The 247,034-nt window shown below is 43.0% G+C and overlaps 2 protein-coding genes and 2 long non-coding RNA genes across 9 annotated transcripts; 3 read left to right on the plus strand and 1 right to left on the minus strand.

Moving 5' to 3' along the window:
* Positions 1 to 12,292: 12,292 nt before the first annotated feature.
* Positions 12,293 to 54,968, plus strand: CNN3 (calponin 3). The gene is made up of 7 exons (XM_050960980.1): positions 12,293 to 12,472; positions 46,723 to 46,844; positions 48,085 to 48,151; positions 49,938 to 50,075; positions 51,201 to 51,317; positions 53,089 to 53,235; positions 53,870 to 54,968. The coding sequence occupies exons 1-7, from the start codon at positions 12,416 to 12,418 to the stop codon at positions 54,215 to 54,217; spliced, it is 996 nt and encodes a 331-aa protein (XP_050816937.1). The 5' UTR covers positions 12,293 to 12,415; the 3' UTR covers positions 54,218 to 54,968.
* Positions 37,303 to 41,333, plus strand: LOC127054797 (uncharacterized). Its single transcript, XR_007775342.1, has 2 exons — positions 37,303 to 38,896; positions 38,939 to 41,333. It is a non-coding gene; the product is annotated as an uncharacterized LOC127054797 (long non-coding RNA).
* Positions 54,969 to 60,628: 5,660 nt separating the features above from the next.
* On the minus strand, positions 60,629 to 234,475 carry SLC44A3 (solute carrier family 44 member 3). Of its 6 annotated transcripts, XM_050960946.1 has the most exons (15): positions 134,712 to 134,842; positions 133,481 to 133,588; positions 129,217 to 129,359; positions 128,628 to 128,764; positions 120,328 to 120,421; positions 118,563 to 118,732; positions 115,970 to 116,059; positions 115,162 to 115,286; positions 113,657 to 113,843; positions 98,040 to 98,205; positions 89,974 to 90,130; positions 86,345 to 86,428; positions 68,338 to 68,475; positions 67,517 to 67,753; positions 61,831 to 65,725 (listed from the first exon to the last, which is right to left on the minus strand). In XM_050960946.1, exons 1-15 carry the CDS (start codon positions 134,736 to 134,738, stop codon positions 65,585 to 65,587), a joined length of 2,004 nt encoding a protein of 667 aa, XP_050816903.1. In that variant the 5' UTR covers positions 134,739 to 134,842; the 3' UTR covers positions 61,831 to 65,584. The 6 variants fall into 6 exon arrangements, with proteins under 6 accessions (XP_050816905.1, XP_050816903.1, XP_050816906.1 ...); XM_050960948.1 differs by lacking the exon at positions 86,345 to 86,428 and having other exon boundaries at positions 60,629 to 65,725; XM_050960949.1 differs by lacking the exon at positions 133,481 to 133,588 and having other exon boundaries at positions 61,832 to 65,725.
* LOC127054798 (uncharacterized) lies at positions 147,292 to 153,933 on the plus strand. The gene is made up of 2 exons (XR_007775343.1): positions 147,292 to 147,375; positions 153,428 to 153,933. It is a non-coding gene; the product is annotated as an uncharacterized LOC127054798 (long non-coding RNA).
* Positions 234,476 to 247,034: the final 12,559 nt, after the last annotated feature.

Raw genomic sequence — 247,034 nt, forward strand, 5'->3', positions numbered from 1 at the left:
TAAACCCACCTGAAGTGGACCCCATGAAAAAGCCCCACACACTTCCCCCCCAAAGAAAAACAGGAGAGCAACACCAGTTAACAAAACAAGACAAACACAAATAGAAACACAACTAGTACACAGCACACACCAAAGACAGCCTCACTCTCAGCCAGTCCCACAATCCAGAGAGAGACTAACTCTGTAGTCTAAAGATGAAAGCACCCACCTAGGAGGTCAGAGACCCCAAGTCTAGTCCTCCTGCTACAACCACTCTTTATTTATCCAGCATGCAACAGCTTCAACAGGAGAGATTGAAGGAACGCTGGATCAGAATATTCCATAGCTCAGTGACTGGAAAACTCTGAGACGGTAGATCCCTACTTAAATCCTCTCTTCACCTCTGGCAGAGCAGGGTGGGAGAGGGAGGCAATTCACCCTGGGTCTCCTATGCCCAGATGAGGCCTGTAACCACTGGGCAAAAAGTTGTAAGATGAGGAGCAACACCACCACCTCCTCCAGCCATTTTGTGTGGAGCAAGGCAGGCATCCAATTCATTCCCACAAGAAACACTTTAGGCACCTAAGCCATCTAACTCTAGGTGGCTAGTTCTGCTTGTGGATCACCAAGCAGAGCTAGGCAACTCCCTGCAACCTGGATTTAGGAGCCTATCCCTCTTATCAGCATCTCCCATTGGCTAGGTTAAGTGGCTACATGTCTAGCTTGCTAACTTTTGTCAATCACCATCTTAGATGCCTACCTCTCCTCATTCATTGTATAGGCACTTAACTTGGCTTTGTGGATTGCCATGTGTTCCCAGATTTTTTAGGTGCCAAGATGCTCAGCACTGCAACACCTACATCCTATTTGTGGATCCCACTCGAAGTGCCTATCTGTATCTTTTGGCACCTAAATATCTTTTTTTGAAATCTACCCCAAAATGAATAAAGAGTGAAAAACAATGCAATCACAATGTTGCCAGTTGCACTATTCTGGTAACTCAGGTCTCAATAAAAGCACAATAGTTGCAAGATAAGCAATCTGAGATACAGTAGTTAAATCACTCACGATTCTGTACTACACTGTAACCTAAATTATCAGATCAATTATTCCTAAGTCTCTGTGATACAAATTTGGATCATGCCCTCCAACATCTGTTACATAAATTGAATATTCTGTTGATTATCTGAAAATGTATTTACCCAAACAAACTCAATCTCTCTGTTTGTACTGTATAGGATTTCCAGCTGGACTGTAGCAAACCTGACTAAGTCAGAGGCAAATGCTACTACATCTCATTCATTCACTCACCATGGGTGAAATTCAGCTTTTTGTCCTATGCACCAGTTCAATCTCACATAAACCCACAGTGTTAATTTAATCTCTTGTGCATTCACTCCTGTACTGTTGAAATACCTTCATCTCCTCAAGACCAACATGTGAGTTCACAGGAGAAAAAAAAAGGAATAAGAATTCAAAACAATAAACGAGTATTTACTAGAAAGTTTCCAGCAGAGTTTTTGGAATGCCACCTTTAAGTGAGGTAAGTCCCTTTTAAATCAATACAAGGCAGGCAATGTTTATTGGCAAGCTAAGGAAAAAAAAGTGGTTTCTTTCCTAATCCTAATAGTATTTTTCACATGTAGCTCCCTTTTCATTAGCATTACACCTTTCTTTATGCAACTTACAATGCAGAGTAACTAGACACCCATTTTAAGTTTCTTAGCCAAAAGTAATGTGCTTTCAGTAAACAGGTGCAGAGAAGGCTTAAATGTGATCAGAGAACATCCCTCTATTCTCAGCATCTTTCAACCTCCTGTAATTTAGACCATCACAGAACTGATTTGCTGATTTTAAGTGGCAGGTATAAGAAATTATGATTTCTTTATAGAATTATTCTACACTTCATATTCAATTTAAAGATGAGATAATTAACTATATGACATAACTCTGATCCCATCTGAATGGTTTGCATCCAATTACAAAACATCAGTTGTTAAACTTAAATCTCGGATATTGAATTACCTATTAATGGGGGGCTTGAGTTGGGAATTGTATTGCTTGAGGGATTTGTGATGGGATATGAGAACCTTCCCTCTGAGGCCCTGATTCAGAATAGCACTTACGCACATAGTTACAAGGAAACCCTGACATAGGCACTCTTCTGCAGCCAACCTCAGCAACACAAACATGACCTGCCTCAGTTTCCCCTTCAATCAGCCTGAACAAAGGAATATTGCATGTCTCAGCAGTAAATTCAAACCCTTTTATTTGCATAGATGGTCACAGTCCACAAATCCCTCATGGTAAAAACAGTTCTTTCCAAATCACTAAAGTAAAACAAAGTTACAATGCAGTAGCTCTTCAATCTCATTAAAAGGTTACCATTCTCAGGCCACTCACCCAAGAGTTATTAACTATTCTGTCCCAGGGCCACATTCTCCAACCTATCTACCAGAGAGTTCCAGGAGTCACTTCTCTCCCATGAGCTGTCTCCTGAAGCCCCATGTCAGATCTCCCACAAGAGGACTCTCTACAGCATCACACCCCCAGCCTTCTTGCCTGTAAGTCCTATCCCTGGTCTGGAGTTGCAACCTACAGAATCAGTCTCATTTTCTCGGCTATGCTTACACTGACTATGCTGGTTCTTCCCCTCATTCTTAAAAGCATCTACACAAGCCTTTCTGCAAGCTCCCTCAAGCCATTCCCCAGCTCTAGCCTATACTTCCATCAGTTTCCCTCAGAACTCATCACAAGCCGCTCACAGTTACTGTTATCCTTCAGGACTCCTGAAGCTACTCTTCTCTCATGGCTGTTCTCAAGTATCTCAACTGCCTTACTTGACTCTCTCCTGCTCTGTTCACAGGCAGCCCCTTTATATGGCCCAGGTGTCTTCTCTTAAGCCCAATTGGGAGGCAGCTGATCAGCCACAGATGCACTGGACCCCACTCCATCTTAAAGGAGGCAGTCACACAGTGATACACCTGCTTAACTTTAAGCCTGGGCTTAAGTTTCAGTGACTTCAGTGGGACCTAAGCACGTGCTTAATTGCTTTCCTGAACTGGGCCTAAATCACCTGTTCAAATCAAGCTCAGTTTGGTGCTGACTAGAAGTTATTACTATCTGATGGCCTTCGGTAGCTTATGTTATGCTCTCAATTGGACAACAGAGAAACCATCAAACCTATTATGTACCTCTGTGATGTCTGTCCTGAGACAAATCAAATCTGGCACTTTATGAGGTAGAACACCAGTGAGGGACATATAGATTTTGATGCCATCCAATTGTGTTTTAGCTCTTCTGGGGTGGCAGGAGAGGGAGATGCTCTTTTCCAGCCTGCGTTAAGTGGGTCAAAATAAAAGATGATTCTCACAGGGTAGTTGGTAGGCATTTGGAGCAGATGACCATATCACTGTAGGGAGCACTGGGGGACCATTGAGTGTGCGGGACCTGTTTAGTTAGAACATGGATCTCTTCCTTTGATTTTAATCTGTACCTTTTGATGTCTTCCATCATTTGGAGATGCTTCAGCTGAATGATGTCCAAATTCTTTTCAGTCTTGACTGTGAGGGACCATGTAGTAGCCTCAGTCCATTTCCTACTGAAGAGCTAGTGATACAACAGAACTATCACTACATTAGGCAGCAAATTAACCTTTTTTGCAGTCTCAGCAAATGTAAGATGTCAATGACTGTAGAAGTCATGGAACCTAAACTGCCTCCACCCTTAGAGTAGACCCTTCAGAACAGGGCTGAGTGGGGAAACAACTGATCTGTGGATAAACAGGCACCATGAGGCACCTTCCAGACCATTACATTCTCATCAGAAAAAAAGCACATATACTTTTATTATTGCTTTTAGATACAGTCTAGTCAATATTAGAAACATACAACAATTAAACAATTTAAAATAACTGCAGTTTGTATAGACTACATATCCTAAATAATTAACTCTAATTTTAGTCTTAGCAATTAAATTGAATCTTTGAAAGTTAGTTAAGTGGCTTTGATATCAAAATGAAAGATAAGAGTATCCTGTGGCTTTAGAAGTTCCAGATGTGTAAACCAGTGGTCAGCAACCTTTCAGAAGCGGTGTGCTGAATCTTCATTTATTCACTCTAATTTAAGGTTTCGCGTGTCAGTAATGCATGTTAGCGTTTTTAGACGGTCTCTTTTTATAAGTCTATAATATATAACTAAACTATTGTTGTATGTAAAGTAAGTAAGGTTTTTAAAATGTTTAAGAAGCTTCTTTTAAAATTAAATTAAAATGCAGAGTTCCCCGGACTGGTGGCCAGGACCCGGGCAGTGTGAGTGCCACTGAAAATCAGCTCGCGTGCCGTCTTCGGCACCTGTGCCATAGGTTGCCTACCCCTGGTGTAAACTTTCCCTCTACTTTACAAACAGTCTGTGAAAAGAGACAAAGCAAATGCTAACGTCATCCTGGCTACATTTATTCAAGACCATATATTTCTATTTTATGATATACTCATTCCAGTTCAAATCCAGGATTGTTTGTCACAGTCATGTAATCACAATGGTAAATACATTTTAAAAAAGAATGAATTATAATTTTTGCCTTCTCAGTGTGAGGTTAATTAGGGTCAAGTGATGACACCATGAGCCTGCTCCTATTGCAATCAATGGCAACAATTCTATTAATTCCCATGAGAGCAGGCTCAGGCCCTATGTCTAATTAAGGATATGTGCATTTGTACAGAACATCTACTTAAAAGCTCCTACAGTCACTTTGGAATTACAACCCGAATGGAATTTTAAGAATGAAGTCCTGCTTTCCAGTGGATTACTGTACTGCTCTTTTCCAGTTAACAGAGATGACTTATTTAGAAGAATGTGCAGATCTGCTAGTTATGTAGATTTTTACATTATCACACTTTTTAACAGCTGTAACGACCTCCATCACATACTTCTTGGCAGTTAATCCCTCCCAGAAAATAAGTGTATCAACAATTATTGCTTAAATCAAGACTTTTTATTAACCTCTGTGATGTGTCTGTCTTGTTACAGCCTTTTCTTTTTGATACTTGAGCAGACTAGATTCCATTTTATTCAGCACAGATGAACTGATCTGACCATTTAATCTGATTTCTGAGGTTGGAGATTTTAGGTTTGAAAACTAGGTTCTATTCCGCTCATGTCTGACATTCCTCTTTTTGTGTACTCCATGAAAACAAAACCGGAAGATTTCACATTCCAACAACTGTATTTTATACCTATTGGATGTTACTTATGGCACACAGATAAGAGCATCCATTCATATTACACCTATATCTCCTTCACTGAATTTATTTCATTGGCTTGAGCCAAATAAAAATAATTAGACTGAATCCTAAAGAATATGGATTTTTAGCCCTTCCTAATGACAAAACCTCACCAATGGATGGCATTATAGTCTTTTCAGAACTATACTGAATATGCTGAGTGTCTGTGGTCTCTTGGAAAAAATATTTTCCCTCTCTCTTTTAAAGGGATTCAAAGTCATTATTTACAGCTTCTTCTCACACTGTAATTTTCTAGAACAGGAGTTAGATTAACCAAAAAAAAGTATGATGGGGCACGCAAATCATGAAGTATGCTATGCAGCACGTCTAGGTCCTTAAATGTTTCCCTTTTTCTGAAGAGAGCAAAACTAACTCCTTTGGACTTTTAAGTAGCTTCTTTTCCTTTTAGTTTGTTGTTCCAAAGTTATAATGTGATGGTTCCCGCTGCACACCGACCTTTGGAGAACTACCCTTCTGGGGCAAACTCATGAACCTGTTCACTATGATTATTACGTTTTGAGGGAGCAGAGGTTCTATTTTTTTTTTAAACATTTTAGACAGATTTTGATTATGTTACAAATGATAAAATCTAAGCTATTATTATTTTTTCCCATTTATTGGTTTTGTCTTATTAAAAATAACTAAGAAGAAAGGGATTCACTCTGTCAGTTTTCATGTACTCTTAACACAGTCTGAACGGTTCCCCACTTTTGAGTCAGATTGTCTGTGCATGTGTGTTTTTGCATTTGTTATTTTGTTTTTTCCTTTTTGATTGACTGAAACCACTCTGGCACCCACTGTGCCAGCTCTGGTTACATTGCTGCTAGTGGATATATAGTTACAGTATCATCTTTCAAAGGAAAGCAACTGTTGTCTCATAATTTAAGAATAAACTAGACTTGTGCCATAAATTGTCTTTTTACATTAAAAACAGTTATATTTAACTTACTTATCCATGAAATCTACCATTTTCCATCAACCATGCAGGAAGTAAGAGAAATCAGGACAAACATCTTATCTACTGTAATCAATGGTGTGGCAGGGGGGACGACAAAGAAAGCACTGAACTGTGAATGCTGATGTAGGTAAGTCTTTCAAGTTTGGGGTAAATGTAGTTTTATTTTCACTTAGGCCTCATTCCTGCAAAGACTTACACACATGAATAATTCCAATACATCAATTGATTTACTCATGTGCACACAGGTAAATCTTTGTTGGATCAAGGTCTTATGCCCCAATTCAGAAAAAATAGCGAAGACCATGCATCCTTCCTTAATAGAGACCTTAATTTGTATTTTATTATTCTATTGTCATATCATGGGCCTAATCCTACAGCAAAGTCTATGTGAGTTTTGCCATTGTCTTTAGCACAAACAGGCCCCATGTGCAGGAATTCACTCACATGGTGTGAGTGCAACGCCATTGAAGGTAGTTACAAAGTCAGGCTGAATTGGAGTCTGAATTTGGCCCTGTGTATTTCAGTGTACGGTGTCTTTTTTTGCTTAGGTTTTCTTGCTGATGATGTCTATTTTATGAGGTATTCATGACTCCCAAGAAAATCTATCTTCTACAATCTGCTAGAAAGATGAGTGTGATACGAACACTTTATAGCATTAATAATTGTTCTACAAGGCAAGAGAAACTCTTATGGGATGAGAAGATGAGAGAAATCTGTTAAAGTAGTTCAGAGAGATATAGCATCATACACACAGTAGGGCATGTTTAATTATGGCATGGATGGCATTTATTGCTGAGCACTGTATGCACCAAGGAATTGTGAAACTAATTATCAGATTATACTAAATTATGTGCATGGAAAGTTTTAACAGATCTTTAGATAACACATCAATAGAAATTATACAGACTTGTCTGGAGAAATATTAAAGACATTTTCAAAATGAGTTCAGATAAATTAAGTAACTATGTGAAAGCATGGGTTCTGGTACTATAAAGCTTCATGTCTGATTATTTTGTAAAGATTTTATCCTAAATAGTTTTATGCTTATTATATTGCTACATACTAACATTTATTTATTCTTATTCACTGGCAACTAATCTCAAAATTTGTTGGGAACAGAACCACAGCCCCAATCCTGCATTGAGTTCAATAGGTTTATTCATGTGCTTAAAATTAAGCATGTGTATAAGTTTTTGCAGGATTGGGGCCTAAAATAAGAGCATTAATATCTCGTGAAACATTTTCTACAGCTGGGATTCTCCCCAAACCATGGAGTTGGTTCATCCCTGGAGAAAGGCTACTGAGCTTAATGGAGTTTGTCATGGTTTTGCTCCCTCTATTGCACATCCTTGGGATGTGACAGCATCGTGTATAAAACCCTTCATCATACAGATCTGGGATGGAAACTCAGCCTTCTGGCTGGATTCTGCTGGAGCTTATCTCTTCTGAGGTTCAAGAGAAAAGAAAATGAAGAATGGAAAAACAAATGAAGAAGCTCAGACTTACCACGGGCTTACCTTCCATCTTCCTCTGATGAGAAGTCTGGCCTAATGTCCTCAGTGGGCTACTAGAAAGTGTCTTGAGGCAATCATTGGGGGTCCAGTCCACTTTTCAATCAGGGGACTCGGTCCATCTGCAGCCATATGACCAGGCTCCATTCTCAGCCAGGCTCCTACTCTAAAGAGAGTATTACAAGTCTGTCTCCTCCTAGAACTCTTCCCCCCCTCCCCGTCGCCAACCTTGGGGAGTATGAGTCACCCAGCCTCCAATCTTCCATATCCAGGTAGTCATCAGCACAGGTTTAAGGCCTGGGAGACTCTGCCCTCCAGAGGAGGCCCACAGGAATCTACCCCTTCCAGGGTAGTCATAGTTCCCAAAAATGGCAAAGGAAAGAAAAACAAGCTAACTAATTAAAACTGATATTCAGGCTCCCTTCTGGCAAGTGGCCTCCAGTAGTCTGTAATAGTTCAGCACAAGGCAGGGGGGAGGAGAAGCTTGCTGTGAATGGGGAGGTGGAAGGAGGGGAGCTACTGAAACTTGGAGATGAGGAGGAGCAAGCTCCAGGCTGGGAAAGGACATCCCAGAAGTCTTAATACCGACCCTATGGCAGTTCCTCAGCAGCTGATGTCCAGTGCTTCACCCTTCTATCAGGAACTAGCATCCTGTATGCCAACAGCCCCCTGTCCCTCACTCAGGGGCCAGTGCCCTGTCCCTCACCCCACCAGCAGGCACACATGCTCCTGCCCCTCTCCTGAGCCAGGTGTCTGTGCTAGGACCTGCAGCGGCTGCAAGGTGGGATGGAGCTGGGTCAAGGAGTCATATGAGCATCCACCTCTCCCAGCCAGCTGGAGGCATACACTGTCATCCCTGCACAGTCCCTGCACACCTCCCTGGCTCATTCAGTCATTGCAGCTGGCCAAGTGAAAGAAAAGGGGGAGAGGTGAGATCTTCCTGTTCCCCAGCAGCTGGTCCACCCTTATGCACTGCAGTAGGCACTCCAGACCTTCCTCTGGGATCTGCTTTAGCCTCCGCACTCCAACGCATGCACACAGGAGCAGAAAAAGAGCCAGGTTCTGCTCTTGCCTCCACAAGATATTGTGAGGGCAGAAAACATTGTGGTGGTTATGGGTGGGGCAGGAAGATACATAGCCCCTCCACACCCCAGGTTTCCTGGCACTAGACTACCCCAATCTCCTGGTTCTGCATCCTCAAACAAGTCATTCACAGGACTTCAAAAGCAGACATTCAGAGTCTAGCCCACCTGCTACTTCCAAATTGCTGTCAGGAATCTGTTTATGACTTTACAAATAGTTGCTAATTAAATAATTATGATGTAACAAAGAGGATTATGAGTTCATGTGGAGAATAACTTTTACTTTGTACAAATTCTTTCCCATGCAAATAGCCGTAGTAATAAAGAATGTAGACAAATGATGAAAATATAAGAGATTTACATAAAATAAGCTAGATTCCCCAGTGTGCACCAGCTGGTTTGTACCACTCTAGATTTATAGGTTTTTGAAGTTTGTGTTGCCAGAATGGTGCAAAGCAAGCAGAGCATTTTGGTGAATCTAGATCAAATATTTCTTAATACAGTAAAAACAGCAAAGAGTCCTGTGGCACCTTATAGACTAACAGAAGTATTGGAGCATGAGCTTTTGTGGGTGAATACCCACTTCGTCAGATGCATGTGCATCTTAATACAGTGTTTTCCATATTTTTGCATGAGCCATAAGTACACTACTGATCACAAAATTAAGGACAATTTGAATTTACAATTTGATTGTCCAACATGAAAATGTTTGTCTTTTTACGCATTAAATATGAAATTTGCATAGCAACTCATAAGAAAAGTTTTAAATGTCATTTTAAATGTCTTGGATTCCCGCAACCATTTTTGAGTTTAGAAAGAATGGTTGAGAGCATTGTTACAAAAGGTCCTAATTCAACTTTCGTTGAAGTTAATGGACACATTTCCACTGATTTAAATGGGTGTTGAAACAAACCTTTGGTAATTTGTTCCTTGAGGTGCCTGAAAACCAGTCATCCCAAAATCAGTGTCCAAAAAATTAAGTGACCTAAGCTATAATTTCCCTCACCCCATTCTTCAGTTCTCTCCCTTCTCATCTACAGTACAGTCTCTCTAAGATGGCTGGAGGGGTAATTTTCCTGATGAATAGCACAGATGAGTTCTGCTTTCCTTTAATTATGAACAACTCCGGCTGTTTTCCATAGAGGCTTTATAGAGTTGTGCAGTGGTTTAGGTTTAGGTTGTTAGTTCATGTCACCACAACAAAAAAATCCTTTTTGCAACCCATTGTGTCTCTCAAGGCTCTTATGGTCTGATCCAGCTACAGCTGAAACTTTATCGAAAGACTCCCATTAATGTCAACAGGACTTGGGTCAGCCCTTTATTTCTATTTATAGTGCTATATTTACAACACAAGATCCAAAACAAACTAGTCTGTCTTGCCAGAAATCAAACAGAAAAAAGTCTCAGCCTGGGCTACTGCCTCTGGGCCCAATCCTGCAAACCTTTATGCACCAAGGCGTACCATCAAGTATTCACCTTTTGACTGACAGTTTCTAACTTATTAAATCTGAAATGTGTTTAATTTGATATTTATACTATAGATTGTAAGAGCTGTGAAGAAGATGGCAAAAAATTACAAGGGAGAAAAAGATTTTGAATAGCAAATGTGGTATCCTGGGTAGATCAAAAGGACTACTCAGCCACAAAGAGATTAGCAGAGGATTGTAAAGTGAGCTCCCCTGGTTGCACACCTCCAGTAATGGAGATGCTACCTAAGAAGAAGAAGAAATCAAAGTCTATTCTTGGGGTAAACATTCTGCAGAGTAGGCTGAATTTAGCCATGTGACTGATTAATGCTAACATTGTAGGGTGAACAGCTGAATGCTTACCTCATTGCATTAAGCTGAATAAGGAGTGACATCAGTGAATGTTATGTGTGCTGAATCGTGCAATACCATAAGCACAGCAGTCTGTGCAGGGGCATAAGCACCTCTGAAACTCCCCAAATTCTTATTCTTTCTTATCTCATTGCAGTTGTTCTTCCTCTTCTCCTCTGTTTTACCTGCTTCTGAAGTTTTACTTGATTGTGAATTCACTTATTGAAGTTTCATGATGCCATAGTTACAGAGTGTAAAAATATTTTGGTTCTGTGAGTGACTGGTAGTGATTGTGTAATGGTTTGTGTCCTTTTAATCTGGTACCACTATTTTGGATGGCATATCACACCTACTACAGTCTCCTCCAATGGTTGAGCCAGTGGAATTATTCTTTTAATTTAATAGTTAGAAGCCCAGGTTTTTGTAGTCAGGAGCAAGGGCTTACCTCCTTGGTCACGATGTCATCCAAACTGCAAAATATCTCTCTTCCTTTTCAACTCTTCCCAATTCCTTTGTGCTTTTTTGACATTTTCCTCTCATTGTGTTGGGGCTTTTCAACCTATTAGCAACGGGGGGCGGGAGCCAGGAATTTCTACTTAGGAGGGCTATGGTGGTTCAGCAACTGGAAAACTGGGAATGAGGTTGTTTGCTGGAGAGGTTGTAGTAAGGCTGGCAACTTGAGGAGTCAGGTTACTTGTCAGAGATGGGCACTTGGTCAGGTTGCTCCCGAGAGGACAGGGTGTGAAATATTCATGAATCCCATGACTGTAGTATTTCACACTTCTTCACAAATCCATGAATATAGAGATGTTGAACTGTTACTGCTTAGGTTCTTAGTCATTATTTCTACTCTTTTTGCATACAGTTGGTGGGCTGGCAACAATGTTAGTTGCATATGTAGCTGTGAAACATTGCAATGGTTCAGCAGAATAGAACTGGCAAAATACAGGTAGTGACAAACAGCAATCATCATAATTCCAGATGTGAACTGGGTGCTTAGGATAGTGAGGCATTTGGTAAGTCTTTTGAAGTAGCCAAGATTTGTCATGGTGGTGAGAGGTACAAGGAGTCTGGCAGAAGATAACAGAATTAAGGCTCCTATTACCCCTCCCCTGTAGTTTTGTATCCCTTGAAGTCTTTCTGGGGTCTCATCAAAGCAAGTCATCTCAGACAGCAGACTATGATTTCCGATTTGATTAATAAGTCTCTCTCTGTGTGTAGATAGATGTAGCATGTGTTAAAAATTAGTGGCCGCTTCAGATTCCACAGCAAGGTTCCAGGGCACTGAAATGATTTTTCCATAACGCTGCTGCTGTAAGGTTTGAGCGGCTGCAGATTCTTTCCTGTTGACGTTTCCCCCCAGCCTTGGCAAAGCTGCCGAGCAGACCGCTCTCCTGTTACCAGTCCCAACCTGCCCCCTCCCCGTGCTGCCCCTGCCGCCCAGTCCCGCCTGCTCCCCTCTCTCCAGCAGGTGCCCACGCTGCACCTCCCCACTCGCATCCAGTCCCCGACCCACCTCCGCCTGCCGGCATCTCCCGCTGGCCCCCGCCCGCGCCCCAACCAAGCCCCCCGTCCGGACTCCGGATTGGCCCGCGCGCTGCTCCAATGGCGGCGGCGAGGGAGGGGGCTGCGCGCGGGGGGCGGCGGGGCCGCGGCCGGGGGAGGGACTAGAACTTTCCGCCGCGGCCGGGCCGGACGTTCCCCCGCAGCAGCCCCAGCCAGGAGCCGCGAGCAGAGCGCAGGGAGCGGCCACCTCCCGCCGGGAACACGGACCCACCGCAGCCGCCATGACTCACTTCAACAAGGGCCCCTCGTACGGGCTCTCCGCCGAGGTCAAGAACAAGGTAGGGGGCGGTGGGGCCGGGCGCCCCCCAGCGGGCAGGGGCGGGTTCCTCGCTCCCCGCCGGGCTCTTCCCGCGCGGGGCAGGATCCCTCATTGTCTCCCCGGCCCGGCCTCATCCCTCGCTGCGCCTGCTCTGCCCGCCTGTGGTGGGGGCCGTGATCGCCGCCCATCGCTCCCTCCGCCCGGGTAGGGCGCGGGGCAGCAGTCGCCGCCCGGAGCAGGGCTCCCTCCGCGGAGCCGGGTGCGGCGCGCCAGACAAAGGAGGACGAGACTCCCTTACCGGCCAGGCAGCCAGAGGGGTGCGCCCGCCCCGGGCTCTCGCTCGGGGGGTGGGCGGGCAGGAGCAGGCTGGTGCGGGTGCCCCTCTGGTCTGCGCTCCGCGAGGCCGTGGCCCGCCCCGTCGCGGAGGTGGGGAGAGCGAGGGATGCTGCGGGTTACGTGGCTGGGGTCTGGCTCCTTGCTGGTGTTTGTGGCGTGTGTGAGGTGCGCCTCGGGCAGCCCCCTGCCAGCCGAGCAGTGTTTAATGTGTCATGAAGGAGCCTGGGCTCATGCGGTTAGGTACCCGGGCTTAAGCAATTTTGTTTACTTTCACAACTGATGCGACGAGCCCAGGGGTAGCCGGGGCCATGAACTGCTGAGCCTAGAGGTGCCAGGGCTCAATCCTGGCAAGCCCTGGCACAAGTTAAGGACTTGACAAAATGCCTGACTCTGCCTGACCACTCAGGGCATATTCGTCTAGTCAGTAAAAGTCGCTGTCACACTGAGGAGTAGGGTGTTTTCAAAGTTAATGTGTCCTCCTAGAGTTTCCTAGGAGCAGCAGACTTGTGTAGTATGTATCTGTTTGTATCAATGTGTAATATGCCAGAGCCATCCTTCTCCGCCAACATTGCGACTCATTGCTTTTACCTGGCTGCATCACTGCTAGTGCCCCCCACCACATCCACGCTTATCCCTTCATTTACCACTATATCTACCTCTCCGCCCCATCCCCCAATAGGGCCTTTCCGCTCTTGCATATACTCTCCCTCCCCTATCTGTCTAGTCTGCAACTTTCTGAGGGGATGAAATTTCTGATTCACCTTTGTAACTTTTAGGGTTTTAACTCTCTTCATTAGATTTGCATACAAACAGACAGTATGAAAGGTGGTGGAGGAGCAGCTGGGTGGTATTTGTCTCCATGTTAATTAGTGAACCCTTTCGTCTGGGAAACGGATGAGAAATCCCCTCTCCTCCCAATAATTCCAGCCCAAAGCTCTGATACATTCCAATCATATTACATCATGGGGTACTGAGGAGAGACCAGCCAGTGGTGGGGGCGCTGTGCACAGAATGCTCATTGTCTCCTCTGCTGCTCCAGCCAAAAGGGAGTGGGTAGAAGAGACGCACAAAGGAGGACTAGGGAGGGTGAGGCTGCAGCAGCTACTGCTGCTGGGGTTTTAGTTTCCATTACTCTCCTGGGAAAGTAAAGCATTTCAGGATTGCCACCATCACATTCATCTCATTGCCTAGTGCAAAAAGGCATGCTCCAGTGGTAGCTAAGCCACAATAAAATATGTTCCTATAGTAGTACAATCATGGCAGAGACACATGGTACAGATAATATTAATTCAGCAATTGCTTCTCCTTTTGATAGTGATTTTAATCTGTTTACCAAATGTGTGTGAAACTACCTCCCAAAGTACCTATGCTTTGATATTAAAACAGTTCTAACATTACTAGCATGGCTACTTCTATACATCCTTAGACCTCTGAGCAGCGTTTCACTGGTCGTCTTCTGTTATTTTTGATTTGGTTGTTCTCTCTTTTCCATTATTCTGCTCTGTGAAAGATGCTTTTATTAGTATTCCATTAAATCAAATCTTAAATGATAGTATTCAGAGCTGAGCAGTTGTTTTGGCACAGGCAAACATCTTTTCAACACAAAGTACACTACTAACACAACAACCATGTTGTTTATTCATAACTGGTTGTTTCACTTGTTTGTAAAGTGCCAAATCCAGCCATCAGACTTGACTTAAATTCTAATACGCTGTTTCATACCGATTTATAGTCTAGTGGAATCATTGGGTGCATGTTTATTTTACACATAAGACTAGCCCAAAAATACATAGCGGATTTTACAAAATATCCAAAATATAATTTTCTTCCTTGATAGCTATTGACTTTCTAACATAATTGTGTTTAGTTACAAACCTTGGGGAATCTGGCTAAGCAGATGCCTATTTCAAGGAGTTTCTTTTAGATTTCTAGAGTTGTGTTTGTCCTGTAAGGTTAGGGTAAAATGTGTAAAACATTTGAGCATGTTAATTAGAAGAAGTAATGCCTTTCTGTCTGATTAAGGTTCTTGGCTGTTAAAAGAGAAATCATTTTACAAGTTGTGAGTTATGTACATGGAGTAGTAAAGAAGCTTTGTGTTCGTTCTTCCACTTATTGTCATCAACTTCCTTAAACTAGTGGGCCCTATGAATGTCAGACTGCAGTCCATAATACTAAAATAGTAAATAAAACTGTGGAACCCATTTCCATAGAGACTTAAATGTTTCACCTTGCTGAGTCCTTGTTATCTGAGTAACGAATTGGTTTCTCTGCTTTCTTCAATAAGATTGTCTTTCCAAAAAGATTCCCTCCATATGCAACTTAACGGTTGATTTCTATTCTGGCTTGTGGCTTCACCCAGCAACGTCTATCAACTCAACACCAACAGAAAGGATTTTAGAATGGAGTTAATTTCTCCTTTTTGTAGCACTGGGCATCTGTTCTCAGAATTTTGTCCTTAATGCAGAGTTCAAACACGAGATATTATAGTGCAGCCAGTCTTACAGCTTCTTTCCTAAGAGGAATCTTATGTGTGTGAAGTACAGTAGAACCTCAGAGTTATGAACATGAGAGTTAGGAACTGACTAGTCAAGCACACACCTCCTTTGGAACCAGAAGTATGCAATCAGGCAACAGCAGTGGCAGAGACCTTCCCCCTCTCCCCCCAGAAGCAAATACAGAACCATACTGTTAAACATAAACTACTAAAAAGTAAAGAGCCGCATTTTTCTTCTGCATAGTGAAGTTTCAAAGCTGTGTTAAGTCAATGTTCAGTTGTAAACTTTTGAAAGAACAACCATAACGTTTTGTTCAGAGTTAAACATTCCACAGTTATTCATAACTTCCATTTCTGAGGGGTTCATAACTCTGAGGTTCTGTTGTAGGTCTTCCCTTCATGTAGAGTTCCAGAAGACCAGGAAGAAATGGCTCCTACTAAGGTCCAGATGGTCCTTTCCTAAAACTTCTTGTGTTTTGAGAATGAGCTTTGTTCATCAGTTGTTTGATTCATCCTTTTTACTTTAGTGACCCAGTATTGTCGCACCTTTCCAGTCATGCTTTCTAAAAATATTCATGCACATGGCAAACATTCTTTTTCCTTAAATTTTGATACTAGTCTTGTTTTGATGGTTTTCTGAGCTGGGTAGAGAAGTCTCTTGATTTGGCTTTAGTATTTTATTTGGCATTGTAACAGTTTTAAAAGATATTTGTTACTGTTCTGTTTGTAAGATTTTTTTTAATACAGTCTTGGTGCTCCAAAAGCATTATTTGATTGTCTTTTTTTAAGTGTAATTTGGAGCTTCAGAAGCTCCATCTACTTTCTGCATTACTAAGCTCTAATTCCATATTTACTCTGAGAGAACTTGTCTTTTCCCTTTTGTTCCTAACCTCTTAGGCAAAGCACCTCACTAATAATGACTCTTTTATGGAACACATTCCTCCCCTCATTCAAACAGATATCTTTATAATTGGTGGTAGCAGAGATATTCAGAGGTCTTGTCTACACAAGAAAATTGTATGGAGTTAGTTAAATCCATGCAACCCTCTTGTGTGGATGCTTTTGTTTCAATTTACAAGTATCTTCTCTCAAGTTAGCTTAAGTTGATTACTTACTGACTTTAGTTAAACTAATAGAAAGTACTCTAAGCAAAATGAGTGCACATATAAGGGACTATAAATCACTTTATCAATTTAAATCTATTTACAACTTTGTGTAGGTAAGGTCTCAGAACAAAGATTGATTCCATATTTTGTTTCCTTCAAAAGACTGGACAGAGTATTTCTGTGGTATCAGTAATGAAGTGGGGGCCAAATAAAACTATCCTCAGTCAAGATACAGACTTTGCCTGACATTTTACTTACCCCTCAGTGTACTATTACAAATGAAATGGTTTGCAGTTGGCAGGAGTCTGTGCTTCCACCTTGTGCAAAACATAAGGTGCCAGATAGCGTAGGGGGAAAGGGAGGAATTATTTTCTTGCTGGACCAGGGTCATGTACCTATCTCTTTCAAATCTCTCCTCCCCTCTCCCCCCGCTTCAACAAAAAAGCAAGCCTCTTCCCCATCCTCAGTATCCAAAAGGCATGAGATCTCTGGGTGTATGGGCATTTACTAATCTAAGTTTTTAGGATGTTTTGACAGACCCCAGCAAATGCCATTATCCAGATGCTATATCTGCTGCTCCTTTCTGCTGGGGGTTGTGGGTTTTTATACTTTTAGACTGTCTAATTTTTCCCACAACCGAGAAAGGAAGAATAGACACAAAGGGAGCGTGTTGAACTTATTAGGGGGAGTGTGTGTAAATTTGGCATGATATTGTGTTCCCTATGTCTTACTGCAGGGGTGGGCCAACTTTTTGGCCCGAGGGCTGCATCTGGGTATAGAAATTGTATGGCGGGCCATGAATGCTCACAAACTTTGGGGTTGGGGTGCAGGAGGGGGTGAGGAGTCTGTGGGGGAGGGGAGGGGCTCTGAGGTGTGGCCAGAAATGAGGAGTTCAGGCTGTGGGAGGGAGCCGTGGGCTGGGACAGGTTATTCGGGTGCAGGGGCCAGGGGAGGAGGTGAGGGCTCTGGCTGGGAGTGCAGTCTCTGTGATGGGACTGGGGATGAGGGGTTGGGGGTGCAGGAGGGTTCTCTGGGCTGGGACCAAAGGGTTAGGAGGGGGATCGGGGCTGGGGCAGGAGGTTGGGGCACAGAAGGGGGTCGGGGTGCAGGCTCTGGGTGGTGGTTACCTCAAGCAGTTCCCAGAAGCAGTGGCATGTTCCTCCTCCGGCTCCTACGCAGAGGCGCGGCTGGGCAGCTCTGTACGCTGCCCCGTCCGCAGGTGCCACCCCTGCAGCTCCCATTGGCCCTGGTTCCCAGCCAATGGGAGCTGCGGGGGCAGCACACAGAGCCCGCTGGCTGCCCCTACTTGTAGGAGCCGGAAGGAGGACATGCCGCTGCTCCCAGGAGTCATGCAGAGCCATGGCACATGCGGAGCGGGGCAAGTCCCCGACTCCACTCCCTGGCTGGAGTGCCGGAACAGGACAGGCCTCCACTCCTGCTAGCCGGTAGGAGCTTGAGGGCCAGATTAAAATGTCATATGGTCCCCGGGCCGTATTTTGCCCAATCCTGTCTTGCTGCCACTTTCCATACTTTGCTTGGCAAAAACCATCAGTTCCAGCAGGAAATTGACACATGGGTCTTTCTGACCCATGTGAACGATACTAAGCTTCAGTTATCCTCTCTGCAGCTGTGACCTTGAAAGGGCAAGTGCAAGGATGCAGGGGTGTGTGTGAATTGTTTTAATTTTAAGTTAGAGATTGGTAGCTAAAAGAAGCTTGGAAATAAAAAATCTTCTCCATTTTGAAAGTGTGCAGGAGTGGAACATTGCCTCTGCCTCTCTCCCAAGGAGAAAACTTGAAGGAGTTTAAGTGAAAATTTGGGCTGAATAATGCCAAGACGTTTGACTTTGTTTCTCCTGCAACAGCTGATAGAGAATTTTTTAGGTTGTGATGTCTTCAGTTATTGTAGGGAAAACACAACCTTGAATTCAGTTCTTTGCCCACAAGTGATCTTTTTCTGAATATTTAAACTTACAATTTTTATTTTTGTTACCTACTTAGGAGTTTCTTTTTGAAGCTTTAGGGTTAGTGATTTAGGAGTGGGTTAGAGTCTTGGGTGCCTCCAGCTGGACTGGTTGGCCCTCTTTCCTCTCCCTCACCTTCACCGAAACTCAAATATCGTTGCTCTACTTATTTAAAAGATAAAATATATGCTTTTGTATATCTTTTTCCTTCTCCTCCCACACTATATATACTTCTGCTTCCATGTTCTGTTTCAGTTGCCTTGCCTAATGTTCTTATAGCAACAGAGGATTGCATATGTGCTGCTGCACACAGTACATCTCTAGTAGCATCACCTAGAGGAGTGTAATGAAAATGAATAGCATGTAGGTTTGAGGCCTAGTCTTCACTAGTGGGGGGGATCGATCTAAGTTATACAACTTCAGCTACTTGAGTAACATAGCTGAAGTCAACATATTTAGATCTACTTAGTGTCTTCACTGCGAGAAGTTGACTGACGCTCCCCTGTTGACTCCGGCTACGCTTCTCGCTCCGGTGGAGTACCGGAGTCGACAGGAGAGCGCTCAGTGGTTGATTTATCATGTCTTCCCTAGACGCGATAAATCAACCCCCGCTGGATTGATCACTCCGGAGGTAAATGTAGACATGCCCTCACTGTGCTCATATTGTTGTCTCTCTGGATGAGTGTGTGCAAAGGCATAGGAGATCTTCTGCAGAGGTGATCTAAAAATGTAGGATTTCTGCAGTCTAGTTTGTCCCTCCATTGTGTGAGGTAAATGCGTATGTTAACACCTATAAAACATGCAAACGATCTGAATATCTTAATTACAATGTTAAAATTCAAACATTTTCAGTTTGAATTATAGACCAAGTCTTTTTGTTTCCTTTGTATGGAGAATAAATTAAATCTGCCATCATAGTAGAACTCTTTGTAAAAGAGATTACAAATTGAGTGCAATATTCCTTTATAAAACCCAAAGATATTTCAGAGTATGTAGTGATGTGATGTTCTTATGATCAAATAACTGGAATCAAGTCTCATTATTGTCATCTGACAGTAGCTTTTTAAATGGATAAACATTTACTAGTTACTCACAATCAAACTGATGTTTAATACTAAAAAAATTACTCCTTGTCTCAATTCTGTAGTTTCATAGTTCCTTGGGAAACAAACTCTCTGGATCCATGTGTGAAAGGAATTGAAATACTTAAACTCCAAACTTTTTGGTAATAGGGCATTACGGTGGAAATAATTCTGTGGCTGTAAAGTATCTTTGTGATTTGTTAGGTGACTTCTCTAAATCTAATATTCGTATCTATTAATGGTGTGTCTCTATTTTGTCCCTAATATTTGTATCTATTAATCGTAAGTGTCTCTATATTGTCCCTATTAGCAGTTAACTCCTAAGCATTCTCTGCATTAACTGATACATAGGGATTATGGAATATTGACCAGAGCATTTTTATTCACTTTAGTGGAAGTGTAGCAGTGTGCAATATTTGAGTGCAGTGAAGGAGTGATGCAGAATTATAAGCATATTCTTGGAGAGAATGATTCAGCAAGAAACAGGTTACAAAATGTAGATATCGTGGTCGTATAGTGACTCCATAGTTAAGTTTGCATTCTATTAATGCAGTTAGCTGACACTGTCCAAAGTATGTGCACTAATTATATACATTTATATCACTAATGTTAAAAGTTCGTGTATATTTTCTGACTTGACGTTAAGGTGAATTTCCACAGGTCCATGTAGCTAAACAAATGAATTGTCAGAGTAATGTAGCTTACATAGAATATCCTAACTAGTCACTTTCACTCTTTCTATTCTTAGGCTGTGTACACACTACAGCTTAGGTTGGTATAAGTTACATCGCTCAGGGGTGTGAATAACCCACCCCTCTGAGTGATGTAAGCTACACTGACCTAAGCGCTGGTATAGACAGTTCTATGTTGGTGGGAGAGCTTCTCCTTTTGACTTAATTACTCCAGCCCCCTCAAGCAGTTGTAGCCAAGTAAACGAGAGAGCTCATTTCTGTTGGCTTAGAGCAGGGGTAGTAAAAGTTTTATTGGAAATTGGGGATGATTTAGAACAGTAGGTCTCAATCAGGGATATGGATACTCATGGGAGTATCCAGAGGTCTTCCAGGGGATACATCAATTCATCTGCATATTTGCCTAGTTTTACCACAGGCTACATAAAAATCACTAGTTAAGTCAGTACAAACTAAAATTTCATACAGATGACTTGTTTATACTGCTCTATATACTGTACACTGAAATGTAAGTCCAATATTTATATTCCAGTTGATTTATTTTATAATTATATATGTTAAAAGTGAGAATGTAAGCAATTTTTCAGTAATAGTGCACTGGACACCTCCCCCTGCACAGCAAGCAGGAGGCTCCCAGGAGCAGCTCCAAGGCAGAGGGCAGGAGCAGCGCACAGCAGTGTGGGGAGGACAGCTGAGCTGCCCGGCAATTGAAAGCCTGCTGGGCGGCTGCCACACAGGGAATTTAGGGGAGCTGGGAGCTGATACGGGGGCTGCCGGTCCACCCTGGTTCCAAGCCCCCACCAGCTAGCTCCAACGGGCTGCTTTTTCTGCAAGCAGTGGACAAAGCAGGTGACTGCCAAACCATGTTATAAAGGAGCATTGCACAACTTTAAAACGAGCATGTTCTCTTAATTGATCAGCAATGTAACAACGTTAACCAGGACGACTTTAAGTGAGGAGTTATTGTATTGCTCAGAATGATGGGAAGTGATATCAGTGGCCTATCCATTGTCAAGTTTTGCATAGGCAGCACAGCAAAGGAGAGTTTTTAATTGTAACGTCAACCTTTGCTCCACTCAGTTTCTAGTTTTTACTGCCCATCAGTCAGCTTTTCCTTTGTACACCGTTGTGCTTTTTCTCATGCTGCCCCTCATGTATAGGAAATTCCTGGGGAAAAAAAATGGTTCAGACACTACTTTACTCCCCTTCAAATACTTCCTTAAAACTCACTTCTGCCCACTATGCTTACAGAAATCTTCCTGCTGACTACAACTTGGCAGGTGATGAGAAATGACCACTCTGTCCGCTGCCTTCCTTTATCTTAATCAACTACTACTACCTCCCCTGTTCCTGCCATGCCATTTCATTTCACCCTTCACTTTACCACCATTAGAAAGAACCTCACATTGGCATGATTTCATTAGTTACATGTTTTGTCAATCTCCACCATGTTCCTTTGCATGGATATCTCTGACTCCAACCCATTGTCTATCCTTGTCTTTTTTAGATGTTCCAGAGAACTTACCAGATGGCCACTTTTTGCTGGCTACTGTCTAAATACAATGGGACCCCAATTCTGAATGCCTTTGGGTACTCCTATAAATGTTTAATACTAGAATGTTAATATATGAACCAGACCTACTATAAAGTACTGAGCCAGTTGTAGCAAAAGCTGGTTGGCGTTCAGAGTTGATGACCCATATTTGTGATTACACTCATGTTGTGACACCCTACTGTCTGGCCAGAGCAATGTAGCAATGTTTGTGCTGAGCCAAAGACTAATCTCATTTGAAATGAAATAAATAGGAACTTCACAGATTTGAAGAGTACAAAGAGCCTTATTAGTATCACACCCTACATTAATTAATAGAATTATCAAACAATTCCTGAAATTGTTGAGGGACACTTGAGTTGGACATAGTAAAAATGGTGACTGTAAAGTTCTTAAGGTTGCCAGTATAGGACAGACAATCAGAATTAAGTTTCTAAACAGTTTGATTTTTCCCAGAAAGATTCAGCCAATCATTGAATAAACCACAGTTTTGGTGTCATGAGGTTTCCTTAATTAAAAAAAAGTCTCTTGAAGAACTGACCGTTTTGAACTCCTATGGACTCTGATTTGAAATATTGAACTCCTTACTCCTTTAGATGACCAATATGTACTTAAGTTTTAACAAAATAATTACTCGTCCAATAAAAGAAATGTAATGTTTATTGCAATAACTTAACTATTCATTTGACTAGTCCCTCAAAGTCTTTACTGAAACTGTCAGTAATGGAAGAATATGAAGCTTGCTGAGGTCATCATCCAATAATCTAGTAACGTACAGAAAAGTTAACTGCATGCACTTATTGTATGCATCATAAGACTGTTTGAATTAAGAATGCGGGAAAGACAATTTGCCTGAGTCTTGGTTGAACCAAGCTGAGGACGTGGGATTGGGGGTCTCTGAATTAAACAGGTGTAACTTGCATTTCAGTAATGATTGCTTGCTAAAATGTACAGCTGAAGTTGTTTTGAATGCAATGTCAGTGTGATTTTATTTTGAAATTTTAGAGAAAATTTTGCTACATTCTTGATGCCATATCAATACCATAAGGGGATGACTAAATCATTCATTGTTTCATGCCAGTGAAGTTTCAGTGAATTTGATTTTCTCTCACCTTTATCTGTGAGCATCTTAAGTCAAAAGACATCTCTTAATTTTTTAGAGTAACCTGCCTTTGAATATAAAGGATAGAAGCGTTTCTATATTCAGAACTGTTAGCTTCTGTAGCTATGTAATGCCGTATACAGAGTGCATCTAACATATCCTTTTAAGGAAAATTTTTTAGAGAGATTCCTATCCCCTATGGAACTGTACAGGAAAGGCTTCCAATAAAACAGGCTGGAGGCCAGGACACGTAGGGCAATTTGAAACAGATTTTTTCTAAGTGAGATCATGTGAAAAATCACTTTCTTCCCTTTAAAACCTTTTTGCTAAAAAATACTTTACAAGTAGTTCATTCTAAACACTGTACACTGTTCTGCCTCAACCCGACGTCATGTGTAACTGTTTGAGACTATAAATTCACTTTTGGAGTTTTGATTTTTTTTAACAGTATGTTTTAAGTTTGTGTTGTGTGACAATATGTTCACTGACCAAATAATCTGATGAAGTTTCTCTGCAACAAAATACATTTTTTAAATTCTATAAATATTTAAAGCTGCACTACAGTTTGTTGCAATTTCTGAAATCAATGCAGAAACCTCCTGTATAGCAGATACTAAAAACCAATAATCTTTGGTTGTTTCCACAAAAGCTCATTTTATCTCTAGCAGACATGACTGGATTTAACATTTTATAATAGATACCAAAACATAAAGGTTTTAGTTATGCTGAAGGAACTTGGCAGTAAAGAGTTTTCAAAAGAGCATTATGTTGACGAATGAGTAAATTAAACTTCAAGTATCGTATACAGATTTTAATTCCACACAGAAGATGTAGTCTGAGCATACCTGACTAAATGGCTTTTTCTTCTGTTGTGAAGATTTTGTTTTAGGAAACTTTGTATTGCAGCAGTGGTCTAGTCTAAATACAGTTAGTGAATAGGGGTGATTGTCTTCAAGAAAGTAGATATTAAAATAAGATAAAAGATCATAATGCTACTATATAAATCCGTGGTACACCCAAACCATGAATATTGCATGCAGTTCTGGTCACCCCATCTCAAAAAACCTATTAGAATTGGAAAAGGTACAGAGTAGGGCAACAAAAATGATTAAGGATGTGGAACAGCTTCTGTATGAGGCGAGTTTAAAAAGACTGGGATTTTTCAGTTTGGAAAAGAGATAACTAAGAAGGGATATGAAAGAGGTCTATAAAATTGAGAAGGATGTGGAGAACATGAATAAGGAAGTGTTATGTACTCCTTCACGTAACACAAGAACCCTGGGGTTATGCAATGAAATTAATAGGAAGCAGGTTTAAAACAAACCAAAGGAAAAAGTACTTCACATGATGCACAGTCAACCTATGGAACTCATTGCCAGGGGATGCTTGAAGGCCAAAACTATAATGGGGTTCAAAAGAATTAAATAAGTTCATGGATAGGTACATCAGTGGCTATTAGCCAAGATGGTCAGAGACTCAACCCCATGCGCTAGACTCTGATTGCCAGAAGCTGGGAGTGAACAACCAGGGGATGGGTCATTTGATGATTACCTGTTCTGTTCAGTACCTCTGAAGCACCTGGCTTTGGCCACTGTCGGAAGACAGGGTACTGGGCTAGACAGACCATTGGTCTGACCCAGTATGGCCGTTCTTAAAGTTAGAAAAAAGACTTGTATCCTGTTTCTCAATCGTACCCTTTTAAATAAAAAAGGGTACCCAAAGCACATTAGATAAAGTATAAAAACGAACATTGAAATGCAACCCTTCTGAAATAGAATGCACTTTAACAGCAGAACAGCCAGTGACATCAGGTTAGGATGAAGTAAAGAGCTGTTTTCTTGAAAGATGGGGAAATTTGGAAGGCAAAATGTAACTAATTAATGCGGCGTTTGGCCAAGATACTACCCAGCACACATTTAACCCTATAAAAGGGATCATGAAACTTTCAGAGGACAAATGACGAGGGCTTTCATTTTATACTTCATCTGAAATATGGCACTACCATGAGTGTAGTGCTTTCTACTATATTGTTTCAGAACTGTTGGGTTGAAGAGTGCCACTGCCTGCAGCATATGGGTTTTTTTGGGCTAAGCATGCCCAACCCCATAGGATTAATGAAGATGGTTTAATGTAGACCAGGGATTCTCAGACTTCATTGGACCAAGACCCCCTTCAACAACAAAAATTACTGCATGACCCCAGGAGGCGGGACTGTAGCCTAAGCCTGCCCAAGCCTGCTGCCCTGGGTGGGGATGGGCAAACCCTGAGCCTCACCAGCCTGAGCTGGGGGCCAAAGCCAAAGTCGAAGGGTTTCAGCCCCAGGCAGGAGGCCTGTAACGTAAGCCCAGCTGCCCAGGGCTGAAGCCCTTAGGCTTCAGCTTTGACCCCAGGTGGTGAGGCTTGGGCTTTGGCTTCAGCCCCAGGTGGTGGGGCTTGGGCTTCGGTTTTGGGCCCAAGAAAGTCTAAGCAAGCCTTGGCGACCTCATTAAAATGTGGTCCCAACCCACTTGAGGTCCTGATCCATAGTTTGAGAACCGCTGAAGAGACTATATACAAATAGATAGCGTCAGACTACAGATCATTGTAATATGAAATCAGTGATATGGTGAGGTGACAGTGACTGAGTTTTCATTTATTAGGTTGAAAAAGATCAGTATCAACTTTAGAATTCCTAGTGCTTTATATAAATCCATCTAGAGTAGATTCTACTTATTAACAGTAGATTCTACAGTAGACTCCACTTATTAACACCCCCTTAGTGGATGGTTAAAAGTTGCCAGTAATAGGTAGTTGCTAATAAGTAAAAAGGAGATTTGCCAGTTTGTGTCCAGGGTATGAAGCACTAGGACATGTCTTCCATGGCTGCAGCAGCGCAAACTGCTTGCGGCTGCTGCATGGCATGTCCCAGGGCTTCCTTCTAGGTTGCAGCCAGAGAAAAAATAATTGGGGCTGCCTGGTACCTCTCTCTCCCTGCACTCTGTGTTTTTATCATGTGCTGGCACAGAGGGCCTGGGCTCGGCAGCTCCCAGTGCTTCCTTCCCTAGCTGCAGCCCCGTATACCTGCTTTACAAGGGAACGGGGGATTAAAGCCAGGGATGGAAGTGCTAAGATGCATGGAGTCCTGGCTCCTGGTGCTAGCAGAGGATGCAGCCTGGAGAGCCCAGAGATACCATTCAGTCCCATGGGCCTCCAGTGCCCCCACTCCTTGTAGAAAGCCCTGGCATCAGGGTAGCAGCCCCACTCCCTGCTGCTGCCCTGCCCAGAATCTACCCTGGGGCCTGGGCTTGGCACATCCTGGTGCGTTCATCCCTGGATTTAATGCCACAGACCTACCTGTGGCCATGCTTTCCACATGGAGTGAAGGAGCCAGGGACCCAGAAAGCTGCATGGCACATAATAGAATTGCCAATAAACAGCAAACATGTTACCAATAACTAGACCAATTAACATTCTAGTCAGCTGGATAATTCCAGGCAAAATGTTTCTATTGAAGGAAAGTTAATAGGTTGCTGTTCAGTGGAATCTATTGTATAAGTAAAGACAGGGTATCAGCAAAGGAAAATAGTTTAAAATACAAGTAACTAACTGTATAGAAGTTACTTCAACTGTTTTCAGGAAATCTTTGTCCTGGGAAGCAGATGTTGGTTATTCAGAATCTGTCAGATGATGCATAATCCATTATATAAAAGGAATTATTGTCCCAAAAATTAAGTGATGAACTATAATTAATTTTACCTTACTGGTAAGAGACCCTGCTGGTGTCATTTATTTATTTATTTAAAAGTAATTTAATTTTAGATCTTCTTATGACTGTGTTAAGAGAGCTTTCCTGGATGCAGACCTAATGATGTACTGTAATGGGCAGATCCAGAATATTATCAGGCACTGGACAATGTCTTTAGGGACAACAGGGTTAAGAAAACACTTCTTTTCCATTTCCCCCTATTCTTAAACCCTACAGGGATTCACCATGGGATACAGAGGCAGAAGCAGATTCTTAAGGTGGCAGGTGAATATAGCCTCCCAAGTCTGTCAGGTGCTGAGGGAGCAGAGGGTGGAGCAAAAAGGATCATAAGGGTCTGAAGCAGCTGATGAATAAGCTTTTCTCACTCCCTGGAGAAAGGAGACTACATATCTTGGACTTGAATGGGCAACTACACTCCCACCAGGAAACTGGCTGAAGAGTGGAGAAGAGGCTTGGTTGCAGGGAATTTCTGTGTATGGAGTTGAGGGTTTTCTCCCAAAACCTGCATGGAGAGAGGGGAAAGTGTTCTAATAGGCAACATTTCTTTACTGTGTCACACCATCTCTTCTAGCTTCCTTGCAGTCCTGACCTGTGGAGAATTGCTGTGGCCCCAGCAGTTAAATTGCTCATTCCTCTATTTGGTGGACTGGTTTGTGTTTTTCTTCCCATCTTTTGGATTCTAGAAGGGGGCGTGTTCTTGACACAGACAGTGTTACAGCAGAGGACTACTAGCTGCCTGGGAGCTGCCTTGATCTGCCGTTTATGTGCAGTCATCCAGTCTTTCAAGCAGATTGTAGGGGCATGGTTTCAAGACAGGAGGTCAAATTTTAAGAACCGTGACTTGGGGTCTACTGTGCGGTTTTTCTTTTCTTTTTTTTTTTTTTAAAATGGCTATCATATGTACCTCAGTTTGCCTGCTTGATTTGTGTTCTGTGTGACTGCATGGAGTTAAATCAAAGGAGGATGTTAGAAGGAAACAAACAGGAAATGAAATTGACAGAGACAAAGCTATTGTCAGTGAGAATTTTATTCATTTGCTCCACATGTTATGTACCCTTTCGGTGAATAAATACCTGTTTTGAAGAAGGTGTGTCTGAGTCATTTTAATCAGCTGTTATCATTGGGTTCTGGATGAAAAGGGATTACAGGTGCCAAACACCATTGGGCCTGTTGTGTTGTCATGGCTGGCATATAGGAAGAGATTTGGGGAAATTCAGAAAAATGGGGATATGAGCTATGGTGAATTTGTAACCCAAATCAGGGGTTACAAGAAGAAACGATTGGGGAGTTACTGTTGGTGGTAGTTTTCTAGAAGTCAGGTGAGCACAATTTTTAAATGTACTGCTAATGTAAAGCACACAGACTCAAGGGGGCTGGTGTCTTGGACCATTTTATACTAGTAGGGCTGTCAAGCAATTAAAAATTAATCCTAATTAATCATGTGATTAATTGCACTGTTAATAAAAAATATTTAAATGGTATTCTGGATCTTTTCTGCATTTTCAGATATATTTATTTCAATTACAACACAATACAAAGTGTACAGTGCTCACTTTATATTTTTTATTACAAATATTTGCACTGTTAAAAACAAAAGAAATAGTATTTTTCAATTCACCTAATACAAGTACTGTAGTGCAATATCTTTATCATGAAATTTGAACTTACAGATGTAGAATTATGTACAAAAGAAACTGCATTCAAAAATAAAGCAATGTAAAACTACAGCCTACAAGTTCACCCAGTCCTATTTTTTGTTCAACCAATGACTCAGACAAACAAGTTTGTTTACATTTGCGGGAGATAATGCTGCCTGCTTCTTGTTTATAGTATCACCTGGAAGTCAGAACAGGCATTTGCATGGCATTGTTGTAGCGAGCATTGCAAGATATTTACATGCCACATGTGCTAAAGATTCATATGTCCCTTCATGCTTTAACCACCATTTCAGGGGACATGTGTCCATGCTGATGACAGGTTCTGCTCGATAACAGTCCAAAGCAGTGCAGAGTGATGCATGTTCATTTTCATCCTCTGAGTCAGATGCCAACAGCAGAAAGTTAATTTTCTTTTTTGATGGTTCGTGTTCTGTAGTTTCCACATTGGAGTGTTGCTCTTTTAAGACTTCTGAAAGCATGCTCCACTCCTCGACCCTCTCAAATTTTGAAGGGCACTTCAGGTTATTAAACCTTGGATCCAGTGCTGTAGCTACCTTTAGAAATCTCTCACTTGTACCTTCTTTGTGTTTTGCCACATCTGCAGTGAAAGTGTTCTTAAAATGAACAACATGTGCTGAGTCATCATCCGAGACTACTATAACATGATATATATGGCAGAATGTTAAAACAGAGCTGAAGACAAAATTCTCCCCCAAGGAGTTCAGTCACAAATTTAATTAACACATTATTTTTTTAATGAGCGTCATCAGCATGGAAGCATGTCCTCTGGAATGGTGACCTAAACATCCGTATGCCCCTTCATGTTTCGAACATCTGGCACATAAATACCTTGCAGAGCTGCCTACAAAAATCCCATGCGAACGCAGGTTCTTATTTACAATGTTACCAGAAAGTGACAAGTGGGCAGCATTATCTCCCATAAATGTCAACAAACTTGTTTGTCTTAGCGATTGGCTGAACAAGAAGTATGACTGAGTGCACTTGTAGACTCTAAAGTTTTACATTGTTTTATTTTTGAATGCAGTTTTTTGGTACATAATTCTACATTTGTAAATTCAACTTTCACGATAAAGAGATTACGCTGAAGTACTTCTATGAGGTGAGTTGAAAAAATACTTCATCATTTTTACAGTGCAAATATTTGTAATAAAAATATAAAGTGACCAGTGTACACTTTGTATTCTGTGTTGTAATTAAAATCAATATATTTGAAAATGTAGAAAAATATTTAATATATTTCAATTGGTATTAAAACTGTGATTAATTTTTTTCATCGCAGTTAAATTTTTTTAGTTAATCGTGAGTTAACTGAGCTGCAGTAGCACTTCAAAAATGTAGGCCTGGTCTACACGGGAGGGAGGGAAGGGGTGTGTCAATGTAAGATATGTAACTTCAACTACGGGAATAGCGTAGCTGAAGTCGACGTATGTTATTTTGACTTACCTCCCATCCTCATGGCACGGGATTGACGGCTGTGGCTCCCCCCCATTGACTCTGCTACCGCCACTTGCTCTGGTGGAGTTCTGGACTTGACGGGAGGGCGTTCGGGGATCGATATATCGCGTATAGATGAGATGCGATATATCAATCCCCGATAAATCGATTGCCACCCGCCAATCCGGTGGATAGTCTGGACGTACCCATAGAGGCTTCCTATGCCAGTGGGAGGGGTTCTCCTGTCCATTGGTAATCCTCCTCCTCCTAAGAATTCTTCTGTTATCTCAGTGCTGTCAACATGGGGACTTAGGTCAGTTTAATTGTACAGCTTGGGGGTGTGGAATTTTCCCAGCCAATGTAGCTAATCTGACCTGATTTTCTAGTGTGGATCAGACCTCTGTGTACAGGAGTGTTTTAGCTTTAGACTGATTCTGAATGTTTTCTATCAACATATTGAAACATTTCTGTTTTTTTTAGTAAAAGAAGTGTTCTTGAACTGTAGCTTGCTTCACTTTATGGTTGCTATTTTTTTTTGTAAAATACCATTTTTTTCTTGTTGGTTTTAATCAGAGGTCAAAGGGGGTTGTTACAAGGTGACTCTGACATGAGTGCCCTGTAGCCAACCTCAGTAGCACAGGTATTACTTATTTCAGTTTTCCCTTCATCTGCCTACAAATGAGAATACAGTCCCAGCAGAAAATTCAAGCCCTCTTTATTCATATAAAGGCCCCAGTCTACAAATCCCTCAAGGTAAAAGCAGTTCCTCCCAAATTTCCAAAGTAAAATAAGGTAACACAGCAGCTCTTCAATTCTATTCAGAAATTAGTACTCCCAGGTCACTCACCTGAGAGTCATTAAACCAGTGTTTCTCAAACTATTGTACAGGTCACCCCTTTCACATAGCAAGCCTCTGAGTGCACCCCCCCTCCCCAAATTAAAAACCACTTGTTTATATATTTAACACCATTATCAGTGCTGGAGGCAAAGCAGGGTTTGGGGTGGAGGGTGACAGCTCATGACTGCCGTAGGGGTCCCTGTAGGCGTGTGTTGTTGGGGTCGCCTCTCTCTGGGGTGGCTGGGAGCCAGACCGCCTCACTACACAAGTCCGGTGAGTCGGGGAGTTAGCCTGGTGGGGCAGGAAACAGTCAAGGGCTCAGGCCGGGGCTGAGCACAGAGTTCAGTAATAAGCCCAGGCCTTCAGTCAGCGTGGGGCAGCGAACAACAGTTCACGAGCCAAGCCCAGGCTCCTGGTCCTGAGCATCGGGGCAAGGGGGAGACTGCCACCTGTGAGTGGGGTGGCAGGGGGGGATGCAGGCCCACCCACTCCACTGCGTCCCAGCCTGGGGCCCTGACAGCAGCAGGCGACCTGCTGCTGTTTCAGTGGGGATCCTGGCCGCAACACACTGACATTGGCTCTGGGTGGGCCACAGCCTGACCAGAGTCGGCTGCCCCTGGGCTACTTCCGACCTCCCCCTCTAGCAGTACCTGCGTCTGGTCGGCATTTTCCACGGCATCAAGCACCATGGGCTCCTCGGGGTACTCTGCGAGCGGCAAGCTTGGCAGCTCCTCTGGGTCCCTTCTCACCAGTAGACTTACTGGCTTCTCCGGCGTCTGATCGGCATCCGTCCTCAACAGGTAGGGCCAGTCCTCAGGGCGGTCACAGGTGGCAGGAGTCTCCCCAGTGGGAGCTAGGGCACCAGTGTCCGGCCTGTCTGGTGGCCAGGTAGCTTCTGAGCCCTGGGGTCGGGCTTTTATGCTTCCTGTCCTGCGTCTTGACCTCTGGGGGGCGGGCGCAGGCTCCAGTGGCTCTGCTCACTTTGGAATCCGGAGAGGCTCGTCCTTCTCTGGGGCAGCTGGGAGCCAGACCACCTCACTACAGTCCCGACCCCCAATTTGAGAACCCTTGCATTAAACACTTGTCCTGTTCCTTTTGCTCCCTGTTAAGGGCCCCACTCTCTAGCTCATCTACCGGAGGGGTCCAAGGTATGCTTCTCTCCCCAGCATTTTCTCAAGTCAGATCTCCCGTGAGAGGTCTCCTTGCAGTGTTCTACTCAAGAGTCCTCCTGAGCTGCAAATCCTATCCCTGCTCCTGGGGACCTTCCTCCAGAGTCAACCCCGTGCTTCTGGGCTCAGTTTGCACTGACCAAGGTCTCCTGCAATTCTTTCCCTCTGGCAACTCTAGTGCTCCTTCTCTCCTCTCTGTTCTCAGACAGCACTCACTACTCCCACTAACTCTGTCTCTTCTTTATTTGGCCCAGGTACCTTCTCTTAAGCCCAGTTGGGAGTCAGCTGATGAAACACAGGTGCTCTTGACCTTGCCCCCTCTTAAAAGGGCTAGTCTTGCTGTGACAGGGCATTGTGGATAAAAGACATGACAGATCTTCCTTTCTTTTTCTCCCTGCTCTCTATTTTGAAATTCCCTTGTAGGCTAGGGGAGGATTGTGCTGAGTTTGCTCTCAGAATCATGCAGTTGCTTAAGAAGTTGAATCTTTATTTTACTTTGCCGCTCATACATTGTGGTGTTTTTAAATGTGCTGTGATACATATGCAGGCAAAGTAGACACAGATGTGGTCTTTTGCTGCTGTTGGTGCAGAGTGGGGGAGTACAGCTTTTCTCTGAGTTTTCATTCCCTTCCCTCCCTGGGTTTCTCACCCTGAGGACATTGTTGCTTCTACACACAATAGATACTTAACCAAACTGTAGTAGGAAACTCACTAAGACTTAAGTTTATAAGCAACTGCTGCTACTTAGTTAGTGGGTAATATCAAAGGTGGGGCAAGAAATCCCAGGAGACTAAAAGGGGAAATTAGTATTAATTTTAGGATAGAATGTACATTGAATTTCTTGAAGCTGTCTATCTGAAGTTCACTAGATTGGTAGCTGAAAGGAAACTATTAAAACAACCACTGACACCTGATCATTTTAGTATTGTCTCATTTCTTTTCCCAACCCCCAATAGCTAAAAATCAAATCATTGTGGTTTGAGAAAAAGAACCTAAGACACTGGAAACTTTGAGCCATGTAGACAGTGTGATCTCTGGTAGTATAATTAAAGACTACACTTAAAGATTTTTTTTTTTGACTCGAAAAGTGTTGCACAGGGAAATACGCAATGGTTTTTTGCCTCTCTCTCCTGTTAAAGCTTTGATCTACATGATTTTCTATGCTAGAAGATTTCCACCATGATGTTTAAAACAGAAAGTTGTGTTTTTAAAGGCAGAAAAGCCCATCTCAAGTAGAGGGCAAAGCAGTAGAGATTAAGTGAAGAGCTTGTTGGCATGGCCAACAGGTGTTTTAATTTCTGTGATAGTATTAACTACAGCAAATTGACATGCTGTCTTAGTAACATATCAGATACTCTGTGGCATGTGAAGACATGGTCTCTGCTACAGTGGCAAGCTATTTGTAACAAAAAGGGTAGATTAAATGTAAGTAAAAATAAGATAATTGGGTTTGATTTCTGAATATATTTTCTATCCATTTTCAAAACTTTGAATGGAAAATGGTTTGAGGCTGGCTGTCTTTCTTATCCCCAGCTCTTAGTTTTGTTACATATAATATTGCTCATGACTTGTCTGGGAGGAACTTTTGAAGCTTGTATCTTTTCTTAGTCCAGGTTCCTCTGAGAAACTGGGCAGAGCTTTTTGTGGCTGCTGTTAAGACTTACATACTAGGTAAGAAGTTTCAAGTAAAAACTTGAAAGAGGTTGTGTCACAGTTCAGGGCAACAGTATTATTATTATTTCCTCCTTATGGTCCAACAAGGGCTCCAACTCTTAGGTTTCCGGCTCCCTCGCCATCACTTCTCTTGGACAAGTCTCACTCCCTCCTGATGGGGGTATATCCAGGCTGCACAGATCCCTGCTTACACTGTGAATTCCTCAGCAAAGTCAGACTGTCTAAGCAGGCATGCTTTACTTCTCTCCTCAGAGATTATAAACAGTGTAACTACCCACAGTTAAATTACCACACAGCTCTTTCTAAGCAAGCACATTTACTTTTGAGGTGAACACATTAGAGTAAACCTATTGCAAATAACGAAAGAACCCACATGCATGCTAATAAGCTTACCAGAGATCATCCCAACCCCAACAAGGACTCTGGCAGGTGAACAGTCCTTCAGACCCCACAAAGGGCGTTTTCTCTGGTCACAAGTTCATAACAGCTTTTGTTCAGCACATGCAGCCCCATGTATCTCTGAGCCACAGTTTTATCCAGCCTGGGCCTCTGATCTTGTCTTTGTTATAGTTAATGAGCAGATAAAAGTCCCCTCCTCAAGGTGCAGCTTCAAAAGGTTGAGTCGGTGTGAGAAGTAGACTTCCTCTTCTCCCAAGTATTTCCTAGGAGTCCCACTTAATTACGTTTGTCTGCTTTAGCACATTGTCTCCAAGAGTCCTTTGAAGCTCGTAACACTTTCCACTTACCCGTTAGCCATATCTTCCCCCTAGAGACATTCAGTACAATCCCACAGTAATACATAGATGTATATTAAAATGCAAATATGTAAGATACTTGAAACTTAAATCAATATGGTTTAACAATTCAAAATTCAGTAAGATTCGTCCAGGATATTGCAGGAGATTTCCGTTGTCTATTATGGGAAGAATGACAAAAAAGGCTTCCAGCACAAACTGTAGCAAAACAAGTGGTGTAAACACCATGTGCCTGTTTCTTGACTTGAAGAGGCCAAGAATGCCTTTTCTGAGCACAAGGTCTTTCATGGCAAATTGCATGTTTGTGGGAAAATATCCACTAGAAACCAGCAAACTCAACTTCAGTGACACTTAACCTTAATCCTGAAACTATACAGTTGATTTTTTTTACCTTTTTATATTTGTTTCCTAATAGTTTGACACTAAATGTGTGAGTATAATATTGGTATTAAAAATAAAATCTTAGCTGGATTTGGATGAAATTCAGTATGAGGTTAATATGTTCCCAAACTTCTCCCACCAATCTTCTACCTCTGCTTCTCTTTTGGCAGAAAAACTGTAACTTATGTGTCATTAAACAAGGCTGTGAACCCTGCCAAATTTTTCTATCAGGAATATTCACACCTGAAACTGAAGTCCTTATTAAATAAATTCTTGTTTTTCACCAAAAGTACATATTGAGGTGTGTGCATAACCTCAGACTTTATCCTTTTACCCAAAGAAAAGTTCTGGTCATGTCTCCAGGTCTGACGTAGCATGCAGTTAGTTGCCTTTTAAGAAAAAAGTGAAAGGAGAACTCCTTTCAGAGGTGCTGGAACAATTTGTATAGTGGGCATAGGCTCTGGGGCTGGAGCACCCATGGGGGTGAAAATGGCTATGCTCCCATCGGCAGCCCCCCTGATCAGTGCCTCACCTCCCCAGTGCCTCCTGCCCACCACAATCAGCTGTTCTGTGGCATGCGGGAGGAGTGAGGGGGGACGCACCCGGGGATGGGGCCGGGACGAATTGGGGGCAGGTCTTGGGAGAAGGGGTGGAGTTAGGGCGGGGCCTGGGGCAGATGAAACTAAAAAACCCCTCCAAGACGGCAGTGTGGCAGTACCCCCAGCTCCAGCACCGTTTACATTTGAAGTAGAATACTTATTAAATATTTAATATAAGATTTGTGAATACAATCCATAGATCAGGATGTTTTGAATTCAGTCTGACAAATATTCTAACTGATAAAACATCTGGCTCACAGAATACATTCTTCAGATGAAAATTACAGTTTATTGATACATATTAAATTCCTTTTTAAAAGAGAAATCAAAGCACAGTAGACTGAAAATCAGTTGCAGACACTGCATGTGCTTTGGTAACCTGCTCTCCCTGTAAGAATAGCATGGTCAAGTGGTTAGGAGTACAGAACTGAGAATTGGGCGTTATAAGTTCAAATCCTGACTTTGAGGTTTAATGTATGAATCTTGAGCAAATTATTTTAATCTAATTGTTCCTTAATGCCTACCTGGTAGGGGAGTTTTGAGGCCTAAGCAGTTAATATTAAGTGGCTTTAGACAAAATACTATGTACATGTTAAGTATTATGGCATCACAGCAAAGAGCATCAAAACAATCTCCATTATAATCCTGCTTTCATTCACTTACAACTCTGAAATTCACCTTTTGGATCTTAAATTTCCATGTTGGTATATCCTAATTTGAATTTTTCTTGAAAGCTTGAGCAAAACTGCTGTTTGGGTTCTTTAAAAATGGCTGAAGTATTTTTTCAGAGGAATAGCAGGTAAAGTGCTAAACTCTTAAGCCTTACAATATGGCATACATGTAGTTCTTAATGTGTACTATGTGCATTGTAATTTTTTAAAAGGTTAATGTAAAAGGGAATTGAAAGTCTACATGAGATCAACACAGTATGAAATGCAGCTACTTTAATTGAGATGTCAGCCCTCAGTGTGTTAGATATCTTTTTGTTAATTTTGCAGTTATCTGCTCTGGTTCCTTGGATAGCCTGAAATTAACCAGGATAATTTTACAGATGTTTCTAGGACTCCATGTACTTAAAAAAGGAAGTCATGCTGTTGCTTGCTGCCTTTGTCACTAAAATTTCCTGGTTGCTCAAATGATGGTGATGACAAGATTTTGTATAATTAAAAAAAATAAAACAAAAACTATATGCCTACCTGAATAGAATAGTACTTGAGTATCAGGCTGGGAGTTGAAGGATTTTGAATTCTCATCATGCCATTTCTATAGATTGATGGCTTAGTCATTTGAAAATTAGATGTGTGTGATATTAACAACTCTTTGGTGAAAGGTGCTATGTAATAATTAACATATTCTAGAGTAATTTACATATTTCATTGGACACAGTATATTTTAGGCTATCGTAGTTTTATTGCACTAAACTTACTGGCATAAATTCAGCTAGTGCCAAGTGGTCTAATGGTCATTAACCAAGTATGAAATTCTGTGTTAAGACTTAGAATGGAAGATATTTGTTGCCAAGCACAATAAAAGGTGTATTTCCTTCGTACCCAGGAAGCCTGCTTCAGGATAGAAGTGGTCAGGTGATGGTTGTATTATGGAACTACTTGCAATTTTTTGCCAGCCAGCAGAGCATTGAAGTCCTGGTGTTCATTTCTCTTGCTCCTCCTACCCTTTCTCCTTTTTTTTTTCTTTTTTTTTTCCTTTGGTAATAAACCAAATGCAAAAAGAAGATAAAGGGACCCCAGCTTCACATAACATTTGAGTAAAAATGTTTTACATAAGAATACTATAGTGAAATTGGAGGGGCTTTTTTAGTTTCATTTGTGAACTTGACAGCATTGAACATAGGTAGTGTCACTGCTTCCTTTGTATTGTTAGACAGTTTCTCCTTCTGATTGTGTGGGTCTCCTATACAGCATCAGGGAGAGTGGGGGGAAAAAAGCCTTTGAAACTTCTAGCTCTTTTTGCAAGTTGGTGTTTCTTTAAAGCAAAACTGAAATTGCATGAGTATGCACAAAAGTCAGGAAAGCCCAAAGTCAAGTCTGCATATGCAACCTGAACACTACTTCCTTATGTATTATGAAGCATTCTCACCATGACCACACCTTTTCTCAAATAGCATATAATATGTATTTCTGTACCCCTGGATACACATTCAGCATGGCTTAAAACCCCACTTGTTACTCCTGGGGGAATTCTGTGCCAAAAAAATTAAAAATTCTGCACACAATATTTTAAAATTCTGCATATTTTATTTGTCAAAACAACATTATAATCATTCCAGTTTCAATTATTTTTGGTCATTTAATTCAAATTACCTGTCAGCAAGTATATCTAACAATACAGACAACAAAAAAGATTCAGGAAATGTTTTTTGACAAATAGACTCCTTCGTGGGCATATTAATACAGAACTCTGAGTAATTCATTTAAACTACAATACAGAACCATATTTCCCACACCCCTCGGAAGCAGTGCAAAGGCTTGGGGGAGTCGGGTAATGGAGGAGCTGAGGGAGAGGAAAGTAATTGCTGGGAACTTGGAGGGTTGTTAGGTATGGGTGGGAAAAGTACAGAACACGTTTTGGGGGGGGGGCGGGGAGGGATTATTAGGGACTTCCTCCATGCAGAAGCCTGGCTGACCCCTGTCCTCTCCCATTCAGTGAGGCACATCTGTCCCTGTCCCCATGTGTCCCTCCACCACACCTACTCCCCCCATCCCCATGTGGTCTAGCACCCCTTCCCCTGTGTCTTTGTGCCCCACTTAGCCACCCCTTGTCCTCCTTCCCTCGTCACCACATGGCTCTGCATCTCCCTCCTCTCCTCTGGCCCTGTGCCTCCACTCCCATTCAACCCCTGCTGCAGTCTGTCCTCCCCCACTAGTCCTTATGAGCCCCTGTCTAATCACCTCCTCCCAGTGGCCCTGTGCTGTCCGTCTCCCCATTACCGGTCTCCTGACCTGGTCTGACAGGCACTGTGAAGAAGTCAGGCTCTTTCTCTTCCCTAGATAGCTAGAAGCTGCTGCTCTGTTCTATTGCCATACCACTCTCAGGTGGGCAAAAGGTGGAACTCAGTAACTTTCCAGCCAAAGCCTTTTTCTTTGCACATCTCATTAATCATGCACATGGTAGTGCAGAATTCCCCCAGGAGTAACTTGTTGATTAGTAGGGAAGTTTCCATGGAAAGTGAGTTGGAGAAGGGCAAGACAAACTTTTTTCATCTTTCAAAAAAATAATTAGCATTTCAGGTATGAAACAAGGGCCTTGGCTACACTGGCACTTTACAGCGCTGCAACTTTCTCACTCAGGGGTGTGAAAAAACACCCCCGAGCGCAGCAAATTACAGTGCTGTAAAGCGCCAGTGTAAACAGTGCCCCAGTGCTGGTAGCACGGCTCCCAGCGCTGTAAGCTAATCCCCACGGGGAGGTGGAGTACCTTCAGCGCTGGGAGAGCTCTCTCCCAGAACTGGCGCCGTGACCACACTTGCACTTCAGAGCACTGCCACGGGAGCGCTCCCGCAGCAGCGCTTTGGAGTTTCGAGTGTAGCCAGGCCCAAAGATGGACAGTGATTTCATTCTGAATCTGCCGACTATTGCTGTGTGTCTTTCATACCCAGTGTTATGAAAATTCAAGTGTTAATGTGCAAGAATGAAAAATTACAAAATTCTACATGTGTATCTAACATTGTAGAAAGTGTTTGCAGTATTTAAGAAATAGCATGTTCAATTATGGACTGTATCATAATGCAGATGCTCAAGGGACCTAAGTACTTAATTGTACAATGTTAAATTAAAATAATTAAATTGATTATGAACTTGCTATAAAAGGGTCACTTATCTGAAAAGGTTCCTGGAAACAATAATTTATAGCAGCACTTATCTGAAAAGGTTCCTGGAAACAATAATTTATAGCAGCATTTAAGACAAGTACTGTAAATAAAGCTGTTTATGTAGTTTTTCTGTCTTCACTGGAACATGCTTTCTTTTGCCACAGATGTAATTGTAAAGGTTTTAAAAAAAAACCTTCTGATGCAACTACAGCACTTTAAGAATCAGATCTTGCCAAATTGTCACTTGGCACATAAGGTAGTAATAATGGAAAAAGGGATCTGTTTTAGTACTTCAGTATATTAAAGCTTCCAATTTTCCCTCAGATAACCATCAAAAGAAAATTTGAACACGTCTGGCAGATTACTTATGGAAATTTTGAAATATTCCCTAGTTTAGTATGTTATGTAACTTTTTTGATCCTGTCATTAAGACCAAGAAATATTATCCAGTATTATACACTTTTATATCTTTGACCCCTGTATCTCCTAACCCTATTTTCTCTTTCGCTTAACGCTTGTCACATGTTTTAAGTTAGATTGTAAACTCTCGAGGACAGGGAGTCAGTTCCTTGCTGTGCCAACGTATTGTTGGATTCTATAAGTTACAAATTCTTGAAGAAACTGCCACCAATTCTTTTTTTGGACTCTTGACAATCAAATATTTCACTAGTCCAAAGAAATTTCTGTTATGTGCCATGAGTGAGTCATCTAATCCCAGAGCTGTAAAAAATCATGGTGACCGTGCATTATCATATAATCACTGAAGCCGACAATGAAACAGATTTTAGTGCTGATAAAATGACTTTCCACGTGTATGATCCATTATTTATTTGCATCTTTAAGCACAGCAGTTAGAGTTGAGAAGGCACTGTCATTTTATCCTCTTAAAATATTTTAAAACCTGTTAAAAAAAAATTGCAGATTGGGCCTGTACTTTTCATCTATGCATTCAACCCAAAGTAAATATTTTTTCAGTAGGGTTTAGTAAAATTCCATCTGGATATTTCTGAGTTATGCGAACATGGGTGAAGAGGGAGAGATTTCATGATCTTTTGTGCTCAACTCACCACTTTATTTTAAAACATCAAACTTGGAATGTATTTAATATACAGTGAGGAATGTGTTCGCCAATAAGCGTGAATAAATGGTTGAAAAATCAGCTAGACTTAATTTTTTTTAGAAGTTTTTGGAGTATTAAAAAAAAAAGCAGCCATTTGCCAAAGTGCCATGAGTCAGTCCAAATTTAAGTATGTATAGGAGTGCATGGCCGTCCCTCCCTGTCAATCTCAGAGGACGGCCATGCCTTCTTGCTCTCGGGTCCCTCTTTAGACAAAGATTGGTTCAGGATTAGCAGTGTCTTAAGGCCCTGGCCCTCTAAGTGGGGCCAAGCGACAGGTAGTCTGGGGCCCTGACTGTAGGCAGGGCAGAGCCCCAAACAGTTTGATTCCCTAGCTCTGCAAGACAAACACAGGCCTTTTGACCTAAAGAGGGGAGGCTGCCACCCCAGGGTGGCAGTAGGGGGTAGGGGCACTCAGGCCCACTCTACTCCACCAGGTCCCAGCCCAGGGCTATAACGGGTCAGTGAGGATCTGCCTGAAACACAGTGGTCTGGATTGAAGCAACAATCCAACCAGACTATAGTCTAGTGTCCCTGGGCTACTTCCTACCTTCCTTTGGTACCTTGGTATCCTCCCTTTCCCCGGGGTAGATAGCCAGCAACAGTCCTCGCAGCTCCTCAGCACCTGGTTTGGCTGGCAGCTTTGGCAAGGGATCCTCTTTGGACTCCAGGCCCAGCAACTGGTGGGAGACATCTGTCTCCTTCAGAGGCTCCAGCCCCATTTTGCTGCAAGGCCCAGCTTTTATACTTCCTGTCCCACCTCTCTGCTTCCAGTGGGGTGAGCATGACTGTTCTGGCTCTGCCCACCCGAGGTGGGTGGGGTTTCCTCCTCATCAATCTCGGAGGGAGGCCACACCCCCTTGCTACAGTGGGATTGAAAGGAAATCCAGAATGTATGCTGGCCTTTCTGCTCATCCTGCATCCTCTGTTGGGATGAATATTTTAGACTGCAATGTGTGCTGGAGGCTAAGTCCCCAGACCAATATTTATTTTTAACATTTTGTTTGCACCTTTCCAAAATACCTGTCTACAATCTGACAATACATAATACATTGAAGTTCTACTATAGATCCAACCTTGAGAGTTATAGACAACCTCCATTCCCGAGGTATTCATAACTCTGAAATGTTTGTAACTCTGAACAAAATGCAGCTCCGGCTCCAGCAGTTCACACTCTGGGCCAGGTTCCAGAGACAGCTAGGCAACTTCTTTTCCTGGTCTGGGCAAACTTGTCCCCTTTCCATCTGGGGTGGGGGGATGAAAACAGCATGTACCCCTCCCCACCCACCCCCAAAAGCCAGGCTGATCTTCTGTAGAGCTGTGTGATCATAGTGAACAGGAAAGTATGGTGGGGGCTATGTTACTTGTAGACAGATGAAAATATATAGAATGTTGTTTCACAGTGATACACAGAAGCATTTTTGGACTATATTTCGACATTTGCTGAGATTTTAAGCTCCAAGAGCGATCTCAACTGTGTTTAGTTTTTATTGAAGAATAAGTTTTGAATCCACTTTCTTTGCATTGGAGTTGACGGGTATTGTGTTTTGCCTGTGATCACTTACTCTGGCAATGTTCCCAATAGCTTTGTAAAGACTGCTGCAGGATGTCAGACTAGTTTGATTCCTCTAGTCCCCATTTCTACTCATTTTCTGCTTCACCTGATTTTCTCAGCTAGCTGAGTCTGGTTTGCTGGATCAGTCTTTTCCAGGGTTGCCAGTCCAGTACTCACTCCACAACTACTTCATCCTCCCTTAAACAGTCTACCAACTGTTTTCCTGGCTGTCAGCTTCTCCACCTGCAAACTTGTCTCAAATGCTTTTTATATATCCATACCATCTCAGCCTCCTGTCTTATAGCTTCTCTGGTATTGCAGACCTTGATCTCACTCTTGACATTGTTCTGTACGTGGTCCAGCATTGCCACCCCTCTGTGCCATCAAACAGCTCATTTCAATGGCATCTAGTCTTAAGTGCCTCTCTTTGTTCGTCTGTGTCTGATCCAGACAGATGTGGCCTCACTCTGATTTTGTGGTTATCCCTTAAGTAATCTGGTCATAAATCACTCTGCTCATGTTGCAACAGACTTCCCCTGCATTTCTCTGATTTCTCCATTTGTTGTTAACCACCCAGAAGTTACCCAGTGCATCCACCTAGGATCTTAGCCAGGGGCGGCTCCAGGCACCAGCTGACCAAGCACGGGCTTGGGGCGGCACCTTGGGGCAGGGAGGCGCTCGGGGTTTTTTTGCTTCGTTGGGGCAGCGCTGGAGGCTTTTGTTTTTTTTCCGACGGCATAGCGCTTGGGGGGGCGGGGCTTCAGGCAGCACGGCGCTTTGGGGGGTAGGGGTGTGGTGCAGCACTCGGAGGGGGGGTGAGGGCTTGGGGCAACGCGGTGCTTGGCAGGGGCAGGGGTTTGGCGCAGCACTCTTGAGGCGGGCGGTGCGGCGCTTGTGGGCGGGGGGGTATGGCGGGGCGGTGCTCTTCTTTTTTGCTTGGGGTGGCAAAAAAGTTAGAGCCAGCCCTGATCTCAGCTTCTCAGATGAATAAATTTTTGAAAAAACTCCACTCCTCATCTGTCTAATTTGTGTACCTGTTGGCTCAAATTTTGCAGTGGTCTCAAACTTTTCTGTGCAGTCATCACATCTCATGCATGACTCACAGAATTACTCAACGTGGGTCCATTTGCCAGTTGCAACCATTACCACCAATAGTTTGTGTTGGTCTCTGACCGTTTTGCTTGGGATAATCTTACAATCTTTAACCATCTTATGACTTACTGCTATCTAATATCTAGTGAGTACGGTAAACTAACAAAGTAGCCAGACTTGAGGCTGCCCAGTGGGAGAGGGAAAAAAAAAAATCTCCAGTCAATTTCTCTCCTCTTGGTTTCTCTTAAATGAGAGAGAAGGTGGAACACAAAGATTTTTGCAAGAGCAGCAGTTATTCTGCAGGGTTGTTCATTGTACTGGTATACTTTTCATATTGTGCTGAAAACGAGATGAGTAAAATCTGACAGTTTTTATACTAAATAGAGATGAGAGAAAAGTGAAGAGGACTTGCGAGGAAATTCCGTGCCAAAAAATTGAAATTGTGCACACAATATTTTAAAATACTGCATATTTTATGTCAAAAAAAATGTGGAAGCTCCAGCATGGCAGTGGGGAGCACAGGTCACTGGCTGCATGGACGTAGGAGATCACGCTGTAGCCCCTTCCTCAGGATATGGACTCAGTGATGAGGCTGCACCCAACCCAGTGCAAGGGCTGGGCCTGCCCCAGAAACACCCCAGGGCCTTGCCCCTCTATGCCAGGTGCCCCAAGATAGCAAGCAAGAGGGACAGAAACTCACATGCATGCCCTGATTCAGGTGAGGCGCATGCAGGATCCAAGTGTAAAGAGGCTTACTGTGAGGGGATCCAGGTGTGGAGTGAGAGGGTTCTGTGTGGGGCAATCTGGGTACAGGCAGCTTGGTGGGGGGGTCTGGGTGCAGTGAGGGATCTGGGAGTTCTGGAGAGGGTGAAAGTCAATGGGGGATTTGGGCATGGGGGAGGGGCATAGTATCCAGATGCATAGTAGTTGGGCAGACAAGGGAGTAGCTCCCAGCATACAGTGACCACTGCCCCATAGCTAAGGAGCGATGGGGGGCAGGAAGTGGAGGGGCAGGTACAGAGGTTTCTAGGGTGGGTCTGACCAAAACCTGGCCCTGGCTGCTCCTTGCAGAGGAAGAGGAAGTCCTGTTTTCCTCATCCAAAGCTGGGATCAGTAGCTGAGCCTGGTGCAGGTCAGGAGTCACCAGCTGGGGCATCCCCAGCCTCCCCTCTGCCCCCATAGTGATTCATCTCGCCACCAGCTGCTCTGGATGCCAGAAACATGTCTGTGCTGCTGAGGAGGGGCATGTGACTGCTTTTTGACTTCCCTTGCTTCCCTGTCAGAAGTTACGTTTCTGTGGGGAAGCAAAGAAATTGGTGCAGGACATGAATTCTGCATGCACTGAGGCTCCCAGGCACTATTGCAATAAAATTTAAAAAAATACTTTCAGAAATATAAACAAAACTCAGACAAATTCCTGAAACAAAGCTAAGGTTATAGTCATTTTCCATTCCCCTTAGACAGCAAGACCTAATCAAAATGATATGATTACTTGGTTTGGTTTTAGCCAGTTCATGTTTGTGGATTGCTAAGGCTAGAAACAAATACCGTCATTCATTTCTAGTCCTGGTAGTCTATCAATCTGATCAGTGCCATGCCTTCTCAAAATGGTCACTGGTCTCTCTGACCACAGGTTTTTTGGGGGCTGCAGTCTAGAAGTGAATGTGACAAGTCTTAACTATAAACGTATGTTATCTGCTAGGCATGCCTTCCTTGTTAAGAATACAACCAAAAAACTACTTAAGCTGAATTGTCTTTCCATTAAACAGAAATATTATGGGTTTATTTTCTACACTTGACTGTTGGGTTTGTCATGGTAATTTATGATGTTTGTTTATGGAAGCTGTCGCACTTAAGCCTGATCTATACTTACAATTTAGCTGGCATAGTTACGTTGGTTAGAAATCCCCTAAATGATATAACTGTGGTGCTGCAGTGTAAAAGTATTTATTATGGGGGGAAAAAAATAGTTCTCAACAGTATAGATTGCTTTGCTTTGTTTGGGGAGCTGGTATAAACTATACTGCCAAAAGAATTCTTTTGCCTGTATAAGCAGTGTTCCCAGTAGGAGGGTTATGCCCTTTCTAGTGTAGCAGAACCTTAGGGTATGTCTGCGCTACTCACCGGATTGGTGGGTAGTGATCGATTTATTGGGGATCAATTTATTGTGTCGACAACTGATTCCCTGATCGCTCTGCCGCTGACTCCCGGGGGAGCGGCAGCGATTGACTCGGCCAGGTAAATCAACCTAAGCTACGCTATTGCATATGTTAAGTCCAGTCTCTTTCCCCTCACTCCCCCCCATGTAGACCTAGCCTTAGTAGTACTGAAGGAATTGTAGGTGTAGCTAGAAGGAATATTTAACTAATCTTCAGTGTGACCTGCAAAGGAAAACAATTGGATTTTTGCCTTTTTATGTGTTAGTTTTAACATTGTTTTTAGTAGTAGAAATTTGGGTTCTGCCTGTACTGAAGGCCCCTAGTTACTAGAGAACAAATAAAATGACGACCTCATATGTCAGAATGAAATCTGAGTACTTGAAAGGGTCAGGAGGATATTTAGCTGGACTATTTAAAACCTTGTTTTTGTTAAGACCTCCTTAACTTCAGAGGGAGGAAGCCTGTGTTATTCTTTGAAGTATGGGTCAGCATGCTGACCCTTTAGCTGAATTATGAGGTCTTACAATTCATACCTTCTTAGGCATCTAGAGAATCCTCAAGCAAGCCAGGCTTGTTGTTCCTGATATTTAAGATAAAAGACAAGGAAGAGAACTTTTTAGATGTGGTGGGGAGGAGGCAGCAATTCTACAGTCTTCACAAATCATAGAGAGTCAGGAAAGGGCATAAACCCAACTTAATCCTTTCTTGGTTACCTATAAGACACTCTGTATAATGGCCAGAGGTGTCTAATTCATTATCTGAGCAATATCTCCAAGGGTGCTGGAACAATTTTTATAGTAGGGGGATGCTATGAGCCATTGAATTAAACTGTAAATCCTGTATATAATGGAAACCACTTCAAGTCAGGGAGTGTTACAGCACCCGCCCGTGCCCTTAGTTCCAGCTCTTATTAATACCACAGTCATGGTGCAGGATCCCAAAAAAAGACCGTTACTCACCTTTGTAACTGTTGTTCTTCGAGATGTGTTGCTCATATCCATTCCAAGTAGGTGTGTGCATGCTGCGTGCATGTCCGTCGGAAGATTTTTACCCTAGCAACACTCGGTGGGTCGGCTGGGCGCCCCCTGGTGTGGCGCCGCTATGGCACCGAATATATACCCCTGCCGACCCGTCCGCTCCTCAGTTCCTTCTTGCCGGCTACTCCGACAGTGGGGAAGGAGGGCGGGTTTTGGAATGGATATGAGCAACACATCTCGAAGAACAACAGTTACAAAGGTGAGTAACCGTCTTTTCTTCTTCGAGTGCTTGCTCATATCCATTCCAAGTAGGTGAATCCCAAGCCTTACCTAGGCGGTGGGGTCGGAGTGAGATACTGCAGCGTGTAGAACCGCAGAGCCGAAGGCTGCGTCCTCTCTGGATTGTTGCACCAGGGCATAACGGGAAGCAGAAATTAAACTATATACACAATAAGTATTAGAACGAGCGAAAAGCTAGGGAGGTGGAGATCAGCTAAGCTGCGCTCCACTGTTCCTGCGACCAACACGGGCGGTAAAAAGGAACTGAGGAGCAGATGGGTCGGCAGGGTAGATATTCGGTGCCATAGTGGCGCCACGCCAGGGGGCGCCCAGCTGACCCACCAAGTGTTGCTAGGGTAAAAATCTTCTGACGGACGTGCACGCGGTGTGCACACACCTACTTGGAATGGATATGAGCAAGCACTCAAAGAACCCTTGTTCTCATAAGGTGAGAACATTAATTTATATGTTGCTGTTTCACTTGCTGCTATTATAGAGCTTGACTAACCAATTTCTACTGCATTGGGAAATTATCAGAACACTGGTATGTCTGTGAAATGTTATAGAATATCCTATGACACAAATTAGCTTTAGATTTGGACTAAAATATTTCAGGAGAGAGCACAATGACATATCTCTTTAAGTAACTAATTTGTATTACAGATCGCCCTGAAATATGATCCACAGGCAGAAGAAGATCTACGCAACTGGATAGAAGAGGTTACGGGGATGAGCGTTGGTGTAAATTTTCAGTTGGGCTTAAAGGATGGCATAATCCTATGCGAGTAAGAAGCAACTTTTCTTTTTATCTTAGTAGTTTTGCTCTTTCCAGGTTCTAGAGAGTACTAGCTGAGGACTTTCTTTTGAATATACAGGTCTCTTGCAACTTACGTGCATTTAACATGCGCAATTTCAGCTTTACGCTGAAAGGCCTGGAGTCCGGGAGGGGGCTCAAGATTTAAAGGTCCTAGGCCACCAGCTGTGGCTAGGAGTCCCAGGGCCTTTAAATCACCCAGGGGGCTCCCAGCTGCAGAGGTGGCTGGTAGCCCCTGAGGCAAACTAAAGGGCCTGAGGCTCCAGCGACCATGGAGCTTTGGGCCCTTTAAATGCCAGCTCCAGCCCAGCTGCCAAAGCTGCGGGCGGGATTTAAAGGGCTCCTCCGGGCTCCCCACCACGGCGGGAAGCCTGATGGAGCCCTTTAAATCCTGCCCGCAGCTCCGGCGGCTGGACTGGGGGGCATTTAAAGGGCCCCACTGGGCTCCCCACTGTGGCGGGAAGCCTGGCAGAGCCCTTTAAATCCCTCCTGCAGCTTTGGCAGCTGGGCCAGGGCAGCATTTAAAGGGCTCCACTGTGGCAGAAGGCCTGGCAGAGCCCTTTAAAATCCCGTCCGCAGCATTGGCAGCCGGGCGGGGGGGGAGCCCTTTAAATCCCACCCACAGCTCTGGTGGCAGGACCCAGGGGGCGGAGGGATTTAAAGGGCTCCACTGGCCCTTTAAGTGCCCTCATACACACACCCCTCCCCCCGGCTGCTGCCGGAGCTGCGGGTGGGATTTAAAGGGCTTGGGGTTTTGACTATACGTGGTTTTCATTTTATGCGATAACCGCGGAATGGAACCCCTGCGTAAGATGCGACAGACCTGTATCAGTTCTCAATAATCAGAATACAGTTGCTACCAAGGAAGAGGCTGCTTCCATGTCTGCTCTCTCTTCCCTGGGCTCAAGAAAGATTTAAGAATTGAACCCAGATGACCAGTGTTTCAACAGAACGTATCAGAAATATGATATTACAGTATGAAACTGGCACATTTTTATGGATTTGTGTATGAATTAAGACACTTGTCAGATGTCCTTAAGCCTAAGATAGGCCCTTTACATAAATCTAAATCATTTAACCATGACCAGACCTGTTTTGCATCAAGTCACTACATCTACAGTAGCATGACAATAAAGATTTCTACAAAATGCCTGTACAAATAGTGTGAAAATGAGATTCGCTATTTACACATTTCATTAATTTTTCTCCAGACTTATAAACAAACTGCAGCCAGGATCAGTGAAGAAAATCAATCAATCAGAACTAAATTGGCATCAGGTAAAAAAAAAAAAAATCCTACTTCTTTTGTTTCCAAAACTGATGTGAATGGGATATTACTGCCTCTTTACTTAAAACTTTCCAGTGGTTGATTAACTATGTATATGAAGTCTTAAGCAAATGGGTAGACTGGGATTGTCCTCTAAATGCTACTTCAGTACAAATGTTTAATAGCAGCTTTAATTACTAGCAGAAATGTTAGGTAGTAGACAAATGGGACACATAACAAGTCTACTTCCTTGGGAGGAAAGGCTTTTAAAATGTCTGTCTTAGTTAAACTTTAACAGGAACTTTCTATCAGCCAAAGATGCTAGATGCCACAGTCTATGCCATATGAAGTTAACAGCTCTGTGTGCCATACTGTTCAAGGTTACTGCATGAAATGTCATTCTGCAAAATAGGAATAATTAGCACTGAAATCCTTTCATTATGCTTTTTTTTAGCAGTGTTGGATGAAATGTTGGTATATAACACAGAAAAAGATTAAAATGGCAAAATGCACAAGCAGTAATTGTATCTCTGATATCCAGATTAAAATTTAAATTAGGCTACAAATTTGTTTTTGTACATAAGGATTGGCCTGTCTAGTACACAAGACATGTTATGCTTCGTAGTCCCTTGTAAATGGTTTAGGACTAGTCTAAACTAAACAGCCTTAAGAACAGTTCTTCTGTCGTGCCTCTGAAAGAAAAAGCCAAATTTAGTCCTTACTTATGCTCTATGCAACCCCCCCCTCATCCTGACTGGGACCTATAGGCACTACCCAAAAACTACTAGTAAATAATACTTGAACTTGTCCCAGTGAGTCAACAGCAAGGTGCACAGTAAAAACAGGTATTTCAAATTTGACAGGTTATTAATGGACCAGTTTAAGTTAGGTTGGACACTAAGTGCCTTCTGAAACAAACACCTTATTCCATAATTTCTACACATTGTAGTTCTTCCTTCAAAAAGTATTTTCTATAACGTAACTCAATGGAACTAAACTAGCACAGAAATTTGACCTTTTTTTGAGGGGGCAGGGGCATATTTAAACCAGAGGCTTTCAACCTTTCCAGACTACTGTACCCCTTTCATGAGTCTGAATTGTCTTGCATACCCCGAAGCTCACCTTGCATATAAAATCAGACCTAGAAATACAAGTGTCACAGCACACCTGCTGCTGAAAAAAGTTGCTTGCTTTCTCATTTTTACCATATAATTATACAATAAATCAACTGGAATATAAATATTCTACTTACAATTCAGTGTATAGTGTATATAGAGCAGTATAAACAAATCATTGTATGAAATTTTAGTTTTTAATGACCTTGCTAGTACTTTGTATGTAGCCTGTTGTAAAACTAGGCAAATATCTAGATGAGTTGATGTACCTGCAGGAAGACCTCCGCATACTCCCAGAGGTATGCATATCCCTGGTTGAGAACCACTGACTTTAACTAGAACATCTCTGGAGAAAGCATACAGATGCTGTGTAGTGCCTTGTTAAAGACATCTGCTAGGGATGTCAGGCGCTGCTGTTGGAGACAGCAGCCAGGCTAGATAGACCATCAGTCTGATCGGGTATAGCAGTTCTATGTGCAAAAAACAAAAAGTCCAAATGCAGAATGAATGAGTGTTATGGTAAGCTTTTCCACTCATTTACTTTGCTTTATGTTGTGTCCCATCTGTATTACATCTTGGCTAAACTCTACAAGGCAGGGACCTTGTCAAAGTTCCTACTGTAATTTTGAAATTATAAATATTTTCCAAAATGAAACATTTGCCTTGACATTTTATTTTTCAGTTGGAGAACATTGGGAATTTTATCAAAGCCATCCAAGTCTATGGTATGAAGCCACATGATATTTTTGAAGCAAATGATCTTTATGAGAATGGGAACATGACCCAAGTTCAGACTTCACTTGTGGCACTAGCAGGTCTGGTAAGTATTTATCTACACAGAATATACTGTACCACACTGAACTGGTAGAAATCCATGCACTGGCCAGAATCATCCCTTCCACTCATAAGTGTGGAAAACTTGGCAGGCAGGTGCTTCTGGTATGCTCCTATCTTCCCCCAGGGGTCCTGAAGAAGCCACACTTTGGGTGCCTTGGTGTCTCCCTTGTCAAGGTAGGGGGTACAAGGATTGTGGGTAAGAGCAGTTGGGGTTATGAAAGTGGTCTTTAACAGCATAGTCGCCAGCTTACATGTGAGCAGGAAGGAGTTTGACAGAGTTATTAACTCATGCTAAATCTTCTCCACAACAACTGTTGAGCAGCCACAGAGTGACTTTGCTAATGGTAGCCTGAAATATATTAAAGCTATGCTTGCAGGGAACAGAAGCCAAGAGGGTTAGCTGTAAGTAGGACTACGTTTTCTCTGTCGACTAGGGATATCCTAGGTATGTGAAGTAGCAAGGCCTTGTACTCAGAACACACACAGCAACCAAATCCCATTCACTAGAGAAGAGGAAGTCTGAGAATGTGGAGGTTAACCTCAGAATTCTTAATATCTTTAGACCCCCCAACCCAGGGACTTTTCAGGGTGAAGACGACCAATGAATCACATGTATTACTCCTTTTAAATTTCAGAAGGCTATATGAATAATTACTAGTGTGGTTGGCTACATAACCAATAGAAAAAATCCTGCCAAAGAACACTTATCTAATTGTACAGGATGATTATAGTTTAATATTAGAAAATGTTTCTAGCAGTAAAAGATGTACATACTAAATGTAAGACTTCAGTCAAGTAATACTTTCTCTTTTCAAGCAAATATAAAACTTGCTGACCAATATTTTTTGAGAAGTGACTAATGATTTTGGGTGGTAGTTTTTTTAGTTCCCACAGTGACACCTTAGAGGGACTGATTTTCAGAGTACAGATACGCAGCACTTTCTGAAAATCAGGCCCATGTAAGGCATATTAAGTTTGGGACCCAAAAGTTGAGGCACTCAATTATTAGTCACTTTTGAAAAGCTTAGCCTGCTGTCCATGGATGGGGACAAGAAGTATGATTTGAAAAGCGTGTGTTCACTTTTTGAATGACTTGTTTTTTACTTAGGCAAAAACCAAAGGATTCCATACCACAATTGATCTTGGTGTCAAATATGCAGAAAAGCAAGCAAGGAGTTTTGATGCAGGAAAACTAAAAGCTGGCCAAAGTGTAATTGGCCTGCAGGTAAGCATGAGATTAAAGTTTTGTGTATGGTAAACCAAATTGAGAAACCATCCTCAAATGTAACCGATAATCTTCTGCTTGGAAAAAGCAGTTGATTGAACTGCTATTCACTTAAGTGCTTGTCTATATGAACATTTAGTGCATGGCAAATGTTAATCTACCAAACACTAGCCTGATGTACAAACTGTCCACGTGGACATTGCCACTGCAAACTACAAAATTCCCTAGTGCACTTGTAGTACCCAGCGGCAGGCTCCTGTGAGGTAGATTTATACTGCAGCTTGCTGCATGCTGTTTATGTAGACAAGCCCTAAAATGGGCTGCTGGCTTCTCACCTAGAACAAGTTCTCTTTCTGCTGTTAGTGTGCAGTTTTTCTGTCCTTGTAAACAATTGATAGGATTTCTAAAATTGAGTGACAGTCAGTGAAAGAAGTTTCTTCCTCTACTGTAATTTCTAAATTAGGCTTGGCAGAATTAGGTATCTATCGATTAAAATCTTGATTTCACTGTACACAAAGTAGATGAAAGATATTTCTGTTCCTACTCATGAAAATGTACTAGTGAGCAAAGAAAGAAAAATGCTGCTTGAGACTGAGTCCCAGCTTCCTGTTTATAAAACATGTTGTATTGCCAGCATTAGAAGAGCTGGAACGGGTGCTGTTTAGGTAGCTTTAAACTTTTTGAATCTCAGCATCTGCTATCATTAAATAATTATTCACTGACCCCTTTCATCTCTCCACATGTTGCAACTGTGAACATTTAAATTGGTAAAAATTGGGGGGGGAAATGCGCAACCTATAATTTTAAACAACTGAATATTTAAAATTGATATCAATGCTTAAAAATAAACATTGATCTGTCAAAACTATAAAAAATAGAATTCTGCCAGGCCTAAATATAATAGAGGTAGGGATGGACAAGTGGGCTTAACGTTTCTTGTAAAACCCAGAATTTCTCTATCCCAAGAAATAGTGGTTTAGATGGAAGTTGGAAGCTTGCTGGAGGCAGTGCTACTTTGAATTTTGAGGGGTCTGTTCTCTGTGCAAATCAATCAGAATAAGACAATAGCATCAAATGTTAATGTGTTGTACCACACAACTGCAAGTATAGAAGAACTTCAGTTAGGAACATCTCAGGATTGGAGGTTGTTTGTAACTCTGAACAAAACATTATGGTGGTTCAGTCAAAAGTTTACAACTCACTTAATACTGCTTTGAAACTTTACTATGCAGAAGAAAAATGCTACTTTTCACTACTTAATTTAAATGAAACAAGCAGTTTCCTCGCCTTGTCCAGTTTTTTTAAACTTTCCATTTTTAATAGTCTACATTTAACACAGTATTGTATTTGCTTTTTTCTCTGACACTGCCTGATTGCATACTACTTGTTCCAAATGAAGTGTGTAGTTGGCTGGTCAGTTCATAACTCTGAGGCTCTACTGTAATGTGATATGAATTAGCCTTTCCATCATAGACCATATGGCTAAAATATGCATTGGTGCACAAAATGAAATTCGGTTTCTCTCTCTAATCAACACACTGTTGGACACGCATACCCCTTGCATAGCCATTCAAATAGGGCATTGGATTAGTCATTCTTTGCTCAAGAGAAGCTCAGTATCTGTTTAGAAGTGAACATTAAGGTCAGTGGCTAAGCTTTAACTGCTTTCTCTATATTAAGGTCCAACCAATGCAATTGTATCTCTGTCCTGCACTAGGTCTCCTTGAGTTGCTATATCACTCCTCTCTCACCCTTTGTGTTTTTTATAAAGATGGGAACCAACAAGTGTGCCAGCCAGGCAGGTATGACTGCTTATGGGACCAGAAGGCATCTCTATGATCCAAAAATGCAAACTGATAAACCATTTGACCAGACAACAATTAGCCTACAGATGGGTACTAACAAAGGGGCCAGTCAGGTAAGCAAGGTTACATGTGATACAGTATTTCAAAATTGGCTGTTATGACACTGCAACACTCTAGTGAGCAAGCAGGTAGGTAACAGGCTGAAGGGCTGGATCTGCATCTTGCTAAGGGAGTCTTCAGTTGAGACCTTGGGAGGGCACAGAACCAGCAGTACTTCCTTGCAATGATTCAAGACCTGAGTCTCTTGTGGGCACATGATCTGCTTCCTGCTGAGAAGAACTTGAAGGAACAAAACACAGTGCCTACAGCAAGCCCCTTTCTCTGGCTGTATTGTCAGAAAAGTAAGGGGAAGCATCATTTGACATACCAAAATGAAAGACAGCTCCCTGGGCAGTATCCTGGTTGAATGCCCACCATCCTCTTTGCAACATCCAAAAGGGGGGCATGCTGGGCTTCTCACTAGGGCCTTCCCCCAGGGGTTGTAGAGCTATAGCATAACTTTTTCATTGGTGTGTTTAGTAGGTGTTAACTGTTGGTCCTGTAATATTGTATTTTAAGTCACTTTTACTGTTCAGCTTGTACAAGTGAATGCTGTACCTACAGAAATCAGTTAGAATCATTGTCAAGATTCTTAACTGAATTTTAGGGTAACCTTAACAAATTTACTTTATTATCCTATTTCACTAGGCTGGGATGCTGGCACCCGGCACCAGAAGAGATATTTATGACCAGAAGCTCACATTACAACCAGTGGACAACTCTACTATTTCACTACAAATGGGTACCAACAAAGTGGCTTCCCAGAAGGGAATGAGTGTGTACGGGCTTGGACGACAAGTGTATGACCCCAAATATTGTGCTGCTCCAACAGAACCTGTAATTCATAATGGAAGCCAAGGAACAGGAACTAATGGGTCAGAAATCAGCGATAGTGATTATCAGGCAGAATATCCAGATGACTATCATGGCGAGTACCAAGATGACTATCAAAGAGATTACCATGGTCAGTACAATGACCAGGGCATTGATTATTAGATCTGCATCAAAAGCTCAGTATATTAGTCCATTATTTTATTCAGTAAAAACAAAACTAGCCTTGTGGAATTGTTACCCGTCTTCCTACACACTATGCTTAATGTTCCTAAAGAAAGATTGCCTTACATACATTCCTTTTTCCTTTCTCTACCTTTCCCTCTTCTAGCTGCCTTTAGTGCTGTAACAGTTGTAGTCTACAGCACAACCAATAACTGCATATGAAGTAAAAAGGAATACTGTGAAAGGGGAGTACTCATGTACAGCCAATTCTAATAAAGATCTATGCATCTTCGCAATCCTCTACTTAAATAGGTATTTACAGACAACATCCACCCCTCATTTTACTTATTTAGTACTTACCTAATTTCTGCATGGAATACTGAAGACTTCCATGCTTACGTTAAATGCTAATATTAAGCTGCAGTATATTAGTAAATAATTATTTCTGCAGTATGGTTTGCTTATGTTTAAAGTCAGACAGTAGACAGGATAAATGTGCATTTGTGATTGTGTATTCATTCCTTTATCTACACTGACCAAACTCCTAGAAATAGTTGTCTTACTAAAAAGGGAGCTTGTACAAAGTCCTTGAGCCCACAGAAGTCCCATGTTTTGCTGGTGCATTTATTTTTGTTTGTGCCATAATATATCCATGTAGAAACGCTTTTTCTTCCTTGAACTGTATTTATTGCCACATTTCTTATCATAAACTGATCCCATTGTATTTTTATAAATATTTTTCTTGAAGGTCTATGATGTGGATGTCTCATTCATTTATTACATTACCATGCTTTGAACATTAGTTATCACAGAAATTATTCCCAAATCTTATTCTTGGCTGTGGCAAGGTAATCTAGAACCCCCACAGCTCAGGAAATGTGAGAATGGTTCTGAAAAAAATTCTAGTGTACCTGGGTCAGGCCACAGTATGAAATGTTCTTTTCAACATCCAAGTCCTAGAAAGGGAGGGGATCCCCTGCAGATCTCAACTGGGGGTAGCATACATAAGAGAATACTCTCTCCAATCCCATGAGCTACCTGGAGCATAGGTGAAGCATCTGTAGAGTATCACTAGGTCCTCCTCCCTAATGTTGAGAGTAATATTGTCCCCAGTGTGTCTAAGTGCACCCACGTACTGGCCGAAATGCTGCCAACAAGCTGCATCATCCAGAGGCAGCTTGTTGGTGAGTGCTCGTCCTCCACAGCTCATCGTCTGGTGCCGGCCAGACAAAAAGGGTTGGGGACCACTGGTCTAACTCCACAATCTGCAGGAACCTGCTCTGCTTACCCTCTCATTCCCCCAGACATCTGTAGGTAAGAAACAGACCAACTTGAAACATGGAGTTTGTACTGACCCTGGTGAGAACAGCGGTTTATGACTAAAATGCAATTACAAAATCCAGAATCCTACAATTTGGGAAACAGGAGGAGTTCATGTGTTAACACAGTGAGGAGTTGCAGATTTACTACCGAGCTTCTGCTTTCGCCTACACCATTGACATGGCCAGTATGTACATTTATAGTATCTCTGCTACTCAGAGGTGGTGCTTCAACTAACACTTAACAGAGCATTATGTCTAGCATTCAAAAACTACAAGTTTCAGGCAGCAGCCAGCACATAACAAAAAATAAGGGCATTCTTTGTGAATGGACTAGAAGGCTGTCTCCCTCTGTGTGGACTACTGAGAAGCAACACTAAGCCCTCGTCCAGACTAACCCGCGGCATCGGCGGGTTAAAATCGATTGCTCGGGGATCGATATATCGCGTCTAGTCTGGACGCGGTGTATCGATCCCCGAGCGCGCTTACATCGATTCCGGAACTCCATCAATCCGAACGGAGTTCCGGAATCGACGCGGAGAGCCGCGGACATCGATGCCGCGCCGTCCAGACTGGTGAGTACCTCGATTTTAGAAATTCGACTTCAGCTACGTTATTCTCGTAGCTGAAGTTGCGTATCTAAAATCGATTTTAATTCCTAGTCTGGACGTGGCCTAAGGGTTTATAGACATACTTACTTATGCTGACAGGAAAGCTTCACTTGTTGGTGTAGGTAATCCACCTCTTTCATCAACCCAGCACTGTCTACACTGGGGGTTAGGTTGGCCACAAGTGTTGCTCAACCCCTGGAGCAAGGGAGCTGTAGACCAGGCCTATCTTATTTGCCTTCTCTAACCACTTTAACAATAGCCTAAACACTAGAGTTCCCAGAGATGTTAACAAAGCTGTTAGCAGTGGAAGGGGGACAGTTAAAAACAACTGTAGGTGGGGCCCTTGATGTGAGCAAGTACTTAAGGAGTCATGCTAATAGCAAAGCATCCTGAGCTTGTGGAGGGCCCTTCCTTCAGGAAGATAAATAAACTGCCTGTTTGTTACCGAGTTCCTTCTGTTTGCTTTTGATACGGTTTGATATCAGACATCTTCAGCTGGCCTGTTGACTGTAGCTTAGCTATTTATGTCTAACAAATCATCCTGAACTAGCTGCCTGTGTCAACAGAATTAAAATAACCATTTCACATATTTAGGGGGGGGGGGGGGGAAGGAACTGTCCATCAAATCTGAACTATATTTTATTGCAGTTAGTCCTGTATAGGACAACATGGAGTTAAATCCCTATGAAGGTAATTAATCTCAGGGCCCACCTATGGTGTTAATACTGCTCTTAAGCATTTTGTTTGTTACTACTGTGTCACTTATCCCATATTGATAAGTTTATTTAAAAAAAATGCAAGCTCCAGGAAAGTAGTTTAAACTACTCTTGCTCATTAGGACCACGATCTTGGCCCAACTGAAGTCAATTATTTTTCCCATTATGATGCAACATGGACCAAGTTAGTTAGCATGAAATGTGCAAATCACTTTCTTCAATCTATGAACACAAGTTTTCATTTTTCAGTGGTTTAGGCCTCATGACTCTGAATTCAGTGGACAGTCCCACTGTAGGCATGAGGAAATACCAACATAATGCTTAAAAATACACTTCTCTAAATGTCATACTAGTTGGTACATACAGTCACAAATGTCATTACCTGTTTTCTTAAAAGCCCATGCTTTGTGTACAGTTTTTCAAATTCATGTTCTTTGAAATATACACTAATCTTGATGTCAGTTACTTAATGCTGTACTGTCATGCTCATGACTTCCACAGGGCAGACCTGTACACGCCAGACTAGTGCTGTACATCTGAAACATACTCCAGCCTGATTCTTACCTGCAACATCCCTTCTGATTTTGAAGTTCTTCACTAAGAAGTGTGAGTGCCTGTCAAACTGCCAAATTTTATAAAGACCTTTATCCACAGAAAAGGTGCTGTAAGGGCAGTGGCATTGCAGCCTTTACCACAATGTGTTAAAGCTGGTCTTAGATGAGAAGGTATGACCGTCCTTCCCTCTACCCTTCTAGAAAGACTTATTGAAATTCCATTTAGCAGCACGGGCTTTGCACAGAGGAAAAAGCTACTCTTGAGCAGTAACTGATACCTCCTAACTTTGTGATTTAATTCTTAATCTGAGTCCATTATGCTCTGTAGATAAAACTGAGGGGATGTTTGTTACTATAACTTGTTTATCACAATTCTTAAGACAGTCATTTTAGAGGGGAGGCCCAACCCCACTCTAGAAACGCACAACAGGTTTGGTCCTGCCTCTTTAAGGTTGCAAATCAGAGGAATGAAGAGCTAAGACATGTCAGGATCAGATTTTACTTTTAAGAGCCTGCAAAAAGTGAAACTGACCAACCTAGTTTTACAGCAACATGTAAACAGCATAAATGGTGAAAGTAAGTAAAGGCAACTGAATATAGGTCATCAAAAGACTAAATGCATTAAGTTGGCAGTTGCACTTGACAACATTTGATATTCAAGTACTCTAAAGTACCTTTTAAAATGATCAATTAGGCATTCTTTGAAAGAGATGTAGTTAAACATATTTGGGAAGTGTCTATTTCACGCACAAGCTCATGTTCCTATTTAAATGCTTAATTTCCCACTTCTAGCAGATGCAGCAATGTATTAGTAAATATGGAAAGATGACACAACTGCATTAAAATAAACCAAAAACTCAAATAGGAAACCATTAAAAGATTTATGTGGGAGAACATGGAGATGAAACCATGATGAAAGACTATGGTTAAGCTATATTGCATTTAATTCCCAGACCAAGTTAACTGTCCTCCTACACACTGGGATGATTTTCTTAACATACTCAAGTTTTTCAGGTCAAGGAAAAATCTTTCCTCTGTAACAACACTGTACAAGTTTAAGGGACTATACACATTATTGTAAGACAAGAACTGAAAATCCAGGACTTTCTTTTGAGAAGAAAAGAGATGCTGTTCAGAAACCTGATAAGTGGCCATGGCCATTCAGTATCCTACTTAAGTCTTAAGATTTTCTGTAATTTTGGCAGGGGCTAGAGCACTCAGATTTTTAATATACACCTCTACCTCAATAAAACACAACTCGATATAACACAAATTTGGATAGAACAATAAAGCAGTGCTCCGGGCGGGGGGGGGGGGGGGAGTGCACACTCCAGTGGATCAAAGCAAGTTCGATATAACACAGTTCCACCTATAACATGGTAAGATTTTTTTGCCCCCGAGGACAGCGTTATATTGAGGTAAAGGTGTAGGAATGTGCACAATGATTCTGAAGATGACCTGAAGACCATCTCTGCATTTCTCAAAAGCTTGTACCTTCTACCAACAGAAGTTGGTCTCATAAATTACCACCTCACCTACCTTGTGTCTCATACATCCTGGGACCAATATGGCTTCAACACCACTGCCAACAACTATGGAAGATACTGTACTTAAATATCATGTCTCTTTGGCTTTAGGGTTCCTCCACTGCTTTAAATTTACCATTCTAAACTATACTCCAGGTTCTGACATGACCTCCCACTTAAACGATACTATAAGTTTATTTTACAAGAAAATTAAAAATAGAACTAAAGTTTTATAAATGATTTCCTACTTCCCTCTTGGTGTTTAGAAGTCTTCAGCAACCGAGAAACTGATTATACATGAAGTGCTATCAAATGCACAAAAACTTACATGACAAAAAAAAATCCAACTTTTTAAAGTCACACTATGGATTGCATCCATCATGGCTACTAAATTTTCAGTAAAGGACTATTTTCAAGATGACTATGTGCCTTTAAAATAAGTCTCTGCTGTTGGTTTAATTAGGAAGGACTCCGAGTGGATGAAATACATCACATGCTGTCCTCTGTTTGGCTTGAAGGCTGCTGATCTAACAATGAGGATATTGGATCATAGGACTGACCTATATAAGTTGTCCTGACAGTGTCTAAAGGTAGGGTAGATACTCAAAACAGACAAAGATGGAATACAAATGAATCATTAATAATAGCTTAGGCTAACAGACTTTCTTACCTTGTCCTTGCCAATTGGGTAGAGCAGCTATTAGTATGTTCAGGCTCTCACACAGTAGGAATTCACTTCTGGGAGCCAGAAGCAAAGTAAGTGAACTCATTTTAGTCCCCCTCACAAAATACCACCACAGTTTAATATACTTCCGCTGAACATAGGTGTAGCCATGACTGGAGAAGCTTTCACAGTGTCTGGCTGAGCTATGTGCCACTTGGGTCATTCTCCTTTTACAGTAGAACCTCGGAAATATGATCAGAGTTACGAACTGACCAGTCAACCACACACCATTTGGAACCAGAAATGTGCAATCAGGCAGCAGCAGCAGTGAGAGAGAGAGAGAGACAGAGAGACACCCACACACAAAAAAAAATACCATACAGTTCTGTGTTAAATGTAAACTACTAAAAAAATAAGAGGAAAGCAGCATTTTCCTTCTGCATAGTAAAGTTTCAAAGATGTATTAAATCAATGTTCAGCTGTAAATTTTTGAAAAAACAACCATAACATTTTGTTCAGTTCGTAACTGTGAGGTTCTATTATACTAAATTCTCTCAATGCTGGACCCAATTGCCCTGGCCCATGGGAAGAACCTCAGTGGGGGGGCTAAAGGGGAAGAAATCTCCATAATGTTTCCCTTGTGGAATTGTCTCCCCAGTGCTTGGGTTTTCAGGCTGGGCTTGCGGCTCATGTGGAAAAGGCTGCAGGTCCTGCTCCCAAATGCTCAGTTCTCCTGGGACAAGCAAGAAACTGGGTCTATCCTTATAGAGGACCTGTGTCTCTGGCCATCCCAGTAGCAATAGGGTTTTCACAGCCAGTGGCTGTCCCTGCAATCCCTTATATACAGCCTCTGGAGATGATCCCACCCACTGCCCTCCCCTGCATGGATCACCACATCTATAGAGTGTTAATGTCTGGCTGAAAACATGGGGGATAAGGAAATGCTGACACAGAAATGTCTAAACCTCCTTTTCACATGGCGGGGGGAGGAGGGAGGGAATCCATAGATCTCAATAGAATGGTCTGACCAATTTTTATTAGAAGACAAGAGAATTGTCATTAATTGTCTTTGCTGCATCTGATATTTCCTCAGTTATTAAACAAACTCTGTCCTCCTCCACCTCTGAGTTTGTTCTTTAGGGCAGCAAAGACAGGAACTTTCTCTTACCTGCTGAAATGTTCCAGCTCATAGACTGAAACCATCTGTACTACATGTATATCTCTGCTAGAGACATCTTCTGGTCTCCCACTCAATCCTGCCTTCAAACAGGAAGTTAAAGCAGCTCTGGGGGGGAAAAAAAGGATTGTGTAGCACTAAGTAAAAATCGATTATCAGATCTAGATGAATTAAAAACAAAGCCTCACTATATCATGTTCTTTTGAAATCTTTTCCAATTTCCTCCCAAAAGATAGAGAAATGGACCCATGTATCTCACAAAATGAGAAAATTTTGACCTCATGAAAATTTATGACATCCAAGATCCAAACCCACCCCCGAGCTCAACAAAATTTCAATTGTGCATAAAGACATTCCCTGATGCTCTTCGAGGGTTTTATTATTGCTATTTAAACTTTTTGTCTTCCCCTTCAGCATCTCTTCTGGAGGCTCCTCCTCTCCCCCCAAGTCTTCTTAGGATTCCATCCTTTGTCATCTCTTCACTCTCTCCCCATGAGGTAATTTTCTTCACTTCCCAAACTACCACTTCTATGCCAGAAACTTCCACATCTACTTCTTCACCCCAATGTCTCAACCTCTGTCCAATTACGTCTGCCTCTCTCTAACATTTCATCCTGTGATCTCAGATCAACATCAAGTGCCCAGCTTATTTTCCCTGCTTTCTGTCACATACTAAATGTCTGTTCATTTTAATTTACAAACCTTAGTACATCTAGAGGATTTATCCCTCTTCTGCACTGCAGAGAGGAACAAAAGGGCTGTTCATAATTTTCCTCCTCACCAAGACCACCCATCCACCTGTACAAAAAAAAACTCTCCTCAAACCAAAAAATGACCGACCTCCCACAAACCCCACATACCTCGTAGCTATTGTCTTGGCTGAGGGAAACTGGAGATAATTTCCTTCCAATGGCTTGAATGTTGCTCCTTAATTGGGTGTAGTGGTTATTAAGGATATTAAATAGTCCAAATGGGAATGATCTAAAAGAATCTTCTTTACAGTTCTGTGCATCAATTGACTCAGGGACTACTGACCAATATTTTCCAGATAGGTGCATACAGAATTACTGCTGGATCATGTCAGCTGACTTATCAAGCGGGTCCGATACCAAAAGGATAACTCTTGGATTTAGTCAACTTACTGTTTTCAAGCAGCACCACAAATCTTACAGGAGATTTGTTTATTAATTCAAATTTTATAAAACCTCAAATACTTTTCCATTTTTTAATAAAATCAGATATGCTGGAAAAATCCATTATTGTACATAAAAAATTAAACAATAATTAAATATCTAATTTTTTCTTCAGTGTAAGAGGTACAAACCAGGGTTTACACATCTAAAAATTACTTTGTTGCAACATATCTGTAACCTTCACTTTGTTTTGTCTGAATTTCTATTACTGTTTATCCTGTATGCTTTCAAGGTCAATCTCAAGTTCAAGTCTACAATCGAGGGGGAAGGGGGAGTCAAATACATAGCACTGGCCCTGACATCTTTATCAAAATATTTGTAAAATGTGATCTTCCAAGAAAATAAAGGGGGATTGTGCACTCTTATATCTGTGTATCCAGGATTTTCTTTGGTGGGGGAAAGTAAGGGTACAAAGAACTATTTTGTATTCCTTTTGCGCTTTTCAATAATTTTTTACTAAATTCACCAAAAGTACAAGTAACAAAGACACCAAGCACAGCCATTCATAATCAGAATAATAAACTTAAAACCATGAATTCTAACCTAAGAGCTTAGGTTATTTCTCTATACAATAATGCTATGAAAAAAGTGTAAGTGCCTCAGGCCTGGTCTACACCTAAAACTTAGATCAACCTAGCTACATTGCTCAGAGCTAGGAAAAAGTTTGCACGCTGTGTGTAGTTAGGTTGACCTAACCCTCACCGTAGATGTAGACTGGTCAAAGGATTAATTCTTCCACCAACCTAGGTACCATCTCTTGAGAGGGGGTGGATTTACTACAGTGATAGAAAAACCCCTTTCCATTGCTGTAGTGTCACACTACAATGCTACTGCAGTTGTACCACTTCAGCACTTGTAGCATAGACACACCCTCAGTCTGCAACCTCTTGAAAAATAAATCAAGTAATAATCACCAAAATATATTGTTATGAGCTGGATAAAACCTTGTTATGGGATGAGTTAAGACTTCTTTAACTGGTCCCCCATTTAAGCCAGCTGTAAGAAACAGTTAAAAGGCCACACCTAAAACAAAGCCTAATAAAGTCTGCCCAGACACTGGCCCCAGGTGGACAGAAGGTTTGCCTCGGTATTGTGATCATGGGTAAGTCGGAGGCAGACAGAACACACAGAAACTGAGAATGGACTGAGGCTATGTCTACACTATCACTTATGTTAATCAGGGGTGTGAATAAGCCACCCACTGAGCACCATAAATTACACCAACCTAAGCCTGGTGTGCACTATGTCAGCAGGAGAGCTGCTGTCCACACAGCTGCTGACACTTGTTGGGGTGGATTAATTAAGTAGGCGGGAGAGCTCTCCTGTTTGCTTAGAGTGGCTCCACTAGAGATCTTACAACAGAGCAGCTGCATGCATACAGCCTGAGTGAGTGACACTGACAGGCTAAAGAAGCAGATGAAAGTGGGTGGCTCACCCTGGAAGACACGTGGGGAGAGGTTTTGGGGTCAGGTGCAGCCTGACAAATGCTCTTGGTCCTATTAGCAAAAGAAGTTGTTTCCTGCTATTTGATTGCCTACGTGTTCAGAAAGACAGAACTTTGTACATTCGTTGTAAATAACCAAAACTGCATCAAAGAAACACTTGACTTTCACCAATTTGTACTCCCATCTGAACTCTTACCAGCCCCCAAACTTTGACTAACCACTTGAGTCAAAAAGGGGCAACAATACCAACTTCTTTTTTGTGCATGACAATTTAGCAGGACATGGAATGGCTGCTGCTGCAGACCATTTATCAGCAAACCCTGGGCTTTACTGAGAATTAGATTTTATGCCTGAGTGACAATCATGCTGAGTTCTAACCACACTGAGTCAGATTCTCAGCTGACGTAAATTGTCATAGCTCCATTAAAGTCAACTGGCAACCTTTTTCTCTGAGAGCTTGTCTTCACAGCAACATAACTCGAGTCTGTACACTCAAAAAACTGCATCTGAGCTAGTCTACCTCAAGCGAGAGCAACCACACTACAAAAAAAAACTGGATTTACAGAGTGATATGATTAGCAGTACAGAGTAATTGGGTTAATAGAGTGATTGGATTAGCTGCTAATGATTTGTAACTCAAGCTGTTACATCCTCACAGCAGTAGGAGCTTGAGCTTCAGCATTACTTGAGTCTCAAACTATCCCATTCCTCCCCCACCCAAACAGGTTCGAGCATAAAACACCATTTCAGGCTAATGTCTACACTACAAAGTTAAATTGCTGTAATTAAACAGCTGTTGCACATCCACACTACGTTCCTTGTATGGGCATAGTATATCCACAGTTGCCGTTCTTGTATTAACACAGAGAGCAGTGCACTGTGGATAACTATCCCACTGTGCAACTGGCCACAGAGTGTTTTGGAAAGGGTTTGCAATGCCTTATGGGGGCAGGTTCAATGTCACATGATGCAGGTTTCTCAATCCCATCATTCCATGGGCATCCTACTAGGTTTCCAGCTGCTTTTCAACCGCCCTGGTCACCTGTGAGCCAGCCATGTGTGGCAGAACGCATGGATCCTGTACTGCTCTTCAGTCTTGTGCTGGCATTATAAACACAAGGCTATAAGAGGAGCTCAAGTGGGGGAGCTATTCACCAACACTGACCCCAGCCTCAACCTTGTAAAAGCGGCATGTCTGTGGCTCCGTACCAGAGGTGTCTATTTGCCTCCCTTGCCTTCTGCAGCTCTTTGAACTGCTGTATGTCGTAGCCCTTCTCCTTCATGCCCCGAGCAAGTTTCTGAGGCTGGAGCAGAGCTGCACCTGCACAGCCTCCTCTCCCCACAGATCCAGGAGATCCACCACCTCCCGGGTACTCAAGGCAGGGTACTCCATGGAGCCAGCATGCTGGGCAGTTGCTATGTGACAGTTAAAGCAGCGGGAGGAGCATTGCAGTGTGTACACCTCTAGTTAGGTCAACATAAGCTGCCTTATGTTGACAAAACTATGTAGTGTAGACATGGCCTAACTCAAATTAGAGATTTGAGTATGGATGAGAGTCTAGGGGTAACACAAATTATAACTTGAGTTAATTGTGCTTGAAGACACACCCTTAGTCTTTAAGTCTGAAACTGCATCTTGAGGGGGCATCTCCCTTCTTTCACCTCATAATTTTAAAATAGTGTAAAGCACAATCAAACAAAAATATCAGCTTAAAACATGTGCCAGAGTCTCCACCACATCTGAGTACTGCTCTGTGCATGGAAGCAGGATATCTATACCAGTCCCAGTGTGAATTAGAACAACCTAGCACTACAGAAATTTACACTTAAGGCCTTTTGAATCTTTACGCCAATGGAGGATCAATGTGGCTGCGAGGAATCCCGCCACAAGCTCTTTCTGTGCCTCTTCATCCCTCTCTATGCTGGGGATGGGAAGGGTGGTTGGCACAAAAGCCAGCTGTGCCTGCTTTATACCAGAAGAGTTCACTGCTGGCCATTCATGGCCACAATCTGGCCCTGAGCTTCCAGTGTTAGTAACAATGATTAGCGTGAAAGGATGAAAGCCCTGGGGCTCAACAATTTGGCTGCTGCAAGAAATCATAAAGTAGAAAAATAAATATTTACAGTCTATCCCCATTCCTGTAGTACACCTGGGAGACATGTTATTTGATGTCCTCATCACATCGTCTTTGCTCCCGTCTCACCATAGGCTGTAGTTCTGTACCATCTTCATTGTTTTGGGGGGTCTTTTGCTTTCTGTTTTTCTCCCACTCTGTTAGCTTGGTGCTGTGATTCACAAAACTCTACAAAGCAGAAATAAAGGACAAGGTCATCCAGAAATTTAAACTGTTACATAAATCAACAACCTGGTGAAACACTGAAAAGGAGGACAATTAGCATGGAGCGTTAAACCCTTCAACTAGCTAGTTCCCAAGTGGATGACACTGGAAACTGGCTATGTCTAGTGGGATGATTACAACTGTTGAGGAGAGAGCACTCTCTCTACAACCTCCCTTACTGGAAAGCTTTATTTCCCTCTCGCCTCAAGGGCACGGCAAGTTGCACAGGGAGTTAAGGCCAGAGTTGGAGAGCCTGGTAGTAGGGATTAGGAAAGAATATACACAGCAGTGCAGTGCAGACAGGGAGTGGCTATAAATTGCCTTCTTGAGGCACAAATTAAAGTTAGACACATTCTGGCATTTGGCAAATAGTTTGTGGTTGACAGAAGGAGAAGTCTCTCATTTGAAGAAGGAAAAGTTTGGAGGGCAAGACTCCAAAAGATTCCATGCTCAAGAATCTCTCTCTATTCATGACAGAACGTAAACACATGCATAGTCTTAAGCATGTGGTTAAGTGCTGTCCTGAATGGGAACAAAAAACCAAATACACCACTACCTCGATAGACCACCACCCGATATAACATGAATTCGAATATAGCATGGTAAAGCAGTGCTCCGAGGGGGCAGGGCTGTGCACTTCGGTGGATCAAAGTAAGTTCAATATAACATGGTTTCACCTATAACACGGTAAGATTTTTTGGCTCCCAAGGACAGTGTTATATCGAGGCAGAGGTGTAACTCTTCTTTTGGCCAAAGGGTTATATTCATTTATAGGAAGTTTGGGTGTTTAAACCCCCCACCCCAAAAACTGAATTCTGTGAACATTACAAGGAACATGTACTATTTCAAATCAGCTATTATGGCATCTTTTCTGACGAAATCCATCAAGAGCATCCATTTTGTATGGGTTATTTTGGCTGCTAAATTTATTTTTCATGGACCAGTAATACTGTCTTTGTCACATGGCATGTGAGGAAAAATGCAGACCTGGTCAGAAAGCAGCATGAAAGGAAAGAACATCTGTCTCTTTAACCTTCCTCTCCATATGAAAGAAAAGGTCTATGTACATTTAAACATTCCACATGCCTCTGTAACTAAAGTACCTTTTACGATCACTAACTACTGAATATTTGTTTAAACTTAAACTGTCTTCCTAATCTTTCGAATGATTCTCCATCATGGATCATCAGGAGTCTGGCACAGGAATTCTCATGATACAAATAAAAAACCCAGTGGAAAGAGACTGATTAAGTTTGCCAGACAAGGATGAGGTTTGTTCAAAATTGTAGTGTCTTCAGGGCTTACCATAGCTACCTGAACAACTGCTGAAAACTAGAGGGAACATTTCTGGATGCAAGTTAAGATACATTACATCTACATTTCTAGTTTTAGGTCTTCATGATGTAGATGGGGACTCTACATACTGGGTCACCTATTAATTTGTTAAGCACCAATAAATGTATTTAACCTATGAAAAACACAAACGAAGGTGGTCTTTATCCAGAGAGACTGGGTCTAAAAGACTAAAGCAGATGCACTGGGAGACCCAATGGGAAATGTTAACTTTATTATATAATTTGTATCCTTTAGTCCACATCTTCTAAGGAGCTGGAGAAGGCATTTATTGTGGGTTAGTTTTTATGGGTGTGGGGGAGTAGGGGAAAGTGAATCTTAGGCACTAGAACACCACTTGATCAATACACTATTAAAACGTATTACTGAATTTATCTGTCTGCTGTGTCTACAAGAGTTTACCAGTAATTCTTGATCCATGAAGTATGGCTTCTCCGGAGATCCATCATTTGTTTCCATATCAATTGCAAAACAAAAGAACAGGGCATCCATGACCACTTCGAAAACCGACAAAAAGCTGTGGGCTACCAAGCAGGCAAAAAGTGCAACTAGCAACAGAGGAACTACCCATACATGGAACTCATGATGGTAGTTAAATGCCATTAGCCCTCCAAAAACTGTGAAACATACAACAAACACCTGTATAAAGGGGGAAAAAAGGAAGCAGCTATATTACAATATGCACCAAAGCTATGGCAAATATTTTATTGGCTAATCTTTTAAAGACAATTTATTTCATAAACGGGAGAGAAGACTTGAGATCAATCAATTTGAAACCATCTAGCTGTTCACACAGGACACATGTGGATACACAGATTTACTATCAGTTATTCTTGTCTTCCCATCCATGTCCTTGCCATATGTTTTATACCCACTTGTCATGCCTTGTCTTAAATTAGACTAAGTTCTAACGGGCATTAACTCTCTCTTACCATGTGTTTGTGCAGCATTTAGTGCAATGAGGCCTCTCGGTGCTTCTGTAATACTAATGATAATAATGAAGTTCCTCCAACAAAAATGCAAGAACCTGATTCTCCTCTCATCAAGCTCATTTTACATTAGTGTAACTCCATGACTTCAACAGAGTCATACTCCCGATTTACTCAGTGTATGTGAAAAGAGAATCAGGCTCAAATCTTTGTCTTCATTATTACAGGATTGGGCCTATAGTTAGTCTATAATTAGGAGTTTATACATGGACTTTGTAAATTACAGTCTCTTACCTTTCCTAGAAAAATAATGAAGTCTCCAAAGCAATTAATGAATGCTATATTAGCAGAATTCTTTGCTAAAATAGAGAGAGCATCCTTTGCCGAGGTACAAAAATTTGTCCCATTTATGGCCGTTGTGGTGTATACATGCTGAAATGAGAGAATAAAAAGGTAGAAATCTTTTAATCTGGAATTTACTATGGGAAAAGGAAAGCCTTAAAATATCTTTGGAAATATCGATGTTGTGCTTGCACATACAAGAGTTATTTTGCATAGTCTTGCAGTTTAATTTCAAGCAAGTATATTAACTATGCCTGTAACTTCAAACTGACTTTTCACATAACTTCTGCGCTGGGTAAAAAAGGACAAAAGTAAAATTTGTGTTTCTGAAACTACCTCTTTCCAATTTCTTTTGGAACACTGCAGAGCCACACCCATGTCCTTTGGTAACGAATAACTAATATGACATGTAAACTACAATGAAACTCGTATCTGGACATATGCCATGCTGGCCACCTTTTCGATGTATATGCCAGCTAGAGTGTTGTGTTTGGTAAATTATACAAATGAAACAAAAAGTAACACTTGTTATTAAACTTTTCACATTTAAAAATCAATGATTAAACAAGTTTTGTATCTGACCCTTTCACTTACTATTGAGCTTTTGAATTTTCATTGACCCATAACCATAAAAAAACTACTTCACAGAAAGACAAAATAATAATAAGAGTGGCAGGGAGTGTCGGGACTAGATCAGTTGGTCTTATGTGGGGAAAATATATGTTGATTTCAGTGGAAATTGCGGGCACTCAGGATTTTCAAGTAGGTACCGAGATTTTTGCAAGATTTTACTATTATTTGTCTTCAAGTGGAGTTTTGCAAAGGCAGACTGGAGGATAGCCTTATCATCTACTTCTATAGGATTCTTCTAGCATCTTTTCAAAATAGTTGATATCAACATAATGGATAGAAATCATCAATGAGGAGTTGAATTAATATCTGAATAAGGAGCAGGAAAAATGTCACTTGATATATAAAATATAATTATACTATACTAGTTTTTGAAAAAAGAAGCCAGATTATACAGTATTAAAAACATTAGTTAAGTTTGGCATGCTCACTAAGACTAACAGAATGCAAGAGTTTTTGTGCAAAAGGAATTTGATGGCCTCACCGTTTATTTAGGGATTAGAACACCTTCTGCTTTGCTTGCGAATGAAAAAAATTCTCAGCATCTGCTGAAGGAAATATTTCTTTCTGGATTTCTGGTCTAACTTTCCACTTTTTCTTATTATAAATCAAAATACAGAACTGCCCAGTACAGCATCTATCTACTTTACATATTCCTAGAATGCCCAGTTATATTCCATGACTGGATAACTAACATCTAGGCACCAAGTCCTGGTATAATATAAACTATGACATGACTATATTTTAAAATATTTTTAAAAGGGAATTCATAAAAGCAATTAAGACTTTTGGTATAAACGTAGTAGTACAGCGTTTCTCGAACTGGGGTCGACGTTTGTATTGGGAAAGCCCCTGGCGGGCCGGGACAGTTTGTTTACCTGCCCTGTCTGCAGATCCGGCCGATCGTGGCTCCCACTGGCTGCAGTTCACCGCTGCAGGCCAATGGGAGCTGCTGGAAGCAGTGGCCAGTAAGTACCTCGGCCCGCGTCGCTTCCAGCAGCTCCCATTGGGCTGGAGCTGCGAACCGCAGCCAGTGGGAGCCGCGATCGGCTGGACCTGCAGACGGGGCAGGTAAACAAACTGGCCCAGCCCGCCAGGGGCTTTCCCTACAAAAGCAGCGACCCCAGTTTGAGAAACACTGTAGTAGCAGAATATTCATTTTATCTGATGAGACAAGGGAAATAGTTTCAGTTCCTAAATCAGTGAAATCACACAGTGGGGTCATGTAAGCAATGATGCTCTTTCATTGGGAAATTATTATATAGCACCAAATGTGTTCCAAGTGCTTCCACAGAGCTTAAAATAATTAATGTCAAGACTGATTTCTACAGCACTAGGCAATACATACATAAGACAGCGGAATGGACACAGAATGTAGAATGTAGATCTGCTTGTTCATATTATTTTAAATAAGGTGGTTAGAAAAACAGACTCCTGTACTAGACAGTTTCATTTCTACTCAAGCTGCTCCTTTTCCTTGCCAGTACCGTAACAATGTCTGTGCAGGGTATAAAAATATTAGCTAAAGTATCTGTTAGTAATAATGATTAGTAATACTATGGGCATAGCATGTCTTCCATCTGAAGATTTCAATGCACTTTACAAGCTTTGATGGATTTATTTAACACTCTGAGACATTATTTGCCTTCAGTATCCTAAGCGTAAAGGCTATGTACCTGGTCCTGCTTCACTGAAGTGGATGTGAGTTTTGCCATTAACTTCAATGAAAGCAGGACTGGACTCTACTTATATAACTGGCACAGTCTCTTCTCTTGAATATCAAGAGAATACTATGTACTTTTGTACAAACACTATTTCCATCCTTCAAAAGACAAAAATGCACTTGCCAGCTATGTTGGGATGCGAATAGCACCTGCATGATGATTTGTGGTACTACAAGCAAACAAAGCAGAAACAGAAGCAGCAGCAGCATTTAGTCAACGCTTTGAAATTTCAAACCATATAAACATTAACCAAATCACCACAACACTCAGCAAGGCAGACAGGTAAGTAATAATACAATATTACGGGAGTAAAAAGAAGCACTAAGAGATTGAGTGAGTTGATCAATGTCACAAAAGCAGTCAGTGACTGAGGCAGGATTAGAACTCAGGAGTTCCTGGCTTTCACAGTGCAGGCTAAATCTCCTAAACCAAGCTCTCTCCATGCTTTGAACAAATTTACAGGTACAAGATAAAATGTATGGTTTAGAGAGCAATTCCATGCACTTCAATCACATTTTACTAGTTTATTATACAAACAATGAAATAACACACTGGTTCCACACATATTAAAACCTCAGTCTCACAGTTCAGGTCTCTATGTTCCTAATCCATTAAACCACTTATGTACCTGCCTAATTTTAAAGCATATGAACAGGCCTACCAAAATAAACAGGACTACCAGCATGGTTGACATTAAGCACACTATTGGAGGGTTTTGTTGGATGGTGGCCTTAGCCACTGTGAAGAACTGGGGCTATTATGCCTGTACATAAGAGTTCTGGTTGGTATTGTGAAGTTGATTTAGGAAAAACTGCTGTATCACAGGTGTCTAAATGTATGTGGATCCACCACTGCTGGCAGGTACACGCCAGAGTGATACAATGGAGGTTATTAGGACTCAGGGCTTGTCTACATCACAAAGTTGCAGCGCTGGTGAGGGGGTTACAGCGCTGCAACTTAGGAGGTGTACACATCTGCAGGGCATCACCAGCGCTGCAACTCCCTGTTTGCAGCGCTGGCCGTACTCCCGTTTTGTCTCGGGTGTAGAGGATCCAGCGCTGGTGATCCAGCGCTGGTAATCAAGTGTAGACACTTACCAGCGCTTTTCTTGACCTTCGTGGAATAAGCAGGTATCCCAGCATACCTGAGGAAGCCTCTGGTAATCAAGCTGGTCTCCTTCCCCGGTTTGCTCTCGCGTTCCCCGAACCCCGAGCAAGCAGGTCTCCTTCCCTGCGGTTTGCTGGGTGGTTCGGGGAACGCGAGAGCAAACCGCGGCGAAGCTGGTCTCCTTCCCCGGTTTGCTCTCGCGTTCCCCGAACCCCCGAGCAAGCAGGTCTCCTTCCCTGCGGTTTGCAGGGTGGTTCGGGGAACGCGAGAGCAAACCGCGGCGAATCTGGTCTCCTTCCCCGGTTTGCTCTCGCGTTCCCCGAACCCCGAGCAAGCAGGTCTCCTTCCCTGCGGTTTGCAGGGGGGTTCGGGGAACGCGAGAGCAAACCGCGGCGAAGCTGGTCTCCTTCCCCCGTTTGCTCTCGCGTTCCCCGAACCCCCCTGCAAACCGCAGGGAAGGAGACCTGCTTGCTCGGGGGTAAGGGGAACGCGAGAGCAAACCGCGGGCAAGCTGGTCTCCTTCCCCGCGGTTTGCTCTCGCGTTCCCCGAACCCCCCTGCAAACCGCAGGGAAGGAGACCTGCTTGCTCGGGGGTTCGGGGAACGCGAGAGCAAACCGCGGGCAAGCTGGTCTCCTTCCCCGGTTTGCTCTCGCGTTCCCCGAACCCCCCTTGAAGCCGCCTAACAGCGCTGCAGTGTGGCCACATCTAACACCACTTGCAGCGCTGGTTGCTGTAAGTGTGGCCACTCTGCAGCGCTGGCCCTATACAGCTGTACTAATACAGCTGTAACAACCAGCGCTGCAAAATTGTAGATGTAGACATACCCTCAGCGATCCTAGTCAGGTACAATGAATGAGCTGCATCTTTACAAAACCAGTTTTGGCTCAATCACCTGAGGAGTGAAAGAAATAAGGAAGGAAGGAGCAGTAGAAAGTTACCTAAAAGGCAGAACAAAGGAAGCCAGCAGGGTTTAAAAAGCAAACCACACAGGAATATGAGAGCCAGACAGGAGGAAGCGGCAAGGGGGAGGAGAAAGCAAGGTCACCCAGGATGGGGCAGCATCATGGGGCAAGGTGCTCTGACCACTTTCCTATGCCCAGCTGGCCCCAAGGCCTCTGAAAACCCATGGGACTCCGACCCCAGTCCAAAAGAATGCCTTGGAGTGATGAGGAAACTGAGACAGAGATGTGAATTTAGTGTTTATTATTTTGTATGGGGGAGGGACAGCTCAGTGGTTTGAGCACCGGCTTGCTAAACCCAGTATTGAGAGTTCAGTCCTTGAAGGGGCCATTTAGGGATCTGGGGCAAAAATCTGTCTAGGGATGAGTCCTGCTTTGAACAGGGTTTTGGACTAGATCTCCTGAGGTCCCTCCCAACCCTGATATTTTAGGATCAAGTATAAAAGAGAATAAATGTGTTAGACGTGCAGACTCTGTGTGCATGTTAACTGCTTCACAACCGCTGCATGCACCTTAGAGAATTAAACTATAAACCAGAAACTTAACCCCTTGGGGTGGAGTTCTTGGGAGAGGGTGTGTTTAACTACAAGGTAGCTTGAGGGGTCACCACTGCACCCAGAGGGATTAGACAGCTGGACAGCAAGTTCCAGATCACAAGGGGGTACTAGATGGAAGGTCTGAGCCCTGAAAATGTGCCTAGGGACCGAGAAATGGCTGGACTCCATTCATACACCAGGGGCTTAAAACACACAGGAATCTAGAGCGAAAGAGGCTTGGATTTCCCTCACAAAGTACTAGTGAGTGACTGAAAAGGGTCACTTGCTAGGATCTGCAACAATCACCAGCAACCAACACAGACAGACAATAGCTAAATCAGTGTCCCCAAACTGAGCAGATACAATCGTTAACACACCACATTATACTCAGCCTAACACCTATTTGGAAAGAGCGTCCCAAATCCTAAATCACAAGGAGCATTTCTAACGTGTTATGAAATCTTAAATGTTCCATTGTTTTCTAGTTAGCGGGAGAATTCACTAACTCATTTCCTTTCATGGAAAGATATATTTGCTGAGTAAGGGAAGGTAAATCAAAGTCAATTTAGAATTTGCTTTCATTTGGAAACAGGCAATATAAATAGATTTCAATAGATTTTAAACTTTTCCCTTAGTCACTAGATTCTGTTTAATATACTAGTGATTTTCCACTAGCGCAGTCTTTCCCAAAGGACTACAGGCAAGCAGTTATGACATCAGAGCTGCGCCATAAATCAAAGGGCCTGGGATGCAGTAGATAAAACACAACCTCACTCCTTCACTAAAAAGAGTTAATGTACCAAAACCACCTTTGTGAAGAACACAGCCCTCTTTGCTTTGAAGCCTGGGAACCAGACATATTTCTCAGTATCAGGACAGATAAATAAGGAATGTGAATGTTTACATATTTTCTAATACCACAGTATGCAAGAAAACTACTTAGAAAAAACATCCTTCTATATTTCACAACACAGAATGTCAAGGGTCTTGGAAAAACTGACCTGCTAGCTTCATGAGAAAAGCACTGTGGCAGAGATCCAGGCCATAAATTCTCTGTCTGTTGAGAATAATTGCTACTTTGTATAACAGCTGAACACAGTCCTCCATTGAAGGATTGGCTATAACAAAATGAGCTCAGTGAAAAAGAACTGCCATAGCAACAGAGTCATCTTAAAAAAGAAGCCAAAACCAAGCTGCTTAGATATCCCACTTCAGCTTCTTCTGCCCAGCCTGGCCTGATTTTCTCTTTGCTTCAATAGAGCCGCAGACTCTAGAGGGCCAGCCTGCAATGTGGTGGATCTGAGTTTGAATCCTGAGTGCCATAGAGATATGCTCAGAGAATGAAAGCTGGATAAATAAGAGACTATAATGTAATTCTGGCTAGCTTACAGAACAGTATCAGAGCAGACTCTGGAGGAAGCCATGTCACGCCACCTCTGAATAGAGGGACGAAACAGAGCAACATGGGGCCTGTGAGAACTGCAACAGGGAGGAAATGCAGGACTCCTTCAGTGCCTTGGAAAATACCATCTCTTGAAGTCTCAGGAAATTTAAAAAAGTGCTACTCATCCAAAGGGCTACATTAAAACACCAGTCCACCAATATTGCAGCCCTCCAACAACTTTCCTGATGTGCCCTACACAGACTCACAAGCTTACCTTTCTCAACTCCTTGATCTTCAGCCCTTTCCATCCTTGAATCCTTGACCTGCTCAAGGGACTACGCATGCCCCTCCACTGTCTTCTTGTTCTTTTCCATGCATGTAATCTAGTCCTTCCCAGGCTATCAAAGACAGACTGGTACTAGCAGCACATTCTCTGTCTCAGCCCCATTCCTCTCCTTCAGAACTCACTGCTGCATCTGGGTTTCCTCTCAACCATGGGACCTAACCATAAAGACTCTGCCTCTATTGACCCCGTAGCCATAATGTATGTTCTATATAGTTAGTGCCACACTGATTTTCATTTGGATGTTCTCAAATAAACCTGTGCTGAGCCCCAGCATAGCTCAGGAGTTACCCGTCTCAAAAGCACTGTTTCTGAATTCCTTGGCACCTGCTTCCTTGTTTTAAAAAGGAAGTTTCATTTGGCAGACACTAATGGACAATCACAGATCACAGTCAGGTCTATGAACTACACTTGCTATTAACTGAGAGCTTATTATGGAGTCAAAAGTTCAGTTCAACCTGCATCAATGGAATCATAGGCCAGTACAGTATAATTGTTCTCTAATTCCCACATGGTTAACCATACAATAGAATATATAAAACCGAAGTTTTTATTTCCTGTTGAGGCATTTAAGAAGGCCCTTAGGGAAAACAAACAAGCTTTTTAAAAAAAATATGATTTAACTGAAACTATTCATTCTTTTAGTTGACTGTGTTTTTGAGATGCCTGAAAACTCTAGCCGACCATCTAGTAGCAAATCTGTCAGTAACATTAAAATACAGTAATTTTGGGAGGATGGGGATGGGAAGAGGTATCTGATGGGGTAAGATAGTAAGAATGTTTGGCAGTCTGCAGAAGAAAGTGTATTTATATCAGCGTTTCTCGATTTTGTCTGCATCCACATCACTTTTGCACAACGTATTTCAATCCCATGACCACAAAGCTCTTGCCAGACTGCCACCCAAAGGTTTAAATTACGGAAGAAAGCACACCAGTAGACATGAATATGATTGTTAACCAGGGTTACTATTACTTTTATATTTATATAATAAGGCAGTTAAAATAATTTCATAATTTTGCTGAATTTCAGTACCAATAAATGGTGAGCCATAACACTGGCTATTATCACTAATGGCCACCACAAGGTTCTATATGCCATTGCAGCCTCAAAATCATGGTGCAGATTAGAATAAAGAAACCACACGCTCCTCAGAAATTCCTTCAGAAACCTATGTGCTGCACTTTGGAATGGGTGCTTGCCAGTTGGCTGCAGATCAACCCAAACCGGACATAGAAAAGCAAAATTATACTTCTGGTGATGTACTATAAAATACATTTATTGAAACAAGACTAAGGAAGGAGAGATGTCTTTGAAATACTCAAAGTTAAGGAACTGCCACAACTATTTAAGAGAGGAGGCAGAAATTGTGACTACCAAACCAAAAAAAAGAGGGATTATTTATATGGAAGAGAAATTCCAATCCACCGGATTTTACTTGAGATGATTTGGATAGGTTTATCTGGGCCTTACTGAAACCATGAATGCAAGATGATGAAAAATCTATGGTAATTCTAACAAATGTTGGCAAACAGAAGGATAATGATTTTGTATTCATAATGCACCTTTCATCCAGATAGATCCCAGAGAGTTTTACTAATGTATTATACACATACAAATCAGAAAGACAGTAGATTTGGGGTGAGCTGTTTAACATAGTAATGTTATGCCACAGGACAGGACCCAGTTGCAAGTACAGAGGGAATTTAGGCAGGCAGAATATAATTACCCAAATTGTAGTCCAAACAGAACATTGGGGTAACACTGCTGCTTATGCGGGAAGTGTCACTGAATCTTTAATGATTATAAGCAGCCACTGCAACAGAACTCTATAGTCAGCACATGTTATAACTATTAGTGACTAACAAGTAACCCAGGTAATGGCAGGATGTCTTTGAAAGAAAGTCTCCACTGTAATTAAAAGCCCACTGCTGGCCCACGGGGCTGTTTAACTGTAGTGCAGACGTTCAGGCTCAAGCTGCAGCCTGAGCTCTGAGATCCTCCCACTTTGCAGGATATTAGAGCCTGGGCTCCAGCCCGAGCCTAAACATCTACATTGCAATTAAACAGCCCTTAGGTTGAGCCCTGCGAACCCCCATCACCTAGCACAGGCCACCAGTGGGTTTTTTATTGTAGTGTAGATATCCCCTTAGGCATCTCTTGAGCAAGGTCCTTAGAGATCTGTATGAGTCTCAGATGAGTGCTTTGGGATTATGATTCACTTCCAGGAGACTGTGTTTGAACTGAGCTGAGGGGAGAAGAACAGAAGATATTACTATATACCAGCTGTTTTCTAGCCTAGGACCTGATGCTTTGAATTAGTGAACTAAAGACAGAAGAGTGGAGATACAGAAGTGCAGATAATTCTGAAAATCCACAGACAAGGGACATTTATTCAGTGAACAGGCCTTAATGGAAAGTCTAGGGAGAAGGTAATCAGCAAGAGGTTCTTATTGCCTGAGCCACTTTTGAAATCTGCGGATGAGTGAAAGGGCAGTTATAACCTCTTTCCATTCTTTAGAGATCTAGCATCCTGTTCATGTTTTGGTATATTTAATATTAATGTCATGCTGTTCTGCACATCCAAGCTACTGTTTCTATTCCACATGCAGCGTTTGCAGGTTTTTAGATATAGCATGTGAACAAATATCCTTTGGACTGTACCATATAGATAAAAGGAAAACAAGGCAGAATAAGAAACCTAAATGGATCCACACTTGAACAATATTATGTTGTAACAGATGATTAAGGGGGATCACCAAATCCACACAGCACTGGACAGTTAAAACAACATAGTAAAATACCCCACGTTGGCAATGGGCTAATTCTCCACCTGTAGGAGATGCACATGAAAATCAGGGCCCAAGTTTAAAATCTCATCTGAAAGATGGGATATCCAGCTGCATAGTGCCCACTCACAACATAATGTGCCACTGGGTTGATACTATCTCACAGATAAGAGTGCTATAGTCTGAATCACCAACATTACTTCCTGGGGCACTTGTTATTCCTCTGCAAGTTTCCCATCCAAGTACTGATCCATTCAACCCTGCTTAGCTTGCGAGATCAGAATTTGTGTCAATCAGATTACTTAATTCCTCCTCAGAGACAGGTAGGAGAAGAAAATATCAGTGTTGGAATGATGAGGAGAGATTTGTAATCATTTTTTTAAAATGTGATTTCTTCCCACCTATCAGAGTTCTCTATGGATTTCTTTTTAGAATTCCCAGGTTTTGCTAAGGGAATATTATCACCGATGAACAAGACTGCGACAAAGGACAAACAGAGAATGGAAAATGTCAGTACACGCAGTAACTCTAGGATCAACTTCAATGACAACTGTTCTACATTTGAGTAACTTAAACCCCTCTTAAAGCTTTTAGTACTTTTCAGATTTTTTTTAAAAATATCAGAAATATACAGACAGGTCACATTTTTAAAAATGAGTTCTTAAAGTTAGGTTCAAACCTAAGCAGGGCTGGCCAGAGGTGAGGGGGAGGCAATTTGCCCCTGGCCTCAGGCCCCGTAGGGGCCTCCACGAGAGTTTTTTGGGGCCCTTGGAGCGGGGTCCTTCACTTGCTCCGGGGGCCCCGGAAAACTCTCGCGGGGCCGGGACCCCAGAGCTTCTTCCGCTCCAGGTCTTCGGCAGCAATTCGGCTGTAGGGAGTCCCTTCCACCACCAAATTGCTGCCGAAGTGCCGGGTCTTCGGCGGCAATTCGGTGGCGGAGGGCCCCTGCTGCGGGTCTTTGGGGCACTTCTGCGGCAGGTCCCAGAGCGGAAGGACCCCCCACCGACGAATTACTGCCAAAGCGGGGACCCTCACCACTGAAGACCCCAGCCCCTCTGAATCCTCTGGGCAGCTCTGAACCTAAGTCCAAATTCAGAAACTATGTAGGTGGCCTCATTTTCAGAAGTGCTGAACACTCAGCAACTTCTATGGATTTCAGTGAGAGTAGCTGTTCAGCACTCTTGAAAATCAAGCCACTTATTTAGACACCTAAAATTGGGCTTGTATTTTCGAAAATCTTGGTCATAATTTTGCAAACTTGAAGCCTGGTTCTGATTTATTTACCTAATCACCCCCCAAAAACCTGCATACACCTTATTTTGTGGGAGGAGAGGGGGGAAGGATTAGACAAATTGATTATCCTGCATAATACACTCATCTGTGCTTGCTCTAACTTTTTTCATATAGCTATAACTTCTATAGGTTACCTTACAAAAGGTTTATGGTTATCTTCTTTTCTAACCTTCTCCCATATGCTACGTTGCTCTGGTTTACAAAGCTGGAGCCATGGTCATCTTTGCCAAAAACATATCCAAACAAACAATTATTTAAACAACAGGCACAGTAATATGATCTTGAATTTAAAAAAACCAAAACAAAAAAACCCACACAAAACACAACCCTCAGTTTTTTGGTTGTTTTTTTTTAAAGATCTATTTTTTACTACAATGGCCAAGGAAAATAACAGGAAATCTTTTAACAAAGTAAGAACTGAAGCACAAGCCTTTGACCCAAGCAGACAGCATTACAATAATTAGACATTCTTGTAACAAAAACATAAATAACATACAACAGCAGCTGGCGAAACCAAATGCTTTTATATTGGCTATCATCTTCGAAGGGCAGGAAGCCAAGATGAAGGGTGACAATAACATGCTTGGAGTCCAAACTAACTACAAGGCTCTTAACCAAGTCAGTGACCATGAGATCTAACCCAGAATGTGAGCCGAGAAAGTTCATCCCACGGAACTCATGATTTTGTTGAACAAGAATTTAGTGTGGTCTGGACTAAGACATATCCTATTTCTTTCAAGCCATTCAGCATTCATTTTCATTTATGCAGCCACTTTAAAATAGCAAAGTGCAGCTCTAGCAGAATCTGATTTAAGAGTTATCAAAGCTCAACTTGTACTGCCCAATGGCATCTTCAGAACTGTAGCATACGAAGTATTAAAGGGGACTGGAGTGAAACAAGAACCCTGAAGAACACCATACATAATCTTTAGGGTGAAGAAGATCTTCTTACTGTTTCCACTCTAACGGCAAAGGATGTCAGAGCCACCACAGATGACGAAGGGACTTTGTAAAAACACAAGAAATAAATATAGACAAGAATGGAGATGGAGTTAGGGGAAATGTGGAAGAAAGGACCAGGCAGAAAAGAGTAGAAGTCAAGTATTTGAAAACTGGCAGTATGTAGAAGATCAATTATTTCCAATAAAAACACCTTGGAAAATAACAGCTAAAAAAGTTGTCTTTCTAAGAAAGGGAATACTGTATTTTGTGGATGCTCCATTTTGGTTTATATTCCAGATAAAGTAATACTGAAAATCGGAAAAGACCAATAAGAGAGTTTTTTCTGTTAGTGAAAGCTCCCAGGGTGGACAGTTATTTCTCTATCTAGATTGTATTATAAACTCTTCAGGGCAAGCACCATGTATTTTACTGTTTGTCTAGTGCCCAACACAATTAGTTCCCTATATTGAATGAATAAGGCCTCCAGGTACTGTTTGTCCTACAAACACAGTAATAAATAATAAGCCACACAGTGTCCATGAGCCATCAGGAGCTGGACATCATCTTCTATTCGGCTTTTTGCATCCTCTAGATCCTCCATTTGGGCCCTCGACATCTCAACAGCCTGTCACCTGACTCATAGAACCCTCTGGCTTTCTAAACCTTGAAGAAGACGGGGAAGGGCCACTGTAGTTTTTCTAATAAGATCTTTCTAAATCGGGGTTCTCATACTTGGGGTTGGTATCCCCCAGGGGGTGGCAGGGTTATTACATGGGGGGTCGTGAGCTGTCAGCCTCCACTCCAAATTCCACTTTACCTCCACCATTTATAATGGTGTTAAATATATTTAAAAATGTGTTTTTATTTGGGGGGGGGGAATGTCACATTCAGAGGCTTGCTATGTGAAAAGGATCACCAGTACAAAAGTTTGAGAACCACTGCTAAACCATCCTTTACACCCAGCTACTTATAGCTATTTGTAATCTCTCTGTTGCTTTGCCACAGGCACCTCTGGATACGCTAGTGAAACAAACAACCCACAAACTCCCCAAATATAGTTGGAGAAATGCTGCCAACACTTACCTTCAGTTTGTCTACACAACTTTGTTTTTAAAACTCAAGTTAATTGATTGCCAGTTGACTGGAGTTAGCTGGTACACGTGTACATACTAGTTGGGACACCTCACAAATGTTTGTGGTGCATCCAGACTCGCATGGACAAATGTGCTAGCTAACTCAAGTTAATCAGCAATCAATTAATTTGAATGCAGACTCAGACTTCAAGGTCAGAAGGGACCAATATGATCATCTAATCTGACCTCCTGCACAAGGCAGGCCACAGAATCTCACCCACTCACTCCTGTAACAGACCCCTAACCTATGTCTGAGTTATTGAAGTCCTCAAATCATGGTTTAAAGACCTCAAGGAGCAGAGAATCTTCCAGCAAGTGACCCGTGCCCCATCCTGCAGAGGAAGGCAAAAACCCTCCAGAGCCTCTGGCAATCTGCCCTGGAGGAAAATTCCTTCCTGATCCCATATATGGCGATCAGTTAAATCCTGAGCATGTGGGCAAAACTCATCAGCCAGCACCCAGGAAAGAATTCTCTGTAGTAACTCAGATCCCATCCCATCACAGACCATTGGGCATATTTACCTGCTAATAATCAAAGATCAATTAATTGCCAAAATTGGGGTATCCCATCATACCATCCCCTCCATAAACTTATCAAGCTTAGTCTTGAAGCCAGATATGTCTTTTGCCCCCACTATTCCCCTTGGAAGGCTGTTCCAGAACTTCACTCCTCTAATGGGTAGAAACCTTCGTCTAATTTCAAGTCTAAACTTCCTAGTGTCCAGTTTATATCCATGTGTTCTTGTGTCCACATTGGTACTAAACTTAAATAATTCCTCTCCCTCCCTGATATTTATCTCTCTGATATATTTATAAAGAGCAATCATCTCTCCCCTCAGCCTTCTTTTGGTTAGGTTAAACAAGACAAGCTCTTTGAGTTTCCTTTCATAAGACAGGTTCTCCATCCTTCGGATCATCCTAGTAGCCCTTCTCTGTACCTGTTCCAGTTTGAATTCATCCTTCTTGAACATGGGAGACCAGAACTGCAAAATATTCCAGATAAGGTCTCACCAATGCCTTGTATAACAGTACTAACACCTCCTTATCTTTACTGGAAATACCTCACCTGATACATCCTAAGACCGCATTAGCTTTTTTAACGGCCATATCACATTGGCAGCTCTTAGTCAACCTGTGATCAGCCAATACTCCAAGGTCCTTCTCCTTCTCTGTTACTTCCAACTGATGTGTCCCCAATTTATAACCAAAATTCTTGTTATTAATCCCTAAATGCATGACCTTGCACTTTTCACTATTAAATTTCATCCTATTACTATTACTCCAGTTTACAAGGTCATCCAGATCTTCCTATATGATATCCTGGTCCTTCTCTATATTAGCAATACCTCCCAGTTTTGTGTCATCCGCAAACTTTATTAGCACATTCCCACTTTTTGTGCCAAGGTCAGTAATAAAAAGATTAAATAACATTGGTCCAAAAACCGATCCCTGAAGAACTCCACTAGTAACCTCCTTCCAGCCTGACAGTTCACCTTTCAGTATGACCCACTGTAGTCTCCCCTTTAACCAGTTCCTTATCCACCTTTCAGTTTTCATATTGATTCTCATCTTTTCCAATTTAGCTAATAATTCCCCACGTGGAACCGCATCAAATGCCTTACTGAAATCGAGGTAAACTAGATCCACTGTGTTTCCTTTGTCTAAAAAATCTGTTACCTTCTCAAAGAAGGAGATCAGGTTGGTTTGGCACAATCTACCTTTTGTAAAACCATGTTGTATTTTGTCCCAATTACCGCTGACCTCAACGTCCTTAACTACTTTCTCCTTCAAATATTTTTCCAAGATTTTGCATACTACAGATGTCAAACTAACAGGCCTATAGTTACTCACTTCTTTTTCCTTTCTTAAAAATAGGAACTATGTTAGCAATTCTCCAGTCGTACAGTACAACCCCTGAGTTTAATGATTCATTAAAAATTCTTGCTAATGGGCTTGCAATTTCATGTGCCAATTCCTTTAATATTCTTGGATGAAGATTATCTGGGCCTTCCCAGTTTAGTCCCATTAAGCTGTTTGAGTTTGGCTTCTACATTGGATGTGGTAATATCTACTTCCATATCCTCATTCCCATTTGTCATCCTACCATTATCCCTAAGTTCCTCATTAGCCTCATTGAAGACTGAGGCAAACTATTTGTTTAGATATTGGGCTATGCCTAGATTATCCTTAACCTCCACTCCATCCTCAGTGTTCAGCAGTCCCACTTCTTCTTTCTTTGTTTGCTTCTTATTTATATGGCTACAGAACCTTTTACTATTGGTTTTAATTCCCTTTGCAAGGTCGAACTCTACACGGCTTTTGGCCTTTCTCACTTTATTCCTACATGTTCTGACTTCAATAAAGGTAGCGTTCCTTGCTAATCCCTCCCATCTTCCACTCCTTGTAGGCTTTCTGCTTTTTCTTAACCACCTCTCTGAGATGCTCGCTCATCCAGCTTGGTCTACAACTCCTGCCTATGAATTTTTCCCCCTTTCTTGGGATGCAGGTTTCTGATAGTTTCTGCAACTTTGACTTAAGTAATTCCAGACCTCCTCTGCCTTTAGATCCACAAGTTCTTCAGTCCAATCCACTTCCCTAACTAATTTCCTTAATTCTTTAAAGTTAGCCCTTTTGAAATAAAAAACCCTAGTCCCAGATCTATTTTTGTTTATCCTTCCATCTAGTTTGAACTGAATTAACTCATGATCACTCGAACCAACGCTGTCCCCTACAACCATTTCTTCTATGAGGTCCTCACTACTCACCAAAACCAAATCTAAAATGGCATCCCCTCTTGTTGGTTCTTCAACTATTTGGTGAAGGAATCCGTCAGCTATCACATCCAGGAAAATCTGAGCCCTATTATTATTACTAGTACTTGTCCTCCAGTCTGTATCTGGGAAGTTAAAGTCTCCCATGATCACACAATTCCCATTAGTGTTTACTTCATTAAAAACATAAAGAGGTCTCTATCCATATCCAAATCGGATCCCGATGGTCTGTAGCACACCTCAAGCCTCAGGGGAGGCTCTTTCTTTCTCAATGTGATTTTTGCCCAGACAGACTCTGTTTTATCCATTCCATCACTTATTTCTTGACAGTTAACCTCATAATCGATATACAATGCTACTCCACCACCTTTGCCTTTATTTCTGTCTTTCCTAAACAGCACATAGCCTTCAATACCTGTACTCCAGTCATGACTACTACTCCACCATATTTCTGTTATCCCTGTAATATCCAGTTTCATTTCCTGCACCAGCAGCTCTAGTTCCTCAATTTTGTTACCTAGGCTCCTCGCATTAGCGTACAAACATCTTAAATTTTTGCCGTTTGGTTTCACTGACATTCTTTACCCGATTAGACACAGACATTCTACCACTAGTATCACCTATTAGACTGGTATCTACACTACCCTTCTTCCTTATGTCCATTCTCATACCCACAGCTGTATCCTTTCTTTCTTTGTTTTCTTCCCTCTCAGTGTTAAATTCTGGTGTGAAGATTACCTGGACATCTCCCAACCATCTCCCCCAAATTCCTAGTTTAACGTTCTCTTAATCAGTTGTGCCAGCCTCCATCCTAGAAATCTATTTCCCTCCTTAATCAGGTGAAGTCCATTCCAAGAAAACAGTCCTCTGTCCATGAATGCTTCCCAGTGGCCACACATCCCAAAGCTCTCCTTATAGCACCACTGCCTGAGCCATCTGTTGAGCACCATAATCTTGTCACACTTTTGTTGCCCTTCTCTAGGAACAGGCAGAATCCCACTGAAAATTACCTGAGCCTCGATTTCCTTAAGCGTCTTCCCCAATCTGGCATAGTCTCCCTTGATACGTTCCAGCGAGAATCTAGTCATATCATTTGTTCCCACATGAAGGACAATCAGCAGATTCTTTCCCGCTCCCGTTAGGATCCTTTTCAGCCTCAGGTGCACATTCCGTATCTTAGCACCCGGCAGACAGCAAGCCCTTCTGTTTTCTGGATCAGCTCTGGTTACAGGCCTGTCCGTTCTTCTCAGTAAGGAGTCTCCAATCACATAGACCTGCCTTTTCCTGGTGATGGTGCAACTATCTGGTCTATCCCGTTCCCTCTGGCTCCAAGTCCTCTCGATTTCTATTGTCCTCTGCAACCCATCCCGTATCTCCTGGGGCTCATATTTGGTGTTGTCATCTCCACTGACTCTTCCCCTCTTTTCTATAGGACTAGTTGCTCTTCTCTTCTTCCTTGCCCTCTCACCTTCAGCAACCACCTGCTGTGCCCCTTCTTCATTTTCCAACTCCACAAACCTGTTTCCTGAGTTCTATTTCTCCTTCACTGGCCCGTCTTTTCCCCTGCCTGGTTCTCTTAGTCACATGCTTACACCGTCCACTTTCCTCACCCAGCAGTCCCTCAGAGTTCTTTGGTCCTGCTTCCATCTGCAAGTCTGAGCTTTTCCCTTCAGCCTCCTCAGGTCTTTGCTCCACCATCTGCTCGAACCCCCTTCTAAACTCAACCGTCAGCTCTATCAGGAGGCACCTCGTGCAGATGAAACTCTTATCAGATGCCCCCTCCAGGATCATGTACATGCCACAGCTTCCACATCCGGTCATCTTCATTGTGTCTTCCACCGCTGCCTCTGTATTGGTCATAGCCTTCCCACCTAAAATCTGTTAGTCCAGGAAACACAAACCAAACCACCACCACCCACAGCAAAACAAATCCCCAAGGGGAACCAGATCATCATCCACTCCCTTCACTAGCCTGTCTATTCCTCGGCCCAGCTCTCTTTGTCTCCCCCGCAAACTCCCACTGAAACTCCCCTGTTTACAGCTCTGTTTGCTGGCTCCCGTGCAGCTGCAGCTGTCTAAAACAGTCTTATCACTCATCTGGCATGTCTACATTAAATCTTCCTGATATTACACACCAAGATTGTGCCTGTGATTGACAGGGTTCTCCCATACTGTAGACAATATTTTATAATATTTAAACTAACATAGCTAGACACAATGCAGACAATGACTCAGTCTGAAATGAACTCTAGGATGCAGAGTACAATTTATTTATATACAGCCTTCACTATATTGAATAACTTTACTTGTAGATTACTTTAGATATGCACTTGATATAATGTATTGTACCTGGTTAAAGTATCTTAGGCATCTTTCTAGACACCAAAAGCAGCAGAAACAGCATTTGAACATGCATCTTGCACATGCACTCTCCTGCAAGGAAATGAAGTAACCAGTTAGTGCGGACAGATTTTATATAAAACTGACATTTTACATCAACTTGCTTAACAGGACACTGCAGTTCTTTTAACAAAGTATTCATTTAAACAGCAGAGATTTCCTTCCTGCTTATGGGAATTGTTTTTAATTCAGATCCTACAGTATTAATGATTGATGAGCTGAACATTTTTTTCCTTTGGATGGAAGATTTTACTCTGGAAGGAAAATAACTGACGTAAGCAACTTTGGTTTGCTAATAGCTGCATGTAGCACAAAGCATTCAGGCAAATCAGTAACCGTCAGTGTAATGATCGATGACCAACAGAGTCTATTTACAATTTTTTTTTACTGTATATACAGTATTTATTTTCTTTGTAATTTATACAAATGTTAGTTTTATTTTTGGGTTGTTTTTCAAGTGTTTGAAATAACCGGAACCGTGACAGAAATAAAAAGAATATAGAAATTTATACAAATGTGTGCATGCACACACAGGAAATGTCTACACAGCAGCTGGGATCATGCTTCCTAGCATGGATAGACGGACATGCTAGCTCTGCTTAAGTTAGTGTGCTAAAAATAGCAGCATGGCTATGGCAGCACTAGCAGTGGCTCAGGCTACCCACAAAAGCACAAACCCGTCTAAACCCCTGGGTACGTATTCAAATGGCTAGCCTGAGCTGCTGCCCAATGCCACCATAGCATACTAAAAATAGCCCTGTGGCTATCTCAAGTGACGCTAGCACATGGTCTTGTCTATCTGTGCTGGGAAGCACACTTCCGGCAGCTGCTATGTTGACATACCCACAAAGTACTTTAATTTATTAAGAAAGGTAAAAACGACAGGCTTAAATTCTCAAGGAGATCACTCCTTTCAGGAAACAGTCTGAAGTTCTTACAAAGACTTTGATGAATATTAACTTTACATTAAACATAAAACAAAACAGGGAAAAATATCTAACATTACCTCAAAAACCAAAGTTGTTAATCCTACAGAGTATTTTAATATATAATCATGAAATCCTACATCCTGAGTGCCATTGTGGCATGGCCATTTCCCCCAGATGGTATTTAAAAGCAAATTCCATGTGGTGATATTTGATCAAAAGTCTTTTTTATCCTCTATCTTCAGGGCTCAGAAAGGTGTTTTTTTTGTTCGTTTGTTTTTTAAAGTAAAGCTCTTAGAATGGCTGTGTTAAATCTTCAGGTCACATGCATAGTGGTGGAGTTGTATGGAAGCAGTGAAGGTGAGAATTGTTTAGTCTGGAGTTTAATATCCATGGAAATTTTCCAGCATTCAATTTTATTTTTTTTAAGTGTCACCAAAGAATAATATACTCTGAGCCACGATAAATGGCAATACTTTGCCATGTCTCGATGGAGAGCTGTGTTTATTATAAAAGCAGCATGCTAATTTCCTCACAATGGACAATATTCATCCCCTTCCACATTAAAACTCAGAGGAGGAGACTCTGCAGGTTGCGATTCCTCTTGGTAATTCTGTCAGGAGGAAGGGAGGGGGTTGCCTGGTGGAAAAGGCCTGGATGTCCTCCTACAAACCCACAAAACTCCAGGGACACCTGTACAGATGCTCTGGCCTCTAGCAATACCTCCCCTCTCCCAGACAGCATGGCTGCAGTGGAGCAAAGGATCCCCTGTCTCCAGAGGGAACAGGGACATCTATGGAAAAGGCAATACAGTCTAGTTACGTCCTGTGAGACCACAGGAGGGATGATTTGCATCCCTTCCAGTCTGCCCACTCCCCAACCACTGCCACCTTGTTGGCCCCTGTACTTTGTGGAAAGGAGTCTGCAGAGTCCAGGGATATGGGGGATTGTACTCTGGTATGCCAGAACGGAGTGGAATCACTGTGTGGAGGGTCTTCCTCCATGGATTTGGGGGGAACAGTCTGGCCCACTGTTAGCAGGTGCCCCGCAGCCTGTTTAGGAGCTGCACTGCCTAACTTCAGAGGAAGTCCTGTCAAGTCCTCCTCAACTGGAAGGCTGTATGCTGGCCATGGGAGGTAGAAAAGAAGAGGATGACGTGGAGGATACACCTAGGGATACAAATAAACCCTCTTTGCTAGACAATATTGGCTCATTCAACATTTATCCAGAATTTCCAGCAACTAGCACATCTGCTTCAGATGCACAACAAAAGCAGCCGACCATAAAGTTTCTGAGTAGTTGAATCTTGTCATTAATCTGTAATATCCCATTCGTTCTTATGCATTATTTGTGACTTTTACACAGACTCCAGTGAATGGTCTTGTATGCTTGTGGTTTTAACTCCTTCACAACTGGAAAACAAAACGTATATTCTTCCTAGTAACAAAACCCTTCTTATCCATCATGTCATATCTACTGGCAAAATGCAAGCTTCAAGGTGTTTAACTGAACCAAACACCCAAGGTTTAAGGGCAAAATTTTCCACAAATGGGTGCCTAAAGTTAAGCAACTACATCCAAGTTTAAGCACCTAAAAAGAGTAACTTGATTTTCAGAGGTGCTGAGCACCCACAGCTCCTATTGACTTCAGAAAATGTTCTGAGTACTCAGCACCTCTGAACATCAAATCCCTCTTATTTAGGCACTTACAGAGTGCCTGCAAGTGGATTCCTGCACTCATACGGAGCCCCAGTGATGTCAGTGCAGTGCCACACAGACCCACTACTGCTACTAATTTATTACAAACTGCAGATTAAGAAAAAGAGCTTCACATCTCATAAGAACAAGCCGCTCCCATGAGATTTCCAGAAAAAAAACACAATTTGCATTCCTGTGTTACTATGGTACTTCTGTTTCCAGCAGAAGCCCAGACATGCAGAGGTCCATGAAAATTAAAAAGACAAACAACAGAAACACTTAACCACACTTCTTTATACTTTAAAAGATATGCTGAAATTCTGGACAAGAAAGTGGGCTATTCTTTGTATCCACACCTCTACCTCGATATAACGCTGTCCTCAGGAGCCAAAAAAATCTTACTGCGTTATAGGTGAAACCACGTCAAACTTGATTTGATCTGCCAGAGTGAGCAGCCCTCCCCCCTCAGGGCACTGCGTTATTGAGTTATATCTGAATTCATGTTATAACGGATCATGTTATATCAGGGTAGAGGTGTACTCTTGAGTCTCCCATCACAAGGCAGGTGAAATCACCTAGAGAAGAGAGCTTTCATGCTCAGAATAAAGACATTCTTGGTAAGTTGGATTTTTAAAAAAATGATTATGATGTGAGAGTTTTAAAAAAAAAATCCTTCTGCCAACTCTAAATTGTTCCTTACTCCTCATATAAGATTTTACATTAAAAAAGTAAAAATAAATCACCTTTGATTTTCTTATTTGAAGTTAAAAAAAAATCTGATCTGAGGCAGAAAGGAATAGATACAGAGAAGAAACTATTTCATGAAGAAATCAAAATAAAACACACTACAGATCACATTTCTATTTCTTACACAGAGGTTAGTTTTTCAGTACATTTCTTTCCTGACTTCACCCCTTAACCACTGTATTATTGTGTTACACAAGTATGTACTCACCTTTTCTTTTAGAGCATCATAAAGGTACATAAGAATAATTCTTGGAATTCTCACTATTGTGATTAAAAACGACCCCTTTACAACTGTTCCTTGATGATAGCAAAAAAGAACTGATATTGAAGACAGGATCAGGTGTCGTGGCAAGCTACTCTTATTTCTAGGGGGAAAAAACAAACAGTATTTTAAAATGTTATAGAAGCAGAAAATACAGCTGATTCTACCGCTGTTTAAACAAATTAATATATTTTATTGTTTCAGTTTCTTGTAACTGAAATATTACTGGGATTGCATATCTAGTGGAATCCCATGGAGGTCACTCCTGAATCCAGTGCTATTGAATATTTTCATTAAATGACTTAGATAATAGAGTAGAGGGTATGCGTATAAAGTTTGCAGATGACACCAAGGTGGATGGGATTGAAAACATGTTGGAGGAAAGGCTCAGAAATCAAAAACAACCTTGGCAAATTGGAGAATTGCTCTGAAATCAACAAGATGAAATTCAATAAAGATAACTAAAAAGTACTACCTCTTAGGAAGGAAGAAACAAAATGGACAAATACAAAATGGGGAATAACAGGCTACATTGTAGTAGTGCTGAAAAGGATCTGGGAGTTATCATGGATCATCAATTGAATATGAGTCAATGATGTGATGCGGAGAAAGCTAATATTATTCTGGTGTGTATTAACAGAAGTGTTGTACAAAAGTCACGTGAGATAATTGTCTTGCTCTCCTCAGCATTGGTGAGGCCTGAGCTGGAGAACTGTGTTCAATCTTGAGTGCCATGCTTCAGGAAAGATGTGAACAAATTCCAGAGAGTCAGAGGAAAGTAAGAAAAATTACAAAAGGTTTAGAAAATGTGACCTATGAGGAAATGTTAACAATCTGGGCATGTCCAGTCTTGAGAAAAGAAGATAAGAGTCTTCAAATATGTTAAGGGCAGTTATAAAGAGGATGGGGATCAACTGTTCTCCATGTCCACTGAAGGTAACACAAGAAGTAATGGGCTTAATCTGCATCAAGGGAGATTTAGGTTAGATATTAGGGAAAATTTTCTAATTACACCTCTACCTTGATATAATGCTGTCCTTGGGAGCCAAAAATCTTACCACATTATAGGTGAAACCATGTTATATTGAACTTGCTTTGATCCACCGGAGTGCGCAGCCCCACCTCCCCGGAGCACTGCTTTACCACATTATATCCAAATTCTTGTTATTTCAGGTGGCGTTATATCGAGGTAGCGGTGTATAAGGATAGTCAAGATCTGGAATAGGCTCCCAAAGGAGGTTGTGGAATCCCCATCATTGTAGGTTTTTTAAGAACGGGTTGGACAAACACCTGTCAGGGACGGTCTAGGTTTACTTGGTCCTGATTCAGCATAGGGGACTGGACTTGATGACCTCTCAATGTCCCTTCCAGCCCTATATATCTATGATTCTATGATCAATCTAGACTTTATTGACTCCAGTTGGGAACTAGATCAAGCCCTAAGTCCAGATGAAGGAAAACAAGTTTAAATCTTTTACTGGGTTAATTAAGTACATAGGCAATGACTATTTTCATGCATTCATTAACAGATATCACAACAGGAAAACTGGTGGGGGCGGGAGGGGAAATGTTCTAAGTAAACAAACAATGTATGAGAATTATACTTCCTTTGAATGCCTCTACCTTGCTTCTGACATCTTTCTAGCCCCTCTGCATTCCCTATTTGATGATATTACAATAGGAGATCAGTCTGCAGAACTGGGTCCACTTGCTCTGAATCAGTGGTCAAACAAAAATAAACAGTCTGGCAAGATCTTACATGCAAAACTAAGATTTACTCTCTGATGTCACTGTAATGATTGGGGCAAATTTTGCTCTCAATTTTGCTGATTTAACTCCAGAGGTTTATTTCAAAAGGTTTATTTCAAGTCAGAGCAGAATTTGGTCTAATGTGTTTAAAATATTATCTGACCTACTCATAACTGAAAATATACTGTTCTACTGCATTTTAGCTGTGATGTTTTGAGGCAATAACAAATGTTCTAAAATCTAAGTATACACATGAAAATTAACTTCATGTTTTGTCTTATAAGTGATGTCAGAATGCCACATGAAGGGGTTTTTTTTGTTTGCATTTTAAAGATCACCTTAATATGAATTAGATACAAGAAATGGCATGACACAGCTCTGAAGAATTTATACTTATTAACTCTCCAAAACCAGGAAATGAACTACACTGAAATCAGTCTTCTCAGCACAATAAATCCCCCAAAAAACATTCTGGGGTCTTCAAATACACTGATTACTATTCACTGTAGTTACACTAGCATAAAAAGGCAAGGAGACCCTTTTATTAGCAAACCCTAAATAATAGGCTCATGCTGAAATATTTACTCAAGTGAAAATACATTGAATATGGAATTAAGTAAGAATCAGACCCCAAATCAGAACTAAAATGTTCACTCTTCATAAGGAGCTTTTGAAGGATTCATTTATTGCCTTTAAAATGAAGAGTTTACAGAAAAAACAGAGCATAAAAAGGGTTTGTGTGTATGTGTGTGAGAGACAGAGCAGCTGGGTGGGATTTGAAAAGGAAGGTCTGCAAACACATTTTTATTAAATCTTCACCACAGCAGGGATTTACACAACTAAGTTAAGATAGGTATCATAGTGCTCCAATAATCCTGAGTATATCACTGCAGTCCTTTCATAGCAATAATTACTTTGCATCTATAAAGTTATATTTCTATATGCTATGTACCACATTATTTTAAATAGGAAATACCAGCAAAGCAGTTGCGAGTATGCAGCAGTTTTGATCTTATTGCCAGGGGAACAGCTTGAGGGATGGTGATTTTTTATGTAGAGCGAGTACTTTGATAGACTCTCTTAAAAACATCATTTTTAGATGTCAGAAATACATATGTATTGATAAACTTTAATGATTTCATCCCTGTACTACTGCTCTTTTCTATTCATGATAGCTTACACTCAGACCTGGGAAAATTAAAGATTAAAGAACAGCAAGTTGAAATATTAACCATGTTTAGAAAATATAGAGGACAAGGTTTACAATTCTGTTAATAATTCACTTGCTGCTGAAGAGATAAAGTATAAATTTTCCTTCTCTACTTTAACAGTACTGATTAATAAGTTAAGTTTGGCTTGCATAAACCTCTACAAATTTGGAGGCTGTTGCAAACCGCCTTGGTCTAGCTGAGAATTGTCATGTTCTAACGAGATTTCATTATAGTTCCAGGCATGTTGGAATCTGATTTTCCTTCTAATCATGGATCAAAGCAGGAAAGGATGAGAGCCACTATGACAACCCAGTTCCTGTTTCGCTTCCCTCTTCCTCCTGCCCCCCAGAGCCCAGCTGGGGGGCCAGACACCTACAACCCCTTACCCCCAGAGCCCATCTCTGGGTCCCCTCCCCAGCCAATACACCCAAACCCCCTTGTCCCAGAGCTCAACCGCAGGGCCCCTCGAGCCCAGACACCAATCCACCTCCGGCCCCAGAGCCCAGGGATCCAGAGGGAGAAACAGCCTGATGTTTGGTTCCAGGCTTGCACAAAGCAGGGGCAGCTCCAGGCCCCAGCACGCCAAGCACGTGCTTGGGGCGGCAAGCCGCAGGGGGCGCTCTGCCGGCGCCGTGAGGGCGGCAGGCAGGCTGCCCTCCGCGGTTTGCCTTGCGGAGGGTCCGCTGGTCCCACGGCTTCGGCGGACCTCCCACAGGTCCGCGGAAGCAGCGGACCATCTGCAGGCAAACCGCGGAGGGCAGCCTGTCTGCCGTGCTTGGGGCGGCAAAATTCCTAGAGCCGCCCCAGCACAGAGTTTCCTGCACACTGCTGTCTCCTTCCTTCGGGGCATGCTGGGAACTGCAGCTGCCAGGAACCCTCTAGCTCCTTCCCCCACCCCCAGCACTGTCTTCTATTTGCAAGCTGGGCTCTGCCAAGTCCATTGGCTCCTAGTGGCAGCTAGCAGCACTGCAGCCCATTTCTGTGAGGGAAAGGAAATTCTGCACGCACGTTAATTTCTGCAAAATTCTGCATTGCGCAGTGGCACAGAATTCCCCCAGAAGTAATACATGTAAGGGTTTGCAGGCTCAGGGCTCTGATCCTACAAACACTAAAGCAGGTGAGTAACGTTACTCACAAGAGTACTATGGGACTACTTGCATGAGAACAGCTATTCAACATCCTTAAGCATTTGTAGAATTGGGCCTTCAGTAAATAATTTTGGGTAACTAGTCAAATCCACAAAACCTTTTTCTTTAAAATCAATGGCAGGGGGAACATCTGATCACAGTGAGGAGGAAAGCAGCTATGCACTTAACCCCTCAACACATGATGGAAACAAATCCTTATACAAAACAAACCAAGCTAACAAGATTTCCATGACGAGCGTTCTCCACACACACACACAAAGGGGGGTGGGGTGGGGAAGGAAAGGGGCCCCGTCAGGAGCGCAATCTCTTTTTGCAAGTTATAAAAGAGTAGCCGTTACATGAACCACAATTTCTTTAATTAAATTAATAAGGCCTCTTAGGAATTTATCTTTTATCTGAAATAAAAGAAAGCAAAGTGTAGTTTCAGTATAATTATATCAGGTCAAACAGATGTCACCTGTAAAGCTAATCCAGCTGAAACAACTCTCTGCCCTCCACATTTTTAATTCCACTTATGGACAGTGGCTGAGAAGTGCCTAATGGATTGTTGTGTGTACTGAGGAAGCAAGTTTCCTCAGGGAAAGGCTGTTCCATTTCCTGTGGCCATTCACTAGCTAGAAGGAAAACCTCTCCATGGGGTATCATAAACAAAGCAATTGTGACAAGCATTTATGAAGCTGCATCACAGAACACATTAAATTGCAGATTCCTGGTGACAAATTCATTGTTGTCAATCAGAACTAAGATAGTTCACTGCCCTCTGAGATCAATACTATTGCTATTTCACCTTTCTATCACCCTTACTTCACTGCTTTGATTTATCTACTTATTTGTACTGACAGATTGAGGGAGAGGAAGAGGAATCACCATCATTAAAAATATATATAGCATTTCCCTTCCCATGCACAACTCTCTCAACACGAGTGTCAGCTGCCAAGCAAATGAAGTACATTTAAGGAGAGAGATTTCAATGGAATTTGGAGCACAGAACTTGTCTATTCCAAGAACCCAATCCTGGACGTGACAACGGTGGTGGAAAGTAGCTGGAAAGCTGATGGGTCTGGTCTCTCGAGAATTACCTAATCCTCTGAGGGTAGAGAGCCAGCACAGCAGCTTCAATGCCACCTTTCCAGCCCTGATTGTACGAGGCATGGCCAGGTTTTCTCCATGTCCTGGGGGTCCCTAGCTTCCAGAACAGTCCTTCAGGTTGCTGGCAGCCAGTGCAAAGTACAAGAGCTCAGAGGCTGCACTATATTTTACCCCGGGGACTGGCTTAACAGCCCTAAGATCAGTATAGCCCTGTGTGGATACAAAATTTGTATCCGCATCCGATCCGCAAAAATCACGGATGTAGATATCTGCAGATCCGCTGGGCTCTAAAGATCAGATGTGTGCGCGCACTATGAGAGAGTAGCTTATCATCATCTTTACCTGCCTCACCACCGAACTACTCCATGTGTACCTTGGAGCACTGTAGTATCTGAGTCAGTGCTTTATGCAGCACTGCGCAAACTGTCCATGCTCAACAAATAATGGCAATTTAATGACTGCGAGCTTCAGTATAGGTGTCAAATCAGAAAAAGCACTGGAGCAGACATCCCTGAAAAATGTGGAAAGATTCCCTCCCCACTCCCCAACTCCCCAGTTCCTGATGCAATGTGGTTTGGACCAAATCTTTAGTGTCTTATTCAGGCAAACTCCCAATGACTATTGCTACTCAAAATTAATGGAGTAAAAAGTCTCAGGATTTGGCCCTCTAGTACAGCGGCTCTCATCCTTTCCAGATTACTGTATCCCTTTCAAGAGTCTTATTTGTCTTGCATACCTTCAAGTTACACCTCACTTAATAACAACTTGCTTACAAAAATCAGACATAATACAAAAGTGTCACAGCACACTATTACTGAAAAATTGCTTACTTTCTCATTTTTACCATATAATTATAAAATAAATCAACTGGAATATAAATATTCTACTTACATTTCAGTGTACAGAATATAGAGTAGTATAAACAAGTCATTGTCTCTATGAAATTTTAGTTTGCACTGACTTTGCTAGTACTTTTTATGTAGCCTGTGGTAAAACTAGACAAATATCTAGATGAGTTGATGTATCCCCTGAAAGACCTCTGTGTATCTCCAGGGCACGCATACCGCTGGTTGAGAACCACTGCTCTAGTATAACTCTTCATTGTTTAAGATTGAGAAATTCAGATTTCAGAAACGGAGCACTGAATGGATGCCATGCTGTAGCCTCAGGTGCAAAGGGCTAGTTAACTACATATAGCTCTGTAGGGCTCCAGTTACCTGTGTTGATCCTTCAATCAGAGAAAGGAGATGAAGTGTGAACCTCTAGTCCTGACATAGTGGTGAAATGGTAAAAGATTATGTCAGCACACTGATCCTCTCCCCAAACCCTTTAAAAAATGGGCATTTTAGATTCTGTCTACGCTAGGAATATTTTTTTTAAAAAGTCCACTGGCTAAAACCAGTTCAGCCTGAGCTCTATTGAGAGCCCGAGAGTAGATGCGCTTCTGACAGTGTTTTAAGTGCTGTGTTGATTAGACTTACTTTGACCAGGGACAGAGAACACAGTGCTTAAAATGGTGGTGGCAGCCGGCAACTTGTCTACTCTTGGGCTCCCAACATTGCTACACCAATGGAGTGAAACCAGTGTTCCAACAGTGGAAAATTTTTGGAAAAAAAATCCCAATTATAGAAAAGGTCTAAGCTGGTTTTCCTGCAGGAAGAGAGGAGAGTAGAGTTCATCAGGAGTTTTCCAAAAGAAAACTTCCTATCCAAAAGTGCTGACTTGTCAAAATCAAAATGTTCTGTGGGATTGTTTCGATTTGGATGAAATTCCAGCAGGAACCAGGCTGGTTTCCTGACAGCTTGTCTGATAGCTCCCTGTCAGCCTCAGAGCCTGGATGCCCTGGGAACCACAGCTCCCACACAACCCGGGTCCCCAGCTCTAGGGCAACCTGCCAGGTGGGCTGTTGTGCTCTCAGACTCTTCACATAGCAAACTGCTACAAAACTGTAGCTCACATGGATACCCACCCTCCACTGGCCATACAGCTTTTCTGGGGGGAAAAAATAAATCCATTTATTCGTTTTCTTTGTTCCACTGCGGAACAAGAATTTTTTCAACGTCTCAGACTTTCACAGAACAGAAAATGTTACCATATTTGCATGAAATGGAGCAGAGGAAACACAGCAATGTGGCTGGAAGATCAAAACATTCCTCTGCAGTGTTGGAAATTGAAACAAAAACAGCACTGATTTACTGCATGAAACCCATCTTATTTCACTATCCAATATGAAGGAAGTGAAAAACGTAAAACAGGATAAATAGTAAGTAGCAAATGAGATTTTTACAATTCCTGCACGTCTAGCTAAGGTGGTATCTTGGTAACACAAAGTAAAACACTTCCAGTAAAAATATTTGCACGGCATTACATGATTTTCAGTTGTTTTCTACAGTAAACTTTAGAGGCTTATTCAGCCATACCAGACTAAAGCCTGGTGGGAGGGACGGAAAGGAGATCAAGTCACACTACTTTAGAATTACTCTGGGGCTATGTGTTACACCTTTACTTAGAACTACCGACACTTACTGAGAAAAGGTTAAAATTTAATCTGGGTTTTGCTTGCACCAGGGCTTAATTTGGCTCAAAATTTTCTAGGATTTAAAGAGAGGTGATACAAATTAATGTCACATGAGATCGCGTTCGAAGCCTTGCAATGAGCTGCTTGACTTCCTAGTCACACATTCTTAGAATAATTTAGCTCCCAAGATACTATCCAAAATATATATCCATGGCATTTATAGCGGTTTTCCTAAAAATAGACAACGTCAATGCTAAGAAAACACCAACCATATAAGGAGGTAAATTTTACACATACCGGTTGAAATAGCAAGTAACCACTGCTCCAGCGATAGTCATTTGTTGACAAGCCAAGATGAATTCACTAGTCCAGATAAGGCCGACTAAATGGTACCACCACATGTAGCGAATGCCAGACAGAATTTTATATTCTACTTGTCCTCCTGAAATGACTTGTGCACTCCCTGAGAAGTCAAAGATATCAGAATATTAATCACAACTCCGCAAACAAAACAGAACTTAAACATGTCTCATATATCCCATGTATTCACTTTTTTCAGTAAAGTTATAAAACAGAATCTAGCTGTTGTTTAATTCTATCAAATATTTACTAAAACAAACAACTAATTTTGAGAAAAATATTCTTATAGGGCCTAATGCCTCCGTTTTAAATCAGGTCATTTTTACAGTTGCCAGTAAAGTCAATAGGGACTGTTTGAGCAAGGATTTAGGATAAACCAGGTTACAACTTCAGGATTTCCTCCAAAATGAATGTTTGAGAAATAAACAAAAAATCTTTGTTATCAAAATCTGAAATCAGATTAAGGTCAATTACAGAAATGTCTAAAAATTAAATGTTTTCACTTATGAGGACAACAGCATTATTATGCAGACAAAGAACAATTAGAGTTGCAGCTGGCAAAGGATGTGAAGGGTAACAAGAAGGGTTTCTACAGGTACGTTAGGAACAAGAAGGTAGTCAGGGAAAGTGGGGGGCATTTACTGAATGGGGGAGGCAACCTAGTGACAGATGATGTAGAAAAAGCTGAAGTACTCAATGCTTTTTTTGCCTTGGTCTTCACAGACAAAGTGATTTCCCAGACTGCTGCACTGGGCAGCACAGTATGGGGAGGAGGTGAGCAGCCCTCAGTGGTGAAAGAACAGGTTAAGGACTATTTAGAAAAGCTGGACATGCACAAGTTCATGGGGCTGGATCTAATGCATCCAAGAGTGCTGAGGGAGTTGGCTGATGTGATTGCAGAGCCACTTGCTATTATCTTTGAAAACTCATGGTGACTGGGGGAGGTCCCGGATGACTGGAAAAATGCAAATATAGTGCCCATCTTTAAAAAAGGGAAGGAGGAGAATCTGGGGAACTACAGACCAGTCAGCTTCACTTCCATCCCTAGAAAAATCATGGAGCAGGTCCTCAAGGAATCCATTTTGAAGCACTTGGAAGAGAAGGTGACCAGGAACAGTCAACATGGATTCACCAAGGACAAGTCATGTCTGACCAACCTAATTGCCTTCTATGATAAGCTAACTGGTTCTGTGGATATGGGGAAAGCAGTGGACGTGATATATCTTGACTTTAGCAAACCTTTTGATACCATCTCCCACAGTATTCTTACCAGCAAGTTAAAAAAATACAGATTGTATGAATGGACTATAAGATGGATAGAAAGCTGGCTAGATCATCAGGCTCAACGGGTAGTGATCAACGGCTCAAGGTCTAGCTGGTTGCCAGTATCAAGTGGAGTGCCCCAGGGGTCTGCCCTGGGGCCAGTTTTGTTCAACATCTTCATTAATGATCTGGATGATGGGATGGATTGCACCCTCAGCAAGTTTGTGGATAATACTAAGCTGAGGGGAGAGATAGATACGCTGGAGGGTAGGGATACGGCTCAGAGTGACCTAGAGAAATTGGAGGACTGGGCTAAAAGAAAACTGATGAAGTTCAACAAGGACAAGTGCAGAGTCCTCTACTTAGGACGAAAGAATCCCATGCACTGCTACAGCTGGGGACTGACTGGCTAAGCGGCAGTTCTGCAGAAAAGGACTTGGGGATTACAGTGGATGAGAAGCTGGATATGAGTCAACAGTGTGCCCTTGTTGCCAAGAAGGGTAACCGCATATTGGGCTGCATTAGTAGGAGCACTGCCAGCAAATTGAGGGAAATGATTATTCCCCTCTGTTCAGCACTGGTGAAGCCACATCTGGAGTACCGCATCCAGTTTTGGGCCCCCCACCACAGAAAGGATGTGGACAAATTGGAGACTGTCCAGCGGAGGGCAACAAAAATGATTAGTGGGCTGGGGCACATGACTTATGAAGAGAGGCTAAGGGAACTGGGCTTATTTAGTCTGCAGAAGAGAAGAGTGTGTGGGGGTTGATAGCAGCCTTCAACTACCTGAAGGGGGGTTCCAAGGAGGATGCAGCTAGGCTCTTCTCAGTGGTGGCAGATGACAGAACAAGGAGCAATGGTCTAAAGTTTGCAGTGTGGGAGGTGTAGGTTAGTTTTTCCTAATATCCATTTGTCATAAACAGATAGCTAAGGGTTAATGTCTCTTTCACCAAAAGCACCTGACCAGAGGACCAATCAGGAAACCTGATTTTTTCAACTTTGGGTGGAGGGAATTGTGTGTCTGGGGTCTTTGTTTTCTGGCTGCCTGCTTTCTCTGAGCTTTGGAGAAGTAGTTCTACTTTCTAGTCTTCTGTTTCTAAGTGTAAGGACAAAGAGATCAGATAGTAAGTTATATGGTTTCTTTTCTTTGGTATTTGCATGAATATAAGTGCTGAAGTGCTTTAATTTGTATTCTTTTGAAATAAGGCTGTTTATTCAATATTCTTTTAAGCAATTGACCCTGTGTTGTATCATCTTAATACAAAGAGAACATTTGTACTTATTTTTCTTTCTTTTTATATAAAGCTTTCTTTTAAGACCTGTTGGAGTTTTTCTTTACTTCAGGGAAATTAAGTCTGTACTCACCAGGGAATTGGTGGGAGGAAGAAATCAAGGGGAGATTTGTGTGTTGAATCGCTAGCCTGATTTTGCATTCCCTCTGGGGAAATAGGAAAGTACTTTTGTTTCCAGGATTGGGAATGGAGAGGGGGAGTCCCTCTGTGTAGTTTCACAGAGCTTGTGTCTGTGTATCTCTCCAGGAGCACCTGGAGGGGGGAAGGGAAAAAGGATTATTTCCCTTGGTTGTGAGACTCAAGGGATTTGGGTCTTGGGGTCCCCAGGGAAGGTTTTTCAGAGGGACCAGAGTGCCCCAAAACACTCTAATTTTTTGGGTGGTGGCAGCAGGTACCAGGTCCAGGCTGGTGGCTAAGCTTGGAGGTTTTCATGCTAACCCCCATATTTTGGACGCTAAGGTCCAGAACTGGGACTAAGGTTATTACACCATTTCACTAGGAGGGTGGTGAAGTACTGGAATGGGTTACGTAGGGAAGTGGTGGAATCTCCATCCTTAGAGGTTTTTAATGCCCGGCTTGACAAAGCCCTGGCTGAGATGATTTAGTTGGTGATTGGTCCTGCTTTCAGCGGGGGGTTGGACTAGATGACCTCCTGAGGTCTCTTCCAACCCTCCAATCTTCTATGATTCTACCAAAAGAGCAGAGAGAGAAAGATTGCTGGAAAAGATTAAGGATATATATGTACCATTGAAACAAAACAGAATAAAGTATATGTTATAGCTGTGACAAAACTAGGTTTTAGAACATTAAACAGACAAAATTAACAAAATTCAATCCAAATTCAATGTCTTTTTTTCTTTCTTCTTTTTAAAAACAGAATGTAGACATCTTTAAGGTAACAAGAACTCTAAGGCTGTTTGCATCAGATGTGTATTCTTGAACGTGAACACACATTTACATCTAATTATGCTAGCGAATTGTATTTCCACTTATGTTGACAAGACATGAACGTATTTCCCTATTAACCTAAAAGTAGCTACACAAAATTTGTGATGCACAGTCCCAATTGCTGAGTTCAAATTAGACACTCCTATTTATAATTCCTGAATTTGAACTTTTGTTTGGGGGTAGGCAGACAGAGGCAGGATACTTTTTGTGGCAGGTCATTGGATCTGGAACTTACTCTCTTAACCAGTTTGCCAGGGCTCAAATTTGCTGACCTTAAGGATGCATCTGTTCAAAAAAGAGAGGAATTCTCTAAGGACGAGCTGTGGATATTCCTTGGTACTAACTTCCAGTACAGCATTGGTGCTGTCAATGTCAACTATGCGAGTAGGGGGCAGGATAAGGAACTGTCCACTGATGTCCCTGTGCTGCTTCCCGCGGCTCCCATTGGCCAGGAACAGTGAACCACAGAGACTGGGAGCTGTGGGTGGCCATGCAAATGTAAACACAGTCTCATGGCCCACCAGCGGATTACCCTAACAGGTTGCCCACCACTGGTCTAGTGGGTAGAGCTGAGAACTGCAAGTCAAAACAAACGAGTTCTCTCAAATTCAGGTAGACCTTGTTCTCATTGTTCCCTGGATCAAGAGTCATACCCTGCACCACGATGCAGCTGGACTAGACTACTAAAAAAAGTTCATAGGTTGTAACATAGACTAGTTAATTGTTGCCATGAGGTAATCCTCTTTGAAGTGAAGGCACTGATGCATGCACTGGTTACTTCATGATCAGAAAGATGTCTCAACAGAAAAGCACTGTCATGAGCTGCAGGCATTTAAGAGAGGTTAGGACTGTGTACTGCTGTAAGTACACTGCTATTGAAATTTGGTTCTAATGCTTTTTAGGCCTGTAAAAATTCAAGTTACTTTACGAGTGGAAAAGCCTTTCGTACTGTCATGGTATAATTCCCCACTCTGAACCTTAGCGTCCAGAAGATGAGGTACCAGCATGAATTCCTCTAAGCTCAATTACCAGCTTAGAACCTGTAGCACTGCCACCAACCAGGAATTCCAGTGCCTGGTACACTCTGGTCCCCCTAAAACCTTGCCCGAGGACCCCCAAGACCCAGACCCTCTGGATCTTAACACAAGGAAAGTAAACCCTTTCCCTCACCATTGCTTCTCCCAGGCTTCCTCTCCCTGGGTTACCCTGGAAGATCACTGTGATTCAAACTCCTTGAATCTCAAAACAGAGAGGAAAATTCACCTTCCCCTCTCCTTATCTCTCCTCTTCCCAAACTCTCCCTGAGAGAGAAAGTAATCCTAACAGAGAGAAATTTAACCTCTCTCTCCTCCTTCCCTCCTTTCTCCCCACCAATTCCCTGGTGGATCCAGACCCAGTCCCCTGCGGTCTCACTAGAATAAAAACAAACAAACAATCAGGTTCTTAAACAAGAAAAGCTTTTAATTAAAGAAAGAAAAAACAGTAAAAATTATCTTTGTAAATTTAAGATGGAATATGTTACAGGGTCTTTCAGCTATAGACACTGGGAATACCCTCCCAGCCTAAGTATACAAGTACAAATTAAAATCCTTTCAGCAAAATACACATTTGAACTCCTTCCAGCCAAATACATATTTGCAAATTAAGAAAACAACCATAAGCCTAACTCGCCTTATCACCTAGTACGTACTATTTTGAATCTATAAGAACCTGTATCAGGGAGCTTGGAGATAAACCTGGTTGCACGTCTGGTCACTCTCAGAACCCAGAGAGAACCACCACCAAAAACTAACAGCAAACACAAAAACTTCCCTCCCTCAAGATTTGAAAGTATCCTGTCCCCTGATTGGTCCTCTGGTCAGGTGACAGCCAGGCTCACTGATTTTGTTAACCCTTTACAGGCAAAAGAGATATAAAGTACTTCTGTTCTATTAACTCCTACTATCTGTTTATGACACGTACCATCTCCCTCTTTCCCCCACTCTAACCCCTTTTTTTAAAAATGCAGACCCAAGAGTTATTTTTCTTCCTCAGAGAATTCTGAAGTGGAGCACATTTCCACATACTACCAAAGTAAATTTCATCAGCTGCACTGTACATTTGTGTCTCATTTTGTATTCTGAGCATTTCTCAACTCCTTTAACTCTTCCAGCAGTTTTAGGCTCCTATGTTCTTACAGCATGTACAACTAGCCAAACATGCTCATACATCAATTGTAATCATTACCAGCAGCAACAGTGCAAACAATACATTGGATAAGATAAATGGAGGTCTCTTCAGCCTTCAATATCATTTGAAAAGAAGTCATTTCCTTCAGTAGCAGAAGTGAGGACTTTTTCCTGGTGTGCAACCTTTACTTATGAACATTCCTATTATGCAAATTGTTAAGATATTTTACTTCTGCACTGATAGACTGGTTAAAATGATTAATGAATCTCTGCAGCACAAACTGTAATTCCATTGCTCTTAACAAGCCACAGCCATTTAAAATAATGATTAACAGTAACAGCCTTGGCTAAACAGAAATTGTCATGGGCTGGTATTGCGTGCATGTGTATCACTGCCCTCTGCTGGATGTCATCGTGTGACAGTGATCACCTTATTTCCCAAGTAATAGGAGCCAAAGATTATGTGCTGCATTCCCTCACGGTGTACATGTGTGCCTGTCTGATACCCTTTGTGTCTATGGTTACCAGGCACATACAAATCTGATGACAGAATAATGCATTATATTATGTTTCACATATAAAGATAAGTATATTGGTAGCATGGATCAAACTGCAAGGATCACTCTGACATCCTAATAAAAAATACATTTCCTTTCCTTGTCATTCCAGTGTGATCTGGTCATGGAGCCACAAAAAACAGAACAAAACCTCAGAATATGGTTCTACTTTGTCTGCAGTACATTTTTCTTCCAGCAGTATCATCACAGGAAAGAAGTCATTCACCGAAAATCAATCCTGCCAGTGCAGCCATTTGCCAATTCCAAGTGGTTAATAAGTGACTAAAATCCCCATTGTTGAGCCATGACATTGCAGAAAGCTGCCTACTATATATATATTTTTCTTAGATTTGTTACTGTGATGCAAATACTTCAAAAAAATGTTGGTCAGATACCAAGATGCTGCCACAGAATTTTTAGTAAGACTGAAAAGTTTCTCCATCAGATTCATTAGCCCAATACTACAGCCTTATATCAGTCACAGCCAAAGAGATGCACAATATCAATATCATACAGTATATTTTGTGACTTGCAGACTTGTGCCATACATTCTACGGGAGTGGCTATTGGAGTTTTTTTTACTGATATCTGGAGCAACCAGAAGTTTTAAGTGGTTGGAACTCCTAGGAACTGGAAATCATATTTTCTTCAATTTATCAATTCCACTGTGGGCAACAAAGAACAATTGGCCAGAAAGTACTAACTCAGAACCAATTTCCCAGTTCTTGCTAGTATGACAATATTTGCCACTTTTAATGCTTCCTGCTGCAGAGTCAGAAAGTTTCTATAAACCATTGTTCTATAAAATTTGTGTTTCCTCCCAACTGAATTTCCTTTGTAACTGCTCCTTTTTCACATATGAGAATTTACAATTAACTTAGATAGATTTAGTTGGAATATCTTGGACCCTTCAAGAAATTTGCTTTCACTGGTTTATCTGCAGCACATCTTTACTGTAATAGTTTTACTCCTCACTATACTCAGAGATATATTTTCATTATGTGAAAATCTCGCCTAGCACTCCCATCTTACACTTATACTCTGTATCCTATTCCTGATGTGGATTTCACTGTTTCTGCCAGATTCATACATGAGGACACACATTACAGTGACACTACTGGAATACCACAAGGCCACATCTAGTTCTATTGGCTTTTCCAAATCCTCACTGAGCTCCAGTCCCATTAGAATACATAGTTACAACTGGTGCCACTTGATTTTGTGCTAACTCCAGTCTCTTGCAATTTGGCATCTCTCCTGGCTAATGTCTGGCATTTGTCCCAGACATATAGATTTGCAATACACTTGGCTTCTGCTACTCTTACAGCCCCTGATTTAGCAAGGTAGTTAAGCAGGTGCGTAACTTTGAATACATAAGCTGCCTCACTTCAGTGAGACTACTTGTATATTTAAAGTTAGGCATGGGCTGAAGTACCTTGCTCCACTGGGGCTACAGTTATCTGATCCTCCCAAGGAGTTAGCTTCTTCTCAATGTAACAATAGATATTAAAAATGACATAAACAAGGTGATCTGCATGGATGTATAAAGATCAGATACATCACAGATGAAACATGGATCAGGTGCCTCAGAGTTACAAGATGCACACAGGCTGTAAATATTACAGAACTACAAGAAGCACAAGGGAAACATTAAGAACAGGTGCAGCACAGTAGCAATTCAATTTCACTAGCCCATCTCCTCTTGCTGCACATAACTAAAAATAGCTATTTGCTGAAAAAAATTAAATATGTATAACAACATCATTCTCAAAATATTTTCTGACAAGCCCAAACTAAAATTAAGTGGGTGTTTAGCCAAAAATTAGAAACTGCTATGACGGAAAGGTAAAGATTTTACAAACTGAGCCCCTTCTGAGCAGGCTGGAGTTCTCAAATAACCAGGACATGGAGGTTCAGAGCAGTATTCTGATTTCCCTCAAAGAGCCCAGAAAAATCAGAGAGAAGGAAAAAGTTTTCTTCCATTTCCACAATCAGCTGATTCCAGAGAGAGTGGAAAACCCAAAAGCTATTCTGATAATATATTACGGAATATGAACCCTGTAAAACCTAGATGAGATTTTATGTTAAAGAGTGTATTTAAAACTAAAAAAAAATGTTTTTTTGCAGACTGTCAAGTAAAATATTATTTATTTTAGAGTAGGAAGATGTCCTGCTACTGTATGGAAGTTTCAGGTTCTCTTCCTCCCCCAGAAGCCTTTGCTAACTTTTTGCCATTTTACAATATAATTTTTTAAGTGTTTTTCTCCTCATACCCCCCATGCAAGAATAATACAGAATTACCAGGGAAAATTGTGAAACTGGCTTATACAAAATTTGCTGTCAATTGCACAAAGTAAACCCATTTTACTCTAATCTTTTTCAGATACAATAATCTTAGGTGTTATTTGAAACAGAGTAAAAGGCAAAGAAAGTATTCAGACAAAAGTGTAATTTTTAAATTAACAATTTAGCTTATTATGAGACATTAATGGAGCAAGCAAGTCAATCCCCCCAGTAGTGTTCTCAATGGACTATGCAGAGGTCAGAACATATTGAGATAAAGTGAGAAAGACCAAAAGCCATGTAGAGTTCAACCTTGCAAAGGGAATTAAAACCAACAGTAAAAGGTTCTATAGCCATATAAATAAGAAGAAAACAAAGAAAGAAGAAGAAGTGGGACCGTTAAACACTGAGGATGAAGTGGAGGTTAAGGGTAATCTAGGCATGGCCCAATATCTAAACAAATACTTTGCCTCAGTCTTTAATGAGGAGCTTAGGGATAATGGTAGGATGACAAATGGGAATGAGGATATGGAGGTAGATATTACCACATCCGAGGTAGAAGCCAAACTCGAACAGCTTAATGGGACAAATTTGGAGGGCCCAGATAATCTTCATCCAAGAAAATTAAAAGGAACTGGCACATGAAATTGCAAGCCAATTAGCAAGAATTTTTAATGAATCAGTAAACTCGGGTTGTACCGTATGACTGGAGAATTGTTTACATAGTTCCTATTTTTAAGAAAGGGAAAAAATGTGATCCGAGCAACTACAGGCCTGTTCGTTTGATATCTCTAGTATGTAAGGTCTCGGAAAAAAATTTTGAAGGAGAAAGTAGTTAAGGACATTAATGTCATAGGTAATTGGGACAAAATACAACATGGTTTTACAAAAGGTAGATCGTGCCAAACCAACCTGATCTCCTTCTTTGAGAAGGTAACAGATTTTTTAGACAAAGGAAACACAGTGGATCTAGTTTACCTCGATTTCAATAAGGCATTTGATATGGTTCCTCATGGGGAATTATTAGTTAAATTGGAAAAGATGGGGATCAATATGAAAATTGGAAGGTGGCTAGAGGAACTGGTTAAAGGGGAGACTACAACGGGTCATACTGAAAGGTGAACTGTCAGGCTGGAAGGAGGTTACTAGTGGAGTTCTTCAGGGATCAGTTTTTGGACCAATCTTATTTAATCTTTTTATTACTGACCTTGGCACAAAAAGTGGGAAGGTGCTAATAAAGTTTGCGGATGACACAAAGTTGGGAGGTACTGCTAACACAGAGAAGGACCGGGATATCATATAGGAAGATCTGGATGACTTTGTAAACTGGAGTAATAGTAATAGGTTGAAATTTAATAGTGAAAAGTGCAAGGTCATGCATTTAGGGATTAATAATAAGAATTTTAGTTATAAACTGGGGACACCTCAGTTGGAAGTAACAGAGGAGGAGAAGGACCTCGGAGTATTGGTTGATTACAGGATGACTACGAGCTGCCAATGTGATATGGCTGTTAAAAAAGCTAATGTGGTTTTAGGATGCATCAGGCGAGGTATTTCCAGTAAAGATAAGGAGGTGCTGGTACTGTTATACAGTGAGACCTCATCTGGAATATTGTGTGCAGTTCTGGTCTCCCATGTTTAAGAAGGATGAATTCAAACTGGAACAGGTACAGAGAAGGGCTAGTAGGATGATCCGAGGAATGGAAAACCTATCTTATGAAAGGAGACTCAAAGAGCTTGTCTTGTTTAGCCTAACCAAAAGAAGGTTGAGGGGAGAGATGATTGCTCTTTATAAATATATCAGAGGGATAAATATTAGGGAGGGAGAGGAATTATTTAAAGTTTAGTACCAATGTGGACACAAGAATGGATATAAACTGGACACTAGGAAGTTTAGACTTAAAATTAGATGAACGTTTCTAACCATTGGAGGAGGGAACAGCTTTCCAAGGGGAGTAGTGGGGGAAAAAGACATATCTGGCTTTAAGACTAAGCTTGATAATTTTATGGAGGGGGATGGTATGATAGGATAGCCTAATTTTGGCAACTGATCTTTGATTATCAGCAGGTAAGTATGCCCAGTGGTCTGTGATGGGATGTTAGATGGGGTGGGATCTGAGTTACTACAGAGAATTCTTTCCTGGGTTCTGGCTGCTGAGTCTTGCCCACATGCTCAAGGTTTAACTGATCGCCATATTTGGGGTCAGGAAGGAATTTTCCTCCAGGGCAGATTGGCAGAGGCCCTGGAGGTTTTTGCCTTCCCCTGCAGCATGGGGCACGGGTCACTTGCTGTAGGATTCTCTGCAGCTTGAGGTCTTCAAATCACAATTTGAGGACTTCAGTAACTCAGACATAGGTTAGGGGTTTGTTACAGGAGTGGGTGGGTGAGATTCTGTGGCCTGCACTGTGCAGGTCAGACTAGATGATCATAATAGTCCCTTCTGACCTTAAAGTCTGAGTCTATGAGATATTTATCAAATATGATATAAGCTTTAACATTTATGAACTACAGAGGGTGGTAAATAGAGGACAGCATGATGATATACTTCTGCCAACCCCTAATTCCATTTAATGCAGATTTTCACACCTTTAGTCAAGCAGTCTTACTGATATCAGAGGGACTACTTGCACAGTGAGGAACAAGGGTGGATAAAAATCAGTGATTCTCTGGGAAAAAAATCAAATCAAATTTTGATTTGCGTATTTAAATTAGCTTTATTATTAAAATAAAACTGTTTAAAATGAAATCTGAATTTAATACAAAACATGTTAAGACCTAAAATTATTATAATCTCTTAACATATTTAAATAAAAACAAATATGCTGAATCCATGAGCCAAAAACTTTCAGTTAAAGGTTACTTTTCTATACAGAGAAAGAAAGCAGGGAAAAACATCTAATTTTTGAGGTGCTATTTTTACAAAGCTTGACAACAGGTTGTGTACCATACTAATGGTTTGAGCCTTTGGGGGACCCACAGGCTGTGCCACTGGGTGCAATATTATCTAATAAAAATAAATTTTATATGCTATTGTGTGTGTTTAATTAAATTCCAGTTATCATCCTTACGCAGCCTGATGCAAACTATGAAGAAAAATTTAATTTAGTAAATAAAAAATATTCACTATTTTCTAACATACTAAAAATGTACAATTAATAAGAATCAGAAAATATTAACCTATATAATTGCTTACATAAATGTATACAGTTATAGTGTACCCTCCTAGGTAGCAAAAAATTTACCAAATTTAGTGTAAAGGCTCCAGTTAGTTGTAAATCAACATATTGTAATGGTAACATCAACCAATGAGAATGCACCTTAGAAAATAGCTACAATACAAATGGAAAAGTTGATTCAAATCAATTATTTAAGTCAAGGCTTTCCCCTTAGTCACTTAAATCATGATCATCTTGATTTAAATCAATACTCCCTGTGAAGAACTATTACATAGCATGATCCAGCGAATGACTTAAGCACACGCCTAAGTGCCCTTCTGAATTAGGGCCAGTATGAGTAACAGCATCAGAAACTGGTTCTTACAGAGCATCATATGGATTTAGACAATTAGGACTTAAAGATTTTGAAATATAAACACCTGAACAGTTACCTAATGGTTAGAGCATGGGACTGAGAGTCACAATGACTATTATATTCCTTATTCTGACTATCCTCCTATGTAAAAAGGATTTTGAGAGGCTCAGCTGTTCTCTGTAAAGCACTTTGAACACCTCTGATGACAGTACATTAATTGTGCACTTATGTTAATCTTAATAAAGTATGACAATTGTGACAGTTCGAGCAATGACAAAAGATGAAAAAACAGTTACCTACCTTTCATAACTGTTGTCCTTTGAGATGTGTTGTTCATGTCCATTCTATTCTAGGTGTATGCACACCCATGTGCACACTCGTAGATTTTTGCCTTCACAGTATCTCTAGGGTCAGCAGTGGCGCCCCCTTGAGTGCTACGCACATGCATCAGTACATCAGGTACCGCTATCACTATGCCCTCCGAGTTCCTTCTTGCTGACAACTCCAACAGAGGGGCAAGAGGGCGGGTAATGGAATGGTCACGAGCAACACATCTCGAAGAACGGCAGTTACGAAAGGTAGGTAACCGTTTTTCGTCTTCTAGTGCTTGCTCATGTCGATTCAACTCTAGGTGACTCACAAGCAGTGCCAATGCAGATGGGCTCGGAGTTCATGGCCTTGCACCTTGCAGCATCGTCCCAGGCCTATGGGTCAGTGCATAATAGGACATAAATGTGTGGACAGACGACCAGGTAGCAACTCTACAGATCTCCTGGATCGGCACCTGGGCTAAAGTGGCAGCAGATGATGCTTGCCTCGAGTTGAGTGCGCTTTGACTACTGCCAATGGAGGCACACTCACCAGCTCATAGCAGTATCAGGGATACACGCTGATTCAGGATGAAATCCTTTGAGCAGACACAGGCACAGACATCCTGTCTGCCACCGCCACGAACAGCTGTGTTGGTTTACAGAATGGCGGTGTCCTATTGATATAGAAGGCCAGCACCCTCCATATGTCCAGGGCATGTAACCTGTGCTCCTCTTCGGATTTACGGGGCTTCGGAAAGAAGACAGGGAAGAAAACATCCTGGCCAGTATGGAATGGAAACTACCTTGGGCAGGAATGCCGGGTGCAGCAGCATCTGGACTTTATCTTTGTAGAAGACCATACAGTGTAATGAAAATATGGACCAGAAGTGTGGTGATGAATCTGAAGGTTAAAACCATTATTAAGAGAGAAGGCTGGAAAATTAAAAAAATTATATATACATATATAGAGAGAGAGTGTGTTAACTTCAGATGACTGTTATGATCTATTTACTTAGGAGATGGGGCATGCACCGCCTGGGGCAAAGTATTCAGTAGGACCTTAACTGCTAACTATTAACTACACTTAATTACTTAACACTAACTACTATAAACAAACTATTTACAAGGCCCGAAGTCAGTAGACAAAAAAACAGCTAGCCCTTGCAATGCAAGGAAAGGCACTCTGACTAATCACCATGGGCGGTAAGAAGGAACAGAGGGCTTAGATTTGGCAGTAGCTGATATACCAGTGCATGTGCATGGCATTCAAGGGGGCGACATTGCCGACTCTACAGATACTGCTAAGGTAAAAATCTCCAAAGACCACGCACACACCTAGAATGGAACTGACATGAGCAAGCACTTGAAGAATGAAAATGAGTTACTCAACAGAAAGTTTTTCAAACTACATTAATGGCATCTAGTGGATTATGGGTGTTATTACAGTTTTCTTTTACTCAACTGGTAATAACAAACAAGTATCACTTGAATTATTAACAAAAGCCACTGTTTAACTTTGATGTACGCTAATGCCATAACCTGATTAGAAGCAGAATTAAAGCTCATAAAAGCTCACTTGCAATAAGGAAAACAAATGAACACATGGGTTGATATTTCTGTATCTACTCTAACACTTCCTTTAACACTCATATTCTCACTTTACTTTGTTTTGTTTTAAGTAACATGCACATTCTCACTATAAATATTTATACTTTAACTTACTAAATGGCAGAAAATTACAACTATTGACACATCTGCTAAAAACAACCCAGGCACAGGATTGAAAACAAACTCCTAATGAAGTATACAGCAATACTCAGGAAACACCCAACTATATCATCTTGCACTTCTCATCAAATTGATTCTGTTACACTACCCAAAATATTTATAACCTCTAACTCTTTTGTATCCCTAAGAGACTAATAACCTTTTTGAACACTTTGGGCTCACTTGGCATTTTCCAAATTTAGATTTAATAAGGACAAACTTCACACACCGTGTTTTGTTGCATTGGAGAATTACAGTGAAGATTCCTTTGGGTTTTTGTGCAGTCTCTTATAGTCAACTCTGCTTAAATGAAGAATGTCTGTGTTGTTTCCTCTAGCCAGCATTCCTGAAAATTAGTATTTCCAATTTAGTTCGTTCAGATTCATTCTACTAACTGCTACCAGCTTTACTAGAGTTACTGTAATTTATGTGACTGATATCTTGTACTTAGATCTAACCTCTGACCAAATAGAGCTGTTCAAAAACTACATGAAAAGCACTCCTATACTACCTAAAAATGAGCAGTTATACCCATACAGCTTTAAGGCATAACCTTTATCCAGATTAATAAAAGGCCTTAACCAGATGAAAGCAATCCACTAACTGAAGCTCCAATGGCCTCCTGAACTATACCACTGCACTGACCATTCGTGATTCTGCAGCATCTGGCATACCCAGGCAACATGTGACCAGCACCAATAAGGGGCAAAAATTACAGGCTAATAACAGTGCTTTGAAGAAGCATCCATGACATCTCAAAGCAAAGTAAATCTGTTCCACAAGAACTGATGTTCAGTTAGGCAGGAAAGATTCATGAAGAGGCTACGGGGGCTGAAAATTTGGTGCCACTGTGCCTAACAACTTGGAGAAGCAGCAAGTCACCTCTCAGACAAATGTTTCAAGCAAGTGCTTCTGAAATACCTTAACAGTTGGGGATGGAAGAGGAAGAAAGAGAATCTCTCCACAAACCTGCAGAGCTTTCCATCAAATGCTGGGAAGAGATATTCCGAATAATTTTACATCTCCTTCCTGTTGTTCCCATAGTAGAAACGCATTAATTTCACAACCGCTGTACTAAATCAAAACACTCCCCCTTTCTGTTATGCTCCCCATTTACAAAAAGCAACTACATAGTTTGGATCTGGAATGACATTTTATATTATGAGAACTAAAAAGAAAGAACAGAAGTTAAGTCTCTGTGAGAGTGCACAAGTGTACAGGCTGTATTGTCTTTGCCTCATAAAACAGTGGCTACTTTTGCAGTACTCCTAGAAATGCAAAGGTGAAGTAAACAGAAAACAAGATCATAACGTAGATATATTACAACATATATTACATCTTGTACACTAACACCAACGGGTTCTGATTTTAAAGACCAAATTTTAAAACAAGATAGTGTACACCCATGACCATGATAAAATACAACTACTTACCTGCAGTTCCTAAGCTAAGTAGCACAGCAACCCAGAACACCCAGAAGAAAATGAGAATCAAAAAAGTCCACAGTGGCTGGAACAGTAGGGAAGGGACTCTGCTAATTATTTTATTAGCAACCCAAAAGAGCTGTATAGTCAGCTGAATCCTCTTCCTTAGTACAAATATGAGGGAAAGTAGAACCATCTATTAAAAGAGATGAAAAACAAATCAGAAAAATAGTAAACTAGGAATTTCTTTCTTAAATTATCAGAAGTTGTCAAATTTTGTAGGGGGAGCGTGGTACTGATTTCACAAAGGAACTGCAGCAGAACATGTCTTTTCATAAAACTATTATGCACTAAATCTTTAACACTGAACTGCAATCATCTAAAAGACATGCACACTGGAAACTACAAAACAACAAATATTCACAATAGAAGCTGCTTCATCACTTTTCTAGCCTGCTCTACAAAGATGCCAGATGCTCTCAGAAGAGCCACTGGGAGCAGATGATGTATTTGCAATTCTACAAATGGCAAATGCATTGCACCTGAACAAATCTGCATCCAAAGAAACCTTTTCTTATTTTTTTATTTAGGAAGAGAAGAGGTGCAGAGTCGACTGTCTGATAATGTACAGAGAATATGCAAGCAATCTCTAGTGTGTATCACAATTATATTAGTCACTTTAACACAATACAGACTGTCGATTGTGGACAACCACATTTTCTTTTAAAAAAATATTAATGTAACTGATTCATTTCCCAACAATACATGACCTGTTCACACATTCATACTGGGCTACAGTGCTAAATAAGGTGAAACATTCATTTCAACAGCATAAAGCCATAGTAATCAGGTTGTGTGGTGAACAGGAGGTGGATGATAGGAAGGCAAAAATTCAGCACTACAGCTTCTGGCCAACAAACTAAACTGCAGCACAGACCTTTCACCCCTCTGCAATGGCTGTTGCCCCTTTGTGCCACCTACAAGGTATGTTGGGTCCACAGGATTCACATTTCCATGGATCCAGTGTCTCTCTGCTCACTCAACCTCATCATTAGCTTAACTGAGGATGGTCTATAGACCCACACCTCAGCAGTGTGCCCAGCGAAAAAGTCCTCCAGCACAGCTGCTCTGCTGGCATCATCCTATACCCCTAGCACAGGGTTTAAGTTTGTCGAGAGACTCGTACAGACTCTACAAGTGAATACAGCTGAATGTCACCATAAAATGTAAGAAAAGGATTCAATAATTATAAGCAGATCTTATTTGGCTGCAAATGGAAAGCAGAATGCACTAGAGTGCAATCCACAGAGAGATAAACTGACCATGTCAAGGTTGAAACATCACCACACAGCCTCAGTTACCCTCTACAATGGAGTTTCTCCTTTTCAATGTCAAGTGTAAATAAAGGAGGGAGCATGTGCACTCACATTGCTGCAATATAGTTTTATTTCAAGGTTTCAGATTACCATCTCTAACATTAAACTCCCTAATAATCATTCTGTAAAATTTCTCACCGTGATGATGGTAGATATGATAGCAAATCCAAGTAAAAATTTTACATTTTCCTTTTCAGTTTCCAGTTCTATGCTTGGGTCATTAGTGTAGTCATAGTAGAGCCACCACAAAACACCTGAGACAACTAGAACAAACACAAATCCATGAAGGTGCAGACAGCGCTTCACAAGTGACTGGCAAGCTAATGTGTACATGTTATAGGTCTGTTACCTTCTCTTGAATTACAGATTAACTGAAGAATGGAGTAGTGTAGCACAGAATGAGAAACATTAGGAGTAAATACACATATCTGTGCTCACAGAATGAAACTGTGTGGCTGGTTTGCTATTTTGAGGTCAAAGCCAACATTAAGTCTGGTTTTCTCGCAGCCTTGAAGTTAAGCATCATTGCAGAAGATAAACATAACTTATAAGATAGCTCACATTTCAGGCTTTGATCATTCTTAATAGTTTTCTCTTTATAAAGGATGCATTGTTCAATTCTCTATTTAAAACTTTGTTGGAAACGTTAACACTGCTCATACTCAAATCATTTGTCAAAAGAAATTCAATCTGCAGACGTCTATAAATAATTAAAACAAAACATACCTCTCAACACTCTGATCCTACAGCTAGACCTGCACAGCCAGGCCTTTTCATCCACAGAGAAAGAATCCAGCATAGATCTGACTGCAGGATTGGGACCCAATTTAGCTTACTGAAGGATAGCCGAGGAAAAACAGGTTTGCTGTTTATTCCTTTATGTTTTTCCTTCAATTCGGTGAAATAATGTGCTACTTAAACATCCATTATAAATAAATATACTTACATAACAATCCAAACACAACTAGTGTAATGAAAATATGGATCAGAAGTGTGGTGATGAATCTGAAGGTTAAAACCATTATTAAAGAGAAGGCTGGAAAATAAAAAAAATATATACATATATATAGAAAGAGTTAACAGTCATCTGAAGTTATGATCTATTTAATCAAACTAATTATTTTACATGGAAAATTTAGGTTTTTCTACAGTCCTGATTTTTTATTTGTAAACACTGATCTCAAAAGCAGAGACCAATAGGCCTTAAAACTGAAGAGATTCTGTTTTGACCAGAAATGTTTCAAAATCAGAGCCTAAAATGACCAGAATTAGTAATTATGTAGAGTAGTCAGGTTCGTAAGGTAAATTCATTACGGGTATAACCCTTGACTTCTGAAGTCCATTCTCTCTAGGATGGATTTACCCTCTGTTCTCTCATCCTGAAGCTAGTTTTTGTTAATTTCAACTCACGAAACATGAAATCAAAGCTATCAAACTGATTTTTTATACTGAAAATGTAAAATTACCGTTACCTATTAATAACTAACTTAATTACTTTAATATTTATAAGCATATAAAACATTTTCAGTTTACATGAGTAAGACAGTTATCTTCCTGTACTGTAGCTATTGCTCTTCAGGGTGAGAATGCACATTTATATTCCACTCAGAGGTCCATGCTGAGCGCACCAAAGCCGGAGAACTTTTGGCTAGCAGTACACTGATGGGGTGGTGCTAGTGTAAGGGCGATCTCCTCAGTCTCTCTTTTCATCCCTGTGGTCCCAATCTACTGATTCAGTATCAGTCAGATTTCGCACCCAGCACTGAACAGCCTGCACCTCACAGCATGGATGCTGCATGGATAGACACAGAACAGGAGTGCTGTTCTGAAGCTGTTTGACAGGTTCTACACTAAGGGCCGCCTATCTGGCTAAACAGACATGTTTTTCAATTTGGTTCCTAGGCTGCAGGATTCTACCAATACAATCCTGCATTCAGGACATTCTGGAGTAATTGCTGCACCTTCAGTCCTGTGGTCCGTCTCTGTTTGTGGAGGGTCCACCTGGCAGTGATTCTAGCATTTCATCCTCCATCCAAGGCAAATCAAAGTCTTCTCAAACTCCATGGTAGTCAGATTTCTGAAAGGATCCCTTGTCTCTTCCCACCAGTGCAGGAAGTGATTCCTCAATGGGACCTTAGCACTGTGTTGGATGCCCTCATGAGTCCTCATCTGAGCCCTTGGCAACTTTGTCTTTTCTTATAGTAGAGACAGAGCACGAGTTATTTGTGGCCATAACATCGGTGAGCTGAGTTAGTGACCTGCAGGCCCTTAAGCGTATACCTAGAATAACCAGTTTTTCAAAGACAAGGTCGCTTTGGTGCCACATCTTAAGTTTCTGTCTAAAGGTCGTGTCACAATTTCATCTTACTCAGACAATACTCACTTGTATTTTTTCCCAAACCTCATTCAAGTGTTGACAAACAGCGTTTTCATTTGGAAGGAAACTAAACTATTCTGTTCATCACTTCATCTTTTTGTTTCCTTTGCAGACTGCATGAAGGGTCTATTGGTTTCCATGCAGCTGATTTCCAGGTGGATAACATCCTGTATTACAATAGCTTATGGGATAGCTCAGACTTCACCTCTACACAGGTTAAGAGCTATATAACTAGGTTCCAGTGGCATTGGTCACATTTCTCAGTGGCATTTTGACACTGGACATTTGCACAGCTTCTACTTGGTTTTTCATACATAAAGTACTCTAACCACGCATTATGTTAATACATCTGAGTGCAGATCAGATGCAAATTTTGGGAAGGTAGTCTTGAGAAGACTCTGAGCCCTACTTCCTTCTGAAACTACTTGTGAATCACCTGAGTGGAGCACACGCCTACAGTCACTCGAAGAAAAGACTGTTAGTCACAGTACAGATAAGTGTTGTTCTTCAAGATATAGGTGCAGAAGTGTATTCCTTGACCCACGCTCCATCCCCTCTGCAGCCGAGTCTCAATTCTTAATGTTTGGTAAAGGAACTGAGAAGGGTCAGAGTGCTCTTAAACAGCCTGGGAAGGAGCTAATGGCCAGAAGGCATCAGCGCCATCCCTACAGGTACTGCTAGGTAAGGTTCTCTGGCTTTGATGTGCGCGGCACATTCATGCCCAAGGAAAATACAGATCTTCAATCACTCAAAGGAGAAACTAGCTTCTAAGACCTCGATGGCCCCCTCAGAATGGCAAGAAAAGAGGAAATAGTATCATCATCATTAGTATCATTTAATATCATTAAAACATACCTCATGCTAGGATAAATTCTGATTTAAAAACTTTAGGTGACAAAGTTATAAATGGAGTCAGACAAAAACCAAATAAGTGCTACAGAATAAGTTTCTAGTCTGGTTTCTATAAGTCTGAATTTCATTAGTCTACCAAATGTCTTGTGAAAGCAAACAGCAGTTCTCTCTCTTAACAGAACAAACTTGTCTATGCAGCAAATATCAAGATTCAATATTTTAAAAAGTGAGTTCTCTCTACAAAGATCTGAAACATGAGACTCTGTTTTAATAATTTTTTTTAAAATCCATCTTCTATTCATAACTTTACCTAGTGCAAGGACACTCAGTCCTATGACAGTATCTCTTCCTGCCATTATTCCACTCAGAATACGATGAAAAACATCAACTTCATTAACCACATTTATCAAGATGGATGCAAACTGCGAATAGCACTCAGGGTTTTGTGGAACACATCGATTAAACAATGGAAAGGATTTGCTGGAAAATTAAAAAAAAACAGAAGTGGGAGAAAAAGATTGATTACTGGAGAGTAAGGTTTCAGATACATTCAGGGATCAATCCCGCAGTCCCAAAACAAGTGCAACTCCCAATCAAGTTCCCTTGTTTTGTTTATATGTACTATTATGTTTTCTTCCTTTTTAGTAAAAATTAAATATATTAACACTGCCACCAAAATAAAGAAACAGTTCCAAATTAAAGTAAGCAGTTTATGCTGAATTTGGAATATTTAGACTGAACTTAGGGTTCCCCTGAACTATTTCAGGTTGTCTCAAAACACTTTCCAGAACTTAAACCAATATACGGAGATCATTTCTTCCTACCCACTAAACTGTAGCCACTTCTGGAATAAAATAGCACAGCAAATTTAACAATGCACAGCAACACTGCACAGCAGTTTATAATGGAAAGTGAGTATCTCTATCTGATTAAAACAGCAGGAGAGATTTAGGAAGGCAGAACATATTCAGGCAAATTGGAATTTTCCCAGGTCATTGTGATTAATACCACTACTCTTAGGAAAAGAGACACAAGATCTTTCATGGCCACAAATAGTGAGCAGGTCAGTTATATTTCACCTGAAAGACAGCACTTCTATCAGCATAGTGCCTCCATGTGAGGTATTGGTTCACTACTGACTCAGGAAGAGTGCCATCTACTAAACACCAACAGTGTTTCTGCTCTGTTTTGGGCTCCTATTCAAATATGAACTGGGCTTGACTTGCTTAATTTGCAAGAATGGATGGGATCAATGCACAAGTTAGTATGGCTGTAGGCTATATCAATATTATTATTCATTGTAGGTATTTTTAATACACACACATTTTTCATGGTGTTTAAGATATTCCAACATTCTTAAGGGTATATTAAACTAGAACTGACCAGCTTGAGAAAACAGGTAGGCCAGTCAAATATTTACATATAAAAATAATGTTATTTGGCACTGTTAGCCAAGTGTCTTAAATATATTATCTTTCTAGTCTTGGCACTGCTACACTAAGCCAGCAAGAAGGTTTTTAGATCTCAGACAAACTCATGTGTGTGTATAAAAGGAGACAGCAGTCCATCAGCACAGTACGCCTCCCTAATTAATAAGTAAATGGTGACTATTACTAGGGAAACTGATTCGACCAGTTTTGCTTTTACGAGGAGGTATCACATACATAAAGAGACTGTTCTCAAGGATTTCACACTGCAGAGAGAAAATACAGATTGTCAAAGCAATAAGCGTGAGGTGCCCTCTTTTCAATTCATTTAACGTTTCACCTCTGAAAGGTCTCTCATGCTCTTTTCTTCACTTTCCTTTGTGCAGCAGAGTAGGTAAGCATAAAGAGTCCAGTTCTGTGCCTTCAGGAGGCAATGGGATTTCACTTGAGCACATGCTTAACAATCTCTGCTGAACAGGGGTATGAACTGTGTGTGTATAAACATGAGAATTCAAAAATATAATATCAAAGATATTAAAGTAAAATAAGTCTGATTGTTATGCATCAAGTCAAAGACAAAATGGGAAGAACAGTCTTTGAAAAGCTGTCTTGAACAAACAGTGCAGTAAAGCATACAGTAATTCTTACCTTGGTGAAACTGGCAGTGTGGGACACAGCTCAGATGCCTTTGGATTTAGTGTGTAACTGGAAATGTTCACGTTATAAATACAAAGGGAAGAACCTAAGAATAAAAAACCCACAAATGGTAACTTATTAGTTCACATCCGTTATTGGGCAGAAAACACACTTCTTAAAAATACTAAAAATCTCTATAAATAGCCCTTAATTGCATGGCTGCTCAAATAAATCGTTGTTTTGACGATTTTGTGCAGCATAATAAATATTAATTAGCAAAACTACAGTGTTTTTCCTCAATAATTCTGTATTTAAATTAAAAAAACCCCATGATGCTAAACACTTATGTTTAAGATTTTAATCTGTCTCCTAAACAGTCCACATAACAGTTTCATGAATCAAGATCAAACCCCTATCCACTCTCTACAGAGTACTGTTTTCCATTTTTCCTACTTTTATCACTACACTGTTGTAACTTCTTTTAGAAAATGCAAGTACAGCTAACTGAAACACCGGAAAAATCCAAATTTCTCTAGACTCAGATGATTACACTAATTTCTTTTCTCTCATTTCTCATACCTCGAGAAGCCTCCCCTTTGGGCCAAATTCAGAGACGATGTGTAATATGGTGTAAATTAGACTTACTTATACCAATTTGCTGGGTAGATCAAGTTTGTTAACCTGGGAAATTGGGCCACTGATCTAAGAGAAGGTCATTCTGAAAATAAACATGCAATCAGCAAGTCCTTCAGTTGTCTCGATTTACATTGCCGTTGGAAATGGTCTTGTTGATCGAGAGAGTATGTGAGTTGGTATGCAGCTGCTCCTCCACCTTACACAATTTCTGGCACAGCCTTTGACAGCTTAATAAGTCCCAGAGTGATAGGGTAACGGTGAAAGTGAGAGTGATGGTCATCACTGGGAGTCATAGTTGTGAAACTGCACGTGGGCAGGTCAAGATTCTGCGTTGACTTGGAGTGATACTACAGTCCAGCAGCATCTTGATTGACTCAGCTGCTCTACTCAGGAATAGCACAGCTGATCTCAATCAAAGGAGGGTGCTAGAAAAGTTCTCCTGAAAATTGCTCATCGTGAACAGCCCATTGAAGCTGGAGGGCATCCCATCACGCAGTCAAAATTCAAACAAGCCTTGAAAAGTTTCCTTTGTTTCAATGTCGTAAGGTGGACTGTTCGTACACCCCTTAACTGTCCAAACCAAACTAATGGTCCTGCCCAGTGGACTGCTTCAGTTGCTCAAGAGCTTGAAAGATACTGTATTCACATTGCAGCTCTGAGAGAGATGTGCCTTGCTGAAGAGGGTCAACTGGCTGAGAAGCATGCTAGGTGTACTTTTTTTCTGGAAGGGAAGCCCACACAATGAGCCCCACAACACAGGTGTTGGCTTTGCAATCAGATGGAATCGTGTCTCTTGTTTGGGGAGCCTATCCGTCGGTATGAACAACCGACTGGGAACTCTGACTGCCCCCGAGTTGAATGATACGCTTCACTGATCAGGTCTTACATACTGACAGTGATTAACTCTGATGAGGGTGTGACATTTTGGAGTTCAACCCAGACCAGTAACGGGTTGTGTCACCACCTACCCTGCACCTCTGGGTGCTTTCAAAACTATGCTTCTGTGGTTCACAGCCTTAACACCAACAGCCTGCACACAAACATACCGGTCACACCCTGGCTTCCACTGCCCACTTACTATTTGTAGAATAACCTTAATACCCTCCCAGTCCTGAATTTCCCCAAAATCATCTGCCAATCTGCTGAGGGCCCCAGAACTGAGTTACTGTGTTACCCTCTCTGACTCAGCAAGTGAGAATTTTGCTGCTGCTAAGTTGTATGACAACTTCCTGACACACCAGCTTGCATGCCTTGCCAGCAAACTCTTCAGGGCTCTGTCAGCCCAAACCTTGCCCTACAAGTAACAAACAGTGAACCCCAACTCCCAAGTTCCCCAGAAATGTCTCCCTCTAGCATGCAGCCCTCTCCTGGAACACTCACAGAACTTAGTAAGTTCTTTGCTCCTTCAAAGAGACAATGCAGCTCACTAATTTAATTAGGGTTTGACAAACACACTAATTTCACTCACAGCCATCAATTGGTTTATAGTAAAAGTTAAACAAGTTTATTTAAAAAAGGGCATAGGATTAAGTGAAATCCAGTATAAGGAATAAAGACAGAAAAGGCTACAAAAAAAAAAGTAAAAATATGCTGAAAATTTTTTTAGTCTTAGAAGCAAGTTACAATCTTTGCTTAAGCAGATTTCTCACCAAACTCATTTCCCAGAGACTTCAACCCCTTTGGCTAAAGGATCCAGCTCTCGCCCCTTGAATCCCTCAAGTGATGGACAACTCACATCTTTTTGCCCTCCTTATATCATCACAAAGTTCATTGTGTTCGTCTCAAGAGCCTAGAAGGCTTCCTGCTGCTCTTTCCTCCTTGTGGATTTTCTATCTTCATGTTAATTTGTATTTAAACAGCGCTTCCATTGTTTTGACTCCAAACTGCTTAATTTACATTGGAGACAGGTAGATAGCCGCCTTTCCTCCTGTCTGGAAGAAAACCTGTTTCTCCCTGTGTTTGAGCACAGACTTGAAAGCATAATATCAGTGAGTATCCATGATTCCTCCTAGGGTGTTAATACATACATTTCACAATGATATTAATCACCAGAATGTCACTGGCTTTCATAAGAAAACCTTACTTGATACAATTTTACAATATAGTAATATTGTATACAATCAATTGATTCAATTGCTTATCATTTGAGGTTAAGAACCCTTGTCTTTATTGTTAAGAGGCTACCTTCCCCACTTGCTAATTTGACACTTTTTTTTAAACCCTGCATTTAAATGTACCTTCACTGTCTGCCTGACCATCAGGCTGGTCCGATAAGGAAATGACATTCTTTTTTCTAAGGCAGACTGTACTTATGCATTGCTTGCCAAACACATTTTAAGAACATATTTCTAGTGTATATTTATAACTCTTTGTACACAGCCCACACAAGTCAGACAAGAATATTAATGATGATACATTATACGCTAACTTTGGGGAATATATCATGATTAAGGATACAATTCTGTCACCGAGGTCATAAAGATCATGAACTCCATGACTTTCCGGGACCTCCATGACTTCTTCTGGAGCAGGGTCAGAGCAGCAGACCCCGGAACAGCTGGCCAGTGGCCAGCCCTGGGGTCGAAGGAACAGCAGCCACGGTAAGCTCTGGGACTGCTGGAGCACCAGCCAGTCCCAGAACAGCAGCTCCACAAAGAGCCAGTTGGCGGTCAGCTCCTAGGGCTACCCAACAGCTGACTGGCCTGGACCTGCTGGAGCACTGGCCCTCAGCCCACCGGAGCAACGGTTAGGCTTGGGTCAGCTCCCTTGACCCTCCCCCAGGAAGGGGGTTTGGCCAGTTCCAAGCAGGGGGAGGGGGTGGAAGGGAAAGAGAGCTCAGGTCAGCTCTGCACAGGGAGGGTGGGAGGGGAGGGAGAGGGAGTTCAGCCAACTCTGCGCAGGGAGAGGAGGGTTTGGCCAGCTCCGTGTGAGGTTGCCGGCCAATGGGAGCTGCGGAGCCAGTGCTTGGGGCAGGGGCAGCGTGTGGAGCTGAGAGGGAGGGAGGGACGTCACCACTTCCAGAGATCCGCGAGGAGTTGGGTAGGGAGCCTGTCAGCCCTACAAACCCCTCCTCCCAGCACTAGTGGGGGTCCAGGGCTGCCTTCCCCAAGCATCCGTGGTGTCCCCGCAGGTTGCCCCCCCCACAGCACCCCCTGTCGTCATCCTGCCCTTCCCCGCCACCCCCCACATTTAGTCAGGGGTATATAGTACAAGTCATGGACAGGTCACTGGCCATGAATTTTACTGCCCGTGACCTGTCCATGACTTTTACTCAAAATACCCGTGATTAAAACATAGTCTTAGTTAGCGTTGATGGTGATCTAAACAGACTCATTTCTAATCACAAATATGGTGAAGCAAGTATTTATCCTAGCTCCCAGTCTTTTTGTATTATTTGCTGCAATGCTAGAAGAAGCCTTTTGTGACTCTTCAAGTGGCATCTTTACGAGCTTTACACTGTAAGCTCTTCAATCTTTCCCATCTACATGCAAACACCAAAGCGACAGACACATTGATCCAAGAATTGCTCTACACTGATGACTGGGTTTTGATGGCATACTCTGAAGCTGCAGTAAAAGATCTTACAAATTGTTTTGCTGAGGCAGCTCATAACTTCGGCTTCACCATCAGCCCAATGAAAACCAAGTTTATGTACCAGCCAGCTCCTCCACAGCCTAACTAAGACCCATCAATAAGCTTGGAAGGTATGAGGCTCCAAGCCGTCAAACAGTTTACTTATCTCGGCAGCATGTTGAACAACCAAGTGACAACTGACCACAATGTGGATGCGTGAATTAAGAAAGCCAGTACTGTATATGGTCACTTCTATCACTGAATCTGGAAGCAATATGGAATATGTCTACAGACAAAAAAAATCAAAGTCCATAATGCTGTTGTCCTCACGACATTGTTCTATAGGTGCAAAACATGGACCTGTTAACAACAGTACATTAAAAATCTCGACAGTTTCTATTTGTGACACCTACAATGATTGCTGGGCAACAAATGGCAAGACCGGACTTCCAACACTGAAGTCCTGGCAAAAGCTGGTTCAGTTGGCAGCAAGGCTCATTTGATCAGTGCTCAATGGAGATGGACTGGCGATGTAATTTGTATGCCTGAGATCCATCTACCAAAACAAGTCTCATATTCCAAATTAAGCTCCAGCAATCTTAAGCGTGGAGGGCAGATGAAATGCTTCAAAAGACACCCTGAAACAAAATCTGCGCAAAATGAACATTTTGAGTTGAATTTTGAGCAACTGGTGTCATAAACAGATAGCTAAGGGTTAATGTCTCTTTCACCTGAAGCACCTGACCAGAGGACCAATCAGGAAACAGGATTTTTTTTTTCAACTCTGGGTGGAGGGAGTTTTGTGTCTGAGTCTTTGTTTTCTGTCTGCCTGCTTTCTCTGAGCTTTGGAGAAGTAGTTTCTGCTTTCTAATCTTCTGTTTCCAAGTTGTGAGTACCAAAGAGTTTGTTTCTTTTGTATTTACATTAATATAGTGCTGGAGTGCTTTGATTTGTATTCTTTTTGAATAAGGTTGTTTATTCATATTTCTTTTAAGCAATTAACCCTGTATTTGTCACCTTAATACAGAGAGACCATTTGTATGTATTTTTCTTTCTTTTTTATATAAAGCTTTCTTTTTAAAACCTGTTAAAGTTTTCTTTACTGGGAAATTTCAGGGAAATTGAGTCTGTACTCACCAGGGAATTGGTGGGAGGAAGAAATCAGGGGGAGATCTGTGTGTGTTGGATTTGCTAGCCTGATTTTGCATTCTCTCTGGGTGAAGAGGAAAGTGCTTTTGTTTCCAGGACTGGGAACGGAGAGGGGGAGTCACTCTGTTTGGATTCACAGAGCTTGTGTCTGTGTATCTCTCCAGGAGCACCTGGAAGGGGGAAGGGAAAAAGGATTATTTCCCTTTGTTGTGAGACTCAAGGGATTTGGGTTTTGGGGTCCCTAGGGAAGGTTTTTCAGTGGGACCAGAGTGCCCCAAAACACTCTAATTTTTTGGGTGGTGGCAGCAAGTACCAGGTCCAAGCTGGTAACTAAGCTTGGAGGTTTTCATGCTAACCCCCATATTTTGGACGCTAAGGTCCAAATCTGGGACTAGAGTTATGATAACTGGTGATTGAGCATTTTTAAAGTTATGATTCTGTGACTTTCCAGAACCTCCAAGACTTCCACAGTGGCAGGACTGGAGCAGCGGCCCCAGGGCTGGAGCAGCCGAAGTCAAGGTGGGGAGCAGAACAGGGGTTGGGCCAGCCCCTGCCACAGGAGCAGTGACAGGGCTGGAACAGCTGCCGGAGTCAGCCCCAGGGCTGCCAGAGCAGCAGCCAGACCCCAGGCTGCTGCAGCAGTGGCCCCAACAGCCCTCCTGGCAGCGCTTCTACTGTTAGTCTGCCCCACTCAAGGTATTTTTAGTAAAAGTTAGGGCATTCTGTGAATTTTTCTTTATTGCCTGCATCTGTCCCTGACTTTTACTAAAAATATCTGTGACAGAATCGTAACCTTAAATCATATTACATGGTACCACGCCATAAGGCAATGTGTCCTCGACTTTGAGAGGAATCATGCTAAGAACTGGAAGTACAGTCCCAGGCACAGAAACAAGGTGCAGCTCAATCAATACAACCAGGCAAATAGCTCTGTGGCCAGCACTGTAAATGTTCTTCCCAAATTCGTCCATGGAGTCACACAAAGACCCATTAGTAAAAACTACAATTGTCACAGTCATCCTGAAAATCCAGGTGACTAGCATCATCACCGCGCAGCTGCTGATGTGTAAAACAATGTAATGGAGTCTACACTGGTGTAAATTAAATGCTACAGAGACAGAAGGTGGTGTATCAATGTGTATGTTCAAGAAGGGGAGAAGGCTTTTTTTCTTGCTACACACTTCTCTTTGGTGTACATGTTTCACTCATTTACATTTCCTTAGACTCCGTTCGTCATACTAAGTGAGAATGTAAATTATACATTACTACATGTAAGTCTAAGGGAGCCTTAGGAGAATTTACGTTGGAGCAATATACATGTTGGAGGGTTGGGAAGATGGTGGAATAACAGTACACCAACTTCTGCTCCCTCTTGAGTCACCTCTGAATTTGGCTCTAATTCTCATTTTCATTAATACTGAATCTTTAAAATTTAGATTCCAAAGCTATGTGAATTTATTAAGGGAAACGAGCACAGCTTTATTTCTGCCTTACCTTCTGCATTTCATTGTCATCATCTATCACCAATCCTCCAGACTGGAGGCACACAAATACCCACATATTTAGGCATTTAGAGTCTTGTTTGCTCCCACTAAGATAATGGCAAAAACCTTATTAATGTAAACTGAAGCATGACTGGGCCCTTAATGATTTAGAATGGAATAAAATATTATCCAGCCTCAGACCTAAGAACTTTAGTCCAGTATCTTCAGGCCCTCTGCTGGTAAAACACTACATCATAATGCTAGTGAAAAAGCAATGCTTGGATGTACTCAAACCAATTAAAATGCAATATTGCCAGCTCTCTAAAGACAGATATGCAAATTCTTTACATGGAACTCCATCGACATTTAATGTAATTCAGTTATACTGAGACTATTTAAGGAGCATCACTGGGGTACACAGGTCTTTATGTACATAAAAAAGCACCAAATAATAATCAAATTATCTCAAAATTACATAAACTCATTGTAAATAGCTATGCTTGCCATCCAATCTAAGAACAATTCTCAGAGCGCTAGTTATTGCCTGCAAAATGCCAAACACCCTATTCAGAGAGCAGTGTTGGCCAGGTTTATGTAGTTTATTGTTTGAAAAAGAAAAAGAACCAGATTTAGAATCAGAACTTCCCTGCTTCGTACCCAGAGAACTCAAACCCTGGGCTTTTTTACAAAATGCTCTGGATAAGTATATAAATGGTTTCTTAATTGTGCCTCATGGGGTTCGCCAAGGAGCATTTCAGATTTCCACATTCAGCTTTCTATTCTATACATGGATAACACTGGGTAGAGGCCAGGTAATTTGTCTCAATTCTCTGGTATCTTGAGTATGGAGTCTTAGCTGTGTAATGTACCACTGAGGTAAGGATCAATTTTAGCTTACTCTATTTAAATGTTGGAAAGCAATGCAAAAGAAGTAACTGCTTTTGCACAATAGCTACTTGTCTATGCTTATTTAGAATATCAGAATAAAATCAAAATGATTCTACTTTGCTTTGGCTCTGAAAACAAAACTCATTACATATAAAGGGCTCACAGATCTGATTCGCCAATGGAATAATAGTGTTTTGCTATAGTTTTAATTGAATTTGAAGGATCCAATTCAAAGTCAACGCAGATTTCTCAAGCATATAAACAGCATCCATTCACTAACTCCCTCTCCAATCTGAACTAGTTTGTCCTCAATAGCCACCTTTCTGCTGAACAATCCAGTCCTGTGCAGAATTGCATACAACAGTTTTATACACACAATAGATCCATAAAATTTCTGATAACTAAAACATTTAAATAAGCATGAACTAAAACATGCTTTCCATTGACTTAAACAAATCAATTAATGATAAAGAAATAAACATCCAATGCAACATATTTCAAACAGGAGTACATTTTCTAGAATTAAAAACTGCATAACTCTTCCAGACACAGATTAAGGAATCCATACTCTTTACTACATACCATTGTTCTTTGCAAAAAGCTGGATGTCTTCCAGAGAGTTAAGTTGCTCTTGAGGACAGCTAGATACACACAAGGCGACTGAATTGATTTTAAGGTTTTTAATTTCCAGACTGCACGAATTCAAAAAGAACACATGTCTAGGAAGGAGGCAGAGAATTCACTTTTAAGGCAAGCTTTCTATTTTTCATATCATTTAGAACCTGCTCAATATCTTTAAAAACACTACAAAACATGACAATTGGTAATGTGTTCTTCCACACAAAATTGGAACACCTGGATTTTGAAGTTAAAAGTTAAAAAGTGATTCTAGCATAGGCTACATTTTACACCATATTTTTGCCTCATCTTAAATCAGACTGCAAGCCCCAAACATGCAATCAACCCACGTGGGTAGACCATCATTACATCTTGTGGAGTTTCCTGGGGTATGTGAATCCACAGGCAGGATCAGGAATTGCTTCTGTTTAGTATTCTTGCACTCTTTCATATGTATCTCTTAGCAAAATGCCTATATGCACTTTAGAGGCTATATGCACCAAAGTGACCAAATTTCAAGTGTTTAATTCATTTAAAAATCTGAAATACTTACTTTTTATTTGTCATATCCTGTCCAGAAAGAGGTGCACCCTGAATATAAGTGTTCTTCCTACCACATATATTTCCATAGCTGTCATACCCAAATACAAGTCTTTCTGCAGCTCCAGCTGTTACAGCATAGCCAGTTATAAACATCTATTAAAAATATACATTATATTATTTTTTTCTTTTGAATTCACGATACACAGAATACTATGCTTTTTTCCCTCCCCCATACAATGAACATTCCTTGTTTAACCTACATAATTTTTGTCCGGTGCTCGAAAAACCAGACAAAATTTTCAAACATTGTTTACACTGTAATGAATATTTCAGAGTGAAATTCACCACTGCCTAGAAGGCCAGAGCAAGGACTTTGAACCACTTAGGCCCTAGAGTATGTTGACTTTAGGATGCTTCCACATTTGTTACAGAACTTGGAAGGTGTGTAGTTAATGAGGCAGGGTAGTACAGGAACAGAAAAAATAGTCTTGTGTTTAAAGAAGCTGAACATCCTGCATTCTAACCCTGCCTGCAACAGAGTTCCTATATAATGCTGCACAAGTCACGTCCATCAAACTTTTCACAGGTGTTCAGTAATCACGTATTCCTCATTTTCTGGGTGCCCAATGAGGGACACCTGTGGCCAGATTTGCAGAAGCTCTGAGCACTCACAGCAGCAACTGAAGTCAATTAGAGCTATGCTTGAATATATAAAGTGATGTAAAAATGAAAATACTGTGCTCTTGGGGACAGACATTGAATGAGAAGGATAAAAAAAGAAATATTGATTAACTAGCCATTCGCTGAAGGAGGCTGAGCTCCAGCACAAAAAACAATAATATGTGATCATGTAATTAAAGACTGCAGCATAATACATATGCATAAAAACACCAAATTAAGGTTACACAGGCAACCTTACTTATGGCATTTCCTAAATTTTGAGAGCTTGACTTTCAACTTAAATATTCTTTTAAGTAGTTTTGGGGTTTTTTTATATGTAATTAGTCTGTGCAGAACTGAGCCTCATCCTGCAAGGAATTAAGTACATTTATTACTTTAATCATATGAATAATCAGATTTGTACTTAGGTGTTCGGAATCTAGTGATTTATATCAGCAGTTCTCAACTGGGGGGTCCGCAAGCCCCGATCCCATGGGTGGAGTTGAGGCAGCTTAGGAGGCACTGGCCCACCCAAACTGAAGTGCTAGAGCAAGGTACTACCATGGGCAGCTCCATACTCCTCCACACTACTTCTCCCCTCATTCAAAGCTCCGCCCCCTGGCCAGGTCAGAGGCAGTTGCTTCTCTGGCTGGTCCCATGCAGTGAAAAACTCTGGCACTCTCCCACCTTCTCTTTCTGCTGCTGCTAGTGCCTAGGGCTGCAGCTGCTCCTCAGCTCCCAGCCCACTTAGACTGCTTGCGCAGCCAGTAAGAGCTGCCCGGTGGATGAACCCAGCTCTGGGGCCAGCAGAGCCCTCGGGGAGCAGCGACCACAGGAAGGGAGCCCTCCCTGCACCCTGAGCTACCCCCCTGCCCACACAGAGCCCCTACCAACCCCCTCCCTGCACCTGAACTACTCCCTTCCCCGCACACAGCCCCTAACTACCCATCTCCCTGCACCCTGAGCTACTGCCCTGCCAGCACACAGCCCCTAGCTATCCCGTCCCTGCACCCTGAGCTACCCCCCTGCCCGCACACAGCCCCTAACTACCCATCTTCCTGCAGCCTGAGCTAACCCCTACCCGCACACAGCCCCTAGCTACCCTGTCCCTGCACTCTGAGCTATCCCCCTGCCTGCACAGAGCCCCTAACTACCCAATCCCTGCAGCCTGAGCTACCCCCTGCCCGCACACTGCCCCTAACTACCCAATCCCTGCAGCCTGAGCTACCCCCTGCCCGCACACTGCCCCTAACTACACTCCCCCTGCACTCTGAGCTCCCCCCCTGCCTGCACACAGCCCCTAGCTACCCCGTCCCTGCACTCTAAGCTAACCCCCTGCCTGCACACAGCCCCTAACTACCCATCTCCCTGCAGCCAGAGCTACCCCCTGCCCGCACACAGCCCCTAACTACCCATCTTCCTGCAGCCAGAGCTACCCCCTGCCCGCACACAGCCCCTAACTACCCATCTTCCTGCAGCCAGAGCTACCCCCTGCCCGCACACAGCCCCTAACTACACTCTCCCTGCACCGAGCTACCCCCTGCCCGCACACAGCCCCTAACTACACTCCCCCTGCACCGAGCTAACCCCCTGCCTGCACACAGCCCCTAACTACTCCCTCCCTGCACCCTGAGCTACACCCCTGCTCGCACAGAGCTCCTAGCTATCCCCTCCCTGCATCTTGAGTTACACATCACTGTACACACAAAGCCCCTAGCTAACCCCCCTGCACCTGAGCTACACCCCTCACTGCACACAGCCTGTAGCTAACCCTCCTGCAGCGAGCTATACTCCTCACTGCACACAGCTCCTAGCTACCCCCTCCCTGTACCCTGAGCTACACCCTTGTCCACACAAAGCCCCTTGCTACCTCCTCCCTGAGCTACAATCTTTGCTGCACACACTCCTGGATGCCCTCTGCCTGCATCCTGAGCAGTTTTCAAGTGTTCTGAGCTGAATTATACATTTTTTGTTGCACTCTCCTCCCAACCCAGACAGGCTGGGTGGCCTGCCGAGGCAAGTCAGGGGGTGGAGGTGGTGCTTCCTCCCCAGGGCCCACCGTACAGACCTGGCCTAAGCCCTGCTAGGCCATGCCTCTCCAATGAGAAGTCAAACTATACCTATGCCCAAGCCTCCCCCTCCCACCCCAACAGCCAAAGCCTGGAGCCACGGTGCCCTGCTGGGCTAATACTCCAAGTCCACATCTCCACCCCCACCAGTGGCTATAGGCCAAAACCCCAAGACCCCCCTCGCTGGACCTTGGAGTTTTTATATCATGTTGGGGGGGAGGTGGACAGGACTTCAGAAAGAAAAAATGGTTGAGAACCTCTGATTTATATCACTTGACTATTGTGATGCCTGAATTTTTATATATTAATTTATCTTAATATGGCATTGTAGTGACTCCATAGTCAAGGCTGCTATGTATATGTGCATCTCAACTCTGTCACAACAAAATATTTTAGATCTAGTTTATTTATACAGTAAATATACTTCCAGCAATCGGACAGCTACCTCAAAAAGTAGCAAGAAGGATGCAGTAGTCTTTTGTGACCCTACTTCTAAATATGAAAAATTCTGACAGATGGAAGTTACAAGTCCAACAGAACTTTATTTGCTAAGCTGGTCCATACTGCTTCCACACCAACTGCAAACTAAGACAAAAGCTCAGCACACCGAATCTGATCTAAGACTATTGATAACAAATGCTAGCCGCAAACATTAAATAATTACAAGAGGGTGTGCCAACATGTATGCACCAATAATGTGCACCTCCAGATCATGAAACAACCTGAAACAAAGCCAGTGTGAATAAATAACACTGGATGTCACCACAAATGTGTTTTAAACTAAAGGAAATCATAATTCAAATGTGAGTAATAAAATATATCGCAGAGTGTAAGCAATAAGAATAATGAAAGAATAAAATTGCTGGATACCACCATGGTTTGACATCTACATGTGCATTAAACACAAGGTGGCATACAAAACTCATCCTGCTTCTCAAGTCAGTTTAGTTTATAAAGTGTGCCGGAGACTTACGCAGAGTTCTTTTACATTAATTGTAAGTTTTTAAAAAGATGTTAGAAAATTGAAGAGACTATGATTATTAATTTGCATTGTGGTAATGCCTAGTGGCCCCACTGTCCTAGACACTGTACATAAACATAACAAAAAGACAGACTCTGCCCCAAAGAGCGTGTTCTAAGTACAAGAAGCTGAGCTTGCCATTGGATCCTTGCAAGCAAACTCTCTGATCAGGTGTGTGGAGCTAAACTCATTTCATTGTGGCTTTGCACAAGCACAAAGGTTGTCCTATCTGGTCACAAGATCAAGGCCGTATAATTTCTGCAGTGAGGTCACTTAAATTATTAAAGTATCAGAGGGTAGCCGTGTTAGTCTGGATCTGTAAAAGCAGCAAAGAATCCTGTGGCACCTTATAGACTAACAGACGTTTTGGAGCATGAGCTTTCGTGGGTGAATACCCACTTCGTCAGCATTCGTTAGTCTATAAGGTGCCACAGGATTCTTTGCTGCTTTTAAATTATTCAGAATCACTTTAAACTTACAGTAGTTCTAAGTAAGATTTCTCTTTCAACAGATAGCATGCTTACCAAACCAGCCCAAAAAAGAAAGAATAAAATCAACCAGAGTACATCTGTGCATTTTCTATAAATTAGAGGTCTCCATTCTCTTTGTCCAGAAATCCCATCTACAGAAACCTAAAATTAAAAATAATTTTTAAGTGCAATTAAAGTTATAGTTCTCAGTTTCAAACATCTGAAAAGCAGTGAAAGAGTAACTTTAGTGTGCACAAAATGTCAAACATTTGGTAATGTGTGTAGTCTTAACAATAGTGAATTTATTTTACATGTACTGCACAATATTACTATATTAAACAACCTAACTGTCCTCAAATAATGGGGAGTACATTAGAGAGTAGAGAAAATGGGACACACCCAGACAAATGATAGCTATCCACTGATACCACCATCCAGAGACTACTATCTACTCCTGCACAAGACCTCGCCCACAGAGTACCCTGGGAGGCGCTTCCATGTGACTATACTGGGCAAAGAATTGTCAAACGACTTTAAGCCAGCACCTTCTCTCCTCCTTTTTACTAAGTACTTTTCCCCCTGATGTAGTGGGCGAGTTTGCTGCTTCTTAGCCTTTTCGACTCACTCAAGTGTCATAGCAATCAGTCTAGTATCCAACAACAGCTCTATGGGGGGCTGTAGTCTGTGCCAGCCAGAGGCTGGACTCCATTTAGGGCCAGCTTTTGATCTCGGTCATTCCAGCATCAATGGAGTCAATCCGGACTGGCACGGCTGTAGCAGACACCAGAATCTGGCTCCTGACGGGTCTTTCCCATCTTTAACTACTAGCAGGAGTTGAGAGAGTTCTGGGGGGCGGGGGGAAGCCACCCAAGGACCCCCGAGGCTCCAGGTAAATGGGATCTCCGTTAGCAAGAGCTAGAACCCGCACAGAAAAAAAAGGGGCGAGGAGGGGACTGGGGACAAAGCCTTCCCTGCCTGCCCGGGGAGCGAGGGAGACGGGGCAGCGTGTTGGACAGGGGACTCCCGTGCTCTCCCTCGGAGCCTCCTCCCTGCCTCTGCCACAGACGCTCTTGCGAGAGGGGGAGACTTTTACCTCCCGGGCGGGAAAGGCAGCAACTCCTCACTGCGGGCGGGGGCACCAGCCTATCGCTCCTCCGCGGGGCTCACAGCTGGTCAGTGCAGCCCAGGCCCTTGGTGGGTCCCACGGAGAAGTTGGGGGGAGGCAGGGGGGAAGGAGGCTGCAGCTGCTGCCGGCCACCTTCCCGACCGGACAGCGGGGTCTTACCTGGTACTCGCCCCAGCAGCACGCCATGCCGAGCCGAGCCGGGAGGGGGCTCCTCGCGCTCGGGCCTGCCCGGAGCGGTGCAGCAAGTGCAGGGCCGCGCTCAGAGTAGCCTGCCTGCCGGGCGTCCAGCCGCGGCGCCGTGCCTGGGGCTCCGGCCGTGCGGTGCAGAGGCAGGGCCCCTCCTCCCGGCTTCCAGCCCAGCGCGGGGCGGACCCGTGCTCGCCTCACCTCTTGCCAGGGCCGCCAAGGCGGGAGCGTGTTCCCCGCGCAGGCAGCTGCGCAGGTGGCAGCCCGAGCGTGGGTGGAAAAGGTGCCACCTGCGAGCAGAGCTTTCTCCCCTGCTGGGGCACAAGCTTCACACTTGCACGCATTCGCCTAAGGGTTTGCATTGTACAGTCGCAGCCAGCGACACGAGAGCCTGGCTGAAATCAGAGCAAAACCCCAGTACAGACGTGCGTGCTCCTCGCCCCCTTCAGGGCTTCTCCGAGTTGCACCCCTTTAAAACGTGTGATGTTAAAGTGAGGTACTTAAACCAGTGCAAAAGGCCTCTTAAGCCTCGTCTACACACAGTTTTTGCATCAGTTTAGAAACTGATACCGTTAAATCAGTGCAACCCCCTAGTGTGGATCAAAACAAGCCTACCAATATAAATACTTCTATATCAGATTAAATGCATCTGCACTAGGGAGTTGCAGCAGGGCTGCCCAGAGGATTGAGGGGGCCTGGGGCAAAGCAATTTTTGGGGGGCCCTTCCATTAAAAAAGTTGCAATGCTATAGACTACTATATTCTTGTGTGGGGCCTGGGGCAAATTGCCCCACTTGCCCCCCCTCTGGGTGGCCCTGAGTTGCAGTAGTTCAAGAGTTCTCAGACTTTTGTATTGGTGACCACTTTCACATAGCAAGCCTTTGAGTGCAACCTCCTGCTTATACATTAAAAACACTTTTTCATATATATAACACCATTATACACGCTGGCGGCAGACCGGGCTTTGGGGTGGAGGCTGACAGATCATGACCGTCTCCCATGTAGTAACCTCGTGACCACCTGAGGGGTCCCAACCCCCATTTTGAGAACCCTTGCACTAATTTAACTATATCAGTTCACTTTAACTATAACAGTTTCTAAAGTTACATACACTGTATAGTTTGTATAGTAACATCAGGGTAAAAACTGTGTTTGGACAAGCCTAGTTTAAATCAGGCTTATATTAGTTTAGCTTGCATTAGTAAATTTACAGGCTATGCTAAACCAAAATAAGCCACTCTTAAATTGAAAAAAAGAATGTCCACACGGGACTTTGCACAAATGATTTCACTAAACAGTTTAAATGGAATAAGTTCATATGCTGTCCATGACCTGTTCCTCCATTAAGCCCAACCTGGTCCTATCTCTCCCTGAATAGGATGTCCTGCCATTTAGAGGATGGTCACCCTCTGGCTCAGACTGATATTGACTATGTTTGCATTATTTTCTTTGGCATCCTAACATCTGTTTGTCTTCTGCAGTGTCCCCACCATCATCATCTTTTTTATTGTAGACAATCCCATACTGATTTCACATCCTACTCTCCTTCTAACTTCTTCCCTTTACACCTGCCGTCTTTTGAAGAACTCTCATCTCTACTGCCTCCAGCCTTTTGATATCTGTTTCATTTAATGCAGCTACTTCCAGACCATGGAGTAACCTGTTAGAACATTGGTTTAATACATTTTTACTTTGGTATCAAATGTCAAGTTTTTTCTAGAGTTAAATTCCTTATCTTATGCAGATGAAATATTTCAACTGGCAGACATATTTGAATTTATTATATTTTTTGCTGCCATAGAAAATTGGTGTAGTTGATTTGGACTAAGAGAGAGACTGATGTAGTAGAGCTGCTATCCATGTGCTATTGAATAGTGTAAGTGGATCCAGGATAAGAAGATTGTTAAAGGAAAAATATGCCCATCTGAGAAGGAAAACTGTGGGTAATTTCCTGAATCCTTTTGGAATAGCAAAGAGGTATTTCACTTTTCCAAAGCCTCAAAATGGTTCTATTTGAATAAATCAAATCACTTTCTTGACTAATGAGAATCATTTTAAAAATTCATTTGACGGGGAGGTTCTCAGTTCAATCTTACGACACATGTCTTAACAGTATCCAAATGCATTATCGAATCTGATATCCAAATGTGACATTTCAGCATGTGTCAGAAATAATCTCACTGCAGCATTCTGGATCATTTTATGTTAAAAGGATGCCAGCAAAGTTGCAGAAAGAGTTACAGTCCAGTCTGAATGTGATATTCTGTATTAAATCCATGGGATAACCATTAGAAATTGGAGAGCTGTTTACAGCAAGAAGCTTGTTCTTTTATTTCAGTGCAACAAGTAACTGGCGGCCATTGGAAGTGCAGTTCTGGAGAGCTAACTTTGAGTTCATTCACAATTGTACTTCTCAGGGTTTACAGATATACACTGGCTAGTCTGGATAGGGGTTTTGAAGTTACAATTAGTTTATTTGTTAGTTTAAACCATAGAATTTGCAGAGCTATTTGAAATACAAAATGTTTCCTATTTCACTATGAATAACCCACTGACATGCATTTGGTAATTACCTATGTATTGTCAAAATGCCAACGATCACATCAGTTTGATCCCTGTCAGGCTTGGGTTTTGTACCCTAAATGGCATGGAAATTATTTAGGTTATTATATTAGGGCTTGATCCTGTAAGGTGCTCAGCATCTTCAGATCTCATTGAAGACAATGGGAGTTTTATGTGCTCAGCACCAACCATGATCCACTGTTTGTTATTTGAATGGCCAATGAGTACTGAAATAGCCAGCCAACTTTACTGACCTATTTTTTCAGTGTGCTGTCCTGGGTGCATTTTTAAATGTTTACTATGTCTTGCTCACTAATATAGATTAAAGAAGATTTATGCAACACATTATTAAATAACAGTGTTGACAGTACTTCTTTCTTCCCTTTAGTGCTAGCCAGTCATAAAATATCTTTTCACTGGAGATCTTATTTTGAACACTTTAATAAAACAATCTGAAAAGTAACATACCATCTGTGGTAGTAGCGAAACAATGTTAAATTGAAACTGTTATGGCACATCTTGCAGAGAAGATAGTGGCTATTTTATGCTGGATTAGAAGCTTTCATGAAAAAGATTCTAGTTCAACGCCCAGCTGAAAAACAAGAATGTGACTGCAGGGTCACTGTAGCTCACAGAATATAACTAATGAGAGATGTATTAATTTTCTTACTTAAATGACTGTTACAGTGATGCTTTCAGGTTTCTACATTTTTAAATATTTACTTTATGTATGTTTTTTTCTTCATAGTTTATTAAATTTGCCTGAATTCAACATTGGATTACCCTGATGCCATGACCCCCGAGTTGAGGGATCCTTAGCCAAATTTTAGGGGTAAATTCCTAATGTCAGAAACAGAGAGAGGGAACAAATGACCACACAATCATTTTTTAAGATGATTTCATTTTAGGTACCCCTTAAAAGCTAAATTAAAAAGGTACTTTTTAGAAAAAGAGTTAGTTTGTTACCTAAGTGTGGTGTTTCTTAAATGGAAATAAACAGGCCTTTTTGCTGTATTTTACAGGACTTAGTACATTTCTACATTATGTTTATGAAGAAAAATACAAATGTGAGGCACTTATTGCAGTTTTTACAGAACTTTAATATAGATACTGTGACACAGAGGCCTATTGATGGCTCACTACTCTGTGTCAGCAACACTTATCAGGCCTGACATACTCACCACACCTAACACACTTGTCATGATACCCACAAGGGGGCAAGTAATATATATTGGAAAACTAATAACTCACTGATGATTAATATTCTTGTGCGATGCACACCTGGGGTGTGCACAAAGAGTTATGGATATGTGCTAGAATTATGTTCTTCAAATGTGTTTGGAAGCAATGTATACGTCCAGCCTGCCTTATACAAAGGAATTGGTATTTGTTTGTCAGACCACCCTGGTCATCAGGCAGAGACAGTGAGGGTGCAGTTACATAAAAAGTAAACAAAGCCATCAAGCTAACAAGGGGTGCAGGTAATGACTCAACTATCACCATCAGGGGTTACTCTCAGACTGAACTACAGGAACAGAAAATGAATATGGCTCCTGCACTCTGGAGAAACACAGGAGACTAAATCCCTAGGAGGCCTTCCTGACTTTTAGGATAAAGACAATTTCTTTGGGAATATAAGGGACAGAGCTAGACTCCATCTTATCCTTCACCTGGGAAGACAAAGGACCCAAGCACTTTGTTCTCCTTGTGTTGGGTCGTGGCCAGAGAGTCTATCACTTAACCTATGTCATTTTGTCAATAAACGTGTTTGACTTTTAATCTAAACCAACTCATGCTGTATTTGAATTGAAGTGATTGTTAACTGAAGTTACAGTAATAAGCTGTACTCTCCTTAGGGGAGCAAACCTTGTTATTTCCCTGAGTGTTCCAAGAGAGGGCTGGGCACTTCAGAACAGACAGTTTTGGGGAAATTCAGGACTGGGAATGTGTTGGGATCACCATGCAAGTAGCAACCTAGGTTGGTGGAGAACAGAGTGGGGCTGTTATGTTGCATGCAGACTGCTGGGGTCAGAACACTGAACCAGGGCTGCACAGCACACGGAACCAGGTTACACAGCACACAGACACTTACAGAACTGCATGCTTGATTGTTGGCTGTTGGTATCCGGGATGTGAGCCGCAGCAGCAGAGTATTTAAGGCACTTAGGACTACACCGAAGGGAGTGACGCAACCTCTTGCTGGTCTGAGTTGCACCTCAAAACATTACAGGTGCATTGACACTTGGACATGCGGTATTTTTTTAAACTCTACAAGATTTGTTTACCTGCTTAACTTCAGGATGTTACTAAAGTATTCTGTGAGAAATCTATTTGCTTTACCATTGTTTCACTGAAGTATTCTAGGTTCTATGACCTTACATCAAAAACTATAGAAATGTAATGACAGCAGATTCAGCATCCCTCCCTTGCTGTGCTGATGTAGGTGCTCAAAGGCTTATCCACAAAGGGACTTAGACGGGGCAGTACTCAGTGTTGCTGTCATGGTATAAATCCCCACTCGGAACCTTAGCGTCCAAAAGATGGGGTACCAGCATGAATCCCCCTAAGCTTAATTACCAGCTTAGATTCTGTAGTGCTGCCACCAACCAGGACTTGAGTGCCTGGTACACTCTGGTCCCCCCAAAACCTTCCCTGGGGACCCTAAGACCCAATTCCCTGGAGAGTACAGACTCAATTTCCTTGATCCTCAACAAGGGGAAAAAATCAATCAGGTCTTAAAAAGAAAAACTTTTAATAAAAGAAAGAAAAAAGTAAAAGTTGTCTCTGTAATTTAGATGGTAAAGGTTACAGGGTCTTTCAGCTTATAGACACTAGAGAGAAGCCTTCCCCCCAGCACAAATACAAATTAAAATCCTTCCAGCAAAATACACATTTGCCAATAAAGAAAACAATCAAAAAGACTAAACCACCCTTCTACTTGTACTTACTATGTGAACACAAAATTAGAGAGCCTGTAGGTATGTCTGGTCGCTCTCAGAACCCAGAGAGAACAACCGACAAACAAACAACACAAAACAAAGACTTCCCTTCATCGAGATTTGAAAGTATCTTGTCTTCTGATTGGTCCTCTGGTCAGGTGGTCGAGGTTCACTGCTTGTAACACTTTACAGGTAAAAGAGACATTAACCCTTAACTATCTGTTTATGACAGTTGCAACACCTAATTTTCAAGCGCCTAAAAAGTCAATTAAACAACAATGGGGCCCACAAAGCCTAAGTTAGGCATTTAGGCTCCCTACACATTGCACGCGGAGAGATAGGCGCCTAAGAATGTGATCTACCAAAGCCAGCACACTAGGTGAGGAGCCACCTAAGCTAGCCAATGGGAGATGCAAATGAAAGGGGTATGTACTGTGTTCTGCCCCTCTCATAGAAGTTAGGTGCCTAAATCCAGGCTGTAGACAGGCACCTGTTTCTGCTTGTGAGCCAGAGCTGGGAACTCTTCTCTTGGAGTCAGGTGGCTTAAGTGCCTAAGCTCTTTCTTGCAAGAATGAGTTAGGCACCTGCCTAACTACACACAAAAGGGATGGAGGAGAAGGTGATGGTGGCTATTATATGTTGGATAAATACTTAAATAGTCATTAGGCCAGAGAGAGAATTACTCTATACTTTAGACTCGTGGTTAAGGCACCTACCTGAGAGGTGGGAGACCCTGGTTCAACTCTTTTCTCCCCATCAGGCAGAGGGGGAAATTGAATCCAGGTCTTCCATTTTGGAGGCAAGTGCTCTAATAACCACTGGGCTAAAAGTTATAAGGGGTTACCACCTCCTCCTTGATTCTGAATGGTCCCAATCCATTAAGTATACACAGAGTACACCTATTGTATGGGCCCCACAGGCCTATCTTCCCCTGGTTTGTAGATTGTGCTGGGGCATAGGCCTGAGAGAGGCACCTGGAGTGAGGCATCAGTGCACATGCCCAGAGGCAGAAATACAGGGAACTTTTAATTCCCCAAATCAGAGGGACCTGTGGCTGTTGGCTTTGTAAGTCACAAAGGTTGGTTGCTCTGTTAGCCTCCAGGCATGTTTTTATTTAACTGTGTGTGTCAACATTTGATCTGATTCATGGTTTGTGAGACTGACTGATTAGTTTCCAATTAAATTAATAGAAGTTGTATTTTTCCCAGGCTGTTTCTGAATATTTCGGGAAGAAAGGGAGCCAAAGCTAAAACCCTGATCTGACTCCAGGTAAACATTCAGGTGGTTTGGAACGCAAAGACAGGTCCATTTCTGAATTTTGAAATTGGCCCTTTTCTATGTGATAAGTTAAACTAAACTCCTGGACACACTCACCTGCAAAACATATGGTGTTTGAAATATGGATTGAAACCTCATTGCCCAATCCCTTTCCTAGGGAAAACCAACTTTGAAGGAACAGCTAATGAAAGCTTGACCATAGCTATAGCTTTTGCTACCAGGTGCTACAACCTTGAATAAAAGGTGTGTTATTTTCTAACAATAACTCCTGCTCAATGGAAATAATTTTAACTGAAAATGCCTTACAAAGGACACACTAAATAATGCAGTTATCAGTCAACCATTTTTATTTTCATCTATTTGTAGTTTTCCAAATATATATTGTCAATTTATTGTATGCTGTTTTCATCATTTGTAAAAAGTTTTATATCTGTATCTTCTAGGCTAGGGGATTTTGCACAAGGAATTTTGTCTTTATTGTATTTTTTCTAGATGGATAAATTAAATATAACTAGAGGAAATACAATCACTTGTCTATAGTCTTGCACTCTCCTACTTCCAAAATAAGCAGTAAAACCTGGAAAAAGATTAGCTTCTCTTTGAATAATAAATTTGTAATGAAAGTTCACAAGGTAATGTTAACAAGTGTGCATTTAAGAGGCTGCTAATATTTTGAAAATGTATCTCCTCATGGAAAATTATTAAGGAGAATATTAATAACAATTAGTTGACTTATCTTGACGCAAAGGTTACTAATATCCTGTGTCTGGTATAGCTATGTATGTTTTATTTTGCCTTTCTTCATCAGGTTCCAATTTTAGATTTCATAGCAGGCATGAATTTTTTTTTTGAGCAATATTCCTGAAGTGTTATGTTACATTTTTTAGGTGAAGAAAAAAGAATAGCAATGGAACAATGATTTTTCAATAAGGACCTAATTCAAAGCTAACTGAAGTCAATGGAAAGACTCCCAAATCAGTAATTTAGGACCTGCTCTGGTAAACACTACAGAACATAGTGCTTACTTGACTTCAATCATGGTAGCAAATACTCTACTTGATAGTAAGTACTTGCAGAATGAGACCTCACATTTGAATTTGCAGGTAACTAAATGAGGGCTTGATCCAATGTGTCAAATCTAAGGAGCATCGCTTTCCTTACAGTATTACATTCCAAAGCTTGAGCAGGTGTTAGAGTCTGCTCCAGACACACGTCGCAGCATGGCTATATCTTGGGCATCTCAGTACTCTGATTTGAAGAGAATATCCAGGAAGTTATCTAGAGTCCCTTGCCAAATTATAATAGGAGTACTTATTTTTAGAGATGAACCAAATCCCCAGCTCTAAACATTTTGGACTTTGAGGAAATTTGGATCTGAACTGCATGGACTGGACCTGACCCCATCAGCAAAGTTGTGTCTCATCCCATAATATTGCTGATGGTAGAGCAGTGGTTTTAAACCTGTGGTCCATGGACCTCTGGGGGTCCACAGCCTATGTCTAAGATTTCCAAAGGGGTCCATACCTCTATTTGAAATTTTTTAGGGGTCTACAAATGAAGAAAGGTTGAAAACCACTGACATAGAGGATGATATGCTATTACTGCTACCATTAGCTTAATTGGCAGATGGCTGTGCAATGGTTCTAAAAGTTCCAAACTACTAATGAACCATGTGAGTGTGAATATAATGCCACATGATGAAATTTCTGTTTTTTCAGTTTGTTTTTAAAAAATGTAGGAAATGACACACAAAAACTATATTAAAACAATATTAAGTTTGCCAGGTCAAGCCCTCAATTTATTTTCCCCATAATCATATAATTAAAGATTGTATCATAATGCATGCTCATAAGGATGCTGAATTAAGGCAACTTTAATTCTCAAATTTCCTTAACTTTTGAGTGCTTGACTTTGCAACCTTAAAAATGTTCTTTTAATGTAGTTTTTGTGTGTGTAAGAATTATGGAGACTATTCATATTACCACAGAATATTAAGGGTCAGAAAGTGGAAGTTAACTTTTCAGTTAATCTGTTTTCCAACATGTTCACACCTGGCCTGGAATCTTAGTTACTTGAAAGACTTCCTGCATCACATATGTTGTAATATGGGAAATTTGTTGTGTAAGATCCCACATTACTTGAAGAGAAATAGCAGAGATAAGATAATCTTTAAAATACAATAGAAAATTGTTGATATCTGCTACATTCCTTTCCATGAATTATTTAGTAGTTAATTTGGAATTTGATTATTTGATTAAGGAAATGAATTCTGTAGGTGACATATGATTAAGACAAAGAAAGAGAAAACTTAAATTAATACAATTATTTTAATTTGATCTCTTATTTCATTAATGATACTGTACTTTGTAAGGGCATAATCTTTGATTTCAGTGGGAGCTGAGATTACTCAACACCTCTGAAAACTGAATCTTTATACTGGAAATGTTTGTCTAGGAGCTTAAACTGTATATCTATTTTTTCAGCCTCCCAGAAATTACAGAATTATAGAGAACACATTCCATATATTTCTGTTTCTATACAGTTGTTTATGCAGCCAATACCAATCACTTGTATATTGAACAAATGTAGCTCCACACATAAAATTTTCCAGTGGAACATGACATGACAACATTGAAATATCTATCCATCCCAAGCCTTACTTACTTGATCACAGACTGGCTGGTCTTTTAAGGCAAGTGTGGTTCAGCCTTAGCTGTGACCTAGGAGCTAGCCCCCAGCTTATGATTATATGGAAACTGAATGATGAGTAGTGATCCATCTGTGAAAGGGGGGCAGGAAAAGACTATTCAAACATACTGCCAAACTCAATTTGGAGCAAAGACTCAGGAGACAGGAGCAAGGGGAGTTCTCTCTCTGGGAAAGGCTTGGGAAGCCAGGCTGGAAAGCCAACAGGAAGCAGGATAGACGCCCGTGGGGGAAGCCCTGAGCTAGGGCCCACAAGTGCCAGGGATATCCCTAAGGGAAGCTGCCAGAGTCCCTGGGAAGGGGAGGCAGTGAGGGAATTCTGTTAAGACAAAGAAGCAGCAGAAGGGGAACTCTGCAGGAGAAAGTCAGGCTCCTGTGTGGGAAGCCCTGAAGTAGGGCCAATAGGAGAACTTCAGTCGAGCCTGATAGAGGTGGAAGAGTTATTAGTTTATACATTTATTTGGACTTTCAGTTGGACCTTTTTCTACCTTGGAAAGGGAAGAAACTTTTAAGTAATTTAGGTGGAGGGCCAGGCCACAGGCCAGGGCCGGCTCCAGGCACCAGCTTAGCAAGCAGGTGCTTGGGGCGGCCACTTTGGAGAGGGATGACATGTCCAGCTATTCGGCGGCAATTCGGCGGAGGGTCTGTTGCTCTCGCTCAGGGCGAGGACCTCCTGCTGAATTGCTGCAGATCGCAATTGCGGCTTTTGGGGGAGGGGGGCTGCTTGAGGCGGCAAAACCCCTGGAGCTGGCCCTGCCACAGACCATCTCAAGGGAGACCACACTAGCTAGGAAGGGCCAAGGAAGTGGCTACCGGGGGGTGCCAAAGAGGACTTCTTGCAATGCAGTGCTCTGACACAGGGGGATGCGTGGTGGTGAATACACTATCTTACACCACTCATGTATAATAATGCCACATCTGTTTATATATACTGCCTCATAACACTGCTGTAATGAATGCATACTCTACTATTTGCTAGTCTTCACCAGTTGACTTTTTATACACAGGTAATAGTCAATATGTAACAATTTTCAGTTAATAATCCCACACTGCTACCAGCTGCCTCTGCAACATCATCCCATCCTCCTTAATGTGGATTTACACAGCACTAAGAGTCCTCATTTTCAGGACGTATTAACTTCTGAGCAGGTTCCCTAAGGGGCTGGAGGGATTACAATGTGTGTTACCTATAGACCAGCCCCATCCCAGCTGACCACTGCTGGCATCTTATTCAGATTCCCTATCATCTCATCAAACATTCAGGAAAGCAATGGGGGATACCGTGCTGCAGAGAGGTTTATTTTTGATTTCCTGTTTCTACGTAGGAAAAAGCAGATTCACTCATGAGGGATCCCTCTTCACCATCCAAACCTCTAGGGCACCATTTGGACCTAAGACACTGTTGGAATACATCCATTTTACTGAAAGTGATTTACCTTTAAACTGACTCTCTTCAAGCCCTTCGTAACATTCTAGGGAATTTAGTGTCTCAGGATTACTGCTCTCTGTCTTACATGCCATGTTAATTACAACTCTAGACAAAGAATTAGAGTGATCTTGTAGCTTTGCAAAATGTCAGATTTAGAGTATATGAAATATCTTTAACAATATATTACACTTATGGCAACAGGGGAAAAGGAACTTTGATTTTAAGCTTTCCAAATGTTAAGATTATCAATATCCATCTCAAGTCCAGAGAAATAGGATGGTGCTCTATTTGCTATTGTACCTGGCCGTTCCAAAGGAGATGGAGGTGAATTGTTCACGGCTTCAAGGAAACTGACCCACAAATACAGTGAAGTTTGGGAATTGCATTAGGTCGGAGGTCCCCATAGGGCACTTTTCTCTGTAAATTATATGAAAGAAGGAGAGAATGGAAGAAACTTTTAGAACAGGGTGATATGGGAGGGTGACTTGGGACAAGGCAAATCAGGCAGCCAGCTAGTAAAGAGCAACATTGATATGATCTAGCCTCTATAACCATATGTGTGAAAGGGACTGAGGCTTTCTAGTCCATTAACTGGATGGAAATCATAGCAACCAGCATTTGTACCGATATTGCGTCCACTTCAAAGGAATTTACCTGAACCTGGAAAACTTTAAACAAAATGACTGGCAGGTTATTACTGAGTAACAAACAAATTAATCTTATCGAAGAAGGGGGGGAAGCCCTTTGTCCAAACATGAGATCTTTCATAAGTAATTTCCTTCTCTTAAGAGCAGTTCACTTTAATTAAGTGGGTTTAACTAATTTATGTTTATCTATGAAAAGTAGCTATGTTGAATCCAAAGAGTTAGGTTGGAGTTCCAACTTTAGGCTGGTGCACTAGTAGAATCACTGAAATCAGTCTGCCTAGAATTTTATGGTTACCGATTTCCCCCAGAAGGTGTCAGTGTAAGGTAGGTTCATCAGTCATATTGTGTGATTACAGTGATTTCAGCACTAAGGACTAAGCACTAACTCCCTTCAAAGTGGTTGCTTAAATATCACCAAGTGATTTTAAGTACAGTTTTGCTTAATTTTTAGTTATAGGCCAACCAGGCAACTGATTTTTGCTGATTCCTTTGGTGGCTGCTTAGGACTGTTTTCCCTGTATTTATTCACATCCCATAGCATGAAGGAATGCATCTAGATTTTGTTTCCTCCATGTGGGGCTTTGGAAGCATGTAAATCACATTTTCACAAAGTGTTTTTTTTTTTAAATAAAAGCCCTGGCAACATATAGTGATGTTTGGGCAGCAGCTTGTCTTTTTTCTTTCCTTTCTTGCTATAAATACTCAAAATGATAAATTGAGAAGACCTATTGAGTTAGATCACCTAGTCCATTCAGGATTCCCCAACCTGTTGGTCACAGCCCCCAGGGAGATCGTCAAGGGGCCTCAAGTGGCTATGGATCTGCAATAGAATCAAGAGAGGAAGTAGGAGGGCAGTCTCAGGAGAGCTGTATTGTTGCAGCAGCACTGGGCACTCCCTCCCTAAGGCTGTGGGCCGCACCCAGGTAGGAGGAAGGAAGTGCCTGGATGCAAATAGGGGAGGAAGAGAAAACACACACCAGCCCTCCCCCAATCCAGCTGTGTAAAGGCAGAGTTCTGAGGGAGAGAGAGGATATCTGGATGGATTGGAACAGATGGGACCTTGGGAGGGGAAAACAGGTAGGGAGCGGAGGGGATCTTGTATGGCTGAGGCACAGAATCAATTTCTTTTGTGTGGGAGAGGCACACTATCAGCTGGCACAGTACTGCTCTTCCCATCTCTCTTCCCTCCCCCCCAAGTCCCACAGTTTTTTTGATCAAATGACTCACAAAACAGATGTAAAATTGTCCTTTGAAAATGTCATAGGTTTCAAGATGATTTTTTGGCTCTCTTGTGGATGTAGATGGGAAAAAAGGTTTTGAGTCACAGACCTAGTCACCTTCTGCTAGCACAGCACAGCACAGGTCCTCAGCCTAGGGACTATACTAGTTACTAACCTAATAACAGATACTGTATTTATTTGATCAACTAAGAAAATATATGTGCTGTTTACAGATGGGCAGGCTGCCTGTATTTGTAGTACTTGTACAGACAGATATGGTTTCCAACCAGCAGCACATTAAATTGTGCCAAGTGGCAACAGCTCCTTTATGATGAGGAATGAGGACATGTTTTGTAATAACCTATGCCAAAATTTTAAAATAGTATAGAATAGATGTATGTCTAAATAACTATGTACAACTTGGCACAACTATATACTACATATTATGGTGTAGGTTATTATAAAACATGTCCTCACTCCTCATTATACGGGAACTATTGCCACTTGGCACAACTTAACCTGCTACCTGTTCTACTCCACAAGGATTCCAGTTCGGTATTATATTGTGTAAATATATAAAAATACCTAACTGGAATCCTTCTGGAGTAGAGAAATGGAAGTATATCATCTGATGCACCTAGTTTCCCTTTGTAAATACCTGACTTTTATTTGATTGGCAGAACTGTATGAATTGTGAAGATGTTTTGTGCTACCATCCCTGTTGGAATAGACATCAATAACATTTGAATTTGTACACTAACTTTTATTACGCTTTTGTCACGGTTGATCTTTCCAGTGGCTCAACTGCATAGTTAGTACTATCTTAAGAAAATATTAAGTTCAAAATATTAAGTACTAGCTTAAGAAAATATTAAATTTCTCTCCTGATATCCCAGTGAGGTGCAATTTCAAGTAATACAGTAACTACAAAATATCACTGTTGCCAATTCCTTTTCTCTTTTGGAAGAGGAAATTATGCACATTCAGAAACACAAAATAAATGTATCTGAGTGTGTGTCCAATCCTACAAGGTGCTGAACACCTCGTATGAGGCAAAGCCAGTAAGAGATGTGGGTACTCAGCACTTTAAGGGCCTAATCCAAAGCCCGCTGGAGTCAATGGGAACCTTTCCACTGGACTTCAATGGGTATTGGACCAGTACCTAAAGGAAGCATTTAGCAACTTGCAGGATTGGGTCCTTATGAAAATGTGAAGCACATTTTCTGCCAGCTTTTTTCAAAGCTTACGCATAGCTTTGATACTTCAGATGTTTTTGATAAGGTATAGAAAAACACTGAACTCCTCTAATTTTATGTCTGACTTCTGCCAAAGACGTAATTATGAATTAGGGCCTGATCTTGCAAACCCTTAGTCATGTGAGGAGTCCTTACACAAATTATCCCATTGAAGTCAATGAAACTACTTACACTAGAACTTGCAGCATTAGGCCCTCAATTTGGAACTGGTAACGAGAACACATTCTTATTGATTGAGTATAGAGATGTAGTTCTTCGTCTGTGAATATCGTTGCCTGGCAAAAGTGAATTTGCCCTATGTCTTTGCATTGTTTCATACTGAACTAGTGTTGGGACAATGTATTGATGAACAACCTATAGCTGCCTAGGTAGATAGATCTGTTGTGCTGAGTAGCATATTGGTCTGAATGAGAATGTAAGTACTCTGGGTGTAGGACCCTGGCCTTTTTGCATGGTCTTTAAAGTACTGTGGTTTATGATGCTAGCTAACAAAATGTTCTTTAAATAAATGAAAGTGCATATTAAATCATAATGGGCCTGCATCTGTCTTTGCTTATGCTGGTTTTACACTAGTGTAACTCCATTGACTTTAATGAAGTTACTCCAGGTTTACACTGGGTAAGTGACAGACGAATGAAACCCAAATTGTTTTCCTCATATTTGAAAATCCCATCCCATCAAATAAACGGAGATGGGAAAACCTTGTGCAAGGCATTCCTTTTATGTGTTATAGATTTTATTATATCAGTATTGCAAGTCAAACTACAGTGTGGGCTTGAGCCTCCAACAGTTACTAATGAGAGCAGTACCTCAATGCAGGATACAGCTTTTAGTTTGTAGTTTGTAGTTTTTGTTTTTGTTTTTCTGTATCACTTATGCAAATGAATGTAAAATACAAGAAGTAGATCCAAAATCTCATTGAAGTGGAGGTTAGAGGAAATCACAGGCATAAACTTTTTAGTGCTTGAAAATAGAACATCATATATGACATTCTGTTGAATCACTTGTTATTAGTGGAAGTAAATGTAACATTATATTTGTTCAGTGATGATATGCTCCCTTTACAAGGAAGTGGCAAGTTGCTTTAAAAATAGTGATGAATCAAGATGTTTGATCAACATTTGCAAGTGGCTCCTCAGTATGAACTGGTTCATGGCTAATAGATAATCTTTTTGAGCAGTTCTCAAACTGTGGGTCGGGACCTCAAACTGGGTCACAACCCTGTTTTAATGGGGTCACCAGAGCTGGCATTAGACTTGCTGGGGGTCAAAGCTGGAGCCTGAACTCCACTGTGCAGGTTCAAAGCTGAAGCCTGAGCCCTACTGCCTGGGGCTGACCCAAAGGCCAAGGGCATCAGCCCTGGGTGGTAGGCCTCAGGTAACAGGCCCCCTTCCTGAAGCTCAGGGCCGGCTCCAGGCATCAGCAAATGAAGCAGGTGCTTGGGGAGGCAAATGGGAAGGGGCGGCACGCCTGGGTCTTCAGTGGCAATTCAGTGGCAGGTCCCTCAGTCCCTCTCGGACCCGCTGCCGAATTGCCACTGAGGAATGAAGCAGCATGGTTGAGCTGCCACCAAAGTGCTGCCGAACAAGGCTTTTTTTTCCCTCCTTCACCGCTTGGGGTGGCAAAAAAGCCTGAGCCAGCCCTGCTGAAGCTGAAGCCTTTGGGCTTCGGGCTTTGCTCCTGCCCAGGTTGGTGGGGCTCGGACTTCAGTTTCCCCTCCTGGGGTCATGCAGTAATTTTTGTTGTCAGAAGTGGGTCATGGTGCAAAGAAATATGAGAACCTCTGATCTATTTATCTGACTTGTTGCCTAATCTACTATGGATTTACCTTGCCAAACCTTTCTATAGAAATGTTTTTCATATAACAGTCAGGATGTCTCATAAATTATGCCTCGCTGTATTTAAAACAAAAGAGAAAATACTGTCTTGCTCCTTAATTACTCACAAGATTTGTGAAAGGAAAAGGAATGTAACTGTGGAATTAACAGAATGGCAGTGGGGTGGAGTGTGAGGGAATTAGTTATTTTTTAAAATGTTAATTTTGTTTGTTCAAAATTCTGCTGAATCAGTGCAAAGGCCCAAAACTACAAGCTCTCACTCACATGAGTAGTTCTATCCACAGGAGACTTCAATGTGTCTTCTCACATGAGCAAGGACTTGCAGGGTGGGACTCTGATATGTTCCCTGTCAGAAAACTATGGACTACTACTGCCAGCTCTTAGTCATATGTGTCGTTCTTACTCAGAGGATTAATCTCATTATAGTAGTCCCAACACTTAAGGATAAGGGCTACTCTGACCCTATGTGCTACTCTTGCAGACGGATGGGGTCTAGGATATAATAGGTCTTTTCCATATCTTAACTGATATAATCTCTATTGTCAAATAATATTGTCAGCATTGCTACATTTAAATGTCACACACCTAATGGTGAAAGTTGCTTATCCTCAGTTATATATATCAGGTTCAGATGGTTATTGCCACTGGGTGGCAGAAGAGGAAGACCTACAGTTTCACTTTAGTGGCCACGTGGGTTCTTGCTTAATGATTCTGTTCAGTTGTCCAGGTGTACTCCAAATACTAACAAAGTACTTGTAAGAATATCACTCATGTAATTTCAAATATAACTTTTATATAGCTTTCAATGTCTGTTAAAAGGTCAGTTGAAACATGAAAGAAAAAATCAGATTTCCTATTATAGAAGTAAAATTAAAATGTACTATTTGTATGGTATTGTCACTAAAATTGTTTTATTTTTAATCTGAGATTTAGGAACTGTATTTCTCTGAGGCAAGTTTTCAAATGCTAACACTGCTACTGCAATAATAATTCACTTGTGAATATTGTGGTCATTATGGTTATTACTGAATCATGCTGTGGCTTATCTCAAAAAACTTGAAAGTTTCATGTTCATTCATATCGGTATTTTTTGTATTTATAAGTAATTTTATTTAACACTTTTGTGGTATTATGGAAAATGAGGATAATGATACTTATCCCCTTTGAAATACAACTTAAATCTCGAGAAGAAAAGATGTGTACATAAGAGCTAAGAATTATTATTATTTGATTTATTATTATCAGTTGCACAATGTCCATGTGTTTTATATATCGGGTCATTACTATTATGATTAAACAATGGAACAGGGCTGTTTACACTGTTCCAGTATCACTGAAGTTACTGGCTATGTTAATGTTCATGCAACAAAAAGAAAATATAATTCTACTAGATAAAAGAAAATGTTCTCTTCTTTCTAAGAAGCAGTTGTATAGCACAAAACTATTACATTTCTCTTATTAGTCACAGTGTGTAAAGGAATGACACTATTACGTATGATACAAAAAATTTGGAGAGTAAAAATATCTATATCTTTCAGTTGTTTGTGTGGCTGCTGAGGAAACACCAGTATGTAGTAATCATTGCATGTTTTACAAGGGAAAGATGTATTTTTGGACAACAGGATGTTGCTTTTCTTTCTAATGACTAAAAAGCATAAGCATAGTGTGCAGTGACAGTTTTGCAAGGCAATTTTTGCAGTAAAATACAACTCAGTTCCTGTTCACGTAATACATTTTGCACAACAGTAGGCAACTGCTAACACGAACAGTTTAAGAAAGTTTATAAAACCCAAAGGATATACATATCTGGGGATTGGTCCTGCTTGGAGCCGGGGGTTGGACTAGATGACCTCCTGAGGTCCCTTCCAACCCTAATAGTCTATGATTCTATGATTCTATGATATGACTGGGAATTCCCTTGATCCTTCCTGGTCACTACCAGATATGGATTTATTGGATCAGAAGGAAGGAATTAGCAACCATGGACTAAACTATGCAAACCTTGTGATTTAGTCTATCCTCATCCAGTGACCTATCAAACACATTACTCTACAGACTGTTTTATTAACATAGCATGCCATATAGCCAGAAGTAATCAAGCTGATAAAATAACATGCCTCAGCAAACAGTGAGCTAAAATCCAGCTTTGGTATATGAACACAGCTGTACTAGAAAAGCCAGTCGGTTAAGAGCAGACTACAGTTCTAATCCATTTCTGGCTTCCCTCTGAACCTGCAGACATGTCACTCTGCTGGTTATTAGTGGCTTTGTCTTGTAGTGCTGGAAGTGTTATTCCCAAGCAGACTGCTGTCATGGAGCGTACTAGTAATTTGCATCTTTCACTGCATATACACCCTGATCTCTCTGCAGTCCCATAAATTCTCATTTGCTCAGCCTATTACTGCAGGAATGATTTGCGCAAAGCAGTGGGGCTGTGTATGGGGCCATGAGAGTCTGAGCCTTAGATTCTCTCTCAGCTCTGCCATTGACTTACTAGCTGGTGGCCCCAGAAAAATCACTTCACTATTTTGAACTTCTATATCTCCATCTGCAAAATGGTGACAAGAGCTCATCCACTCTTGTACAGTTCTTTAAGATCTTTGGATGAAAAATGCTATATCAATGCTGAGAATTGTTTGTATTACGTTAATCTGTGCAGGATCTATCATGGAGTCAGATAATTATAGCAAATAATATGCAGAAAGAACATTCCCATAAGTTTTTTTTATGCCAGAAGAATATGCATCTTTCTCAAAAGGATTTTCATTTGAAATGTAATCTAAATACATTTAACTATGAATTTGTTTTCCCCTAGGAATCAGCTATAAAGCAGAGAAGTTTCAATTTCATGTGCTGGTGCCCACGGATGAAGTGTGAAAGAAGACAATTTCCTGTTTTGTTTTATTGTCCAACAGTAGAAAAACCCCATAATGATGCATGTCAGTTTTTCCCGGAATAATGCAATTTCCACTCTCACAAAAACTCAGTCTCGGGGTTGCAAGCAGTGTATTTGCATTTGATTATCTGTAGCAGACCCGGTTCCAATCCCCAAAGGGGCACTAACACTCACAGCCTGCATTATTTTTGACTAAAGTTATACAATTGTGTGTGAAGTACACTGGTGACAGGGTCCAAAGTAAATATTAAGTCAACAGCTGTTTAACTATGTGTATCATATGTGGGATGTTAACTGGCAGAAGTTCAGGTTTGTGGGATGTGGCTTAACATATTTTTATCTGTGTTGACACTCTGTATTTTATGCTTCTTATTGTGGCGTCCCCCAGAACCTCTGGTTAAAGTAATAAAAGGCATGTGACAGTCTGGACAGTCTTTGTTTTCTTTATGCTACAGTTCGTATGATGTTATGTTAATATATTTTGCACATTAATACATTACTAGTCTGTCCTATTGCTGCATGTTTTTAACCTACATGCTCCCGTGTTCCAGAAGTATTATCTGTGTTTAAGGTAGTCTGAAGGAAGTGTTGGGTCTGCCATTGCCTGACAATGCTGTCTGTCACAAATCTTCACAGCTTAGAAAGCTCTACATGTAATGTATACTCCTTCCTTTCAGCAAGCAAGGTCATAGTTTTTTTAATCCTGACCCACTTCAAAGCTTTTTCTTTTCCTGATCTGCAACACACCCCAATTAAAGTCTTGATTAACAAACAAACATCCTATAGTGGAAGCCTAAGTCAGAGGAATGATTCCAATTGGAATGTTAGATGGAATTTAGGAACTAGAATAGCTAAAGCTGAAGCTCCAAGTTAGAACATAGTAACGGCCATACTGGGGCAGATCAATGGCCCATCTAGCCTAGTATCCTGTCTTCTGACAGTGGCCAATGCCAGGTGCTTCAGAGGGAATGAACAGGACAGACAATCATTGGGTGATCCACCCCATGTCATTCACTCCCACCTTCTGGCAATCACAGGCCAGGGACACCCAGAGCATGGGGTTGCAGCCCTGACCATCTTGGCTAATAGCCATTGATGGACCTATCCTTCCTGAATTTATCAAATTCTTTTTTGAACCCTGTTACAGTTTTGGCCTTCACAACATCCCCTGGCAACAGTTCCACAGGTTTGCTGTGCATTTTGTTTGTTTTACCCTGCTGCCTATTAATTTCATTGGATGACCCCTGGTCTTTGTGTTATGTGAAAAAGTAAATAACACATCCTTACTCACTTTCTCCAGCCAGTCACAATTTTATAGACCTCTATCATATCCCCTCTTAATCGTCTCTTTTCCAAGCTGAAACATCCTCGTCATTTTAATCTCTCCTCATATGGAAACTACCATCTCCTTAATCATTTTTGTTGCCTTTCTTTGTATCTTTTCCAATTCTAATATATCTTTTTTGAGATGGATAACCAGAACTGCACACAGTATCCTACGTGTGGATGTACTATAGATTTATATAGTGGTGTTATGATATTTTCAGTCTTATTATCTATCCCTTTCTTAATGGTTCCTAACATTCTGTTCGCTTTTTTGACTGCCGTTGCACATTGAGCGGATGTTTTCAGAGAACTATCCACAATGGCTCCAAGATCTCTTTCTTGAGTGATAGCTGATTTAGCTCCCATCATTTTGTATGTGTAGTTGGGATCTGTGTTCCCTATAAGCTGTGTGGCCGCACAAGAGTCAATGAAGTGCTGCCCACTTGATTAGCAGAGACATGCACATCCAGTGATGTGTGTTCAGATGCCCCTCTCCTGCTGTGCTGCTGTGTTGCTCCTGTCCTCTGCCTTGGAGACCCTGGCCAGCAGCTCCTGGGACCCTCCTGCATGCTGTGCAGAGCGGAGGGGACAGGGAGGCACTGATGTCAGAATGTTCTCCTCCCCCCAGACCATGTACTACATCTCCTCAGAGTGGGGGAAAGGGCAGGGCCGGCGCTACCATTTAGGCAGCCTAGGCAATCGCCTAGGGCGCCAGAATAATTGGTGGGCGCTGTTTTACCGGAGGGGGCGGCAGGTGGCTCCGGTGGAGCTGCCGCAGTCGTGCCTGCGGACGGTCGGCTCCTTGCGCGGCTCCAGTGGACCGCCCGCAGGCATGACTGCGGCAGCTCCTCTGGAGCCGCGGAGCACCGGACCCTCCGCAGGCACCACTGCGGCAGCTCCACCGGAGCTGCGGGACCAGCACGTGGGGCAGCGAAATTGCCGTGTGCCTAGGGCGCTCAAACCCCTAGCGCCGGTCCTGAGAAAGGGGACAGGGCTCAGGATCAGGACAGAATTACTGGCAGCTGCTGCAGTCTGAACAAGCCTGAACAAGCCGCTGTGCTTAAAGAGACAGCTCACAGTGTCTCATAGACTTCCCCAGCAGCCAGCCCACACACACTCTGTCTCTATGTCTCTCATACGTTCTCTCTCTCACACACACACAGTCTCATTCACACTCACCTCCCAACACATACTTGTGTTATTGTTCTTTTTGCTACTTCTTGGTGCTTCCTGAAATGCACATATATTCTCTGTAATTTTATTCTATAAAAGTGCTGTTATTTTAGTTTTTTGACTGGTCTATGCATTTCATAATTTTACTTCTTTCTGATGCTTAAATTTAATTCCTTGAGTAGTGAGTTCTAAAATGCCTAACCTATCCTGGCTGGAGTAATTATCCCTATGGGAACTTTTTAAAAATATATAATATATCTAGGCTTTTTGTTTCTACCGGTGGTGCACATCCACACATTACCTCAATTTTGGTGCACATAACAAAATTCATTCTGCACATAGATGGAAAAAATTATAGGGAACATTGGTTGGGATTATGTTTTGCAGTGTGCATTACTTTGCATTATCAACATGGAATTTCATCTGCCATTTTGTTGTCCAGTCACCCAGTTTTGTGAAATCCCTTTGTAACTCTTCACAGTCTGCTTTGGACTTAACTATCTTGAGTAATTTTATATCATCTGCAAATTTTGCCACCTTATTGTTTACCCCTTTTTCCAGATTATGTATGAATAAATTGAATAGCACTAGTCCCAGTACAGATCCCTGGGGGATACCACTGTTTACTTCTCTCCATTCTGAAAACTGACCATTTATTCTTACCCTTTGTTTCCTGTTTTAACCACTTACTGATCCATGAGAGGCTTATCGCTTAGAGGCATATGAGGAGGTTTGCAATAGACAAGCTCATTCTAGATAGTCCAAAAGGAGGAGAACTGAACTCTGTGGAAATAATGTGCCTTGTATCAGAGCAGGACAGAGATCCTAAAGCTTGAAATCATCAATCAGAATTTTGAAAAATAGATGGGTGGAGTCATCTGATAAATCTCAGAAACTGTTTCGTGTTAACTTTAGAGAGACAAGGTGGGTGAGATAATATCTTTTGTTGGACCAACTTCTGTTGGTGAGAGAGAAAAGCTTTTGAGCTTACACAGAGCTCTTCACATCTGAGAAACGTACAGTGTCACAGCTAAGGGCATGTCTACACTGGCCAAGTTACAGTGCTGGTAGTTACAGCTCTGCTCAGAGAGCACTGAAGGGAACCCACTGTTGTGTGTTCACACAGTCAGCTGCCTGTGCAATAGCATGTTCACACTTGCGGCACTTGCAGCAGTATTCGGAACGGTGCACTCTGGGCAGCTATCCCACAGAGCACCTTTTTCTCTTCTGCCACTCAGACTTGTAGGAAGGCAGAGGGGGCCGCAGGGCATCCCGGGTCCTGTCCCAAAGACCCGTGATGCATTGCTTCGCATCCCAGAAATCCCTATGCTCCTGTCCACATTGGGCACCATATTTCAACAGTTTGTATACTGCGCACTCTGCCTCTTTGGGCTGTAGGAATGGATCCTGAATTGTTGCCCAGTATGCTGCTTGCTCTGACTAACACGTCACGAGTGGCAGTGGCATTATTCCTTAAACTACAAAGGCAAGAGGAGTGTGACACTGATCTCGCCATGCATAGTAGCTATGACATGAAATTGCTTGGCATTCACGGAGGTGTTGACCACAGTGGAAGCCGCTTTTGGGCTCGGAAAACAAGCACTGAGAGGTGGGATCACATTGTCATGCATGTCTGGAAAGACAAGCAGTGGCTGCAGAATTTTCGACTGAGGAAAGCCACATTCATGGGATTGTGTGATGAGCTCGCCCCAGCCCTGCAGTGCAAGGACATGAGAATGAGAGCTGCCCTGTCACTGAAGAAGCGCATGGTGATCACACTGTGGAAACTGGCTACTCCAGACTGCTACCAATCGGTCGCTAACCGGTTCGGAGTGGGAAAGCTGACCATTGGACTTGTGTTGATGGAAGTGTGCAGGGCAATTAATCGCATGCTGTTCTGAAAAACTGTGACTCTGGGCAATGTGCAGGACATTGTAGATGGCTTTGCACAAATGGGCTTCCCTAATTGCGGAGGGGCGATAAATGGCACACATATTCCAGTTCTGGCACCAGACCACCTAGCCACCAATTACATTAATTACAAGGGGTATTTCTCAATGGTTCTCCAGGTGCTTGTGGATCACCAGGGTCATTTCACAGACATTAACGCAGGCTGGTCTGGAAAGGTGCATGACACATGCATCTTTCGGAACACTGGCCCGTTCAGGAAGCTTCAAGCAGGGACTTTCTTCACTGATCAGAAGATCACCGTAGGGGAAGTCAAAATGCCCATTGTGATCCTGGGACACCCCGCCTACCCCTTAATGCCATGGCTCATGAAGCCATACACGGGGCAACTTGAAAGCAGCAAGGTGCAGTTCAACAAAGCAGCTCTGCTGAAGAACTTGCATCAGTGGATTGCCCAGTATCTCCACAAGAGTTTCCTGGAGATCTCTGAGAGTCAATCGACACCGTATTCTGTTGCTCAGACTAAGCATGCTTGGGACACAAGCCTGCTTTCTGCAACCTTCCTGCCCCCAACAACTCGTTTCAGCGATTCCCAAAGTCAGATCCACTTATCAGGGGCCTCCTCTCCCGTTTGTACTTCTCCAGTCTCCGACAGCTGTGACTGACTAGCCTCCTCCAGGGTAGAAAAGAGCTCCTGGCTGCATGCATCTCTGGCTTCTGAGTCATCCTCTGCCTCTGGATCCCCCTCTCCCTCCATATCCTCATCCAAGATTTCCTCCTGCTGGCTCGGTCCACTCTCAACTGGCATATGAGCCACCAAAGTATCCACAATGGTCTTCACAGTGGAAGTGGAGTCACCACTGAGTATCGTGTCCAGCTCTTTGTAGAACCGGCAGCTCATGGGCACAGCACTGGAGCAGCAGTTTGCCTTCCACAGCTCCTTCACTTTGACCCTGCACTGCAATGTGTCCCAGTCATGGTCATGAAATCTGTCCATCGGTATCATAATTCCTATGGCTGGAGGGCAGCTGGGACTAGACAGCCTCCTCTCCCTAAGTGCTGATGAGGTCCAGAAGCTCAGCATTACTTCAAATGGGGGATCGCCTGGTGTGTAGAGCAGGCATGGCCACCTGGAAAGATGCGCTGAGACCACTGCACGCGTCACCAAGTAAACAGGAAGGGGACTTTCAAATGATTTACGGGGTGGGGATGACAGTTGTTCACCTTATGGCATGGCAGTAGAGTTCAAACCGATGACCAGAAAGGTGAAAACAGGCATTGTGGGACACCTCCCAGAGGCCAATTGCAGCATTGTAATCACCACGGTGTCTACACTGGCACTGGAGCACTGTAGCCCTGGTGCAGAAAGCTCTACGCCTCTCGTTGGTTGTTTTTTTTTTAAGCGCTACAACTGTGCAGTTTCTGCAACTAAGTGGCTTGGCAGTGTGTACACCTCAGGAGTTACAGCACAGAAAGCTGCTTTACTGTGCAGAAACTTGCCAGTATAGACAGGGCCTAAATCAAAGGTGGAACAGATGGTTTAGCATAAGTAGTTAACACATATTTCAAGAAACCATTCAAAGTGAAGTGGCCTGTTAACACACCTCCAATCATAAGAAGGAAAGGCAGCTGGGAGAACGTTGCTAGTGGGTTATAGATTGTTGTAAAAAGCCATAAATCGACTGTCTCTATTTAGTCCACGATTTTTAGAGTCTAGCAAAGTTATGAATTTAAGCTCCGAGGCTCATCTTTTGAAACTGTTATGACGATTTCCTTTGAAAAAGAGGATTGGGAGGCCAGATATAAAGTGATTTATCTGTGAAAAGTGTTCACTCACAGATGATAGAGTGTTTTTGTTTTTTATTATTTTCCTGGGTGAGTTCATTCGAGAGCATACTGATTGTCTGATTTCACCCACATTGTTGTTGTTGGGGTATTTAGGGCACTGGATGAAGTACACTACATGTTGTGATAGGATGTACAGGACCCATGGATCTTGAAAGATGTGTTGTGGGGTTTTTTTGATCATTTTAACAGTGGAGATACGTTTGCAGGTTTTGCATCTGTTGTTCTGGTGCTGCTTTGAATTGGTGTGGCCTGGTCTGTGGGAAGCTTGCTTTTGATGATGAGCTTGGAGAGATTGGGGGAGGGAGTTGTATGAAGGCCAGAAGTGGGGTTCAGGAAAGATTTCTTTCAGGATGGGGTCCCCATCAAGTATAGGCTGTAGTTGTTTGACAATACCTTGCATGGGTTCCACTATGAGGTGAACAACTGGGTGACAACTAGGGGTGTGCAGTTGGAGGGGGCTTTATTTCTGTATTGAAGCAGGCCCTCTTCGAGTATTTGGGTGGTCTGTTCCATGACAAGATCTACTTCTCTGGCGGAATGTCCTTATTTGGTGAGGGCAGTTTTGAGTGTGGCAAGATGTATATCCCAAAGTTTCTCCTCGGAGAATATTCTGTGGTATCTGAGTGCCTGGCTGTAGATAACAGATTTCTTGGTGTGTTTGAGGTGGTTATTGGATCTATAAAGGTATGTGTGGCGATCTGTGAGTTTCTGGTATATAGTTGTCTGTTATCTTTGTTAAATTTATTTGTACTTATGAGACAGACAGTGGGAGTTCAGAAAGGTGATCACTTCATTTCTGGTCACTATTCTAATAGTAAAAGAAACACACTAAAATCTCTTTGGCTAAGCAGACCTAATCAGAAACATTCTAGCAATTGTAAAACTTAAAACAAAAGAAACATTAGGATTTTTTTTTAATGGGCATATAATATTCTTTTCCTCTGGACATTTCATATAGAGTTGTAGTAGCAGTAATTTATCATTTAATTCTTCAGTTGTGCGGGGAGGGAACCAACACAAAGATGCAGAGTAAGGTAAATATAATGTCCCAAGAAAATGATGCCACAAGCCAAAGAAAATTATATATAGGACTGGAAAACACACTCTCTGGGTGGAAAGTCATTGAACATGGAGAAGCAGGGTACAGACAAGAGTTTAACAATCTTCCCCTGCCTTTTCTAGTACTAATAAATCTCTGAACAGTGAAAAAGTTAAATACTTTTCTCTTCTCATTTTGGACCTCTTCACTGCCATGGAAAGAACATATCAAACATTGATTATTACAGTCAGAATCTTTAGATTTCTAAATCAATGAAATATGGGACTATGGTTTAGTTAGGATTTATAGTAGAGATAGTCTAGAGCTGCAAAGTTCAGATCCAGATTCAAAGTTTTAAGCTCAGGAATGTTTGGTTCAGCTCATTGAAATAAAGTACAGGCATTCAGATCCAAATTAGAACTTTAGCAAAGTTTGTGGGTGTTTGGACTTGTGGTTTTGGATTTAGTCCCATCTCTGTTAAATGGTTATGACGCTCTGTACCTCGGGGGAACACCCTAGACCCCCATGTTCATCCTTATAAAATGATTGTGTGGTATCCAATGCAAAGTTTGTCATGTCAGGTGTCTTTGGAAGGCTCATGATGCACTGAGCACTGTTACAGTAATGTTATAGTAATTGCTGTTATAGTAATGTTATAGGTTGTAATTTCATGTATATAGTTATGAGGCTGAAAATGTGTCCTCATGGCTTAAAACAAGCCCAGGCAAAAACTCTCCAAGAGCAGAGGAGCAGTTCACACCTCATCAGGGCATGAATGGGACAAACCCAGCTCAGCCTCACAGGAAGAAAAGATACTAGCCTAGGCAGCAATAAAGGCTCTGTTGGACTCTCGAGTGAGTCACCCCCGCTTCCTTTGATCAGTTTGGTACTACGGTGAGGTAATGCTCACCTGACTCTGAGGGAGGGATGGGGCAAAGCCAAGAGGGAAGAAAGGACATGATAAAAGGGAGAGACGTTTGCCATGCTCTTCCTCTCTCTTCCACCTCAATCTACAGACACTACCACCAAGTGACTGAAGCACTGATCAAAGGGAAGAACCTGGCTGAAACGCAACCAGCCAGCCTGTGGTGAGAAGCATATAAGTTTGTAAGGGCACTGAAAGTGTTAAGGTCAGCTTAGAATGCATTTTGCTTTTATTTTGTTTGACCAAATCTAACTTGTTGTGCTTTGACTTATAATCACTTAAAATCTATCTTTGTAGTTAATACATTTGTTTGTTTATTCTACTTGAAGCAGTGTGTTTGGTTTCAAGCGTATCAGAGACTCCCTTTGGGAAAAGAAGCCTGGTGCATATCAATTTCTTTGTTAAACTGACAAACTCATATAAGCTTGCAGTGTCCCACAGGCATAACTGGACACTGCATGACAGAGGTTCCTAGGGTTGTGTCTGGGAGCAGAGATATTGGCTAGTGTCATTCTGTTGCACAATCCAAGGAGCAGCTTACATGCCAGAAGCTGTGCGTGAACAGCCCAGGAGTGGGGGTCCTCACAGCAGAGCAGGGTAAGACTGGCTCCCAGAGTCAAGAATTGGAGTGACCTAGCAGATCACTGGTCCAGATAACACCAGGGGAATGTCACAATGGTATAATCCAGTTTTTTAAGGAGTCACGCTGAAGGCTCTATAGTAGTGGTTACATAGGCATTGACAGTCTGTAAAAAGACATTTTTAAAAATGTAGAGTCAAATATTTTCAACTACAACTAGAGCTGATTGAGTAATTTACAGTGAACAATTTACTTGAACTGAGCCTTTTTCTGCTCATTGACTTTTCCTGTAAAAATTTCCTCAAACTTTTTTGTTTAAATTTTTCAAATTTTTGATTTTTTTATTCTGTGGATTGATCATGAATATTCTGAATTTGAGTTGTGCATTTGTAGTTGGCCAGATAAATCATGTATTATTGTTTGTTCCCTAACTATATGAATGCACAAACTGTTATGGCACTGTCATGATGTGTAGAAACCCTACCCTGGAGAAGAAGGGGTTAAGGAGCAGCTGTGAGCTCAGTTGGCCCTGCTGCACTATAAAGCCTGCACAAGCAGGAAGTGGAGCTTAAAAAAGGAAGTAGAACAGCTCAGAGGGAGATGACAGACAGTGGAAGGGAGCAAACCTTGCTCTGAGCTCTTGGGAAGGAGCATCCCAGGAGCTCTTGCTCCCTGAGGCTTGGAGATATTGATCTGCCCAAGCCTGCAAAGGAGGGACTAGTGACAACTTTAATTTTGTGTTTGTTTCTGTATTTTTTCCCTGTGGGAAGAGGGGACAGTGGTAGGACGTGATCCAGAGAGGCAGGTACATAGCACCCAAGGTACACGTCTTAACTGCCTACTATTGGGCCCTGGATTGGAGCCCAGTGGAGAGGGTGGGCCTGGGCTCCCCTGCTAATCTCTAAAGGAGGGAACTATGACAGAAGTCTATCCCTTGGTCGGGAACCTAACTGGGGGAAATCTTGGATGTGCAAGAGGTCAGAGCCTAAGTCCCCAACCTAAGGGGGAAGCCCTTACTGAATTCTCAAGATTTCCATATCATTGGACTTTTTATGTCTACCCCAAAAGGGATGGACTCAAATGTTTGACATGGCTACAGGGCTGAATTGCTAAAAGGACAGACCCCCACACAGCAGCTCTATAGTGAGAAAGGGGAGTGCCTGGGAGAAAAACCTACCACATCCTGACCTGACCACTAGTATTGAGTGTTGCTTTCACAGGCATGAATACTTGCAATTGCATCAAAATTCATGCTCCAGAAGGATTTGGTGTGAGCAAACTGAATTACTCATGTGTTCCTGGAACACCAACTCAAGAGGGATGCAAACATGGCCAAAGTGAATTCATTCACAGATTTAACTGAACATTCGTGAAAAGTATCTTGATTTATTCACCCGTTTCTGCTTATGGCCTAACAAATTATTACATAGTTCTTGTTAATATTGAGAATGATTGGATGAGATTGGGTTGTAATTTTAAGGGGTAGAGAAAAGACAAGGGACTCGGTTAATTAAAACTATACTTACAGTGTGTTTCTATATGGTTGGAAGGATGTGATTTTTATTGGCAAAGGTCAGTAAATGTTGATTTCTCCATTCACACACGTACAGATGAAAAAATATTTCAATCGATGATGATCAATGTACAGATAGGCAAAGTGAGAAAAATGCTGCTGGAGAACTTCAGTTTGATATAAGTATATTTACTTTGTATATTTTGCATGTAATGTTGATACTTTGTGTTTTCACTGTTATAAAGCTCTTGAATCTCAACATCTACTGTCATTATATAATTGTTTGACTCCCACCATAACTTCCTGCAACTGTCAAAATGTAAAACATTAATCAAAAAATACTTAAATATTATCCATCCCCATTTTTAAAACAAATCAAGTTTTGCCAAACCTAAGTATGCAGTGTATGGGCTGTTATGCTAAATACTGCAATGGGCGTTGTACATGAGATTATCAGGTGCAATATTGCAGGTACTCAGTGTTAGAGTAGCTCACACTCACAGCAGAATCACAGCAAGCCTGGGAATCAAATAGACTGTTAGACAAGGAAATGTATCCTCCTACCCCTTGACTCATACAAATGACTACACCACTTGCATTCAGGGATGTGAAGAATCATTATTTTGTTTAATACTCTGACAGGGGAGCAGCATCAGGAAGAGAGATGATAGAACAAACCCTTTCCCCTCCACTGAGTTCCAAGCTCTCTTTGCCAATAACTTAATTCTTCACTTTTGTGTTTTCCTGGATCTTTTCATCACCTACACCTCCACTCCCCCCAACCCCACACAGTAGGCCCAGAGATGAATGGGTGGTAGAGACTGACTCATCCCTCAGGATGGTTCCATCAGGCTTGAAGCATGCTTGTGGGATAGAGTAAGGAAGCTCACTGCTATTGCTCACGCTGTTACTGTCCTGTGGATAAAGAGAGAACTCTTGTCTAGCCCTTTTCACAAGAGCTACTGTAAATTCACTAAAAACAAAAAATTAAAGGATAAAGTGGAAAAAACCTAGGAAAAGGCTAGTTAAAAATAAATAGAGTTGGGGAGAGCATGTCACTGTATCTGAAGTACTCTAGGCCAAACGCTGCTGGAACCAGTGCAGTGATAGGGAGCAGTCCACAGACCAATGTGTCACTGGCTACCACGCTTCTTCTGGTACAGGATTGCACAGGGCAACTTTGCTGCTCTTCTGAGAAGGTGCAATGTGCCCATTCCTCATTTGCAAGTCTTCTAATTAGCAAGATGGAGTTGTGCATGCCCTGTAGCTCACAGACCAAGCCCCTTGAGAATTGAAGGTCAGATCCAAAGTCTGTTGAAGTCAGGGCCACCCAGAGGATTCCGGGGGCCTGGGGCCATCGGCGGCAGGCGGCTCCGGTGGAGCATCCGCAGGCACCGCGGGACCAGCGGTCCCTCCGCAGCCAGGCCTGCGGGAGGTCCACCGGAGCGTGGGACCTGCAAGCGGCAGGCGGCCCCCCGCGCGGCGAAATGTCTAGAGCCGGCCCTGTTCGGCGGCGGGGGGCCCTTCCATTCCGGGACCCGCTGCCGAAGTGCCCTGAAGACCCGCGGGCGAATTACCGCTGATTACCGCTAATTCGGTGGCGGGGGACCCCCACCGCGGGTCTTCGGGGCACTTCGGCGGCGGGTCCCGGAACGGAAGCGCCCCCCGCCGCCAAACTACCGCTGAAGACCGGGCTGCACTTCGGCGGTAATGCGATGGCGGGGGGGCCTTCCGCCCCGGAGCGGAAGGACTCCCCCGCCAGCGAAGACCGGGAGCGGAAGAAGCTCAGGGGCCCGGCCCCGCAAGAGTTTTCTGGGGCCCCAGAGCGAGTGAAGGACCCCGCTCCAGGGGCCCCGAAAAACTCTCATGGGGGCCCCTGCGGAGCCCGGGGCCTGGGGCAAATTGCCCGTCTTGCCCCCCCCACCCCCGGCGGTCCTGGTTGAAGTTGATGGAAAGACTCCATCTCAGGACTGGCCAAACCTTGCTCTCAAGTGCTCTGTATAGAGTGCCCTGCCCTGCTGCTTGTATAGAATGAAGAGCCAGTCTATGCCTTTTACTCCCAGCCCCCACTTTGTGCACAAACACTAGGCAAGAATGAGTCCTTTGTCTCAAGGGCAGAACAAATACAATGTATTCTACCCTCCTTGCGCAAGCACCAATGAACAGCCCATAGAAGTCAGAGGGGAAAAGGCCTATTTGGTCACCAGGTCCACTCCCACCTTCACTAATAAACAGAGAATGCTCCCTCCAGTGCATCTTCCAGAGCTCTGTCCAGACCAATTTGGACATAGGTCGAGTAATTGAACTTTAATCACTTTCCTTGGATGAATATTCCCGTGCCTACAGATCTCTCTTCCACTATTCAGCCAGGTATTCCTGCACATTACTCCTGCCACCACCCAAAATAATGCCTTGTCCTCCTTATTTATACTTTTAAATGATATCTGTTATGATCTCACCCCATCCCAGTAATAATAAGACCAAGGAGCTAAAAATATGATCTTCACATCAGTGTCAATCAAGAGTAATTCCATTGACTTCAGTGGAGCTATTCTGGATTTTCACTGGTTTAGCTGAAAGAAGAATCCAGCCTGCTATAAATATTTCACTTTTTAATCTTTCCTCATAAATCAATCTCTCGAGCCCACTCACATGTTTTCTTCCTTAACTCTCCCTATATTTTATAATGAGGTGCCCCAGACTCAATGTAGTAGTCACCTCAGCAGTATGGAGAAGGACTTTTAGATCCCTGCTCCATGACATGACGACTCCACATGCAGGCCAAAATTATACCGGCCAATTTTGTTGACTATAGCATTGCAAACTCATGCAATTTTCTGTCCACTATCATTCCAAAGTCTCTTTCAGTATTACTGCTTTCTAGGTTTCTCCTCTTATTAGGTTGTTTTTGTCTTTCTCACAGGATCAGAGCCTCAGCTGGTGCAAACAACCATGGTTCCATTGGTTTCAGTGGGATTACATCAATTTACAGTAGCATCTGGGCCAGTGACCTCAACCACCATTCCAGCTCCATTTTCCTCTAGGCCATTCTCCTAGCAATTCAAAAGTACATACTTATATAATCCTTGTGATCTTATCTGAGTATTGCATATAGTCCACACCAGAATGGATTGGATCTGTTAGCCTCCATTCCTTGTAGCAGTTGTTTCTTTCTTTAGATTGTCACCTCACTTATTAGAACTTGTTAGCATCAGGGTGCTCAGAGGTCCCATGTTTACACGTCTCCCAATCACTTTTTTAAAAGTTTATATTTACTAGATTGTGTCTTTGTTACATCAGTTCAGTATTCAGGACCCAGCTTCACTCAGATCAAGCTCTCTCATTGTCTGGATTCACTTGGTTGCTATCTAACTTCCACTGCTAGCTGGCCTCTTGCTATCTGCCTTTGTATACCCTCAGCAAATCACTCACTTCCTGCTCCACGCCCAGTTTCCCCAGGGCCCAATACCAGCTTCACAAATAGTCTGTTTCATACCTGGCCCAAATCACCTACAATGGTCTCAGCACAGAACCTAGTTTCTCCAATTCAATGGGCAGAGCACTTGGATGAACTGAGAAACAGCAACAAGTAAATATTCTCACAGCTTCTATTTCAAACTCAACATTCTCTAAAAAATGCTAAATAAAAATACTCATTGAATTTTAGACACTGCCTGATTCTCTGATCAAACACTCCTAGCATTTGTGTCTCTCTGGGCACCTCTAGACAGCATGCTTCTACACAGGGACATATGCAGGTAGCCCCCTAGCACTGGTAAAAATAGCAGTGTAGATAGTGAGGCATGGCTTAGGCAAGTACTAGAGTAAAGACATGCCTGAAGGGTGTAGTATGTACCCAAGTACACACCTACACAGCTCACCACTCGCCCAAGCTGTGCCTCCCCATTTATAGTGCTATTTTTAGCAGCTTAGAGTCCTACTACTTCTGGTAGGGGATGAGGCTGTTCCTCCCTGCCAGCGCCTTTCCTCACTGCAGTGAAGAAGGGCTCAAGCAGCGGGGAGCTGACGATACCTTTCCCCACTGCCTCCCTCCACCAGAGTCTTTCACTGACCCATGTAGTTACATGCTGCAGAACGGATGCAGCCTGCTGTTCCTGCTCTTCACTTTGGCATGTAACTACACGCATCCATGTCGCTGCCAGTGGTGTGTAGGGCAGGCACAGCCTAAGTTACAATCTTGTAGGTCAGCCAGCAATTCAGCCAGAGGATGACTGAATCTGGGAGTTATACAAGCATACCTCAGGGCGGGACTTATTCATAGACTGTAAATAATGCAGTAAGAAACCATGCAATTTTTTAAACATCATTTCACAATACCTAGTTACTGATCACCCTTACTGAAGTCGTTTCAGGAACAACCACTCCTGCTGTTCACATAACCAGCCAGTTGTGACTGTGTTGTTCCTGCTTGTGTTTATTTATTTTTTAAAATACCAGCCTGGATAAACGAACAGTAGAAGACACTCCCTTGGCTTAAATTACTCTTGAATATAGAAGTCAACCTTGTTCATTTGTTTTGTTGTTGTTTCTTTACATGTGTGAATGTTTGGTTCATCTTGTAAAACTATGGGCCCACTGAAAAATAACAATGACTTTTACCAATGAATAATAATTAATTAAATATTTATTATATTATTATTATTATTACTATTATTAAATATTTGTACTAGTTACTATACAGACATATAATGAACAGTCTGTGCCCCCAAAAACTTAGATTCTGAAAGACAAGACAAAAGCTGGATGAGATAAACAAGCAGGTGCAGGCGGGGGAGTTGAAACAGAAGTATAAATAAATATAAGAAAAAACAGTCTATTCCCAGCCATACAGTAGTAGTGATCACAGCCATCATCTGCCAAGCCCTTAGCAGACTGCAATTTAGTCTATGGATTATGGAAGAAGTGAGGTTTGAGGAAGGACTTGAAGAGGAACAGTGATTCTCTCAGCCTCTGATTAGTTCTTTTATTTCATGAGGGAGTCAGAGTATGTTTCCAAAATGAAATGTTTGCGCCAAATTCATCCCTGGAGTGGCTCCATTAAAGTCCATGGAGTTGCACAAAGATTGGAATTGATCTCTGCTCCAAGGATTTTACAAAGGGCTACATTCCAGTGGGAGAGGGGGGTTGTTTGAACATGATGGCCTGCATCTGATGGGTAAGGGGGCTAATCTTCTGAATTGGAAACTAATTGGAGCAGGAAAGGAAGGGTGTTTAGGAGGCAGATGTGGTACAATACTACTCAACCTTGATGTGTCATAAACAAACCTAACCAAGGTTGGCAAAGAATGTGAAGAGAAGAAATTTTGCACTTGCTTATATGCTAGGAGTCTGCATAACAAGCAAGAGGAACTAGAAATTCTCATTGACGAGAAGAAGTTTGAAATCATTGATATCACTGAAAACTGCTGCACAATTTGTGTGATTGAAATGTTAAAATCTGTTTAGGAATGATAGCGTAGGTAAAAGGTATGCATTAAAGATGTCATTACCTATTTCAGTGTTGCTGATAACTCAGACCCGCAGGATCTTGAATGCCTAACTAACAAAACCCAGGAGAGGGTACTGATGGGAGTCTGTAACAGACCACCGACTCAACTAGAAAACAGGATAAGTTACTTCTTAAGCAACTGTCTGTGATGTGTGGAAAGAGAAATTGTATTCAATTTGTGTGAGACGTGCTGGAGAGCTCAGGCAGCCGGTAGTAAGACATCATTAGAGCTTGTAAAAATTAGAGATGAATTTTCTAACACAAAAGGTATTGCACTCCACATGAATAACGCTGTTATGTACTTCATTACAATGGATAAAGATGAATTAATCACTTAACTGAAAGTTGGTAGTCGCGTAGGTACCAGTGATCACGACCTGATTACATTACACAGGGGCAAACAGTGGGCAATCCTATCTCTCTGTCTCTCTCTCTTTGGCCTGGTCTACATTTCTACACTGGGGGTGATGTTGATGTAAGATACGCAACTTCAGCTATGGGAATATCGTACCTGAAGTCGACGTATCTTATTCCGACTTACCTCCTGGCCTCACGGCATGGGATCGACAGCCATGGCTCCCCCGTTGACTCTGCTACCGCTGCTCGCTCCGGTAGAGTTCTGGAGTCGACAGGGAGCACGTTCGGGGATTGATATATTGTGTCTCGACGAGACGCGATATATCGATCCCCAATAAATTGATCGCTACCCGCTGATATGGCAGGTAGTCTGGACATACCTTTTCTCTATATATATACTTTGTGCTTCGAAAGGGCTAATTTAGCAAAGCTGAGGAAAATTATCAGTGAAATTGACAGAGAGGAAAAATGTGAATTAATTTTGGGAGTTCTTTAAGAAGAGTCTATTAGATGACCAAAAAGCCAATGTTTCAGGTCAGTTCAACAAGCCAAAATGAAATGTTTGAATAGTAGAATGTTTTGTTTTGACTGAAAATGCTGAAGAGAAATGTATCACCATTTTTGAATCAAAGTTGTTCACAACTTTTCATTTTGTGACAAATGTTGATATTCTAGTTTGGGGAAAGCAAATATTGAAATATTGGCATTTCCCACACAATGGCAATTCTGATTTTTGCTCAGCTCTAGTTGGCTGATACGGATCTATTCTGTATAAATTATCAGCTTGAATAATATATATCTGAATCCTGTATCTTCAGGTTTAAAAAATTAATCCAGTATTTTACTAATAGGGAATTGTAGTTGTTCTCCATATGCTCTTTACAGAGGGAAAATATAATACAATATAAAATATGAAATTAAAATTCTCTATTGCTGATATTTTTCCTTAGTGAATACAGTTGAATGTTGTTTATCATCACCCAAAGTCTACACTCCTTAGAGTATGGCTGAAACCTATTTCTCCCCCACAGATCTTAACATTCCAGAATTTGGAGGAAGTTTGGATCTGCAATGAAACTTAAGACTGAACTCCTAGCTTTTTATTGGACTGGATGAAAATACCATCTGGAGCTGGATTCTGATCCCAACTTTGACTTAGTCCCATCTGTAATGCTGATTCAAGGTAACATTAGGACATGCCATACTTCAGGATGGGAATGTAATTTAGAGAGAAGGGATGTTTTTTTTTCCTGAGATATGTCAAGGTCGAGGATACCACTGCCAAAATCATGTTTTTCTTTTTCTTCCCATGATTTAAAATGCATGTGCTCAGCTGATGCTTTAAAACTTTTACTTTATGGTATAAAATATGAAACTTAAAATGGTCTTTAAGCATCCATTTATTTAAGATGACAGAGAAAGGAATGAAAATATGCTAGGAACACCCACAGCAGTGTTATTAAATGCAATAATAACCAGGAGAAAAGAGAGAGAGAAATGTTTTTTCTGTGATTTAAGATTACAAGGGTGCCAGTGGAATCAACTCCATTGACTTCAGCATAAATGGTGAAAAGTAAACTAGTTATTGAGATTACTATAATTTAGACTTTGTATCGTTTGCTTTTATTTCTTTCTATAATTTCTTTGAATACTTTCTCTGTGATTTTCCACAAGTAGCTCCAAATCCCACAATTTCCCATTGAGCTTTCTGAAATTTCTTAGTGGATTTGAGCTTTATAAAATAAAGTAATATGGGGGTAGGATTAGGCCCTAAAATATTAGCAGATAATATACCACCTTTCTTTAAAGTGCAGTACAAAGGTGGGTAAGTATTATCCCAGTTTTACAGTTGGGAAAACAGGCAACAAAAAGAAAAGTGAGTAGGGCAAAGTGACTTATGGTGGCTTATGTTCTAGAACCCACCTCTTCCCTTTGCCTTCCACTGATAAGATAATTGTTTTTCAGTGTATGACTTTTAATTTAACAATGTTTCTTTTAAGAGAAGTGATCAAAATATGCCCTGATAGAAGTCTATTAGTTTCAGCAGAGTCACCACCTGACCTGCATTTAACCAATGGTGATAAAGAGACACCATCAATTTTGAAATCTAGCTGATTTTAAAAACTGTTAAAGGTAGTTTCAGCAGTACATCGCCTCATGCCAATTTTTGTGCTTTCATAATCACAGTCATAGCCTCCATTATCAGCTCAATGCCGACAGATTTTAGGGCATGATCCTGAAAGGTGTTTTTCTCAGGGTACACTAGAAGTTGTACCCTGAGAAATTAGGGCCTGCTCCTGCTCCCATGTCAATGCAGTTAGGATAGGTCCCTTAACAACTGCTAAACTAAGACCAATTTCCTGCTTAATGTTTATTCTACATATGTGTGGCTGGTGGCTGTGTATTTTTGTCTTCTATTTTCATAAATAAAAAACTTACAGTAATTGACCAAAACATTATATCATTTGTGTATCTGTGTTTTTTTTTTACCATGACAAAAGAATAAGAAGCGAAGAGTTTATCATACTGGATTAGGCATCAACCCATCAAATTAAATATCCTGCCTCTAGCAATGGCTGATGTATAGTGCTTCAGAGGAAGGTGAACCCATTCACAAGACACAAAACAATTGTACAAAGCTGTGTGGATGTAAGAAATTCTTTTCTGAAGCCTCTGGAGATCATTTTATGCCCCGCAGCATAAGATTTGATTACCCACATCTAGGCTGATATGGATAATCACAAATATCGTTATTGGTCAATGTTAAAATTCAGCTACAGCATGACTTCATACAGCAGTAGTTTTATTATTTCACATAAGTCAACAAACAACTCTCAGATGGTAGCAATTTTCAGTCACCATCCATCTGGGATGGATTTTTACTCATGAAAGGTTCTTATCCAATTACCAATCTCCTGACCCATGCAGTCCGCTATTTTGTAATCTCCAGGTAAAATATGACCATGGCTTCAATCTGTCTAATGTTACTTTTCCACCTATTCTGTCCAAGTTGTTAGGTGTGATTTTTTGTTCTTGGTGGATGCACAAAACCCTTACACACCTCACTTTCTACATGTTTCTCTCTCTCTCTTTCTAAATTGTCAAACTTAACTTTAAAAAAAAATGCTTTGTGGTCAATCCCTAACCCATTTTTAAAATAATATTTCAAATGTAAGCAATGCTAAGCAACTACTCATTTGTTTCCATTTCTATGGTTACTACCCAGAGGATCCAATTCACTATATTACTTAAATATAATTATATGGTATAGATTTGGTAAAAAATTTATCTGCCTTAAATCTGGTATAAAAAGTATCTTGCTAGATGCTTTTCAGTAACTGTAACGAGTCCTGCTACTGCCATTGTTCTTAAAGAAGGAAAATTAAAGAACCGAAAGGAAAAACTAAGCCAAAAAAACCCCACAGGACTAAAAATATCTTGTAATACTGTAATTTTGATAATGTGTATGTGACTTGCTGAGTAATGCTATCCCCATAAAAACAACAATGCTGTCCTTATTCTTGGAAACTGCTTGTCGTTCATTCAGACCACATCCTCTGCACATCAAGGATCTTGCTGAATCTTCTCCCATAACATCAGTGACTGTGGTTTTTTCTATTAGTTCTTTCCGTTTCTAAGATTACACAATTTCCAATTTATTTGATTCTCCAGAAAAAGCTGTGTCACTGTACGTGAGTAGCAAATGTTGTGTCAGAAATTGCTTGTAATAGTATGACAGAAGTGGAGTGGCTATATAATAAGATCATATGAATGCTGTAGAATTTCTATGTATTAAGCTATTATTACTGATATGCAATAATGATCTGGACACTGTATGTGATCAGATCAGTGAGGTTATTCTGTATTGGGTAAAAAGACTTCCCCATGTTGACTGTATTGATGTAATTTGTATTAGGGTTAGTTTATTATACACCTATAATGCTTGAATTCAATGGGAACTGTACAGGAAGGCAATACAATGTGTGATGGGGCAAGGCCAGATGGCTACAGTAAAGTACTGAGAAACAGGTATGTTAGCCCCAGGCTAAACAAATCCCTAGTACCCTGGTAACCCTCTTGTCCCTGGATCAGGAGAAGGCGTTCGATCGGATGGATCACGGGTATCTCCTGGGCACTCTGCGAGCATTCGGCTTCGGACCCCTGTTTGTGGGTTTTCTCCAGGTGCTGTACGCTTCTGCGGAGTGTCTGGTCAGGCTCAACTGGACCCCGGCCAAGCCGGTCAGCTTCGGGCGGGGAGTGCGGCAGGGGTGCCCCCTCTCGGGCCAGCTGTACGCTCTGGCGATCGAGCCCTTCCTCTGTCTCCTCCGCAAGAGGTTGACGGGGTTGGTGCTTCGGGAGCTGGGGCTGCGGCTCGTCCTGTCGGCGTACGCTGACGATGTGCTCCTCGTGGTCCAGGACCCGGGCGACTTGGCGCGGGTGGAGGCTTGCCAGGCTGTGTACTCGGCGGCCTCCTCCGCCCAGGTCAACTGGGTCAAGAGCTCTGGCCTGGTGGTCGGGGACGGGTGGCAGGCGAGCTCCCTCCCACCCGCGCTTCAGGCCATCCGGTGGAGCGCGGGTCCGCTGCTCTATCTTGGCGTTTACCTTTCTGCCACGCATCCGTCTCCGCCGGAGAACTGGCAGGATTTGCAGGGCAGGGTGACGGAGCGGCTCCGGAAATGGACAGGACTACTCCGGTGCCTCTCCCTTCGGGGGAGGGCACTGGTGCTTAATCAACTGGTCCTGTCCATGCTCTGGTACCGGCTCAACACCCTGGTCCCGGCCCCGGGTTTCCTGGCCAACCTCTGGACGGCAATTCTGGAGTTCACGGAGCCGTGAGCACGGGCGTGTACTTGGCGCGGTTCACGTCTGTCCCTAGCACCTGCCCTTTCTGTGGTGAGAAGGAGACCTTGGCGCACGTTTATTTGGAGTGCGCCAGGTTGCAGCCCCTGTTCCGGCTCCTCCTGAATATTTTCCTGCGTTTTTGGTTGCACTTTTCCCCTCACCTTTTTATCTACACACTCCCCATCCGTGGCCCCACGAAGTCGCGGGATCTCCTTCTCAACCTCCTCTTGGCCCTGGCCAAACTGGCCATCTACAACACCAGGGAGAGGAGGTTGGCCGACGGGATTTCCTGCGACTGTAGGGCCTATTTCCGTTCCTCCGTCTGCTCAAGCATCCGGGCAGCGTCCACTGGCTCCCTTGATGCCTTCGAGGAGCAGTGGGCGTTGTCCAGGGTTCTCTGCTCAGTGTCCCCATCAGGTTCCCTTCGTTTAGCCCTATGACCTCACTCCCGATCCTGTTTTTTCATTAGTTGTCCCCCGTAATTACTTGGTGTCCCAGACCTGTGGGTCCTCCCCTTAGGCTGGGGGGAGGCCCTTTAGAAGTGGGTGGGCTTTGCCCGCCCACCCCCGCTGGATGCCAATAGGACCCTGGTAACCAAATGGCAGTTGCTCCAGGTTAATCAAGGCACCTGGGCCCAATTAAGATCTTTCTAGAAGGCAGTAGAGATAGCTACTTTAATTAGAACACCTGCAGCCAATCAAGGCAGGCTAATCAGAACACCTGAGTTTAAAAAGGAGCTCACCCCAGACAGGCAGAGAGGAGCCAGAGGACAAGGAGTATGTGTGAGGAGCTGGGAGCAAGAAGGCAAGGAGCTAAGAGTGAGAGAGTGTATTGCTGGAGGATTGAGGAGGACAAGCGTTATCAGACACCAGGAGGAAGGTCCTGTGGTGAGGATAGAGAAAGTGTTTGGAGGAGGCCATGGGGAAGTAGCCCAGGGAGCTGTAGCTGTCATGCAGCTGGTACAGGAGACACTATAGACAGCTGCGATCCACAGGGCCCTGGGCTGGAACCCGAAGTAGAGGGCGGGCCTGGGTTCCCCCCAAACCTCCCAGCTCCTGATCAGACACAGGAGGAGCTGACCCAGACTGTGCGTTTCACAAGAGGGGAAGATCACTAAGGTGAACAAATCCGCCAATAAGCGCAGGACCCACTAAGGTAGAGGAGGAACTTTGTCACAAATGGCTTCCCAGATAAGGATACTTAAGTACACACTAGAAAGTCAATGGAGGCTAGCTGTTAGCTTCAGAGATCCTGTATTTTGTCTCCAATATGCACCAAATCTTGTTATGTCAGGCTGCAACTGAAGATCAAAAGACCACCACACAGGAAATGAAGATGTGAAGCCCATGTTGCCATGTCTTCTCTGTTGTGCTGTTGTTACCCATGCTACAAACACTCCTTTGTGTACCGTGCAGACATACCCTAAAGAGTTAAAAAGCCTCTCTGAGGAGGAGAAGAGTGTCTTCTCTTATGAACAGCTGTCCGGGCAGACAGGCTCAGTGGAGGATGCTGAAGGAATTGGGTCTCCCAGCTGCAGGGAATGCCAAGTCTTAGGGAAGAACTAGTTATGTGTGCAGTATGCTTCATTATTTGTAAGATATGTTTTCTCTTAAATAACACTTGGATTTAAGGAGAGGCCACTCAAGCCAATCTGCCACCTTGGACAAAACTTCAGTGTGCAACCCCTGTCCTATCCTCTTAGAAGTTTGCAGTAGGGACTTGCCCCACTGCTCCCCATACAGCTGCTCAGCTCAACCACAACAGGACCCAGGCAGCCCACACCCTTGTCTGACACCCTGCACTCTCTCCCCTCCCCAACCCGACCAGTCCATCCCTGCTTGCACCCCCTGCCCCAGATCACACATACACACCTTTCTGGATGAGCTCCTATCTGTCATGCTCATAGCATGGGGTGGCCACTATGCGAATCCAAAGTGGTGGTGGCAGCAGGAGTCAGGACCTACTTTGGCACCAGGGTCTGCGGGGGCTGGGAGTGGCATGGCAGGTGCAGGTTGGCCACTAACGTGGAGCCAGGCTGGTCATTGTGCTTGTGGCCAAAGCCCCAGTAGCACTTGCAGTGCCACTAGAAGCAGCCCTGAGCAGCTCAGCGCCTGAGCTGTGGCCAGAAGCCAAATGACTGGGGATGGGGAGCAGCTGCAGAGGGGGCAGGGGTGCTTCCCCACAGCCCTGGTGGAGGCCGTTTCCTACTTCTAGGAGCCCAACTGGCAGACACTCTCTCTTCCAGGCAGCCCTATCCCCTACTGTCCATGGAGGGAACCTGGGAAAATCAAAAAATCTGTCACTTTAGGTAGCTGTCTAGGTTGCCTATAAGCCTAGAACAGCCACTGGATTTAAGGAAGCTGTTTGATCACAAATTGCCACTATTATGTCCTGGAGGGAGCGGAACTGCAGAGTCTGAGCCCAAGTCAGACCTTCTAAAGTGATCATGGTTGATACACAGGGATCTGTCACCCAGCACCTGGTCTGAGAGTGGGAGAAAAGCTTGCTTCAACCCCAAGAAAGAGATGATGGCTCCAGGCCTGAGACCTAAAGCCTAAAGGAGTTGTAATTGGAGAGATCAGGAGGTGCTAGAGGTGAATTGTATGGATCATTCAGATGGTGACTGATAATTGTATGGATCATTCTGTTGCTTAAAACATTCCTCCCTACATAATGGTTTATTTGAATGTTTGGCCTTGTTGATGTGTCTAAACTGAAGCAATTTTCTTTGCTTGGTCAACAGAATGGTGATGCTTTGTCCAGTCTCCAGCTAAGTCTGTGTTTGCTACTTTCAGTCTATTTACCTAAGGCTTTTTCCATTCTCTGTACACGTTCTTTTCTTTGTGCACAGTAGTTAATGGTTAGTAGAAGTCATATAATGCCCCCTTTGTGTGTTTGTTTTCTTGGCTGTTGCCAGGCAAAGACTATTTTTCTTCCCTGGAAAATATAATTATTTATTTTACCATACAGGTAATGTGAGAAGAGATTAGGATATTTTCCGCCACTTCCAAGTTGAACAAACATTTGTATGAAGCATTTATTGGAAAATACTTGTGCTGTACCTAGAGCAATATACATTGTAGATAAATGTACCATGTCTATATAAAATCTGATAGATACTATTCTTTTCAAAATTGTATTAGCCAAACTACTGTTAGTTTAAGGATTTAATTAAATGCTGTTAAGATAAACTTGGGACGACAGAGCAGTCTAGCAGTTACACTAGGAGCCAGAGACCCAGGGCTCCCAGATTCTATTCCTGACTGTAACTGATTCATAGTTTGACTTTGGCCAAATCATTTAACTTCCCTGTGCCTCTATTTCCTCATCTATAAAGGGGAGGAACCTCCCTTTTGTAAAATGCTTGAAGATTCTTGGATGAAAAAAATGCAAAGTATTGTTACTATTATGTCCTTGGTTTGCCTTCTCCAAAATGTCCAATATGCCCTTCCTGCAGTGTAATAAAAAATCAAGAATGACAGACTAACACAGCGGCTACTCTGAATCCTTCTTGTTTGTGAGCTCTGTCTTGCTAGGCGTTGAGCACCCTCAGATCCTTTTGATGTCAGTGGACCTAGTTCTCTTTTCTCACTGCTGTAATTCAAAATGAACTCATGTAAGAGATCGGAAGAAGGAGGCCCAGTGAGGGTTGGAAGTTCTTAGCACATTACAGGAAACAGTTGGCATCAGGCCCAATGATGGGGAAAATCTCAAATGGGTTGGAATTTTGGTTTGGTCTGATAAACAACCCCAAGTTTAGATGTTTGTCTGAATGTTTTAAACCGACTAAGATTTCAACTAGTATGGAGCTCTAATGAGAAGAGATTATTTTTTTTGTTTTTTGTTTGTATTTTGTTTTTCCCTCTAGGCTATTTCTTGTACTACTTCTGCTTATAGTAAGGTTGGATACAACATGAGCACAGTCTATCTCAATGTATATTTTCCCTTTCTGCACTGATTTTGGCCAGAACCCTCAAGCTGAGGTTTAACTGCTTTTTAATAAAAACATTGTACATTTTTGGTGGGGTCATGCAATGAAGCAGCATTTAACCACCGGGAACTGATTGAAATCTGGCTTGGGTCACATGCAGAATCAATTTAGTGGTTTCAGTTTAGTCCAGGATGAACACTTTTTCACATCATAAACCTTAGCACAGAGTTTGGTGTAATGGACAGTCTCTTCTCTGGTGACGTCTAGGATTGGAACAGGCAAGCTTTTAGGTCACGATTGAAGTACATTGGCTGGACTATGCCAGGCAGTTTGGTGCTGTCCATGCAAGATTAAATATTGTTTGACATCCAGGGGTGGCTCTAGCTTTTTCGCTGCCTCAAGCACAGTGCCTGAGGGAGGCCCTGGTCCCATGGATTTGGCAGCTTGCCTGCGGGAGGTCCGCCGGTCCTGCACCTTCGGCGTGCCCACTGCCAAATTGCCACCAAATCGGTGGGACCAGGGACCTCCCTCACACAAGCCGCCAAAGGCTGCCTGATTGCCACCCTCGCAGGAGCCGGCAGGGCACCCCCTGCGGCTTGCCACCCCAGGCACATGATTGGAGCCGCTGCTAACAACTACAAAGCTTTGCTAGATGGCCTGCTATAGTGTTACTGTTGTGGCAGTTAGATACTAAAGTCTGTGGAAAAGATTTGTGTTGGCAAAAGCAACAAGCAGAGGACAGCTTGGTTAGGAAAAAGCAGGGTCGTAGGAGGAATTTTACTTTATTTAATTTTCTATCACTAAAGCATCTTTACTACTGGTTTGAAAAACATGGAACAGTAACAGGCAATTCATCCTAAAGTGACCTTTCCCAGTGCAAGTTCTCTTCTCGATATTTCTTCTAGACTGTAGACAACATTTTTGAAAAGTCATGTGAGTTTGCAATAACTGTGCAAAAAGTTCAGACTACAGGAGATAATGTCTAATAAAAGGAGCATGTGAAACTTAGGCACAAACACAAGCTTCTGCAGCTGTTACCAAATCACTTTTACCATTTGTTAGAACAAAGCACTCTTTAATTTGGTATTCTTAAATCTCAATGCTAAAGCAGTTACGATTTAAGTAATTTCTGTTACGTTAAGTTTATAAGAAGCTGCACTAGCAATCGTTAGGGTTTATATAGACAAGATAAATCCTGCTAACATAGGGTGACCAGATGTCCTGATAAAATCAGGACTGTCCTGATATTTAACCCTTTGTCCCTCGTCCGGTCAATGTACGATCAGGACACCATTTGTTCCTCTATTCAGGTAAGGGGGAGGGATAGCTCAATGGTTTAAGCATTGGCCTGCTAAATGCAGGGTTGTGAGTTCAATTCTTGAGGGGGCCACTTAGGGATCTGGGGCAAAAATCAGTATTTGGTCCTGCTATTGAAAAGTAGGGGGCTGCACTCAATGACCTTTCAAGGTCCCTTCCAGTTCTAGGAGATAGGTATATCTCCATTTATTAAATCAGGAGGTGAGTGGGAGAGAGGCACTGACTCCATGGGTGTTCTGGGGTTGGAGCACCAATGGGAAAAATTGCAGCCAAGCTCCCCTGTCCTCCTCACCCCAGTGCACTGCGCCTCCAGTGCTTCCTGCTGTTTGGCAGCGCTATGCACTTTCCAGGAGAGAGTGGGGAAGAGTGGGAATGCAGCGTGCTCAGGGTACAAGGTGGAGAAGAGGCAGGGGCAGGGACTTGGGAGAATGGTGGCAGATAGTTGGGCGGGAAGAGGCAGGGGATGGGCAAGCGCTCAACTGTCAGAGGGGAAGTCAGTGCCATAGGGGTGAGGGGCGGGCGGGTGAAGAGATGAGCGAGCAAGCGAGGGGTGTGAGGAGGTGAAGGATGGGTTGGGGACTGAGGAGGGATGCAGCAAGCCAGCAGGGGGCCAGGGGATGGGAAAAGATGCAGTTGGGAGGCAGAGTGGGAAGCGTGAGGGACTTGGGGCACAGAGGGGGCAGAGCCTGGGAAGAGTGGAGGTGGACTGTAGGCAGGGCTGACGGCACCCCAACACGTTCTAATATTTTAGTGTTGTGATCTGGTCACTCTGTGCTAATATCAGTGAGAGTTATGCTCACATATAGGAGTCTGCAATATGAACTGCTTTTGGTTCCTTGATTGCTTCCAATTTCCTATGTAGTACTGGGGGCCAAAGTTGCTTTTTGCCCTTTGTATTTGCTTACCCTATTGCAAGCAATTCACTCAGATGCAGATCTTGTAACAATTCATGCCATTGATCTCTGTAATGAAAGACTGAAACATGATCTACAGCAGGGGTGGGCAAACTATGGCCTGCCAGCCATTTTAATCTCGTCCTCGAGCTCCTGCTGAGGAGCAGGGTCTGGTGCTTGCCCTGCTCCTGCGACCCAGCTCCATGCGGCTCCTGGAAGCAGTGACATGACCCCCCCCCCTCCTGCTCCTATGTGTAGGGGCAGCCAGAGGACTCCACTCTGCATGATGCCACTGCCCCAAGCACTGCCCCCAGAGCTCCCACTGTCCAGGAACCGTGGTCCATGGGAGCTGAAGAAGCGGTGTCTGCAGATGGGGCAGCATGCAGAGCCGCCTGGCGGCTCCGCCAAATAGGAGCCAGATAAGGGACATGCCGCTGCTTCCGGAAGCTGCTTGAGGTAAGCACTGCCCGGATCCTGAACACCTGAGCCTCCCCCGGCTCCCCAACCCCCTGTCCCAGCCCTGATCCCCATCTGAACCCCTCGATCCTAGCCTGGAGCACCCTCCTGAACCCCAAATCCCTCCTCCCTAGCCACACCCCAGCACCTGCAGCTCCAGCCCTGATCACCATTGCACTCCTTCCTGCACCCAACCCCCTGCCCCAGCCCTGATCACCCTCCCGCCCTCCAAACCCCTCATCCCAACCCACAGCCCCCTCCCGCACCCTGTATGCATTTCTGGCCAGTGCCTGCACCCCCAACCAGAGCCCTCCCCTCCTCCTGCATCCCAACCCCAATTTTGTGAGCATTCGTGGCCCCCCTACAATTTCTATTCCCAGATGTGGCCCTCAGGCCAAAAACTTTGCCCACCCCTGATCTATGGGGAATGAAGCATAAGGGTCACTTGAAAGATACAGCTAGTGCATTACAGATAAATCCTGGTTTTGATTACACCAGTGTAAATCCAAAGTGACTACAAATTGAGGATGAATGTGCCTGTCTGATTACTAGGGGTGCTAGCCACAAAGAGCACTTTACATTTGCTTTCTTAGATCACTTCTGAGTACAATTTCAGGAGGTGGTTGTTGAGATCTGCATGTTTTGGGTCCTGACTAGTAAAGAGATCACCTCTACCTTTACACAGAGCTGTGACATTTGAGATCAGCTGGCATGTTTTTGCTAAGAGGAAGGTCTGGAGAACAGAGTCAAGGCATTCGATTGGAGGGGCTTCATTTCTGAAATTCAGTTAATCGGGTGTTCTGACGAAGTCCTAGTTTGTAGGCCTTTATAGTTTGGTATCATATTAACTTAATCTGTTTTCATGGGCATCTTGCAAGAGGGTCTGTTTGAGAATTATTTTGAGTTTTATTTGGATGGAGTCTGTTTGAGGTCGATAGTTGTCAACATGTTGTGTATTAATTTTCACACTTTGTACATAAATGGTCAGAGATAACAGATTAACCAGGTCTTGGTTGCAAGACAAATTAAAGATTTTATTACTAGCTTTAAAATTTGGCTTCTTTCATGACACTACTTCTGAGGTTCTCATGTGTTGTATATTACTGTATTCCATGAATCTGGAAAAGATTAATATACAAGTGGGAGGGTTGTGGGAGAATAACAGGAGCATCTGACTCATGTCATTAGAAATGCTAGCCCACCAGCTCAGCAAGAATGCCCTGAGGTGGGGGAGCAGGGAGACGGGATGAAGAAAAAATATGGAAAACAAGGAATAGGGTGTTCAGTATGTAGATACGAATTTGTGTGTCCTGTATACATTTCACTTCACATGCACATACAATCAGTGTAATGAGGAATTGCCAAAAATAAATAACAGTATATTTCATGAAATTGGTTAAAAAAATTGCAATTTTGTTCCAGACCAGCTATTTTGTAGCCCAGAAATTTTGCATTAAATGAAAATTTTACAAAAAAAATCATTTTGTGGTTCATTCAAATATTTGTATCTTTTTTTGTGATCGATACTTTTATTTTCATAGAGAACAATAAAAAAATACAAAAAGTCTTATATATGTTACCAAATATAGCATATTTCACAGGATAACCTATAAAATTATGCAATTACACAACTTAACAACTTGTCAAAGCTCCAAGCAAATATTCATCTTTTGATATAAAAAATGATCAGTGGAACAAAGTACAATTTCAAATTTTGAAACTCAAAAGCAGTCAGTTTCACTCAAAACTGTTCCTATTGGAGGAAGGGGAGGGGTCCTCCCATTTTTTGTTTTGTAAGATCAGATCACTTTTACCAATTCATGTTTAATCCATCATTTTATTGCTAGGTTGTTGCATGTTTTGCTAATATTTCATATAGACTAATTGGTATGTGTGTGTGTTTACACCAGGGGTTGGCAACCTATGGCACGTGTGCCAGAGATGGCACACAAGCCGATTTTTAATGGTCCCAGCAGGCAGCAGCGTGCCATTAAAAATCCTGCCCAGCCGGCTCTTCTCCACCCTCTGCCCCCTCCCATGGGGGCAGGGGGCAAGGGGCAGGAGGCAGAAGCTTGGTCCTGCCGGCTCCCCTGCCTCTTCCCACAGTGTACTGGGTTCCTGCCCCTCCTCCTCCTCCTCCTCCTCCTCTCCATCCCTCCCTCCCTGCTGGCCAATCAACTGATGGCCCTTGCAAGGGAGAGGGTGGGGGAGGAGCATAGTCAGCGTGCTCACTGCTCCCTGCAGAGGCAGAGAAGAAGCGAGGGCGGGGCCTTGGGGAAGACGTGGGTGGAATCGGGGCATATCCCCTCCAGCCCTCTGCCGTGAGCACCCCGCGACCCCAGCCTCATCCCACCTCACACACACCCAGCCCTCTGCCCTGAGCCCTGCAGCCCTGCACACCCCCCAGGCTCCTGCCCTAAGCCCCGCAGCTCTGCACACCCCCCAGGCTCCTGCCCTGCAGCCCTGCACACCCCCCAGGCCCCTGCCCTGAGCCCTGTACCCCCTCACACACACCCAGCCCACTGCTTGCCTCCTTCACCCCCACCACCACGACCTCAACTCTGACTCTGGCACCCCCACACATACCCAGGCCCCCCACACCCCATGCCCTGGCACCTGCACCCCCCCTCACATGCTCCCAGCCCTCTGCCCTGACTCTTGCACTCCCCCACATCCCAAGCCCCCCCCACACCCATGCATCCCCCACATCCTCACCCCCACCCTGAGCACCAAACGGGAGCTCCTGCATCCCCTCCCCTCATTCCCATCTGCACCCCTCGCACCAAATGGGAGCTGCCCAGGTAAACGCTCCACACCCAAACCTCCTGCCCCAACCCTGAGCCCCCTCCCTCATTCTAGCTCCTGGCCAGACCCTACACCCCAACCCCCAGCCTGCTCCTTCACCCCCAGCCCTGTGCTCAGTGCACTCCCACCCTCAGCCTAGTGCAGAGAGAGAGGAAGAGAATGGGCCAGAACCAGGGAGAAGGTAGGTACCCACTGTATGTGGGCATGGCTGGGACCCCAGACCAGCAGCAGGCTGAGCGGGTCTGGCAGCCGGGATCCCGGCTGGCAGGAGCCAGCGGATGGAACCCCTGAGCGGCAGTGGGCTGAGCCGCTTAGCCCACTGCCGGTCTGGGGTCCTGGCTGCCAGCCCCGCACAGCCCGCTGCTGGTCTGGGGTTTTGGCTGCCGGTCCCTTGCCAGCTGGGGTCCCAGCAGCAGGCCCTGCTCAGCCTGCTGCTGGCCTAGGTGAACGGAACCCCAGACCAGCAGTGGGCTGAGTGGGCCAAGATCACTGCATAAGATCAACTTTTTAATTTAATTTTAAATAAAGCTTCTTAAATATTTTGAAAACCTGGTTTATATTACAATACAACACTAGTTTAGTTATATAATATATAGACTTAGACAGAGAGACCTTCTAAAAAACATTAGAATGCATTACTGGCACGTGAAACCTTAAATGAAGGTGAATAAATGAAGACTCGGCACACCACTTCTGAAAGGTTGCCGACCCCTGGTTTACACTGTGATCTCCTCTAACAAGTTTACTAGCAGTCACCACACAGTGAGATGCCACAGTTTCTTCTCTCTACTTGGAAAGGGAAATAACTGAGGTACTGAACTTTGAGGAATCCATTAGCAAATGCCAACTTTCTAAGAGCAGCCACTGTGCGTGCATGTGTGTGTATAAAAATGAGTACATAATGGAGTGGAGTGATATAAAGTGTAGATAGGGGGAGGGGCTACTCCACATTTAAGGAGAAAAGGGAAAGGAAATCTTTGTGGCAGGTATGATTTTTTTTAACTGTCTGAAGCATCTCAGGGATTTACAATATTTAGTTCTTATACAGAGCTTTTCTTTCATAGATCTCAATTGCTGTACAAAAGGAAGGTAAGTGTTATCCCAGTGGAGGAACATTAGGGAGCAGATGGTGGTTAAAATCATCAAAGGTTTATAAATATAAATGCAATGTTTATATGGATATGACCACCATATAGTAATATATATTATGCATTATAAGTGGTGGTCTTATTTAAGCCCCTGTCATAGTTTTTGCCATATCTTATTATTCTTACAGGTATATATTATCTGCTAGAGAAGTCAATTCTCCATCTTACTTTAAATGCAGTTGTGGGCTGCTAATTTTGAGCATAATATCAGTTTCCTGTCCTGCTTACAGTGATGGGTTGTTATTTGTGAACGGATTGTTGGATTTTTTGTTTGCTTTAGTTCTTGGGGGCAGTGCTATGGCAAAGAGGTGTGTTTTACAATGACTTGAATTTGGTAAAGATAGGAAAGAAAAGAATCCTAACTTCCTTATAAGGATGAGAGAACATATCCAATATTGCAGGGCTAAGCTGTGGGACAGAATGTAGTGTATATTGTCCATCACAGTACTAGTATCTAAGTACAAAGGACTTAGTAAAGTAGCTGTGAACAAATCTAAGAATACTATTTAAGGCAACAATCCCCAAACTTTTATGGGTTGTGTGCTCCTTTATCCCTGTCCGGGTGCCGCCCCCACCCCCTGGGCTGGGAGCAGGGCTGTGGCTGGGGGCGGGGAAGGGGAGAGAGGTGCAAACAGGGGTGCAAGGCAGTGGCCGCAGTTGGAGATGGGGCTGGGGCTGGGAGCAGGACTGCAGCCAGGGGCCAAGGCTGAAGCAGAGCCACAGCTGGGCTGTGGTGGGGGCCAGCAGCTGGGTCTGCAGCCAGGTATGGCTCTGCTCCCAGAATGCCTCCAGCCTGTGGTTCTGCTCCCAGAATGCCTCCAGCCTCAGCCCTGTTCTGGGAACGGACTGGGGGCGGGGCGAGAGTGGAACCAAACCAAGACTGGGGATGGGGCCAGGTGCAGGGATGGGGATGCAGCTGGGGGAGGACCAGGAACAGGTCCCGCCACACTCCTCCTGGATGTTCCTCCATGCCTCCCTCGGGGGGTGCTCCCCACAGTTTGGGGACCTCTGATTTAAGGCAATTTTTTCACATAGTTTCTTTATGCACAGAAGTATTATAATTTTCTCAAATCCACTTTTATTCTGTCTCTCTTTTCCCTCTTCTAGTGAAACAGTAAAAAAGAGCCAGTAAGGCACTCTTCCTATAAAAAAATGTACCAGTGTCTGCGTTACTTTGGTCACACACACAAATGCAGACAGGCAGGAAGAAAGGCTACAAGTGTTACTCATTATACTGACTGCTTTACTTACTCACTATTTTGCCATGTGTGGGTAATGTGGTCATTATAAACCATGGCTCTAAAACTCATACACACCCTTCAAAGATATACATGTGATTTATTTCCTATAAGTAAAACCTACCATGTTTTTGTAATTATATATTTTAAATAAATACTTATTTTTGGTAAAGTGTCCTATTCATTTTCAACTTCTTGGTGAAAAATATTACATAATTTCATGGACTTCAGTGGCATTAATTCTGACTTAGACTCGTGAAAGTGTGATGAAAATCAGGACCGTTGTCTGTAATTTGCATTGAAAAGCAGCTACTGTGCCTGAATAATAACTTGATAAATTTGTTTAGAGTTCTAAATATTTTGTGTTGGGTGTGCTGATCTGGCTGGATGATTAATAAGAGAGAGCATACAGTATCTTTTCATTGTATAAAAGGGACAGTATGGTTGGTACTAAATTAGATAATGCACATAATATTCCTTGGCTATAGAAATACATAGATGATTTTAAATATGACATTAAAATCTCTCTAATATGAGGGTAATATACTAGTGGGCCAGTTTTTGGCGCCACTGAAGTCTGTACAAAAGGGAGAACTTGGCCCCCTTGTATTTAGTCTGCTCTGGCTGTGCAGGGCTACAGGACTGTTGAAATAATCCCCATCCAGATCCCAGTAATATTCACATAGTTAAATCTTAATCCTTAGACTAATGTCTGTGATGGTCATTGGCGTAAGCTAAGCATTTCTAGTAAAAATCTTTCTTTCAGCCTTATGATCAGCCCCATTGAATGACTCAATGATTAACTGAATATTTACTTCTGGGAGTACTAGGCTGCTTTGATATTAAAATATCTGCAGCATACCAATAGTCTGTGGGTAACCCCAACGTTCCAAAGTTCCTGAATTGTTTCCAGATACTGGGCTGACTCTCTCAAACCTTTTTCTCTCTTACTGTGATCACTCAGAAACCATGTATGCTCTAAACATGGTCTTTCTGCTCAATTTGTAGTAATTACTGAAACTTCCATATGTACTGAGTGGCCTCGTGATTGTGTAATGGATGATGGCGTGGGAAACAAGCACAGAAACTGGAAGTGCTGGAGAATTGCAAAGAATCAGTCTTGATGAAGGAGCACATTTAGTCACCAAATCTGTGGCTGGGGATTCACATCAATGCCAGTTTTATGACTTGGATTTAGACAGAGGAAAATAATTCAGCAGCAATTATTCAGTAAATTATTAGGTTTGGAATGGACAGTTACTAAAAGTTCAAAGTCGGAACCTAGCTGTTTCTATTAAAGCTCTTCCTTGACTACTATAGCACTGATATTGCTTACATGCAAGCAGGATAGCATCCTAAATGTAAGTTTTGAAACACAACCTCTTATAAAATCTGACTAAACTTGTACAGAGTTTTGGTGAAATAGTCTGATAAGCTTTGAGAAGACAGTTTATCACAAGTCACACTTCAGTAAAGTTCCATCCCCCTGAGAGTGCTCTCACTTATCTTTTCTATTCTGGTTCTCTTTATTACACCACCAGGAAATTCAGTCTCTACAGCTCATCCAAGGCCCTCTTGTCCCTATAAGCTACCATCTTTTAATGACCCTGCTACAGGTATGGGGGAAAGAATCATACCACTGATGCAAGTGGAATCAGGGTCAACTCAACTTATCTATAAAACAGGAATAACAAATTACCACATTTTGGGGCCATATCCTGTACTCACTCAGCTAATGGAACTCCTGTTAATTCAATACATGACAGAATAAATAACCAGACAGCATTCGGTATGCAACTGCTTGACAGCTCGTTCAATATTTCAGATAAGAATAATCCCACTTTGTAAACACAAGTAAATATAAATACATTAACATGAATTTCTGGACTGAATAAAATGCATGTTTTAGAGTTTGATGAACACTAAAGTTAAAATGAATAAGGGTGATACATTGCTACAAAGCCAGAACGTTCAATGCCCTCTCTGGCACTCCTTCCTTAGATAATGCTATTGTGCTTCTTAAAAAAACAAAACAAAATAAAATAAAAAACATCACACAGATTGAGGGAAATGCATGAACATCAGCTGTCAATTTGATAGTTGATCAGCCTGTGCTTGCAACTTTAATATTGCTTAAACAGAAGGAGTTACAGGCAAGTCTCATCTTACGCAGGGGTTCCGTTCCACGGTTAGTGCATAAAGCAAAAACCGTGTATAGTGAAATACTCATTGAGTTGAATGGCGGGTGGAATCACCCGCAGTACAGATGCAGTTTTTATATTGTTGTTTTTCTTTTTTTCCCCTGTTTTTGCCAACTGTGCAAAGCTGAATTAGCACATGTTAAATGCACCTAAGATGCGACTTGCCTGTACCGCATTTTGCCCTCACTGACACAATGAAACCTAATGCCTTCAGTGGGATTTCTGGGGTGTAACTGAAAGCAGGATTTGGTCTAGTAAATGCAATAACCATCCTGATTTTGGGGATGAGAGAGAGAGAGACTGTGTGATATCTAGAGAACATGTCTAGCTTTGGTACAGATGGCACCTGGGAAAAAACTTCAGGCCTGGTCTACACTGGGGGTGTGGGATCGATGTAAGATACACAACTTCAGCTATGGGAATAGCGTAGCTGAAGTTGACATATCTTATTTCGACTTACCTTCCATCCTCATAGCACGGGATCGATGGCTGCAGCTCTCACGTCGACTCTGCTACCACCGCTCACCCTGGTGGAGTTTCAGAGTTGACAGGAGTGCATTGGGGAATCGATATATCGCGTCTAGATGAGGCACAATGTATCGATCCCCAATAGATCGATTTCTACCCGCCAATCTGGCGGGTAGTCTGGGTGTACCCTTAGTTTCAGTGAAAAGATTAAATGAAGTACTGTATTGAGCTGCTGCTGTATGGAAAATCATAGTCACAAACAAACATGGAACAGTAAATGGGGTGACTACGCAGACACAGGTGCTAAAACAATGCTTGAATATGGGGAAGCACAGCGCTGCCAGAACTGATTGTCTTCAAAAAGTAACCTTGAAGGCTGGGCCTAAAACCTAAATCTCCAGGAAAGCATGCAAAGAAGCAAGGTGAAATGAATTGGGAGACAAGTGTTTCTGACTTTGGTGGTGTGACTTTGTTATTCTGACAACATTTTGAGGTAATATCTTTTATTGAACCAATGTTTGTTGGTGAAAGGGACAAGCTTTCGAGACAGAGCTCTTCTTCAGATCTGGGAAAGGAACTATCAGCATCACAGCAAAATACAAGGTAAAACAGATTGTTTAGCATGGGTAGTTAGCACATACAAGTAGACAGCCTGTTAACAACCCTGTAGTCGGGATTTCCTTTACATGTTATGAGACAGACAAGGTGGATAAGGTGGCTGAGGTAATAGCTTTTGTTAAACCAACTTCTGTTGGTGGAAGAGAAGTTTTCAAGCTTCACAGAACTCTTCTTTGGGTGTGGAAAAATAGCCAGTGTCTCAGAGGATACAGCTACACTACAACAAAAACCCATGGCACAGAGTCTCAGAACCTGAGCCAATTGACTCAGGCTTCTGGGGCTAAAACTTGCAGTGTAGATGGTCAGGCTCAGGTGAGAGCCTGGGCTCTGAGACTCACCTTTCTCGTGGGGTTTCAAAGTCCAGGCTCCAGCTCCAGGCCCAGAACATCTACACTGCAAGTTTTAGCCCCACAGCCTGAGCCCAATTAGCCTGAGTCAACTGATCTGGGTCAGTCAGAGCTGTGCTGTGGGTCTTTTATTGCAGTGTAGATATACCCAGAGTGTCACAGCTAAATATAAGGTGAAACAGATTAAGCATAAGGAGTTAACATATGTTGCAAGAAACCATTCAAAATGAAGTGGAAATTAACACCTCTGTGGTCATAGGACAAGGAGTTAGCTTACAAACTGTAATGAGTCATAAAACCAGTCTCTGATACCATGATTTTTAGTATCTGGCAGAATTACGAGTTTAAGTTTCTAAGCTTGACTTTTGAAGGGGTAGCACAGGTTTCCTTTGAAGACTAGGACTGTGAAATCACATATGGAGTCGTTGCTTTGAAAAGGGTTCACCCATGGATGATAAGAGTATTTTTGTCTTTTATCATTTTTCTGTGCAAATTCATTTGAGAGCATAATAATTGTCTAGTTTCACCCACATAGTTGTTGTCTGGCATTTGATGCACTGGATGAGGTACACCACATTTTATGACAGGCATCTGTAAGAGCCATGGATCTGAAGTGGTGTGTTGTGTGGGGGGTATTGATTATCATAGGAGTGAAGATAGGGCTGCAGGTTTTGCATCTGTTTGTTCTGACCTTGATCTGGTGCCATTTTGAGTAGGTGTGTCATGGTCTGTGAAGAGTTTGCTTCTGAGGATAAGCTTGGTGAGAATGATAGTTTATTTCAAGGACAGAAGAAAGGTTGTGGTCCCCTATCAAGTACGGAGTTATATTTCTTTGATGACCCATATGGTTTCCAGTGTGGGGTGGCAGGTAACAATTTGGAGTGTACAGTTTTTTGTTTTCCTATACTAAAATAAGCTCTCGGGGTATTTGGATGACCCATTGCATGATATGATCTGCTTCTCTGATGAAGTATCCTTGTTTGGTGAAGGGGTTTTTAAGTGTGTTATCCCAGACTTTCTCCTTGGAGCATATTCTGTGGTATGAGTAACTGGCTGTAGGTAACAGATTTCTTGGTGTGTGTGGGGTGCTTACTCGCTCTGTGGAGGTATGTGTGGTGATCTGTGGGTTCTTTGTAGATAAAACCTGTCGGGTTCTAATGCTGAAGCTGATTGTCGTATCCAGGAAGTTGATGCTGATGTGGAAATGTTCTAGAGAGTTTGATGGATGGTAATGGCTACTGTAGCTATGGTGGAAATGTAAGAGTTTAGTTCCTCTTTCCAAAGGATGAAAATATCATTGGTGTATTGCTTTTGTGGTGCATTTTCCTCATAATTCTTCCATGAGTTGCCTCTTGAAGATATTGGCATATTGGGGAACCGTCCTAGTATCCATGGTTGTTTCCATGGTTTTGGACAAAGTGTTTATTGTTAATTGCAAGGTTGTTATAGGTGAGGATGAAATAGATGAGTTTGATTGTGTTTATGGTGGATATCTGAGTACTGTCCACTGTCTTGTAGATATTTCAGGCAGGCAGTCATGCTGTCATGGTGAGGGATGTTGTTGTATAGGGAAGTGATATCCATGTTGGAAAGGATGGTGTTCTGAGGTGGGAGATTAATGTTGTGGCATTTCTGGAGGAAGTTGGCTGTGTCTTGGAGGAAACTGGCCTTTTATGTGTTGAGTGGTCTGAGGATGGTTTCTAGGAGTCCCAGTATTACTACAATAAGAGTGCCATGCCCAGATATAATAGGTCTACCTATGTTCCCTTGTTTATGTATCTTAGAAAGCAGGTAGGAGGTCCTTGGAGTGGGCTTGTGGGGGATGAGGATGTAGAATTTCTCTGGGAGTTGTTTGGGGAAGGGTTTGATGACATCCTTAAATTCCTGTGTGAATTGTGGCGTGATGTCTTGTTTGAGTTCTTAATAGTAGATGGCATTGGAGTGTTGTCAATTGTCCTCATTGATGTAGTCATCACAATTGAGGATTATGACATTGCCTCTTTTGTCTGCTGGTCTGATCACCACTGGGTGATTGGTAGAACCCTACCAAATTCACGGTCCATTTTGGTCAATTTCACAGTTATAGGTTTTTTAAAATAGTAAATTTCATGAGTTCAGCTATTTAAATCTGAAATTTGTTGTAACTGAAGGGGTCCTGACCCAAAAAGGAGTTGTGTGTGGGGTTTTTTTTTTGCAAGGTTATTGTAGGGGGGTTGCTGTACTGCTACCCTTATTTCTACACTGCTGCTCGTGGCAGTGCTGCCTTCAGAGCTGGGCAGCTGGAGAGTGGTGGCTGCTGGCTGGGAGCCCAGCTCTGAAGGCAGAGGTGCCGCCAGCAGCAGCACAGAAGTAAGACTGGCAGCCGCCACTCTCCAGCCACCTACCTCTTAAGGCAGAAGTGCAGAAGTCAGGGTGGCATGGTATGGAAGTGCCACTCTTACTTCTGCGCTCCTGCTGGTGGGGCGCTGCCCGCAAAGCTGGGTGCCCGGCCAACAGCTGCTGCTCTCCTGGTGCCCAGCTCTGAAGGCAGTGCAGCAATAAGGGTGGCAATATTATGACCCCTCCTGCAACTCCCTTTTCGGTCAGGACCTCCAATTTGAGAAATTCTGGTCTCTCCTGTGAAATTGGTATAGTAAAAGTAAAAGCACATAGAAGACCAGATTTCATGGGTGGAGACCAGATTTCACAGTCCATTATGCATTTTTCATAGCTGTGAATTTGGTAGGGCCCTAGTGATTGGATTTCAGGGACCATATAGTTATCTAGTCAGCAGTGGAAAGCTTGTGTGGATGTGAGGTTTGTTAAGGATTTCAGTCAACATTTTTTTCTTGATGCAGTCGATGTAATTAAATGTGTGGTTTCATCTGCTGGGAGGTGGCTGGTCAGATTCTTTTTTTCTTATGCCTATTAGTGGGGATGGAGTAATTCTGAGTGGTGTTATCTTTGTTGTGGAAGAATTCTTCTAGTTCTCCACATTAGTATGATGTCATGTTCTGTGGTGAGGCAGAAGTTCAGTCCCTTGGAGAATACAGATAATTGAACTCTGCCTAGAGGTGGTCTTGATAGGTTGATAATGTAGGGGTGTCATGTACTGTCCATGTGGTGGGTCCTGCTATCATGGTTTTTCCCCATGGTGAGTTGCGGAGTTGTAGTTAGTTCTACTTCTTGGTTTTGTGTTGGATGGCTGTCTTCGGGTTTTGTTTTGGTGTGTTTTTTTAATAGTTGTTTTGGGTTTCCTCCATGATCTCCAGATTGGTTTCCTGAATGTGTCCTTCCAGTGTGGGAGCATGTGATGATTTCTTGTTTGAAGTGATCACTTCTGGAGTATCTCTTTTAAAGACCCAATCCTGCAAGGCACCGAGCATTCTCAACTCCTAAATCAGAGAAAATTCAGAGAGCTCAGGACTTTGCAGGAGGCTGCTAAGCATCTTGGTAGATCAGGCCTTTAAAAAATAAATTCAATATTATGAATATAGTATATGCTCCAGTGATGATACAAACACATTGTCATGGCAATAGAATATAATGAAAGAGGGCAATGCTTTAACTAGCACCTATGTATGTAGTCTATCTAGGCACAATATCCCCCAAAGAAGTGGTACTAGCTTTATATAATGTCCTGATTAACATGTATACATGCTAAGCCAAAAATGCAGTCATCCTTTTGTTATAAGCATTATCAGACTATACTCTTTGAATGTCTGTTTCCTGGTTTTTAATAACTAAACGAGTCTTTCTATAAATACAAAACCCTACCATCAGAGGAAATCTCACTGACCTGGCACCTATGACCCAAAATGTTTGATTGTCCAAACTGATTATTTGACAGATCTGTAACAAAAAGCACATCTTGTCTTGTTGACAAATACTACATGCATGATACAGAACAGATGTTTTGTTTGAGTAAGATTATGGTTAAAACACTGAAAGGAACATGCCCGGATATCATTAATTAAGAAAAAATCAACAACTGTTCTGAAGTTTAATCGAGAGTAGTTTAATCTCCATTTGAAAACAAACTATTGAGATAAGCAGTTAGTGAAGTTTGTGACTAATTCAATGCCTGAGCAACAATGACAGTGAACAGAATTCAGGAACAGAAAATAGAAATGAAGTGAAGAGTAAACTGTCTTTTACTCCCAACTTCAGAATTAAAATTAAACAAGTCCAGCTTCTTCCTGTCACTTTCATATAATTCAAAACAAATCATCAATCTTTCCAGCTAAAGTAATCTTTATGATCAGTATAATCCTATATAGGCAGAAATAGTTCTATGGTGGGTGTGTTTGTAGAGGGAGGAGTTTTCCATGAAATTATGCTTACACTTTTACGAGGAAGTGAAATGAATGAGACACTTTCTGATAGGTCTTTCAAAGTAATTTCCATTCATCACAAATCTATAAGCCCACAGGCAAATTCACGTGGCCTTATTCTCGCTTACACTAAGGCCCCTTTGCAGCACTCTGGCAGTGCAAAGGGATTTTAAAGACAATGTAAAAATACTTTATATCCATTTTAAGGCCCCTTTACCCTACCAGAATAGTGTGATGGGGCCTTAGGATAATAAGAATTAGGCCCTTTATAATTTTCGAGGCAATTCTTGCTTGTTTTGAGTAGTATCTTATTCCACAAGAAATCCCTCTGGAGTTAATGGGAATATTCACAGAATAAACTACTACAATGTAGGGTGACCAGATAGAAAGTTGGGATAGGGAGCGGGGAGAAATAGGAAAAAACATAATAAGATATTAAAAGATATAAGAAAAAAGCCCCGAATATCGAGACTGTTCCTATAAAATCAGGACATCTGGTCACCCTACTACAATGGGAATAAGAGTGGCAGAAAAAGACCCTTTATCTGTAGTGGTGTCTGATCTGACGAGTTGAGAGGGAACAAGCACGGGTCTAGACTGGTTTGTAATTAGTCCTGTTGACAGTGATAAGCCAGAATCAAGCACTGAAGTTCTAACCCTTGACATAAGTTGCATGCAGGGGGTTGGAAGCTCCCTGTAAATGTGGTGGAACAGAGGGATAAGAGGGTGAGTTAGGGGAGCTACTAAGAGGGGTGAGGAAACTGCTGGCTCCAGGCTAGAAGAGTCATCCCAATAGTTCCTTCTACTGGTCCTACGGCAATTCCTCAGTGGTTGGTGCCTGGTACCTGTGTCCCTATATGTTGGCAGTTGGCATCATGTATACTTATGCCCCCACCCCAGTGGCTGGTGCCCTGGGTGCCTCCGCCATGGTGCCTGTGCCTTGTCTTGTCTCCCACCACACCCCAGTGGGTGGTTTGGGGGCTCCCGAGGCTGGGCATGTCCATCAACACTAATGGTGGCTGGAAGGTGGGACCTAGCCGGCCCGGGGTGTCATACCTACTCTCCGGTGGCTGGCCCAATCTTATGCACTATGGCATCTGCTTGAGACACTTCCCCGGGTCCTGCTCTCACCTCTGAGATAGTGTGATATGCAAATCACTGTGGATGCAGAAAGGTTCCATCACCCCTGGTTAGTTCTCTGCTGTCTCTCCACTTCTATGACACAGCGTATTAGGTTGCCAGTATATCTTGCTTTCTTTATCCCCCCACACTCAGGTTCGTAGGGCATTCACCTGTTTCTGACACTTATTTTGGTCTTGTGCTGCTTTGCTCAGGCTTCTGAGTGTCATGCTGATGGATTTGGCTTCCTTCTCTATTGTTCTGCCTAATGTTTCTCTAGTCACCATTTTTTATCTGTTCAGGTGGTACTCATTAGCAATTGACATAGAAGTCATTGGTGGCTCTCAAGCTGTTTGGAGTGGCTCATGAGTGACAGTACCAACCTCAGGGCAGACTTAAGAAGCAGGCACAAACCCCACACTGGTTCTATACTTTGATTTCACCTACAAAGTATCAAGTGTGAACTCTCCCAGCACTACAACAGCCTTCACATAAAGTCACAGACAGTCCCCCTTGGATACTCCAGTTGATCTTGCCATCCAGGTAAGCTTGCCTTTGTGATAAATGGTCCCTTACATCAAAAATCACAATAATATTCAGGTTGCTCCCAGTACCAAAGGATTGGTCACTTACCCCATGTAAACTGCACCTCAGAACCTACCCCAAAGATAAGGCTTGTAGCCAATCCGATAATAAATTAACTAAAGATTTATTAATTAAGAAAAAGAAACCAGTTATTTACAAGGTTAAAGCAAATAAACATACACACACAAATGAGTTAGTCTTAGGTTCCAAGAGGTAATAAAAGCTGCTGTAATATGCAAGCTCTATAAAAGTTTGAGGGTTAACTTAGGCAAAGCACAAGGGATCCCTTGCTTATGCTTAGAAATCTTGCCCTCTCCAAGGGGTTATCTTCACATATAGCACTGCAGCTGTAGCACTTTAATGAAGACACTCCTACACTGACGGGAGAGCTACCAACTTCACGGTCCATTTTGGTCAATTTCATGGTCATGGGATTTTAGAAATAGTAAATTTCATGATTTCAGCTATTTAAATCTGAAATGTCATGGTGTTGTAATTGTAGGGATCCTGATCCTAAGAGGAGTTGTGAGGGAGGGAGCAAGGTTATTGTAGGGGGGTTGTGGTACTGCTACCCTTATTTCTACATTGCTGCTCGTGGCGGTGCTGCCTTCAGAGCTGGGCAGTTGGAGAGCGGTGGCTGCTGGCTGGGAGCCTAGCTCTGAAGGCAGAGGTGCCGCCAGCAGCAGCACAGACGTAAGACTGGCAGCCGCCACTCTCCAATCACCCACCTTGAAGGCATCAATGCAGAAGTAAGGGCGGCATGGTATGGAAGTGCCACCCTTACTTCTGCGCTCCTGCTGGTGGGGCGCTGCCTACAGAGCTGGGCACCCGGCCAACAGACGCCGGTCTGCTGCTGCCCAGCTCTGAAGGCAGCACAGAAGTAAGAGTGGCAATACTATGATTCCCCCTAAAATAACCTTATGACCTCCCTGCAACTCCCTTTTTAGTCAGGACCCCCAATTTAAGAAATTCTGATCTCCCCCATGAAATTGATATAGTAAAGGATAAAAGCACACAAGACCAGATTTCACAGTCCATGACACTTTTTTCATGGCTGTGAATATATAGGGCCCTACCCATCGGTGTAGCTAATCTACCTTCCTGAGAGGCAGTAGCTATGTCAATGGGAGAACCTCTCCTGCTGACATAGTGCTGTCTACATGGGGGAATAGTTTGCTATAATTGTGTTGCTCTGAGTCCCCCTGCCCCTTCCCCTGGGTGGCTGACCCTTGTTACTCTGCAAGGGGCTCTCACTCTGAAGAGAAGTGGCCCCAGCCCCCCTTGAGACTGTTGTCCGCTGGCCGCCTGAGCCCTGCAGCCCAGGCCCCAGCCTACCTGGAATACTGTGTTTGTTGGCTGCCTGAGCCCCTCCCAGGCTATAGCCAGCCCTTTGAGACTGTTGGGGCAGGCAAGCCCAGTACTCAAGTAAACAAAGACAACCCTGGAGACAGGCTATTGCTGCCCTCCAGGGACCTCCCTCCTCTGGGGTGAGTGAGGGAGCATTACACGGTCTTGTCTACATCAGAAAGTTGCAGCGCTGGTGAGGGAGTTACAGCGCTGCAACTTAGGAGGTGTACACATCTGCAGGGCACCACCAGCGCTGCAACTCCCTGTTTGCAGCGCTGGCCGTACTCCCGTTTTGTCTCGGGTGTAGAGGATCCAGCGCTGGTGATCCAGCGCTGGTAATCAAGTATAGACACTTACCAGCGCTTTTCTTGACCTCCGTGGAATAAGCAGGTATCCCAGCATACCTGAGGAAGCCTCTGGTAATCAAGCTGGTCTCCTTCCCCGGCTTGCTCTCGCGTTCCCCAAACCCCGAGCAAGCAGGTCTCCTTCCCTGCGGTTTGCAGGGTGGTTCGGGGAACGCGAGAGCAAACCGCGGCGAAGCTGGTCTCCTTTCCCGGTTTGCTCTCTCGTTCCCCGAACCCCCGAGCAAGCAGGTCTCCTTCCCTGCGGTTTGCAGGGTGGTTCGGGGAACGCGAGAGCAAACCGCGGCGAAGCTGGTCTCCTTTCCCGGTTTGCTCTCTCGTTCCCCGAACCCCCGAGCAAGCAGGTCTCCTTCCCTGCGGTTTGCAGGGGGGTTCGGGGAACGCGAGAGCAAACCGCGGCGAAGCTGGTCTCCTTCCCCGGTTTGCTCTCGCGTTCCCCGAACCCCCCTTGAAGCCGCCCAACAGCGCTGCAGCGTGGCCACATCTAACACCACTTGCAGCGCTGGTTGCTGTAAGTGTGGCCACTCTGCAGAGCTGGCCCTATACAGCTGTACTAATACAGCTGTAACAACCAGCGCTGCAAAATTTTAGATGTAGACATGGCCTTTTAAGAGTAAATGTGTGTTCAAATATGATGAGTAAGATTAAATTAATTGTGTGGCAAGTCTACTGACTTCAAAGAAGTTGCATAAGGGATGAAACTATCACCATTTGTTTATGCTTTAAATCTAATACATTTGCAAGTTCCCTCAATCTTAAAACTCCTTTTCAAGAAAGTGGTTACAGCCACTTAGATTTCCATGTAACTGGCCAGAGGAAATAGCCCGTGTAGATGAGATTCTCATAAGCAAGTTTCATTCTATCTAAAGTAGCATCTGGCTATTATAAATGTAGGGTTTTTTTGGCTAATGTGCAATATAATGTCTTACAGCTGTGCACCAAGAAAATTGCTTTTAGTCACACCCATACAGAATACCAGGACTCCCCCCGCACCACCACCACCAACAGGCTTTTCTTAGGAGTATCACAATTTATGTGCTTAGTCACTGGGGTTATAAATAGACCAATCACTATGCTCTGTGGAAATGAATAGCTTAGATATGTGGCTAGTTGTGTAAGTGAGAATTGTGAGAAAACAGTCTGAAGTAATTTAAATATATTTAAAGGTGTGGTCCTCTGCACACATTTGAAATTATTTCTCACTGAGAGTGAAATTCGTTCCCCCAAATTCCCACGTAAAAGCCCAACTATTTGGGCTCTGTGTGGGTGAAGTGCAGGAAGGCTGAAGATGCCAGTAATGATTATATAAATCCAAGCCATTGCTTTGTATAGTCTGGCTTCTGGTCATGAACTTCCAGTTCACAACATTTCAGATTGTACTTATTCTTTATTGAAAAAAATCTGCTGACTAATTATTCAGTCCAGTAGAGAACAAACTTGTAATGATGTAAGTTTCTCAAGGCTTGTTGGCATTTCTTATAGCAAGATGTTTTCTGTTAGAATTAATATCTCTATTTGCTTCATTATTCCTGGCATGACATCCAGTTATTTGAAACATCTGTTACACTATGACCTATACGAGCTTGGCTTGAGAACAATAAAGAGACTATGTATGGTTTTAAGGTTTAATGATGTGAGTGGAAAAACACTCCAACTGACTTCAATAGGCTTTGAATCAGGCCCTAAGAAAGAAGTATTACCGTACTCTTCCCCTCTGAATTGCATGACTCCCTCTTCTCTGAAAATCTCTGAATTAAAGGTGAGCCCAAACCAAAATTCCAGTTTCAAACACTCCACATACTTTGAGGCTGCTCAGCTCACATTAAGCTCTGAACTGCGCAACTGCCCCTTCTATCTATGAAGGATGAACCACCTCCCAGAATTCAAACACCCCAAATGTGGAATAAATTTATATCTGTATGTCTAGCCATTTCTGCTCTTTCCTTATATAATGGCCCATACCAAAACCCCACGACTAGAGTTAGTCAAAACATTTTCACTGGAAAAATTGGGTTTGGGAAAAAAACTAAATTTCACACATACACACACACACTTCATTTACAACCAAAATACACAAGTTCATAAAAATTCCCCCAAATCATGAATTTTTTTGCCAAAAACCTGACTTTTTTTTTACTATAAAACCGGAAAATTTTGGTTTTCAGTTTGTTTTTAAACAAAAAATTGGAAATGATTTGTTTTTGTCTAAAATTTTCCAAAAACATTTTCTTTAATATATTTTAGAGGGGAAAAGCATTTCATGACCAGCTCTATCCATAACCACATACCTACACACATTCTGGGTAAGTTAAAATCTTATGCCATGGGTACATTAGCAAGCGTACAGCTGTACCGATGTCAGCTACACCGCTGTAAGATCTCTTGTGTAGTCGCTCTATGCCGGTGGGAGAGAGCTCACCCACTGATATAATGAAACCACCTCTACCAGCAGCAGTAGCTATAGTGGCAGGAGAAAGTCTCCCACCAACATAGCACGGTCCACACTGGCGCTTCTGTCAGCGTAACTTGTGTCGCTCAGGCTTTTGGTGTATTTTTACAACCCTGAGTAGCATAAGTTATACCGACAAAAGTGATAGTGTAGACATGGCCTCAATCTGACTTTTGTGGCCTTCGTTACTCTTTACTAGGAATGAAATAAAATGTTGGAATGTTACACAGTATTATGGTATAAAGGCAAGAGGAAATAATTTCATCTTGTGAAGAGATGGATTCTCCGAATCTATTATTTCACACTAAAAGAATCACCCAGCAGGACTTCTGTCCTCAGACATCACAGACCTGACTCATACACTACTATGGTACTATTGATGAAAATCACTCTGTGCTCCCATTTTCATCTATGACACACATTTGAACCAGTACGAAACTCCTTATAAGGCAATCATATTGGCTTTGCTTTGAACAAATGCTAGTCTATTTGGACTTAACTAAAAAAAAAACCCTGCAGATTTGTGATGGAGAAGGGGATTGCACAGGCTTTTAAGTGATTTGGAATTTGAAAGCAGATGTTCTGAGCAGGAAAATCTAACCGCAGTTTCTCATGAAATGAGTCAGTTTTTCATTATAAAAGATCCTCTTGGGTTTTAATGTTTTGACAATAATACAAACAATTAAGACATTTCAATGGGTTTCACAGAGTTATAGGACATCCAGAGGTGGAGCCTTGGCTTTTCCAGGACTGTAAATATGCTTATAAGCCTTCAGAACGTGTCTTTTCGCTTCCCAAGAAAGTAGAGTCTTGATTCTGCCTGTCTTCCACTCGTGTCAATTAGTGTCTTACTCCATGAATAGTCCCACTGAACTCATTCAGGACTAGTCACAGAGTAAGACACTGCTCAGTGTGATCAAAGGTAACAGAATATCAGGTCTTTACATTTTGGAGGTGCCATCCGTACCAAGAGAGACAAGGATGCATTTCCTTGTAGACCTCAGCTATACATGCATTGGTAACTGCAGATAAGCCAGGCCAAACAACACAAACACACACTTTATGAAGTCGCTTTATGCCAATCATATTGCACTGGGCATAGAGTACTGTTGTAACAATCACTAACTATGATTAAGGCTTGTAAGCACTATGATAATACACATAAATAATAAACTGATTTGGGGTCTTATTTATTAAATGCATGTTTTAAAATGGAGTGGGTGGGGTTCTGTGGCCTGCCTTGTGCAGGAGGTCAGACTAGATGATCATATTGGTCCCTTCTGACCTATGAGTCTATGAGTCTATGAAATATAACACTATCAACAATTTGGTTGGGATTTTTTTATTCAAAATCTTATTTTTATTTTGTAGAAATTATAGAATAGTTATATTCAGGTGTGAGGTGGGTTAGGTTTGGTAGTGGTTGATCATTTTATGTAGAAAATGAGGGTCTAAAATTGAAGTACATTTCTGGCTTATGTTTTTGAGGTTAACAACATAGTTAGTGAGGTTGATGGCCAGCATATGCAGAAGTATTTGTTCAGTATGATATTTACAAAAAACTCTGGCACACTTTGGGTCACGCTTTTAAGAGGAAATCCAATAAGTGTAATGAATGAGCACATTGTACTGCATACCCAAAAATCTAATAGAGGCAGATATTTCCTCTTGAACTTCCATTATATACAGTGGTATTCTCAAGGGTTACTTGGTGTTGTGCATCCAAATATGATATCCAGAAAAGGATAGTACCTGTACCACAGAGATTTCCTTTAGATCACTTGGTGTAGTTTTCCCCCAAAAAACCATAAGGATTCCAGTATCAGTCCTGAATGAAGTTGTATGTGTACACACAAAGATATGGGATCTCTGCTAAATGACCAAATCCGTTAGGTCTGGTCACCAAGTGGTGAGACAGAACCTGAACAGGAATTAGAAAAGCAGGAAACGCCTCTTGAGGTGACTACTTTTTAAATGTGAGCAAACTTTTCTGTAATTGTATTTTAATAATTCCTCACTCGCTGTGCTAGTAATTTACAAAAATAAATGGTGACCCAACCTCAGGCAAGAGCTATAGAAGAGAAAAGGAAATCTGGATCTGAAATGTGGCATTGTTCCATACAAATGAAATATATGAATGAATTAGAGCCAAATGAAACATCCTAAACCAGTATATGGAAATTAGAAAAACATTTATTTATTGGGATTTTCCTATGAATTGGAAACCAATACAAAAAGAAGGAAATACACTAAAAATATACTGCCAGTTTCTGATTTCAATTGCACCTGTGTGCATCAAAAGTAATTCCACTGACTTCAGTGCAGTAATTCCCAATTTATACCACATTGCTAACTATTATTATTTATTTAGATTTAAGTTACAACAATAATGAATTACAAAACAAAAATGAACTTAACTGTGTGATTACTCCTGGAGAGTTATTTCAAAATACTTTCTGTTTTTTAATTTTTTTGGGTAAGGGATTTTTTTCAAGGCAAGTATTCACTGAATATTATAGCAAGGGTACCATAGTCTTGGTAATATTTAATATTAAGAATGGCAAGTTGATAAATATATTCTCTTTCCATATAACAAATTTTATTATTCATATCTTTCTAAAGTGTGATTTGGTACTTTCACCAGGAAAATTTAAACCTGAAAAAATATGCTTAATAGATTTAACTTACTTAAATCTTAATGGATTTAACTTACACCTACTTCATGGATTTAACTTTTGGTGATCACATTTTACTGTTGGATTCCTGATCATTTTATCATCTTAGTCATATGAAGCAGCTTGGTGCTACTTCTTTTATTATAAAACTCAGTTTAAGATTCCAGCACAACACATGTCTGTGAGAACCATGAAAGGCTGCCTGGAAAAAGATGAATGTGTTTCAAAAATCCAGATATAGGAAAGCAGAACTTGGGTCTTAGGAAGTACTGAGGCAGAACTCCCATTTACTTCAAAGTTAACAGGAAGTTTCATCCTTATTTTCTTGGACAAACTGTACAAAGACCAGAAATGTATCCACCTCTATTTATTAGATAATAGCCTCTTTTTTTAATAACTGAAAAAACCAAAGCATTGTAATGGTCTAGCCAGGATTCAGTCTGGGTTTAAATTCTATGATGATACTAAACTTACTTCAGATTCAGCAAAAGAAGATTGTTTGGTCTGTATTCTGGTTCTATGTGTCACGATCTATTTCTATTTTAGAATTTATCGGTATAATCTGAAATAAGCTTTTGAAAGCATTATGAAAGTAATTAAACTCTATTCAGATTTTATACCAGGAATTAAGCCTATCCATTCTTCCCTGCTTCACAATACCTTTAGTTCTCAGGTGAACTAATCAAATGATGAAGAGGTATTGCCAAATTGACATCAGCTAACCAAACATGATTCATTCTATTCCAATATTGTTTCATCATTTTCTAATGATGCCTCAACAATTAGAGTCCCAACCAATATGTAATAGTCATGATTTTAATCATGGCTTTGATTTCTCTCCTTCTTTCCATTGATAAATACCCTTTATGTTCCAATCTCTGTCTCCTGGGATGCTTTTCATTGCTCAATTTTAAGCTAGTTGAACCTGGGCTGGGCCCAGTTTAGCGTTAAAATTTGGTTTAAACTTTGTGTGCTTGTACAGCATCTCAGATTCTCTAGGACGAAATAGGGGCTTTAATTACAGATACAGATGTTAGTATTGCATATTACTAGGGCAGCCAGGCACTTCCCATTATAAGATCCTGTTTTCAGTTGCTTATAACTTACCGAACTTTAACCATTCAGGTTGAAAATTTACATGCCTGGTGTCTGCCTGTCAGTTATGATTATTGTACACCCATTTCTGAGAACACGGCTTGGGAGGACTATATTATGGGGTCCAGCTTAAAAAATTCTGGAGACCTTTTCTTTGAAAAGCTCTAGCACTCCCATGCTTTTTGAAGCAGGGACTTGACATCCGACAGGGTGGCCTTTGTGTCAGGAATGTTCCTTTTGCTGTCGCTGTGAAAATCTGCCCAAATTTAGTTGGGGCTGAAAAACTGCCATTTGTTCATGTTCAGCAGAAACTTCTTACACTTTAGCATCAAAAATTTTTCCTGAAGATTCCACCTGCTCTGGGCCTGCTTCACCCTGGGGGTAAACAGGACTTCCCCACAATTGCAACTCTGGGCTGCTGCAGGCCTTGCCAAGTCCGGACACCTGAAATCAGAGCAGGGAGCCTGTCTCTCCTTTGTTCTCCACAACCCTCTGCTGACACCCAGGCAGTATGGAGGAGGAAGCCACCTGATTCAAATGTTGTGGGGACAGACCTGTTGACGGACTGGTGGTAGTAGATTGGGACAAGGAGACTGGGAGCAGCGGGAGGGACACTGGAACTGCAGGCTGGCAGGGGTATGGAGAGGGAAACTGGGAGTTGGTGTAAATAGACTGGTTATGAAGGAGACTGGTACTGGGAGGCAGGGAGAGAAAAATGAATGGAACTGGAATTTAAAGCAGAGGTTGTACTTGTGGACAGGGCCGTCCTTAGGATTTATGGTGCCCTAGGCGAGATTATTAAACTGGTGCCCCTGTGCCTGATCTGCTCTTAGGAACAGAAATATAAGCTTACAGTATTGGAAAACTTGCCAATTCACGTTATTAAAACCAGTTTAACATAATAAAGCACACTGTAATGCTGATGGACTAGCACTAAAGAAGCAGCACTATAGAAAAAATTCTGATATGACAGAATGATGCAAATAATATATTTTTTTAAATTTATCAAAATTTTATTGGAAATTTATATGAAGAGGTATTGAAACAAAGATCAGTTTTTAATTAAAAGCAATCTTTCTGGCTTTTTTGGCTGCAAAATCAGGAATAATGTCATCGTATGACAAAGACAAAGTCGTGTCTTGTTCGATTGCAAGAATAGCAAGACCAGTTAGGCGTTCCTGACTCATTGTAGAGCGGAGATAGTTTTTAATGAGCTTTAGTTTTGAGAAACTCCGTTCTCCTGATGCTACTGTTACAGGAATTGTCAGTAGAATACGAGTGGCAATGTACACATTAGCATATATGTCAACAAGTTTGCGGGTATGAATAAACTGTACAATGTCCATCACCGATTTTGCACGTGGAATATTGATGACAGTGTACTCAATTCTTTGTACAGTTCAAATCCATTTAAATCAGAACTATCACCGTGCTTCAGGAGGCTCTCTAGGTTCTTGCACTTTGTCATTAGTTGCTCTTGTTTTCCTATTTCGTTGAATTTAGTTATGTCATACAAAAATCCAATCCTGCTCAGGCCACTGCCAGCTGAGTAAATGAAACCCCAAACCAGCAGGGGGCTAAGCGGGGCTGGTGGCTGGAACCACAGACAAGGATCTCAGGCCCTGCTCAGCCCACTGCTGGTCTGGGGTTCTGACCACCAACTCCTGCCAGCCAGGATCCCGGCCGCCAACCCCCCTCAGCCCACTACCAGCCTGGGATTCTGCTCACCCAGGCTGGCAGGAGGCAGAGTGGGGCTGGCGGCTGGGCTCCTGACTGGCAAGGGGCCGGCAGCCAGAACCCTGGAGTAGCAGTAGGCTGAGTGCTGCTGACACCCGAGACTGGCAGCAGACTGAGTGACTCAACCCCCCACCGGCCCTGCTCAGCCCGCCACCAGCCCGCTGCCGGCTGAGTGAATGGAACCCCAGGCTGACAGCAGGTTGAGTGGTTCAGCTGGCCTGCTCAGCCCGCTGACAGCCTGGGGTTCCTTGGTGGTCCCCAGGCCAGCAGCAGGTGCTGAGTGGGGCCGATGGCTGGTATCCCAGCTGGCAATAGGGCAGCAGCCGGAACCCCAGAGCAGTGATGGGCTGAGCCGCTCTGCCTGCCGCTGCATACCATCAAAAATCAGCTCACCTGCCACCTTTGACATGTGTGCCATAGGTTGCTGACCCCTGCTTTATACACTAGTAAGGAGATGAGCATATTACAGTCGTTGGAGGGCTCTTATCAGGAGTAACAGGCTATAGGAAAGTCAGTCAACATTTTTTGTTTCTCTGATGAAAACTGGCCCACTCCCTGCCTCAAACCAAACCTGTCACTAATAATTGTCAACAACTTAATTTTCTGTTTTTGGCTAAGATATTGATTTTTTTTAAAAAAAATATTGAAATTGGATTCAGGATTGTTAGCAAGAATTTTTGGCAAACAAAGTTGTTAAATGACAATCTAAATGGCAACACAGTACTGCTTTCATGCTTGGCTCACCCCCCAGCCTGCTGGTCCAACAGCTGCAGTAGAGGAGGAGATAGGTGGAAAACTGCAGGACCCCAAAATCCACCTCTTGGGGTGCAGAGTGGCAACAGCAGCAGCAAACCCTCAGGTCCAATCACACTCCAATGGGCACCACCACCAGCCTTATGGACCATGGTGAAGTTAGCACAGCATCTGATCTCAGGGACAGGTCACCCATGGAGCCACAGCAGCTCATCCTGCCCTGTGCAGCTCCCCCTGGATGAGATGGATTGCTGGCAGCTGCCAGCCCGGGGGAGAGGCACTCCCCATCTAGGGTGATAGATCCAGATGTCCTGATTGTATAGGGCCAGTCCCGATATTTATATAGGCACCAATTACCCCCACCTAGAGTGACCAGACAGCAAGTGTGAAAAATCAGGACAGGGGTGGGGGGTAAAAGGAGCCTATATAAGAAAAAGACCCCAGAATTGGGACTGTCCCTATAAAATAGGGATATCTGCTCACCCTACCCCAATCCCCTATCCTGATTTTTCACACATCTGGCTAACCCCAACCCAGCCCTGTGTGACATTCCAATCCTGGCTCGCTGCCGAGGAAGTGAGTTACTTTCACTTTCATTCTTCAGCAGGCAGGCAGGCAGCCTCCTCCCCGCACCTATCCCCAGCACTTCACCCAACCCAGCCCTGACGGAGGGGAGGGAGGAGAGAGAGAAGGATGCTCCTGGGGAGGAGGGAGAAAGGAGGGGCTGCTCCATGGAGCGGGGGAGGGGGAAGAATGGATGTTATGGGGGACAACAAAGGATACTGGTTCCAGAGCCACAGAGCCTGCCTCACCTCACCTCACCTCACCTCACCTCAGCCGGGGGGAAAGAGTCACACTCACAGGTGAGTTCCTTCCCCAAACCCCTACCCCCACCCCTTCCCAGAGACCCCAGCAGCCAATCCCCTCCCTCAGACTGTGCAGCATTCTGCTCTCTCTAGGACCCAGCAGCCCTGCTCTTACCTGCTCCACTGCTTCCCGTCTGTCTGGGCTCCCGGCAGAGTGGTGCCCCCAGGCAGAGTGGTGCCCTACGCGGCTGCCTATTCTGCCTATGGCTAAGGACAGCCCTGCTTGTGGACATGAAAGTAACTATAACCTGTGTGTATCCATATTAACCACAAACCAAAAATACAGGGTCTGATTCTCTCTTCACTTATACCAATGTAAATAAAGGTAACTCCACTGAAGTCAATGATACTACACAGGCCCTTTGTGTCACAGTCCAATTTCTCCTACAGATTTTTACTCCTAAGTGAATTCTGCATCACTGCTATGAGCAGAATTTATATCCCCCACAGATTTCTTTGCTTCCTCACAGAAAAATGACTTTCTAATGGGGAAGCAAAGGGTAGCCACAAGAACAGTCATGCGCCCCTACCCAGCAGCCAGCAGGAAGGTAAATCAATGTGGGGCAGGAGGTGGGACTGGAGAAGACTTGGCTGGTGGCTCCTACCCTGCAACAGGCTCAGCTGCTAGTCCAGGCTGGGCTGGGCAGGACAGGATTTCCTCTTCCCCTGCACAGCATCTGGGGCTGTGTCAGATCCACCCCAAGATTTCTCCCCTGGCTGTAGGAAGCTCTGCAGACTCCACCCCCCACCCCCAGCTTCCTGCACCTATCACTCCTTAGCTGCAGGAAGAGGGATTCCTGTACAGGGAGCTACTCCCCCATCCACCCAACTCCATGCATCCAGATGCCCTAATACCTAGTCCCTCCTGCTGAGCCTCACCCACCTGCATTCAGACCCCCCCCCAATGAGCCCCACTCCCATTACACCTGGACCACCCCAACAAGCTACCCGCACCTGGATCCCCAACCCGAGTCCCACTCCCCCAGTATCTGGACCCCTTACTGAGCCCCCCACAGCCAGACCCCCCTGTTGAGCTCAAGCTCTCCCACATACCCAGACCCTCCCACTGAGCCTCACCCACTTGCATTCAGAACCCCCCTGATGAACCCCACTCCCACTGTACCTGAACCACCCCAATGAGCCACCCACACCCAGATCCCCACCCCACCAAGCCCCAACCACCATCACCTGTACCCCCCTGCAGAGTCCCATTACCATTGCATCCAGAATCCCCCAACAAGCCTCTGTGCATCCACATCCCCACCCTGCACACCTAGATCCTCCACTGAGCCGCCTGCACCCAGATTGCCTGACACAGAGCCCTCTCAACCTACACCTGGATCCCTCCACACTTAGATCCTGCGTTGCTGAGCCTGCCTGCCCCGCACCTGGTGCACCAGGCATGGAGGGGCAAGGCCCTGGGGTATTTCTGAGGTAGGCCTGCTCCTTGCACTCTGTCAGGGTCCAGTCTCACTGCGGAGTCCTTGTCCGGCAGGTGGGGTGGGGAGCTGCACAGTAATCTGCCACTCATCACCTAACAAAAGACTAAAGGACCCATCTGTGAGTCTCTCATTTGTTTCAGCCTGACTTTTCTTCTCAGCCCCTCTCTCCTTTTCTCTCATATACCGAAACAAGTGTTAGCTGCACCTCTGCACAGCAATCTCAGTGGGTTAATTTAAAATGTATATTTTTATTTATGACAGTGCTCAGTGCCCTGCAGTAGGTGTCCTCTACTCCCTCAGGTAGATTTTTCTTCATCTCTTTGTTTATACAGGGGTTAATAAGCATGTCCCATTGTTGTACCCTAGGTGCTTCCGTGGTAAGAAGTATATGGCTGTGCCCAGCTGGCTTACAATAATGTTAGACTTTGGCAATTAAAGTCTATTACAGTAACTCCTCACTTAACGTTGTCCCAGTTAATGTTGTTACGTTGCTGATCTATTAGGGAACAAGCTCATTTAAAGTTGTGCAGTGCTCCCTTATAACATCGTTTGGCAGCTGCCTGCTTTGTCCAGTGCTTGCAGGATTCTCTGGAAGAGTAGCCCCTCCTTGTGGGGATTAGAACTGGGGGGGCCGGCAGCACTTCTAGAAGGCCAGAAAACCAAGCATCCAGGGAGCCCCAGGCGGAAGAGGGTAGGGGCCACAGAGCAGCTGGGAACCCAGAAGGGGGGGGAATAGCCTGAGCGGGGGGAACCACTGGGCAAAGACCCCTAACCTAAGAGACAGAAGAGCGCCTAGAAGTCCTTATAGGTGTTACACATGTGGGAAATTGGGACACCTAGCGGTGCAATGTCCCAATATTGAGGAGCCCATGCAGTGTAACCTGGGGGACTGGGCAGACCCCTGCATCCTAATCAACCTTGTGGGGGTCACAGTCACCCCACCTCAATATAAAAAGCCAGTGAAACTCAATGGAGTAGAGACCATGAGAAGCGCGGGACCCACCAATACAGGCTCGGAGCTTTGTCATAAATTATTAATCATTCTACTGCATCACTGCTAAAGTAAACAACTCCTACTCAATTTACAGTAAATGATGATAGATTTCTCAGATCAAATCATCTTCCCTTTTTGTAGTATTGTTTGAACAAAAAAAAATTCAAAGAAAACAACTAGAAGTAAGTTGCTTCAATAGGTGAAGCAATACTAGATAAGATCATAGATAGATCTGTGAATGAAGATTTCATGGATGGTGAAAACAGTACATGGTCACAGGACAGTGTAGTGATTCAAAATTCGCCAAACAATGGAAATCTGATAAAATGGACTTTTTAAAAATCTTCAGAAACTATTTTTCATAAACAATCTAACCCACATAACAGATCTTTTTGATAAAGAAAAGTATATGCAGAGATTACAGAGTGGTCCTACTCTAAAATGTAACTGCGTAAAACTGGCACTGTCTTACTCAACAGGGTCCTGATCCAAAGCCCATTAAAATCTATGGTGGGCTTAGGATCAGGCCCCAGATCAACTTCTTAGGTGTATTCAGAGCCGTAAGTGCTTATTCTGTGATAAAAGTAAGTTTTACTGATCTTTTTTGTCCTGTTAGCTGTGCGGAGCCACACAGCTGAGAGAGTGAGCTGGATTCTATTTCATCTTGTGCATTAACAACAAAATTCTTTACTAATGTCCAGTTAGTAACAGCAGTGCAAACCCAGTAAAGATAATGGGACTGCATACATGTAACTGAAGGTCTAATTTGTGACAGCACTCCCGGAGTCCACGAGCGCCATGGTCTCTACCCCATTGAGTTTCACTGGCTTTGTATATTGATGTGGAGTGACTGCAACCATCAGAAGGTTGATTAGGGTGCATGGGTCTGCCCAGTCCCCCAGGTTACACTGCACGGGCTCCTCAATATTGGGACATCGTGCCACTAGGTGTCCCAATTCCCCACACTCGTAACACCTACAAGGACCTCTAGAAGCTCTTCTGTGTCTTGGGTTGGGGTATTTGCCACGTGATTTTCCCTGCTCAGGCTTTCCCCCACTTCTGGGTTCCCAGCTGCTCTATGGCCCCAACCCTCTTCCACCTGGGGCTCCCCAGATGCTTGGCTGTCTGACCTTCCGGGGTCAGGGCTGGGTACTCGTTTCGGGGGGCGGGGGGGAAAGCTTCTCTGGGTAGTCGGGACCAGGGCCGACTCCAAGGTTTTTGCCGCCCCAACCAGCGGAGGGGGAGGGGAAGCCGCGATTGCGATCAGCGGCAATACAGTGGTAGCTCCACCCCACTGCTTTCTTCTTCGGCGGCAGGTCCTTCCCTCTGATAGTGACTGAGGGCCCCCTCCCAATTGCTGCCGAAGAGCCCGACGTGCCGCCCCTTTCCTTTGGCTGCCCCAAGCACCAACTTGCTCAGCTGGTGCCTGGAGCCGGCCCTGGTCGGGACAGCTCTTGGGCCGCTATCTGTCTCTCCACCAATGTGATCATACCATCATAGGTGGAGGGGTTGTTTTGGCCCACCCATGCATGAAGATCCAGCGGCAGTCCCCTCATATAGCGGTCTATGATCAAAGTTTCTAAAATTTCCTCCGGGTTGCATGCCTTGGGTCGTAACCATTTCTGCACAAGGTGGATGAGGTCAAACAATTGGTACCTTGGAGGCTTGTCCTACTGGTACCTCCACTCATGGTATCTCTGGGCCTGTACTGTGGTCCTTACCCCGATCGCGCCAGGATCTCCGCCTTCAGCTGGGGGTAGTAAATGGCTGCTTCAGTAGCCATGTTGTGACAAGCTTTCTGGGCTTCTCCACATAAGAAGGAAGTGAGGATGCTGGCCCACTGGTCCTGGTGCCACACCTCTCTCAAGGTGGTCCTCTCAAAGGAGAGAAGATACATCTCTATGTCATCATCTGCCATCATCTTCGGTAGACAACTGGCAGCCCTCCATACTCGTGACCCTTCAGATCCTTGGTTTTTGGCAGTGAGGGCTTTCAGCTGATCCACCAACTCCCACAAGAGGGCTCAATCCTGGGAGGCCTGCCCTATCAATAATTGGTTAGTTTCTTGTTGTAGCTGCATGGATTCCTGTTGTGCCATCGCATGGACTCAGGTGGCCTCCTACTGGGCTGCAGTGGCTTGCATCAGTGCTTTTATTATGTCTTCCATTGTGGTGAGGACACCCAAACCCAGTGCACTTTAAAAACAAACAAACAAACAAACAAACAAAAAACAACCTCTCCCCTTCTTCCACCATGCAGTGAACAATAAGTCAAAGATCCCACTCTTAACACCAGTTGTGACAAAGCTCCGAGCCTGTAGTGGTGGGTCCCGTGCTTCCAGGAAGATTCAGTGGCCTCAGAAGCTCACTAAGGTCCCAGTGTGACCTCCCTGCCTTAGCCTAGCAGCAAGAGCCACAGCCTACACCAAGCTAATTTCATCACAGGCCAGTGTGGGAGGTGGGAAGGGGGATGCCCCACAGTCTCTGCTGCTCCTTTGGGCCTAGCAGGTGTTGTTCAGACCCCTGCCTGGATCAAGGTCTGCTTCCCCTCTCAAAGGGATCTCTATAGAGCATGGGGGAGGGAGAGACACAGGCCCACCCTTTACTCCGGTTCCGGCCCAGGGACCCTAATGGTAGCAGCTGTTGGCACTTTTCCCTTCACCACCGGAGCTGCTTTGGCTCCCTGGGCCACTTCCCTGCAGCCTCTTGTTCTACCTTCTCCCTTACCTCGGGCCTCCTCAACACTTCTTCTCCACCAACTCTTTCTCTACCTTCACCCTTCTTCAGGCTTTAGCAATCACTTCCAATCACCTTCCCCTAGAACTCACAGGAAGGAGAGCTTTTAAGCAGTATAAATGGGACCTTGATTGTTTCCAGCTGTCTCTATTAGCCTAACAGCCTTAACTGATCCATAGGCAGGTTAAATGGTGTCAGGTGTCTTGACAGGCCTGGGAATAGGGACCTGCTTATCCTGAAACTGATATATTTGCCTTCCATTACTCTTTTATAGCCTTCTGGTCTGAGTCCATCACAAATTATAAACTAAATAAGTAATTTCCCAGGAATGAACTCATTGAAAGGGTCCATTGCACATAGTGGGAACAAATTCTGGTTTAACTGTGAATATAGTGGAGTTACATCAGGGACAAATGTCAAATTAAATATTTTTAAACAAGTTTATACTAGAAGGAAATGCAATTTACTATACCGATATGTATGTCAATCTACAGTCTGTGAACCTGACAAAGCACACTTGATTATGTATGAAACCGGATTACATAATCCCTTAGAAAGTAAACTGTAATGAGCCCTATTCAGTTCCTGCTGTGCAATGTGCAACTAGAACTCATCTCCAGGTGTAAATTAGACACTTACGAGGATTCAGAGTGTGAGTGGTTTTCATCAGTGTCACTTCTATAAAATAAACTAAGTGTATCTATCCATGAGTGGCCAGGGTTTGTGAAATATGCACCCAAAGCATAAACTATCTAGGGAATATTCCAAAGTGCAGGGGAGCTCCCCCTACTCTCCTTAGGTTGGAGGAGCAGTGCTCTCTCAAAGCTTCTCCTTCTTCCTTGACTGGTGGAGTGAGAGCTGCCTACGTCTGAACCAACTATTGCCTTGAAGCCAGATGAGAACAGCAAGAATAGTGGCATTTATTGGAACCGTGACGGGGATAAAAAGGAATTTATAAAACCAAAGACCACATGGGTACCATTGGTTTCTACAGCAGGCAGCTGGCATCCTGATGGGCATTTTAGTATAACACGCTGGCTTAATGTGTGTGATCACATCTCACTTTAGTGACTGGGCCAAATGCCTACAACAAACTACTACCTCCTAACAGCTAGAGGATTTTTCCATTAGCTCAACTGGTAGAGGCTTTTGTTTTCTGCACAGAAGGTCCCATTTCAATCCCTGCTTATCAGTGTGGTATCTATATGTATGTATGTGGCCATGGTCTGTTACTACAGCTGTCTGTTGTGGGTCATTGAGCGTGCTGACTAACTCACTACAAAAACAAAACAAAAAACCCACAGCCACCCAGTATGGACTATATTGTACAAATAAACATACAGTGTATAATATTGTTGTTTTGCACACAATGTTTTTTAAAATTTGACAAACATTTGTTTTCTCCGAGGAATATGACAAGTCAGCAATACTAGTTCTGGGATGTGAGTGTTTTGGAAGATAAACCCATAAAATGACTTCATTTACAATGAAAATACTTCATTTTATGCAGTATCAAAATGATCTGCCAATTTTTCATACAGATATTGTCTCATTAGATCAGGTTTTCCGTTCTCCTCTGTCTAGTCAAATTACATTTCCAGGATTGTTGTACTTGTTCACCTCAAAGCTTTCAACAGTAGAATCTGCCTCACTTATCTGCTATTGTTCTGCAGAACATTCATTTCCTGAGAAAAACCAAAAGTCAAATGTATCCTAAAATGGATCTCAAACCTGCAGCTCAGTTAGGAGAGGTCATTGCTCAAAGCTTTTGTGTCATGTGATGGCTCTTGCCTGCAGACCAGAATATTGGATGAACACAAAAGGCTTGTGATCATCCTAAGCCAGTGGTTCTCAACCGATTTATTGTTGTGGGCCTCATATGCAGCCCACAAAGTATTAGCTGGGCCTCGGGCTGAGAACCACAGTGTTCCCCACTTAACTCCCCCCACAAACTCCTATGCTCAGCACTTTCTGCCCAGAGATCCCTCCACAGAGCAGGCCAGGAGTGGAGAGATGGGTGGGAGGCAGGGACCCCAACCCTGCTACACCGGAACCTCAACCCCAGAAGTGTGGGGCGAGGGGACAGCCAGCACCCTGACACCGGACCCCGCCATGGGTGCCGGGGGGCAGTTAACTGCCTGGACCTGAGCCACATTGTGCAACAGGGGGAATAGGCGGCAGCCGGCCGCCCAGACACCAAGTCCTGCCTGGGGGGCAGCCAGGACCCCAACCCCGGGAGCCCACTGGGTGGCAGGGGAGTCTGGGCTGCGGCTGTGTGCTAATTGGGCCACTTGTGGCCCGCAGGTTGAGAACCGCTGCCCTAAGCAGGTGCTTGTGCTGGCCCAGTCCAGTCTCTGAGACTTTTTCTATTGACTTTAATTATCTAACTTTCATAAGTGCTCTATCCAATATCACTTTGTGTTTCAGAGTTTCTGGCAGTCCATCCAACTTAGACTTTAGTTTTTCCCCCATAGCCTTTGGCATCAAACTATGAGTTTCTAAGGTATTCTATGGCACTCATTAGTCAAGTTGCATATCAAGCCTTTATAATTTATCCATAAACCAGGCAGTAAATCCAGTGTGAGAATGCCATGGCACCCTGACCTGGCCCCACATTCGGAGGTATACTTTTATATTTATTAAAAGGCTTCAGTTTTCTCAATGAGTCTAAGTAAGAGCCACAAAGGATTGTGATACTTTATTATTTGAATGGAATCATAGTCACAATCATAATCACAAGGGATTCTGGTGTAAGGGTTTTCAATTATCCTGAATGAGAGTTACAACGTGTTCAGGAAACTGTTTAATTACCATCTAGAAAATTTAATTAATAGATTTTAAGGCCCAAAGGGGCATTATGATAATCTAGTCTGACCTTCTAAATAACACATACCAAAAAACCTCACCTAGTAATTTCTGCCTCAAGCTTATTACTTCTGTTTGAGTTATATTGTATCTCTTACACAGATACCTAGTCTTGAATTTCTGACTGCAAATGATAGAAAATCTACCATGTTACTAGGCAAATTGTTCCTTCAATGGTTAATTACCCTCACTGTTAAAAGTGTGCACCTCATTTCTACTCTAAATTTGTCTAGCTAAAGCTTCCAGCCATTGGATCTTATTATGCCAGTTTCTACTAGATTAAGAGAACTGTGATCAGAATCTCTTCCCTATATAAGGTCTTGTAAACTATGATCAACTCATTTCTTAATTTTCTCTTCGATAAACTACATAGAAGGAGCTTTTTAAGTTTCTCACAATAGAGCATGTTTTCCAGGCCTCAATCTCATTTCTGAAACTAAGAAAGATTAGAAAAAGTTAAACTCTTGATTTTTTATCTTGTTTCAAAGAGACAGTTTGTATGGTGACTAAGCAACAATAGGACAATTGTGAGTAATTTAAGAAAGAAGATTCCAAGAGAGAGAACTGGAAAAGATCATCAGTTTCCTGACCCTATATGAGTCAAAATTAGTTTCACTTGTCTAGCCATAAAGAAGAGTAAAGGGTACAACTAGCTACAGAGCAGGGGTGGCCAAACTTACTGACCCTCCAAGCTGCATACAACAACCTTCAGAAGTTTGAGAGCCGGGGCGCACCTGCCAGGGCTCAGAGCTTCAACCCTGCAGGAGGTGCATGCCGGGGCTTGGGGCTTCAGCCCTGCTCCTGCTGACAGCCCGAGCCCTGGCAGGCATGTCCCGTGGGACTGAAGCCTCAAGACACCCCCTCCCTGGTGGGCAGAAGCCACTACACCACCACCTTGCTGCAAAGCAGAGGTCCCAAGTTCTACCCCCCACCACCACATCTGGTAGGTGGAGAGTGTGAGGGGCTCTGTGAGCCACGCTTTAGCTGGAAAAGATCTGCATGCAACTCACAAGCCACAGTTTGGCCACTCCTGCTATAGAGTGTGTGGCTCTGTTCTTTTTCCTTTTGTTGTTCACTTCGTGGGAGTGATGAGCATTGTTTATCCTGTAATCTGTAACCCTAACTGTGGGGTTTCTGCTTTAGATTTGATGTTTAACTGAATCTAATGTTATCTGCATTTAGAATAGTCCCTTTTATGTCTCTAAACAAATATTCTCATGTTGTAGAATGTTTGTCAATAACTGTAAACATTAAATAATAATAAAAACATTTAGAGTTTCATTAGCCAAAACATATAGATCTCAACCTACTTTACATATATAAATGAACCAATCCTCAGAACAACTCTGTCAAACATATAGACTTTATTTAGATTGCAAACTCCTGTGAACTGACTGACTTCTTCTGTGTTGTAATACTATCCCCAGATTTAAAAAGGGGAAGCAGAGGAAAATTATGTGACTTATCTCATCATACAGAACTAGTGGGAAAAATGGAAATAAAACACAGATCTGTTTAAAGCCACTGGACCATGATTCCTCAGAAGGCCAACTGAGGCTTGGGGGAGGTGGAAGCTTTTTCCTGGTGCTCTCCCAGAGGTCTGCACATTGTGAAGAGAATGGCCACCGAGCACTACTGAAGACTTGGGGGTGCTCAACTCCCTGCTCCGCCCCAGGCCCTGCCCCCACCTGCCTGCTTCCCCCAAGCCTCCACTCGCATCCTGTCTTCACTCCAGGCCCTGCCCCCACGACCTCTCCCAAGTCCACACCCCACCTCTCCTCTTCCTGTCCCTGCCCTGCCTTTTTCCTGCTCAGTTCCGTTCCCTCCCCTTAGCATGCCCCATCCCAGCTCCTCCCCATCCCTCCCAGAACCTCCTGCGTGTCACAAAACAGCTGATTGCAGCGGGCGGGAGGTGCTGGGAGGGTGGGAGAGAAGTTTATTGGCAGGGCTGCTGATGGGCGGGAGGCGCTGGGGAGGCGGGAGGAGCTGGCTGTCAGTGGGTGCTAAGCACTGTGAGAGGGTCCGGCCAGATGGCTACAAGAGAGTGGTCAATAGATACATTAGCTCCAGGTTAAGCAGGTCCCTTTTCCCTGGGTAAGATAACAGGGACTATTCCAGAACACTCAGGAACTTTCTAGAACTAATTAAGGCAGGCAGGCTAATTAGGACACCTGTAGCCAATTGGGAAGTTACTAGAATTAATTAAGGCTAATCCAGACACCTGGTATAAAAAGGCTCTCACTCCAGTTAGTGAGGTGTGCGTAAGGATCTGGGAGTGAGAGGATGTGCTGCTGGAGGACTGAGGAGTACAAACGTTATCAGACACCAGGAGGACGGTTCTGTGGTGAGGACAAAGAAGGAGTTGGGAGGAAGCCATGGGCAAGTAGCCAAGGGAATTGTAGCTGTTGTGTAGCTGTTCCAGAAGGCACTCTAGACAGCTTCAGTCCACAGGGCCCTGGGCTGGAACCTGGGGTAGAGGGCAGGCCTGGGTTCCCCCCAAAACCTCCCAACTCCTGATCCAACACAGGAAGTTCTCTGAGGCTAGCAAAATCAGCCAATAAGCACAGGACCCACCAAGGTAGAGGAGGAACTTTATCACAGCACCCACTAATTTTTTTCCATGGGTGCTCCAGGCCTGGAGCATCCATGGAGTCAGCGCCTATGACTGCAAGACCATGCTGCGTTATAGCCAGGGAACATTGTGGCAAGTTAGCACCGCAACATGTACTGCCCAAAGGAGTCAGAATGACAGTACCCTGTGGCCTTCTGATTGGCTAAACACGCTGTTTAACCCTGGAGGGTAGCCTAGAAAGTTGACTGGGTAAGCATACAGCCTTACCTTATCTCCTGATCCTAGCCCGATTCTGACCCTGAATCATGCCTGGTACTATCTCTGATCTCCAATCTCCAACTCCGGCCTGATTCTCACCCTGATTCCTGCCTCCTGATTGGTGCTATCTCTGATCTCTGACCCTGACTCTTGTTTGCTGAACCTGGCTCTTACAATTCCTCTGACTCCAGCTCAGCGACTACTGTCACTGATGTCCAGATTCCTACCCAGCTGTGACTGCTAAGCCAGGCCACCAACACCCTGGACCCATATAGCAGTAGATCTTGATTTTTAGAGGACCATATCTTTGCAAATTCCCCAAGCAGAGAATTGTGTGTTAGGCTGTGATGGCTTGTCAAGTCACATGTCACACTGCAAAACTGACACACTATTAGTTTTCTGAACTCACCCAACCCAGGAAGGCAAATGATAATGCAGGCAAAAAGTGTGTGTTTCGGAAGATTTCTACTACAGAAAGAAAGAGGAAATGGTTTCACAGCTTCCGGACAATCTGGTCTAGGTGTCATCACCACCTCCGTTTTGACACAATCAAGATATTCACAGTACTAAACAATTTTTTTAAGTGTCAGGCTTACTTTTAAAATATAGTGAAAGACATTGAATAATTCATAAATGTGTTTGTCAAGTTGTCAACCTAGCTCTCTAGCTGGATGAAATACATAAAGAAAATATATGTGCAATAACTTATTTACAAAATATCAAACTCTTCAAATAAATTATCTGATAAATATAATTTGAACAGCTCTCTGCATCTGCCATGTTTGCCGGCTAAAATAAAACCTGAAAACGTCCCAAGAAGTGAAGTTATCAATACTGTCTTGGCCAGATTTCAACTTTGTTTTTTATATTCCGTCTATACCTTTCAGTTTTGGCATATATTATTCTTCATTTCTGCTTCCCCCCCCCAAAAAAAATATATATATGTATATGCTGTCTGTTGTTGCTGGCACAAAATAGCTGTCACGTTTCAAGTCACTTAAATTTTTCAAAGAAATTATTAAATGTGTGTTCCTCGTTTTTTTGGGTTCCTGTCTGGAGACCCTGAAGTCTGATTTGCAGACGTGCAGAGCACTCACAACTGCAACTGAAGTCAATGAGAGCTGGGCTTTAAACACATAAAGTGCTACATAATGCTAATGACCCTGAAAAACCAGGCCCCAGATGTCTCAAATTTTGCACCCAAAATTAGTGGATACTTTTGTCTTAATCTCTTTGCCTCAGTTCCCCATTTGTAAAATGGGGATAAACCTCTCATTTCACAGGAGCGTTATGAAAATAAATTCATTAATGTTTATGAAGCACTCAGATACTACAGTGATGAGTGCCATACAAAAACCCACGAGGACATTAATAATTCTGTATTCAGAGCAGGGTTGGAATAGTGTGCAATAAATACCTTGAACAATGAGGAGAAAACAAAATATTGAATAGCTGCTCAGTTAGTGAGCACCATCTATCCTATGTGCTGAATGAGGCAGAAGTACAGTGGGGGTGGCGGAGAGGGAAACATGTGATTGAGTAACCAAGGACTATATCTTTACATATACATATCCACAAGAAGGCTGAAATAAGGTTGAACAGGCAGACTTCCTTCTGCTTTTCCTAACTTTTGAGTGCTTGACTTTGCAATTAATAGTGGTCTTTAAACATACTTAAATGTAGTTGTGTATGCAATATAGATAAAGGCTGAAATAGTCAAAGTCACTTAAAGGAATTAGGCACATGAATTTCATTGGGAGTTGAGCAAAGTGAAGGCAGGGGGCTGGACTCGATGACCTTTCGAGGTCCTTTCCAGTTCTAGGAGATGGGTATATTTAACTCCCTTAGGTTCCTTAAATCTTAGCCTAATATAATAACAATGCATTGCACTTACACAGTGTTTTAAATAGGTTCGTATATTAGGTTTCACAACACCCCTGAATGGTAGAGATATATTATTACCATCAATTTACCCATCAAGGTGGGTAAATTGAGCCCCGGGCGCTTTAGTGACTTGGATAATATCATATAGAATACCATTGGCACAGTCATATATAGGACTCCTGACTCCAGGTGCCAGGCAAGTAAGAACAACTCTGGATAATACCTCAATCTTAATAAAATATCAGAACATGTTTGTGACCCCATGTATTACCCAACACATTGTTCATTTTACAGTAACTTCTCCTGCAGCAAAGGATATCAGCAAGACTTAAAGACTTAGTGCAGAGTCTTTAGAGTTTAAAGAATTTGGGGGTTGCAAGTTCCATAAAATTGATTAATGTGTCAAAAATTCTCACGTATGCACCATACTAAGGCACATAGGACACAAACACAATTACAGTAGGGTGACCAGATGGCAACTGAAAAAACGGGACGGGAGTGGGGACTGCTCATATAAAAATGGGACATCTGGTCACCCTACTGTAATGTCACAGGGAATTGTAACTTTACCCCTCTTCAATGCAAGTGCATATGGGGGTTATAAACGTTTAAGTGCTGTATTTATGTGGCTGAAATGAGATCCTAAACTGAGAGAAGAAGGGAATGCCATCCTCCATGTTAACATAAATATTTTCTCCTTTGTTAAAGTTCTTCCACCATCCATCTTTAAAACATTTTCCATTGTTGTTACATCCTGTTGGCATTGTAGCAGCCATGGTTGCTGTTACCATTCTGTGCTGAAAGATCTGGCCTTCTCTGATAGGAAGGATCCTGTGTAGAAGCAAGAATTCAGCACAGTGCCAGTAAGTGCTAGTGACAGTACTAGTGACAACATGGAACAGTTTTTTAATCAACAGTTTTTTAATCAATTACCTTCAAATTAATATATATAAATATTAACACTAACTGTCTGGTTAGGTTTTGGATTGCAGCTGCTGCTGCTGAATTGTAATAAGAGACAAATTCTGTCTTCAGATTTGCACTGTATAGGTGATTTTTTTTGTGATTCAAATGAGGCACTTAAATCTGTCTCCTTGATCTCCTAGTATCTACTACAGTGATGGGCAGTCTAGAAATACCATTGACAGGTAAGACAGATCTTAATATTTCTTTTCTGTTAAACATTTGCCACGTGACTCAACTGAAAATTATATTCCATGTTACAAAAAGTTTACATTTATTCAACCTACCACAACTCTCCAATCTATTAATAGCCTGCAGTGTTAACAAGTGGATTTTAATTAATCATCAATTGCTTGTCAGTTACAACACTAACCCTTAGACATTCAAAATGCTATTGCAAAGAAATATTCCAAATGACTACCTACAGTAGCTATTCTGAATTACTAATAGTGTGTGGCTGATGAGAAAGCAAATTCAGAAGGTAATCTTTTAAGGTCAAAAGGATGATAACAGCACTTGATCTCCGTAGAAAAAGTATCTAGAGGAAGAAAGACACCCTCCCCCACAGACTTATCGTATATTCCAGCTCTTAAAACAAGGAAGAGCATTACATGAAACAAATTATACTACCTTTTAACCATTGAGAGAGCTGCCAAAAAAAATCTAACAAAACAAAAAAACGCACAGAGAAACCATACCAGGGAATCAAAACTGGAGTAACTCTAAATCACCAGACTAAAAGATGACATTTTGGCCTGGCCCCAGACTGTGGAATTTACATACCAGTACATGACTGTGTTGGGAATGATGTACGGCGAGCCCAGAACTCTATGCCACTTATTAGAATGGTGCAGCCTGTTCCCCGCAGTCTGATCAGTCCTTTTTGGAGAGAAAGGAGGGGAATGGGCTATGGCCATGCCTTTTCTTCCTGTTCCACAAGCCCCCATGGATGCACTGAAGAATGAACTCCATGTTCCCCTAAATCCAGGGGCTGTACTTTATGAGAGGCCCTAGTGGGGGCCATGCAGTGTGGGAAGGGAGAGAGACTTGGCATTCTCCCCCTCCCTCCCCGTGGTCATGTAAGGGCCTGTTGCAATCTAAGCTTAAGGCTAGGAATGCACTAAAGGGCAAGGACATCTTTCTGCAGAAATGAGAATCATTAATCAATAAAACACACTTGATTGTCTGAGGGTGCTTTGTGCTGCACGAAGAGCTTTCAATCTCAACTGGTATGTACGCAATAATTACGTTAACACGTACTCTTGAGTATCTCGGTGAGATTATGCATCATGATAAGTATTACATTAAGCAATACTCATCTAACCAGTTTTCAGGGGTGATGTCAGTCAGTCTGAATATTTGCTTCATTACAGCCACATTACAATCTCACCATTTTGTCACATTCATTTCACATTCTGTCTCCCATGATTGGCAATTGCTAAGCCTAGACAATGCCTGCTCCCAGCCACTTACTCATATTGTTCGGCTGAGTGGCCCCTTTAGTGTATCTATTGCCAGCAAACATTCCTATTTTTGTATTATAATACTAAAATCCAACAGTTTCTGTATTATCAGGATGCCTTGGTGACAGCTTTAAAAGGCAATTTAGACAAATGAAATGTTCCTGGAGAATACTTAAGTTTTTATTTGAAGTCCTTAAATAAAATGTTGATAATTTTTATCATAAATGATACAGAGTATTTAAAGCTGTAACCTGCTTTAAGTCTGGGCTATTTATTCCTGGGGGAATTCTGCACCACCGCACATGCACAGAATTTATGTCTCACACAGATTTCTTTGCTTCCTCGCAGAAAAATGACTTTATGATGGGGAAGCAAAGGGAAGCCGCAAGAGCGGTCATACAACCCTCCTCAGCAGTATGTTTTGGGTGCCCAGGGCAGCCAGCAGAGAGGTAAATCACTGTGAGGTAGGAGGTGGGTCTGGAGAAGACCCGGCTGATGGCTCGTGCCCAGCGTCGGACTCACCTGCTACTCCCAGCTGGGCTGATGAGGACGGGACGTCCTCTTCCCCTGCATGGCATTTGGGGCCAGGTCAGACCCACCCCCAGATTTCTCCCTCGGCTGTAGGAAGCTCTGAAAACTCTCCCGCCCCCTCTGCGCTTCCTGCCCCCATTACTCCTCAGCTGCAGGCGGAGATATCATTGTACAGGGAGCTGCTCCCCCATCCACCCAACCCATGCATCCAGACCACCTCATACCCAGACCCTCCCACCGAGCCTCACTCCGCCCGCACACAGAACCCCCCCTGATGAGCCCCACTCCACCTGCACCTGGACCACTCTGACAAGCTACCCACACCTGGATCCCCACCCTACTGAGCCCCAACCAACTGCACATGGATCTCCCAGCACTAAGCCCCCCACATCCAGACCCCCTGCCGAGCTCTATCCCCCTCCCATACCCAGACCCCCCGATTGAGCCCCAATCACCTTCACCTGGACCCCTCTGCAGAGTCTCATTACCATTGTACCCAGAACCTCCAACAAGCCCCTATGCATTCAGATCCCCCCCACACCCAGCTCCCCCCATTAAGCTGCCTGCACCCAGATTGCCCCACACAGAGCCCTCTCAATCCACACCTGGATCCCCCCCACACTAAGCCCTTCCACACTTGGATCTTGCATTGCTGAGTCTGCCTCCCCACACCTGGTGCACCTGGCACAGAGGGGCAGGGCCTTGGGGTGTTCCTGGGGCAGGTCCAATCCTTGCACTGTGTCAGGGTTGAGTGCAACTTCACCACTGAGTTTGTGTCCTGGGGGGCAGCTGCACAGTGATCTCTCACCTCTGTGCAGACGGTGGCCTGGGCTCCCCAGTGCCCTGCTGGAGTCTTCACATTTATTTGACAAATAAAATCTGCAGAATTTCGCAGAATTTTAAAATATGCACAGAATGTTTAATTTTTTGGCACAGAATGCCCTCAGGAGTAGCAAATGCTCCTAATGAAGATGATTGCAAATTTCCCATTGATCTCAATGATGCAGGCTAGAACCCTTAGATAGCCCTGAATTGTTAAGGTAGGTTGCTAGGTATCTAGGGAGGGATTTAAAATAGATATTCAACAGGAGAAAGATGAAAAGCAGTGCAGATTGAGGGTAATAATGGACAGCAAATTAGGCATGAATTTGCAATCTGATACAGCAGAAAAAGTGTCCAGTGAACTTTTGGGATCTCTAACAGGGACATCATGTCATGGACCATGAAGGTTAGAGTCCTATTTACAATGTGGGTGAGATGGCACTTGCAATAATGCATTCAGTTTGGGGTAATATGCTGAAAAGCTATTGACAAACCGGAGAGACTTCAGGAATAGCAATAAATCTGTTCAAGGGGACACAGAACTGATGTGTAAGGAAAGGTTAAAAGAGCTAAATATATATAGTGTGGCTGAATGATGGCTAAGAAGCCAAGTAGCAATTTACATATGGAGGGGATAAACATGAAGATGGGAGAGGAATTATTAGAAATAATAGGATAAAATTGAGATAAATTTAAGATTAATCTTAGTAAATATAAACAAGTAATATCAATTTATCTAGACTTTATAACAGGACCCTAAGAGAATAGGTGAAACCCCATAGTCTCTGGGCCTGGATAGAGCACTTGAGTCAGGGGCAACCATGCTTTCGGAGTGGTATGGACTAGACGACGTAAGACCTAATAGTTCTTTCTTAGCTTTCATTTCTATTACTTTATACAACCACTGCAGGCCAAGCATGGAAAAAAAGTTTTGTTGCCTATTATCTGGCATATACTTAATACTTCTATCAGGAAAAGCTGTAAAATGATTCCTTAGAGTGCTGAATCACAAAGTCCTATAATAAAGCAATTCTTAGTTCCGATTGTCCAAATTTGTTTGTGAAATTTGTCTTCTCTGTTGGGTGGGGTTGTGATAAAAAAGGGAAAAATGCTAGTTATTTCAGATTGTGAAACCCTTGTATCTTGCTATTACTCTGTTAAAGCAGAGCTGTATTGAAAAGGAATGTATTGACAACCATTTATTGTGCAACAGAGGAATATTTAACAATGCAAATACTGTTAGCCTGTGCTGACACTAACACTGTCTACACTACAGACACAGTGGCACAGTTATAACAGTGAAGTTATAACAGTGTAGATATTTGCTACAGTGACAGAAGTGGTTTTTCCTTTGCTGTAGTTAACCCACCTCTCCAGGAGGCAATAGTTTCCTTAACAAAAAAAAAATTCCTATTATTTCTAAAATAAAATAATAGTCAAATCACTTTGCAAACAATCCTGAAATTGGCAGCATACAGGCAGACTGCAACGCCACTGCATAGTCCAACTGACTCAGCAGCAGTTCACTTACAGGCTATCCATTTCAGCATCGGCACTTTAGGATACACCTACACTGCAGTAAAAATCCTGTGGCACCGAGTCTCAGAAATTGGATCAAGTGATTTGGGCTTGTGGGGCTCTAGCTGCAGAGCTAAAATAACACTGCAGGCGTTTGGGGTCGGGTTGGAGCCCAGGGTCTGAGACCCATCCCCCTTGTGAAGTCTCAGAGCCCGGGCTCCCACACAAGCCTGAATGTCTAGACAGGAATTTTATAGCCCCACAGCCTGAGCCCCACAAGCCCGAGACAATTGACCCGAGCCAGCTGTGGCCATGATGGGGATGTTTTACTGCAGTATGGATGTACCCTCAGTGGTTCATTTTCAATACATTGTGTAGGGTTTAGCCATGTTGTTCCCTTCTGAATTTTTAGGTGCTTCTCAGCTAAACCCCTTCCAACACTATGATCAATTTACTCCTCAGTGACCAGTTACACTGATCTACAATTTTTGAGAAGTCGTCTGCTTCAGAAATAAAATGTGATATTTATTATGTATTTTGATGTGCTGAATTCAAATATGACAATTAAAACAACTGATTGGCTACTGTTTCTAAGATATTTAAGTTTTTACATTTTATGTCTATGTATATTGTGTAGATAGTAGAGTTTTAATCATAAATTGTAAACCTAGGTCTTTTCATGTGTCTATGGTTGCTTTACATGATAATATTTCACCTGTCCTGTTTATATAACACTTTAAAAATCAGCAAAAAGGTTATCTTAATAAAATTTATTATGAAAGAAAAGGCAGAAAACTATTCTGTACATAATTTAATCCTATTCAGTGTCTACTCGGCACTTCTTGTCTTGTCTCTTGTATTCATTAAATGGAGCATCTCTTGTCACTGTCCAGCAATAGTCTGCAAGCATTGATGGGCTCCATTTGCCCTGATAGCCTGCCAGGAGATTCCACTGCTGTAGTCTGGAGCCCAACAGCTCTGCCTTACTCTTGGGTAGTTCCAAATCCCTGACAAGGTCATTCAGTTCACCTTGTGTTATGAGGTGTGGTTCAGAGGAGGAGGATGGGAGAAAATGTGGGTCCTGTGACATTGATGGTTCAGGACCAGAAGTTTCATCCTCTTCCTCTTCCTCATCTGACTCAAGTGAGAATGATTGTGGTGCATCAGGAACCGGCAGTCCTTCTCCGTGGGGTACTGGGCGTATAGCTGATGGAATGTTTGGATAATGCACAGTCCACTTTTTCTTCTTTGACACACCTTTCCCAACTGGAGGCACCATGCAGAAGTAACAATTGCTGGTATGATCTGTTGGCTCTCTCCAAATCATTGGCACTGCAAAAGGCATAGATTTCCTTTTCCTGTTCAACCACTGGCGAAGATTTGTTGCACAAGTGGTGCAGCATATGTGTGGGGCCCACCTCTTGTCCTGATCTCCAATTTTGCAGCCAAAATAAAGGTGATAGGCTTTCTTAACCATAGTGGTTATACTGCGCTTTTGTGATGCAAAAGTCACTTCACCACAAACATAGCAGAAGTTATCTGCACTGTTCACACAAGTACGAGGCATCTCTGCTCACTTTGGCTAAACAGAAATGTGTCCCTTTGCAAAATCAAACACTGACAAATAAGAGAGCACAACACTGCATGATTTCTAGAGCTGATATAGGGCAATTTGTTCAGCAGAGTGATGTAAGCTTCGTTATGATTGCATCATCCATGACTTCTAGGAATAATATGATGCAATTCATATAACGTATGACGCAATACCAGCTTCAGATTGCATCATTCATTGTTTTGCCTAAAAAGCAAGTACTGTCCAACCCAGTCATAGATTTATTCATAGATCCAGTCAAAGATGTATTTTAGTCATTTCTGGTTTAAATTGAGATCCCTTCCCTTTATAACTCACTTATCCTCCGCCATTCCCAAGTCAAGGGTTGTATATACTGACCCAATAGCATATCTTGAAAACTAGAGCCAATCAACAATTTTAAGCATCATTTTCATTCTCAGTGACCCAGAATTAGTAAAGTTGGACTACATTTATTTCAGAAGCATTTTGGCTGTAGAGCAGTGTTATAAAAAGAAACCAATTTACACTCCAAACTCTCTTCCAAAAAAACCACCCAAAAAACGAAGCCTGTATGTTTATACCTAAAAATCCACCCCTGTGTTCTGCACAGTATTGCAACCTGCCTGCTTTTTCCCTGATTGCTGAAGCCAAATCAAATATAGCTGATAATTATCTCCAACTTAAACCTGTTGATGCCCTTATTCTGTCCTACTTCTTGCTGCTTTTACTGGTTGAAATCTTCAAGCCTTTGCACTCGTCCCACACAGCTGAAGATTAGCCTCCATCCTACATTGCTATTATCATCACTCCAATTTGGCTTAATGACAATGCTTGTTTTCCCCTTTCTGTGTGGCCAGGTGTGGTTAGTCACAAAGCTAACGTGTACCTGGTGAGTTCTGAAAGCCTCCAAACAGATGAGCCCAAAGCCCACTAAACCAGGAAGCAACATTTTATATGTAACCAGATTTCAACATTCCCACAAAGGGACGGCCATTTTAGTTATTACAATCCAAAGGATATTATCTCAGAACAGTATATTCTGTGCCATTTACAGCATTTACTAAAGAACTTTTAAAGCTTATCTTTATCTAATTTGACAAAGCATTAACTATATACTATGTAAGTCATTCTTCTGCTCTACTCTGCACTGGTTAGGCCTCAACTGGAGTATTGTGTCCAGTTCTGGGCACCGCATTTCAAGAAAGATGTGGAGAAATTGGAGAGGATCCAGAAAAGAGCAACAAGAATGATTGAAGGTCTTGAGAACATGACCTAAGAAGGAAGGCTGAAATAATTGGGTTTGTTTAGCTTGGAAAAGAGAAGACTGAGAGAGGACATGATAGCAGTTTTCAGGTATCTAAAAGGGTGTCATCAGGAGGAGGGAGAAAACTTGTTCACCTTAGCCTCTAATGATAGAACAAGAAGCAATGGGCTTAAACTGCAGCAAGGGAGATTTAGGTTGGACATTAGGAAAAAGTTCCTAACTGTCAAGGTAGTTAAACACTGAATAAATTGCCTAGGGAGGTTTTGGAATCTCCGTCTCTGGAGATATTTAACAGTAGGTTAGATAAATGTCTATCAGGGATGGTCTAGACAGTATTTAGTCCTGCCATGAGGGCAGGGGACTGGACTTGATGACCTCTCGAGGTCCCTTCCAGTCCTAGAGTCTATGAATCTATGACTATTACAAGGCTAGTAACCAAAACAATAGCTGTCTGTGATGGGATGTCCACCCTGACCAGGTTAAAATGGGCCAATTAATCTTATAGGCTGCACCTGGTGGAGGGCCAGGACTTGATAAAGACTAATTGAAGATGAAGCCTAGGTGGAGAGGGATGGCTTGGCTCCTATAAAGCCAGAAATTTGAGAGCAGGAAGAGGCTGCTAGAGTTGATGATAATGACATACTTTGGGGCCTGGATAGAACTAATGAAGTGCATTTGTTTAGTGTACTAGCTGTCCATTGTGCTTCAACAAAAATCTTTTTTTAATAAATAGGCACAAAAATGGACTATCTGTACTCTGTAAGGTGGAAGAAACAACAGATGACCTTTTATGGGTCTGTAAGGGCTTTGATAGAGAAAGGAAAAAGCTTTCTGAGGAATTCAAATGTCTTAAGTCAGTGGTCCCCAAACTTTTTACTTTGTGCCCCCCCTTACCCTTGTCAGTCCCCTACCCTCCTGGGGCTGGGAGCAGGGCAGTGGCTGCGGAAGGAGGACATGGATGGAGTAAGGGGGCCAAGGCTGGGGCCAGGAATGGAGCTGGATGTGCTCCCTCCCTGCCCCCCCATGGGGGCTGGCCCAGGCCCCCACAGTTGGGGACCTCCGTCTTAAGATAACATGTTACGTTGTTATATAGTAAAAACATTGTGGCAATGGAGTATTATTAAAAAGGAACTGTTATATTACCTGAAAGACACAGAACAGAGAGCATCAGTGTTGACTCCATGTGTGCTCCAGTGCTGGAGCACTCACGGAAAAAAATTAGCGGGTGCTTTGCGTTCACTGGCAGCCAGATCCCCCTCCCCCACAAGCCTCCCATGCAGCAGCAACCCTGCCGCTCAACTCCTCCCCGTCCCTCCCAGAGGTAGAAAAGAGCCCAGGGAAACAACCACAGGATCTAAGATTGAGTAGACCTAAGTTACAAGGCATAAGGTCCCTGGGTTGGAGTAGTGGGCAATCACAGGTTCCCCTACCAGTAATTCGGAAAGTAGCACTGGACCTGGACCAGAAGATTGCATGATATGGCATATGGACAGCTTGTCCAATGGGACTTTGACACTCCAGAAATGATGAAATACCGACCTGGCTGGCGGGTTGAGTCATGAGGAGGGAGCACTCCGAGTTTCATCAAGAGACAGGCCATGGTATGAGCCACTGATGGAAAGGGGTGCCATACTAGCTAAACCCTAGACCCAGCCACAGGGATGCACTCCAGTGGTGAGTGTACCCCATTACACTTTCACAAGAAATTTCTGGGTTGACATTAGCTTTTCCAGGGCCCGCTAAACATTGCTGCATGGCTTCTGTACATACAACGCACTGTGCGCAGTCAGTACATGCTAAAACTTTAAAATTCCCATGTGTGCAATGTGCACACTAGGCAAAGGTTTATATTATTAAAAATATTTGATTTTCAGTAGGTGGAATCCTTTGCCCTGATTCTGCACGGTACAGAATTCTCAGTTCCATAGTGTCAGACCACAATCTGTCATTCTGATACCCATCCTCCTTATCAGCAAAATATTCTTCTCCTCAGATCACTGAAATATTGTAATAAGTCTCTAGCTGGGTGGTGGTCTTATTCAGTGGAGGAATCAGCCTCTAGCAGAATGCAGAGACAGTTGGGATAAACCTGTGAGACAGGTCCTTGATGTGGTATGGCAACTTACAATGTGTGCTCTATTGGCTTTCTGTGCTTCTCCTTTCTAGCATACCAATATCCATAGGCACAGACTCCGTGGGTGTTCTGGGGCTGGAGCACCCATGGAAAAAAAAATAGTGGGTGCTCAGTACCCACCAGCCACAGCTATTCAGCAGCACCCCCGATCAGCTAATCAGAGATGCTGCCAAACAGCTGATAGGCAGCTTGGGGAGGCGTTTGGGGGAGAGCAGAGACCAGTGTGCAGGCAAGGGTCTTGGGAAGGGGATGGAGTGGGGGCAGGAAGAGGCACAGCGAGGGTGGTACTTTGGGGGAGGGGGTGGAGTGAGACTGGGACCTCAGGAGAGGAGTAGAGCAGGGGTGGTAACAGGCAGTCTGAAGACAAGGCCTTGGGGGAAGGGGTGGAGTAAGGGTGGGGCCTAGGGGCAGAGCAGGAATGGAGCACCCCTGGGGAAAAGTAAAAGTTTTCGCCTATGCTAAAACCAACACCTTTTGGACACGGTTCCATCTAAACCACAGTTCGATTCAGTGCAAAATCTACAGTGTTGGAATGATCATTAATGGCTCTTCCTCTATTGGGACAAGTAGATGTTGGTATCAACTAGTTCTTGTGCTAGTTTCCTATGAAGCCTCAGCAGCAGATATTACTGTTCTTAGAACAGACTGCATTAGGACTTATCTTGAAAATCCTTTGCCATTCTCGATAGTTTCAAACTACTAATTCAAATCATGAGGGGTCAGAGTCATCCTTGGTGTAACTCAGTTGGAATGCATTTACACCACATTTGAATATGGGCCAGAAGTCCTTTCATTTCCGAAAATTCAGTCAAGAATGCTCCAAGTGTCTGCAAAACCTACAGTATGTGCTCAAACTGCTAAAGGAATTAAGGGTAAGTAGTCTGCTAGGTTATGGGCATACATTGAGAAGAAAAGTTTCTATCTTTTCTCTTTAAAAAGAATGGGAAACTAAATTTAAATTACAACTTTTCAACCCCTGCATATTGAATAAAATAACAAAGTACAAAGAAGAGGAATAACATTTCAAAAATCCATTCAGAAACCAGCTATAAGCAAAGATTGGCAATGATAAGAAAAAACTATGGTTACAGGTCGTGCCTTTCTTCCCTCATGGTAGATAATCTTGGCAGTGCAGCCTCAGTCTGGCAAGGCTAAACATGAAAGTCTGGAAGATGCTGTTGCAGGTCTGGAAAGAGGTCCAGACTTTAAGCCCCTGTTTGCATTAGCAAAATTTGTTGACAAGGGGTGCACTGGGTGCAGCTCACATGATTTAACTGCAAGTGTTGACAAGTGATCAGTGTCTTCATCAACTTGGACAACATTCAGATATCCACCCCAAACAGATTGTCATATCCATCCATTTCATCCTCACCCATAACAAATCTACACTCGGTTACAACACTTTGCTAGATCAGGCCAGAACAACAGATGCAAAACTTGCAGCTCTATTTCCACTGCTATGATGACCAGTACCCGCCACATCACCCTTTCAAGATTCATGGGTCCTACGCATGCCTATCACAACATGTGATGTACCTGATCCAGTGCATCAAATACCCTACTACAACTACGGGGGTAAAACTAGACAATTGCTATGCTCTCAAGTGAACACATAGAACAATAATACAAAAATACTGTCACCCATGGATGAACACTTTCACAAATGATCTCTCCATATCTGACCTCTCAGCCCTCGCCCTCAAAGGAAATCTGCACAATACCTTCAAGATGAGTCTGTGAGCTTAAATTGACAACTCTGCTTGACACCAAAAGTCATGGACTCAATAGAGACGCTGGTTTTATGTCTCACTGCAACAATCTGTAATGCACTAACTCTCCTTTGCATTAGGACCACAAGAGGTCCTAACTGTCCACTTCATTTTGAATGGTGTCCTGCAACATGTGTTTAACTCCTTATGCTTAACAATCTGTTCCACCTTGTAATTAGCTGCAATGGCCTGGGTAGGTCTACACTGCAATGTAAGACTCACTGCAGGGCCATGATTTGGTCCATTGTCTTCGGCTCCTAGGACTAAAAATTGCCATGTAGACATTTGGGCTGGAGCCTGGACTCCGAAACCCCATTGCGGGGTAGGTATCAAATCTACATAGTGATTTTTAGCCCCACAAGCCTGGCCTGGGCTCTGAGACTTTGTGTCACAGGTTTTTTATTGCAGTGTATATGTAGCCTCTGATTACCTTTCCCAGACTTGAAGAAGAGCTCTGTGGAGCTAAAAAGCATATCTCATTCACCAACAGAAGTTGGTCCAATAAATGATATTACCTCACCCACCTCATCTCTCTTTTTTAGCCTGGCAATAATCTTTTAGCCACATTCTGCTAGTTTGTCCTCTTGTTGCTCAGGTTTTCACTGGAGAAATTTATTTAAGAATATAGTCACATTCAAGCACATACTTTTAGGAAACTTTTTTAGCTTCGCAAACAAACAATGATTAAATAAAATAATTTAGAAATCTTGGCTGAATGAAAGCCACTAACACTACTTGTTTCATCTTCACCAGATTCTTGTTCGCCTCTCCATAAAAGCCATGTTTAAATTGTGAGAGCTTTGGCAGCTTCGGGGGTGGGGGAGAGGCTTTTTCACCATTTACAGAAATAATCTTCATTGATGTTTTAGGAGACATTCCAGGCTATAGAAACAATCTCACTTTTCGAAGTAAAAACTTGACCATGTTCAAATGAGCAAACAAGTTCTGTTTGTTTTTCTTCTATGGAATTTTGAGACAGATGAGAAGTTGATTTTGGTGGCTTTCTTTGTTTGTGTGGCGGTGTGTGCAAACAAAGCTAATATTTCCCCAGTCTTCAGAATGAAAAACACTTGAAGCTGGACCCAACCAGTTTGATTAATTATGCTGGCACAAGTCCAAGGGTGTGACTTATATCGATTTGGAGTAATGGAAAGCTGCTTTTATTTCCTGTTAATTTCAACTAATAAAGCTATACTAGCAAGCTTTGCAGAAACAGATAATAAAAATGAAATATGGAAGTTAGTTTGTCAAGGTAGACCTGAAGAAGAAGAAGAAGATGGCTTGCAAATTAAAGCTCCAGAGACAAATGTCCTTGAACTTTTGCGAGAATGTTCAAAAACTTAGCTTTGGATATAAATGTTGAGGTTTGTGCCTATCTCGCTTCAGGAACAAGAATGAATGGATTCATGCAATGTTAATGATGATTTGTTAACAAGAAGATATTTAGAAGTGTGAGTGTATTGCAATAAACACATTTAAAAGGCGCTTTGTGGGAGTTTGCCTAAATAACGACACCTCTACCCCGATATAACGCGACCCAATATAACATGGGTTCTCATATAACGCGGCAAAGCTCTGACACGCTGCTCTGAGCAGCATGTTAAGGCTGCCAGGCTGGGCCGGGGCCAAGGGGTTGGATAAGGGGCAGAGAGTCTTGGGGGCGGTCAGGGGCTCCCCCCACCCAGGATCTGTGGGGCAGGAGCAGTGGGAGGGCAATTTTGGGGGCCCTACAGTCCCAGAATGGCCCGGGGGATTAGCGGGGGCCAGGAGCAGCCCACTCTGCTTCCCTCGCCCCGGCCCCAGCCGTGTCACTCGGGGTATGGGGCTTGGGAGAAGGGATCCACCCCCGCACTCACCAGCAGCGGCAGAAGCGGAGCAGCCCGGCCCCAGCCCGTTCCGCTCTGCCAGATCCCAGCCGTAGAGCTCCGCTTCCCGCTGCAGGTGAGTGCGGGACCTTTCCCCAACTCCACCCTCCCAGCGACACAGCTGGGGCTCGGGCAAGGGCAAGGAAAGCGGAGCGGGCTGGGGCTGCATCGCTCTGCTTCCCGCTGCCTGTGAGTGTGGGGGGCATCATTTTCCCAACCTCCCCACACTCACCAGCAGCAGGAAGTGGAGCAGCCCAGCCCCAGCCTGCTCTACTCCATCAGTTCCCAGCTACGTTGCTCTGCTTCCTGCCGCAGGTGAGCATGGGGGACATCCTTTCCCCAACCTCCCGGCACTTACCAGCAGCGGAAGCGGAGCAGCCTGGCCCCAGCCCGCTCTACTCTGTTAGCTCCTAGCTGTGACACTCTGCTTCCCACTGCAGGTGAGTATGGGGGACATCCTTTCCCCAACCTCCTCGCACTCACCGGTGATGGGAAGCGGAGCGCCACGGCTGGGAGGTGGCAGAGTGGAGCAGGCTGAGGCCACCTTGTTTGGCTTCCTGCCACTGCTGGTGAGTGCCTGTCAGAGGGTGTGGGTGTGGATGGGGGTCGGAGCAGTTAGGGGACACGGAGCAGGGGGGTTGGGTACAGGGGTGGGGTTCTGGGGGTGATTAGGGACAGGGGTCTCTGGAGGAGGCAGTCAGGGAACAAAGAAGGGGGGGCAAAGCAAGTTCGATATAACGCGGTCTCACCTATAACATGGTGAGATTTTTTGTCTCCTGAGGACCATGTTATATCGGGGTAGAGGTGTAGCTCTGTTACAGAGTCATCAAGCTATGTGCGCTCCCATGAACTTAAGCCACAGAATTCTACAGCACCACAAATAAGGTACCAGGTGCTTCAGTGAAGAGGAACCTCAACTTGCATCAATAACGTGCTCCAATACTGCCATTCACTGCATTTTTACTGGAGTCACACGAAGAGCTCTTGGCTCAGTGAGGTGCACAGCGAAGTGCTCTAACAACCTCTTTCTTTACGCACCTGTCATTTCCCACTGCATAGCAGAATTCACGAGTTCATCATCTGGGACTTCGGAGCACAGAGCAATCTGAGTCTGTGTTGTGTGGGGAAAACAGAAAAAGTCCTTAAAAGTGACCTTCCAAGGACAAAGGTGAGGTGAATTCATGGGGCAGTGTAGGAAGACTGTACCTATTGTGTGGTGAGAAAAATTCATTTTCCAGGACTGTCAACATGGCACCTTTTGAAGATGATCCTGTCCTCAAATGTTTCCAGAAAGGAGGTTTCAGAATTGGGATGCATGAATTATGTTATTGCTTCTTAAGAGGAAACAGCTGCTGCTGTTCATGCAATCACAACGATAAAGCCTCATGTACACATTTTGAGAAATTTCCAAGAGGTTGATTGTGACCACTGACAGGAACTCACAGGCTTGCAGCATGAATGGGAGGTAGAAGGGGAACCATGGGCAAAAAGAGGAAACATTCACTTGAAGATGAAACTAAAAGAAAAAATAGCTAGGCTACTGCTTAGCTAACAGCTTAAAAGTTATAATACTTGATATTGGGAGAAAGAGGGCTGGTAAGTACATGGACTGGCTTGAATCCTTCTTTCTTATGTGGCTCAATAGCTGTGAAGCTACTTACTTCCCCCTCCTGTATATAAGCTGGAACTATTGACATGGGTGGCAGGCAAAGCTTCCCCTGGGGGAGGCTAGCTTCCTGTCCTGCCTTTTCTGCTCATGGCCCCACCCACACTCCAGCCCCGCTTTGACCCAGGCCTCGCTCCCGCTCCTCCCCAGGCCTCACCCCCTCCCCTGCTCCGCTCAGCCCCCCCACCACTGCTCGCTGCATCTCTCCTCTCCTCCATCTCCCCTCCCACACGAGGCCACCCACTGCATCCCTCCTCCCGCCCCCGCCACCACGAGACCCTCCTTCCCACAATGTCCCTCCCCTCCTCAGCCCAGGAGACCTGGAATATCAAAGGCAGTGATACAGTACTGTAGAATGGACACGGGTACTCTGGATTAAGGATTTAATTATAAGAATTCTCAAGTAGTTTAAAACTGAAACTATTTCTGATTATGGAAAATAAAGATCTTTGTAATCTAACTCCAGACACACTTTTATTTGGGTACACAGTTGGACTGTGGAGTATATCTATATGTATTGTTCAGGAATACTTGCTACTGTTATATAGTTCATGTGAACTCAGCTGCAGCTCTTATACAAGGAAAAAAAGTATAACATAGTATAAAGCTTTGCAGACTAAATTGGTGTATTATACTGAAGATATACAGCTACAATCATCTATGGGACTGTAATAGAGTCCTTGGTGGGGTTAGGTGGCCTAGATGTTAGCGCAAACCTACTCGTGGGCAGGTCTTAAAGTCCAGACCCTGTTTTAATCAGAGGTGTGGTGAAGTGGGCAGTGGTAGGGGAGCCTGGGCCTGGCCATTCCACCAGATTCTGTCTTAGGACCTAAGGAGGGTCTACAGTATCTGATCCTGAAAGGTGCCCTCTGAGTTACCATCCCTGAGTCACTTCCTACTGTCTATGGTTCTCCCCCTTCTTAGCAGGGTTACTCTCTTTTCAACCCTGTCTCCAGTTGAAGCATGCTCTGCCAGACTCGAGGGGCAAGGCTTCCTGGGCCCAGTACTCTCCTTTAATGTCTTCCAGCCCAGTGTGGAGTTTGTATACCTTATCACACACTCTTCCCCTGGTTGTGGTGTTCTGGGGCCAGTTTGTGTCCTCACCATCATGTGAAAAGAACTCTTTGCGTTTTTATTTTCCTCGCATGCAAGATGTACCAACTCAAAGCTATATGGCTGCAGTGAGAGATACCACTGCATAATGTGTGGGTTATGGTCCTTCACTGGGTTCAGCCAGCAGAGTGGTGGTGCATGGTCAGTTACTAGGCAGAAGTGTAGTAGTAGGATTTTATGTTTCTAATATAATTTAGAATAAAGGATAAAGAATAATTATGTAACATGTATTAAATGTATTGGTGTATGATTTGAGCATATCATGCCAGCCACCCTTTTTGGGCCATTGGTAGAAATGCATCAGCCAGACTCTGTGTCTGGACTGATTTCAATGCAGTGACAGACCTTTGAGGGTCACCAATTTGTTCTAGGTTTAGCATTTTAAAATAAGTAAAAGAATGCAATGATTGTTTTTCTTTTGCATTGCAATTTGATGATCCTGTTCAAAATGTTCTGTGTAAATTAATTCTGTTTTGTGTGTAAATGAGGAATGTATGTGTTAAGAAAGAAGTGTGAAGGCCATGGCTAAACCAAATGTACAAGAAAGGAACCAGAGACAGACACAAGAGTGCCAGAAGGCTGCAACACGCCCCTATTGAAATATCTAAAAATAAGACAGGCACCTATCAATGGGGACAAAATTGCTGTAATAAAGAATGAGAAGGACAATTTAAGAAAACAAGCACTCATCAAACAGCAATTAATTACAGCATAGCAAAGCAAAACTCATTGGCCCCAATGAAGAAAAATCACTGTATAAATAGGGTGCCTTTCCATGAAACTTTTGGTTTGTTCTGCCAAGACTTCCCTGGAGCCTCATGTCGTGATCAACAGAACCCATCTCCTCCCTACCCGTGATCCACCTAGCTGGCCACTAGGTTGATCCGGACTGGTAACTATAATATCGACTGGCAGGACAGAGAGAGAGAGAGAGAGAGAGAGAGAGCGAGACTAAAAAGCATATGCTAATTGTATCTTCAATAAATGCGGCATGTTGCCTTCTCCCCTATAAAAAAATCTTGTGTGCTTTGTATAGCATAACATTTTGGGGGAAGAACTGCCCCCACAAATACTAGTGTAGGGCACAAGTGGCCCATTTCACTGCTATGGCCTCCTTCTTGATGTCTGAGTAGGCTACCTCATGTGGGAACAGCTTCCTGTTGAGACAATGAACAGGGTGGTGGTCTCTGATTTCTTGAAATAGCACAGCTCCCAGTCTGATATTGGACACATCTGGTTAGAGAATAAAGGGCTTCGAGAACTCTGGGTGGAACAGTACTGGCTCCTGGATCAATTAGTCTTGGAGTGTTCTAAATGCCTTATCACAACTTTTGGTATAAAAGACCCTTTTGGGTGTGGTGTCCTTTACCAGATCTGTCAAGGGGCAGCAATGGTAGCAAAGTTTGGGATGAACCATCGATAGTACCCTGCTAATCCCAAAAAACTGCTGGACTTGCTTCTCTGTGGAAGGGATTGGGGAGGCTGCTAGGGCTTGGGCTCTGTCCATCAAGGACTGTAGCTGCCCCCTGCACTCCTGCAGGCATACCCTAGGAAGGTGATTTCTTGGATGCCCAGCCAATGCTTGATTGGACTGGCCATAAAATCTGCCTCCTTGAGAGCCTGTAATACCACAGCAACATGCCTCATATGCTTGGCCCAGCTCTCACTGTAGATGACACTATGATCAATGCAGGCAGCCACATATAATCCATGTGGCCATAGCACTCTGTCCATCAGTTGGTGGAAAGTGGCAGCAGCCCCCTGAAATCTGAAGACCCTTGTTATAACTGGTATAGCCCCCATGGTGTGGAGAAAGTCTTTTTTTTCTCTTTAGGATCATGTATCAAGGGGATTTGCCAATATTGCTTCAGCAAGTCAAGGATGGATACATACTTAGCAGCTCATCGACCCTAGGCAAGAGGTGTGCACAGGGCCGGATTAATCTTCTGTGGGCCCGGCACCAAACACATTTGTGGGCCCCCATGTAGTTGTTATGGGCCCCTTCTGAGCATGGGGCCGGTATGGTGGTGCCATTGGCACCATAATAAACCCAGTACTGAATCTCAGAGACATTTTTTATTTTGATCACACACCTCTGCAAGACTATTTGTATTGCCATACACAGCTTCCTCAGTCCCGTTTTTCTCACTGAGCTGTACCCGTGTGGGTTTACCAGTGTCTATAGTGAGCAGAACTTTCATAGTGATCAGGGGAACTCCCCACAGATTTATCTCCTTCCTCATTCAGAAATTTGGTAGCCATGTGTCCAGTACCACTCTATTTCACCAGTCACCCTATGTGGTCCTGGCCTGAGCTCAGCGAAGTTCCACAGCCAGCAGATACCTGATCAGTTCTGACAAACCCCTCCCCCAGCCCCCATCCTACCATTTGAGCAAGCCACTTGCAAACAACATTCTCCCAACCCTGGCTCAGTGAGCACTTAACCCCTGGGAACCTGAAGTCACCAGCCTTTCTCCCTCTGCTCCCATCTACATGCTATTCCACTATATGCTCACCACCATCTCTCTCCATGCTCATTTCCTTTCTACCTTGGACATGCTCTCCAGCCAGCTCACTGGTCCTATTCTCCCCCTGCAAGCCTGGCCTGCTTCCTCTTCCCCTGCTCCCCTTGACATTCCTTTCCTACTGGTGACCTCTGTTCCTTGAGGTTAACTCCAGTTTTTTTAATCTGCTCCTAGCTTAATGGCCCCCAGTAGTCACAGAACCACTGTAACTTCTCTGGCTACAGTCATAGGACCAATTGCCAAGGCCAGCCTTAAACAGCTGCAGCTACTAGCCGCAGGAGGGGTGGCAATGCCAAGATTGAGCATGCTTGAACTTTGCAATGGCAGCACTAGAGACTCTCAATCCTCAGGATTGGCCCTAGGCAGCTGAAGACTCTGTAGTTAGGTGCTTCCATACTCCAGGGAGTCCAGGCTATGTGTAAGCAGGTGAATGGTCCCGCTATTGTGGGGAACTTTCCTGGCTTATCCACAGCCCCAGGGACATGGGCTAGCAAAAGGACCTGAGTCCTCGCTCCCACTTCCTTTACCCAGAGGCCTGCCTGACCTCAAGGGCTTCCCTTTCACTCTCCTGTGTGGCAAAGTCCTTGTAACCCAAACAAGGCTGGGCCCAGGATTCCTGCGGGGCTCAACCCCCAACCTTGTCATAGTCACTTAGGACAGGGGCTACGGTGTCCCCATTCTGGGGTGCTTTCTGCACTCTGGACACTTCCCTGACCCACTGATCATTACATGCAATTCAAAGCAAATACAATTTATTAAACAGAAATCAAATTTTTTTTAAAAAAGGAAAAAATAGGAAAGGCTAAAGGAACACACATCACCCCACTCTGTGGGATGGGGACATCACAACCAGCGTCTCTGGAATGTAAGAGAAGTTCAGTCTGTTCCTAACAAGTCCCAGGCCTCCTTTTCATGCCCTGGCTGTGCTGCAGGGATGCTGCGGGTAAGACACTTGCTCTGGCGGTGGCCACATGCCCTCAAGCTCTAAGTGGCAGGACCCTTCTTCCCAGTGTTGCCCCCACCCCATCGGGGTTACAATTCCCCTCCAAGTCTGGCCTGCAAGGCCTCTTGGCTGGGGGTGTCTCCCTGCATTGGGCCTGCTGCCCAGGGTCTCCCCTCGCTCTCTGCAGCTGCTCACTGCACTCGGCTCCAGACTGCTCCAGCTCCACTCTGCCTCAGCACAGCTGCTGCTGCTGCTCTGCCTCCAGCTCCCTGGGTTGCTTCTCTGGCTCTGGTTACTGCAGCTCCCCTCCCAGCGCGGGTCTGCTCACTGAGCTGCTTCTGTGACTCTGCTCCCAGCACTGACCTGCTCCCTGGTCTGCTTTTCTAGCCCCTCTGTCTGGCACAGCTCTGCTCCCCAGCTCAGCTTGGCCCCTGCTTTCTCCTTAGCTCAACCCCACACTGTCTGATCCAGGCAATTCCAGCTCACAGGGAAGACAGGACCCCCTGGCCTCCTGACTCCTTGATTAGCCTGCCTGCCCTGTCAATCAGGCTGACCTGGCGCATTGGCCTCTCCCCATTGTTCCTGGGGACTGTCAGTCTTAGGGTCCTGATTTCTCATTCACCCTTCCCCTTTCTTTTGGTACTGGGAGCTATCCAACCAAAAAACTCCACTGAGATTTAGTAAGGGGACAATAGTCCCATTACATATGGCTTTAAGTACCAGAGATGCCCATCACCTGCCGCAGGGCCTCCCAATTCCCATTAACCCTTCAGTTAGTACATAGTCATGCAGAAGGTGCAGCCTGGATGATTTGGGAGGTTGGAGTGCCAGAAGGTTTCCCATCCCTGAGCAGCAGCTCTGTAACAAGCTCACACTGCCCAGCTCCGCATTGGGACTGGGAACCTGTGAAGACAGTGGAGTTACCCTAGTGTATAACCAGTTCCATCCAAAGCCTGTTGAAATCAGTGGGAGTCTTTTCATTGTCTTTAATAGGCTGTGTATAAAGTCTAGAAGAGGTCCTTTGCTTCTGGGAGCACAGTGCATTCTAAAACTATGCTGCACTGGTTTACTATCGTAAACAGGAGGGTCTCACATGACCTGCTGAATAATCAACACCTCCTGCAAGATGTAATTTTTTCTGAGAGGTTTCCCACTCCACTACTGAATGTAAACCTGCTTAGCTTACAAGGTCTGAAAATATCAGGTGGTATGGTTACAAAAGCAAGGCACTTCTGAATTCAGTAGGAATTTTGGATGTGCAGTGAACACAGGACTGGTTCCAGCATGGTTACAGAACTGCAGTAAAGTGGAACAATTATCAGTTTGTGTGACTGGAGGATATTATAAGACTGTCCCACATGATGAGGAAAAGTTGAGGTACCTTTGCTGTTTGTTGCAATCTTAGTTTCTATGGAGAACTTGTCATCTTTTTATGCTTTTAGGGGAAACAAAACTAAAAAAAGGGTAATGGTTGTTGGAAATAGCAATTTTGGTCCTAGTTAGCATTGGGGAGATGCTAACATTTGTTGCTCAATTTTATCCTACTTTTTCTACTGACAATTACAGTGGATCAGTATTTGACTTGGGAGAAATGAAGTAACAGAGAGTGGTCCAAATTGAACTTGAGAGCTCCTGAACTTTGAGGGTGTAAATCTGGAAAGCAGGTGCTAGGTTCCCTTTCTGAATGTTAGATAAATCTGGAAAGGAAAAGCCAATTTCTGCTTCCATGGCTCAGAAGTGGAAACTGAGTCACATCCTCCTGTATGCCTGGTATCCAAAGCTGCCCTGATTGGCTGCTCCCTGCCAAGGACAGTGGAGAGAGGACAGTGGAGAGAGTCTTTCAAGCTGCCTAGAACAGTGGCATGGGACACAGCTAATCAGAAAGGGGCTGCAGGGAGCAGCCAATCAGGGCACAGCTGATTAGCATAAGAAGAGCTGCAGGCCAGAGTGAGATCAGTTCCTTGCTGGAGCTGGAGGAGGGTAGATGGGGTGCCTGGCTGGCTGAGGGAGCTATAGGACCTGGGCCATAGCAGTACTGGCAGAGGCCAGCGGGAGCGAGGAGCTCTGGGTTGGCGGTTGGGACTCCACCAGGACAAGGCCCTGAGGTATTGATGCAGAATGTGCTGACAATGTGAGGAAATGGCCCAGGGAATCATAGCAGCAATGCAGCTTAGTTAAAGGGACAGCGTGGACAGCTGCTATCCCGGACCAGGACCTGGAGTAGAGGTAGCCCCGGGTCCCCAACCACCCACTGGGAAAGTGATTTGGACTTTGGTGCACCCCAGAAGGGGAAATGAACTCTTTTAGTGGCCCAGCAGGAGAGCTGAGGCGCAAGGACATTGCTTGCAGGGAGGGAGCCCTGGAGTACAGTTCAATGCCAAGGCCATTTAAAAACTGCCAGACTAATTAAGGGCCTGAGCCTGGAGAGAACTACAGGGAAAGAAAGGCCAACCGAGGTGTACTGGGATAGGCTGCCCATTGGACTATTTCCCCGGAAAGGGTTTTTATTTCACAGACAGACTGTGTATTACTTGGCCATAGGGCTGAGTCACCGAAGATCCACCACAAACTGAGAGAGAGCGTGCAGGCACATGCACTTGGACAGGGTGTTTGCGACCCCATTACAGGGTGATACACCAACATTCTTAAGGACTTGACCTCCAGTTGGTCGCACAGCTCCTTCATCAACTGTGAAGTGAAATTCATCCATTGGTCTGTCAGTATTTCCTTGGGGATCCCCACCCAGGCAAATACTTTTATGAGTTAAACTATCAATGACAGCTGCTGTTGCTGACTGGTTGGGAATGGACTCTGGGTATCTGGTGGCATAGTCCAAGATTACTAGTATGTATTTGTGCTCCATTTCAGACTTCTCTAATGGGCCCTGCCATGTCTACACCTATCCTGTTGAAGGATAGTGATGTGACCCGGGGGTGCCTGGGGTAGCCCTCACTGAAAATGCCAAGGTCAGGGCAGGCTGCAAAAGGTAGAGAAGACACTCCGAAGACTGGTGGTCAGCACTGAAGTTAAACTCACCAAACCAGTCTCAAACTGTGCTCCTGGTAACGCTGGTTATCAAGAAGCTGAAAAAAGAAATCACACAGCCACGTTTATTGCATTCCAGTTCTCTGGCTCCCAATCAGCATCCAGGTGCAGTAAGGTGAGGAGTTATTTAAAAACTCTTTTCACTGTACAAACTGTTCTTCTGAACCCCAAAGGGCCAGCCACATTGCCATGTCAATATTAGGTTGTATCTTACTCAAAATACCACACTGCCAGCCAATCCTTTAGCATCTAAAACTAAAGGTTTATTATAAAGGAAAAAAAGAAAGAACGAGAGTGCTTAAATGATAAAACACTCAGATACATACCAAGACTTCAAAGTCCATATATCAGGTTCTTAGCAGTATTGGTGAATTTGCTGGCTTGAAAGTCCTTCTAGAACACAATCACAGCTTGGATGGGTCATTCAGTCTCTTGTTCAGAGCTTCAGTTTGTAGAAAAGTTATTCCAGAGGTAAGAAGCAGGAATGAAGACCAAATGGAGATGATGCAGCTGCCTTTTATATTCCTTTTGCCATGTGGCTTGTACTTCCTGTGTCCCAAACACAAGCTTTACAGCACATGGCACGGAAAAGCCTTAAGAGTTCTCTTCATAGGCATGCCCCTATATGGCTTGCTGACTCATAAGGTGTAGTCCCTGGCCTTTCAATGGGTTTATTGTACATCTGATGACCCTTGATGGGCTATTAAACAGGCTAGACCATGCTGATGCCGAGCACAAGTCCATGGGGCCGGATGCACTGCATCTTACGCCTGGTCTACACTGGGAGTGGGGCACAGGGATCGATCCAAGATACACAACTTTAGCTACGTTATCCACGTAGCTGAAGTCAGCATACTTAGACCTACTCACCGCGGTGTCTCCACTGCAGTAAGTCGACTGCTGTTGTGCCCCCGTTGACTCTTCCTGCGCCTCTCGCAGCGGTGGAGTACAGGAGTCAATGGGGGTCAATTTATCGCATCTAGACTAGATGCGATAAATCGACCCCTGCTGGATCGATCGCTGCCTGCCAATCTGGTGGGTAGTGTAGACATACCCAAGGGTGCTAAAGGAATTGACTCGTGATTGCAGAGCCATTGGCCATTATCTTTGAAACGTCATGGTAATCGGGGGAGATCCCAGATGACTGGAAAAAGACTAATGTTGTGCCCATCTTTAAAAAAGGGAAGAAAGAGGATCCACAATACTACAGGCCAGTCAGCCTCACCTCAGTCCCTGGAAAAATCATGGAGCGAGTCCTCAAGGAATCAATTTTGAAGCACTTAGAGGACAGGAAAGTGATCAGAAACAGTCAGCATGGATTAACCAAGGGCAAGTCATGCCTGACTAACCTAATTGCTTTCTGTGATGAGATAACTGTCTCTGTGGATGAGGGGAAAGCAGTGGACGTGTTATTTCTTGACTTTAGCAAAGATTTTGATATGGTCTCCCACAGTATTCTTGCCAGCAAGTTGAATAAGTATGGGCTGGATGAATGGACTATAATGTGGATAGAAAGCTGGCTAGATCGTCGGGCTCAACGGGTAGTAATCAACAGCTCCATGTCTAGTTGGCAGCCAGTTTCAAATGCCCCAAGGGTCGGTCCTGGGGCTGGTTTTGTTCAATATCTTCATTAATGATCTAGAGGATGGCGTGGATTGCACTCTCAGCAAGTTTGCAGATGACACTAAACTGGGAGGAGTGGTACATACGTTGGGGGGTAGGGATAGGATACAGAGGAACCTAGACAAATTAGAGGATTGGGCCAAAAAAAATCTTATGAGTTTCAACAAAGACAAGTGCAGAGTCCTGCACTTAGGATGGAAGAATCCCATGCACTGCTACAGACCAGGGACTGAGTGGCTAGGCAGCAGTTCTGCAGAAAAGTATCTAGGGGTTACAGTGGATGAGAAGCTGGATATGAGTCAACAGTATGCCCTTGTTGCCAAGAGGCTAACGGAATTTTGGGTTGTATAAGTAGGAGCATTGCCAGATTGAGGGACATGATCATTCCCCTCTATTCGGCATTGGTGAGGCCTCATCTGGAGTACTGTGTCCAGTTTTGGGTCCCACCACTACAAGAAGGATGTGGAAAAATTCGAAAGAGTCCAGCAGAGGGCAATAAAAATGATTAGGGGGCTGGAGCACATGACTTATGAGGAGAGGCTGAGGGAACTGGGATTATTTAGTCTGCAGAAGAGAAGAATGAGGGGGGATTTGATAACTGCTTTCAACTACCTGAAAGGGGGTTCCAAAGAGGATGGATCTAGGCTGTTCTCAGTGGTAGCAGATGACAGAACAAAGAGTAATGGTCTCAAGTTGTAGTGGGGGAGGTTTAGGTTGGATATTAGGAAAAATGTTTTCACTAGGAGGGTGGTGAAGCACTGGAATGGGTTACCTAGGGAGGTGGTTGAATCTCCTTCCTTAGAGGTTTTTACGGCCTGGCTTGACAAAGCCCTGGCTGGGATGATTTAGTTTGGGATTAGTCCAGCTTTAAGCAGGGGATTGGACTAGATGACCTCCTGAGGTCCCTTCCAACCCTGATATTCTATTCTATGATGCCAACCTGTCTGAGGGTGTCACCCAGAAACACAGCACACGTTTGGAAATACATATATGCCCTACGTATCTATAACTCATAATAGAAAGGTGATACAAACATATAAACAAGATTATCATACTTGGCAAATTATAACATTTTCACAGACACCTTACATGGCTTATCTGGTCAGATTCCTTGCAATTTGAAAATGTGTGTGTTAACAATCATAAAGTGTCTCCCATATTTCATATAGTGTCACAAGTGGTTCCAGGGAGGCCTCTGGGACCTTTTTCTGGCCTATCCACTGACATTCTGAACGTGAAGAGCAATAGTCTTGCACCTTCGGGTGGCCTGGCCAACAGAACCTCAGGGTCACCCTGTCAAGAGCCTTCTCCCTCCCCAAGAGACCCCCACGTAGGGCTGTATGGAACAATTGCCACACCTCACCTCTAGAATTTCCTTGGCATTCTTACTTCTCTTGTTTTAGGATCCTTCATCGCCTGGTACGGTCTCTCCTCTATCAGTTCAAAATGGGGCCACTGTTCCAACAGCTGAGAGTCAAATACTTTACTGCCTGCATGGATAAGCTGCTCATAAACCCTGCTCAGGGTCAGGTGCAGATCTAGGTTAAAAAGTGGCAGCGAATTCCTACGGCTGCAGTCAGGTTCAGGCAATGGGCTCTTTATCATAGAATCATAGAAGATTAGGGTTGGAAGGGACCTCAGGAGGTCATCTAGTCCAACCCCCTGCTCAAAGCAGGACCAACTCCAACTAAATCTGTGAGAATCTATCTGTGAGAATGGTACTTCTCTTGGGTCTTCATCCTCCTTTGAGCCCCTTTCTTCCCTCGGACACCTTGGCCATCCCCATTCCTTCTTGGGTCTTCTGGCTCTGCTTTTTCTATGGAGGCATCCCACCACTCTTTGATTGGGTAGGCCATGTCCTATGCCACTCCAGTCTGCATCATTTCAATATGTTCTTGCATGGTCAGTGATATAACCCTATCCAATGAGAGAAGTATGTCCTCGTGTCCACCCAGCTGCTCCCAGACTAAGGTCTGGCAATGACATGAATCTATCAGCCCTTGTACTGATAGACCTACTTGAACTGGGACCAACATATTCCAAGCCCTGTTACTGGCCTGCCAGTAATCGATGTCTGTGAATGGCCAGTCCTTTCTGAAATGCCCTTGCCAACCGCATGCAAAACAGCTGCCAGTGGAAGGAGCTGGTTTCTCTGATTCTCCTAAGGGGGGAATCCCCTCAGATGAAGTTGTTTGGCTGGGTCAGCAGGGTGGACT

The sequence above is a fragment of the Gopherus flavomarginatus genome, chromosome 7 (assembly GCF_025201925.1).
Source record: "Gopherus flavomarginatus isolate rGopFla2 chromosome 7, rGopFla2.mat.asm, whole genome shotgun sequence".
In the NCBI taxonomy this organism is placed as follows: Eukaryota; Metazoa; Chordata; order Testudines; family Testudinidae; genus Gopherus; species Gopherus flavomarginatus.

What these genes read in the sequence shown, in the direction of transcription:
- CNN3 (XM_050960980.1), top strand. Translation starts at nt 12,416, where the DNA reads ATGACTCACTTCAACAAGGGCCCCTCGTACGGGCTCTCCGCCGAGGTC. An exon ending in GATGGCATAATCCTATGCGA is followed by an intron (nt 46,845 to 48,084) that starts GTAAGAAGCAAC and finishes ATTTTTCTCCAG; the next exon opens with ACTTATAAACAAACTGCAGC. An exon ending in CAGAACTAAATTGGCATCAG is followed by an intron (nt 48,152 to 49,937) that starts GTAAAAAAAAAA and finishes TTTATTTTTCAG; the next exon opens with TTGGAGAACATTGGGAATTT.
- SLC44A3 (XM_050960946.1), bottom strand. Translation starts at nt 134,738, where the DNA reads ATGGCGTGCTGCTGGGGCGAGTACCAG. An exon ending in TCATTATTTTTCTAGGAAAG is followed by an intron (nt 67,754 to 68,337) that starts GTAAGAGACTGT and finishes CCCTTTATACAG; the next exon opens with GTGTTTGTTGTATGTTTCAC. An exon ending in TCATGGATCAAGAATTACTG is followed by an intron (nt 65,726 to 67,516) that starts GTAAACTCTTGT and finishes TCTGCTTTGTAG; the next exon opens with AGTTTTGTGAATCACAGCAC.